Source organism: Dendronephthya gigantea, unplaced genomic scaffold (assembly GCF_004324835.1).
Source record: "Dendronephthya gigantea isolate DGI-Jeju-01 unplaced genomic scaffold, DenGig_1.0 000005F, whole genome shotgun sequence".
NCBI classification, from domain to species: Eukaryota; Metazoa; Cnidaria; class Anthozoa; order Malacalcyonacea; family Nephtheidae; genus Dendronephthya; species Dendronephthya gigantea.
The window spans coordinates 1,223,024-1,439,192 of NW_021163015.1; the positions used below are offsets into that span (position 1 = coordinate 1,223,024).

A 216,169-nucleotide genomic window follows, 5' to 3' on the forward strand; every position below is an offset into this window, starting at 1 on the left:
TTATTCAATGATATAACTTCATTCAGTTGCTTAACTTTGTTTACTGATGTAACTTCATTAATTAATATAACTTTATTCATTGTAACTTCATTGTTGGCATTCAAAGGTAAGTTGGCATTTAAAGTTCAAATGTGACTTGGTATTCTAATGTGACTTGGTATTCAAATGTGCATTCATGGAATTCACACTCAGGGACATTAATTTTTTTTTGCAACTTCCTGCAAATGAGCACCAAAACCTGTAAATTAGAACAAAAATAAAGTTTTATAAGTTTGGCAAATCAATCCTGTAATAGGAACAGTTTTAATACCCCCTTTTAACCCTGTTATCGCTCGCTACTCTGGTTTATATAAATGATCACAAAGCCTGGTCAAATTGTAATCAGGACCTAATGTTTCGACAGTCCAGTCTACTGTCTTCATCAGGGGTGATCTAAAGTTTCTTAGATACCCAAGGGATGATGTCACCTGCCAAAGACTGGATTGTCAAAATGTTGGGTCCTGATTACAATTCGACCAGGCTTTGTAATTATTTATACATTTAAAATTAATAGGCTCTAGTAAATAGAAATATCGAATTCTTAAGCATGCAGGGTCGCTAAACTTGTAGTATGTATAATTTCTGAGAGCAAACAGTACTTTGTATATACCTAGTTTGTAATAAAAACACTACGTCAACGTGAATCACTAAATCAACTATAAAACAGAAAATCTTGGGTTTACTAATATGCAATTACCGCCACAGCATATGAGTACAATCTAAATCTTAACAACTTACCTTTGTAGTTGTTGAACATGGTTCTGAAAGCTCTTTCAATTCGACATTCATATTTTTCAATTTTTCACAAGGGAAGAACGTCGATTCAAACACGAGCACAAGGACACGAAGAAAAATAAACATTGCACAAATCACCCCAAACCTCCCTAAATGCCAGCTGATGTGCATAATTCATCCGTGTAACCCAGGGCTTCTCGGTCAAAATGTTTTGGGTTACCTGTAGAAATGCCAACTTCTGTCGCCCAAAACTACGACTACGACGAAAAGGAAAAAAGACCATGGCATTTTAAGACTCCGCTGCGCATACGCAGGCGGAGTAATAAAAACCGCGCAGGTAATTTCCTGTCGTACATAGCGAACTTTGGTTTGGAGAAATGAATTATCAACTATATGTTAAAATGTTGTGAATTGTAAGATACAGTTTTCTATTACCAGTTAATCGACTCCAAATTCGTACTATTCGATCTACTTTTGCTTTGGCACTGGACAGTTCGTCAAAAATGTTTCATTTTAAATCTCAGCTAGCGCTATTTTATCTTTAGGTATATACGGTGCATGCCGGGTCGGCTGCATCAGTTATAAGAGAGCTCTAAGACGCGGTTATCTCGACGTCGCTATAGTCATGCAACAAATTAATTATGCTGCCAGAACTCTAAAATAATCATACAAACGTTTTGATTGTGTTAAGAATTAAACCTATAATTTTTAGCTGATATTGCAGTAACCATATAAGGTGTCGTCCAGAAGCCGTGAAATTGCCCGTTTGAAAGCGTCATGAGAATGACAACGCTGTTATGGGACCACAAGTTATGCATAGCTACTCGCTTGTCTCGTGTGTGGTGTTTCTTTGTTTTGCAAGCGCGTCGTCGAGCTGGCCGCGTCGTGAATCTTAAGTCTGGTTTCCACTAGGCGGAGTTTTGCGCGCGGAACGGAATTTTTCTTTGTTTTCCTCACATTAGTTCTGCATGAAAGCGAGGACACAATGAAAAATTCTGCTTTGCGCGCACAATTCCGCCTAGTGGAAAACAGGCCTTAGGGCGATTCTCCATTACCTCCGCTCCGCCCGCGCGGGCGAAGCGCGCTTTGTTTTTCAGACCCGTCACGGTCGCATGGACAGATTTTCAAAAGCCGCTTCGCCCGCGCGGGTGAAGCGGACGTTAATGGAGAATCGGCTTTAAACTCCCTATAATTTGCATGATACGACGAAGCGCTTGGCTTAAAAAGTGTAATTAACAGATTACTGATTGCACATGCAGCCAGAGTATGTAAAATATGTAAGAAAAACACCATTTACCTGTTTCTCCATCTCTGTCTTTTCCTCGCACATGGATATAATGTCTTTCACAACTCTCAGTGTATAGATTAGCTTTCAGTAAAACTTGTTCGAATGTACAAATTAACCGGTTTCACATGTTATTCAAAATTAACATTAATAAACAGCATTATGCGCCATATTTATTGTCCTTTTGCGGGCTACATGCCAAGTTTGGGTCCTCATGATGTCGGCATATTACAACCGTTCTTCTGTCTAAAAACCTTGTTCGTCAGAAAACAAGATCACCTCGATTTCTAGTCAAAAAATGCTCCATTGTCTTGCATTTTAAACTAGTTCCAAATGCCTTTAAACTTAAAGATACACAATTTCCTCGTAGCCAGAGGCCAGCCTGTCCTGTTATCAGTCTGTTATGCTAATATTTTAGCACTCATTCGCTGTGAAAACAATCAATTTCTGAAGAAATGAATAATTATTATAATCTGAAATCGCCATTCGCATTATGATTACCGCAGTGCCAATCAAGGCTGGCTACGCTACAGCCCGAAACAAGCAAAAAATTTTAACATTTTATTTCTGGTTATGCAATGTGAAATCTATAAGTAATATATTCCGGCAAAATTGCTGGCTTTTCATAAACCAAATTTGCAGAAATTTGAGTTCGGTAATGCTGTTTTTTATAATCTAGTCATCAGTTAGGATAGAAGGTTGTAAAATCAAAATACTAAATTCATCGATATCTACGATTTTTTCCCTCTTTGAGGTGCATATAATTGTATTATATACATTTGAACAAAAGTTACAAACCTTCACTTACAATTACATAACAATGCATATATACAAGGAGTTTTAAAAAGTACACCCCTTTTAAAATGAGGCTTTTGATAGAATTTGAATGCCCAATTACTATATATACTAGCATGTTTCTCTTTGATCTCGAAAGAGGTACCTTTTTAGACACCGCGTGTAAAAGATGAGTGCTTATTTATAAAATAGTGAGTCCCGCCATAAATGTGTTGATGTCATATGATCTAACTATTGCGAGACTATAGGGGTTTGCCACGCAAAACTATTAAAAGGTGGTCAACCATAGATGACGTTTCAAGGTAAATATTTTCTAAACGTTTTCGGCTAAAAACTGGCCTTTAAAGTTTAGAGTTAAATCTACTTTTGAAGGAAATTCAATCTAAAAACTACATGAATATACTACATTAATATAGATAGGCCTACGCGTATTTTAAAAAATCACCCATAAAAATATCCCTCATACCCTATATATATGATTATATTTTTACATTATATATAATGTATGATTTAAACCTGTTTCTTAAAAAGATTACTTGGTAACAGCAGAAATGTTGGGCGTTATTCTGCATCCATTTTTAAACAACCTTTACTGTCGTAATGCTCCAACAACGCTCGCCACAAACTGCAAACACCAATCAAGTTGGAATTGCCTACAATAAAAAGGACAGGTTGTGAAAACAAAACGGGTGATCGACCACCAAATAAGAATATTAATAATTTAGTCGACCTGTAAAAGTTAAACGCGATGACATGAATATTATTTAATTTTTTAAACAATATTGTAATGGTGCTCTTAATTATACCAATTACCAACCGCGTGCAACCTGAAAAATTAGCTTAACTGCGGTGAAAGTTCCCCTCCGTGGTAAGTAAGAGTAGCACCATCACAATTTAATATTAGCATTAATTCACTCTTAGATGACAATTCGTTAATTGGACCATATTGAAGATCGAAAACAAGTTGTTGGAAAGAAATTTAACTCTGTTTCGTGTTTTCCACACCCAGCTATGGAATTATAGAAACTGAATGAACAAGGAATTCTATCATAAAAGAAATTGAACTTACCAATGATACAAAGGCCTCGTTTGGCCCTGGTCAGAGCAACGTTGATTTGATGCTCGTCAGTCAAAAATCCGAGATGTTCTTTCAGCCATGATCGCGATGGGTTTCTTTCAATTTCTCTTTCAGGAAGAGATCGTACCAATGACAAAATGACGTAATCTCTTTCACTTCCTTTTCATGAGAAAAAACATATATATTGACTACAAGGTTCATGTACTCCATATAGATGATGGTTTTAAAAAAACAAAGGGGCGAAAATTATAGGAGTATTTTGATGACCAAACAGGGAACGTGAAAATAAATGCCACTCAGGTCCTCTGAGATGGTTTGACCTAAAGATATGGAATGATAATTATGTCGCAACTTTTTGAAACATACACTCTCTTTTATATTTATATAGACGTATAGCAAAGCAAAACATGGCTAAATATTCTGAAAATATAACAGTTTAAAATAGAAACGAAGATCTTGTATCGATTATGCACTGTAAACTATAACCGAACAAAAGCTGGATGAAAAATACGTATACATAAAGATACTTGGTGACTAACGACACGTTAAATATTTGTATGCAACGACATCACAGAAACTAGCGCACACTTATTATATAACATACACTGACCTTGAGCAGCAACCACAGAACTTACGGAGATTTCATTCAAACCATGTAGTCTCAATTTCTCGGATATTTGAAAGCATTGAGCTCGATATGGAGACAGAATGACGATATTTTTACATTCAATTCCCTCTCCAACAAGACGACGCGCCAGATAAACCTAGAGCAGTCAGCATATTGGTTACAAGATGCATTTCTGAGCGTAGTAAAGTGGGATAATTCATGTATAGTGGGTAGTAAAGTGGGATAATTCATGTCCCATTCCGTGAAGATTGATTTATTTAAATCTAAAAGGAATAAGCTAAAACCGCATCATGTAGTCTAAAAGGGCTGACTTCATCATTATATAAAACAGAGTTTTGTTTCACCGCCTTTTTACTTACAGCTTTGTCAACCTCTTTCTGATTCTTCTGAGATCTTTCATTTCCTTGTTCTGTCGGGACAACAAGAAACTCCTCCACTCCTTCGACATGATGGAAAACAAACGGAAAGCGATCACCGTTCGGCCATGAGACATTATCAGGCTTTCGAAGTTTAACTTCAGGCGCTGTCTTTAGTTTTTCATCGTAAAAGCGATGTGATGGAAACTCGCATAGTTTTTCGTGCTAAAATATTCGGAATTGATGAATTTGTTTCCAAAATCTAAGATAAATGCTTCGCAATGCCACAAGATTTTTATCAAAGAGCTTGTTTAATGCTAATTTTCAATTCTGTTTTCTTGTAAGTTTGTAGAGTCAAGGATAATCCAATTTCAGTTAAATTCCCAACAAGCTGCATGGATAGAATTTGTTGCGAGCGACCCTGGTAATTAGCTGTTCAATCATTACTCACCATTCTGTACTGGATCTCAAGCATATGAGCGCGTTCTGAATAGCGTTCAAACATTGAAATCCCTAGTCCCAGGTCTTTCGCCTTCTCGCACTTAATGATAGGCTGCAGTTGCTTGTGGTCGCCAATGAGAACGACTTGCTTCGCGTTCGAACCCAACATAGCACAGAGGGTCTCGGCCTCAATACACATGCCGCATTCATCGACAATACATTGACAGACAAAACCAGGTATCTTGATACGCGGGCTATACGCAGTGGTACAAGTGGCTAAGATCACGTCGACTCCTGTCTCAGTAATTGCCCATTCCTCAGCCTCACTTTTCACCTGGAAGAGTAAAATACGTTTATAGAGATGTCAGGAATTGATCAATTTAGTCAAAAGTAGTACTGTAGTGGTATTGTAAAATTATAGGGTGCACCAACTGCTACGATATACTCCTCACAATAAGTTTAGCCAAGGTTAGCAGCAGAGGGGGCGACAGCTGCTTGATTTGATTAGGTTTTTTAATATTTTGTTACTTGTTTAGACTCAAACAAAATAACGTCATTTATATTGTGTAACGTCAATCCCGGTCAAAGCCAATGCAGTTTTTTAGGAACTATTTTTGAGGGTTTTCGTGTTGTGTTGTGTGAAATAACAATAATTTTCAATTATACGTTAAAAATTACCTCGGTGAATTTATCAATCGTATAACGAGAGGCGCTTTTGCCACTGTCCGTGAGCAATTTAAATGCTTTATCATATTTCTCTAATTTTTTCCAAAAAGGACTTGACTCTTTGCGTATAACGTGATGTAGCGATACGTCTCTGAGATCTTTATCAGCCTTCAACTCCACAGCGACACGTCTTGTTCGAAACAGAGTGATCTTGTCCGGCACTGGAAATTCTTTTCGTTCAATTTCTTGACCGTAGATTCTCAAGATTTTTATTCCTGGGATCTTTAGGAGAAGACCTAAACCGAAATAATTTATGAGTAATACGAGTAAAGGGGTTTTCTTGAAAGCAAAAAAGTACTGAGCACATTTTGCATAGATATAATTGGCTATCAGTGATATAGGGATGTTTCAAATCTAACGCCGATTTTAAACAGATATTAGGAGTATATATAAAGACAAAGGATTTTATCTTTTAAGCGAGGAGACTATGGTCAGATTTGCCGGCATTTGAGGAGGAAGACTTAGGCCCGTATTCAAAAAGCTCACTCACACTCACACTCATTGAGTGTGAGATATAAATTTTGTTTATGCTGATCAATGAGAAAGTTTTCTCTCAATAGATGAAAAGATATAAGGTAAATCAGCCCCTGTTCGGCTGAAAATACCGCCATTGAAACGTCATTAGAAGATTAAGATCTCCCACTCAATGAGTTTGAGTGTGAGTGAGCTTTTTGAATACAGGCGTTAATTTCGACGTTCAAATTTGTTCAATGAGTTTAATACGTACGAGCGACGACATCGACGGACTTGTTGGAAGGCCCACAGTAAAATACTAAAGAACCATTGTTCTTTTTTCTATCCAGCTTTACAGAAGGTAATCTATTCTTGTTCATTTGAGCAAACCAATATGCAATATGGACCCCAGTGACTGTTTTCCCAGTTCCTAGAGACATTAATCATTAATCGGGTTAATCGTTAGGATAATACAGTCTTCGTTCAAATTTTCGAGGATCGGGATCTTTTTGTGAGTTTAAAGAGGTCAGACCAAATATTAGTAGCCCAACTTCTAATCCCAGGCACACGTAAACCCAATAAATTTCAGGATTTTATGATTTTGCCTAACTTGATTGATCCCAAGTCCATCATTAACTGAATACGATTATAGAAATATATCGTCTTATTTTAAAAGTGTATTACCTGGTGGTCCCTGAATGAGGGTGAACGGTTTGGTTAAGGCTTTCTCAACTGCATTCCTTTGGTATTTATTCAACGGATGAAAATTTGTTAAACTGTGATGCTCACTGCATAATGACAAGTCATTGCTTGGTAGCTCGTTTGCTGTGTGAAAAGATACAGACGAGATTATTATACTCACTTGAACATGAAATGAGAATACATGAAACAATAACTCACCAACATCAAGGTCTTGTATTGCCTCTCCAATACAAATATTCTGAATCAGTTTGGACGCCAAAACTGAGTCATGGAGAGCTCCCAGGCGACGTCTAAAGAAAGATTTTTATGCGTATATTGCTGCTAATATAAAAGCTCAGCTGGAGTACAAGCTGCCTTGGTTATTAGAGTTGAAAACCAAACACTGAATAAAGTTCTGCCAAGCAGTAAAGTGCCTGGACTATTGAGCCCAGTGTTGAAAGTGAACACAGACTAGCCTAGTTAATATGATAATATCAACTTGCAAGAACAGTCAATACTCCGATGTGTCCAAATGGCGTAGAGTAAAGTGTATAATGAAAAAATGAATAAATATTGCAAAGAAGTGGCCAACAAACTTGTATACATCAGGAATACAGTCAGTAATTCAGGAAGATATATTAGAGTTAGCTGATCAGACTGCAGTACTGCAATGATCAACTATATTTGGAATAGTTGCGGGTGAAATGATAATCGATAATAAAGACGATGCTATGAAGAATCCCAAGCCATGCTAACCTGTCAGGAATACCTAGGGATATAAACTCGACTGTGACATAAAATCTTTTGGCAATCAGTGAATCTGGAATTGGCGTTGAACTGTCAATCAACCGAGCTAGTATAGGACGATAAAAGTCTTTCTCTTGGGAATATCTTTCGTTAACCGGTTTAACTTTTCTTGTAGGTGAAGGTAAGTTTTCTGGTTGGGAATTATGGATTGATTCCGTTTCATCTGCAAGGAAATCTTTGGCACTTTGCATCTCTGTCATCATTTCAAGTAATAATTTTGCGTCTTCTTTCTTTCTTAATTCTTCTGAAATTTGAAAATGTCCGACCCAGAACCCGGCATCCTTTTCCGATCTATTTGCAGGATCTTTTGCACGGACGCACAGAAGGTTTAAATCCAGCGGATCGAGGAAGTGAACTTTGCAGTAGCGATCCGACAAATCAAATTCCATGGTCACCAAACCTAAAAAAGGAAGGAATGGTCTGGAAAGGATATCATGCTCACAATTCCACCTTCAGTTCATGGCTGAATTCCATAAAGCGTTTTCCATACGTATTTTCACGCACGTATTAAAAATTAAAGCTATAATTAACAGTTATTACCACAGTTAAGGTAATAGAAAAGGCTGAAAAGCGCTCTAATATAATTCATTTTTAATGGCTACCATTCTGTTCATACCTTTGGAATCACGCTCAAAATTCACACGAAGATTTGAGAAGGTGATGACGTCATCTTCGTGAACAGCTGACGTAGCGATTTCCATCATGAGCACGGGTTTCCAGACCTTCACATATTCCGCGATGTCGGAGACCTTGGTTTTGGTCGGTCGTCTGTGCGATGTCTTTGCAAAGCAGGTAGTCGGAAAGCTTCGGTGTTCAATGCATGCGTACATCTGATTGGTCAGTTTGAAGAGTTGTACGCTAGGTGAAATGACCCCTCGGGACATTTGGGGACTAACCTGAACCTTGACTCGACTGTAAGTCTTGAAAGATCTGTTCAATTCATAAAACTCGTACGTTTCGCTTTCAGACGGTTCCGGTTTTCCAGCATTTGGATGTTGATATGGAGCATTACGAACAAGTGGGTCAGTTTCTTTCTTCACTCTTTCAAGTAGAGTCATTTTTTCATCACTTTCATTTCTGTTTATTGAAAAAGAAAATATTGTTCTTGTTCCGCTAAATAGAGCTTTATTCAATACTCATATAAATCTACCTAAACAATCAACAATGGCGTAGCCAGCCTGACGATTTTATCCCGCTATGTAAATTTCGTTATTCATTTCTTTAGAAATTCATTGTTTTCAAAGTCAATAAGCACCAAAATATTAGCATAGCGAGACAAATCGTCGGGCTGGCTACGCTACTGTACCTAAATCTACATAAATTATTACCTCGTCCACATCCTCAACATTTTTTGAAACCATATCCCGGCATTACACGTCAACTAACCTTTGTTGTTTAACCTCGTTATCTAGTTCCTTCAGGCGAGATTTGAGCTCGCCTTCATTTTGATTTGTGACCGCATCCAAAACTTCTCTCCAGGCTTTGCCATCCACAGTGTAGTCAAAGTCATCATTTTTTTCTGTTAAATCTGATGCACCTATGGGAGAATTTTGGACAAAACACCACTATGAACAAAACAACATGAAACAGCAAATTGTAATGGTCGGCAGAGAAATTTAAAATTCTTATTATTCTATACCATAGCATGTCATACCGTAACCTAACGTAGCAAAACACACCATACCTACCATAACATGTATCAGACTACACTTCACCATACCATACTATACTATACTATACTATACTATACTATACTATACCATACTATAACATACTATACCATACTATACCATAATATACCATACTATACAATACTATACCATACTATACCATACTATACCATGCTATACCATACTATACCATACTATACCATACTATACCATACTATACAATACTATACCATACTATACCATACTATACCATACTATACCATACTATACAATACTATACCATACTATACCATACTATACCATACTATACCATACTATACCATACTATACATACTATACCATACTATACCATACTATACCATACTATACAATACTATACAATACTATACCATACTATACCATACTATACCCTACTATACCATACTATACCATGCTATACCATACTATACCATACTATACCATACTATACCATACTATACAATACTATACAATACTATACCATACTATACCATACTATACCCTACTATACCATACTATACCATGCTATACCATACTATACCATACTATACCATACTATACCATACTATACCATACTATACCATACTATACCATACTATACCATACTAAACCATACTATACCATACCATACAACACCATACCACACCATGCATGCACACATCAGTGTATCACACCACGCTGTGTACCACATCATTTCATTATCCAACGTAGTATACCACACCATACGTACCATACTATGCAACATCACACAATGTAAATACATCATACTTTATCACACCACGCTGTGTGCCAAATCATACCATACTACTCCACCCAACGCGATATATCTCACCATACCACAACATAACATATCAACCTGGGCACACCATTTCATATAACACCACAACAAATAGATAGAACCTCAAACTCATTGATATTGAACAATTGATTTAACATCGACCAATTTAACTGACACTCACCCTCAGATTGCTGTATATCTCCAACCTTTTGGGATTTCTCATCGTCGGATGAATCCGGCTTGGGTTGTGCTAGGCCTCCCTTGTCCAAGCGCAGAAGCCGAAATATCCAATGCAACCTAATGCCATCGCCTGCTGGTTGTGGGTCTTTATCTGGTCCGAGTCGTGCGATGCGAACTGACTTGCCACCCATGAGATCCATTTCTCCAGGACCAAAGAACAACTTCAAGTTATCGGGTTGTATTTCGTCGATATACGCGGACACAAACTTCAAAGAACTTTGCATTTTAACGGCCAGCTTAAGTCTCTTCGCCCCTTTGTCAAAGAGCCTGGAATTTCGGGCAAAAAACGTGCTGCGGGCGCAAATTGTTGCAACGTCCTCAGGATCCATAACGTTTTGTTTATTCTCTAGAGCAGCCACTACCAAACGATGGACGATGATGTCGATATATCGGCGAATTGGTGAAGTGAAGTGACAGTAAGCATCGAGACAAAGACTTGAGTGTCCGTGCAAGATAATTCTTAGGTCCTCGCTGATCGGAACATCAGAAGACAATTGGAAATCTTCGTTGGCGGAAGACGCTGGTGCATCCACATTTTCAGAGCCTGTTTCGTGGCCTGTACTCTCCTCCGTGGCTGTTTCTCTGTCTTCAGCTGCAAAGCTAGCTTGTCCTGGTGGTACGTTTGAGGAAACATCAGGAGGTGTACCAGACACACCGTATGTTGCATTTGCCTCAACGTTCCCAGAGCTAGCTCCGTGTTCTGTACCATCTTCCGGACGTTCGTTGCAATCTTCCGACCAATTCCGCAGTAGATTTGATGAATCGTCACGGACAACCCTCGCCATGCTTGTGGGCGCAACTTTTTGATCCTGGACCCAAGGGTAAGGAATATTCCCGAAATTATCTCCTGAGCAAATATAACTTCCACGCTGCTGTATTTGTTGTTGGTGCATGCTGGCGAGCGATAGCTGGGGAAACAGATCCAGATCACAAACAATTTTAACTAAATCCTGGAGATTCGAACCCTTTTGTACCTCGCTCATTATTGCTTTCCAAGTTTGGAACGGGACCATAAGGTCAGCATTTTCTTCCTGAGCGACATTGCTGGAATCTCCAAGCCATCCGAGGCCAAGAGAAAAGCTCAGGAATCTCTGAAAACGTTGTCTCCATTCTACCACACGCCGTGTCTTTGGTGGTGGTTGCACCCGGAGAGGTGTGCATTCCGGAAATTTCTTTAGCAGATATTTCGCGACCAAATGGTTGGCCAACACCATTACTTCTTCGATCATTCGATGAGCTTCTCTTTCATTTTCACCACCGGAATCATCATCATCGTCGCTTTTTCGGTGGTACATTGATCTCTCTAAGCCCAGGCGCAATTTGCGACGTTTTTCAGCAAAACGGTGGATTATACCAATGGCTTCATCGACTTGGATTTCTTCTTCCTTAAAACAACAGAAGCAGCGTAATGAAAGCTTTAACTTTAACTTTGTTTGATTAGACAACCACTGAGCAACGTTGCAGTGTCTTCAAATAACCTGAGGACTTTCGTTAGTAGATTATACTGCGGTCAAAACGTCAAAAAGTTTTTATGTCTATTTTAGACAGTCGCCTAGCCTAACACATTGAGGACAAAAGCACTAGAATTTAGAATGATATCGTTAAATTAGTCATTACCTGAGTGTTAGCAACGACTTCTGTTTGGCTTGAATCATCAATGATTTGTTGTGCTTCAAGATAACTCAACCTAGAACTGGAGCAGATCACGCTTCGCTCCATTTTCGCGTCACCGACTACCTTTCCATCAAGCGTAACTTCGACTCTAACCGTGAGAGCAAGACGATCTTTTCCCTCCAGAAGACTACAGCAGCCTTCGGAGAGTTGTCGAGGAAGCATCGGAACGTTTTCGTCAGGATCCGGAGGATAGTAGCTCGTGCCACGTAACTTCGCCTCTTCGTCTAGATCTGAATTCGGCAGGACGAAATACGAAACATCAGCGATATGAATGCGAAGCTCGTAGTTGCCGTTGCCAAGCGACCGTAGGCTGATGGCGTCATCAAGATCCAAGGAATTCTGTGGATCAATGGTAAAAACGTTCTCGCGGTACTCGGGACGGCCTCGCTCGCTTATTGGTATTTGCCAGTTTTCATTAAAATCTCTTCGAACAGTTTTGCTCAACTTCTTGCCAAACTTTTTCCTGATATTGTGTTCTTGGTACAGGATTTCCATTCCCGTCTCAAGATCTCTGCCATGAGGAATATGCTGAATAGCGATTCCAAGAGGAAAAGGAAACTCCGTACGCCATTTTAATATTTTCACAATGAACACGCGTTCACCAGCTAAGGCCTCTCCATAATGCTTTGTGCTCAATATTGATGCCTCGCTAACGTCACCATCTTGTATCTTGTAGATGGGAATTATGCTCTTTTCCGTATCTGTAAAGTTCATGAGCTTTGGAACGTTTTTGTTGATGGGCACCATCACACAGGGATTCGCCCGATCGATCGTGCAAACAAATTGACGTTCTCCGGGCTCGATAATTCTTCTCCACAAACCTGCGAACAGAAATATTAAACTGGTCAACATGTTGCGTGATTCTCAGGACGTCTATGACATGCACATCGGCCTAGATAACCTCTCCCCCTAGGGGACGGGCTGAGGTCGATTAAAGTTTGTTTAACCAAGAATAGACTCGAGAACGTGAATATCACAGACTCTTTGGGCTTTAAGATGGCCCCCCAGGGTTTTGAGAATTTTTTAAGTGCAGGTTTGATGATGCAGAATTATGCACCAACATTGTAAACTATAGATTAAAATTAGCTTTAACGTATTGAGTACCATGTTCGAAATAAGAAAATATTGATTGGCCAATCATAGAAGCTGTTGCCATGGGAACAATGACGTTTTAATATGGCCACCAATTATCATTAAATTACGATTATTTCACAAACCCTTCGGTGAAATGTCTTCTTTTTCCACTGAACATTTTTCCAGATGGTTAGTAATTGACAGGACAATTTTAAGAAAAAGTTATCGATACAAAAAAATTTAAAGCGGGAAAATATGGTTTTACGCGATTAAAAAAAATCCTATCGATAACTTTCTTTTAAAATTGTCCAGTCGTTTACTAAATGACCTGCAAAGCATTCGGTGAAAAATAAAAAAAAATCACCGAAGGATTCACGAAATAATTGCAATTAAATTATAATTAGCGGCCATGTTGAAACCTCATTGTTTCCATAGCAACGGCCTTCATAGTTAATCCGTCAACAGTTTCTCATCTCTAACGTACTCCACAATATAATCAAAAGTATTATTGATCTTTAATCTGCAATATTGGCACTTAATTCGCCACAACAAACCTACTATCTAGAATTTTTACAAAACTCTAGGGAGCCACCTTAAGCCCGTTCAGGCTAGGACACCGGCACATTCTTCATATTAAATCCAACAGGAAAAGGAAGGTGGGTGGTTCCTGAGTTCCATTTTCTCTCGTAAGAAGGACCTACTTTCAAAACTTTAAGTTCTTGACATTTTAAGAAAGTCTACCTAATCACATGGACCTTAGATAAAGCCGTTACCCTTACCCTTTATGTATCCGAATGTTACACATTCTGCTTTTTGCCCGTCCTCACTTTGCACCCAGGCGCTCGGTTGAACCTCCAGCATGACGACATCGTCTTCGTAAACCCCTCGGATGCGGCCGGGGATTTGAATGTCAGGACTGTCTGGCGTTGGCAGATTACCGTAGTAATGCTGGGAACCAACGCCGCTGTTGATACGAAAGGTGCACATTGTAAACAGCAATGGGTTCCTTTGGACTAGGTTTGCCAGTTCTTCTCTTGGAAACGCATCTAAAACAAGAGAATGTACAAAAAGGCAGTTGTCAAGATATTGCTGAAATATTGCCCTACATTATAATGAGTCTCGAGGTAAGGTTCGTTTCGTGGTACAGTTTTCCAACGTGTCTCAATTCCATTTGGCTTGGATTTTTCTACACAAGGGCAGCTAAGGTGTTGAATGCTGATCCCTCTATGTACAATCCCAGGTCCTATTATGCACTTGTTGGATTCGTTTCAAACAACGTACCTATGTCATGAGGAGACCAGGACTTCTCGTCACCACTCTGCTTGGATGATTTTCCGCCGGTGAGACGAAAATACTTTTCGCTTCCTGTCACATGAAAGCCCAGTTCCATTCTACCGTCCTTCCAACAAGCGGAAAATGTTCGTCCAGTGCTTGTATTAGGCCAGTGTGGGGCTGGGGGCTTCGGAACATTATCGGTAAGCAGCGGGAATTCTTCGCTTGCCGCATTTCGCTGATCTTCATCTTTCTTCCTTGTCCTTTGACATGCTTTGACAAGTTCTCTAATGATTTTATCGAAGACGTCTTCGTCTCGATGAAAGAACTCTTCGGTTGTTGCTTGGTTTATATTCGAATCATCCTCGCTCTTGTTTTCCGCCTCGCCAACAACTGGAGATGGTAATATCAGGTTTAGTTTTCATGAAATAAACTGATCTAATCGGAGCGAAAATAGTGGTGGAACCTTACCAGCATCATCATCATCGTAGGTGCTCTCGTTATCCACTGCCAAATTACCTCCTCTATCATCTTGGTTCCCATCAATCCCATCATGTCTTTCAATATCAGGGCGAGAACCAAGGAGGAAGCTCTGGTTAGGAAATGTACTTGTAGTGGAGTCATTCAAAGAGGAAGAGTTTATGGCTCCAGCTACAGAAGGTGTTCTTTCACTTGAAATACTTTGCTCTTCGCCTAAAATTTTTAGAGAAAATGTATTCATGGATGTTTCTACTTTGGCGCGAAGAGCTGTTTTCCTCCAGGCTAAACTTTCCTCAAGGAATCATCAAATAAATCTATTCTGAGACAAATGATAGTAATACTACTTTCATTAAACGACGCTTGAGCTGAATCGAATATCATACAGCAGATTCATGATGGTTGCGCTTCAAGAAAGATGACGTAACAGCTGCAGTTTCTATTAGTCACAGTTACAAAGTGCCAGATGGAAGATTTGTTTAAACGAAAATGAAATGTAAGGATGCCTTAAAAATACTCGTTTCTCCAAACGTAATATATACGCATCACCACGTTATATCTACATGAATCTACCCTGATTATATCTCTAAATATTGCAGTGCATGAATATACACAAATGAATGCCATCATGTCATCACTACAAATACTACATCTACAAACACTCTAAATCGTCATTAACATACCTCTTGAATGTGAACTATTTGAAGTATCAGGCCGTTCACTTGTTGCGCCCGCGCCCGCGCTAGGTTTAAATTCAGGAACACTCGGATCAAGAGGCTGAGAACACAGACAGAAATCCATCACAGCCTTAAGAGTGCAGCCGTGCAGAGCTTTGTTGTCTTCGCAGCGTCTGAGATAATCTTTCCACAAATCTCTGCACGCACCCACACTGCATAGCGACATCGGATCTCCGACGACCGCGAGCAAGGACTGGGCACGAGTCACGGCCGTGTTTAAGAAACGTGAGTCCGAAAGGAATGCAAAATCCAGTTCAGAAGGGTACTCATTTCGTCCTTCGATTACCGAGCAAGTCCACATCGTTCTGACCGTGCTAATAAATAACGCCCTGAATTCCTTACCTAAATGTTAAGACAAGGGATTAAAAACTAAGAAGCAGTCTGTAATAATCTAGAAGTGTCAGGCATCCCTTTTTTCGGGCCGTAAACAGGCGCCTTCGACCTCAGAGTTTAGTGTTAGTCTTTCAGAAACTTTGGCTTTATGCATAACGGTCGTGACTTCTTTATTTTGCAAGTTTGCAAAATTATAACAGGTTTCCTGGTCTCCTGACATGTATACGTACTTACCAAAAGTCTTATTTACTTTGTTTCATTCAAAAACGATGAAGTAGAATTTGGTTTATGAAATAACATATTTAAAGAGATTACCCTGGACGTTCTCAACAGTTTCAACATCAACATAACCAAGACCTTTTTTTCGCAATGCATCTCGAATTCGTTTCACCTAATAAAAACGTTTCCATTCCGTGTGAGCGTATAATTTTGAAAATATAAGTAATATACGTTTGCATTACAACGATTGCATTACAACAAAGTATACACCATTGAAACGCATCACTTTTTTTATATTGAAACCCAATTAGACAAGCCGCAGAACCAATGTGCATCGTTACCTGATCACGATAAGGCGTGAGTACTCCGATGTTCTTTTTCCAGTTTTTTGGCCAGTGAAAGATAAGATCTTCAACTCTTGCTACTACTTCAGCAACTTCAGCGTCGTTGTAGTACGACAAACCTTCTTCATCTTGTTTATCCACACCTTGGGCAGTGTAGAACGAAAGAACTGGCAACTTTTTGTAGGTAGTTTGGTCGCCTCTGGCAACCAATTCGCCTCCATAAAAGTTATCAGATGGAAACTGGAGAATCTTCTCGTGGCAGCGGTAGTTTTCAGTAAGTAAGACTACATACGGTGTTTCAACGTAAGAGGTGTCTTCATTGCCTTCTTCTGGTGGGTTATTTGAAGACATGTTACATTGCTTGTAATGATTAAACAGTCGTTCAAGAAGAGACACTTTTGGACCAAACTCATCAGCCCACATCCATTTTGAATAAGCTGGTGGGCCCATCTATAAAAAGCATACGCAAGTAGTATTATGATCTAGAGCTACTGCATGGTCGTACGTTTATGATTTAAAATGCAGATTAGAATAATCTGTGAATACGTGAATCAAAAGTTCCAAAGTCTGATGATGGATTGGCTCCGCAAAAACTAACGAGCCAATCAACTTCGTTTAACAGGCGAAGACTTCAAGACCGTCTTGGTTTATTCGAACGGTAACAAAATCAGGAAAGGACTGAACCATTCAATTAATAATAAATAGTATGAAAGATTTGCATTGCTAAATGCATTTATGCTTCATTGATAGTTTCGTATTACCTGCTGATGGTCCCCAGCCAACACAATTTTTGTGTTCTCATCAGCCATGACAAACGGAGTCAAGGACTCGGGTTCCAGGGCCTGCGCGGCCTCGTCAATTAAGATATGCGTGAAACAAAATTTTTTATCCTGATAAAATTTCCACAGCAAACGAGCGGTCGCCAAAGTCGTAATGATGACGTTATTGTCACGAATGTCAATCAGTGTTGGCTCCCGTATTTCATTGGTTTCTTCTAGAAAAAAATCGACTGTATCTGAAAACCTTAGTGACTCTCGAAATTCCATAAAAAAATGAAATCTTAAGAATACTCATTATTCATCAGAATGCTTTGTCCTGGTATTAATTTGCAATGAACATGCTAGTGAAATTCTAGCAAAGTATTTTGAAAAAAGTGTTCTTAATTTCAGTTAATTTAATTGAAGACATGACATATATGGTATCCCGAAATAACGGTATTCTTTACCGACAGTTTTCGAGGGATACTTTAGGTATATACAGCCCCTAAAAAACAGAGCAATCGTTTCTCTATAGAGCAAATAAAAGGCGTCCAGATTACCTTCAATGTTGCAATACTTCCGCAGTTCTTTAGGAATAGTGTTGACATTTCGAAACCAGTTAACCACATGAAGTGGTCGAATGTTTATTAATGGTTTTTCTTGTATTTTCGCATCCAAATGATCCCAGGTGAATGTGCGCTGCGCTGTGAGAATGGGTGCAAATGAGAACTTTATTTGTTTTAGATTGGTTGAGAATGGCCACACAAGCGAGGCTCAAGGTGAATGTTTTCCCAGTGCCAAACGGCCCGATCACGAGAATCGGCGGAGTAGGAGTGGGATCGAGAATCATCGAAATCGCTTCGTGTTGATTTGGGTTTGGTTTTCTGTCCATAAACCAATCATGGATCAATTTCTACGAGAATGAAAAAATATTTTAGGATTGATTACAAAATTTGCGCATATGACTGGCGTACCCCATTTCACAATGCGTCGATGAAGAGAGACAGTTCTTACCTTGCACTTATAGGATGCATTCTTTGCATTTGGAAGTAGGATGTCGGTCTTCTCTCTACACAAGTCAATTGCTTGATGCATTTCACACATTGGACGACGATTGTACTTGAATTTGAGATCGATCTGGACGACTTGATCATATGCAAAATCATAATCTTTGCATAACTCCTCATTCAGTTTTATGATAACCGATTGCGAAGTCTTTGATTTGATGTTACATTCGTACACTCTATTTCTGTGAGATTTTTCCAACTTAAGTCGCAAGATCACAGACATTACTGAGCGATTTATCAGATGGCCAGCAACTTCGTCCATAACAAGATAATCTGGTAAATCGATCACACCAAACATTTCACCGGGTAATGCAAAAACTGTCCCTTCAGCGCAAGCGAATTTGTTTACCACTTGCATAAAGCCATCTTGGATATCATATCTGAACAAACAAGAACAAAGCAACGAATATTATTTTATTTAAACTAAATGAACCATCTGGAGGTGCTGATGATATTGCTAATGTCGATTTTGATAATGATTTTGTTTATTGTTATGTCAACATTAACATTATTATCATCGTCATCATCATAATTTATAACGTCATGTATCGACAGCCACATCAACAATAATTTCTACCTAGCTACATATATATGTAGTACGACCTAAAACCTGGTTTTGCTTATTCCTACGATTGACAAAACATATTATATATTATAAATAGGTGTACATGAATGTGAACAAAAAAAACATTTCCTTACCTGGCAACCTCTGTCCCAATGTGTTTTTCTTCAATCAACAAAATTTGGTGCCAAATATTGCAGTATTTTTCACGTGAGAATGCTGGACACTTTGCAGGATCAGGCAAGACATCTGGAATGCTGTACCGTTCACATAAACCCTCCAAATCCCATCGCATCAGTTCTTTACACGGAACCAATTCCATTTTGTCCACAGACCATTCAGCGATGTGACAATATCTTGTACGTGAAGATTTTTCTTTAGAAGTATCTTTGCTCACGACCGACACAAAGAGTGGACGAACGAGTACGGAGCCCTGACCGAAGTCAAACACTAACTTCTGTTCGAAATCACCAAAAACACCTGACGAAAACTGAATACAGAATTGCACGGCTGACTCATTCTTGGCAGAGTCTTCAATGAAATCCTCTTTCTGAAAGCGAACACATTGCGCGGTTGAAGAATGCTTTGATGTCTCATTACAACGGAGAAGCTTGAATTTGTCTAAGTGGGTCTCCAAAAGAAAGGCGACTTGACTCAGCATTAGTTGAAAATTTCTCTAAAAATGTAAGATATTGTGAATAATCGGCAATATAACTTACGAACTTCGTAAAGTAGTACACGGGGAAGACAAAGTATGTCCTGGACAAAGAAACGTCGCCTAATCACTACATTAAATCCATACACAACCATACTCTGTTAAAATTAGAATAAGCAAAATGGTGAAGCTATCGAAATAACAATTCCTAGCTAAGTTTAGGCGCTTTGAAATTGCGATTCTTCCTGGTAAAGCGGAAACACGGAAGAGGATACTTCTACTTTCCCCGGCGTAATGATGTGTTGAACTGTGTCCTACCTGGATTCGAACATCAAATATCCACGTATGCTCGACTTGCGGACGATCCGTTTTTTCCAATTTTATTTGCCTTGGCGAATTGCACTTAACTGTTACACCAGGAAGATCTTTCTTGAGCTGTTAATGTAATTAGAGCAATTAGATAAATATGGATATCTTTCCATGAGATGATTTCAGATTAACTGGACCAGACTTGATGTCCAAATTTATAATGATTCATTGAAATATAGCGGTTATAAATTTATGGTTCATCGTAGCTTTCACTAACCACATGGTTTTGATCTCCACATTTGATTCTACGCCTGAGTTTTTCGCTAAAGCTTTCTGCTAGAAGATGTTCCTCTTTAAGCTGTGTAAGCTGATTATTTTGTTGTTCGTATAGAGCTTTCCAATAATCACGTTCTCCTTCGCCATGCGCAAACGTGCACTTTTTACCGAAGTAACAGTAACCTTGCACAAATCTAGGAAACAGAATAGGCAGATTTGGAAAAGCATATCCATAACCAACTATCCATAAACACTGTTTCAGAGGCGCAGCTAGGACGGGGTCCAGAGAAGTTGTAAACAGTATCGCTGTATTAAGGTTAAAAACATTTAGTACGCTTCTTGAATAAAACGATAGACTTGATTTCTATTTTGAGGTTAACCACCGTTTAAGCTTAAACGGGCTCGATACAACCGGCCCCAGAAACGACATCGTCTGTCTAGTAAGGACCGAAGACCCTGAAAAGTTATTTTGTTTGATATAGGAAAATAATTACCAAATATATAGTGAAGTGTATTCGCCATGAGCGAATATAGGAAATGGTTTACTTTTAATAATAACAACAGCAATAAAAGAATCACAATTGTCACATAGTATATCTCTTACCTTCGACACACTTTATACCGGCCCATATTAACTCCATCAGGGGGAGGACGAAATTTCTTGATGGGTTTGCGAAGTTTCTCCGTAAGTCTTATCACATTGACTTTGTGCTGAGGATCGGAATAATGATACTCAAGCTCTAACATGGATGAGAATTTTATATCACAGAATCTACATCTTAGTTCTTCTTGCTCCATAACGGACGACACGGATACGGTGTTCGTAGCTGTTTGACTGCTTGGTGTACTTGGTTTTGCTGAGGATGTGCTCGGTTTTTTCTTCTTTCTTCTTCTTTTACCTGAGAAAGGAAATGCACCTATCAAACTCCATTTTCCTGGCGTCGCTGTCTAAATCTTAAGCAGGTTCATTAGACTCGATAAACCGCTAACGTTACCTGAAGTTTTCCTACTAGCGCTGGTAGACACTAAACAACTGGTCTGGTCTATCTCTGCACATGCATCTTTTATCCAAACTGGATACAAGTTAATTCAAATTTTTATCTCAAGTTATGGTATTAAAATATAAATATCCCAAGTTTGCTTCGTGGCAAATACACAGCTAGTGGTGCAAGAAAAACGGCTGAGTTATTATCATACGTTTCGTTAGGCTTTCTCATTCCATTGAGGGCAGGCATCACGGCATTTACAGCAGTGAAGATAAGGTGCACGGTGATCGAATATATCCATTTATATATACCTCTCTTTGTCCTTTCCTTTCTGAGAATTCTTTCTGCTAGAGGTTTTCTTCGCCTCTCTACTGTCGTCCAAATACTGTCATCGCTTTCATCGTCTCCTTTATCTTTTTCTTCAGGTGTTTCCTCACGATTCTGCCCGGAGTCCCCTTCCGTCGGACAAGCGTCTGTTTCAGTATGGGGCAGTAAAGATGATGGGAATAAAGCATCCGAATCTTGGCTTAATTGGTAGGGAGCATCTTGAGAAAGGAAGTTTGAAAACTCCGAATCAAAGTTGTCAAGCATGTCTTCGGAGAAATCATCTGTGCTCAGAACGTCGAAGGTATTTGAAAAGGATTGTAGAGAACGGCGGGAACTCACAGAATCAGCTCTAGAACGACGGCCGGGACTAGATTCGTAACCGTTTAAGGTCAAGCAACTTCGTGACTTCTCTAGGGACTGGAGCAAAAAAAACTGCCCTCTTTGGGATTTCATCTTTTTAGAAGGAGTTGTTGAACGTGGCCTTGGAATTGCCAGTGGCCTTGATCCTAAAGAAGAAATGTCAGTATTTATAAATCGCTTTTAAAAAATTACATATGATTAATACAGTCGAACCTCTAATAAGCGGCCCTCCATTAAGCGGCCACCCTCTATTGAACGGCCACATATCGAAGTCCCGAATTTTTTGTAATACAAATACTATTAACTATCCCTCTATTAAACGGCCACCTCTATTAAGCGGCCGCGGCCACCCAAAGAGCAGTCCCAAATGATGTTTTCTATCAATTCTTACCTCTATTAAGCGGCCAGCTAAGGTAATTGTCGAGAGTCGAGAGCTAAAAGCCGAGTTGATTTGCTTCGTAATATGATGCTTAAAACTTATGTCATAACACATGCCACTTTACACCTCAAAAGCATTGTTTGGCGGCATTGAAATGCGAAGTATCATTTCCTGCTGTTATTTCGTTTCAAACCCTCCTTTTTAAGCTTTTCCTTTAGCAAATTGATCGAAAATTCATCTCCTGTAAAATGAAATTCGCATGGAATTTCCAACCCATAGCCTCCACCTCTATTTACTTTATGAAAATTCTTTATTACCTACTGCCTGATATTTCTAAAGTCTATTCACTATTGTATTCCGTGATTTATAATTAAAAATGGACTTTTTTCCTACGTCCAGAGTCCAGAGTTGCGTACCTCTATTTAGCGGCCACAATGCCGATCCCCGAGAGTGGCCGCTTAATAGAGGTTCGACAGTACAATCTATTTGCCTGTTGATCTTCACCGATTAGAACTTCATTTACGAATAGTTAGAAAAGGATTTAATGGTATTCTTCGATATCTTTACAGGAAATACAGGTCACCTGGGCGTCCTCACCTTTTGAACGTGAACGGCATAATTCCCAAATTTCCAGTTCATCTGGTCCGTGCGGAAATGTACACGGTGTTCTGACGCACCTTTCGCCCTGTTTGTAATGCTTGCATTCTTCATAAGGGCCCCTTATTTCCTGAGTTGGCGGCTTGCGTGGCTTGGTCCACTCAGTTGTGCTAACTTTTCTATACCAAATCTGAAGTTCACTGTCACATGAGCTACACTTGAGTACTTCGAAGGCACGGGGAGTGTTGCATTTGGGACAGAGAAGTCTGATACGCGACCCGCTTGAAAGAACACGGTCAAAATCTTTTGGCATGTCGTTGAGAGAGCGCTTAGCATTGTTGAGTACAGGTGCATTCACGGAGGAAGGACCATCGGGTGGAATGGACTGTGGAACAACACCTAAATAAGAAATGTACAAAAGTATTGAACAATGGTTGAATGTGAGATATTTTCTTTCTTCTTCTAAATTAGCTCGACAAAGAAGTATACGTAGTATATGTCTATTACGACGTGATTAAAGGTTTCATTCACCTCTGTTCAGTTTCTCGGCTGTATTCTGGAATAGTTAAAAAGTGCTGCCTCGCAGTTTTTTGCTGTACGCTTATTATACTTTGTGACAATAAATTAGTATCATGAAATTCCTTGCAATAAACCTTGCTTGTTGTTTGTAAACATCGCAAACAGGTGGTCGTCCTGTTGTGTGCCCTGTAAGCCTGTGGAAATTGTAACTAACTCGACTATACGTGATACAATGTATAGCGTTCAGTTCTGTGACAAAATGAATTTGAGTCGTAACATCCAACTGGTTGTATTAAGATATGCATATCATTGATATCAAAGTATGATTGAGTGAGATATCAAAGCAACTTGAGATTCAATCGTAATTTTTAGGAGCGGTTTAAATTCACAGGGTTCCCGTGACAACTATTTGAGATTTTTGTAGACAATAAAAAATTGTTAGAAATAATTATCAGATTGAAATTTCCTATACTATGTTTACCACTGTTTTAATTTAATTATTTCCAACAAATATTTGCAGAAATTTATCGAATTATCAAGGCGAAATTTTTGTGTGATGAAAGATACTTTGGACCCTGACAGCAAAGTTGTGGTTTCATTTGATTAAATAGTTCAAGAACTACCCGTATTTTTATGAAACTTGTTGCATATTTATGTTACATTGCGGCCAGCGCAGAACGAAACAAAATGAATACACATGCGACAAAGTCGAAATTAAGACTGTATACAATATAATTTCCTGATACGACAATGGAGCTATGGAAAAACTAATATACGGGAAAAAGTGGAGAACTGAAGTGGAAGAACTGATGAACGTGAGAAAAGGAAGAAATTTTTAAAAACACGAGAAAGTAGAAGCAAATAAAATATATTGAAGGATCTACCAAGACTCAGGCGTACCTCTGACGACGTCATGCTGGCTTCTTTCCTCTTTTCGTACGGCTTTCTATACGACAAAAATAAAAGTGCTTATTTGTGTAATACAATTAACAGTTATTCTGCGAACTCAAGTCGTATATGAGCTGGTAGCCGACGAAGCGCGTAGTCCCGAGTTGGCTATCGGCCATATACGACGAGAGTGAGCAGAATAAGTGTTTTATTATATACACAAACTTCGTCGCCCTTTCGGTGCATTTTGGTGTGCTATTATCAACTAGGCTTGGATTTCTATTTCACTCAACTCCCCAAATCTTTCCGCCATTTTGTTTACTTTCTCTACAAGACAGATATGAGCTAATATCTGTCTAGTAGCCAACCAATGAAATTGCAGCATATACCTCATATCTGGCGCTTGTGTATATAATAATATGTTGTTATCGTACGGGCAGATATTAATATTTGAACGCTGGCTGAAAGATTAATCATGCCTTCTGTAAAAAAACTTTTAGACATTTGTAAGAATGGTTTATCAGCTGTGTAATACAAAAGTATACAAAATTTGCTAGCTTCACTAGCCGGTTATATTTTTACATTCGAAGCAGATTCGAAGTGAAGAAAAAAGGTGAATAGCGACTTGGATATATAGTTACATTGCTCTTATCCCGTTCTTTTTGTTTCTTGCGTTTTTCTCGCTCCTCTCTTTCCCTCCGCTCGCGTTCTTCTACTTCCTGTTTTCTTTGCATTTCTTTCTTTTCTTCTCGTTCTTTTTTCTTGCGTGCTTCCAACTCCTCTTGTTTTTTCAGTTTCTCTTCTTGTTCTTTACTTGCCTTTTGAATTTCCCTTTCAAGCTCCTAAAATGCAAGACAGAATTATTCCTATTTAATTTTTCTGTATAGTGATATTCATGGAAGACAAAGCAATTATATCTATTAGACTCTACTCTATTTGCAAAATACAGTACACATACTGTAGTTATACAATATTCAGACAATTTTTTCAAATAATGATTACTACTTTTTCTTCTATATTTACTGTACTTCATCACCTTATTCTTAGCCATCGCGTCCCTTTTTAATTGCTTTGAGGTCTTTGCAACCTAGATTTTTTTAATCGTGAGAGAAAATTTTCAGAATAGATGCATGGCCGAACTTAGAATTAATCCTCATTCAGTCGTTCTTGTCAAAATCTGGTGACTCAAAAGGAGGGAGCTAAATTCAAGCATTTTCCTCAGTGATTGCCAATTTAAACAATAATCGTAAACTGCATTGTCTGGGTATACAAAATGTCTTGTACCTTTGGCGTCTCTGTGATCTGTGTGGCATCAGTCCCGGAAGCTTGATCGGTTCCACCGGAGGCCTCACTTAACTTCTAACGAGTCAGAAAGAAGATAATCACTGAAGGACCTTAGTAGTTATTCTTCTGCTATTTGAAACAAATTGGGCAAGCGTTTGAGCGCTTAGATTTGCAAGAACAAGAAAGAATAAAAGTAGATAATCATATTACATATCACATATACATAATCTTCACCTTATCACTTGTTTGAATGCCGTTTGCGCCAGACGATTTCGTTAATCCACCAGTCCCTTGACTAACATTCTATAGGTATGAAAGATAATTCTATACTAATACGATAGTCTACAAAAAAGATTCTAAAAAATGTTAAAAATACGGTATTTAACATTAAAGGCCACAGAATATTTGCCTTTTCGAGGCCGCCTTCTTGTACATACATAAATCTAATCTATAGCGATGAAAATTACCTGTCTTTTGCTGGCACTCCTCTTCTGTCTTTCAGTCTTCTCCCAAATCGATATTTGTAATACTCTCATCCTTTCCATGAAGTACAAGTTCTAAATAATGTCACAAAAACGCTACAATTCCACCTCCAACAGTCTCGTTCAATTAAATTTAGGTTGGAATCTTACGCAACAACAGTGCAGCATGGTAATATGGAAACATGTTTGTAAGCTTAATATACTTACACCGGGATATTTTTCCATCAAAGACTTATAAAGATCATAAGCGTCCCGCAGCCGTTCGTAATGCTCAAAAATGTCAATTACTGGAAGTAATTCTGCATACTGAGTATGATCACCAAAGCGAATTGCTACAAATGAGAAAAGCGTATTTAGTATCGGTCGAATGAACAAAAGAAACTGTCATACAAAGTTTGATTTGTTCTGTAAAAGTAACGTGCCAATCAAACTCCGTGTAACTTAAGATCAAATGTCGTATAACAACTGCCTAAATAGACAAAACACTTCTCGACGTTTCGACTGAGGGCCTTCGTCAGGAGAGTTAGTTATCACCGTTAACTACAGTTTATGTTCACACTAACTCTCCTGACGAAGGCCCTCAGGTCGAAACGTCGAGAAGTGTTTTGTCTATTTAGGCAGTTGTTATACCACATTTGATGCTAAATTGTTTGCAGACGCTGCCACGCTGCTCCTTGGTTATATTGGAACTTATCCGTGTAACTTAAGGTTTTCGCGGCGTTTGACGTCAATATATGCACGAGAAATGTCTATTTTTAAAGGCATGTTCTCACCTTTTCTACACGCTTTCTTTGCTTGGTCAAAATAATCCTAAAATGAAAAATAATAAAAACACTCCGTTAAGCCGCGTCCTTCTTCAAAATAAAATTCACTTGGTTCGATAATTGCTCTCGTGAATAAAGTAAAATCACCCCCTAAATATTAATATTACAGTAAAGGCTAATTTCCACTCCGGAAAACGAGCAGCGGATCGGATCGGATTTTTTTCGAGCTGGTCCGATCCATGAAGTGATTTCGGATCGGATCAAAAAAAGTTAAAAAAATAATTGAACTTTTTTCTATCCGGTCTCGGACGCTTTCGGATCAATATAAGCCAAAAATTTCAACAAACGGCGCACGCGCGGATTATCTTTCGTTCCGATTCGATCCGCTGCTCGTTTTCCGGAGTGGAAATTAGCCTTAACTGTGGAGGTCAAGCTTTATGTGAACAAACGGTTGTTCACATTTTGAACCTCGTGTACTTTAAAATATGATGTGCTGTCTGAATATTTAACACTGTTAACTACAGTTTATGTTCAGAAAAAATCAATCATGCGAAATCAGGCTCGGCGATCACCTCAAAGCCAAAGGGCCCTCACATTGTTGTCCGGCATGCAGCTGTGCCACTTCGTAGAGCGGAAAAACGACAATTCAAATTAGGCCATCATGCCGGTAAACGAATTAGAAACTGAGATCACTGAAAGACGATACTTACGAGTTCGATGAGGCACTGTGCTTCTCTTATGAGACAAATACCGGTCTCGGGAAACAAATAACCTGCTTCACGATAAAAATTCAATGCCATCTCAATATTTCCTGTTCTAAAAAATTCATCACCCATCCTCATTACGACATTGATGACTTTCGCGTCCAAGCCCAAAAGCAACCACTACAACAGAAGAAGGTTCCATACCATCAGAATTACTACCTGACTATAGTTTATAGTCTATACTGTCAGTGTTTCTGAATAGCTAAAGTCTCATACGTTTTTTGCGCATCTGTAATCTTTCTCACACTGTACACTTGGTAGTCTAAAGGTTGTACTTTGCGATTGTCGGAAAAATAACCTCAAAATATAAGCAAACAACTTCACCTCTAGTGTGTTCAGTCTTTGCCTAACTTCATTTCGACATTTGTCAAATTCATACATCATAACACCATCAACTCCTTCAACCACTTGTACCTTGCATGGACAAAAAAGTCATGTTAAGTACTTCACTTAAGAAATATTTAACATGAAATGTATTTATAGTGATAAGTCATTTACAATCAAAAGCATGACTGTAATCCATGCATTCTTTAGTGCCATTGTAACTCAAGTTTAATCAAAGTTGATAGAGTTTTAATATAATTTTCTTCTGCACGAAAGCACAAACATTTATCTAGATATAATGGTACTTTTTTTCTGAGGAAATGGGGTCACGCGTATAAAGAGTGTTAACATACATTTGTATTTAAAATTCGCACCGTTTCAACTGCAAAAAAGCTAGTTTCGACACCCTAATTACGACTAAAATGCATTATATCTAATACGACTATTTTCAGAAAGCTCATTGAACCACAGAATTCAGAAATTGACGGTATGAGAGTGGCCGTGCATGAAAGTGGTCTACTGGGGAAGAATTGATTCGCTAAAAAAGACTATAAATATACCTACCCCCCGGGGTTGATTTATGATGCCGTGGACATAGCATTCGATGAGTGATTGGTATGACATCACGCCAACATATAAAGGGGGGGCAACGCTGAAAGCATGAAAAGCAATTAAGTAATTAAGTAATTAACTGAGAAATATTGTATGTATGATTAAAAGAATAAAGAGCTTCTTTAGTTTCTAGAAGTTCCAAAAAGTTTTCACGGCAAATACATTATTTTTGGCGAGAGAGCCTTGCTCTAAATGACGACATGATTAAACTACCTTTTTTGGGCGTTAAAATTATTCCTTAAGAACATTGACAGAGAAATATATCAGTATTCTTTTACATCAGTCACACTAACGACTTTTTAGGCCAGTTTGTAGTTTTACTGAGTCTCTTTGCTCCCGCAGACGGGTCGGATTCGGAGCCGGTACAATATGCGCTGTGGGAGTTTGCGAATTACGACATAGTCATAGGTCATAGGCTATACACACTGCATTTCACTCTTAAAAATTCTACGCTTTGTGAATTTTCAATAATGCCAGAACCAATACACTAAATCTTTTAGCTATAGTTCATTCACTCCTGACTTTAATGTTGACCCCCGAAAACTCGCTACATCTCTAACACTCTTGCACGTAAACAGTTCATGTTCAAACTTGTTCGCGTAGCCACTAAAGCCGAGACAAAGAACCATTTTAACGACTGATATTAAAATATACCACGTCACTTAAGATATTTGATATCCGATATCGTTTACAAAATGACTCAGCTTCTTAGAAATGAAATTCGAAGAAAACCGACCGAGGTCATAAATAATTTATGTCTAACATATAATTTCATAGTGTTTTGCATTTGAGACAAAACAAGATAAAATATGAAACTCCGCTTTTATTTGACCGCTAGCTGGCAAATGTAAATCCTGATTTGTCTTTATTTTAAAACAAATATATTTGCATGACGAAACAGTAGGGCGAACTATCTTGAGCGGATATTCATTTCCCGTCTATAATAAAAGCTTATAAATTAAAAGCATATGAATGCAATAACAACATCGGCTTATATCGCACTGTAATTATGATTGTATCACATAGGATCATAATGATTATTAGGGAATCCATTTGTGCTGAACTCATGGAAACATATACAATCTTTCGCAAACGTTGGTGACATACAAGTAGCAAGCGAGGTGGCTTGGAAAATTTGCAATCTCGTTATTCGTTAATTATCCGCTCTGTCATGCAATTTAAAAGGACACGATGAAATATTGAAACACAACAACGACGAATGTCAACAAAATGTAGATGTCGTATTTAATTTTCCCAACGCGTGAAAGATTGCCGGTTGCCTTTCATACAAGCGGAAGGTGAACAGTTTGTTGCCGGCAATACTAAGCTTATATATACACGAAGCAATACGATATTATAATATTATATTTACCTGTGTTTGTGTTTCTTATGCTTTGAGTTGGCGGAAGTTAATACGTCTGAAAGGATCGAAGAAGTCTCAAGCTTTACCTGTAAATGTCTTCACTTTCACAATAAAGGTACCAGAAATATCCTCGAAGTCAAAAAAACCATCTTCTTAACGTTATAGGAAAAATTAACGGAATGTAGAATGTTAAAAAGTTTTGCTCGACAATTTAATAATCTTGCATTCGTAGACACGGATACTTGAAAATATAGCTACGCTGATAACTGAAAATGAAACAACTTGCTTTACGCTGTACGAATGATTCAGTTAATCAATCGATCCATACTTACATTAATGCAATCATCCTTGAAAAAAATCATTTCTACTGCGACCAACACTGTTTGAAACAGCCGAAACCGGGTGAAATTCTCCTGGCTTAACTTCCAAACTTCAATGAATAAATTACTGCAAATAAATAAAGTATCCGGCCTGATAAACAATAGCGCGTCACCCCATGGAGTTCCAGGAACAAACGAGTAATGCGTAATAGGATCTGGAAAAGTCTTTTTTTGGTAGCCTCACGAAGCGTGAAAATGCATGAAACGACCGGGATTGATGGAGATTCACTGAATCTAAGGCATGTTATGGAATTATCTGGAATCATCCTATTAATATTGTATGCGGTGTTTACTTAAGTCTTAATAGATTTAAATTGTCAAGTTCAAATTAAAAAACTGCAATTGAGTCGGTTCTGGAAGCCAATGGCGCGAAGATTGCTGTATCGATCATCCACCGCGTTTCATGTGGATTCAAGGACAACGGAATACCTGACCGACTAAGACAGTGTTTGCAAAATATCGGCAGTTTAGCTTTTCGGTGTCTGGCGTTTTTCCACCAGTGCCCGCACCAGTGTCCAGATGATTTTGCAGCAGATTTATTAACGAATTTCTATGCATGAAAGGAAACTTTTTTTGCCCTCTTGCTCCAGCTGGTAAAAGGTAATGGCCAATGGGGAAGCTTAAGAGAACGATTTTAATCGCTTACTCGGCACATACTTGTGTTAGAATAGCTGACAGTAGCCGCGTTTACACTAAGTGCTTTGACCTGGCCTGGACAAGGGCTAGGCCTAGATGTGAACGTTGTTCATCCGACCTAGTCCAGGCCTGGACCTGGTCTAGGCCACAAAATCCAGGCCAACAGCGGAAGGTGGCCTGGACCTGACCTGGCGCAAGATTTTGGTAATGTGAACAGGCATTATCTAGTCGGCAAATTTTGAGCTTAATAGCATGATTTGTATAGGATACATATAGTATTACCACTTTTCGGCGTGTTTTGGGAAAATCTCAGTTTCTCTTGTTGCGGAGAGTGTCGGTGGATGAAATTAACTACTTCGATACTTTTCTCAAGAATAATTGCGTTAGCGTGAGTATGGATTGGCTGACAGTCAATCGCCTATTCTAAAGGCCCTGTTACACGGACACGGTGCAATTTTTCTTCAACTTGCAATGCAATTTGCAAGATATGTGATACTTTAAAGAGATATAAATTAGTCTTCAAAATGAAAGTGTAGCAAACGTCCATGGAGTGTAATAAACACAAAAGTTCGGTAGTTGCCAAATTCACATATCTCAAAAGAAGAATTGCATTGCAAGTTGCAAGAAAAATTGCACCGCGTGTAAAAGGACCTTAAGCTAGTTGATTCGTTTTCCAGTGGCATTTATATTGCTATACATACATGTGTCTACGAATGCAAAATAATTGTTGAGCAAAACTTTTAAACATTCAATTTCTTTCTTTTTTCGTTTGCAGCCGAGAAGACGATTTGACACGTGTCTTCAAATATACCTTAATACCTGCGTGAAAGACAACGTATTTACAGGTAAAATCTTCGGGCCTTCTTCGATCCTTTCAGACATATTTACTACCGCCAGCTTAAAATATAAGAATTAAAAACACAGGTAAATTATCTATATAACATTGTATATAGTGCTTAGAGTATTTATAGGGCTAGTGTACGCATACTGTACGTTAAAAACTGTTCGCCTTTCTGCATGTCTATTCCAAGACAAAAGACCGTCTTTCGCACGATAAAGATTGAGGGGAATTATGTTTCTAAAAGTAGATGTTTCGTTTGTTTACATTCATTGTGTCACATCATTTTATCGTGTTTGCCTAAATTGATAATGGGATCATTAATGAGTCCAGAAATTGACCTTGAATTCTCCTAGAAATATTTTCCTTGATATTTGATATAATCGTGTGTTTGCTAGACCCAGTGCTTGTAACAACTTTTAACCAAATTAATAACATGGCAGGAATAACGTTATAGGAAAAATTTTATAAATTTGTAAAAAATTTTAAAAATAAAGAAATGGCTACAACAGCGTTTTTGAAATCTATTGGATTCATGAATGATAACCTGCATGATGATTTGGCCTCTAAACTCCCTTTACTCAAATCCCATTGAGAACTTGTGGTCGATCATTAAACGCCAGGTTTATGGCGATGGGAAGCAGTATTCCTTCAAACATGACCTGTGGATGGCAATAAAAGAATCCGAAACATCCATCCCTAAAGCTACCATTAAGAAACTCACAGCTAGATTCAGTGAACGACCGACTTTTTGACGTGATCAGACTTTATGAGACTCATGTCAATAAGTAACTAAATTCAATGAAAATGGAATCACTCCGTGTTCCATTTCTATCACTGTGTGAATTTCTAAATTTTCTGAAACTAATATCGTGTGTCAGTAGAAAAATTGCCAAACCGAAATAAGGGTGCATATTTTCATTATTAGGACTTTTTAAATCTTAATTAAATTTTTTAGAAGGAATACTTGAGAAGTTATACAGCCTTGGATAGTTTCACGCCAGGATTGTGTAAAATTAATACCATGAAAATTGCTATTTAAACTATAAATATCGTGGTTCGCACTGCAGTGTGAAAAATAATTTTTTATTCATACCTTCCAACTACTTCATGTACTTCTCTTTTCATGCTATATTCTGAATTAACGATGCCTTTCGGAAAATCATCCTCTTCCAAATCCTTGTTTGCATATATTATGAATGAAAGGAAATTTCACACTTAGCGTTTTCTGGGTATCGAGAAATTGAATCTAAGTATAAGCGGCATTAATTTATAAGCTATAAAGTAGACTTAATGAGCAAATTTGATGGTGAAACTGTGACCGAACAGACAGGTATCACATAACACGGTAGAGGGATGTTAATAACAGAGGAGCAGTCGAAGTCAAATACAATAGAAGTGTAGATCACTAGCGTATTGTTGATATAATAAAAGTAAAGTGTCGAAGTAAAATCGTGATTAATACTGGTGTGTGCAACGATATTTCAAGAACCTGTGGCGCATGCAATGCTAACACGAGCAATGTTGCACACGAGTAACTTTACAGAACTTTACCAGGACTTAGTTGATTTCGCTCTCGGACAGTGAATGGGATGAAGTTCTGTTTAGTATATTCTTTCTTGCGAAATTTTGCTCTTTTTTGCAACACAAGAAAAAACATACTCCGAAAAATGACATCTTGTAAACTCAAGATATGAGCTATAGACAAGAAGACAAGAGGTAACTCGTATCTTGAGTTTACCAGATGTCATTTTTCGGAGTATGTTTTTTCTTGTATTTTATCAAATTGTCTGCTGGTAATGGTTTTTTTTACAACACATCGCGAAATTAACTGCGCGAAATTTTTTGCATTTCTCTGAAAATTTTCGAAAATGGAACTTAACGATTCATTTCTAAAGCTATTGGGGTTTTTAAGCCAAGAGACTTTAGTTAAAGAAGGGAATAGTTGAATGAAACCTTCTCTTCCAGGCAGAGGGATTGGAGCCCTTAGTTTCCTGACTCAGTTTATGTAAAGAGGGGGGGTGATATTATTATACTTTAACGACGAACCTGGGCAATAAATTCACTGGGGTGTATCGCCAATGGCCTCTCATCGAAGGCTGAAAATACATATGAACAAAATAGAGCAATTTATTTACACATGCATTTGTCGTAATTTGACCAAACACATACAGAGCGGCTACATAATTGGTGCCGTGCGAAAATATTTGTTTAAATTATTTGGATTTCACAGACTATCAATTCAATTTTATTTGGTGCTACTACGATCATGAAGACAGTGGAGTTCGCTGTGTGATGGTTCGCTGAATCACACTATGTTCGGATCGATTGAGTGGGTAGCTACAATGCGCACAATAAGAAGAACATTCAAAAATGACCAATATCATTTGGAAAATGTCAAGTCACAATGTCAATAGTCTGCGAAATCACAGATCGTACCTTTGGGTTGGGCTTCTTTAGAAAAATCGTCTCCCATATACTTTTCATCAGAATCTACGCTAAGCCTCTCTATAAAGCAAACAAAGCATAGTCATATTGTTAGAGGCAGGCATATATGGAGAGATCTACTGAAAATATCTTTGGTTAAAAGGCGATAAGCGGAACTTGAAAAGTGAAAACCTTTAGGAAACTTTCGACGGAGTATAAGTAATCATCCGAAAAAGCAGAAAACTTTAGTTAAAAATTGGACTATTTAGCCTAGAAGAAAAATTTTTGCAAATTTATCACAAGCGTATAGCACGGAGGCAACAAAATTACCCGTCAGTAGGACCCAAAATGCATGGGAAGTCATAAATCATGCTGTGCATTGAGCATCTCCAATGTTTAAAGTCACATCTTCACATCTTTCTTAAAACACGATGTGCTGTCTGAATATCTAACACTATTCAGGTTCGCTACGCTTATGTGCAGAAAAATTCAAGTAAGTAAGTATATGTGTTTTGGCCTTACCTATTAATCGCAGAAATATTTCATCTTCTGCAGTCAAATTCAAATGACACAAAAGCTATACAATTAAATATAATAAGTTTTTTTATGGACGCGTGCGTGTTATTACTGTTTTTCTCATCTGCCTCATCGGCATAAGAATATAGGTAACAAGACTTCTTGCTGCCCATGCCTGGCTTTCGTAAACTCGCGACGCAAAAGGAAAAACCGAGCCCATATTTTTCAACTCGCTCTACCGTAATTATCTTAAATTGTGCAGTCACTAACACTGAATAGTCCTTTTCGGTAATTACGTCACAACATTTTAACATTACAACGTTTTAAACTTTGAACAACCTTAAAAGAAATGGATTTCAAGTTTTACTCTCACGAGCCACGTGCAAAGATGCAAAACACCCTTCTTTCAACACATGCATGAAAATAATTTATTTTGACCAATAAATGTTGAAATGAGACCGCGAGCCTCGTTCCCGCGTTATGGCTTTTTTCCATACTTACACTGCGACATTTGGCATCATCGTGAGCCTTCACTAATGTTTGAACTACAGCTATGTGATAATTAGAGCATGCTACGCTCAACGGTAAACGTCCGGAAGGATTTTTTCTATTAATATCTTTCGCAGCTCCATGTTGGAGAAGGTATTGAACAATTGTGTCACTGCCCCCGCGACAAGCCGAGTGCAGAACTGTTTCTAGGCAACTGTTGTCGTCGCTTGCTACCTCGGCACCATGTTCAACCAAATGTTTGACTATGTCTAAAGACCCAAATTGTGTAGCGAGATGAAGCAAAGACAACTCTTCAGTAACTTTTCCGTTCACATCAACATAGGCTGGAACAAGTCGTCTTACTTCCTCTGTATCTCCTTTTTTGATAGCGTTCCACATTTTCGCGGTATTCCTATAATACAATCAGTATGTAGTGTAAAATGAACATTGTTAGGGCTTATTTATCATTAGCGCATGAGAACTGTCAAACACGTTTTGGGGTTTATTGAAAACAGAAAACCTAGAAGCATATGATTTGTTCATATGGTATATTGTTGTATATGATTATATTATTAGTTGGAAAATTGTTAGTACGGGGCTTTCAAATTGGCCTGTTGATATTTCAAGACTTTGACAATCTCTATTCCCCCATTTCGCCAATAACATGCATAAGTAAAAAGCACCATTCTTATATAAACATACTTTATTTTTATAGCTTCTTTCGTTTTGTTGACTTCCTCTATGTTAATTATTTCAATCTTCATTTCTTCTGCTTTAACTCCAATCCACGAAAATTCCTTCAGCAAACGTTCTTTCAGCCTTCCAGATTCAAAATCATTCAAAACTTCAAGAAACCTTTTATCGGTAAAACAGTTTAGTGGAACAATAACACTTCCTTCTTTGAATTTTTTAAATTCTTGGTCATTTCTATCATCACCCCCAAAACATCTCTTGATCGCGTGTTGGAATTGCGGCAAGTGAATTAAAGTTTTTAAAACATTTTCAAGACCAACGCGAATTACCAATTCACCTCCTTCACAGCTTATATCCCTTGGCGAATCCCAGATCATTTCCGGTATTTTTGCTGGTGGAATAATTAGTGAAAAGTGATGCTTATTTTGTTAAAATTTAGACATGGGTGTTGGTTATGTAAATGCAGTGGATAGAATGGGAAAAGTCAAAGAAACACATTTCACATTAAAGATACAACAGTTTACAACAACGCACCACCACCTTTAGATAAAACATGATTAATTAAGAGCTCGAATAAAAATTATGATGAAAATCGCATATTTCCACCTCTGCTGATTCTGTGAAAAACTATTATCGAAATTCAACGCTCATTGTGTGGCCTTAATTACTGGCTTTGCATAGTTTTATTTGCATGTTTAACAAAAGGCGGTTTTCAGATGTTCGTGATTAATTGCTTTTTCTCTCGTTTAGCTTAGAGCAGACAAAGGTGGAAATATTTTTCAACGAACTAACATCAGCTGTTAGCATGTTTTTCTTCATTTGGTATAAAAAATACATTTCAACAGCGAAAAGCCTGGTCTATCTTAATATTACAAAATTTTACATGATATGCACAATAGCACGCTTAATTCATTTAAGTCATACTTACCTATAATCTCGTCTATTTTCAGCATCATACTTTCTCTGAATTGTTTGTTGTGTTGGCAGTCATCAGTCAACGTTGTTATTTTCTTGTCAACGTTTTCCTTAAGAAAATTGTAGTTCTCTAGTTCAACATCCCTAATTTTTCTTTTCAACTCATCAACTTTCTCCGTTGGAAATTCTTTCTCATCAAGATTACCAATATAGTCAATTTGACATGTTGGGAATTTGACTGCAGCAAAAGCATCCTTAGCGAGTTGAACATAATCATCAAACGTTGCTTTTTCTATTGTGGGATGGGGCAGATGACATAGAGCGTTTCTAAGCAGTCGAATTTGATCGGTTGCTAAAGCTATCGTTTCATCGTTGTTACCAGTTGGACTGATCAGCGTGGAATGGAAAGGATTGGGGTTTTTTCCCTGTATAAATTGATCCTTCAGTGTTTTGGTCGAGGTGGCAAAGGTCTTCGCGTAAATGGTTGCATTAAACAGTGCAGTACAATCCCAATCCTCAAACGACTTACTGGTTGGTATTTTAGTTCTACCTCCTTCGCATCCTAAAAAAAGGTTCCGTACTATGGGTGTGTCGTCCCAAGTCTTGTTACCCGCCAGTGGCGCGATCTTTGAGTCCCACAATGTCACAAATATCGAACGTAACATCGTTGGAAATTCATCGTAAACGATGGATGCAAATTTAAAGAAATTCAATTCTTCTGTTGAAAAACGTCTTGCTGCCATTCAGATGCTACTTCATAGCCAGCATATACCAAATAAAGGACACAAATTCTTTGAGTCCTTCAGCAATGAGAAAAATCATGCGATATTTTAAACTTATTAGATAAGCAGGTATGCATGGCCAAAACAGCTATGAAGGATCAATTTTATGAATCCGGCACACTATTATATCTCTTGGACACTAAAAGGTTATGTTATAAATTTCCTTCATTTGATAATCTTTCTGGCGCGGTCAGTAGCGTACGAGGCACAATAATTGTGTGTGTGCGGTTGGGGGGCACATATTCATTATTGCCGCTGCGATGAAGCCTGTCGAACATTCTGTTTAAACAAACTTTCACTGTATACAATACAACGTTAACGTACCTCAGTAAATACTAAAGCAATATACCTTTCCCTCCCCCCCCCTCAAACCTTATTTTGGAATGTTTATGATGAGAATTGAATACCGAACCTGTAGCGTGGTAACATGATATCTAAACCGCAGTTTTGACTGGCGGTATAAATAACGCTAAGACTGAACACCGAATATATACTTTACATATGATTATGCTTTGCATACTTTACATGTATACATTTATACCTACTTTGCTAAGACAGATTATATATTTTTACGTTTTAACGTATACTTTGTAATCTAGTTAAATCAGTCTTGGAGTGTACGTTCATCATTTGTCAATATTTAAAATCTTATGCAATCATTAGCTTGATTTATGTTATAAGAACCCATCACGGAAGTAGTATATTTAGGCAAAGTTAGCATGATAGTCGTCGGTTTGTGTAAAAATGGAGAAAAACAGAATATCGTCCGACAGTTAATACTAAAGAAATCTATTTACAGGAATTCCCTACTTTGCTTCGTAGTTTCTTATTCTTTGTAGTTTCTTATGTAGTCCATCAGACAGGAAGACATGAATGATCCGATTATTATTAAATTAGACAAACGTGGCAAGTTGCTCATGACTGTGCTAGTGTGCTTATTAGAACATTATATCACACAATCTTTTCTTTGATTCTTTGAATTCAGCATATATAAAAATATAATCCGTGGATGTATACTTACGGCTTGAACGCGTCTAAGGACATCTGCTGGTGGCTAGTTCACTTCAATTTATTATTGGAACAGCAAATTCGAGATTGATGGCATAGTTAAAATACTGAAAACATTATAAATTAAAATGAAATTTTGATGAACAGTTAACTAACGTTTAATTAAGATTGTATAATTGAGGCTGAAAGCTGCATGCATATGAATCCATGGATCAGTCTTGACTCTATATGGACCGACTAAAATATAGCCTCACAACAGAGCTCATCCTACGTAGCCACTGATCTATGTAGAAGCCTGTAGTGTGACTACATTGTTACTGCTCCATCATACCATCTGTAATCACGTTACTGTCATTGTTCATGAGAATAATATTTCTCGTGTGCTATAGTAATGGGTGAATGGGGCTGAATTACAACTGAGCACTGTTTTACGCCATTAGCTGCAGCATTAATAAAATAAATTATGACAAATAACAATGTCGCCTCTCAAGAAATGTATATACGATCTCAAGAGATTTTGTCCTGCTTTTGTCGATCTCTGAGATTTTGTCCTGCTATTTAAATTTGAGCTATCATAATAATTTATGTCCTTAGAAATTTATTGTTTTCACAGTCAATGAACAGTGAACATATCAAGTGAGGCAAATCGTCAGGCTTACTATGCTACTGGCTATGAAGCGTGGGAAAAACGACTGGACTTGATGGGAGGAGGGAATCAAAATCTACTTATGAAAAGCATGTAACAGAATTAAGAAAAATCACGCCATTTATGTATACTATGTTTACCTAAATTGAAGCCTTAGTTATACCGTTTAGATAGATTCATTTAAAAAAAAACAAGTGCGAGCGTAGTGACTAGCGTTCACTTTTCTTAGAACAGAACATGGTCAAAATTCCCGGCGCTTCACTTGCATTCCTGGTCTTTTCACGTCTCGTGAAGGAATGTTTCGCAGAAATCCCTCTTCATTCTCTTTAGCATCCTCTTTTCGTTTATTGCTTTCTATGCAAGGACAAAAAATACAATATACAATACCAACGCAAATAACACCTTCAACGTAATAAGTTGCGCCTTCAAAAAAACCCACAAAATTTTGCTCAATAATACAATAGATTTAAAATGTTTTCGTAATATTTGTCAATTGTCAGAATTCGTTTTATCTATAAATAAGTTTACATATATTTATTTTTATTTACAAACTTTATCAAATGTGCCTCCTGCTTGTGTCTACGGAGCTCCATTCGACAGGGTACCTAATTTTATATACATGCAGTATAAAAAGATTATCTAATCATCATGTACCTCATATATGTGTAATATATCATGTGGTGGGTATACTGTTCTACTCAAACTCAGTAATTCATCGACAAATTTGAGGAAAAAATGAAACAAAAAGCTTCAGGACCGTTTTTTGACAAATTTACTGAAATTATAATTACCCATAAGGCCATAACAAAATCGATGTTGCATCATTACCTGATCAAAATATGGTGTGATAACTCCAATCTTCCTAGGCCAACCTTCTGGCCAAAGAACGTCAAGTTCTTTGACTCTTGCTACAACTTCACCCACCTCCTTTGGAGGTCGGGTCGCGGTGGTAAAGATTGCTACATCCACGTTTTATGCAGATCCAGGGACGACGAGACGATGCAAAGACAAAGGTGAGGGGGAGAGGAGGTTCGTGAAAGGAAAAAAGTAATTAAATGTGAAAGTCTGTTCACACGATCAAACTTTTTTTGGATCAACTTCTGACGAATGGAAAGTAGTCTGTATTGGTAAAGCCGTACCGCATTGGCGTTAGTTGATTTGCCGGGTACACTGCAAGTTAACAGACTATACAAAATCCACCAGAATTGAATTGATCGGACCGTCAAACAAGGATGATAGGAATACTAAGTTAAAAAGTTCTGAAGGGCATCACCCGCGGTTATTTGCATTGGGAAATCAAAATTTTCGATAGATTGGAAGTATTATGGCTATCTTCTTAATTTTAGTTTAAAGATACCCTCGTGTTTATCATCGGCAATGTTAAAAGAGGGGCGGGGGCCCTGAGAAAAGACTGCGAATATGAGTTCTCGTAACATATTAATTTATTATAAAAAATACATTAGAGTCGATAGGATATATTGTGACGGCGCTCCAAGTGTTATTACTGTAGTTATGTACATCATTTCCCTAGTCTTCAAATTAGTACATGTAAAATTTGTTGTGTTTTTACACTTTCTGCTTAAATGTACAAGATTTCCCTATTTTTGCATTCATTTTAGCGCAAGCAGTCGTGTCCTGGTTGACATGCATATACTATGATTTACAATTTCGTATACTATGATTTACATAACATATACTATGATTTACAATTTCATATACTATGATTTACAATAAATCACAATTTCGAATAAGCATACATTAACGAGTATTGCCACATTCACTGAAACATCCGTTATCAAAAAGACCCAGATTCTGTAAACCTTTCTTCAAGTCTAAAGCAATGAAAGATGGTAGACTCATCTCGGCCTTTGGACCTTCATCGCAGAAAATTACGAATTCTTCTTCGGAATCGTCTGCGTCATCACTAGAAGAGGAATTCTGATCACTACTGCCAGGTTCACTGCTATCCTCACTCGGGTCTTCGTCGGAACTCACCGGTTCCTCTGGATGAGGAGTATCAACCTCACAGACACCGTAAGCAAACGCTTGTTTCACTTGATCGTCATCAAGAAAGCTTATAAGTGCCCCAGAGTCACCATCTTCTAAAAACGTCCCGGCCATTCCTTTAATAACCATTGCATTTTTGAACAAAATTTCACCCGATCGTAGTCATAGGTATAATCACAATCGACAATGAAAATCATTTTTGCGAGGAGCTGCGACACTACCCTCGAAAACATCCGTTCTGAATACGTACTACAAGCTACCTTCTCCGCATGTGCTAGGCCTAGGGAGCATTTCGGGCGATTTCTCGCTTTCGTTTCTAAATTTCTACCCGCAAAATATCACCGCCCGCCATATTTGCCCGGAAAAGGTTCTGCGGAGGAGGTAGACATACAAGAGGGAACACGACGACATCGGCTATCAATACAATGAATCAGTGAAAAGAAATGAATAAATAAAGACCTATTGCAGTTTTGGACGTCGTTCACGTTCTGTTTATAACTGCACGGGTTGTCCCCAAAAAAACAAAAAAATTTCTATTGAAATCACTCTTTTGTTGTTTATTAATAAGCGTCTGTCACAATAACGCATGTTCGAAACAAAACGCTTCAATTAAGGTAACTCCGATTCTCATGTCCTGTGTACAGGGTGTATAATCGTCTCGCATTCAATTTTACGCATCCGTGGGCATGGAGCACAATAATAAGGCATTAAAATTCTAACAAGACCTTGATTTCGTTGGGGGAACTTGTACTATTGCGGTACTATTGTGCTTTAGGGGTCGTCCTCAAAATGGGTATAGTTCTAAAAACCTAAAATAAACAGTTTCTCAAGATAGTTTCCTACCAAGGAAATGGAAATTGAATGACTTTAGTCAGGTCCAAGATTAATTGTGATTTTACAAGATGCACAATTAAAATATTTTTTAATATATTCCATCCTTTTGTGAATGTATAAAAAAAGAATGATGGAATATAAGAAAGCTTTTAATGGTGCATCTTGTAAAATCACAATTAATCTTGGGCCTAACTAAAGTCATTCAGTTTCCTATTTCCTTTGTAGGAAACTATCCTGAGAAACTGTTTATTTTAGGTTTTAGAACTACCCATTTTCCAATGGACGACTTGCGCTTTAGACTTACTTTTGATCGAAGTAACTAGAGGAAAATAAATCACCCCAGCTAGAAAGATCTTACTTAATTTAGTAAAACTGCCAAGTTTGGCTGCGAAATTTTGTAAAATACGGAAAATATAGCCATGCGAAGTTGGCAAATTTTTTATACTTTTGTATTACGTGCGGAAATGTGTAACTAATTTAGTTACAAACTTCCGGTCGTAATACAAAGGTATACAAAAATCGACAACTTCGCATGGGTATATTTTCCGTATTTTACAACAATTCGTAGTCAAACTTGGCAGTTTTACTTATTTTAGTAAGCTCTTTCAGAAAATGTCCTTTTTCTTGCCGAGGTAAGAAATTAGTCTAAAGCGCAAGTCGTCCATTAGAACTACACACCAGAGGTTCTTGTTCTCATGCATGCCAATGAACACATGTTGGTTTTTGAAGCAGCTATAAAATGGGCAGTTCTAAATTTTTCTTAGGATGACCCCTGTTGTGCTTAATATCAATATGAATGTCAAGCCCTTTTTTTATACATTCTGTAGAACGACTGCATTTCAGAACGCAGCGAGCGCTACCTCGAATTATGCTCTTGTTCCCAAACATAAACAATATTTCACATTCAATCGATACGATAAATAATACACAACAATTCTTTACCGTAATATTTACCGTAAAGCCGCGTCGTCGTATTGCCGTCGTACATGCTTAATTATTGTCCCTAGTAATTGTCAATTCGGAATCACTCATTCCTAAAAACTATACAAAATATAATATAATAGTCTATTAACAGAGTTTAAAAATAGAATTTCTTTAAATGTGTAATTTAAATTGAGATCATTTCTATAATGTCACTTTGGCAGGGCCGAGACTATATCGGTACCTATGTTTCAGTTTTCTGGCCGACGGATTTCTTTTGTAAGTGCAATAGCATACAAAAGAAATCCGTCAGGCTAAACTGATTATTATCATGATATTATAGAAACAAATACTTGCCAATAGACCTTAGAGGTGCCTACGTCACACAGTTCTCAATCTATCTCCTGCATGTTTCCCACATTGCATTGCAATTTATGGTTTGACAGTCCCGTGACGTAAGCACCTCTAAAGCCAATTATCGTTCTAGTTTCGTTATCGGCCCAGCATTTTGGGGACACCCTGCACATCCCTTAAAAGGCAGCTTCTTCCATTACGCTCGATTTGCCTGCATGCGCAGGCGTAAAAGTACAATGGAAAATTGCCTTTATAAGCGGTCCTGCTACGACCTTAAGTATAAATAATTGCGGTGTACCTCGTCGATGCTTCGTTCTGAACCATAGATTGTGCCTTGGAAGTTGGAAGCCGCCATTTTGATTTTTCCGCAATCTGGTCAGCAGTAAAACCCTGAGAAGCTTAATACGTCATTTTAAGACGAAAAGCTATACCGTAGGTTTTCTTGATGGCCTAAAACTCTAAAATTTGAAAGTGAACGAATTCAAACTATGACTACAACTATGTCATTATGCCAGCTAAAGTGATCTGTTAGTGATGATAAACATTAAACTTTTTGTGAACCAGTGGTGGATCCAGGGGTAGTCAGAATAAATTGCTACAGCTTAAAATCGCAATCCCATTGGTTGATTTTTATTTAAAAATATTCTTTTAAAATCCAATTATTTACATATATAATGATGGCTACTTGGAACCGTATTTGCGTGATTATAAATTTTATAATATGACCGTAATAAGTGGCGTAGGAAACACGGGAGATTGGGGGGGGGCATATGTTGACGAATATATGAATATGTGCCCCCCCCAATTATCGTGCTCTCTACATATGACCCATTTGAGCAAATTTCGGTTGATTCGTTTGATTCCAACCGGTTCACTGAAAATGATTCATTCAAAATGTGGCAGATTATTACTTATCCGCATCCATTATTAAACAACTTTTCTTTTCATAATGATCCAACAACGCTCGCCACAAACTACAAACACCGACTAAGTTTGCATTACCTAAAAAAAAAGAATTACAAATCCATAAAAGTGTCAGAGCCAGAGGGGTGCATTTGTCCTGCTAGAGAAAGTTCAACATAATGTCTCTGCTGTTCTGAGCTATGGGAATATTCAATGATACGTAGAATTAGTAGAATACGTTTTAACTGTATCATATTTCATGTCTGGTCTTCAAACGGAAGTCAATCGCTATTCCATTTCGACCACAACAAATTATGGTTTAATCCATCTTTCATAATCCCACCGATACAAAATACTCGCATGTTGGGTTATATAAACAAAGCATTCAACTGGTTTAGAATGTACCTAGCCTCCTCCGCAGGCATCTCTATATGCATTAAAAAATATATAATAGCCCAAGCCTAATATAAATTCATAAGAGATTTCTGCGGAGGAGGGTAGGATGTACCGTAGGGTATCATTATGGAAACTGCATGAGCTATAGTTGATTCTTTTCCACAAAAAATCACGAACTTACCAATAATGCAAAGGCCTCGTTTAGCCCTGGTCAGAGCAACGTTGATTTGATGTTCGTCCGTCAAAAATCCGAGATGTTCTTTCAGCCATGATCGCGATGCATCTCTTTCAATTTCCCGGAAAGGAAGAGAGCGCACCAATGACAAAATGACGTAGTCTCTTTCACTTCCTATTGGAGAGAAAAATTGAGGGTCTAGCATTACTCAAAGAAAAGGTGTATTTTACAATTATATTTATCATATATTTTATAAGATTATAGACTAGTATATATCATTCAACTTTGACGTAATGGCCTATTTGCCTGTTCAGTATGACGAACGTACGCACATGAAGATTTGCAACCTATTCTTATATACAAGAATTAAAGCTTGTTTAAATGGGTCGGCTAGTAAAATCAGTTAATCTCACAGTGTTTAGAACGGTACGAATTCAACCAATTGAAGCTCTTTTGTAACACGGAAGATTATTCAACAGACTATTCTTGATATTCAACAACTTAATTCATATCTTAATTATCCATATTTAACCGAGACTAGACGATAAGAATGAATTTGAATCATTCAATATTGGTGTATATGTATCTGTTTTTATTAGTTAAAAAATAAGGTATGCAATTGAATGATGAAAACTGAAAATTTCACACACTCACCTTGAGCAGCGACCACAGAACTTACAAAAATATCTTTCAAGCCGTGTTCTTTCAATTTATTGGATATTTCGGAGCATTGGGCGCGATATGGGGACAAGATAACGATATTTTTACAGTCTACTCCCTCGCCAACAAGACGTCGAGCCACGAAAACCTGGAAAAAACAATAGCAGCATACTTTTGAAGAGAGCTAGCATGTATATATCATGGAAAAGATTGTGAATGAAATAAGATGTGATCATATGTATAGGTATGATATTTTAGAAATTTTGCAATCAATAATTATACTTAAATTTGAATGAATAACCAATCTCATTAATCTGTAAAAATACGATCCCCTTTTTTACGACCATCCCTTTTTTCACTTGTCATATATACAATAGATTTTCTTCTCATCGATGTAGGGAACATTTTAGGTAAAAGATAACGTATTGTGCTTAATTAGAAGTTAGGACGCCTTGAATCGCTTTATGATGATGTTTCATGTCTGTTTCATGATGTGACGGTATCACTTACAGTTTTGGCAACTTCTTTCTGATTCTTCTGAGATCTTTCATTCCCTTGTTCAGTGGAGACAACTAACGACTCCTCGACTCCTTCAACATGATGGAAAACAAATGGATAACGATCACCGTTTGGCCATGTGACTTTATCTGTTTCACGATTCTTAACTTCAGGCGCTGTCTTCAATTTATCTTCGTAAAAGAACTTTGATGGAAACTGACATAGTTCCTCGTTCTAATATGTAAAAAAATGATGAATTAGTTTTAAAATCGATGATAAATATCTCAAAAGAAAACTTCAATTGCTTTATATCAAGCTTGCCTAATCATATTTGTCGCCATTAGTTAGTAGAAAACTGAAGTTATTTTTCGCTGTATGCTAACCAGGATGATGGCGATATTTCAGATTTTCAGTATTAAAATATAGTTAAGAACGAGCAATTCAATCATTTCTCACCATTCTGTACTGGATCTCAAGCATATGAGCGCTTTTTGAGTAGCGTTCAAACATTGAAATCCCTAGTCCCAGATCTTTCGCTTTTTCGCATTGAATGATAGGCTGCAGTTGCTTGTGGTCGCCAATGAGAACAACCTGATTCGCGTCTGAACCCAACATCCCGCAAAGCGTTTCGGCCTCGATACACATGCCGCATTCATCAATGATGCATTGAGTTACAAAACCCTCGCATGACGAAAGGATGCGGTTACTATACGTCGAAGTACACGTGGATAGAATCACTTCGACTCCTGACTGGGTGATGGCCCATTTCTCCGCTTTCTCTTTAAGCTGGAAGGAAAACAAGGGAATAAGAGGAAAATGGAAATGTCAGGTGTAATAGCTTCAAGTATCCGACTTCAGTTATATAATTAATTTTGACGATTAAAGAATGCGAAGATTTTACCTTGTTGAACTGACGTATCATTCTCCGAGGCGCGTTCAGTTTCAATTTGATGAGTTCCTTAAAATCTTGATCGTAACCCCTCAATTCTTCTGCAAACGGACACTCGTCACTGCGTATAACATGATGTAACGATACATGTTGAAGATCTTCGTCTGCCTTGAGTTGAGCTGCAACATGCCTCGATCGAAACTCGATGATTTTCTCCGGCACGGGAAAAACTTTTCGTTCGATTTCTTGACCGTAAACCCGCAAGATTTTCAGACCGTTGATTTTCAGGAGGTAACCTAAAGCCAAAAAATATATATGTAAATAAAAATAAATGTATACCCTGCCTGCGACAAGCCTAGCCTCCACACTTGCCCTACGAATCGCACGGATCTTTAATAAAACAAAACATTTTATACCTACGTTAATGATCATGCACAGACAATAGATATGTCCGATTCTTAAAACAACTGTGAATCAGCTTTGATATTGCAAAAAAGCATGCAGGCAACACTGAAGATAGTCATTGCAGTAAATGAATAACTCAACGTGCATTTCATCAATTGAAGTGTGTTTGAAATAATAATAATAATACTGAAGATTTTTTCCGATCAACATTTCTGTGGCAATAGACTATAGCTCATTTTTAAGTAAATCAACATATCTGGCAAGGATGGATTTAAAACAAGTCTTTAAGTCAGTGAAGTCTTCCTTCAAGTCTAAAGGAAGTTTTACTTCATTATAGCAATGAAAGCGAGTTTTTCTTCAATACATACGAGCGACAACGTCAACTGATTTGTTAGAAGGTCCACAATAGAACACCATAAAACCATTGCACTCTTCCCCATCTCTTCCCACAGAAGGCGTTCGTTTTTTGTTCATTTGGGCAAACCAATACGCAATATGGACACCAGTTACAGTTTTGCCTGTACCTATAAAGATCACGCGAGCGGACAGATTATTAGAAAGAATTAAATTTTCCCCTTAAACATGAGCCATTAGAAATGAACCTTTGAAGTCAATTCCTGGATTTGATATACAGTATATTCTCTTGCATGCAGTTTTACCTGGTGGACCCTGAATGAGGGTGAATGCTTTAGTCAAAGCCTGTTCAACTGCTTGGTGTTGGTATCTGTTCAGAGGATTGAAGCCTGGCAAAGTTAAATCCTTACTTGGAAGTTTGCCTCCTGGATAAAAAGTAGATATTGAAAAAAAGAGCGCTTTTAGTTATGGTAGAAATTTTTTAATCTGCATTATCATACACAACCTTGAATAGTACTAAAAGAACAAGTGGGATTTTAGACTTTAGGAAAACATGGAAGCACAAATTTTCCATAAGTTGAACTTTTATATAAGATCGAGCTTTGAAGATATGAAGCTACTTCACATCACAAATGCAAAAATCTTACTTTTAGTAACAACGGACAAATATGAAGCAGCCGAGGAGGGGACAGTTTACATTGTATGTCAGCAATGAACCTGAGAGGGAGAGCTTCTCTTTTCTAGATTTTTAGTTTATAAGTTAAAGAGAACTTGCAATGTATCAATACGAGTCATCTGTAGAAAAATAGCACCATCTCACCGTCATCAAATTCTGCCGTATCTTCACCGGTACAAATATTTTGAACTAGTTCAGTTGCCACAACCGAATCAACGAGAGCTCCAAGACGGCGTCTACAAGAACGAATACAAAGTCTGTGTGTGTGTGCATCTTAAGTTTGATTTAAAATTAATTTCCAATATAACCTAGTTGGGCGTTAAAAAGGCTGCTGACAGGCGACCATTTGATATTAACTAAAGTATAACTGCATGTCGAGACCCAGTCCATACACGGCCGGAGGACTAGCTGCCGTCAGAAATACAATCAATTGAAACAGTATGATTGTCAAGAGCTCCAATTTCCCAGGATTTTTGTTTGATGAAGACCAGGGTACGAGTGTATACAACAGCATAACTTCCAATTTAAGTTGGTGACAGAATTGACCAAACAGAACCGTGTGTTTGGAAGTTAACTACGATTTAACTTCCCTAAATGTAGTTTTATAAATGCGGGCCTTGCCAGCCATTTAGTGTGTCGTAGGGATATCTTTAAAGGGGTATCTTTAACAGCAACAATATTTATGCCCTGGTTATTTTAATCTTGACCAACCTGTCTGGAATGTTTAAAAATATTAACTCCACTGTAACGTAACAAAATAGTTCCGCTAATATTGCCTCGGGAATCGGCGACGAATTGTGTATTAATCGCGCCAAAACGGGACGATATTCTTCGCTCTTTTTATATTTTGCCTTGGAGTTCAATTTCTCATTTATTTTCTTTGCTTTTTGAGTTGAAGTTTTGGGAGCAGATATCGTCGATTCAGGTTCATCTTCACCTGCGAGGTGATCTTCACTTTCTTTGGTACTTTTCTTCTCCAACGCTTCCTCCAGGGTACCCTTGACATCCTTCTTCCTCCTCAATTCCTCGGAAATCTGAAAATGCCCGACCCAGAAGCCGGCGTCTTTTCCCGATTTTTTCTCCGGAACTTTCACACGGACACATAATAGGTTTAAATCTAGCGGTTCGAGGAAGTGATTATCGCAATATTCCAAGGACAAATCAAAATTCATCGTCACCAAGCCTAAAAAACAACATTTAATCTTTCAGGGCTTTCTGATGATTACAGCTTTACAATTTTGTCGGAAACGTCTCGCGAAAATCCCTGAAATTGTACGAGAGTTATGGTGACTTAAAAGGGATAATTTTTCTATGGGAAAGTATATTTCTCCCTCTAAAACGTTTGAGATTTGTTCTTCATTCTAAATTAAGTTCATTGCACAGCTAACCCAGGTGATAGTGGCGATTTTAGAAACGTTTGACACTTCTAGCGTTTATGTTTCTCGACAAATTACATTTTCAAATGCAAATGCAAAAGCCGGAAAATGGTACAGCTGACCGCGGAACAACGAGTTTTTATTGTGATATTATTCCAACAGAGTTCTTAGGCATTCAAATTCTAACAATTACATTGTTATGGGTGATTTCAATAATAGTTTTCGTTTTTTTTGAGACACCCTGTACTGATTCCTCCCTACTACTGGAAAAACTGCGGTGACTAATGCTTTTCAGTACTCAAGACTTAGCACCAGGGCTGTGCAACGAACTAAAAATGAAGGACAATTCTACATTATCGAGCCACATTAATGAATGCGAACGGGATAAAATTTAATTTACCTGAGGTTTCGACACGCGCAAAATTTACCCGAAGATTCGACAAAGTGATGACGTTATTCTCCCGCACTGCTGACGTAGCGATTTCCATCATAAGGACAGGTTTCCAGAGCCTCACGTAATTCTCGATGTCGGAAAACTTGGCGGTTTTGTTCGGTCGCCTGTGCGAAGTCTTCGCGAAGCAAGTAGTCGGAAAGCTTCGGTGCTCAACGCAAGCGTGTATCTGATCGGTCAGTTTGAAAAGTTGTATGGCAGGCGAAAGGACACCTCTGGTCATTTGGGGACATATTTGAACCTTGACTCGTTCGTAAGGCCTGAAAGACTTGGTAACTTCGTAAAAACCGTCCGTTTCTTTTTCAGACGGTTCTGGTTTGCCAGTATTTGGATGCTGATAAAAAGGATTACGCACATGTGGGTCTGGTTCCGGGTCAGTTTCCAATCTTTTCAGAAGAGACACTTTTGTAGCACTTCTGTGAGGCCTGTAGATAGATCAAAATTACAGTAACAAATATTGATAGGCAAAGCTTCATTCTAGTCATATGAATTACAGTATCTGAGTTAACAGAAATGGCTTGACTTTTCTTAATAGACTAGTTCGATTATACTACCTTCAGGGTGGCACATTCAAGTAATTATTTGGAAAAGGGTTGGCTGAACATTACTTAACGATGGATTTTTAGACGTTTTCGTGGGGATGGGGCAACACACTCCTTATGTGCGCCAATTTGAGGCGCATGCAAAGTAAGTTTATATGTTCCCGCAATACGCTTTAACTTACGCTTGTATTTGAACGTCATCATCAAGTTCCTTAAGGCGAGCCTTCAGCTCGTCTTCATTTTCATTCTTGACTGCATCCAAAACTGAACTCCATTGTTTTCCACTCACAGTGTAGTCAAAGTCATCATCTGCTACTTCGTCTGTATAGGACGGATCTTCATCCAAACAAAACAAATTTCAAGGTAAGTGACATTAAGGCCAGCGGGAGAGCAATCGAAGACGTTTAAGGGATGCTTTGGCATTTCAAGAAAAGTTAAAAGCCAACCAAGCCTTATTCTAACAAAGTCATCTTCCACTAAAAATCGAGGATCGAGCCATGATGTTATAAAATTCGAGATAAGCATATAAACATTGAAATGACATTTATGGCATATTCACATACGCGATTTACAAACGTGCTAAAAGTTTAATCTTAGTCGAAAACAATTCTCATTCCAGCTACCACTGTTATCAAAACGCTAATTGACCAAATTGGAATTATGACAATTCGATTAATTCATCGACTCATTTAGGTTACGTTAGACTCAATTCCAAAGTAGCTACTTTGAAGATATAGGATACCTTTCGCAACGTTATAATCTGCCGGAAAATCATTTCCCATGCAGCGAGTACAAATTTAAATTAAAACGCTTTAAAACAATTATAAAATATAGTTAGCATGAAATACTTTTTACTCTACACTGGATATAATCAACGCCCCAACCACAGATTTTATTCACCAACTTACCTTCTGATTGATTTTCTAGGGTCTTCTCAAGCTCTTGAGATTTCTCGTCGTGAGGGAAATCTGGTTTGGGTTGAGCCGTGCCTTGCTTGTCTATGCGCAAGAGACGGAATTTCCAATGCAACGCAATGCCATCGCCTTCTGGTTTCGGATCTTTATCGGGTCCGAGTCGTGCAATACGGAGTGACTTGTTACGAAGCCGTTCCATTTTTCCTGGACCAAAAAACAAATTCAAGCTGTCGGGCGTAATTTCGTCAATATACGCGGAAACAAATTTCGAGGAGCTTTTTAACTTTACGGCCAGTTTAAGTTTCTTCGCTTCGCGGTCAAAACGACTGGAATTTCGGGTGAGAAACGTGCAACGGTCGCAAATGGTCGTAACGTCCTCGGGATCCATAACGTTTCGTTTGCTCTCTAGGCTAGCCACAACCAAACGATGGACAATAATGTCTATATAACGACGGATGGGTGAGGTGAAATGACAGTAAGCGTCCAGACAAAGACTTGAGTGTCCCTTCAGTACAATCCTCAAGTCATCAGCATCAGATGAACATTGAGCTGCTCTGTTCGTGGCATCATTTTCGTGGCTCGTGGTATCCACTGCGACTGGTGTTTTATCCTGCTTTAGACTTGTAGAATCTGATTGCAAATTTGGCGAAGAATCGAAATATGCGTTCGAGGATGGTATACCATTTGTGGCATTTGTTTCAAGATTTTCTGAGCTGTTTTCGCTGTTTGCAGCCCTCGGAATGTTCACTGACGCTTCTCCATGCTTGGGCCAAGGGTATGGGATATTCCCAAAATCATCTCCTGAACAAATATAACTACCGCGCTGTTGTATTTGTTGTTGGTGCATGTTGGCAAGCGATAGTTGAGGAAAAAGATCAAGATCACAAATAACTTTAACCAAATCTTGGAGATTCGAACCTCTTCGTACTTCGCTCATTATTGCATTCCACGTTTGGAATGGGACCATGAGATCGATATTCTCATCATGGACGACACTGTTCGTATCTTCCCGCCATCCGAGCCCGAACGAAACGCTGAGGAATTTTTGAAAGCGTTTTTTCCACTCAACAACTTTGCGCGTCTTAGATGGTGGTTGTACACGAAGAGGTGTGCATTCGGGGAATCTATTCAACAAATATTTTGCTACCAAATGGTTGGCCAACACCATTACCTCTTCGATCATTTGATGAGCTTCTCTTTCATTTCCACCACCTTCATGATCATTATCTTGATCATCATCATCATCATTACCATCATCATCATCGTCGTCATCATCATCACTTTTTCGATAGTACATTGATCTCTCTAATCCCAGCCGTGATCTTCGATAACCTTTGGCAAAACGATGGACAATACCGATAGCTTCGTTGACTGGTATTTCTTTTGCCTTAAAAAGAATGAGTGGAAAAGTGAAAAAGATGCATAACGAAACTCTGACAATGAAAACTGGGAACAAAACAGATATGTGAGAGCCCGTTGCCGTCGTTTGACTGTATTTTAACTCATTTGACTGCCCTCGTTATATCTTATCATCATGGCTTACCTCGAGGTTGGTAGCGACGTCTGTTTCGCTTGAATCATCAATGATTTGTTGTGCTTCAAGATAACTCAACCGAGAACTCGAGCAGATCACGCTTCGCTCCATTTTCGCGTCACCGATAACTTTCCCATCAGACGTCACCTCAACTTTTACCGTAAGGACGAGGCGATCCTTTCCTTCCAGTAGACTACAACAATTTTCGGAAAGTCTTCGGGGAAGCATCGGAACATTCTCGTCAGGTTTTGGAGGATAATAGCTCGTACTTCGTAACAGAGCCTCTTTGTCTAGATTCGTATTCGGCAGGACGAAAAACGAAACGTCGGCGATATGAATGCGAAGCTCGTAGTTGCCGTTTCCAAGAGACCGCAGACTGATGGCGTCATCAAGATCCCGAGATTCCGGTGGATCGATAGTAAACACGTTCTCGCGGTACGCAGGGCGGCCTCTTTCGCTCGGTGGCACCTGCCAGTTCTCGCTGAATTTTTTCTGAACTGTATCGCGTATTTCCCTATGAAATTCTTTTTTAATATTGTGCTCTTCGTAGAGGACATCCATGCCTGTCCTGAAGTCTTTACCGTGGGGAATATGCCGTATAGCTAACCCAAGGGGGGTGGGACAGTCTTTACGCCATTTCAACAGTTTCAGAACGAAAAGACGTTCACCAGCCAGAGCAGCATTGTAAGGCTTTCCCTTCAAGATGCTCGCCCTAACAACCTTACTGCCTTCCATTGTGTAGATGGGAATGATGCCTTCTTCATCTGTTTTCGTAAAATTCATTAGTCTTGGGACGTTTTTGTTGATGGGTACCATCATACCAGGATTCGCCCGATCAACTGTGCACACAAACTGGCGTTCTTTAGGTTTGATGAGTTGCCTCAAAACACCTTTGGAATGAGAGAAAAATTGAGTGAACTTCACCTGTACTAAAAGCTTTCCAATAACACGATTTCATTGATCAGAAAGAAACTTTGTTAGGATCTTCTCTGAATGCAGAGGTCTGACTAGTATGACTATTGAATAAAAATCCCCCTTTGATTAATTGCTGAATAATGGAGAGTAATTTTCGTTGAAATAACCATTACAGTGATCATGGAAAGAAATTTTTGAGTATCAAGATTATGAAATTTGCGTAGAAATAGTTTCCATAATAATAAGAGGGGAACTGTATGGATTGTTTATTGTAAAACATTTCAGTAAACTTTTAAGCGAATCTTACCTCGTATATATCCAACATACAAAGTTTCTTGTTCTCGTCCATCCCCGCTTCGCAGCGTAGCCCTCGGTTGTAGCTCGAGTACAACGACATCGTCCTCGTAAACACCTCGGGCACGGCCGGGAATGTGAATATCAGGACTATCTGGTGTTGGAAGATGACCGTAATGTCGCGGAGGCCGGCTACTGTTGTCGGTACGGAAACAGCATTTTGTAAAACGAGTTTGATTTCCCTGAAGCAACTTTAGCAATTCCTCCCTTGGAAACTCGTCTACATTACAACAAAAACGATTCAGAGATTTTAGATGAAGATTAAAAAACAACAAACTTTTCAATTTTTTTAGATGAAATACATCAGCACCATCAGTAAATATTAACTTACTCTGAATATTGAAAAAATGTATAATATATAGAGTTTGCTTTGAATCATATAGTGAACATTTTAGAATTATAGTGACATTCTCTTCAGCTCAAATATTTTCATGCGCATTATGAGAAAGGTCTATTGACGGAGACCAGGCTCATTTGGGCTCGGTTTCGGATTTCAAATAATTATTTGGAACACGAACTTAGACTCTTGAATTTTGGAAAACGAACTTGAATTTTGCAACAGGACTTGGAGTCTTGATAGATTCGTGCACAACCCTGCCGCTTACCAATATCATGATGTGAAGATTCCCTGTCACCGCTTTCCTTGAAAGTCATCCTTCCACCGGTGAGACGAACGAGTCGATCGCTATCTCTGACATGAAAACCCAATTCAATTTTGCCGTCCCTCAAACCAGCTGAGAAGGTTCGATTAATGCTTTTAACAGGCCAGCTCGGGGCGGAGGTTTTAGGAAAGAGGTCGACGTCATTAAGTGCCGGAAATTCATTGGAAGTCACCTTTTGCTTGTCTTCGTCTTTCTCTTTCGTTTCTCGACATGCTTTTATAAGTTCTGTTATGATTCTATCATAGTTATCATCGTCATCTCTACGAAAGAATTCGTCTGTTGTATATTGGTTTGTACCCGAGTCATCTTCGTCCTCGTTCTGCCCTTCATCGATCGCTAGAAAGAGTTGGTAGATTAATTGGTTTTCTACGAAAGTAAATTAAAGTAAATAAAATTCAAATTGAAGTTGCAGTTAAACTAAGTTAAAGCGAGCTAGCTCAACGCAACAAAGACTTAGCAATGCCCCGGTTCATCAAAACTCAAATCAGTTGGGTTATACAGAGCTCGACTTAACATTATTTAACCCAAACTACGCTTTAACTCTGCTAAACCTAAGTTATAAACAAACTCTAAATCCAACGAAAAAGGATTGGAATCAACCCGCGCACTGATCACGTCAAAATAAAAAACTCAACTAACGACCCCACTTACCCCTATTATCATCATGGTTCTCATCATTCCCCAGCAAATCACCCCCGCTATCAACTTCAGTGCTTTCATTCCCATCAAGACTATCAACATCAGGTTGAGAAGCTGGTTTTATGTCCTGACTGGGCATTGTAGTTGAACTGGATGGTTGGGTATCATATGAAGACGTTGCAGGAGCGTTATTCATATCAGTTTCTGAAACAGTTCTTCCACTCACAACAATGTTCTCTTCACCTTAAATTGTCAGAAAAGTCTTTAAACTAAAATTCTTGAAATGTGTGACCAAAAACTCACGGTTGACAAATTTCCCCTGGTTTATGAGATTCTAAATTGTGACGTTAATTTGAGCTTGCCTACACATCTAAAGTGAGGTGTCTATACTTGAAAAATAAAGTATGCTGCATTCGGTCCGATGAGACCAATAATATTGCTTTACCTTTTGAGGATGTGCTTTTTGAAGTATCCTGTTTTCTATTATTTGCAACCACACTAGGTGTAAATTCATGCGCGCTCGGGTCAAGGGGCTGGGAGCGAAGACAGAAGTCCATAACAGTCTTAAGAGTGCAGCCGTGAAGTCCTTCATTTTCTTCGCAGCGTCTGAGATAATCTTTCCACAAATCTCTGCACGCACCCACACTGCATAGCGACATCGGATCTCCGACGACTGCGAGCAAAGACTGAGCACGAGTCACGGCAGTGTTCAAAAAACGTGGATCGGAAAGAAATCCAAAATCAAGTTCCGAAGGATTCGAGTTTCGTCCTTCAATCACCGAACAAGTTTACATCGTTCTGACCGTGCTAATAAACAGCGCCTTGAATTCCTTCCCTACAACAATAAAGTATTCAATCATTTTTCTCCTGAGTCGGGCGAATAAAATCCAACCCGTTGAATATACACGTCAATTAGGTTTTAAAGTCTGACAAAAGGTTTTCAACATCATGTTTAGTACAAAACTGTTGAGTGAATTCATTGAAATGTATAGTGCTTGTTAGCCAACGGAAATCTACCACACAGACCGTTCTCAGCTACATTACTGATTCGGTCAGTATATAGTAGCGAAATTACATTATAGAAGTATTTTAGAGAAAGAAAATACTTCTTTACCTACCTTGAACGTTTTCAACCGTTTCAACATCAACGTCACGAAGCCGACTTTTTCGTAAGCCCTCTCGAATTCGTTTCACCTAATAAACGGAAAGAAAGTTACTGAGCCCCTGAATTGCAGTTCTCAAAACTTCGCTGACAATAAATCAATAATTTTGCGGCAACAATTAATTTGCGAAGTGGAATTTCGGTAGATGAAAATAACCATAGCATTGAAAATAGATGATTACCAGGGGAGCCTAGGAGGGGGCATTTTGCCGTGGGTTAAAACAGTGCTCATCAAATTATACTGATTATACAGGCACTCAGGCAGAAGAACATCATGCGCATTACCTGATCACGGTATGGCGTGAGAACCCCAATACTTTTCGCTGGCCAGTCTTTTGGCAAGATATCGACAAGTTCTTTGACTCTTGCCACTACTTCATCAACCTCAGCGTCGTTATAATACGCCAACCCCTCTTCAACTCTTTGATCAACACCTTGGGCAGTGTAAAACGAGAGAACTGGTTTATTATCGAGGGTACTCTGGTCACCTTTGGCAACCAATTCGCCACCGTAAAAGCAGTCGGACGGAAACTTAAGAATCTTCTCGTGACAGCGGTAGTTTTCGCTGAGTAAGACTACATAAGGTGTCCCAACGTGAGTGGTGTCATTATTGGCTTGCTGCGACAAAGAGCTTGACTCGTAAGTAGATTTGTAGTCTCGTTCGTAATGTGCAAAAAGTCTTTGAAGAAGAGATATCTCTGGACCAAACTCCTCGGGCCACAGCCATTTTGAAAAAGCTCGCGCCCCCATCTATGATGATAAGCATAAATATTAGCGTGGATTAGATTCGTGACAGTTGTATAAATAAGTAGTTAAAGGTGTGGTTTGTGCGAAAACAAAATCTGGGAACTTTGTCGTTAGCCAAAATTTAAATGCTTTACGGTCAGTTCCCCGAGGATGATAGGAAAGTAAGATGCAACAAGGATATGCTGGTTGAAAATTTTAATTAAGTACTTAGTTGATAGAAAAATAGCATATCTATATTTTTATCTCTTAACGAATACTTATGCACCCACCCGCGGGTTAATTCAAGGCGACCTGAATGTAGCTTTTATTTACTTATTATTACCTGTTTGTGGTCTCCCGCCAAAACAATCTTTGTATTTTTATCAGCTATTGCAAGCGGGATCAAGCACTTAGATTCCAGGGCCTGCGCGGCTTCGTCAACTAAGATATGCGTTAAATGCAATTTTCCATTCTGATAGAATTTCCACAGCACACGAGCGGTGGCCAAAGTTGTTATAATGACGTTATTGTCACGAATGTCATTCCACGTTGATTCCCGTATTTCATCAGCTTGTTTCAGAAAAAAGCAAAACGTTAGACGTCTGGCAGAAAAATTAATAAAACTAGAGAATTTCCATCGTAATATCCTGAAACGACGACATCATAGACGTACTGGCAGCTGGGGGGCAGCTGCCCCTCAAGGGGCATAAACAAATTTAACATTTTCTAAACATAGATATTCCAACAAACAAATTTTTCACATGCGGTTTGCAAAACGTTTGCTCCGTCTACCTCTCTTAAGCCGCGTTTACACTATGTGGTTTGACCTGGCCTGGACCAGGCCTAGACCTAGGTGTTAACGTTATTTATTATTTATTTAAAATAATTCACAGTCTGTGATTGGCTAATAGCCATGTGTGAAATCGTCATATCCAACGTGTGACGTCATAAGGTGTGATACGACCTTTTTTAGTGTGATAAATAGTCGTATCCCACGTTTGACGTCACACGAATGGCGAAGACATCAACACAATGGCTTCCTCAAGTGAAAGGTTCGGCAACTTTGAGGACGAATACATGTTCGTTCTTTTAAATAAATGATAAAACTTTTATTGAATTCGGTTTTCACATGATATGAAGAATTATCAAGTCTCAGTTTGTCATTATCAACCTCAGCCTTCGGCCTCGGTTGATAATGACACACTTCGGCTTGATAATTCTCCATATCATGTTCAACCTCATTCAATAATTGCTAATTATCTGGCCTAGATCAGGCCAGACCTAATAGTATGATCCATACTAGTATTACCCCCTTTTCGTCGTGTTTGGAGATTTGTTCCAAGCATTTTGTCGATTACTTTGGCTATCCGATATCATCAACAACGAAGACAGTGTGAACGTCTTACATATTACCTAGACTTGTCTTAGATCCGGTTCAGGGTAGGTCTAGGCTTCTAGTGTAAACGCGACTATAAACGTACAGACAGAAAACCATTGTTCGCAGGACCTTTTGAACAGGCATCCACATTTACCTTTAATATTACAGTATCTCCGTAGTTCTGGAGGAACAGTCCGGATATTCCTGTAAAGTGGGAGCACTCGCATTGGTCGAATCCGTAAGGATGGTTTTTCTTTTATCTTTTCATGTAAATATTCCAGATGAATGTCAGCTGCGCTGTTTGAATTGGTGCAAATAAGAACTTTATACCGTCCTGGTTGGTTGAGAATTGACATACAAGCGAGGCTGAGGGTGAATGTTTTCCCAGTACCAAACGGTCCTATCACGAGAATAGGCGGAGTAGGATTGGGATCGAGAATCATCGCAATCGCTTCGTGTTGATTGTCGTTTGGTTTTCGGTCCATAAACCAATCAGATATTGACCTCTACGCAATTAAAAAAAGTGCCGATAGAACATAAAATAGGAGCTTTTTTATGAAATTTTTAACATGGTGATTTATTTCTCACCTTGTACTTATACGACACATTCTTTACATTTGGAAGAAGAATGTCAGTTTTGTGTTTACACATATCAACTGCTTCATGCATTTCACACAGCGGAAGACGGTTGTATCTGAATTTGAGGTCAATTTGAACAACTTGGTCTTTGGAAAATCTATAATCTTTGCATAACATCTCATTCAATTTTATAACAACAAACTGAGAAGTCTTTGATTGAATGTAACATTCATATACTTTCTTGCTGTGAGATTTTCCCATCTTTAGCCGCAAGACCACAGACATTACCGAGCGGGTAATAATATGGCCGGCAACTTCGTCCATAACAAGATAATCAGATAAATAGATTTCTCCAAAAAATTCACCAGGTGCCGCAAAAACTGTTGATTCAGCGCTAGCGAAGTTGTTTACAACTTTCATTTCGCCGTCCTGTATATCGTATCTAAATAGTGTCAAAGCCATAAACAACAATTATCAATAAGATTATCGATTATATCATTACCATTATCATTATAAAGACATTATCAATAACATCGTCGTGAAAAATATCATCATAACCATTAACAACAGTATCATCTTCACAACCATTTTCATTGCTTTCATCACCATTATGATGAAAAACATTGATAAAATAACGAGTCAATATCATTGATAACATGACCTATGACCTAACAAAACATAAAACACGGGGCAAAATGTAGAGAAAAGAACTTACCTTGCGACCGCTTCTTGAATGTGCTGTTCCTCAATAAACAGGATTTTGTGCCAAAGATCGCAGTATGTTCCACGTGTAAATGAACAGTTTTCAGGTACACTCGAATCATTTGGAATACTATATTGCTGACACAAACCATCCGAATCCAACTCCACTAATTCTTTACACAGAACTAATTCCACTTGTTCCATCGACCATTCAGCGATGCGACAGTATGTTGAACGTGAAGAAGACTTCTCTTTGGAATTATCTTTGCTCACAACTGACACGAAGAGTGGACGGGCAAGGACATTATCTTTGCCAAAATCAAATACTAACTTCTGTTCGAAATCACCAAAAACGCCGGACGAGAATTGAACACAAAATTGTACTGCCGACTCATTTCTAGCGATGTCTTCAACAAAATCCTCCTCACGAAAATGAACGCTTTGCAGGTTTAGGGATTGCCTTTGCTTTCCACTGCGGCGTAGGAATTTGAATTTATCCAAATGGGTCTCGAATAGAAAGGCTACTTGGTTTAGCGGTGATTGACGCATTCCCTGTTAGTGTGAAGACATTGTGAATCATTAATTGTGTGACTGATTACCTTTTCCGATCACCGAAATGGAACTACAGACGTCTTGGAGAATGTTCTAAAGAATGTTGCGAGAATGAATAAAATAATGATTTTTTACCTGAATTCGAACATCAATTATCCACTTATGGTCGACTTGCGAACCATCGACTTTTACCAATTTTAGTTTCCATCCTGAATCACAGCTCACAGTTACACCAGGAAGCTCTTGCTGGAGCTGAAAGTGAAATTATAGCAATATATTCAAACGTACAATTCACAAGAAGTTTCAAATGGAATACAATCTCGTATTTGTATTTGTTCCAACACATCGGTTGCAATTATATCATTTGTATGACAATTCAAACTAACCACACGATGCGGTCCTTCACGTTTGATTTTGCGCCAGAGTTTTTCACTGAAACCTTCTTTCAAGAGCTGTTTTTCTTCAAGCTGTGTGAAATGGCACGTCTGTTCGTCGTATAAAGCTTCCCAGTAGTCACGCTCTGCCTGGCCGTGTGCGAAGGTACAGTTCTTCTCGAGGTAACAGTAACCTTCCTCAAACCTATGAAATGAATTACTTTTGCAAAGAAGGACGTTTTCAGCGAAAGATAAATAACAATATAATCGCTAACCACTCTATATAACCAGGGTGCAAAATATCATTGCCTGTGCATAGCATATTTCTGTTTCCTGTGAAAATTGGCGCTCTCTTTTCTTAGACAAATATGCAGGCAGAAGTGCCCACTCTAATGAATTATCATACATCCTTGTCATACAAACTAAAAATATGAACATCACAGCCGAGGGACACATTGTATGCAGAATGTATACATAAGAATTGAATTTCTAACCTGCGACACACTTTATACCGGCCCATATAAACGCCATCGGGTGGTGGGCGAAATTTCGTAGCAGACTTCGTGTGAAGTTTCTTAGTGAGTCTTATCACATTAACCCTGTGCTGAGCATCTGAATAATGATGTTCGAGCTCTAACTGGGACGGAAACATTATGTTGCAAAATCTGCACCGTAGCTTTTCTTGTCCCATAACGGACGAAATGGTGTCGAAAGCGAAACTGGACTCCTTCAACTTTTTCTCCAGACCTTTGAAGGTAACGATAAGATTGAAGCAATTCGAGTGTAGAGGTAGCCGGGTTTTTATAGTTAAATGAGTTAAACATTCCAATCGAGCAATAGATTCTTATCACTGTTATCTCACTTTATGCATACATGATAATATTCTATTATTATACCTGAATTTAATCCCATTTGAAATTTCGTTGACCCCCCAACTGTAATCCAACCACCCAAATCTTCACCTATTGTTGTTTTTTCCGATTCTTCATTATTCTGGACGTCTTTGCCCGTCAAACAAACGTCGTCTTGTATTTCATCATGTAAAAATAAGGAGCCTTGACTTGATTCGTAGAAGGTGTCTTGGGAAAAGAAAAAGGACGAGTATTCTGAATTCGAATCAAAGTCCTCAGACTCAGACTCAGCAGTTTGCCAGTCGCCTGAACTCGAAACATCGTATGGACTTGAAAAGGATTGATTAGAATGGTGTAAACTCAAAGAATCGGTTCTGGAATGACGGCCATTAGTAGTTTCGGGTACTTCCTGTGCTGGATTGCCTGGATACCAAGCTGCATGGGTAGTTGTGCTTGTCCAAGTTGTGCTCGAGGCTGTGTTTCGAGGCTTCATTCCTACAAGAGCCAAGTCAAATACACCAAAACTAGTTCCATTCATTCATGCATGATATTAGTGATACTTATTCTACTCAGAGGCCTTTTTAGCTTCAACCGCTATAGTGGTTAAGTCTAAAATGTTTAACGAGTTCACAAGTTTTGAACTTTTGTTTCAAAGCGATATTGATTACAATGTTCAAAATACTTAGCGATTTCATTTCAGCTTACTTAGATATATCATCTATTTGCCTAACTCATTCTCTCTAGACTTTAGATTTAGATTAAGAATGAAGAATCAGGTTTGAATGGGAAAAAGTTGCACTCATCGTGTCGTCAAAAAAATATTTCATTGCTCAAATAATTTACTTGATAATACGCACCGTTTAAACGAAATAGGTCCCAAATTTCAACATCATCTTGTCCATGAGCAAACCTACACGGTATCTTGACACATGTTTTGCCCTGCGCATAATGCCTGCATTGTAGATAAGAACCTGATACGCCATCCGGAGGCTTTCGTGGTTTGACCCAATTGGTTGTGTTAATTTTTCTATACCAGACGACCATTTCGCTGTTACATGAATGACATCGAGCGCCGAGTGACACCGAAAAGACACGGGGGGTGTTACAAGTTGGGCAAACACGTCTAAGACGTGATTTACTCCGAAGAACGTGGTCGAAATCAGTTGACATGTCATTTAGCGTTGACTGAGGATCTTTAACTAAACAAGAAATGTGCAAAGTACATGTTACAAACTTACAGTGCCGAGAGTAGAATGATGTTGTTCCTACCTCCCAAGGGGGGATGGGGGTTGTTGTTTGTAAGCTATTTGATACGATACGATTAGGAATGGACATCCAGTAGTAGTCTGTGAGAAGTTCACGTGTGTTTTTATAATTGAGTCTTAGGATATGTATCTATTGTACACAAGAAATCCTCAGAGAATTTCTAATCTGATCAGTCTAATCTTACCAAGGCTAGATCCCAATCGGAGAGAAATCGTTCACTTGTAAAATGTTTGCCTATTTTCTTTTTAACTGAGTTCATGCAGTCGAAGTTTAGCTAAATTAAGGCCCTCAAAATTTGTTAGTTAACTCACCTTTCGTTGTCTTCATATTTGATGCATCAACACCTTTGCTACCACTAGAGCTCTTTGAAGATCCTTTTTGAGCACGTTTCTACAGAAAAAAGCGATGAAAAACAATATCCTTTCTCTTAGCTCTAACGTTGAACTGGTAGAAGCAAGTTCGGCTGCTACCCGTGCTTTTCTTACATTACTCGTCTGTTTCTTCTTCATTTCCTCCTTTTTGGCTCTTTCCAGCTTTCTCTTATGTTTTTCTTCTTCTTTTCGTCTCTCAGCTTCGTCTGCTAAAATTTTCCTAAATTCTTCCGCCTTTTCTTCCCGTTCTTTTTTCTTGCGTGCTTCCAGCTCCTGTTGCCTTTTAAACTTTTCTTCCTGTTCTTTGCTAGCCTTCTCAATTTCCTTTTTTATCTCCTAAAATTAAGGCATAATCATTGCAGATCGACTTTTGATCGATCGTTGTGTTGACATATCACGTTTACAATACAGAACTCATAACCGCATTTACTATATCATACCTCCTGTCTTTTCATATGCTCTCTCATCAACTGTTTCTTTGTCTTCTTAACGACCTAGACAGTTCAACGTCAGTTGCCAAATATCATTACATTTGAATTTCACCATAACGACAAGTGAAAAATCGTGAGAATGATTTTTTTATTAGTTTTGTATTTGAAAAAAGCAGAACGAAATAGAGAGACGTCGTTCATTCTCTTAGTACTTTTAAGGGCATCATATATCTAAACCAGTCTAATGTTTTAGGCACTGTACATGTACTTTAACATAATTTATTACGATACTCTTCTTTTTTACCTTTGGTGGCTCAGGTACCGGTTTAGGGAGAACAACAGTTTCAACATTTTGTTCGATTCCACCAGTAGCTTCATCTAACTTGTTCGTCTAAAAAAGCGAAAAAATATTATTGAATTTATTGAGAAGCTCCTTCACGAATCTATTAAAGGAAAGTAAGTATACAACTGATTGCAACTGTACGGGCTCTTGTACCGCTAATTTTAGGCTAAGACAGTCGGATAACCCATTGTTCTTGACTAACTTACGAATAAGCTAAGTTCAGATTCAGCTCGATTAAACCTGAACATTAAGTGTAAAAAATCCTCAAAAGTCTTTGCGAATTGCGGTGCCTTTGAGGTTCCGTTCACCAGAAGACATAAACATGCAAATGTGTATTATCGATTAGGGGAGTACTACAGCCTAATTTAGGAGGAAAATTGGTTGAATAACATTATATACTTACCTCATCACTTGTCCCGCCAACATCTTTGTCCCTCTCTTTGAGTTTTTCATCTGATCTCTTAGTCAATCTCTACAAAATTCATTTTAGAAACAGGATTTACTTGAAATAAACGGAAGGATGTTTAGCACTCAGTTTAATTTATCTTACATAGGGAAAATTCGACGAACAAGTTCATAAAAAATAAATCGCACATCAATAGATGTGGATAAACACTGACTATATATATAAAATAGCCCATTTAAAAGCTTCACAATGTCTCGACTAAAGGAGATCTGCTAAGGATAGCGAAACTAACTCTTCAGGCGAAGGTCCTTACACTGAAACTAATTTAGGCGCTTGTTATACCACATTTCACGAGGAATCATTCGTAGGCGCTGCAACTTTTCCCTCGGGTTGTTTTTAAATCGGAGGTCACTAGATCCGGCATATCACTCTAGATCTCACCTCGTTTCTAGTCTGACCAATGTTTACAGATGCGCAGCCTGTCACATTCGTTTTCCCACTGGATGCTTTGGTTAGATTCTGCAATTATTAAAGACGAGAAAATACTTTATTCTTTCATGATGATGCGGGCATGATCCAATCGTGAACGAATTTTTGACATTGAAAATCATTCAATCAATAGTAGATCAGTTGACCATTACAGATTACACGACAAACCGCGAACGCAATTAGATGTATGATTTTACGCTTCCGAAACTAAGTTATAAGGCACGTGTATTTATAATATATTAGCCTATACACGTGCACGTGCAATATATTATACACCTGATATTTGTTGTAATGGATCTAATCTAAGGGATCTAGGCATAGGTCCGTTGTAGATTCGAACAATAATAGCTAATAATGCAATAAAGTATCAAAAATATTAAGTATATATATAAGTATTGTTCCATAGGCTTCTCCTACAGTTTCGCAATAGTTCCACTACAGCCTCAAATAAAAGAACCTTTCTGCGCAACTCCGAAACTTGCAAATCGAAATATATTAATCAGGAGTAGCGATTCTTGAAGTAGAAAACCAAACGCACCTTCTTTACTTTCTTCTTCGCGCTTGTCGTCTTGCCCACCTGCCTACTTCTTTTAAGTGATCTGTTTATTTCTTTCAGCTTCGTTGAGAAATGGGGAACCTAAAAACACACTTGAGTTGAGTTGAATGGAGCTCCGTTTAATAGTTCATAAAAAGAACGGTGCACTTACACGTGGAAACGTTTCCGCCAAAGTTGAATAAAGAGCATAAGCCTCCTTTAATTTACCAATATCAATATATTCATCAATCGTTGCACATAATTCATCAAACTCGTCTACGTCACTAAGACGAATTGCTAAAAATATAGGAATTACAATTTTTTGGTGATTTGTGATTGTGCTATGGAGGCAAGCACAAAAATTATTATCAATTTGTCTTTAGGCAGCAATTCAAAAATGAGCTAACGATTCATAATGCCTTTGATATCAAGCTGGTAAATCAATCTTTATTTATTTAAAGATGATCAGTTGTTCCATCGTCACTCTAAAATATATTTCCTTACCTTTTCTTAAAGGGCTTATTGCAAGATCAAAACTTTTCTAAAAATATTACATAAATATTACAATTATTGAATATGAAAAATTGAAGTTATTATATATACGATGTATATCATACGATCAGGGAGGGAATACGCGTTTCATAGTTTCATACAGGGGGAGGGAGATTATTTATCAACATTAATCTAAAGCCATATGTTACATGTATACTGATAAAATACTCGATACGTACGAGCATGACATGGCACTGCGCTTCCCTAATAAAACAGACAGCAGAACTGGGCCAGAAATGACAGGCTTCTTTGAAGAAGTTGAGGGCAATCTTGGTTTTTCCTCTTGCGAAAAATTGATCACCAGTTTGCATAACCACATTGATGACGTACGTATCCAGCCCAAACATAATCCACTGCAAGAAAAATTATTCAAATCGGTTTAACTAACCTGAAATTGATATTGCCTATGAACTATACGACCAAGGTAGGTTGTCCTATGAGTACTGTTTTAAAAACAAGAGATTCATACGGTCCCTCCCCTTATATAGGGTCGCAGACATTGATATTTTAATTCCTTTCAAATGTATACTCAAAAGTAGATTGTCTTCTCAAAAGTGCATTTCGTAAATTTGACTTTATCTATTGACAAAGCTATTACTGTTACCACGACTATAAACATTTAACACGGCACTCCTTGCCATTTTTTTCGTGAAACTTACTAACGCCTGTCAGGCTGTAGTCAAAAAGCTCACTCACGCACGCTCACACTCTTTGAGTGTGACATAGAAATTTTGTTATTACTGATCAATGAGAAAGTTTCCTAGTCAATGAAAAGATTTAAAGTAAATTAACATTGAAAATCAAGCTATATATTGTTTGACTGAAAATACCGCCATGGAAAAGTTATGAGAATATTGCGAATTGCGATTTCCCACTCAATGAGTGAGCTTTTAGAATACAGGCGTAAAACTATACGTTTCGAGGACCGCTAAGTACGTACTAATATAGACTTTAAAAACAAAACATTTAGGCCTAAGCTTTATACTTTTGTTGAGAACTTCCTGAGAGGATTTACCTCGACCGAATCCAATCCCTCTTTAATAGCCTTTCGACAATGAATGAATCTTGCCATATCGTATGGGTTCTTTATTGCCTGAAAGGTCAGAAATGCGACTTATTTACTGTATTTTGTTAATTTTAATTGTACCACAATCATATACTGGCAACTTCTCATACTGACAACTTTGTCAAACTAATAAAATCTTTTCCGCAGAGCGACTTGACTGAAAAATACTGCGATTTTCTAAGTTTGCTAATTGCAGTAAATGCGAAATTCTGGCTTGAATAGAAGCTATAAGAAGAGTATTTTCCTGCGGAGAAAGCAGCCTTTTTTATTCACATACCCCCTGAGAGCGCATTATAGTTCCAAAAACAAAACCATCGAGAATTGTTTCGAACTGAGACATCCCGTCAACTATAAACTCGTTACCAGGGACAGGCCAGATGAGAGCACAATTTGTAAACTAAAAAGCATCAAAACAGAAAATTCAGAAAATAAAAAAATAATAATTTAAGCTGAAATCCGCAGCTCTTGGCAAACTATGTTTATTCTAGAAGAAATTATACACGCATGATGGCGTAGGGCCTGTTTACATGGAGCGAGTTATCTCAGCTAGGCGAGGTGAAAACTGCATATAATGAAAGACTAATTAGACTAATCAGCCTTTTATGTGATGCGCTTTTTACTTCGCCTAGCCAGGTTCCTATACGAGACCTTTCAATTCGTTTGTGAAATATTTCATATTGATATCGACGAATAAAATTATCACATCCGTTGGACGAATACACTGATTTCGTGATTTCATGATGATTGATGTTTAGCAAGACTGAAAAAATGTGGACGAAAGCTGATTTCAGTAGCCCATTTTAAAAAGGCTAGAACTTCAGTTGGCGTGGCACTGATGGCAGAAAGATAAGTCATTGGTTGAATACTGACCTGTGTAGATCGTGTTTAAACCTGTTCGCATATAAAACAAAGTCAACAAAAGACAGCATTTAAAAGCGTATAATTATGGCAGATTAATCATCACTCATTTTTTACGCGCGCTTTTGCTTCTTCCGGCGAAAAAGCGACATTGACTTCGTTGACCTTATACAGTATTATGAAATACCTCTTCTCAGAAATACAGTTCAAGGAAAAGCAAGGTATCATTAATAATTTATGACATAATAAAACGTCCTATGCTATATGTTTTATTTTGACAAAGTACAAGACTCCCTTGTTTCGGCGGATGTGATCGTGTTTTTTGTTATCTTTCGCTGGCATGGCTAAATTTCATAGCTTTTAACACAGCAGGGGCTGGTATTTATTGTATAGCATTTAAGCCCACCGACGCTTGAAATATATTATAATTTTTATACATTTCTATATGAGCTTCGGAAGGTTGGGATTCCACTGAGCCATGTTATTAATTTGGTTAAAAGTTGTCACAAGCACTGGGTCTAGCAAACACACGATTATATCAAATATCAAGCGAAATATTTAGATGAATTTCTAGGCTCATTAATTATATCTCCTTTATCAATTTAGAGGGAAACGATAAAATGATGTGACACAATGAATGTAAACAAACGAAACATGTCCTTTTAGAAACATAATTCCCCTCAATCTTTATAGTGTGAAAGACGGTCTTTTGTCTTAGACAGAAAGGGGAACAGTTTTAAACGTTCGTATGCGTACACTCACTACACAGTAGTCTACACTGGCCCTATATATTCTAAGCACTGCAATATAATATCGATAACTTACCTGTGTTTTTATTTCTTATATTTTGAGCTGGCGGAAGTAAATATGTCTGAAAGGATCGAAGAAAGTCAGAAGATTTTACCTGTAAATACGTTGCCTTTCACGCAGGTACCAAGATATATTTGAAGAAACATGTCAAATCATCTTCTCGGCTTCAAAGGAAAAGAGAAAGAAATTGAATGTTGAAAAATTTTGCTCGACAATTATTTTGCATTCGTTGACACAAATATCAATATAAATGCTACTGGAAAACGAAGCAACTTAAAATAGGCGATTGTAATGACACTGTCAGTCAATCCATACTCACGCTAACGCAATTATCCTTGAGAAACTATCGAAGTAGTTAATTTCATCTACCGACACTCTCCGCAACAAGAAAAATTGGGATTCTCCTGGCTTTATGACAGTGGCTTCAATGAATAAATTATCGCAAGTAAATAAAAGCACCCGGCATGAAAAACAATTGCCACCCCGCGGAGTTCTAGGAAAACACGAGTAATAGCTACGTAATGATGATCTTAAAGGGAGTTTTTGGTAGGCTCACGAAGCGTTGAATTGCATGAAACGACCAGGGGTTGATGGGGATTCACGGATGAAAGGCGTGTTATGGAATTATCTGGAAACATCATATTAATATTGTATGCGGTGTTTATCTAAGTCTTAATAGATTTAAATTGTCAAGTTCAAATTAAAAAACTGCGGCTGAGCCGGTTCTGGAAGCCAATGGCGCGAAGATTGCTGTATCGATCGTACACGCTTGATGTAATTCCAAAGGCAAGAGGGGAGAGAAGGTTCGTGAAAAGGCACTAGCTTGTTCTGAAAAATACTAAAGCAAAACATCGCTGGTTAAGCTTCGTCTCATCGTGTTTTATCGCTTGAGATAAATATATACCGCGTATATGGTGTCTAACCATCAGACGTACGAATGTGCCACTCTTGAAAAATATTGGCTGGATTTCTAGCGTTGTCAAAGAACTATTTTTAGTCCTCCGTGATCTTGCCGGTAAAAGGCAGTGGGAAAGCATTCCCTCATTCTGCTGTTGCATGCCCCTAACGCAAGACCGAGTTTGAGAGAACGATTTTATCACTTACTCTTATTAATTGGATGGGTAATCGATTTAAAATTCAATTCAGTAATCTAAGTACCTTGCGCAGGGGGTAGCCAAGGGGGCAAACCTTTGCAGTTATAAAGTAATATCTGTGAGTTCAGATCCAAACACTTTTTATTTGAGGTTGTGGATGCTATATTATACTATATTATTCAATTTAAAAATACAAATATTTTGAAAAAACTGAGTTTATAAATGAAATTATAATGTCGTCTATCACATAACACATTCAGATTTGTAGTGAAATACGTTTGAGAATACTAAAGCTGTGTTTACCACAAAAGAATGGTGCTTTTTGTACCCGATCAGAACACGAATTTTGTTGTATTTTCATATATTCTGCTTGAATGTACATGATTTCCCCATTTTTTGTATTCATTTTAGCGCAAGCAGTCGTTGCATGCACAGCTCGAATAATCCATACCTCGTCAACTAAGATTACAGTTGACATATACTACGATTAAAAATATTAAAATGACAATTTTGAACTGATTAGCGTACATTATCGAGTATTTCCACATTCACTGAAACATCCCTTATCTAAAAGCTCCAGATTCCGTAAACCTGTCTTTAAGTTTAAAGCAATGAACAATGGACCTTCGACGCCAAAAACTACGAATTCCTCATCGGAATCATCTACGATCCCATCTTTCGTTTCGTGCACCTTTGGGGTAGCCGAAAACTCTTCATTGCCATCTGCTTTCACGTTTAAAGCGACTTCGTCGTCGTCGCTAGAAGAGGAATATTTATCACTACTGCCAGATTCACTGCTATCCTCACTCAGCTCTTTGTCGGAACTCATCGCTTCCTGTGAATAAGGATCATCAACCTCACAGACACCGTAAGCAAACGCTTGTTTCACTTGATCGTCATCAAGAAAGCTTATAAGTGCCCCAGAGTCACCATTTTCTAAAAACGTCCCGGCCATTCCTTTAATAAGAATTGCATTTCTGAACAAAATTTCACCATCAGAGTTATAGGTATAATCACAATCAACGATGTAACCTTTATGATTGTCATTTGGCGAAAAACCGACCTTCTGCACCATCACCCGATCTCCTATGTTGCGATTTACTCTTCGATGCAGTTCTTCTGATATTCTATCCCAATCAGGATTTCCTATATCCTCAACACCACAGTCAACTTGAACATCTTCGTCAACTTGTATAGACATGATATCAGATTCACTATGAAAGCAACACTTGTAAAGCTGGCCTAGGCGAGTATAGTTAGCGGGGAGGCTGGCAACAATGTTTTCATTTTGATCTGCATTGTCCGTACCCCTTTTGTGATAATGATATTCTTGTCTTCTAGCAAAGTTTTCATAACCCTCCATGCATCCTTGAATATCCAGAAACCGTTGCCTGCGATTAAATGCTTCTTCAGAAAAAAACTCATCGGTTGCACAGCCGACATGGAAACAAGTGAGAGCATAGTGTTTATCATTCTGAGAACATAACATGGTTAATGTTCCTGATGCTATACTTGTAACTGATTTTTCGTCTTCAACGTCATTCGCTGGCTCGTTGAATCTATTTACAGCCAGGATGCTACCTCCCGATGTTGGATTTGATAAATACTTGAACGTTGGTTTCTTTTGTAAGTGACCGAGACGGACGTGTATTTTGGAGCTCTGTTGTTTCTCAAGTTCTGTTGAGTTAAAATGAATTCCTCAACTGTTTTAAATGTGTTATACAGTTATTTCAACATTAAGAAAAGTAAACTTATTTGGACGGGATCTCTTGAAACCCTGAAAGCGCTTGTACTAACCGAAATTGACGAGGAGACTGCCGAAGCAACAACATGGCGTTCCCCCAGTGGCGGTAAATGGTTATTTGAAAGTAAGCTGTTATCAGTTACTTGGCTAACAAAAAGCCAAAATATAAACTTTGGTGGTGAGAAAGGTAGTGACATAACGGCAAGAATACATTCGCTTTTAAATCAAGATCTGGACAGTACTTCTGAAATCGATAGCCATGCCGAACTACATCTAAATCAATCAATTGAAAATTTGCTAGCTGTCGAACCTGACGATGTCAATGATGATGCACTTGAACATTCGTTTAGTTATCAACCTGATGTTGAAAAGAAATTGGAATACCAAGACGAAAATCAAGCGAAAATAGATTCTGAAATCGGTGTAAAGTATGATGAGTTGAATGCGAAGTCAAAAAATTTGCATGAAGGCCCAATCGGTATGCACGCAAACTTAACAAATTGGCATAATCCCTTGGGAAGCAACTCCAGCTATAACTGCGACTCCGAGTCAATAGCAAGATTGAATTCGAAACTTGAGAGATTTTCCGAAAATGTGGCAAAAAACTACAGGATATTACAGTTGAGATAAACAATATTAAAGAAAGTAAACCCTACTCGATTCTGGTTTTGGAAAACGTAGTTAATGACCTAAAGAAAGACAAGCTTGAGCTAATCAGAATGAATGATGATCTTAGGGCACAAAATATGAACATGTCCTGTTCTATATCTGATTTGAAAATGGCAAATAAAAATTTGGAAAACGAAAAGAGCAGCCTTTTGACTGCTCTTAAGTTATTTCAAAATGACTCTCAACATACGTCCATGACTAACACTGTGATTTCAAAAGACGGAGAAATTAACATTGAACCGGCCTGTGAAATCATACATAATAATGAAGTCACTCAACTGAATCATGAATCTGATCAGCCTGTAATCTATAGTCAGCCCAACGCCAAAGAAAGTCTTACAAAAAAGAGTAAAAAGAAGAGTAAGAAAACCAAGTCTAAACCATCAGCTCATAATACCAGTCAACTAAATGCTCCGGATGCAAATACCTCTGGCTCTGGCGGGATTGCAAATACCTCCAACATTGAAACAACGAGACAGGGCCAGAACTCGCAGAAGCAATCAGTTGTTATTGCAGGAGACTCAATTGTTAAAAATATTATCGGTCCGAAGATGAATGCTGAAGATCCTAATCATTATTTTATTGTAAAGCCGTTCCCTGGAGCAACAGTCACAGACATGGAGGACTTTGTCAAGCCACTTACAAGAAGAACACCGGACAAGATGATTTTACATGTTGGAACAAACGACCTGAGAAGTCATTGCACGCCAAAAGTAATAGCTGACTCTATCGTCAACATTGTAACGCAAGTAAAAGAAGATTCACCAGGTACAGATGTTGGAATATCAGCCATTCTGGTAAGGTCTGATAATCATGACTTAACTGTTAAAGCTACTCAGGTTAATAACATTCTTAAAGGCTATTGTATTCGCAATAAAATTCCCTTCTTAAGTAATTCAAATATGAATGAAAGCCACCTAAACACGAAGGGCCTTCATTTAAATAGACAAGGTAGCTTAGCTTTACAACAAAACTTTTTAGATTTTGCTAAATCTATCTCAGATTGACAATTTCCCAAATCCGTTATTCCTACCTCACGCGGGTTTAAGTTAGCAGCCCTTAATGTGAGAAGCATAGTAAATCACATTGATGAGCTGCGAGTTTTGCTTGCTACTAGCCCAATCGATGTTCTAGCAATTAACGAGACATGGCTTAATTCTACAATAAGCGATAACGATGTTTACATACCTGGATATGAAATTATACGTCGGGACAGAGCATGTAGTAGTGCCGATGGAAAAACGTATGGAGGTGTTTGCTTTTATGTGCGCTCCTGCGTAAATTTTATACTTCGCAAGGACCTGTTTATCGATGACTTGGAAAATTTATGTATTCAAATTCAAAAACCAAATTCTAAGCCCTTTCTCGTTACAACATGGTATAGACCACCTAATTCGAATACTGATAAATTTAATCATTTCGAAACGTTTATTGATATGCTTGACGCAGAAAATGTCGAGTATTACCTATTGGGCGACCTAAATTGTGACCTTGGATCGCCTACTTTAGATTGCAATTCGAGATCTTTAATTGGCATCACTGAACTCTATGGTTTACATCAATTAATAAATGAACCAACTCGAATTACCGAAACTTCATCAACTATGATCGATCATATTTTTACCAATACACCAGATAATATTGTTTCCTCTGGTGTTTCTCATGTCGGTATCAGTGATCATAGCTTAATTTACGCATTCCGTAAGCTTTCTATCAGTCCACGCAACAAAGGCCATTCTACAATAAGTTATAGAAAACTTAAAAATTTCAACTCTGAATATTTTCGACGAGATATTTCTTTACAGAATTGGGACGTGATAAGGATTTATAATAATCCGAATGATATGTGGCGTATATGGAAAACGACCTTTAACAACGTAGTGGAAAAGCATGCCCCTTTACGAACTAGGCGAGTAAGATCTTCTAAGGCGCCGTGGATCACGCCTGAATTAAAAAGGCAAATGCATGAAAGAGATGTTTTGAAAATAAAAGCTATTCGATCCAAAGATATTTGTGATTGGACTGTTTTTAAGAAAGCTCGAAATTCTGTAAACAATGAAATTAAACTTGTTAAGAAAACCTATTATATGAACGCTTTTCATGAAAACGAGAATAATGTTAAAAAAACTTGGGGTATCATCAATGAATTGACCTCAAGAAAACAGATGAGTTCACGAGTAAATGAAATCAAAATAAACGGGGTTTCTATTACTGACCCCTCGGACCTATCTGAGACGTTTAATACTCATTTTGCTACTATTGGACCTAAGCTTAAGGAAAAATACCTGACGAAGAAAACAATCGCTCGTATTTAGAATATCTTACTTGCCACAATAGTAACAATAATATAGAGTTTAAGTCAATAACCCCATCATCAGTTTATTCGCTTCTTAACAAACTTTGTAAGTCCAAAGCAATTGGGCTAGACAAAATATCTGCCAAGCTTCTTCGTCATTGTCCTGACTTGCTTTCGGAATCCCTTGCCGTAATTTTTAACTGCTCTATCATTACCGGTATCTTTCCTGAAGAATGGAAATGCTCAAAAGTCATTCCATTATTCAAACAGGGCGAGCGTAGAGACTTAAATAATTATCGCCCAATTTCGATAATACCGGTTGTGGCGAAAGTTTTCGAACGAATTATTTATGATCAAATTTACGGTTTTCTTACTGAGAACAATTTACTATGTAATAGCCAGTCTGGATTTCGACGTTTGCATTCAACTGTTACTGCACTTCTAGAATCTACTAATAGCTGGGCCTACAATATTGACCAAGGACTGGTCAATGCTGTCGTTTTCCTAGATCTTAAGAAAGCCTTTGATACAGTTGACCATGGAATTTTGTTGTCAAAACTGTCAGCATATGGTCTTGGGGGTGCTGTGGCTAACTGGTTTAGGTCTTATTTAAGTAACCGCAGTCAAAAATGTTATGTCAATGGCCATCTTTCTACCAACCGTACGTTACTTTGTGGTATTCCACAGGGAACTATTTTGGGACCATTGCTTTTATTGTATATAAATGACTTGCCAAATTGTCTTGAGCACTCCCAAGCACGAATGTATGCAGACGACACCAATTTAACATTTGCAAGCAATAAAATTGAAGATATAGATTATTACTTTAATCAAGATCTTGAAAATGTTAATAAATGGCTTATCGCCAATAGGCTTACATTGAATCAATCCAAAACTGAATTTATGCTAATTGGCTCACGACAAAGAATAGCTACTTTCCAATCAGACCCATGTTTTAAAATAGACGGAATTCCTATAGACAAGGTTTCACATACAAAATCTCTAGGAGTTCACCTTGATGAAAATCTATCTTGGAATATACAGATCAAGGAATTAACAAAAAAAATTGCTTCTGGTATTGGCGCTTTAAAACTCGTTCGTTCATTTGTCCCAGTTGCAACATTGTATTTAATTTTTAATTCCCTTGTCCAGCCATATTTCAATTATTGCTGTACAGTTTGGGACAATTGCAATAAAACCTTGGCAGATAAACTTCAAAAACTACAAAATCGCGCAGCGAGAGTTTTGACCTTTTCAAGCTATGACACTAATGCCGACATCTTACTCGATAGACTTGGCTGGAAAAAGTTATCTTCCCAACGCCAATTTCAAAAGGCTGTCATGGTTATAAATCACTCAATGGACTTGCTCCACAATACATGGGTTCCATGTTTGTAAACCGTGACAGTGTCAATCCTTATTCGTTGAGAAACACAAATAGTAAGCTGGCTGTTCCTAAGCCTCGCACAAACTATCTGAAGAATAGTTTTAGTTATAGTGGTGCGATGCTATGGAACAGCCTACCGATTGGGCTACGGCTAGCAAATAACCTATCAAATTTTAAAGCGGGCTGTTCCAAATTATTTTAATCTACATTCACATTTGTATTATATTATATTTCTTGTATATATTCCTTACACGGCTCTCATGAAAAGCAGGTATATTAATTATTAGTTTGATTTATCATTGTAAATATTTTTGTAGTCTTATTTTGTAATTCATAATCTTGTCATTTGTCAGCATGAAAATCCTGATTGAGAATACCGTGTGTAAATAAAGTTTAATAATAATAATAATAATAATTTTCCGGTTCCCGAAAAAGTTCAAAATATTTTCTGGGATCACATTTAAACTGCTTTTTAATTTCCTTTAATACTTCGGATTTCTTTTTTCCTCTTTTGACAGTTAAATAAATATGAGTGCGTGGAATTGTTTTGTTAGGACCAGTAATACCGTATGCTCCACGTAACCACGAAAATCTATTGAAGTCAAACAATACATTGAGCACTGTGTTTTTATTGTGTTTTAATATGAAGCTTCACACACACACGAATATTCATTTCACACAATCGGATAGAAGCGTGAATGGATCTCTACGCAAGCTATGGCTTCTGTCGCAATGTTTTCAAAATATTTGATAAAAAAACTGTTATGTTAAGATACTTACCCTTTAAATATTTCATGTACCTCTTCTTTTATGTTATATTCTGAGTCAAGGATTATTTTTTCTAGAAAGTTCTGTTTCCCACTCTTTTTAACGGTCTTTTTGGCTTTTTTGTCGTCTTTTGTAAAGTTATGTTCAGAATCAATGATTGTTTGTTCCGGAAAATCCTTTTCGTTATTTTCTACAACACCCTCTTTTGCCTTTTTGTCGTCTAAAGAAACACAATTATTTTCTAAATTGATATATATAAAAAGCCGATAAAACGTTTAAAAGCTAATCACTACCATCTTCATAATTTACAGGGCCGAAGCGAGAAACATAATTGGGGGTGGGGGCTGTATATTTATATATTCGTCTTTTGTACGCTATTGTTCCTATACGGTAAATAAACATAAATATATGAATACACCCCCCCACAATTGAGCGGTCTAGCTACGGCCCTGATCATTTACTTTACCTTTTAAATATGTGAATTCCTGAGCGCTCGGATCAAGAGACTGGGAACACAGACAAAAATCCATCACAGCCTTAAGAGTGCAGCCGTGCAGACCTTTATTGTCTTCGCAACGTCTGAGATAATCTTTCCACAAATCTCTGCACGCACCCACACTGCATAGCGACATGGGATCTCCAACGACGGCAAGAAAAGACTGGGCACGAGTCACGGCAGTGTTCAAAAAACGTGGATCGGAAAGAAATCCAAAATCCAGTTCAGAAGGGTACTCATTTCGTCCTTCGATTACCGAGCAAGTCCACATCGTTCTGACCGTGCTAATAAATAACGCCCTGAATTCCTTACCTAAATGTTAAGACAAGGGATTAAAAACTAAGAAGCAGCCTGCAATAACCTAGAAGTGTCTGGCATCCCTTTTTTCGGTCCGTAAACAGGCGCCTCCGACCTCAGGGTTTAGTGTTAGTCTTTCAGAAACTTTGGCTTTATGTATAACGGTCGTGAATACTTTATTCTTGCAAGTTTGCAAAATTGTAACAGGTTTCCTGGTCTCCTGACATGTATACGTACTTACCAAAAGTCTTATTTACTTTGTTTCCATTCAAAAACGATAAAGTAGAATTTGGTTTATGAAATAACATATTTAAAGAGATTACCTTGGACGTTCTCAACAGTTTCAACATCAACATAACCAAGCCCTTTTTTTCGCAATGCATCTCGAATTCGTTTCACCTAATAAAAACGTTTCCATTCCGTGTGAGCGTAATTTTGAAAATATAAGTAATATACGTTTGCATTACAACGATTGCATTACAACAAAGTATACACCATTGAAACGCATCACTTTTTTTATATTGAAACCCAATTAGACAAGCCGCAGAACCAATGTGCATCGTTACCTGATCACGATAAGGCGTGAGTACTCCGATGTTCTTTTTCCAGTTTTTTGGCCAGAGAAAGATAAGATCTTCAACTCTTGCTACTACTTCAGCAACTTCAGCGTCGTTGTAGTACGACAAACCTTCTTCATCTTGTTTATCCACACCTTGGGCAGTGTAGAACGAAAGAACTGGCACCTTTTTGTAGGTAGTTTGGTCACCTCTGGCAACCAATTCGCCTCCATAAAAGTTATCAGATGGAAACTGAAGAATCTTCTCGTGGCAGCGGTAGTTTTCAGTAAGTAAGACTACATACGGTGTTTCAACGTAAGAGGTTTCCTCATTGCCTTCTTCTGGTGGTTTATTTGAAGATATGTTACATTGCTTGTAATGTGTAAATAGTCGTTCAAGAAGAGATACTTTTGGACCAAACTCATCAGCCCACATCCATTTTGAATAAGCTGATGGACCCATCTATAAAAAGCATACGCAAGTAGTATTATGATCTAGAGCTGCTGGTCGTACGTTTATGATTTAAAATGCAGATTCGAATAATCTGTGAATACGTGAATAGTTTCGTATTACCTGCTGATGGTCCCCAGCCAACACAATTTTTGTGTTCTCATCAGCCATGACAAACGGGGTCAAGGACTCGGGTTCCAGGGTCTGCGCGGCCTCGTCAATTAAGATATGCGTGAAACACAATTTTTTATCCTGATAAAATTTCCACAGCAAACGAGCGGTCGCCAAAGTCGTAATGATGACGTTATTGTCACGAATGTCAATCAGTGTTGGCTCCCGTATCTCATTGGTTTCTTCTAGAAAAAAATCGACTGCATCAGACTATTAATACAAGAGTGACTCTCGAAATCCCATAAAAAATGAAATCTTAAGAATATTTCGTTATTCACCAGAATGCTTTGCCCTGGTATTAATTTGCAATGAACATTCTAGTGAAATTCTAGCAAAGTATTTGGAAAAAGTGTTCTTAATTTCAGTTAATTTAATTGAAGACATGACATATATGGTATCCCTAAACAACGGTATTCTTTACCGACAGTTTTCGCGGGATACTTTAGATATACAGCCCCCCAAAAAATAGAGCAATCGTTTCTCTATAGAGCAAATAAAAGGCGTCCAGATTACCTTCAATGTTGCAATACTTCCGCAGTTTTTCAGGAATAGTGTTGACATTTCGAAACCAATTAACCACATGAAGTGGTCGAATGTTTATTAATGGTTTTTTTTGTATCTGCGAATCCAAATGATTCAGGTGAATGTGCGCTGCGCTGTGAGAGTGGGTGCAAATGAGAACTTTATTTGTTTTAGATTTGTTGAGAATGGCCACACAAGCGAGGCTCAAGGTGAATGTTTTCCCAGTGCCAAACGGCCCGATCACGAGAATCGGCGGAGTGGGAGTGGGATCGAGAATCATCGAAATCGCTTCGTGTTGATTTGGGTTTGGTTTTCTGTCCATAAACCAATCATGGATCAATTTCTACGAGAATGAAAAAATATTTTAGGATTGATTACAAAATTTGCGCATATGACTGGCGTACCCCATTTCACAATGCGTCGATGAAGAGACAGTTCTTACCTTGCACTTATAGGATGCATTCTTTGCATTTGGAAGTAGGATGTCGGTCTTCTCTCTACACAAGTCAATTGCTTGATGCATTTCACACATTGGACGACGATTGTACTTTAATTTGAGATCGATCTGGACGATTTGATCATATGCAAAATCATAATCTTTGCATAACTCCTCATTCAGTTTTATGATAACCGATTGCGAAGTTTTTGATTTGATGTTACATTCGTACACTCTATTTCTGTGAGATTTTTCCAACTTAAGTCGCAAGATCACAGACATTACTGAGCGATTTATAAGATGGCCACCAACTTCGTCCATAACAAGATAATCTGGTAAATCGATCACACCAAACATTTCACCGGGTAACGCAAAAACTGTTCCTTCAGCGCAAGCGAAGTTGTTTACCACTTGCATAAAGCCATCTTGGATATCATATCTGAACAAACAAGATCAAAGCAACGATTATTATTTTATAACGATTATAATTAAATTCACTATCTGGAGGTGTTGATGATATTGCTAATGTCGATTTTGATAGTGATTTTGTTAATTGTGATGTCAACATTAACATTACCATCATCGTCATCATAATTTGTAACGTCATCGACAACCACATCAACAATAATTTCTACCTAGCTACAAATATATATAGCACGTTCCTTATTCCTACAATTGACAAAACATATTATATATTATAAATAGGTGTACATGAATGTGAACAAAAAAAAACATTTCCTTACCTGGCAACCTCTGTCCGAATGTGTCTTTCTTCAATCAACAAAATTTGGTGCCAAATATTGCAGTATTTTTCACGTGAGAATGCTGGACACTTTGCAGGATCAGGCAAGATATCTGGAATGCTGTACCGTTCACATAAACCCTCCAAATCCCATCGCATCAGTTCTTTACACGGAACCAATTCCATTTTGTCCACAGACCATTCAGCGATGTGACAATATCTTGTACGTGAAGATTCTGCTCTAGAAAAATCTTTGCTCACGACCGACACAAAGAGTGGACGAACGAGTACGGAGCCCTGACCGAAGTCAAACACTAACTTCTGTTCGAAATCACCAAAAACACCTGACGAAAACTGAATACTGAATTGCACGGCTGACTCATTCTTGGCAGAGTCTTCAATGAAATCCTCTTCCTGAAAGCGAACACATTGCACGGTTGAAGAATGCTTTGTCGTCTCATTACAACGGAGAAGTTTGAATTTGTCTAAGTGGGTCTCCAAAAGAAAGGCGACTTGACTCAGCAGTAGTTGAAAATTTCTCTAAAAATGTAAGATATTGTGAATAACCAGCAATATAACTTATGAATTTCGTAAAGTAGTACACGGGGAAGACAAAGTATGTCCTGGATAATGAAACGTCACCTATTCACCACATTAAATCCATACACAACCATACTCTGTTAAAATTAGAATAAGCAAAATTTATAAAAAGGTTTTTCGAACGGTGAAGCTATCGAAACAACACGTCCTAGCTAAGTTTGGGCGCTTTGAAATTCTTCCTGGCAAAGCGGAAACACGGAAGACGATACTTCTACGCCCCGGCGTAATGATGCGCTGAACTGTGTCCTACCTGGATTCGAACATCAAATATCCACGTATGCTCGACTTGCGAACGATCCGTTTTTTCCAATTTTATTTGCTTTGGTGAATTACACTTAACTGTTACACCAGGAAGATCTTTCTTGAGCTGTTAATGAAATTAGAGCAATTAGATAAATATGGATATCTTTCCATGAAATAATTTCAGATTAACTGGACGAGACTTCATGTCCAAACTTATAATGATTCACTGAAATATAGCGGTTATAAACTTATGGTTCATCGTAGCTTTCACTAACCACATGGTTTTGACCTTCACATTTGATTCTACGCCGGAGTTTTTCGCTAAAGCTTTCTGCTAGAAGATGTTCCTCTTTAAGCTGTGTAAGCTGATTATTTTGTTGTTCGTGTAGAGCTTTCCAATAATCACGTTCCTCTTCACTATGCGCAAACGTGCATTTCTTACCGAAGTAACAGTAACCTTGCACAAATCTAGGAAACAGATTAGGCAGATTTGGAAAAGCATATCCATGACCAACTATCCATAATCACTGTTTCAGAGGCGCAGCTAGGGCGCGGTCCAGAGAAGTTGTAAACAGTATCGCTGTATTAAGGTTAAAAACATTTAGTACGCTTCCGTTGAATAAAACGATAGACTTGATTTCTATTTTAAGCTTAACCACCGTTTAAGCTTAAAAGGGCTCGATACAACCGGCCCCAGAAACGACATCGTCTGTCTAGTAAGGACCGAAGACCCTGAAAAGTTATTTTGTTTGATATAGGAAAATAATTACCAAATATATAGTGAAGTGTAATGGTTTACCATTACGAATAACAACAGCAATAAAAGATCACAATTTTCACAGTAGATCTCTTACCTTCGACACACTTTATACCGGCCCATATTAATTCCATCAGGCGGAGGACGAAATTTCTTGACAGGTTTGCGAAGTTTCTCCGTAAGTCTTATCACATTGACTTTGTGCTGAGGATCGGAATAATGATACTCAAGCTCTAACATGGATGAGAATTTTATATCACAGAATCTACATCTTAGTTCTTCTTGCTTCATAACGGACGACACGGACACTGTGTTCGTAGCTGTTTGACTGTTTGGTGTACATGGTTTTGCTGAGGATGTGCTCGATTTTTTCTTCTTTCTTCTTCTTTTACCTGAGAAGGGAAATGCACCTATCAAATTCCATTTTCCTGGCGTTGCCAGGATTGTTTTTTCCAGAAAGTTTTGTTTCCCAGTCTTTAATTTTAACGGTCTTTTTGGATTTTTTGTCGTCTTTTGTAAAATTATGTTCTGAATCAATGATTGTTTCTTCCGGAAAATCCTTTCCGTCATTTCCTACAACACCCTCTTTTGCCTTTTTGTCGTCTAAGCAAACACAATTATTTTTTAACTAATATATAAAAAACCCATAAAACGTTTAAAAGCTAATCACTGATTTCTTTTGTACGCTATTGTTGCTACGGTATATAAACATAAATATATGAATATACACCCACCACAATTAAGCGGTCTAGCTACGGCCCTGAGCATTAACTTTACCTTTTAAATATGTGAATTCCTGAGCGCTCGGATCAAGTGGCTCTGAACGAATACAAAAGTCCAATACAGTCTTCAAAGTGCAGCCGTGCAGACCTTTGTTGTCTTCGCAGCGTCTGAGATAATCTTTCCACAAATCTCTGCACGCACCCACACTGCATAGCGACATCGGATCTCCGACGACGGCGAGCAAAGACTGGGCACGAGTCACGGCTGTGTTTAAAAAACGTGGATCGGAAAGAAATCCAAAATCAAGTTCGGAAGGATCAGAGTTTCGTCCTTCGATAGCCGAACATGTCCACATCGTTCTGACCGTGCTAATAAACAGCGCCTTGAATTCCTTACCTAAATTGAGTGTGAAGACAATGGATCACTAACACTTGTGCTTACAACTGAATGCATTTATTAGTTCGAGGCTTGCTAGAAATTTAATTCATCGCATTTGTGCCGACTGCCGATTGTCGTAACATCTTTTCCGGAGTTAGGCTATCAGTTAATATCTCATGGGTGGATCCAGCACTAGTGCACTAATTTGCATGACACAAGAAAACTGCTCAAAATAGCCATTTTGTTTTGTAATGCAAATTAGTGCACTAGTGCTGGATCCACCTCTGTAATATCTAATTAGTGTTAACAGTGTGTCATTCGTGGTACTAATTCTACTTATTTAAAGCTACTGCATCTTTTCACTCTCATTACCTTGGGCGTTTTCTACAGTTTCAACATCGACAAAAGCAAGACCATTCTTTCGTAAGCCTTCTCTAATTCGTTTTACCTAACAAAAAGTAAGTTCACAGCAATGTACCCATATTTATTTAGCCCTATTTGAAACGCATATCATATTTTAAACAGCTATACTAAAAATAACAAGTACTTTTTCAACTAGTAACAAAATAGACAATAGTGAACCCCATCAAATCGAGGTATACCTGATCACGATAAGGCGTGAGTACTCCGATGTTCTTTGCCCAGTCTTCTGGCCAGAGAAAGATAAGCTCCTCAACTCTTGCTACTACTTCAGCAACTTCAGCGTCGTTATAGTACGACAAACCTTCTTCATCTTGTTTATCCACACCTTGGGCAGTGTAGAACGAAAGAACTGGCATCATTTTGAAGGTAGTTTGGTCGCCCCTGGCAACCAATTCGCCTCCATAAAAGTTATCAGAAGGAAACTCGAGTATCTTCTCGTGGCAGCGGTAATTTTCACTAAGTAAGACTACATACGGTGTTTCAACGTAAGAGGTTTCCTCTTTTACCGATGAGCTTGAATTGTAATATGAGAATAGTCTTTCAAGAAGAGAAATCTTCGGATCAAACTCTTCAGGCCATGTCGATTTTGAATAAACCGGTGGACTCATCTATTAAACAGTATTCCATTAACAACATCATAGTATATTGATAGTTTGAAACACGAATTTGGCTGGTCAACTAAAAATTTTGCGAATTATGTCAATTGGAGTTAATAAGAGTTCCTGTTTGAATCAGAAAATTTATTTTCTATTCAGTGAAGGAAATTCAAATAAAAATATATGTAGTAGCTGTTTATCAATTATTACCTGTTTGTGGTCCCCCGCCAAAACAATCTTTGTGTTTTCATCAGCCATTACAAGCGGGATCAAACACTCGGGTTCCAGGGCCTGCGCGGCCTCGTCAACTAAGATATGCGTGAAACGCAATTTTCCATCTTGATAATATTCCCACAGAACACGCGCGGTGGCCAAAGTTGTTATAATGACATTATGGTCACGGATTACATTCCACGTTGGCTTCTGTATTACGTTAGTTTCTTCTGGAAAGAAAAAGGCTTTTGCTTGTCAAAGCGATTGGTCGATCCCAATCTTAAAGAAAAGCGTATGAATGTCACAGGATCTTAAAGAAAAGCGTTATTTTAGTTTACCTTCAATATTGCAATATCTCCGGAGTTTTTCAGGAACAGCCCGAACATTTCTAAACAGATTAAGCACTCGTAGTGGTCGAATACATAATGATGGGTTTTCTGTTATTTTTACATGCAAATGTTCCAGATGAATGTCAGCTGCTCTGTTTGAATGGGTGCAAATAAGAACTTTATCGCCTTCAGATTGGCTAAGAATTGACACACAAGCGAGGTTCAGGGTGAAGGTTTTCCCAGTGCCAAACGGTCCAATCAAAAGAATTGGCGGGGTAGGATTGGGATCGAGTATCATCGCAATCGCTTTGTGTTGATTTGTGTTTGGTTTTCTTTCCAGATGCCAGTCAGGGATTGATTTCTAAAGGAAGGAAAAAATATCGATAAAACGTTTAGTATGAGCTGTTGGTAGAAGAAATATTTCCCAGCTTTAGAGCACTGCTCCGAATATGTTTAATTTGCAGTTGAAAGCTTGACCGCGAAAGTTATATATTAAAATGAATTAAATGGTTTGGAGTCCACATGCAAGAAATTTATGATCGATTCTATAATTTTGTTTCTTTGTAAGTCAATCAAGATATTCAATATTGTTTGAACAGAAATTCTAGTATAATTTTTAATAGCATGTTACAATTCAATCGTAAAATATAATTTTATGTGAACTATTGACAACGAAATTGACAAGTCGGAGTTTTACAAGTTTTCTGAACGCATGTGTCTGAAACGAGAACAAAGGTTCCACGAAATTTCTGTTCGTTTTTTCATTCGGACTTACAAAGATAACTTTGACAAGTGTTTAGTCAATTATCCCAGGACGCGCGAGGCAGCATCTTGTGATGCAAACTGATGCAAATTCTTACTCGTGACTCACCTGTGACGACAAATTCTTCACATTTGGAAATAAAATGTCAATTTTCTGTTTACACATATCAATGGCCTCGTGCATTTCACACAGTGGAAGATGGTTGTATCTGAACTTAAGATCAACTTGGACAACTTGATCATTTTCAAATGTATGTTCTTTACATAAAATCTCATTCAATTTTATAACAACCAACTGAGAAGTCTTTGATATAATGTAACATTCATATACTTTCTTGTTGTGAGATTTTTCCATCTTTAGTCGCAAGATCACAGACATTACTGAGCGATTTATAATATGGCCGGCAACTTCGTCCATAACAAAATAATCAGATAAATAGATTTCTCCAAAAAATTCACCAGGTGCCACGAAAACTGTCGATTCAGCGCTTTTAAAGGTGCTTACTACTTTCATTTTGCCGTCCTGTATATCGTATCTAAATAGACAATATTATACCTCAAATTCAAATTGTCCCACCAAAAAAATTATTTGTACCATGTGAAGATGCGATTTTTGGCGGTATTGCATCCCAGTCCCCTATTTCCGAGCTAGGCACATGACATTGATTAAATTTATCACACTGTGATATTAGAATTATCTCACGCGACGTCTCGCGAGGCAAAAATTGTCGGAATAGTGTTGTTGTTTGTTTGAAATAAAAAAATAGCGATTCTGACGAGAAAATAAGCAGTATTCCCGACGAAAGACAAACAAAGAAGGTTGAAGAGATGTTAAAATCTGTTCGACGGCAATTTTTTGACGCTTTCCTCGAGTACTTTTACTGATTTATAGAAATACTTTTTCAAACCTTGGCACTGTATGTTTGGCTATTCTCAAGCTCACAATATTTTTTCGGTGTAATATATCATTTATAGACCCTCCACTTGGGGGATTCGGCAAAATATTTCATGATGATACTTCCCTCGGGCGAAACCCTCGGAAAAGATCATATCACCTCGGGAAATATTTCGCCGAATTCCACTCACTCCGGATCTATAAATGATAAATATAACATGCGTTGCACAGTACAACATCACTAATAACATATTTCGGAGGTTTGTGTGTAAACACATTTTCTTACCTGGCGACCTCCTTTTGAATGTGTTGTTCCTCAATAAACAAGATATTGTGCCAAATATCGAAGTATGTTTCACGAGAGAATTCTGAACACTCTGTAAGATCAGTCTGTTGATTGTTCATTGGAATGCTGTACCGTTCACATAAACCATCCAGATCCATTCCCGTCAGTTCTTTACACGGAACCAATTCCATTTTGTCCACAGACCATTCAGCGATGTGACAATATCTTGTACGTGAAGAAGTCTCTTCTTCAGAAATATATTTTCCCACAACTGACACAAAAAGTGGACAGACGAGTACATTGTCTTTTCCAAAATCAAATACTAACTTCTGTTTGAAATCACCAAAAACACGTGACGAGAATTGAACACAAAATTGTACCGCCGACTCATTTCTGGCGACGTTTTTAAAATCCCCCTCAACAAAATGAACACTGTACAAGTTTGGTGATTGCCTTTGCTTTCCCCCACGGTATAGGAGTTTGAATTTGTCCAAATGAGTCTCCATGAGAAAAGCTACTTGTCTTGGCAGTGGTTGATGCATTCTCTGTTAATGTAAATTGTAGGAAAGACATTTTTTTAAATCAGTTGCATGTGGTACCGTGAATTGAATATGAACACACTCTCTGGGGTTATTCTAAGCTGGAGTTGCTACCAGTTTTTGAAATTGTACGAAAATTTCTGGAGAAGGCCGAAATTAGTAATAATTGTATATCTACAGCTACCCTTATAATAATTTCCATATCCAGAAATTTCCTTACAATTTAAAAAAGTGGTAGCATCTCCAGCTTAGAATAACCTCTGCTCTAAATAAATTCACCTTTTTATAACTCAATTTTAAGTGGGTGAGTAGGGCGATCATGCGTGAACTGTGAAGTGAAATTTAGTTTAAGATGATGCACTGTTCTGCGTAGATTTAGATTAACGAGCCGAATAAATATTTATTAATTTATTAATTAATCATTCTAATTAACAGTGCGAGATAGCCTTTCTTCGGGCGAGGCTGAAATCGAAACCGTTCCCGTTCAGAGAACCTGAAAGAAAACTTATACTTGCCTGAATTTTTACATCAAATATCCAGGTATGCCTGACGTGCGTAAGATTAATTTTTTCCAATTTTATTTGCATTGGTGAAGAACAGTCCACTGTTACACCAAAAAGTTCTTTCGTGAGCTGTTAAGAAATTAAAACAATATTGACAAACGCATACGCTATGAGAAGTAGATACGTTCCAATATAACCAGCGTAGCATGGTATGACTAACTCTCCTGACGAAGCCCCTCAGGTCGAAACGTCGAGAAGTGTTTTGTCTATTTAGGCAGTTGCTATACCACATTTGATGCTAAGTTAATAAGAGAAGTACATAAATAATTGGGGACTTGTCAGTTGTTCTTATGTGACTTAAACTGCTGTTAAAAAATATGCTGCGCTTTATTTGTTGCCTGATTATTGGTGATGAAATGATGAAATATTGGAGGTTTGAATTTAAGTTAAAGGTAAAGCTAACATATAATCACTAATGGATTGGTAAATGCACTTATTTTGTCCGGAAAATCGTCAAACCGTAAACATATAATCAGCATTATGAACTATAAACTTCTCAAAGTAAAGCCCTTCAATGCTGTTGTGATTGCGAAAAAATCAGCACAGCTTTTTCAGACCAACATTTTTTCAGACCAATAGCAAAATCCAATAAATAAAACGACTTTTTACTAACCACACGATCCAGACCTTCATACTTGATTCTAAGGCGGACTTTCTCGCCGAAACTTTCGGTCAAGAGCTGTCGCTCCTTAAGATATGTGAGATGGTCAGCCTGATGTTTATACAAAGATTTCCAATGATCACACTCTGCTTTCCCATGTGCAAAAGTACATTTCTTACCAAAGTAACAGTAACCTTGCTCAAATCTAGGAAAGAGACGAAAGAGAAAGTTTTTCATCATTGCTGATAATTAACATGCGTTAAGTTATAATTTGATTCAGACGTCAATAAGTCTCTACCTGCGACATTCTTTATACCGGCCCATATAAACGGCATCAGGGGGAGGACGAAAATTACTGGTGTTAGTCTTTTCGTAAAATTTTTGCGTTAGTCTTATCACATTGACCTTGTGCTGGGGTTCTGAAGAATGATATTCCAGATCTAACAAAGACGGGAACATTATGCCACAGAATGTGCATCGTTTGTCTTCTTTTTCCATAACTGAGGAAATTATTTTGGTTACTTGATCGCTTGCTTTAACTGAAGTGGAGCTCGATTTAGTTTCATCTACAAAGTAAAAAGAGAATAAACTATATAGGATTCCGCGGTCGTATCTATAGTGATCTGCTGTTTCGAGCGTATATTACATAGTTTCTCTTCTGTACGTATACCCGGATACTCATTGACCCTTCTATAACGTTCTTCATCTGATTCCCCGCGATATAGGGAGAGATCTTCATTTGTTGAATAAGCATCTTCATTTGTTGAATAAGCATCACATTCAGAATAAGCGTCCCATTCAGAATACAAGGATGAACATTCTGAAGACGGAATGCCAGAATCCTTTGAAAACGACGAATATTCTGATTTTAAATCGTCCAGCCAGCCATAATCATCATCACTGTCACATATATCCATATCGTCAGAACTCGAATCATCGATGAGGACTGATGCTAACTTCTAACGAGTCAGAAAGAAGATAATCATTGAAGGACTTTCTCAGTACAGTGGTTATAACTCTTCATCCATTTGAAACAAATTCGGCAAGTGTTTGATTTGCAAGAACAAGAAAGAATAAAAGTAGATAATCATATTACATATCACATATACATAATCTTCACCTTATCACTTGTTTGACTGCCATTTGCTCCAGACGATTTCGTTAATCCACCAGCCCCTTTACTAACATTCTATAGGTGTGAAAGATAATTCTATACTAAAAATACGATAGTCTACAAAAAAGATTCTAAAAAATGTTTTAAAAATACGGTATTTAACATTAAAGGCCACAGAATGTTTGCCGGCCTTTTTGAGGCCGCCTTCTTGTACATACAAATAATCTAGAGATGAAAATTACCTGTCTTTTGCTGGCACTCTTCTCTCTTTCAGGCTTCTCCCAAATCAATATTTGTAATACTCTCATTCTTTCCATGAAGTACAAGTTCTAAAAATGTCACAAAACACGCTACAATTCCACAGTCTCGCTCAATTAAATATAGGTTGGAATCTTACGTAACAACAGCGCAGCATGGTAATATGGGAACACGTTGTAAGCTTAATATACTTACACCGGGATATTTTTCCATCAGGGATTTATAAAGATCATAAGCGTCCCGCAGCCGTTCGTACTGCTCGAAAATGTTAATTATTGGAAGTAATTCAGCATACTGAGTTTGGTCACCAAATCGGATTGCTACAAATGAGAAAAGCGTATTTATAGTATGGGTCGCATGAACAAGAGAAACTGTCATACAAAGTTTGATTGGTTCTGTAAAAGTAACGAGCCAATCAAACTCCGTGTAACTTAAGGTTTTCGCGGCGTTTGACGTCAATATATGCACGAGAAAGGTTTCAAAGGCAAGTTCTCACCTTTTTTACACGCTTTCTTTGCTTGGTCAAAATAATCCTAAAATGAAAAATAATAAAAACACCCCTTTAAGACGCGTCCTTCTTCAAAATAAATTCACTTGATCGATAATCGCTCTCGTGAATAAAGTAAAATCACCCCCTAAATATTACAGTAACTGTAGAAGTCAAGCTTTATATATGTAAACAAACGGATTGTTCACATGCATTTGAACTTCGTGTACTTTAAAATATGATGTGCTGTCTGAATATTTAACACTGTTAACTACAGTTTATGTTCAGAAAAAATCAAATCATGCGAAATCAGGCTCGGCGATCACCTCAAAGTCAAAAGGGCCCTCACATTGTTATCCGGCATGCAGCTGTACCACTTCGTAGAGCGGAAAAACGACAATACAAATTAGCCCATCATGCCGGTAAACGAATTAGAAACTGAGATCACTGAAAGACGATACTTACGAGTTCGATGAGGCACTGTGCTTCTCTTATGAAACATATAGCAGTCTCGGGAAACAAAAAACCTGCTTCGCGATAAAAATTTAATGCCATCTCAATATCCCCTGTTCTAAAAAATTCATCACCCATCCTCATTACGACATTGATGACTTTCGTGTCCAAGCCCAAAAGCAACCACTACAATAACAGAAACAGGATCCATACTATCAAAATTACTACCTAACCATAGTATACAGTCTATACTTTTCTCACACTATACACTTGGTATTCTAGATTGTACTTTGCGATTGTCGGCAAAATAACCTCAAAATATAAGCAAATAACTTCACGTACCTCTACTGTATTCAGCCTTTGCCTAACTTCATTTCGACATTTGTCAAATTCATACATGATAAGACCATCAACTCCTTTAACCACTTGTACCTTGGACAAAAAAGTCATGTTACGTACAAAGTACACTTAAGTACAAAGTAATATTTAACATGAAATTTATTTATAGTGATCAGTCATTTACAATCAAAAGCATGACTGCATGTAATCCGTGAATTCTTTAGTGCCATTGTAACTCAAGTTTTATCAAAGTTGATAAAGTTTTATTATCATTTTTTTTCTGCACGAAATCACAAACATTTATCCAAATATAATATTAAATTTTTTCTGAGGAAATAGGGTCATATGTATAAAGAGTGTTGGTATACATTTGTATTTAAAATTCGCACCGTTTCATTGCAAAAGAGCAGTTTCGACACCTTACTTATGACTGAAATGCATTATATCTAATACGACTATTTTCAGAAAGCTCGTTGAATCGCATGAAAGTGATCTACTGGGGAAGAATTGATTCGCTAAAAAAGACTATAATTATACATACCCCCCGGGGTTGATTTATGATGTCGTGGACATAGCATTCGATGAGTGATTGGTATGACATCACGCCAACATATGAAGGGGGGGCAACGCTGAAAGCATGAAAAGCAATTAAGTAATTAACTGAGAAATATTGTATGTTATGATTAAAAGAATAAAGAGTTTCTTCAGTTTCTAGAATTTCCAAAAAGTTTTATCGGCAAATACATTATTTTTGGCGTGAAAGCCTCGCTCTCAATGACGACAGGATTAAACTACCATTTTTTGGGCGTTAAAATCATTTCCCAAAAACCTTTACAGAGAAATATATCAGTATTCTTTTACAACAGTCACACTAACGACTTTTTAGGCCAGTTTGTAGTTTTACTGAGTCTCTTTGCTGGCGCAGACGGGTCGGATTCGAAGTCGGTACAATATGCGCTGCTGAGTGTGGGAGTTTGCGAATTACGAGTTACGAGATGCATAGGCTATATACACACTGCATTTCACTCTTACAAATTCTACGCTTTGTGAATTTTCAATAATGTCAGAACCAATACACAAAACCTTTTAGCTATAGTTCATTCACTCCTTACTCTAATGTTGACCCCCGAAAACTCGCTACATCTCTAAAACACTCTTGCACTGAAACAGTTCATGTTCAAACTTGTCCGCGTAGCCAAAAAGCCGGACAAAGAACCATTTTAACGACTGATATTAAATAATTATGTAATATCCGATATCGTTTACAAAATGACTCTGCTTCTTAGAAATGAAATTCGAGGAAAACCGACCGAGGTCATAAATGATTTATGTCTAACATATAATTTTATAGTGTTTTGCGTTTGAGACAAAACAGGATAAAATATGAAACTCTTTTATTTGACCAGGCAATTGTAAATCCTGATTTGTCTTTATTTTAAAACAAATATATATTTGCATGACGAAACAGTTGGGCGAACCATTTTGAGCGGGTATTCATTTCCTGGCTAAAGTAAAAGCTTGTTAATATTAAAATGATTATTAGGGAATCCATTTGTGCTGAACTTATGGAAACATACAATCTTTCGCAAACGTTGGTGACATACATTAAGTAGCAAGCGAAGTGGCTTGAAAATTTTGCAATTTCTAAGAGGAAGTCTCGCTCGGATCGTATTTAAAATCAGTATCAAAGCGAGATATGAACCGATTGAAGAGGAGTGTCCGTAAATTACCTGGATCAACAAGTGCAAGAATTTTCAAAAAAGGTGGTCTACCAAATGTGACGAAAACAACCCGAAACCGTCTCCTTAGAAAGGTTGCAGCTATTAAAAGTCCGGTTAAAACGCCTCGCCTGACCTCGAGACATAAAATATTACGTGTAGAATGGTCCAAGAAATATATGAAAACTGAAATGAAGTTTGTCCTATTCACTGACGAATCAAGAGCAACGTTAGACGGTCCTGACGGCTGGGCAAACGGATGGGTTTTTAACGGTGATGATTGCCTCATAAGGATGAGGCGGCAACAACGAGGTGGAAGCGTAATGATTTATTCGGGGTGGTATTATTGGAGATGAGCTCATCGGTCCATTTCATGTTCCTGAAGGACTAAAACTGATCTCAGTCCGGTTTTTAAAGAATGTGATTGAACCCATGGCTGCATGGTGGCCTTCCATTGTCACAACTAAAGACGATCCTCTTCATGCATGACAATGTTCCGTTCCACGCGGCAAAGGCCCCAACAGCGTTTTTGAAATCTATCGGATTCATGAATGCTAACCTGATGATTTGGCCTCCAAACTCCCCTGACTTAAATCCCATTGAGAACTTCTGGTCGATCATTAAGCGCCAGGTTTATGCCGATGGGAAGTAGTATTCCTTCAAAAATGACCTGTGGATGGCAATAAAAGAATCCGTAACTTCCATCCCTAAGTCTACCATTACGAAACTCACAGATTCAGTGAACGACCGACTTTTTTATGTTATCAGACTTCACGGGGCTCATGTCAATAAATAACTTCAATGAAAATGGAATCACTCCGTGTTCCATTTCTATCACTAGAGACCTTTAGCTTGACGTTTACGGCAAACGCCAAACCGCTAACAAAGTTTGTGTTTTAACTCCACTATCTTTAAGTGTGCGGCAATTTTGCTAAATTACAAACGTTCTACATAAAACTTGTGATGCATGCTCAGCAGTAATGTAAGAAAGCAAAAGACTATTTCTGATGTAGACAGAATTTCATCTTTATATCGAAGGGAAAAATTAAGATCAACAATGTAACCTTTATGGGCTTCATTCGGTAAGGCACCGACTTTCTGCACTATTATACGATCTTCTTTGTCGTATACTTTATGATGCAGTTCATCCCATATTTGATCCCAATCAGGATTTTCAATATCCTCACCTCTACAATCAACTTGAACAGCTTCATCAACTTGTATGGACATGATATCGCATTCACTATCAAAACTATACTTGAAAAGCTAGCCTAGAGGAGTATATTTAGAACAGCTATATAGCAACAGGGTTTTCACTGCCTTCATCTTCATGGTCTATATCCTTTTCGCGATAATGATAGTCTTGTTGTCTAGCATAGATTTCATAATCCTTAATCGATGAGCGAATATTAGGAAGAAACTGAATATTTCCTAATAAATTATGCTTGTTCACGAAGGAACTCATCGGTTGGACAACCAACATGAAAACACGTGAGGGCGTAATGATTACCATTCTCAAAACAAAACATGGTTAATGTTTCTGACGGTTTATTCGTACCTAGTTCTTCGTCTTCACCATCATCCCATAGATCATCCCTCACTCGTAATAGATTTGGGACTCTGAACCTATTCACAGCCACGATGCTACCACCAGGCATTTGTTTTGAAAAAATTCTTTGATAAGAGTATTTTTTGGGATCGCAGTTAAACTGCTTTACAATTTCCTTCAACACCTCAGACTGCATTTTCCCCCTTTCGACATGTACAGTTAACTGATAATCATGGGGACGTGGAATGCTTTTACCGTATGCTCCACGCAAGGACGAAAAGCTATTAGAGTCAAACACTACATTAAGCAAAGTGTTTAAATAATGTGAAACACTGAACAAAACATATAGGTCCGTGAACGCTAGCGTGAATCAACCACGCATGTATGTACAGGGTGTAAATATAAGGATCGACCCGAAAGCAATTTGGAGCACTCCCTTTCTCATGAAGCATTCTCTTGACCTCAACCATTGAATTTATTTTTGGCAGAATGCCTAAATTTTTATACTTCATGTAAAATGGTAAATAATTTGCTTTTTACCGGAAGTAGTCTAAATTTATGCATTCTGATTGGGTTGCTGAAAATGTAAACAAACTTGCTGAATTGTCTAAATCGAAATTCCCCTCGTTTATCGGCAAGGGATATATATACAACCATTTGTGAATATTCAAAATAATGTTTTTAAACAATTTTATGAAAAATAACTTTTTATTCATACCTTCTAATTACTTCATGTACTTCTCTTTTCGTGTTATATTCTGAATTAACGATGCATTTCGGAAAATCATCCTCTTCCAAATTCTTCTTTGCATATATTATGAATGAAAGGAAATTTCGTACTCTTAGCGTTTTCTGGGGATCTAGTCCTCCTACCGCAGGGGAGATTTTTTCGCGAGAAATTAAATCTGAATGTGGCTACCCTTGGCTACCCTTCGCGTTTTACAAGATTATCTAATTTCCTACATGTATTCTCCCAACATCGTGCATTATTACATCATAAACCCAACACGACTTGCTTTTCAATTCTTGCAAGTCTGTTTTTTTTCCTTTAAAATAAGACAAACAGTAAATAACGTAGCTACGTATTTACCCAGTTTTTAATAAAGCCAAGACAGCGTTCGGTCGTATTATAATTTTGTAATGCGTCAGACTCGACAACGGCGACAAAAACAATCAACGCCTTATTCATTTAAATTACTATAAAATTCGCTTCAGTTTATCGTGATAATAATTTAGTTTACATTTTAGAATAAAGAAAATAGGATTCCAGACAATGCTGCGACTGGCTCCGCCCGTTGTTGATTTGTAAAAAATTAAATTTATATATTCTCTAAGGGCTGCGAAATTTAATTGTTAATTAAATAAGAACAAACCGTTTTTGGTGAAAACAGCCCTCTAGCTGATCCTTGTCTCTCTTGCTTTTCGTTTAAATCTTGTTTGATTCTAATAATTTGAATGAAACATTAGATTGTACTATCATTATTTGTCTTTAACGTCATCGATAGATATAATTAGGATAATATAATTCAACATAGGTGAGCCACGCAATGACTTATTGTAAAATTCAACCTAATTTTCGTTAAGATGAACTTCTATACCCAAAAAAGGGAGCAATAATTAATATTTACACAGTTATCCCACTCCAAGAGACGAATTTCTGGAATTCGGTGATGTGATTGGTTTGCGAAAAAGTTGTATTTTGTATTACCTTTCTTTCCTTTGATATTCCTGCAAAGGTTCAGCTGATTCCGACTTAAGAATAATTTCATCACTGCGACATCTGGCATCATCGTGAGCCTTCACTAATGTTCGAACTACAGCTATGTGATAATTAGTGCATGCTACCCTGAACGGTGAACGTCCGAAAGAATCTTTTCTATTAATATCTTTCGCAGCTCCATGTTCGAGAAGGTATTGAACAATTGTGTCACTGCCCCCGCGACAAGCTGAGTGCAGAACTGTTTCTAGGCAACTGTTGTCGTCGCTTGCTACCTCGGCACCATGTTCAACCAAATGTTTGACTATGTCTAAAGAAGACCCAAATTGTGCAGCGAGATGAAGCAAAGACAACTCTTCAGTAACTTTCTCGTTCACATCTACATAGGCTGGAACAAGTCGTCTTACTTCCTCTGTATCTCCTTTTTTGATTGCGTTCCACATTTTCGCGGTATTCCTATAATACAATCAGTATGTAGTGTAAAATGAACATTGTTAGAGCTTATTTATCATTAGCGCATGAGAACTGTCAAAGACGTTTTGCGGTTTATTGAAAACAGAAAACCTGGAAGCATACGATTTGTTCATATGGTATATTGTTGTATGGGATTATATTATTAATTGGAAAATTGTTAAAAAAATGTCCTACGGGGGTTGCAATTTGACCTGCGTTTGACAATCCCTATACTCCAATGAAAAAGATGTAAAGGCCTAAAACAATGAATCTATTTTGTAACATTTCGCCAATAATATGCATAAGTAAGAAGCACCATTCTTATATAAACATACTTTATTTTTTCAGATTCTTGGTCATCTCTATCATCACCCCCAAAACATCTCTTGATAGCGTGTTGGAACTGCGGAGAGTGAATTAAAGTTTTGGCAACGTTTTCAAGATCAACGCGAAATACCAATTGACTTCCTTCACAGCTTACATCCATTGTCGCTTCCGGTCTGTTTGCTGGTGGAAAAAATAGTGGGAAGTGATGCTCATTTTGTTAACCAAATTTAGACATGGGTGTTGGTTATGTAAATGCAGTGGATAGAATAGAATGGGAAAGGTCAAAGAAACAAAAATTCAGATTTCACATCAATGTTAAAGATACAACAGTTTAGAAAAACGCACCACCACCTTTAGGTAAAACATGATTAAATAAGAGCTCGATTAAAAATGATGATAAAACCGCATATTTCCACCATTACTGATTCTATGAAAAACTATCGAAATTCAACGCTAGATATGTGGCCTTAGTCACTGGCTTTGCATAATTGATTTTTATTTGCATGTTTAAAAAAGGGCGGTTTCGAGATGTTCGTGATTAATTGCTTTTTCTCTGGTTTAGCTTAGAGCAGATAGAGGTGGAAATATGCGATTTTCACGAAGATTTTTCAACGAACTAGAATGCATCAGCTGTCAGCATGTTTTTCTCCATTTGGTACAAAAAACATGAATAGCGTCATCAAACATCAACAGCGAAAAGCCAGATCTATCTTAATATTACAAAATTGCGCCTACAAATCAAGTGATTTATGCACAATAGCGCGCTTTAATTAATTTAAGTCATAATTACCTATTATCTCGTCTATTTTCAGCTTCATAATTTCTATGAATTGCTTGTTCTGTTGGCAGTCATCAGTCAACGTTGTTTTTTTCTTGTCAACGTTTTTCTTGAGAAAATTGTAATTCTCTAGTTCAGCATCCCTAATTTTTCTTTTCAACTCATCAACTTTCTCCGTTGGAAATTCTTTCTCATCAAGATTACCAATATAGTCAATTTGACATGTGGGAAATTGGACTGCAGCAAAAGCATCCTTAGCAAGTTGAACATAATTATCAAACGTAGCTTTTTCTATTGTGGGATGGGGGAGGTGACATAGAGCGTTTCTAAGCAGTCGAATTTGATCGGTTGCTAAAGCTCTTGTTTCATCGTTGTTACCAGTTAGACTGATCAGCGAGGAATGGAAAGGATTAGGTATTTTTCCCTGTATAAATTGATCGTTCAATGTTTTGATGGTCGGCGGTTTTCCGATGGTCGGCGAAATCGTCGAGGTGGCAAAGGTCTTGGCGTAAATGGTTGCATTAAACAGTGCAGTACAATCCCAATCCTCAAACGACTTACTGGTTGGTATTTTAGTTCTACCTCCTTCGCGTTTTAAAAAAAGGTTTCGTACTTCGGGTGTGTCGTCCCAAGCTTTGGGACCTGCCGGTGACGCGATCTTTGAATCCCACAATGTCACAAATATCGAACGTAACATCCTTGGAAATTCATCGTAAACGATGGATGCAAATTTAAAGAAATTCAATTCTTCTGTTGATAAACGTTTTGCTGCCATTCAGATGCTACTTCATTACCAGCATATACCAAATAAAGGACACAAATTCTTTGAGTCCTTCAGCAATGAGAAAAATCATGCGATATTTTAAACCAATTAGATAAGCAGGTAGAGGTTGTTTCTTGCATGGCCAAAACAGCTATGAAGGATCAATTTTATGAATCCGGCACACTATTATATATTTTGGACACGAAAAGATTATGTTATAAATTTCTTTCATTTGATAATCTTTTTGGCATGGTCAGTAGCGTACGAGGCACAATAATTGATTAATTGTGTATGTGCAGGTGGGGGGCACATACTCATTATTGCCGCTGCGATGAAGCGTCTCGAACATTCTGTTTAAAACAAACTTTCACTGTATACAATCGTACCTAAATGCTAAAGCAATAGACCTTTTCCCACCCTTTCTCAAATCTTATTATGGAATCTTTGTGAGAATCGAATACCGAACCTGAAATCCGTATAGCAAGGAAACATGATGTCACTAAACCGCAGTTTTGACTAAGACTGAACACCGAATATATACTTTACATATACTTATGCTTTGCATACTTCACATATATATACATTTATACATATTTTGCTAACACAGAATATATACTTTTACGTTTTAACATATACTTTGTAATCTAGTTCGATCAGTGTTGTTGGAGTGTACGTTCATCATTTGTCAATATATCTAGCTAAATCTCATTAAGAAGGAGAATTAGGCAAAGTTAGCATGATAGTCGTCGGTTTGTATGAAAATGGAGAAAAACAGAAATCCTCCGACAGTTAATACGAAAGAAATTCATTTATGGGAATTCCCTACTTTGCTTCGTAGTTTCTTATTAGTTGTAGTTTCTTATGTAGTCTCTTAAGTTGTCCATCAGACAGGAAGACATGAATGATCTGTTCCTTATTAAATCAGACAAACGTGGCAAGTTGCTTATGACTGTGATTATTAGAACATTATATCGCACAACCTTTTCTTTGATTCTTTGAATTAAGCATATATAAAAATATAATTCATGGATGTATACTTACGGCTTGAACACGTCTAAGGACATCTGCTGGTGGCTAGTTCACTTCAATTTATTATTGGAACAGCAAATTCGAGATTGACGGCATAGTTAAAACTCTGAAAACATAATAAATTTAAAAAATTATGCTAAACAAGGCTGCATGACGCTGCATATGAATTCCATGGATTAAACCAAGCATCAGTCTTGTATATATGCACCGACTAAAATAGCGACAGTTAATAGCTACGAAAGAAATCCATTTATGGGAATTCCCTACTTTGCTTCGTAGTTTCTTATTAGTTGTAGTTTCTTATGTAGTCTCTTAAGTTGTCCATCAGACAGGAAGACATGAATGATTCGTTCCTTATTAAATCAGACAAACGTGGCAAGTTGCTTATGACTGTGCTTATTAGAACATTATATCGCACAACCTTTTCTTTGATTCTTTGAATTAAGCATATATAAAAATATAATTCGTGGATGTATACTTACGGCTTGAACGCGTCTAAGGGCATCTGCTGGTGGCTAGTTCACTTCAATTTATTATTGAAACAGCAAATGCGAGGTTGATGGCATATATAGTTAAAACTCTGAAAACATTATAAATTAAAATGAAATTTTGATAAACAGTTAACTAACGTTTAAGACTGCATCATAGAGGCTGGACGCTGCATATGAAATCCATGCATTAAACCAAGCATGAAGCATCAGTCTTGTATCTAGGCACCGACGAAAATAGCCACACAACAAAGCTCATTATACTTAGCCACTGATCTATGTAGAGGCCTGTAGTGCACCTGTAGTGTGACTAAAAAACATTGTTACTGCTCCATCATACGACCTGCAATCACGTTACTGTCATTGTTCATGCATGAGAATAATATTTCTCGTGTGCTATAGTAATGGGTGAATGGCGCTGAATTACAACTGAGCACTGTTTTACTTCTTTAGCTGCACGCATTAAAATAAATTATGACAAATAACAATGTCGCCTCTAATGTATGCGATCTCAAAAACAGAATTTATTTAGGTTATGAAGATTTTTGGATTTTGAAGATTTTCTCTCAGAGTTTTTGTCCCGCTATTTAAATTTGAGTTATAATAATTTATGTCCTTAGAAATTTATTGTTTTCACAGTCAATGACTCAGTGAACAGCTATAGTGAGGCAAATCGTCAAGCTTGCTATGCTACTGGCTATATGAAGCGTGGGGAAAACGACCGCTCTTGATGGAAGGAGGGAATCAAAACCTACTTATGAAAAACATGTAACAGAATTATGAAGAATCACACCATTGATGTACACTATGTTTACCTAAATTGAAGCCTTGGTCATACTGTTTAGATAGATTCATTTAAAAAAAAACAAGTGCGAGCGTAGTGACTAGCGTTCACTTTTCTTAGAACAGAACATGGTTAAAATTCCCGGTGCTTCACTTGCTTTTTTGTCCTTCCGCGTCTCGTGAAGGAATGTTTCGCAGAAATCCCTCTTCGTTCTCTTTAGCATCCTCTTTTCGTTTATTGCTCTCTATACAACAAAGACAAAAAAATATTTTAACATATACAATACCAATGCAAATAACACCTTCAACGTAAAAAGTTGCGCCTTCAAGAAAAACCACAAAATTTTGCTCAATAATACAATAGATTTAAAATGTTTTCGTAATATTTAACATAGTTGGGTATCGTCAATTGTCAGAAATATTTTGTTGCAATGTTCTGTAGCGTGGCTACTGGCTAGAAGTAAAGTCCCGCAAATTTTGCCTTCGCAAAAACGTTGAGGAGGTGTCGTTCCAGTTATTAGAGCTCACTGAGCCAGCCTGACGATTTGTCCCGCCATGCTAATATTTTGTGTTGATTAACTGTGGGAACAATGAATAATATGAACAGTTATAATAACTCGAAATTACATAGCGGGACAAAATCGTCAGGCTGGCTACGCCACTAGTGGGCAATGTTGTTGTAGATTGAGGTCTCAATAGATAGCAGGAGAAATGGCAACACTGACAAGAGGGTCTACTACTACTTACTCCTTCTATTGTTGACAAAAAAAAATGGTAAAGTTACTATTAATTCTCCAGAAAACATGCTTATAGCAAGTTATTAACTCGCAGCAACTACACAACATATAGCTATAATCAGGGTCGTGGCAAGACCACTTAATTGGGTGGGTGTATATTCAGATATTCATGTTTATATATCGTAGGAACAATTAATTATTACAATCTACCTTGCAGAGATGCGTCTGTTAGAATGTTTTATTTTGTTCATAAACGCACGATATAAATTCATGAGCGCTTGGATCAAGAGGCTGGGCACGAAAACAGAAGTCCATCACAGACACACAGTCTTTCCACTTTCCGCATCGTGAGACGTTGCAAAGGCAAAGGTGAGGGGGAGAGTTGTTAATTTTAGTTTAAAGGTACCTTCGTGTTTATCATCGGCAATGTTAAAAGGGAGGCAGGGGCCCTGAGAGGAGACTGCGAATATGAGTTCTCGTAACATATTGATTTATTATAAAAAGTACATTAGAGTCGATAGGATATAGGATATATTGTGACAATGCTCCAAGTGTTATTACTGTAGTAATGTACATCATTTCCATAGTCTTCAAGACAAATTAATACATGTAAAATTTGTTGTGTTTCTACACTTTCTGCTTAAATGTACATTCATTTCCCTATTTTTCGCATTTATTTTAGCACAAGCAGTCGTGTCCTGGTTGACATGCATATACTATGATTAAAAGTATTAAAATTACAATTAAGTATATATTAATTACGAATAAGCATACATTAACGAGTATTGCCACATTCACTGAAACATCCGTTATCAAAAAGATCGAGATTCTGTAAACCTTTCTTCAAGTTAAAAGCAATGAAAGATGGTAGACTTATCTCGGCCTTTGGACTTTCATCGCGGAAAATTACGAATTCCTCTTCGGAATCGTCTACGTCATCACTAGAAGAGGAATACTGATCACTACTGCCAGGTTCACTGCGATCCTCACTCGGGTCTTCACTGCGATCCTCACTCGGGTCTTCAGTGCGATCCTCACTCGGGTCTTCAGTGCGATCCTCACTCGGGTCTTCAGTGCGATCCTCACTCGGGTCTTCAGTGCGATCCTCACTCGGGTCTTCAGTGCGATCCTCACTCGGGTCTTCAGTGCGATCCTCACTCGGGTCCTCAGTGCGATCCTCACTCGGGTCTTCAGTGCGATCCTCACTCGGGTCTTCAGTGCGATCCTCGTCAGAAGTCAACGGTTCCTTTGGATGAGGAGTATCAACTTCACAGACACCGTAAGCAAACGCTTGTTTCACTTGATCGTTATCAAGAAAGCTTATAAGTGCTCCAGAGTCACCATCTTTCAAAAACGTCCCGATCATTCCTTTAATAACGATTGCATTTTTGAACAAAATTTCATCCGCGTACTTATAGGTATAACTGCAATCGACGATGTAACCTTTATGATTGTCATTTGGCGAAAAACCGACTTTCTGCACCATCACCCGATTTCCTCGTTTGCAATTAACTCTTTGATGCAGTTCTTTTGATATTCTATCCCAATCAGGATTTCCTATATCCTCAACACCACAGTCAACTTGAACATCTTTATGAACTTGTATAGACATGATATCAGATTCACTATGAAAGCAACACTTGCAAAACTGGCCTAGAGGAGTATAGTTAGCGGGGAGGCCGGCAACAATGTTTTCATTTTCATCTGCATTGTCCGTACCCCTTTCGCGATAATGATATTCTTGTCCTCTAGCAAAGTTTTCATAACCCTCCATGCATCCTTGAATATCCAGAAACTGTTCCGTATCATTAAATGCTTGTGCAAACAAAAACTCATCGGTTGCACAGCCAACATGGAAACAAGTGAGAGCATAGTGTTTATCATTCTGAGAACAGAACATGGTTAATGTTCCTGATGCTTTACCTGTATCTGATTCTTCGTCTTCAACATTATTCGCTGTTCCTAATGGATTTGGTTCGCTGGATCTATTTACAGCCAGGATGCTACCTCCCGATGTTGGATTTGATAAATACTTGAACGTTGGTTTCTTTTCAGGTTCCCGAAAAAGTTCAAAATATTTTCTGGGATCACATTTAAACTGCTTTTTAATTTCCTTTAATACTTCGGATTTCTTTTTTCCTCTTTTGACAGTTAAATAAATATGAGTGCGTGGAATTGTTTTGTTAGGACCAGTAATACCGTATGCTCCACGTAACCACGAAAATCTATTGAAGTCAAACAAACAAAGGCATTGAGAAGTCTTTCAATAATAAAAAACTGTTTTGCACATGCATAAACACCCACCTATACGTATCATTTACATTTACATGTAGGGCGTGCTAAATGAGATCGATCCCAAACCAATTCATTATGTTCTCTTACAGAACACCCTTGATAATTTAACATGAACCAATTTTTTCTCAAGAATTTTTATTGAATGCGTCTAAGAAGTATCTATGTAGCATCGGATGAGTGTGGGATATATAATTATAGATCGACTCTATATATACGAGATGTGTGAGAACGCTGCATTCTTTCAAATAATATTATAAAACGAAATTATCTGTACCTTTTAAATATTTCATGCACTTCTTCCTTTATTTTATATTCTGAATCAAGGATGGTTCTTTCCAGAAAATCTTTTCTCCCATTCTTCTTAACATTCTTTTTTTCCTTTCTGCCACTTTCAATGTTTGATTCAGAATCAAGGATTGTTTCACCCCCTTTTTTTTCAACATCTTTATTTACCATTCTGACGTGTTCATTAAAATCACGTTCTGATTCAATGACTGTTTTACCTGAGAAACTATTTTCTCCGTCGGTCTGTTTAACGCCCACTCTTGCCTTTTTGTCGTCTATGCAGACACAGAAAGATTCTATTATCTAACGAATAACAATACCAGCATAATTATCCTTATATTAGACTCCAAAAAATAGCGTTACAAATTCCAAATCATATTGCTAACCAATAATCGAGAATATTCATTGCAATATTAGAGAGAGGTCCCAGCAGCACAGGGTTAATGAAAGCTAACACAGACAACAAATTTGTTTTCTCACAGAATTCTATTGTTGACGATTAAAATCAGTATCATAATCACAATCGTATTTCATTATAATCATCGTACTCATAATGGTAATGCTTAATATGAACTCACCATAAAGATGATCAAAATCATAATCACTTATCCCTTACCTTCAAAACATTTATTTGTCACAATTTTGGTGTCTTCATCTTGAACACGCTCGTCCAATGTAAATTTACATGGAACGACAGACTCGGAACCAAAACAATTATCGTCGTCATAGACTTCACCCTGGGCGGTGTGAAAGGGGAGCACTGATACCGAATGGCGAGAACTTTGATACCCTTTAGTAAAACAAATCTCACAAAGACGACTACAAGAAGAAAACCTAGGTCTCGTCGTCGTCGAATGTGAGTTTTTATCAGGTATTCCAACGAATGTGGTGTCCTGGTCTGAAAAAGGCCTTCGGTCGTTTACAGATCGGTTGCATAGTTTGTAATAAGCAAGTAATCTTTCCAGAAGGGATCTTTTTGGACCTAATCCTCCAGCCCACATCCATTTTGAATATGTTAGTGAACCCATCTATAAACGATATTAGCAGTATTATATAGCGACCTGCCATAAATTTGAAAAATGCACCACAGTTTGGACGTAGACGTAGTTTAACTCAGTTCGTGGGGTGCAGAAAGTATTAGGTGAATAGCTTTACGCAATGCGCAAACATTTAAAAGGTTTCTGGTTAATTAAAGAGGGATAATAATTTAAGACGTTCTTGATGAATGATTGATGATGATATTTTGAATTAAAAAAACTCAACCAAAAGAAGTTTAAATTTGATATTAACCTGTTTTTGGTCCCCGTTTAAAACAACTTTTGTGTTTTCATCAGCCATCACAAGCGGGGTTAAGCACTCGGGTTCCAGGGCCTGCGCGGCTTCGTCAATTAAGATATGCTTGAAGCGCAATTTTCCATCCTGATAAAATTTCCACAACACACGAGCGGTGGCCAAAGTTGTAATGAACACGTTATTGTCACGAATGTCACAGAGTGTTAGCTCCCGTGCAACATTCGTCTTTTCTAGAAAAATTTTCAATGACAATATACCTTGCTGAATGTTTTACAACACGTGATCATGAAGGACTATGTTAAATAGATGATTTTGCCGTGGTTCGAAAGTTATAGGGAAGTAAGGAGTAGCCATTTTACTTATGGTTTGTAAGAAATTTGATTGACATGCGAACACACTTACCTTCAATATTACAATATCTGCGTAGGTTTTCAGGAATTTTAAGAGCATCTTGGAATCCTTTATACACTCTTAATGGCCGAATATTTAATTCCCGCTTCGTAAGTATCTTTGCCATCCAAGTATCAGCCGCGCTGTTTGAATGAGTGCAGATAAGAACTTTATTGCTTCTTGCTATTCTAGAAATCATCCCAAAAGCACGCATCATGATCTCACTGCCTGATGGTCCAATCGTGAGAATTGGCGGGGAAGGACTGGGGTCGAAAAGCGTCCCGATCATTTTCTGTTGCTTTGTGTGTGGTTTTCGGTCCGGATAAAAATCACAGATTAAATTCTAGGGAATTGAAAGAAAAATGTTAGTTCACGTGCTAAGGGCTGTTTGTAGACAAAATATTTAAACTGGTTTGAGCGCTACACGAAAATCGCAAGCAACAAAGTCGACTCCTGGCACGGCTCCCGTTATTTTTGATTTGTAGCTGAATAGTGAAATGCAATTTTTATATGAAGTCGTATGATAATTTCAATAACTTTGCAATTCACAAATAAAGAAACGTTATGTGCCTTTCAAAACATTTATCGAAAAGATATAGCAGACTGAATTCACAAGATAAAAATTTACATGCATTCACGAAGGAGACAGCTAGTGATCATTTAACCGTTTAATGTATAATTCCGACGAGGTTTTTGGCACGTGCATATGAGGATATAATGCTCGCAATAGCATCAGGCCTTCAGATCTTTCCAGATTTATCGCATATTGACTCACCTCGTATTTATAACAGACATCCCTTATATTTGGAAGCAGAATACTAGTCTTCCGTTTACACATATCAATTGCTTCATGCATTTCACACAATGCCAGGCGGTTGTATCTGAGCTTGAGATCAATTTGCACGATTTGATCTTTAGCAAGACCAAAGTCTTTGCATAACTCCTTATTCAATTTTATAACAACCAATTTCGAAGTCTTTGATTTAATGATACACTCGTATACTCTATCAGTTCTAAAAGACTTTCTCATTTTTGGTCGCAAGATCACTGACGTTACTGAGAGGTTTATAATATGACTAGCAACTTCGTCCATCACAGGATAATCCCATGAATGGATTTCTCCAAACAAATCACCAGTACTTGCTGCATTAGCTGTCGATTCATCGCCAGCGGAGGTATTTACTACATTCATCATGCGATCTTGTAGGTCATATCTAAATGTGTAATATCGAAGTGGCGTAATTTATTTCATTAGAAATGGATGCGCTGCGCAAGTAGGACTAGAGATTGGTAAGCCTACTTCCATCTCACTATATGCCAGGGTACAAATTCATTTCATATGTGATCAATAAACATCAACAACATCAACATATCGACAACAATCAACATCATTATTAACAACTAAGGGAATTAGATGCGACTAATCAATAAAAACATTCCGTGATTAAACTATAGGATCGCGAGCGCGTGGAAATAGAACGTTTCCTAACCTGCCAATCTGTGTCTGAATGTGTTTTTCTTCAATAAACAAGATTTTGTGCCAAGTATTGCAGTATGTTCCACGTGAGAATTCTGAACACTCTGCAGGATCAGGCAAGTCATCTGGAATGCTGTACCGTTCACACAAACCATCCAGATCCATTCCCATCAGTTCTTTACACGGAACCAATTCTATTTTGTCCACAGACCATTCAGCGATGTGACAATATCGTGTACGTGAAGAAGTCTTTTCTTCAGAAGTATCCTTGTTCACAAACGACACAGAAAGTAGATGAGCGAGAACAGTATCAATGTCAAAATTCAATGGTAACTTCTGTTCGAAATCATCAGAACCCCCTGACGAATACTGATAAAAAGATTGGCCATGTGCGACGGTACGGTTCTTTTGAGAGTAACAGTAACCATCCTCAAACCTAAAAAAGAACAAATAAACACATTTTAAAGAAGGGCATAATTGGTTACGAACCAAAATGCATGAGAAATAACATTCAACGTCAACCATCTGGTCAGAGATGATCCTCAGGCCCGCTTAATAAATCGCAGTTAGATATGTCTCTAACCTGCGACACGCTTTAACTTCATCGGTTGGAGAACGAAATTTGTCACTGGATTTTGCACCAAGCGTCTGTATAAATCTTATCACCTTGACCCTGTGCTCAGGATCGCAATAATGATACTCAAGCTCTAAGATGGATGAAAATTTTATATCACAGAACCTGCATCGTTGCTCTTCTTGTTCCATAAAGGACGACACGGTGTTCGTATCTCGACTGCTTGGTTTTTCAAGCTTCGCTGAAGCTGTGCTTGATATTTTTATTCTTCTCTTGTGCTTACCTAGAAAGGAATCGTCGTAGGAATTTTTAGGCTGTCATGGTAATTTCTAGAGCTATTTTTCACACTACATAAAGAATTTCAACTAAATATCTAAAGCTCAGCTTTATTAATCAGCTATATTATTAGTAGATTTCTTGATGCTGAATGGCTATGGAGGAGAGCAGTTTGAAAATGCACTGCATGTAATAAAAAAAAACTTTTCCATGTTTCGATTTGAGCCTTCATCGCACTTTCTCTTCTGACGAAAGCCTTGAGATTGAAATATGGACTAGTTTTTCGTCTATTTTAGGCAGTTATTGTACACCACATTTGATCCGGTGTTATTAGATGAATCTGGCACGATGCTCCCTGGTTATTTTTCGTTTCATTATAATGCAATTTGCAAAGAGAACCCACCACATAAACGATAAAGTTCCCAAACTTCCAGTTCATCTTGTCCATGTGGGAATGAACATGGCGTTTTGAAGCACCTTTTCCCTTGTTTGAAATACTTGCATTCTACATAACAGCGTGATTTTTTCCGAGGCGGCTTCCTTGGATTTGTCCACTTAGTCGTGTAGACGTTTCTATACCAAGTCACAAGTTTACTCTTGCACGAATGGCATCGCTCTGCCTCAAAGGTACGAGGTGAGTTGCATTTAGGACAGACACTTCTAAGATGTGATCCGCTTGAAAGTATGTAATCAGTATCCGTTGGCATGTCGTTGAGCAAGCGCGCTACAGAACCTTCATAAAAAGTGTAAAGTCTGTATCAAGATAATCTATCAGTAAATAATCCATACAATGCGACAAAGCACTGCAATGCGACAAAGCACAATGCGACATTTGAATTATAGTAGATGGAAATATAACTTTTATTATTTGTTAGTGTTATGGATGTGCGTATAACCGAAATTACAGGACTTTTCAGGGAAACAGTGAACTTAGGAAAGAACTGAAGCAACTATCTATATTAGAATAAACAAGCATTGTTCAGAAGTATCTGTTCAGAAGTACCTGTGATGCGATTAGATCTTTTGGGAACTTTTGTTTCAGATTTCTAATATACAAAAACAAAAAATGATCGTTTGGTACAAACGATATTATGATCTAATGATATATATTATCTCAGCCGGTTCAAATGCACCCACCCGGTAATTACGTCAGAACTTTATCGTTTCCAGTTTAGAACGTAGAAAAAATTGAATAAGGAGTTATGCAAAGAAAGCGTAAAAAAGTGAAACAGATTTAAATTTTACTCTCACGAGCTATGTGCAAAGATGTAAAACATCCTTTTTAACACATGCGTCAGAAAGATTTTTTCATTTTGACCAATAAATGTGGAAATAAGCCATAAGACAAGAATGAAGCTGAAGGGCCAAAACCTGAGCCTCTTTTTTGTGTTATGGCTTATTTCCGCATTTATTGATCAAAACGAAAATTTTTTTCTTCATCTTCGCACATAGCTCATGACAGTAAACTTGAAATCTGTTTCACTTAAGGTGGTTCTAAACTGGAAACGGTAAAGTTCTGACGTAATTACCGGAAGGGTGTATCAGTGGGGTCGACGCGACAGAACCAGCTGATCTGGGTATAAAAATCAACCAATCAGAAGAACAAATCTTCGACAAAACTGAATTATCATTTCCTTCGTTGCATATGAAGTTTTGTCGAGACGCTTTATGACGTCATGATCTCAGATCAGCTAGAAGTAGCTACGTCTATTAAAACTAGCCCAATTTCCTACCATGGCCGAAAGAGAAATGCAGCTATAAATTCCCGAACAGCATAAATTCCCTAAAATTTAGTTGCAAATTGTTGCAAAATGTTATATGTATGTATCATGCACATGTATGATATAAATTGAAATGTTTTTATAAACTGTAAAATCGTGCATTTTTCTCGATCCTTTCATTGATTGAATTCAGCATCAACCGACATCAGTATAGCAAGCTTCAGCTTCAGATTCAATCGATAAAATAATTTAGTACAAAAATTAAAACAAATTTCAATTTCCGTCACTGTTTTCAGCTGTTCTATTACCAACCCAAGTAAACGAAATAGGGATAAAATACCTTCGGATTACTTGCAATAACATCTTTTCTTTCCATTTTACCCGGAGGTAACTTTTCTAACTTTTCTTTTCTTTGCATCCTGTCAGTGCATGAAGGGGCCGAAAGCTGCAGTAGTAAAAAAAGTACAGTGTTACTTCAACCTGATAATTATACATTGTTGTTCCCTATGCTAACTTCGCAAATTTTGTATATGCATGTATTACGCGAGGAAATTATGTTTACTGCATTGGGACCCAAAAATGGTAATAAATGGAATGGTTTGGAACAGTAAAGACTTCTCATGTATTTTGCTTCTTTGTTTTGATTCAAAACGCTCCTTCTAGGGGCTACATTGTTTGAATTTGACTTTGGAAAACGAATTGTACTTTAGCAATTAGCTACAAACTTTCGTTATCAAAGTCAAGATTATAATTAATAGCAAGCGAAATGTATATAGATTCAAACATGCACTAACTATAGTCTATTGCTGTATCTAACGTGCCTCGAAAGATTTTACAATTTTACATATACGATTTACCTGTTTATATTTTCTGTTGTGTAAAGGCATATAGAGCCATGGCAAGTTTGAACCGAATTGTTAGTCCATATACACTCATGCATCAGTGCAGCTTTAACAGAATAATGTTAAGTTTGTTACAAAGTTTCGAAGCTGATTACCTTTAGTTGCACAGAATAATGAGACGGGAAGTGAATGAATCGCCCGGTGTATCCAGAACTATAAATGATGATAGTTACGCCGAATATAGATCCGCTGATAAGACATGTTTTTTAATTTATTCAGGAATATTCTGATTAAAATTGTATGGTGTTTGTCGCGACGCAGCTTATCAATTATTTAACAACTCCCTAATATAGGCAAAACACTCCTCGATGAGTCTAAGTAAGGGCCTTCGTTATACTAACTATTCTGATGAGCGACAAAGTCTCTTAGGTTGAAACGTTGAGAAGTGTTTTCTCAGTTTTAGAATATCAAGTTTAAATCAAGTATATAACTGAGCCGTAGCAGCCGAAGCAATTATAATAAAAACTAGAAGCTTATATAGATTTGACTTCTTGGTTTAACAAAAAAAAAAACCAGTTTTAGGGGGATGAATCAAAACCTTTATTCTGAAAGTAAGAAGTTTCGTCGTCGTGCACAGAAAACCATGTATCATGATTTGCATGAAGATATAGCTGGTACCAGTCGCGATATTTTCTCTTTCAAAAGAACTATCGGGGAAAGCAGAATTACCCTTTTACAAATCTGAAGTAGCCCTCTAAAAATATCTTCTATTAAGTGACGCATGCAAACTCGTGATTTAGATCGTTTAGAGCTAGAGGTCTCGCGTGTTAAAAGACAAAAACAGCAGCTACCACATAGTCATAGCTAATTGATTAAAATATTTCGTCTTAAAAATAATTTTAATACAAATGAAAGCGATAACAAATTTATTTTATTAGAACGACGTTTCGATGTCATCTTTACATCATTTTCAAGTTCAATTAAAGTTCGTATTACTTAGTGTTCGTACGTATTACGGTTATCTTATATGCTAGCGTCATGAACCGTAATACGTATTACGGTTATTTTATATGCTAGCGTCATGGACCGTAATACGTATTACGGTTATTTTATATGCTAGCGTCATGGACCGTAATACGTATTACGGTTATTTTATATGCTAGGGTCATGGACCGTAATACGAACACTAATTAAGTAATACGAACTTTAATTGAACTTGAAAATGATGTAAAGATGACATCGAAACGTCGTTTTAATCAAATAAATTTGTTATCGCTTTCATTTGTATCAAAAAATATAACGAAAGCTTTCCTTATTAAAAATAATTCTTCAGAAAATTTAATCCAAATCACAAATTTGCGACTTTAATATATGCGTCACCTGTCGCTCGTACTTTAACTGGTACTTATACTGATATTCAAATCATGTTCGTCTAGTCATAGGTCATTTCAGTAGAGTTATTTGTATATGGAGTCATCGTTCCAGGTGTTTTGCAGCTCAGTGTACAGACATAGCTACATTTCAATGATTTTATTATCAATTAGACGATCTTGTTTGGCGTGGATTCTACAATGATCTTACTATTAAAACTCAATTATACCTTTATTTCCAATCGCAATTCATAGCATTGCTCAATTGCTAAATAAAAATTTACTAATAATAAAAACAGAAAATCTTGGTTACCTGCATTGAAAACCTTCTAAGCTCTATTTAAAAAACACGTTTTTAAAGAATTCTAAATTCTTAATCTATAAAAAGAGTTAATAACTGTTCAAGGATAGACGAATTTTTCGTCTCCCTCTTTTTGTTTTATAAATTATAATATTATAAGTTAGATTAATCTTATAGACCAAAACGAAGGCAATGTGGAAAGATATAACAATGATTAAATATATTTACACATATATTTACAATAACATTTTTCAGTTATATACCTAATTTTAATAGTTATATTTTAAAATATAGCTCAGATCACAGATAGAGTAGGAAACAGATGCTACTACACAGACCCTCGTCAGCTACGCTATCTTGCGACTGACATATTTAACAGTTTTAAAGGTTGTTAAAACTCTGCAAATATGTGTGCATTATCGATTAATTACTGCCGCATTCGCAACGCAATAGCATCCTCCATCCAAAAGATTCAGATTTGGGTAAATAAAACATGGTTTACGTTTTCATCGTAATGGACGAATTTGGTTTACTGCGTCTATTTACGGTCAAGATGCAACTCCTCGATGTTGGTCATGATAAATACCTGAACGCTGGTTTCCTTTCAGGTATTTTCTGGGATCACACTGCCTCTCAATTTCCTTCAATATTTGAGTTTTTTTACAGTTTTGACAGTTAAATAAATATGTACGTTTTCTTTTATGTTATTGCTATATAAGTTTGTGTCCCAGAAAGCTTTTCCCCCTTTGCTTTTTTCGCTGTCTTTGCAAGACTAAAAATATTTTAACATAAGCAATACTAACGTAAATTAAGTAATAATAATCATCACAACTATCGCAACTATTATCATCCCTATCATTCATAATCATCATTATTATCGTCAGCATAATCATTAAAATCATCATATTCATCGTCATTATAATCATCTTTATTATTATAATCACCATAATCATTATTATAATCATCATTATTATCGTCACCATAATTATTAAAATAACCGTATTCGTAATAATAATACTTTGTATACTGATTTCATCTTTTCGATGATGACGATATAAATTCATGAGCGCTCGGGTCAAGAGGCTGGGAACGAAGACAGTAGTCCATCACCGTCTTTAGTGTGCAGCCGTGAAGACCTTTGTTTTTCTCGCAACGTTTGAGATAATCTTTCCACAAATCTCTGCACGCACCCACACTGCATAGCGACATCGGATCTCCGACGACGGCGAGCAAGGACTGGGCACGAGTCACGGCAGTGTTTAAAAAACGTGGGTCGGAAAGAAATCCAAAATCAAGTTCGGAAGGATCAGAGTTTCGTCCTTCGATCAAAGAACAAGTCCACATCGTTCTTACGGTGCTAATAAACAGCGCCTTGAATTGCTTCCCTAAATCATAAATGAACGGGTTATCAAACTAAGACGGGACAGGTCCATATGCCGACAGTTGGCAAGTTGTATTTATAGATAGAGGCGGCCAGTTGGCAACCTCGTTTACTTTATAATTATAGAATTCTTGTAGTATATAATAACAATATAAAAACACTATTAATTAGCTTCGAAAACTTACGTGCATACGTGGGTTAATTAATATATTTACTTTGTCATTTATTTTTATAACAATCAAACTAATGGAAAGAGAATTAGAGTAAATGTATATTTTTGCTTTGATAATGAAAAAATAGATTACCTTGGACATTTTCAACAGTTTCAACATCAACATAGTCAAGACCTTCCTTCGATAAAATATCCCTAATTCGTTTTACCTATAAATAAGTTTACATATATTTATTTTTATTTACAAACTTTATCAAATGTGCCTGCTGCTTATGTCTACGAAGCTCCATTCGACAGGGTACCTAATTTTATATACATGCAGTATAAAAAGATTATCTAATCATCATGTAGCTCATATATGTGTAATAGATCATGTGGTAGGTATACTGTTCTACTCAAACTCAGTATTCATCGACAAATTTGAGGAAAAAATGAAACAAAAAGCTTCAAGACCGTTTTTAGACAAATTTGCTGAGATTATAATTACCCATAAGGCCATAACAAAATCGATGTACATCATTACCTGATCAAAATATGGTGTGATAACTCCAATCTTCCTAGGCCAACCTTCTGGCCAAAGAACGTCAAGTTTTTTGACTCTTGCTACAACTTCATCCACCTCGGCGTCATTGTAGTACGCTAAACCTCCTTCAACTTTTCTATCCACACCCTGTGCGGTGTAAAACGAGAGAACTGGTACGACTTCGTGCGTGCTCTGGTCGCCCCTGGCAACCAACATGCCACCGTAAAAGTTATAAGATGGAAACTCGAGTATCTTTGCATGGGAGCGATAGTTTTCACTGAGCAACACTACATAAGGTATTCCATCAAAGTTTCTATCACGCTCGTTTGAAGTTTGTTTGCATTGTTCGTAATGTGCGAATAATCTTTCGAGAAGAGATATTCTTGGACCAAACCTTTTAGTCCATATCGATTTTGAATAAACTCGTGGACCCATCTAACAAATGAAATGAAGTAAAACGCAAGTGAAAAAGAGTATTGCATGGATCTGACAAAACTGGAGTTTCTATAGCACTGCGAAAAACACCAGTGAAAGATCGCCAATATTAACTGCTGAACTTTCCGTGTTCGAAAAAATATCCTAAGATGCCTAATAATATATTGTTACAATGCATTTGGCACGTATAAAGTTCGATGTTTTAAAAGGTACATATATTTTGAATTCGTAGACTTCCCTATGAACAGATGTGAGACCATCAATGTTAAAATCTATTCAGCAACAGTAGTTGCATGTTAAGCCATCAAAAAACATATTACTACAATTACTCATTCATTTTATACAGCACATTTCATTTACATTTTTCATCTTGTTCACTGAGTGAATTTTCTATTCATTACGATATTTTTTGGATTACCTGTTTGTGATCTCCTGCCAAGACTATCTTTGTTTTCCCATCAGCCATTGCAAGCGGGGCAAGGCACTCGGGTTCGAGAGCTTGGGTCACCTGGTCAACTAATATATGCGTAAAACGCAATTCATTGTTTTGACAGAACTTCCACAACACACGTGCAACCGAAAGAGTCGTAATGATAACGTTGTTATCGTGAATATCATTTGCTGTTAGCTCCCGCGTATCGTTGCTCTCCTCTAAAAAAAAATCCACGAGTTACACTCTTCACAAATACTCAGGTCGTTTACTGCAACTGATCTAATGTTTCGACATGAAGACTGTAACATGAATGGAACAATGGCATGTATGACATATAACTGCAGTGTTTTGAGAAACATTTATACATATTGCTAGGAATCATACATAGGTTACAATTGAAAGGGCACATGAACTATATTAATATCCATAACATATTAGATACCGCCAAACAAGGAGAACTTTACAAAAGATTCGCTCGTATTTTGCTCAACCCATCATTACCTTTAATGTTACAATATTTCCGTAGTTTTTCAGGAACATCCATAACATTCCGAGAAAGATTGAGCACTCGCAGGGGTCGAATACTCAAAGATGTTTTTTGATCTTGTATTTTTTTATCCAAATGCCCCAGATGGATGTCGGCTGCGGTGTTTGAATGGGTGCAAATGAGGACTTTGTTGCTTTCTGATTGGCTAAGGATTGCCACACAAGCGAGGCTAAGGGTGAATGTTTTTCCTGTGCCAAACGGTCCAATCACGAGAATTGGCGGAGTGGGATTGGGATCGAGGATCATCGCAATCGCCTCGTGTTGGTTTGTGTTTGGTTTTTGGTCCAGATACCAGTCAGGGATTGATTTCTAATTGAAAATTGAAACAAATTGTCTCAATTTATAATCCATATCAGAAAGTGCCTTAAAACGTATCTAAACAAGTTGTCATGTGCTATGCTTTTTCAGCAGCTTCAAGTTCATTAAACAAATTCCTAATTCAATAAATATTTTGGTAAACATATAGAAAATAAAGACTTTAGTAATAATCAATAAAGACTTTAGTAAACATATACTTTCAACGCGCGCATTAGAAGTCGTGGAAATAAACGACACGGCTATAAATCTTTAGGTTTTCTACTAAATATTGTATATGCTATATATGAACAAAAGAAAAAAGTATAAATCGAGTCGTTACTCACCTTAAACTTATACGACACATTCTTTACATTTGGAAGCAGAATGTCAGTTTTGTGTTTACACATATCAACTGCTTCATGCATTTCACACAGCGGAAGACGGTTGTATCTAAATTTAAGATCGATTTCGACCTTTTGATCTTTAGTAAGACTAAAATCTTTGCATAACTCCTTATTCAATTGTATAACAACAGATTTGGACGTCTTTGATTTGATTATACATTCGTATACTTTCTTTCTGGAAGACTTTCTCTTTTTTGGTCGCAAGATCACTGACGTTACTGAGCGGTTAATAATATGACCGGCAACTTCGTCCATAATCAGGTGATCAGATAGAACGATTTCTCCAAACAATTCACCAGAAACTGCATTAGCGAATGATCTTTCTTTGGTTAATTTGGAGTATTTTACTACCTTCATCACACCATCTTGTATATCATATCTATAAAATAGTTGTTTCGTTGAAATTAGACGTATTCCCCCGGAACATATTTAAATACAGTCATCAAACAACTATAGAACTCTCGAATACCAGAATTGAGGTCTAATGTCGCCTACATCAACAGCATTGTCACCAACATGCGTCACTGTCGACAACATCAACATCGATAACATCATCATCATTACAACGGCATCATCGACATTGATCAATAACATCATCAACAATGACATCATCATTATCATCATCAACAACATTATCAACAACATTATCAACATTAACAACAACATTATCAATGATAACATTATCAATAATAACATCATCACCAACAACATTATCAATAATAACAACATCATCACCAACAACATTATCGTTAATAACATCATCAACATAAACAACATCGTCACAATATCAGAATTGCCAACACTGCACCAATACTCATCATCATAATTGAAACAGAACACTACTTTACCTTGAGACCTCTGTCTGAATGTGTTGTTCTTCAATAAACAAGATTTTATGCCAAGTATTGCAGTATGTTTCACGTGACAAATCTGAACACTCTGATGGAACAGGCAAGTCATCTGGAATGCTGTACCGTTCACACAAACCATTCAGATCCATTCCCATCAGTTCTTTACACCGAACCAATTCCATTTTGTCCACAGACCATTCAGCGATGCGACAATATCTTGTACGTGAAGAAGTCTCTTCTTTAGAAGAATCTTTGCTCACAACCGACACAATAAGTGAATAAACGAGTACATCATCACTGCCAAAACCAAATACTAACTTCTGTTCGAAATCACCAAAAACCCCGGACGCGAATTGAACACGAAATTGTACCGCCGACTCATTTTCAGCTACGCTTTCAACAAAATCCTCCTCAACAAAACGAGCATTATGCCAGTCTGGTGGTTGCTTTTGCCTCCCACTACTACGGCACAGGAGTTTGAATTTGTCTAAATGGGTCTCCAATAAGAAGGCGACTTCGCTAAGCAGTAGTTGATATTTTCTCTAAATTGTGAATAATCAAGTAAGTTACATAATTTATGTAAGATGCCTGCGTAATGAAGCAGTTTGCAAACCAAGCATGAACTTACCTGAATACGAACTTCAAATATCCACGTATGTTCGACCTGACCACCATCTATTTTAACTAGTTTCAATTGCCTCTCTGAACTACAGGTCAATGTCACACCAAGGAGATTTTGTTTGAGCTAAATAAAAAACACCAAGGTCGACAATGTACTTTGTTATATAGGTGCTGTGTATTTTAAATGTGATTGGTTCATTCGTAGTCACATGACTTTAAATAAATGCAATGTTTCCCGCCAGGGAAACAAGTGAAAAATTGTTGCCCGCATATTATCATAACAAAGTTTTTTGAAATGAAATTGTCGTGTAACATGTATGTTTTTGTTCCTATATAACAAAACACTTAATGTTTGCTACACCTCGGGAAATAGTGAGTTTTGTTTTCCCTCGAGTCTCAACGTTTCCCTCGACTTCGTCTCGGGAAACATTCAGACTCTTGGAAAAACAAAACTCACTATTTCCCTCGGGAGCATACATTAAGTGTATATTATGTAGAAACTGGGAATGGGCGTTTCTGGCGTAAATCTCAATAATTTAAAAGCTTTTCACTAACCACTTGACATAAACCTTCCTGTTTGACTCTACGCCGGACCTTTTCTCCAAAACTTTCTGCCATGGACTGTTTCTCTTCAAGGTGTGTAATATCGTGAGTTTGTTTGCGATATAAAGCTTTCCAATAATCGCACTCTCCCTGGCCGTGTGCAAAAGTACACTTCTTCTTTAGGTAACAATAACCTTCCTCAAACCTAGTAAAGAAAAACGGACTTTTGTAGATAGGGCAAATATTTCTGGGGAAAGAAAGAACATAGTTTAGAACTTTTTAAGGAACTTTTCAATAATAAATACAAACACATTTAGGAGTTAAAGAACCGAATCAACTTGTGGAAATAATTTTAGTAAATTAACCGTTTTTAAAGGAATCTCCAATCAAAATTTTAAAAGCTTATTGTAGAAACCCAGTGCCTTTCTGCAAAACATGAATTCAGTTTGAAGGAAGAACATTTCTTACCTGCGACACACTTTATACCGGCCGTTGTTAACTCCATCAGGTGGGGGACGAAATTTTTCACTGGATTTTGCATGACGTTCCCCTTTTCTCTTGTTGCTTAAGACCCTCCCCCAAGAGATCGTTTCCTCTTTAGATTTTTTGGACGTGGTTACCGTCGTCCAACCATCCTCTTCAATTCCATCACCTTCAGTTTCTTCACGATTTGGGTCAGAATCCGTCGTACAGGCGTCTACTTCATTATAAAGCAATGTTGATGGTGTAGATAGAGCTTGGACCGAGTCTTGACTTGATCCGTACGCGGTATCTTGGGAAAGGACGGATGAAGATTCTGAATCAATATCGTCAAGATTATCTTTAGCGGTCGGCGTGTCGTTTGAGTTTAGAGCTACAAAGCGGTTTGATAATAATGGCAAAGCATCGAATGAGCTCAAATTTTCTGTTTTAGAGCGAGGACCTGTACTAGTAGAGTTTGAAAGCGTGCATTCTTTGGATTTTTGCAAAGGTGAAATGGTAGCGTCGTCTATCTCTCGTAATTGGTTTTCGGCCAAATGAGAGGTTGTGTTTGTCTTTGATGTGCGTGTCTCTGTTGTGCGTGTCGTGACTGCGCGTGTATCTGTTTTGCGTGTCGTTGCTGATGGTGTCTTCGTTGTGCGTGTCTCTTCTGTGCGTGACACTGTTGTTGTATGCGTGTTTTCTGTACGTGTTTCTCTTTCATTTCGTAGCTTGACGCCTACAACAGTGTAAGAATGAAGCGCCCTTTTTATGAAGTGAGAAACGGAGTCAAATCAGAACTATTCTACGTGATCGTAATTATCGCTACTCTGGTTTTAACAAATGAAAGTAATCACCACACAAAGATTAACTTTCACGACCCTAACTTCAATTATTCTAGGTGATGTACGTAATATATTTTTAAAAATGATGTTAATATAAACAGGACCACACATAGACCTGAGGGCTGAACCAGTCTTAATCTTTCTGTGTGATCTATTCAACAATATCTTTAGACAAAACATGATTCAAAGGAGAAGGCATGTAAATATTTTCCATTCATTTTCTTGCCAAAAGAAAATTCTGAGATAAAAATAAAATTACTTTATGCCCATTTTACTGCATAATACTCGCCTTTCAAACGACATAGGTTCCAAATTTCTACCTCATCTTGTCCATGAGCAAACCCACAGGGCGTTTTAAAACACTTTTTCCCCTGCATGAAATGCTTGCATTCTCGATAATGACCGCGTACTTTATCCGGTGGTTTCCGAGGCCGGACCCAAGCGGTTGTGTTAATTTTTCTATAGCGAACGACCAGTTCGCTTTTACACGAATGACATTGAACGTCGTGGGTGAAGGCACGAGGGGTGTCACAAGAAGGACAGACACGCCTCAGAATTGATCCATCTGCGAGGACCTCATCGTAAACTGATGACATATTGTCGAGAGAACGTTCACCCTGGGGAAACTGCATTGGAATTGAGAAATTTCAAGTTGACTGGGAATCGGTGACTACACCTGAATTGTTCAAATTAGATGAAATGTCAGCGTTGAAGGTGAATGTTGCTTTCGTGTTGGCGACCCAGGGCCGTTTGTTTTAGAATCGCAAGCACATTATATGATATGAATGACTGAATCTAAATATGAATATATGCAGAAGATGCCGTTCAAACGTAATTGTTCTCATCGTTGGCTAAAGCTCTGTTCATCATAGACTATATTCTAATAATCTGAGAAACAATATCATTGATCTACGGAAATGAAATTATATTCATTAGCGATTACATCAGCACATTGAATCTGACTTATTTTTGATTAGCTATATGTGCAACAAAGAGCGCATGTCATCATGAAAAAATGGATATTTGACTAATCTAATCCTTCTGCTTCGCGCGATGCCTCGTCATCGTGCGTTGCTAATATTAAAAAGAGGGACTATTAATATATATTACGGTGAAAATATAACACACAATTCCCCCTTATTAACACACATGAAAGCTCTCATGCTGATGAGAAACAGATCGTGTTTAAACCTGTTAGTTTGGCTCACCTGCATGTGGACAAACAATCAATTGTATTACGTAAGCAAAATACATCATTTTCTTAGAAATACATTTCCCGGGAAAACCAAGGTCATTAATAATTTACGTCATAACATCCTATATCATATTTTGTATCGGAAACAAAAATACTTCTGTCAAGGTCCAAATATCTCTTGTTTCAAGTGATATAGAGACATATATTTTTTGAGGCAAACGTTCGTGAAAACAGCAGGGGGCGGGAACTTAGTGCGAGCATCGATTGTTAAGAATCAAATGCTTGGAAAATGATGATGCAATTCTTATACGATTCTAACCAAGCGTTTAATTTATTTGTGCTGAAGTTTGAAGCGCTAAATTCGCAATAAAATGTTCGGCAAACGCACGTTTGTAATTGAAATAAGAAGCGAAGAATTTCGGTGAACGTATATGATTTCTTTTTAAACCTGTTTTGGTGAATGAAATATAGACACGACAAAATATTGCAGTAATACAGTGAATGTAAATAAACGATAAATACGTTTAAAACAAATATTCTCGTCCATCTTTAATAGGTGAGATATTACTTGTTGTAAATTTAGTTTAAATACAATCGAAGGTCAAACAGGTTTGGACAAGTACTGAGACAGACACTGGCCTATATATACATACGCTTGTAAGACCTTTGCCTTTGTTCGTAATAATTCTTATATCTTGGGCTCACGTAAGTAGCTAAGTATGCCTAAAGAATAGAAATACTCGAGATTTACCTGTAAATATCTTCAGTCTACATTCCAAGTACCCGAAATCAAGGCATATTTGAAGAAAATTGTCTGTTTATTTTCTTAGCTTTAAAAGAGAGAAACATAAAATTGTGTTCTAATCTTCTAGAATTTTTTTCGATAAATTATGCTGCGTAGACACAAAGTACTGTGAGAGTATAGCGAGAAAAACAAGATACGGAATGTTCACGACTCCGCGTTAATTCATCTATACTCACGTTTTTGCTATTATCTTTGAAATAATATCGATCGTACTAAATTTCTTCTATACTTTTCTTCAATACTGTTTGAGGTTATCCTGGCTTTCTACCGGCTCTACCTGCACTGAATAAATTACCGCGAGAAAATACTTACAGGTATACGTATATTAATCGCCACCCCGTCGGGCCTTGTACGAGCAAATGCTTGACCTGCGTGTAATAGGATCGCAGAAACACTTTTCAAACTCGTGTTAAAATGTGAAAATGAAACGACCATGTGAATGGGGTCAGATGTATAAGGTATAGTTTTAAATTAAGTTTATTCACAGATTTGCAGATCCAAGCTATCACAGGCGACATTCACTTGAGATTCACCGGACCGGAATTCCGGAGCGTGCTCGATGTCGTCCGGTTTGCTTCGTGTGAACACCGGAAATGGACGAATCCGAGTACGACCCGACGTGGGATGAGTGAGTTTTAATGCGATGATCAGGCAGTATAAAGCCAGGTTTTTATTTAAACTAAAAACCGGAAATGTCAACGTGGTTTATGTATTGTAATGTGGTGAGACTGAAGAGTGTTTTCACTGTAGACAGAGCACGTTGACAGACATTGCAATACGCAAATATAAAGTTTACATTTTCAAGGATATTTATAAATCGTCGTTAATGCAACCAGAACTCTTTCATCTGTTCTTATTAACAAGAGATTCCATGAACATTATAGATGTCAATGAATTGGATGTCAATGTCAGTGAATTAAATTAAATTATTTAAAATATGAATGTCGGCTAGTGAATTGCTTTATGAAAAACATAGCAATATATACCTCGCCAGTAACATTTTCATTTATCTTAATAATCGAAAATCTTTCTCTATATAAATCTATATATTTCTACAGAATAAGCCTAACGGAGTTCTCATTCATGAGAGGTTTAAAATATTCCTCGTGTTGGTTAGTTCGCCTTAGTTCAAAGTATATTGGTAGCCGTTGGTAGTATTCCAGTATATGCAAAATTTTCGTGTATTGCACTATAGGAGACCCAAACAGTGGCAAGCGAAACTACCCATCAACAAAATCCAATAATCGCCAATTTTTTCTCCCAAGTGAAATCAGAGAAGGTAGATATGTGAACAATCAGGATTTGGACACAGCTCCATGTTAACTAACCTTTTTCCAGAGCATTCCTTCGAGGCATCTTTCTAACGTAAGAATTATTTTAGCTCAAACCTGCGTCTGTTGGTTCACTCGAAGTTCGCGCAGGATTTCCTTAAGTTTGGTAAGTCTTTGTTTATGCCCTTCCCTGTCGATCACGGCTTGGCTTCGCGCGTACAAATTGAGAATGTTTTCATATTCGGCATCTGAATATTTGGCCCCTTGTTCGACCAAGACAACAAAGAAATCCTGAAATATTTAAAACCCGGTCAGCAAAGGATGATTCCAGTTATAGCATTGATCAAATTTGATCCATGCAAGAAATCAAAACACCACGCTCAGCTTTAAGGAACATCATAACGTAAATACAACTGCAAAGTTTGGTCAAATTGTTGTGTTCCTGAAATATGCAACACGTACGGTATTGTTTTCCAGGTTTATAATCATACTCAAAATAAGCTGCTTCCAAAAATAATTTTATATGATTCTTCCCCGTACGCGGAAAGTAAAGTTGGTCATTTTTCATTATAAAAGTTAGTCAATGTCACATAAACCCCCCTCCAATCGTAGCTCGTTTGCCAAGCCCCCTGCGCGTGCATGCGTGTTTCGTGCAAATCGAGGACTTACCCCAGGAATTTTGTACAGCAAGTCATAGTATAATCTTGCTTTATCCAAATCAGGTTCACGAGATTGCGTGATATTCAGAAGATTTTGTTGTATCGCAAAAATATTTCTCGACCTAAATCGATATATAGGAGTAATGTAAAGGTGAACTGTCCATGGTGGGCAATCGCAGTAGAATCAGTGGCGTAGCCAGCCCGAGAATTTATAGTCATGCTATGCTAATATTTTGGTGTTTATTGACTGTGAAAACAATGAATTTGTAAAGAAATGAATAATGATAATAACATAAAATTTGCATAGCATGACTAAATTGTCAGGCTGGCTACGCCACTGAGTAGAATTTGAGTATACGCAGAATGGTTTCTACTAACATTTTCTTTACGCCATTTGAGTTGATTTTCTTGACGGTTGGTGCAGCTGAGATTATGAGAGATGACATCATATGACCAAGACCTTCAAACATGTATCTGAAAATACAATGACTCGGTGTTAAACGTTTTTTGCTTGTGGTAAATAAGTCTTCTGTATTCTGGTGCGACTTTATACTGATCGCCGATAGTAGTTAAGAGTGCTTACTTGAACTTGTGTGTCGCCAAACTGGTTGCAACGATATCTTCCAATGTTATCAAATCCTTGTTCATCTGAATAACCAGGTTATCGGCATCAACAGACTCAACACTGCACACGTAAGTGGTCTAGAAATAGGAATGAATTCATGTTAGGGAGATATAGACTACAGTGGTTTGTAATACCAAGGTAGTTGCATTCACTGTGCTGTCGGTCGGTTGACTTTAGTAAGGAGTACAGAACAGTAAAAAATGCTGTGGAGTTTATCAAATGCTAAGACTTATTAAAGAGAATCAGTTTGCTCACTTGTATATTTCTATTTATACTTAAAAGATCAACGTTGTTTTTTAAGATTAAAACGTATCCAAGGGGCAGTGTTCTTACACATCCCTTAGTTTCCAAGGCAATGTACAGTATTGTACCTGTTTCAAAGCCTGTAGTAAGTAATAGAAGCAGTGACAACGGATTTCCAAATGCAAAACCAACAGGCACATTTCAGCAAGGTTTTGAAATTCTTGTCCAAGGTTATTCAAGATTCTAAACATTTGAAAAACACTATACTTTAGCAACCACAGTTGTACCGAATTACACACCTGACTATCAATTGCTTTGTACATGAATATACCTTAGCATCTCTTCAGAAATTGGTGGGATTTCTTGCTGCAATTTGAAGAAAGATATTTTAGCATTGCAGTATTTATACTGTATATATACATTGCAGCATTTTGTTGGTCGAACAGAATGAGTCTCTTTTTTACCACTTTCAATTTCTCGTGAGATCCGGGAGAGACAACATTGATTCCTGTCGACTTGGCGCTTAGGTTACTAGCGAATGTCTTTATGCGGCTTGTCAACCATTCCTATAGAGAAAATAGAACATAAGAGCCTTCTCTCCCTTACTCAGGGCTTAGTGGGAGAAATCTTTTTCCTGCCACCATAGAGCTTAGACGTCCATAAAACGTCCTCTGCTAATCCACGCTCTTTTAGCAATGTAATAGAGAAAGTATGAAAGATCCTTTAGGGTTAGTCTCTACCAAGCTGCAGATTGAGGGAACTATAAGATTGCTCTGCTAAGTAATTGGATATTTAATTAAATTTTATCACAATTTTTTTCATATTTTTTCCTACTACTGAAATTGAGGTAACTGAAATCGACTATTGTGGAATTTGAAATTTTCTAATATCTCAAAAGTTATGGAGCGCAAAGGTAAGCACAACTGAGGGTCGAAATAACACGAGAATGATGTGAAAGTTCCCTAGAGGACAACACACCGTGCTCTCTTGTAAGTTAGCCAGAGTCTTGAGATCTGCAGAATTGAGAATAACTTCGTTCTTTTTGATGACTTCACTAAGGTTGTTAATTAACAGCTCTGATTCCTAAGAGAAAAAAATTCCAAACTCACAAATAAATTATAAAATGTACAATATATTAGGAACATTAGGTAACTCATATCTATATGAAATCATATCATATTTACCCTTTCGTTTCTCAAACGGATTGCTTCAGAATTTTCTTCAATTTCCTTTAAGATAAAGCAATTTATAAAACAACAATTTTAAAGTCTATTGAAAGTGGAGAAAGGTCCGAGACTGAACAATTGAAACGAATTGTATGGATGGACTAAAAGAATTTTTAAACCATATATATTGATAAGTCATGAAGAGCTTACGTATTGTAGTTTTCGTGATTAATAAATGGGACGTCAGTGCTTTCAAATAAGCAAAAGATATACGAACCTTTTTCCGAGGTTTTGAATGTCCATGAATATTGGTCCAGTTTGGTAATGATCTAAAGAGAATATAATTGCTGATCATTTTCGAGAAATACTCTTTTCATACACGAAAAGTTATAATTTGAAATAGGAACATTTGAGTATATTCATACCCAATCACAAGCATATTAATTGGTCAGGACTAACCTTAACAATCGACTGATGTCCTCATCTTTAGCCCAGGTTGCACTGATGATTGGCGAGACAGAATTGCTTTGGGTGACTTTAACAATAGCTGTGAATAAAGCAAAGGTTCATGAAGGTTCACGCTGGTTTCATACAATTGGCCCCCGATCAAGAACCTATGCACTCAGCTTCACAAAGTACAGTTAAAGACAAAGCTTACTTTTATATGCAGCGTAACATGTTTCTTTATAGTTGTTCAGGATTGCGCAAATCATCTCCATAAACTTTGAAGCATACAACGGCAGAGACTGCATTAAACCTTTCAAGTCCTGAATCATTTCTTCAACTAACACAGTGCTCTAAAAACACATTTTTACAATTTGCATCCATGCATGTTTTTCTTTCCTATATTCGATGGTTGAGGTTGGGGCATGAAATATCTAAAATTCAGTCGAAAACCTTATGATTTACTTTCACATGTGATTTAAAGTTTGCAGTTTGTCGTAACGTCAATCCTAAGGTCTATATTACTGTTACTTGCAAATTACAAATTCAAAGTCTACCTTCAGTAATGGTCGATCAGCTTCGAGAGTTTTTGTGACCGATGCGGAAACGAGTGTCTTAAAACCATCGTTACCTGTATAGCAAAATTTGAAAAAATATTGACGGAGATCTCCCGTGCTATTGTCTCTCATCAACTCTTATGCGCCGTCGTTTAGGTGAGGCTCAATACCTCTATGACAATGATTCAGTTCTTTCTGATCCATACCTTTTGTGACTGAATCAATTTGTTGATTAATCTCATATTGTTTCTCTCCAAGATAGACATCTTTCACGTAGTCAGTGATGAACTGATACAAAAGACATCTCTCTCTGCAAAAAAGAATCTCAACGATATAACAAGCAATTGACTTTACTTTGAGCAAAATATAGGTTTTACACACCAACTTTATGTTCATGTATATTGTGTTCAGGGGTCGCGCCAGAGGGGGACCCGGGGGAGGGCAGGGGGGGAAACAGCCCGTACAATTCGTCGGGGAATGAACAACAGATATAATTTGAATTTCGAAAGTTGTTTTTTGATTGACGCTTTCGGCAGTCCACACTCAGCACTTAGAAGTCCAGCTTCCAGCCCCCCTGTCGCGGACCTTAGCCCGAGTCTCGGGAAATTCTTGGCGCCACCCCTGATTGTGTTACTGCATGGTGAAACACTATTGTAACTATGCTAACTTTGAATCGCAATGCATGGAAGATTCGACTGTCTCCACGAATTTCATCACTGGGCGAAAAATAACTAGATAAAGAAAACAAAATGATGGCATATTCTAAACTGTAAAACAACGGCCCGTTTACAATTGCGATTTTTGCAGCGATTTTCCTCTTTTGATAGATGTGAATGAGTGAATTAGTTCCTGATGTTCAAATGAGAGCTCTTATACACCAGAGCATTCGTAACTAGCCACTCATTCACATCTGCCAAAAGAAGAAAATCGCACATAATATCGCACCAAAAATTGTGTAAACGGGCCTTAATGCTTCTACAATACCTGTTATATTCTTGATACTTGGAGGACAAAGTAACTCTGGTTTTGTTTTGTAAATCTCATTTCCATAAGGATCTTCCTCCTCAGTTATACTAAACTACAAACAATAAGAGATACCGTGGTCTTTCAGATCAAAATTATGCTTGCATGATGATTATTTCAGATCGATTTTGAGAACCTATAAAGCCTTGCTTATACGATCTCTGTTCGCCTTCTTCGTAGGCTCTCAATTCGCATTCAGTACACGCATAGATCAGGGGGGAAAGAGGAGAAACGGGACTGGGAATGAGAACATGTTGTAACTTACTGGTGAAGCAGCCTCCTGTCTCTTCTCCCGGATGTACGTATTCATACTGAGAGATGAAGACGAGCCCTCGAAGCGAAATAATGGGATCTACATAATGAAATATTCAGGATTAGTAGTAACTATCGATGATCGATCTGTAGACTATATTCAACAACATAGATGAACGACGGTGCTAATTACTGCGATATATTATTGCTTGAATATTAACTTGAGCCTAGATTGAGATATACCATAAACATAAACGATATAAAAATATCATGATTCACAAGTTTAATGTTTGTGTCAAACTGCAAATACCTTTTTTGGTGGAGGAGCGCCTTTCTTTTTCATGGAGAAAAAAGAAGAAATATCCCTGTATATAAGAGATATTGAAAGAATATAAGGCGACGACTAAAGTATATTTACAATATGCAGAATATACGAATCACCACATAGTCTGCTGTTGCAATATGATGTACATGAAATGGTTGAATAATAAATAACCTACATTTCAGACTCCGAGAACAATGCCGGAGCTGTATGGTGAGGTGATTGTCTGTTTTGTATGTCAAGATAATCACTGAGCAGACCTTGGATCTAGAACAAACGTTATACATCAGTTATGTTCATTGCATGTATGAATAGGTCTTGTGCACTGTGCTGGTAACCTGTCTTATATAAATAAAGAATGCAAAGAACGCAAATAGGAATAATGATTGGGAATATAGATTGGGAATAATGAAGGCAAATAGGAACAACATACTCGAAAGGTATAGTAGGTCAAAAACAGAATATTCAATGTAGGGAACATATGATTAACAATGTATCGATACATTATGCTATAATCAACTCACAATGATATCTTTTTTATGCTCATAATATTGAATTATTTTCGAATTTACCGTGTACTGGATCTCCGACCAAACGTCCTCCATTGTGTAGAGTTTTGTTGCTTCTAAAATTGTTTAATATTCAAATGTGTCAAAAAGGAAGCATGCACATATCAAGCACTGGGCTAGCCACACACAAAAACTCATCTTGCCTCTCCCAATATTCCCATTGAAAATTTTACTAATCGGGAATTACTGAGATTTCTTTTTTAGTCCTGGTAGAGATTTTAGTTCTGATAAAGATCCAGAAATATTTATTTTAGGGAGCTCAACTCACCCACGTCTGCTTCATCCTTTCGTGTCAGTCTAAAGTGTGTTTTTTTACCTTGTTCGAATTTTCTAATCGTCAATTTTTCAACGACTTCCGTATCATGGGCATCTTCCTCATCTATCGGCATAAGAGTTTCTTCAGTTTTCTTTAATTCCTGTTAAAATAAGGGCATCGTTTTGTTGTTTTCATATTACTGCCGTTCAAAAACGTGAAGTCTTCAAGACTTTCATTTTATCTCAGTTTTCCTGCAGTATCCTTGCGATAACTCAGCTTACCTCAGCTGCTACACGCTGTAGCGCTTTAAGAACAACCTCGTGTGCCCGTGCGACACCTTTGAACTTTTCAAAAATAACTTCCAAAAGTTTTAGGAGAACATTCTAAAAAAATATGCAAACAGAATGTTGTTTTCCTTGCAGAGAACGTTGCGAAAATCGATGTTGCTTTTTGTTACCAATTTAGACTTCATTTCTTCTCTATTTCCCAACCTGAAATAATGATGTTAAAACCAATCACTGACGCTGTTGTGTTTTAGTGTATTTGCGAGACGAGGTTTTAATCTTATTGAAGCATACTTGCTTTTTAACGTTCAAACACATACAGTGTTGCATTAGTCAAGACAGTCTTCATTAATGATAGTCATTTATATTAAGATGAATATAACAAGAACTCTTTCTTCTGATATTGAGTCATTTCACTCATTTGTTAAAGTGGAGCAAAATTTTGGAATCCAATGACCTTCGAAGCCGCACGAAGTTCGTGTCTCGGTCTCGAGCATGTGAAGTTCGAGCGTTCTCATTGGAAGAGGATTCCCATGCGTGTTTAAACACAGACAAACGTGGCTCCAATTTTCCGGTTGGAGACATGGCTTACCAGTTATATTCGTTTCAAGGAAAACTGCAAAGAGACTCATACCTTTCTTTAACCTCTGTTGTGGCTCGATGAACGATACCAGTCATCTCTCGCTTCATACAATTTTTCAATTCCTGTACAAGAGACAAAGACGAGCTTGCTTGTCATCTAAAAAATTTTGCCGAAGAGAAGAAAAACTTCGGCAATTTTGTTTACCTCAGTAGCTTCTGGGATTTTCTCTAGTAAAGCCAGACATTGAACAAGGATTGTCATGAAATGAGCGCTGTCGGATTCAGGATTAATGTGGAGATCTTCATGGACGAACTAGAAATATGTAATATTGTTTCAAGAGTTATAGAACTGATGAAATCCCGCGGCAGCATTCCACATAATAAATTTGAAACCTCTTCTTTATCCTCGGAGTTTTCTGCGGCCAAAGTTTCCTCCATAATTTGATTTCCTAAAAATTATACACGTTAGACACGTGGAAACACACTCACCAATCAGGACAGGAGGCATGTAACAACCAGTGAACTGGTAACAACCAGTGAACTGGTAACAACCAGTGAACTGTAATAAAATCTGGAACGCTAACTTGGCCGCCATCTTTAAAGCCAAATTTGAAGGTAGTTTTTCGGAACGTTTGAGACAAGCATAGAGAGTGATTATCAAGGAAAGTCTAGAGCTATGTAAAATATAATCATTTGCTAATTTTTATAAAAATTGAACGAGAAACAGAGTCTTCAATTTTTAGCTTCCACCAAATATAGCGCTGAACTATAAAGGTTAGCGTTCCAGGTTTTATTACAGTTCATATCGCATGGTAAGAACTTTTATAATTTCATTTTCTTAAAAATTCAACATGGATTTCATGAACTAACAAGACATTTTGTTATGGCGGGGCATTTCTGAATGCGTGTGAAAGTAAAGCTCAGTAAAACTTACTTGATGCAGTGGTTCTATGAGTGCGTTTGAACTCTCCACCGGGTGATTCAGGAACAGGGATGCTTTCCACGCTTACAATACTTTGATCTGAAAAGTTATGCATGTACGGTTGAGTTTTTAATGCAGGATTTTTATTCCTGTATGAATTAAGTCCTCAGGACCAGGGCTTCCACAATTGAAGGAAATTTCTTTCCAAATGACAACTACAAGGGAATGAGGGCTCTGTGGTATAAGAATAATATTTCATGCATTCTTATCAAAAGTTCTTTGTTTCTTCTCTCTTTTGTCATTTGAAAGCTATTTGAAAGCCCTGCTCGGGACTTTAACTCAGTTGACTGTTGAGACATGCACTACTCAAGAAATTATTTCATTTTCTTAACTATAATCACGTAAACGACAAAATTTTCAATTCCTTCCTATTGTACCTTTGTCATCTCGCTTTGGTGAGAAGGTTCCTGTAAAATGTAAATTACTCAGTTACTGTCTTACTACATGAATAAAAATACCATTTTAATTTTAGCGCACAAAATAGGGCCAATAAGGTACTACACTTTCCGATAGGAATCAAACCTCTAGCCTTAAGATTACAATTTATTCTACTGGTAGCATATTTCATACAGTATGATCGATCAATCCCGTGATTGACGCTGAAGAATATATTGATTTATTTCCTTATGTATGATGACTATTATAGTTTAGAGTTTGGTTTTTAGTTTAATTCTTTAAAACGTAACTATGTAACTCTATGAATGTCTGTTCTAAATACCTTTAAGACCTAGGGATTTCAGCTGTGTGGTTTTGGATGATTCCAGGTAAAGATGTCTGTTCAATTCATCAAGAAGTCGTTCGTGCATTCTCTGAAATGTTTCAGTGAAGTAACAATCATCTAACAACTTATATTGACATTACAGTTTGAAGTCACTTAATAAATTGATCTTTACAAAGTCTGGACTGTGCGATGCAGTTGGCAGATGAATCTATGATTGGCCAATAGAAGCATTGGTTGACGGTTGTCCACAAATTACATCCAAACGCTGACTCTTTGTGAATATAGGCGTTGGAGAAACTAACCTCTTTTCTGGTTTGTAAGTCAACTCTCAGTTCCCGTAATGCTTCCACTCCTTTTAGATTCTTATCCAACACTTCCACTAATGAAAAATACAAAACGTACGTTTTCAGCAATTGCTGTGAAGTTCATTTTGGCTTTCATTTCATTTGGTGAATATAATTTTTGCATTAATGTGTCTCAAAATTTACTTGGGGTCTGAAACATCACGTAAATCTCTACCTGTTTGCACAAGAAGTTTAGTTGCATGAAGATAGTATTTTGATTCGGTGTATTTTTGAAGTTCTTCAGGAACATTTCTTGCTTTATCGCTAGACAAGGGCATGCAGGAGGCAGTTAAATTACAAAATGATCCCACAGACTTTTAAATTACAATTTGTATTTTATGCAGGCACTAAATATATCATTTTTACTAGACTTTAACTGGCATACATTTTATCCAGCAAGAAGAGAACATCATTGAGTTCCATGCTTTCAATCCAGTGTTTCCGAAGATCATCTCTTTTGCAGTGCAGTAGGTTTTTGCAGTTGTTCAAAGTTTCTTTCAAAACCTTCACTTTATCACGAGAATCTGAACAAATCAGGAGTAGTAAGATATAAAATAATACTTTGAACAGTAGGAGCTATATTTATACTGCAGCTATAAATTCATTTGATTCAATGTGTAAAACAGATTATTTGATTCTATATACATGGTGTGAATTAATGCAATAATACTAGAAATACTGGAGCACATCTGAACAAAAAGCAAGTACTCAAGTTATTGCAAGGATAAGGGACTTTCAACCATTGTATAATAGCAGCATGCACATGTGTATTTTGAGTAAAATTTACCTTTTATCCTTGATGCAATTCCAGTAAACGACTGAAGAGTGGAATTCAAGGAGACATGTCTTTCTATAAAATGAAAATGCTATATCTCAGGGATCTCACTTATTGAGCAAGACCACTAAAGCAAGGTACTCCTGAACACTTGCCTTCAACCAACTTGTTTAGTATTTGATCTTGGTCATTAAATTCATATTCCAGACGTTTCTTTTCAAGATCTCTTTCACTTTTGTTTTCTCCACTATATCCAAAATTATGTATAAACCTTAGGTGCCCTAGCTACCATGCCATACTAGCATAGGGGTTTTCCAAACATTTTGTCACGTCAAATGTTTTCTAAATCTCATATACTGTGAGTGATGATTCAGGAATAGCATGTTAGCTCGTAATGTTTAGGTGTAACGCATGCACGAACACTTCAGCATAGCTGTTACCATTCACATAAGATTGAAATTTTAGCAATGAAATATCCTTCTCAATTTAGGGAAGTTTGGTATAAGCAAGCTATACTTCCTGCTTGCTGATGACCTGAGCACAAATATAATGCATGCATTTCAAATTATGCGAGACTCTTCACCCAAATGGGATTAATATAAAGGTGGAATGGGTCATCCAACAAAGATCTATGCTCTCCTTATCGAGAAACTTTCCGTCATACAGAATTTGAGTGGTTTCAACTCTGATGAAAAAAGAACATCTGAAGGTGATTTGTAAGAAGAGGGTTGTATAACTTTAACTTATTCAGTAGGATGGATGTTTTGTGGATTAAACTAATGTATTACAATAGTGGTCACCACGATCGATCGTGCAAGTAGATGAGAGTACATTACAGACAGTACAATAGTACATTTAGATGTACAAAGACGCAGTACGAGTATTTATCATTGATTACCTTGATGTTAAACTTTTCACAACTCTCAGCAAGGCTGGAGACTAAATGCAACAGAAAATACAACTTCTTGTATTATTACACTACAAAGAATAGTCCAAAAAAAGCGAGAAAATCTAAAAGAAGTTGCAAAATACGGCGTACCTTCACCGTTTCATCTTTACTCCCTGTAAACTCCATGTTTTTTACCTTTAAATTCCTGGTCGGCATCGGCACTTGTCGTCGAGGTATCGGACAATGTTCGTTGTACCCATGAGTTCCGACGGTATCAGGTGGACGGTATTATTTTAAGAGCTCTATCCGCCACATTTGACACAAAGTTGTTTGAAGACGCTGCTCATTGGTTATATCCGAACATAGCTACATGTCTGATGACACCATCTATTAGCAATACCATCCATATTCTCATTTATGGTATTGGTAATGGTGGTATCATCCATTATGTAATACATGGTAATCATGGTATCATCCATTGCCAACACAACAACTCCACGATACTCAGTTCTGGGCCACCGGTTTTCACAAAGCCGTTGTGGTCTTGCCTTCGGTTTCGTTTTCCATAAAAAAAAATGTCTATTGCATTACATATACAATGGGATCAAGAAGCACTCCTTCAGATTTCCGGCTTTAAGACGCGACGTGTTATCAACCGTGCGTACACAACGTGACCTCACCTGTACTAGCGCAAACAACGTGGAGAGTCCAACTTGAAACAAGCTTTCTTCATTTCTTCCGGAATCAAAGGCATGGCTACTGAAGAGGATGTGTTTAAGAAGGCGCGCAGAACTCGTACGATTGAGCTAGACTTGTGTCAGTTTCCAGCCTGGGTCGGTGAAGCAAGCGATGCTGTTTTACTCGAGCTGTTTGCGATTGGTGTTAAAGTCAAGGAATCGATCACGATAAACATCACTGAAACCCCAGATCACATCCAGAACATTGTGGGCGAGAAACTTAAGCCAGTTTACGACAAGGTTGGTGAAATTTCGCAGAAATTTGTTGCGGTACAAAACGAGGTCACCACATCTTTAACGAAGATGCACACTGGTGTGTCGGAAATGCAAGTCAAACTCGTTAGCGATATACACGAAGTGGCGAGCAAAGTTCCATCATTGGAATCGCTAAATACCACGCTGGGAAAAAGGATAGACGCCATTCAGTCGTCGATTAGACATTCTGATGACAACTTGACGAAACTAGTAACTAAATACGAGAATCCTGCGATAAAAGGGGCCTTGGGAGAAGACAGAGTGGAGTCAATTTTACAAGCTTACTTTCCTACGTACACAATCTACAGCGTCGCCAGCCAAGGACGCAAAGCGGACATTCAGATCACGTCTGCGCACTCGCGGCAGAAATACCTCGTCGAAGTGAAAGACCGCCAAAATGAAGTTCCAGCAAAAGATATTGAAAGATTTGAGAAAAATGTGGTGGAGAACAAAGATTTCAAGGTCGGCATCTTATTTTCTCTAAGAAGCGGTATCAGTGTTCGGGCAAGTCAAGGTCGGTTTAAAATCAAGTATCAAGACGAGCAATACTACATCTACGTCCCCAACGCCATCACAGGCCTCACTGACGGCCAAAATCTGATAATCTGGATTGTCCTATTGGCAGACCAGTTGGCTAGTTTGAATCAAGGTCTCAATAACAAGCAAACTGAGGCGGTCGAGAATTTGCTTCAAGAATTTCAGCAAAGTGCGGAGGCAAGTAAAAACTGCCGAACCCATTTGAACGCCCTCAGAGGAAGCGTTGAGGCCTTGGAGAAAGACTTGGTGCCTTTGTTAAAGTTGATCGACAATGCAAAGAGAAAATTGAACCGTGCACTTAATAAGGACGGTTAAGTTGAAACAAACCATAAGACTATAGTTCATTAACATTTAGAAAACTTTTGTATTTTGATTTTTGATGTATAGCGATCATGAATGCCAACGTTAATAAGTATATAGTTGAAAACAAACTGTATTAGCTAATTCATAATTTAATAAAGTTTTTCAATACGGATTTTCTTGCCTTGTCTGAAAATGAATATTATGATATTATCATTTTGAAACTAAAAGCGGCACACAAAATATAGCGACTTCCTTCAATGACAATAGATGAGAAAGTATTATGTGACGTAAGTCGTCGCCAAGGAAATTAAGGACGGTGTTCATCAGTTAGCCGAGAAACTGTTAACAATTTTAAGGTTAATGTCAGCTCTATCGATCATTAGTAAGAAAACGCGATGTGCTTCCTTTAACATTTGTACTGTTATCGTATAGAACAATTAAGCTGGCACCTGAACCACAGTGTGTCTGAGGTATTGGACGCCTAGAAGCAAATTGTGAAATGTTAAATTGATTTAACAAGAAACACTGGATGCTACGTATATATAACTGAGCATCAAATGTGGTATAACAACTGCCTAAATAGACAAAACACTTCTCGACGTTTCGACCTGAGGGCCTTCGTCAGGAGAGTTAGTAACTCTCCCTCATACTAACTCTCCTGAGGAAGGCCCTCAGGTCGAAACGTCGAGAAGTGTTTTGTCTATTTAGGCAGTTGTTATACCACATTTAATGCCGGTTGTTTGAAGACGCTGCCACGCTGCTCTTTGGTTATATTGGAACGTATATATATAACTGTATTGCATATAGTAGTCACGGTACATCCACCAGTAAAAGTTGCGGCTATTTTCTCGTAAACAAAAAAACCGCGTGTACGCACATAGCAGAATTGTTTTTAAATCTCACGGTATTGTTTATATTGTTGATGTAATAATAACTCGGTTTACTAAATGATCGCCCACATACCTCGAATGAGTGGGCAATGAAATGGCTATATATACACTTATGTCAGATATATTACCGTTATATGGATATTGGGGCCAATGATGGAAGAAACTAAAATGACAAGGCAAAGTTGTCTGAGAGTTCATTCGCATCATACTCAAGAGATTGCTTGCGTCAGATAAAGAAGCTTTTCATGGAAAGAAAATGATTTAACGTTCACAAAGGGAGAATACAGTAACAGATATGCCATACTGGGTCACCCGTAAATATATACCGCAAAAGTGTTTGGCAGTGACCGTGGAGACAACAGCTTACATAAGCAGCACTTGAGACGTGTGAACTGTGAAATGATTTATAAAAGAGTATAGGGAAGAAGAGGAATCGCTTCAGCCTGTGTGAGAAAGTGTGGGGGTGCGGTTAAATCGCATTCTTCTAGAAAATATTGAACTAAAGGCCCTTTTTATACTTGCAATTTCAACCCCTATCCTGTAGGTGTATAACATTTCACTTCCGCTGAGCAAGGACGTGTCTCGTGAAACTCTGTTTCAAATATAAAATGTTCCCTTACTCAGTAACCATTCGTATAACTATTAACTTCATAGTGATTAGGAGAAAATCCCAACTGATCGTGGCAAAAATTCACAGTACTTATGTATGTTGTACATATTTTAGGCTTACTTGGTAGGGATAACCGGCAGTTCTCGTATACACATCTTCACAACTTCATAATATGATTAGTTTGTTATCGGAAAGTCTTCGGCACTGAATATAAACGGCATTTAAAATACTTAAGCATAGTACTTGTGCGTAACTGGATAGATTTCTGTGTTAAGTCTGTAATCAATTTGAACCGGTACATGCTGATGATGAATGGAATTTAGTTTTTGGCTTGAACCTTCGATAAAACAGAAATCAGAGTTTTTATGCATGTGTAGGTAGGGAAGTGCAAGTATATAGCTGTCATGAAAAACTCACTCCCCATTTTGAACTTGTTAATCATATAAATCTTTACCATGCAATGGCGTCTATACTTTTAACGCGTGTGAAAATCTGTCATTTTGTAGTGCAAGTGTGAGAATTTTCTAGGCGCATTACAACAGTAGCTTTGTGCAGCAACGCTATTTCATATGAATCATCATTAGTGCAATATACTGTAGTACATACAAAGTGTCATTGTGTCAACTTTCGCCCACTATTTTGCTGAGTGGGCGCTCTCTCACACCACCGCATAATTAATATATTGTGGTATACGGCGACATGCATGCCGATAGTGTTGCTAACTTATAACTGTACGCATGGTGACAGGAACCCACGCAAGCCTGCAAGGACCATGTGGTTTTCAAGTGATATATACTTGGAATGATTAGCATATAATGTTTTATAACTGTAGGCTTCAATAGCGTATAAACTGCAGTGCATATAGAAACAGATAGTCTACGATAGCACACAGTGATCTTTTGCGTCAAAAGTCAGTACAAAACAATACTAGAATACTTTGAATGATATATGCCAAATGCAACCCCCTTTATAATATATGCTTATAATCAGTTCTGGTTCCGGTCTAAACCTCACGTTTCAACTCTAGTATATAGGCCTGTATTTCACTTTCTGATTATTCCTTCTCTGTCAATCCCCACGTCCTTAGCTCCGAGTGCTTTACTTCGGGTACCCGGTATTTCTTCCTACGTAAACGAGAACGGCTGTTTTATGAAAATTTCTTGGGCTCTCGTACGATTCAAAGGCGTTTTCGAAAGGCGGGTCCGAAGGGCGGATTTCCACTGTCCCGTTTTTTATACGGGAAAAAAGGCATGCTCATAAAGTTTAAAACCTTCTAAGATGGTATATTCAAGTAATTTCTTATGCTAGAAAAACACATCAAATTATGAACGTAATCCAACATGCTGCATAGATTCAAAGGGTGATTTTATATAAGTATCATTCATTTAAATGATTTTAAACCGTTTTACATGCGTGTACGCACTTGCAAAAAATGCGACAGTGCATGAAATCCTGCCTTTATTAAATCGAAACACGGCCTCGATTATACGGCGTCCCAATGAAGAATAAATTGAAGAATCATACTATATATATATATATATATATATATATATATATATATATATATATATATATATATATATATATATATATATATATATATATATATACATTAACTATACTATTGACGTATTTGCGACAGATTAGCCTATGGGAAAGCGAGTCAATTCTAATTATTCTATATTTATACTCTCAGCAGGACGATGTTTTACGCATAAAGGCCAATTTAATCATTTTAATTATAGAATTTCCAGTACGAGCAAGCTCAAGCTAAGCTTATATAGCTAACGTCATACCCTACTCGACTTGGATCAATGACGCAGACTTGGACTATTAAGAATGTTAGGCATACAAACGAATTAAAAATAGCATTCAGCCGTGAATATATTTAGGCTTGTAGCACCTGCAGGCTCTCTAGGAATATGACTATTGCACAAAATGAAGTCCTGTGCGTCATAACGCGACTCACTTAGAGTCATGCAGCCGTTGGCAACCGGTTGAAATGTAATTTTAGACACGGGTAAAGCGATGCTGCATGAGTGAAAAATATACTTTCTGAGAAAGTGTATGTGAAACTCTCGTGATATTCATTAGATTCTCGTAGATTAACTCGAAGAATGAAGAGGCAAATGCATGAATTGAATATGATATATGACTCAATGCTACTCGTGTTTTCCATAATATTTACTTCAAGCAGTCTGCGTGTATTATTATTTTGAATTAATTTTCGCTTATCAAAATTGATCTCCGATAACCATTCCGTTTGTCTCCTTACGTCGTGATCTTATACGTGGATGTTCAACGCATTCATTTCGACGTAAAAGACCACTTTAGCTACACGTTGCATAGCACTTGGCAGGGAAATTCATGAGCATATTATATTTTTTACCGATAGTTATCTTTCCGTGACCAGATGTCTAGTGGGTATACGAATATCACAGCAGATAATATTAATCGAGCCTTTTTCCTGAGAATAATTTTTGTCATTTCCTATAGCAAAGGTCTATCGCAGCAAATCCAACTATTTCACATAATACTTAGTGAAAACCAGAAACAATATATCGTGTCAGCTAGCTGGATGGCACTGAGTATATCCACGCAGCTATATCAGTTAAATGTCACCAGACGCTAAAGCATTTCTCATAATTAATTCCTTTCTGAAACGCGCAATTTCTTGCAACATCAAGTTCAATCAGTTGCGCGTTTCCGAAAATTCAGTCAGTTACGGATGAGTCGTTAAAGTCGAGAGTGAGTTGCGGAGCAGTCGTTAAAGTTGATTGATCCGCGCTCATTGGAGGACCACTTGCACGTCGACAGGATTCTTGCGTGCAGTGCAAGTTCCATGAACGTGCGTGCAGTGCAGTTTCATGAACGTGCGTGCAGTGCAGTTCCATGAACGTGCGTGCAGTTCCATATAACGATGACCGTTGATCATTAATTGATGTTAGGGAATGTTAATCATTATTTAGGCGCGGAGTTGATATAGAAGTGGAAGAAACTGCATGGGCTGCATGCGTGGTTGAGCAAAAGACCCATGCACCCAACAGAAATCATACTGATTTCTGACCGATAACATTCATACACAAACTTGCATCGGCGAATTATAGCCTTTTAATGTCACCAATAAACAAGAGAGGTCCATTTGAAGCCTTGCTAAAATTGATCTTACATGCAGGAAAGCGACAAAACTGTGACTTAACTGCCCATGCACATGAAAATAGAGCGACACGTGGGATTTTACAATTGATGATGTTTTCTCATGCATGCTTGCTGACCATTATCATTCGGTTTTATATTACGCGAGTCCTGAAGAGAACCTTGACCTAGGTTTGTCTGGAAATATAGCTTGCCCTTTTGAAGTTTGGACCGACCTAATCGTATTAGTGAAAGGTCGTCATATAATGAAATTACATGCAACTATATATTCCGAAATCTTCTCGACCGTAATGACTAATTTAACCAATAATTTATAATCCAAGTTAGTTGAAAAAACCAGGATCATAATATTAATTGCAGTCTAGACGCGTTTGGTTAAGCTGTCGGCATAGCATTTAGTTCACCGCTTACTAAAAAATAACTATATTTACGGCAATAAAATTTCATAAATTTTTTCGTTATATCCCTAATTATAAAGACGCTTAGCAGTAATTTTATACCAAAGATTCCTTTTTTTAGCGCCAAACCGATTCAAGCCGCATGCCTAAATATATATATAATGATAATAATAGCTACTTATCGGCCTAATCCGATTTCCAAACCACTGGCTTCCTTTTTGCATGCATCGGACTAACTTTTTAATGCATGTTAAAACAACTAAAAACGTGCGGTTAAAACAAATAATTTTTTCATTGTTGTTTTTACTACATAAAATTGGTAAAAAAGTGATGAATCTCAGTGAGACAACCAATTTTAAATGAGTTTTTTAACAACTGCTTTTACAGAGTTCTATGTTTCTCCTGACGAAGGGCATCTCTAGAAGTGTTTTTGTCTATTTTTTAAGCAGTTGTTATACCACATTTGATGCAATGTTAATCGGTTTAATAAATCACATTTCAGCACGAACTGGTGCACACGATTACACAATACACAGAGAAATGCAATATCCAAACAAATTATAAAAAAAATCGTAAAAAGTTTGAAAAAACAGGTTGACTGTTGTACCTTAGCCTTTATAAGTCACGTTTTAGAGGCAATTATATATAATTACTACTTTGAAACCACGTTGCATGTCGTTGATCGAAGCCTATATAGCCCTTTTTTCTTTACTAATCATTCCAACCAATCTTAAAAAAACGGACTGGTGTTTGCAAAGTCCACAGCCAACACATGGCATGTGCAGGTTTTTGAGGTAAAATTTACCGGTCGTTTAATTCCTTGGTATATTGTGATTTGTCGATCGCTTTATTTTGGTAGAATCGAGTGATTTCTTGCATATAGGAAGTTCCACTTCAGTAGAACTGGAAGTGGAACCGCCAGGCGGTCTCGGGAGACTCACCCAAAACGCACGTGTTTCGACACGTGTTGTCACGTCAACGATACGTCGGTACGTACTCGACGTTTGATGTGACCCATACATACATCCATATCAAGTACGTGGCCTTGATCACTACGTGAGCAACAGCTGATTTGAAACTGAATACACACACTGACTCTCTTGAGTGCAAATTAGACTGTACAACGGAGGAATGTTCGCATGGACATTCAACAACTCCACTATCCGGTAGCCTAGGTGCACAGACGCCACGCTCCCTCGGAAATTGTGGAGCTCGCTACCATCCGCATGATATTGAGAATCTATACTATAGCATAGACGAGAGCCGGAGACATCGTTTTCATAGCGTAAAACACTTCCTTTGCCCGTCCGGCTATGCCGTAGTTTGTCGTATAGACGCGAAGACTAAAGTCAGTATCATCCTCGATCTTTACTGATACAAGAGCCAGTAAACATCGGAAACCTTCGAAGCTGTTCGCGTTGTGACGCCAGCGTTTCATAGTTATCTTAGTTTTACTGTGATTATCATGTTAATTTCTTCAAATGAATTCTTAAAATATTTATCGATTGACAGGCTTGAAATTTTGTTTGACCGTATTAGGGATTAGCAAAATTCTCTAATCAAGATATTTTTAACGAGTGTGTAACAGGATTTGTCGTGCAGGAGTGCATCAAAGACGGCATCCAAGACTCTAAGGTGGTTAAGTGCAACTGGAGACATGCCTACGCTTGTTAAACATCAGATGCCGAATGCTAATAGACTGCTGGGGATATATTTAGACTGTGTTTACATAAAAAATAGCCTGCATATGTTCGTGAAATGTTCGAGAATCCCTTGATAGACTTGAAACTTTGCTCTCTTTAGTTTTTTAACTCTGCGTTCTGATGCTACGATTTAGACACTTGAGGAAAACTCTACGCTGACTACGTATGCTTAGAAGTCTTCTCGTATGCTCGGTCTTGTTGCCAATGTACACAAATTCACGAAGTCGGCGTCACCGGCCGCCGACGTCAAAGCGAAGCATACGGTTAAGAGCCAAGCACTAGAGTGAAGTACAAGAGTGCTCGTTGAAACTCGTTAAGCATTCGGAAAGTAGCGAAGATGACGTCATACGTGGGCGTCGTGGGCGTGTTTAATGTATTCCATAATTTAACCCACGCAACGACGAGAACGCAAATAGTAACCCCCAACAAATGCAAGACACACTTGTACTCACATTGGCCTAAATAAGCGGTGACATCGGCAAGACGTACCGCTATCGATCAGAACCGCTTCACCGTATTTTCGTATTTTCTTATCCAGAGCTTTTTGGACGAAGGCATCCAGGATGGCCACGTCAAATCCACGATTTTCTCTCTTGCAAGGTAAATCAATAGCTAGCCGCATATTTTTACACTCCAGCGACTCGTCTTCCCAAGAGAACAGTGAATTATATAAGGCAATCGGTGTTGACGATCGCCAAGTTTATCTATACGGCTAATTTCATTAGTGGGAAACAAACGAGATTTGAGGATCTCGGCGGTTTTAATAACCGGGTTAAATGTGTATGCTGGGGAGGCGTATTGTGTGATCCTGAATTGCTTTTAGTTAATGTCACTATAATTCCATAGCCTTATTTTAGTGACGGACGATTAGTGCGATAGAATACGGGGGCCACAGGTAACGATGGGTACACAGAGTTTCTCGGGTTGACCGCTTCAAGGCTACTGGTCGAATTTTTTCGACGTCTACGATGTTGCCACGAAATCGGCTTGTTAGATTGAAGTTAATTGCAAAGTCATTAAATTTGACTTCTTTTGCCTTAGTGATATTTCGCTCGTTGTCAAAAATCTTTGGCAGGTTCGATGGTATAATCGGTGGCCGAAAGGCCGACCGTTTAACTCGATGTTCGGTTACAAAGAGTCCGAACATTGTCCTGCAACGGTTTTTCTGGCGTACTTGGCTGTGATGCGCGCTCGTATGTTTTCAACTTGTTCTGATATTGTATAAAATCTCTGTACTCTCCATATATTTATGTTAATGTTGTAGCGGGTTCCTCGGAATTCATTGTACGAGGGAAATCATGCATGCTAAATGGGGCTTAAACGATCGCGGACTTTCGATACAAAAGGTAAAAATTACAGCGATTTAGAACCGATATAGAGTTTCGGTTTTTGGTGACGAAAAAAGGCTCAGGGCAGAGACTTTTTGAACCCCGACGGATTCGTACACGATTTGGCTTGAAGCTTCTGACGTCTCGGAAGCGAATGAAGTTATTGTTGTATAGCTATAGTGCATGTATTTGAATGAAAAACATTGCATTCCAATGAATATACAGCATCCGCTAGATTGGCTGACGAATTTTTTATGCCTTCACGATGATTTGCTGAGATGTTTATGCTTGTTTTGAATGAAAAAGGACTATAGTCTCAACCCAATCCTGTTTATATTTAATCGTAAGAAAGGGCCTTCGAGTATCAGAATCATTATCGAGGCCGGCTCAATGTCGGTCCTCAAAAGTTCATTGATGGGTTTTTAAGCTGAAATCATTAGTTTTAAGCGGATAACATTCAAGCTTCGATGTGTAATTTCTAGTCTGACACATCCTAATGGTAATTTGAATATAAGATTTCTGATACATCATTAAGAGAACTGAGGGCCCTTGGATTAATTTGTTGAAAGAGCATGAACCTTGGATATATATACATGTACATACAGTCCAGCAAATGATTTTTCGTAAATGGCAAAATTGTCGACCAAAACGTTGTACTGAAATTAGCTATTACCAAAGATCGGCAGTTTTATTGGAACACATCGGTTATATAATGTATATTTATAACATATATATAAGTGCAAAACTGATACATGTGAAATGGTTTTACTGAGGTCAGTCGTAGCTATAAGTCGACCCCTGGCTAACTACGTATAGAACCTTTCGTTGTCCAATTGAAACGCTTTGTTGAAATGAGAAATTTATAGAATCCAGGTTGTCTTAATTCTAATGCAGTCAAACTGAAGATCAGTCAAATGATATATATACAGATTAGTCGTGGTTTGTGCTTTGGGGACCACAGCCAAGAATCAGTTTCGAATGCCATGAGAATTTGGACGAAAACATAAATTACATAATTATATATATGGGATCGAAGCGATACACACTCAAATATGGTGCCAAGAAAAAACAATAGGTTTCCAAATGCTATATGATTTGACGAACTGAGAATCTTTGAATGCTATTTTGTTTAATTAGTTTAATCGCATTTTGAAGAGCAAATTCAAAGCGAAAGAGCTGTTGTTAGCAACATGTGGCAGTGTGTATATGTTAATAATAGTACACGGTTTTTTCCTTCCATATTTTGCATAACTGAATGCATTCAAACCTGCATATTTACCTGCATATTTCAAAACGAAATTTCTGGCAGTGAGCTAAAGAATTAAAATCTGCCCATGTGGCATGGTTGTCTATTCATCCAATAATGATATTCCGATAGATAACATGGCTGGTTTTTGTAAAAATTGCCAGTGCAGGTCACAATTCATTCCTTAATATCCGGCCTAGGACTTTTTAGGCTAGGAATCCAGATTTTTTAGCTAGGAATAAAAATGAGTATCTAAACGTGTATCTTTTTCTAAGCATGCAACACCACTTCATTGTACAAATTTAAATCATTTTACATAAATGATTTGTGAAGATAATGCATGCATGCATGTTTAAATGCTGAGTAAGCTTAACCTTTCAATCACAACGTTCTTTGAGGTAAATTTTACTTTAGCTGGGCTGTTGTATCTTTTGGACAGTTTTGGGCATTTTGGTTGCTTAATGCACGTGCTCTATATGGAGTTTGCTTAACTTGCAAAAAATGACTGTGAAAGATCTATAACAGGCCTCGCCTCAGGGTGACGAAGTCCTATCACATAAAAACATGCAAGACATATACGATCCGTAGTTGGCCTAGGAGATGCAGAAACCTTTGTATTGTTTTTCGATATCATATCGATAATGCCAAAATTTGCATCCAGGAAAATATAGTAGCGAGAATTACGTGTGGGAGTACGAGTAACGAGTTCCTCAAAACTTTAAATTCCGGGTCATGAAATTTAGGACCTCGTGTACTCTATTAGTGACTGAATTAGGAGAACATTTTGTAGGCCCAGTGGGATATAATTGACCTATGGTTTCAAGTAAGCAGTTGTTATAACCCTTCTATACCACATGCAGTTCGAGTATATACCCAGATATTAATCTAAGGTCTCTTTATATACTATTCGATTGTTTCCGATTTAAACGATGATAACGATTCTCTCAAAATGATTAGTGATATTGGGAGGGATTTGACATTACAACCAGAAGACCGATCCTACAGGAATCGAGGCAACGCCTTCGCCATTGCGGAACAGTATTCTAACTATTAAACTATATGGAGAAGGTTGCTGTTGGTTGAAGTAGGCAAAACTGATTCACGTACTGCAATATTGGTCTGCCGAGGCGGGTTTTTAACGTTATCATCTCCACATTTGCGTTGGAATTTATAGTTGATATATATAGGAATGAGCGAAAATCTACTTGACTTATAATTTTGTTGGGATGGTCCAAAGTTGTAGGTTTTTAAGTGCATCGACGATTGTATGCTATTCAGTTTTATGACGTTGCTCCGTTTCAAGGGAAAATCCACTTTCTGCATGTAATATTGTTAAGATGATGTGGGGTTTTAAGTGTATCGTTTATGGATTATTTATTGTGCACGTGTTTCGTTTTAAGAAAAAAAAACCTCTTTTTGTTCGAGTGGTGTAGGTTTTTAATTGCATCGTTTATGGGTCATTTCTTGAGCATCGTGTTTTGCTCGAAGCGATTCATAATTTGAAGCTGAATAATTAACTGTTCCGACACAAGGCCCGGAGTAAATACCATTCGCTAATTAAAAAATAGAATGTTAATAACCAGAAGCCATTAACCAAACTGTTCTTTAATACTTGTCGTGCGGCGCCCGAGATACTGAGACTCTTTAAGCACCTTTCACACTAGAGATGGGGACAAATTTGAGAGGGTACTTGTGCTTTTTTAATCTGTAAAACGATTTTGATGTGTTAGTTGAAAGCCTTGTATGCAGCGTAATTTAGGGCGTTGTGTGCATTAGAGATCTTTAGAGTGTGGAGTTGTCAGAGAAGAACGGTATGGTGGAAAAATCGTGTGTATATTAGGGATAGTATGGTAACGCGGCTTTAATGAGAGATTAATGTAGGGTGTACCATTCAGTTCAAACTTCCATGGTTCATGCACGTCTGATCAAGATTTATCAGCACTGGGTTTTGCAATTTTTGAAAACGTTTATCAGTGGTTTGATGGAAGACTTTGAAACAAACTCACGTAGAAATTTCACAACATTGAAACGGTTCGAATGATAGCTGGGGAAACGACCACACCCACGTACCTTTGATAAAAAGAGTTTTATCCTATGCGCACGATATATATATATACGTATGAAATGTATGCCTAGGTAGTTTTTGACATGTGTACATTACGCTTCGTTTCTGTTTGAAACTAAAACTAATACTGCCTGCTATAAGCCTATAAGTATAGAATTCGCCAGTGCGAAATCCTCTCACAAAAACGTGAAAATGTTAACCAGCCTTTACAAGCACAATTTGTGAATCACCAACCATAAAAGCTTTGAATTTATCGAAAAAACCTGCATGAACATCTCTGGGTTTTGAGTATAGCTGGATTTGCTCTTGTTTCTCACACAATCTACAGTTCACATTTACGACGAGAAATATTTCAAGAATGTTGCCCCAGGATATACGTTTATATATTGACGTAAATCGTCTGCATGCATTGATAGAACTTTATAATTACTGTGTGTCAATAACGGTTCAGAAAGAGAACAAAGAAATTTTGTTTTTAAACTGCGAGCTCTTAAATATATGAACACTAAATTTCGTCAGTGGTCAATTCAAGAATGTGTAAGAATGAATATAAGGATACAAGGGAATGATGCCATAGTTTATAGGCTATAAATTGTGATTTAGACAAGAATAGAATCTAAGATATCTTAGAATGATTAAAAACGGTCTGCAGAGTATGGTTCATGGTTCTAAATTTTAGGAAATCATTGGTTGCATAATGCAAAGGAATTATTGATGTTTTTTGCTAAGTAGATATTCTGACTTTCATGCAGGCTAGTATAAGAATCATCGCAGATGATCTTTGCTTCTCTGCCACAGATTGCAGTTTCGCGAAAGGCATGCTGTGGCCATGAAATCTTCATACTAGCGCACTTACTTTTTGAATGTGCTACGCAATCTCTTTTCTATTTCTATACGATCATGTTGCATGAGCCTTATTCTTGACTAAACAAAGAGAGAATGGCGGTGTTTATAAGTTATCGGTCAGACATAACTCTCCCTAAAGTAAAAAGCAATGTTCGAATAGACAAGAGTTCTGAGTAATATATGATTCATGAAGAAGCAGGTCGAAACTCTCAGAAAATTGGCCGTGAATTAATTAATTTGAAGTCGAAATTCGCATACTATTGACTAAGAAAACCCTCCACTATGACATTTTCTTAAGAAGTGGACCAGCGATCTCTTTCATAATGATAAATTGCCCTGAAAGCACATCTCAGTGGGTCCGAAGGGTGTGCATGCATTTCCAAATTCCTCTTCTGTGTCCCCCTCCCCTTTACTCCTCTATCCCTGACAGGTTATTTACCAACTTCTTCTTTTTTTCAGTTCCAGACGTAACACGTGATCTCATACCTTCAAGTACATTCGCAGCATTTCAACCCAGCATAAATGGTAAGACTAATTCAGTGAACTCTATATGTAAACTGGAACGATAACTTGGTCGCAAACCATCTTCGAAGCCAGTACCAGTCTCATTTTCTTGTTTTTGTCTTCACGGTTGACAATCCGAGGCCCGACGACAAAAACAATAAAGAGACTGGAACTGTTCCTCAATTCCACTTCTGATTGGCTTTAAGAGAGAGACCAAGTGACCGTCGTTTTAGTCTAAATTGACTGGACTAATGACTAATTTTATATCGAAAATAAGTACCAATATATACAGCGGTGTATGAGAAGGCAAAAGCACGAATATATCGCGGGCGTTGCGTCATCGTTTGAGAACTTCGGCCATCCAAAATCGGCATGAAATGCGGCAATTTGAAAAGGTCTTCTAGAAGTGCTTATGCGGCATCGTAGAGCTGTCGGTCAACATGCATACAAGGTTATTTTCCGCCGAAGTTTTTTACAATTTGACAATAATTAGAGCAACGAAAATAGATATTACAAAAAATGAAATGCGGTAGTTGAAGCAGAAATTAGCTCTGACCCCTATAACACCGTTTTTTTTTAATAAATACAATAAAACACCGAAGCATCCAAATGATACCGCTTCTGCTTAGGAATTACCGATTAATTCAGCTGTTCTCGCCTTAGAAAAGCATTTTTCATCCGATTTACATAAATAACTGCGTTTGAACTAAGATTAAATAATGCTCTCTAGTTGGTTTGTGTCACTATGGCGATAAATTTCACAGACACATTTTCGTTACGAGCAGAGAAATTGTATTGTAATTAATAAAAAAAGCATAGGATCAGACTGGATCTATATTATTATTACATTGGCCTGATCGTATTAATGTTTCCTGGCACCATTGACCACCGTCGGCTTCCGATCACAAAGAGTTGCTAATTGGCGGTTTGCCTGGCTGTGCGTTCTAGAAATTTGTATTATACTGCCTTAGATGGTTGTATTAGTTTGTATTAGTGTCATTCATTCATTAGGTGGGATGTTCGCCGGTTCGTAGCCGGATCGCGTATAATTTTTTTTTCCTCAGTCCGTGTTTTTTTCCTGTTTAATAGTGACTTATCACACAAGCCACTTCATAATTTCGATGCGCGCAAAATGAGAAAAGGTGCTTAGTATTCACTAGCTGACTGATAAAGTTTTGGAAAAACTCTTCATACATAAATTTGTCTGCAAAATGGACTTAAAGACCCCATGCACTTGATTGCACAAAGACGTTGAAAATTTTTTGCATAAATCTATATGAGTTGTATCGTAGTTTTATGTGGTCTCCAAAACATGTATATTCTAACTGTGATACAACCGATTGCAATAAAAAAATTGACAAGTTTCCCACGTTAAACTCGACAAGTTTCCCTACATATATAGAAATGCATGATGATCAGTACAAATCATGTTCCTAATAATATTCTTGTAATTATTATTATTATTCCTACAAGCTAATATACTCTTATTCTACTGTTTTCAACACATCTTTTGGTGACAAATATACAAACATGGTAAAGAATCATGTTGACTTATCATGCACTTATTCACAAATAAACCCGCTATATCCAGAGCATATTTTTAATATGTACATATATACATACATTGTTTAACAAACCTATATAAGGCTATAGCTACGATGCATGTGTTATTAAACATTGGGCAGCCGCTCTCCGCCTACATCTCTAAAAAAAATTAGTTATAAAAATGAGCTCTTTGTCTTTCCGGAAACAAGCACATTGTAGTGAATGAGTTAGAGAGACACGCCCCGTGTTGTTGTTTAGAATTGCCTAGGAACCAATTACACGCGCGTGGGAGTTCCGAGAGATTAAACTATGAAACTATGTGAAATCGAGCCTTAATACTACAAGAAAATATATCTTTTAACAGAACATAAGCGCTGAGCTCTCGGAGGGAAAATTTATGAACAGCTTAGGAGGAAATAAGTGTTTTTTATTTTATCACAAATCACATGCTTTTTAGAGGATTACGTGTATTTATACCAATGAAATCAGCATGGATTAGGTTATCACAACGTGTGTTTGCACTTGGATTTTGAAGTTAAACTGTAAAACACAGTATAAGCTTATAATTCATGAAGTTAGTTTGCATGTATATGAAAAAGATGGTTTCCATGGTGAGTTACTTGATGACTGCATCATATTTCACGTCAATAGGGAAGTCTGCAGTTATCATAAAGCCTGACTCGCGTTAAATGCACAAAATATATATAAGTTGATAAATATACACACGATGTAAGTTTTAAAATGCATACTATAGAAATTCTAAAATGCATGCATGATACAAGTTGTGTTTTTTTTCGAAGGAATGAGATTTCGGCGGCCTTTTGATATGGAGTGTCTGGGGGAATTTGAACCAGTCATAAAAAACTGATATATGCATGGATTGATTTTTGCGTGTATATATATTAATCAGCGGCAAGTAGCCGAGCAAGCGGGCGGTGTATTTGAATATTGAATTATGTTTAAAAAATTGAAGTGTCTAAACACTATAAGCAGCGCTTTATATAATAAATCGAGTGTGCATGCAATGCATGTCCTTACAGTTACAAAGTTGTCTATCCCTAATCTTGGTTTAACTAACTCTCCTGGAGTAAGTGTACAGTTTAAAACTGTGGTATAGCTCTTCTGAGAAAGCCCTTTGGGTGGGCATGAAAATGCTTTATTCCCTCTGCGTTTTCTATCGGTTAATCCTTTCCCATATATATGCATGCTTGCATGTTATTCAACACGTGAGTTACGATTCCGGTTGCGATTGCTTTGTTGACGTTTCTCGCGTGATTCGCGTCCTTCTGCTGAGACGAACACGAGTTTTGCGGAGGAGGTGATTGCAACATCTAGCTGACAGGCGTTTACATCTCCTTATGACCAGCCAGTGGGCGACACCATGCACTTTCGAAAGCCACAGCCTTGTCATTTGATACATGAATGCACCTGCTGCCATTGATGGTATCATTTATATGCAAACAAATAGGAACTTCTAGGGTGAAGTTTCTGAAGTTTCTCAGGCACATGCACTTCCTTTTCCACTAATGTGGAAGACCATAAAAAGTAATTTCATCGATTCCGGAGTGCGACATGAATTTGACTTATATGATATTGTTACATAATATTGAATATGCCCATGCATCTATATACACGAGCAACTCCTCGTGAGATCAATTCGACGTTTGAGTTTCAGCGCTTTTGATGCATGCATGTGAAATAGTGGGTGAATAATAAATATTGAATATATAGAAGTATATAGCTATGAATCCGAGCATTCAGTTGTAACTTCCTCGTTCCCATCTGTCAAGAGGGAAGATTATTTATAATAGGGCGTTTTAAACGCAAAAAATCTAAGTGATCAAACACGCCTAAATTATCCTGATGAGATATATGTATATGGTACTTGTCAAGTTCATCTGGGATGCATTTCAGTGTATTGCAAAACATTCAATTATACTAATTAAGAGTTATATAACTGAGAAATGAAAATAACACATATCTATAGACTTAACAACGAATTGGATATACTATAGTTTAGATGTTTCAACAAGGTGTATCCTCTCTATACTATAAGGATCATCACAGCATAGGTCAGTGAATTTGAACATCCTGTTTTGATTGAAGATTACTTCGTTTTCATTCCTGTAATATTTCACGAGTGCGTGTCCTGGCCTGTTGTGTCTACCTTGTCTTGCAACGTGCCTGACTCCACGGGCCGAATTTTAAAATTTTACATGCTTGAACAATCGTGTCGATTATGCTCATGCAGGAGATAACAGATTTGTGTTGTATTTTTGCAACGGTTTTCTCAATTTTCTGCAAATTAGAAACTCGGTATGACGACCAGGAAGGGCACTATTGTTTACATTGTGATGTCAACTTGTGTATAAGCATGTGACACCGTGATGAGATATATACCGACCATCCGACGGGGCCAATCTTCCTGTCGCGAAGTGCATGTCCACATTTGGTATATTTACGCTATTGAGTATTGCAACAACCGAGTCTCCGCTAACAGTTGTAAATAATAACTATAATGAATTATAGTGAAATCATGCAAGCCAACATTTTTGTCATGTTTGTTTTGTAATAGGTCGCTATAACCTATTATAAAATAACCTATAACTATAGCCTATAGGTTATTTTGACCTATTTGGTATACGTAAGAATAACGAGCTATAAAAGATATATCTTAAACCGGTTCTCTCAGATTCATCCAAACAACCTTTTTTATTATTTTAACCCATCAGTTTTTACAGTGTAATATTGAAGTCACTTTCATAACTTGTTCTAAGAAACCGATAGAGGAAGGGAGGAGTGTCTGAATACATTCAAAATCGACGCATCTTGAAACAATCATAAATATAGATGAAACAATATTCGCGAGTACCACCTACTTCCAAGAAAATATCAGTAACCTTCCCTTTGCCAAATAGGAATTTCAATATACGGGTGTGTTTAACAGCACATATCAATATATAGTAGCTAATATTATCCTTCGTCCTCGCTCTTAACAAGAGGACAGGTTTCAGGATGAAAATGCGGAGGGTTAAGTCCCCTAACATACATTCATCCGAAGATGAAGAGTTTAAATGCCGCCTATATCGCTCCGTCTATTGCCATTGCATGGATAATGTAAAAAAGATGCTATGCAGTATGTAGATTGAAACGTGTCTAACTATATGCAACAAACGTGCTGTTTGATACAGCGATGACGTAATGGCGTTTCTCCACACAGCAACGTAAACATCGTCGTCGGCCATGCTGTTGTTTTTATCACGTTTGATCTCCGATTCACACAAGTGCTCTTAAACATTGCGTGGTATAACAGTGTCCCTCACGCGCGAGTCTCATGTGAAGTGCCCCTTTATTGATATTCATATAGTCACAGCGACTTAACACAGCATTGTATAGATGCATGGCAGGCAATTTCCCTCATTTTTGTCCCGTCTAAGTCGTTGCGATACAAACCACTTTATCATGCGATACAAACCGCATTGTTTACAAACTGTGAATAGTTACCCCTGTATACATTGTGTGACAAATGCGGTTATATATATTTAGGGCATAACACCTAAAGGAAGAGCATGTATTGGATAATTTGTGTAGTACGCCATACGCTATACTGCCAGAAACCTCCATTTCAATGCAATTTTGTATTGCCCGTAGAGAACTCGATGAATGCAAGCACGAGACACCCTGAAATTGTGTTATCAGTTCTTGATCAGTAAAGAAAACCTTTCGTGAAAATAGTCGTGAAAAAGTTAATATAAGGTTTCTAGGTTCTGGGAATGTTTTCTGAGAATGATTGTTTCTAAGAAATTAGGACTTGCCAATGTGTACGTGCATGAATGGGGATGCTAAAAATACTAGTTAACTAATACACTGTACGTGCATGCATGTGTATGATATATATTAATGTATCGTGTGCATTCTTGAAAACACCACGCAAATTTGAAGTGCTCTTGACTCCGGCCTACACGTCAACAATATATCAAAAAACAAACAATATCACATAGGATGCAGTGAAAAACAAAAACACGGAATATTGGGTCTTCCTATAAGAGTTGAAATGCCCTTTCCGATGAATTTTAATCCGAAATGTAAACATGCACTTGAAAACAAACAGACTAAATAAAATACGTGCATGTAGTTGTAGATTTTTTATGCCGTCCTTTCTACACTTCATGCTTTGAGAGTTCATGTATTATGCAAAGTAAGACCGCTTTAATCATTTATTTTAGTTCTGATTAAACCCTCAAAATCCTCTTTTTCATTTTGCAATACCTGCGCAAAACTTAATATGTCCGAGAAATGCGCCCCCACACGCAGCCCTAGAGTATAAGAATCAAATTTCCAATTCAGTTTATACAAAGCCGTAACAAAATCCGAAGCTTATAAAAGCTTTAGGTGGCTTGAAAAACATCTGACGATCATAAACCCAGAATTGATGAACTCATATTCGGTCCAATAACGTCCTTATCGCGATCTGCGCGTGTTTTTTTTGTCCAATATTTGCGTGCAGATGTTAAGCTGAATTTTGCTCCCACAAAGTTGATGATTAAAAAGATACTCTGTTAGTTTACTGGATAGAAATGGATGAATATTTTAGGAAATATATATATAGGGTTGTTATTGGACTTTGAGAGCCAAAAGTATGGTTGTGATTTGTGAGCTTTGAAACTAGATCTTCCGACATTAAAATGACAGTATTGAATTTAGTAATTGAGCTGTCAGTTTAAAAGATACACTGTGTGCAGGGGATATTATATAGTGTTTGCATGTGGACAAGTGAAAAACTGTTTTTGTGATGTTGACGAGCAAACTTAATTTTTATATGCAAATATATAGTTAACAAAGAATGATTTAGGCATTTAGCGTAGTGCATGCATATTGGTACATAAAACTTTCGGGGTGATATGTAGCTACCTTGTATATATAGTGCTGATATATTCACAAGCCGATACACTGAAACTTGGCTATCTTGCAAAAGGATTCGATGCATGCAATCCCCACAGCTTATGGCAATTAGACAGGATGTGTCTTGGATATACAATTAATTAACCCTGTTTGAGGGGGTTGGGATCATCGAGACATCGAATGAGAAAGCTGTAAACGTGTGTGGGATAATCTTCTTAAAAAAAGGATGAGCCACAGCTGTTTATTTGAAATTTCTAAAACCTTCCTGTATGAATCAAACAGCCCTGTCAGGATGAATGCTCGGGAAAAACCTTTTCGACTTGTGAAGAACAGAAGAGAAGACAAGTCTTGTTGGATTAAATCTTGACAACGGGTCATGTTGATGCATCGAGCCATGAAACTTTTTTTGAGCCGACTTAGAAGAGTGACTTGTAACTTTTACATTCATTCCCGTTTCTGTGATTTTATTCCGAGAATTTCACTTCGGTTGAATTTAGCTGTGAAAGCACATAGCTGAGTGCATGTACTTTCCCAGGGTACTTGTGAGCGATACCAATCAGAAGAAGGTGGGGTCATTGAAAGCACGGGATGGATGACCTTGCAACCTTTTTGCCAGTTTTTTTTGCCAGCTGGTACTTGTAACTTGTGTGTGTTTTCCTTGTACATCTCTTCATAAGCGATACAATCAGAACAGAGCTATAAGTCAATAATAGGCGGATGAACGATTTCTGCATATGGCATCGTGCTGGCGTTGAGGTAGTCCTTGTGTGAAGTGTAGGCTTTCCTTAAACACTTTAAGCCATCCAACCAGAGCGAAGCCAAGTGACTGATAAGGTGATGAACGATCTCTATTGCATCGTGCTGGCGTTGTTGCAATACTTGTGTGAAGTGTAGGCTTTCCCAGAATACTTCTAAACGGTCAAACCGGAGCAGAAAGCGCGACCGATGAGTCCAGTACTGCATGCATGCCGCGTACTCTGCATCATGAAATTGTATGAGTCTTTGTGCGCTGCGCCATCATCAGTTTGCTGTAGTATAAAATTGGCACGAGCAATTAATTGTATTTAACAATATCCAAGCGTTCACTCGGCTAGACTTTGACATAAAATCCTTAAAATGTTATATGCCGTGCCTCACGTGGCTCGTTGCGTGTCTGTCACATGCGGGAGAAATGATTTATGAAAACCGCGATATTGCTGCTAACCAATTTTTGTCACAGTTTAATCAGATGCTAGATTGTATGTGCATGCCGGCAACAGTTGGAATGTTCCAACATGCATGATTGTTAGTAAACGTCAGATGAAATATATCAGTCCGGATGCATGTATTTATGTTCCATCGGGTACTTAGATCGCTATACAAGACTCTTGCAAGCCATTTAGCTTAAACTGATCAGTGCATGATGTTGTGCATTATTGGTTTTCTACGTGATTAAAAAGAGATATGGCAGATACCGTATAGCAGTAATGCATTTAACAGTGTTGAAACCCCACACAATCCAACCAAAAACACACGATTAGCAACACAGGGTTCTTGGCTATCTCATTTGCACTGGTCATGACTCGTGCTCTTGCTAAATAACAATAAGTTATAGCTACCACACCGAAATCAATTAGCCGAACATGGCAGTGAATCTTACACAAGCACACAAGCATGTCACTACTTGTTTTGCATACAATTCTGCATTTGAGAATTGAGAGTGACAGCAGACGAATACCGTGCCTTCACATGACAGGCTGTCTTCCAATATCAAGTGCATTTCCCCAACACAATCAACGGATGTTGATGCTAGCTATATCAATGCCAGCAGAATAGCCAATCACAATGAGGTGGTCAAAATATACATCTAGGTCTACATCTTGTGATAATTTGCAACGCATGATAATTCATGGATCGAAACTCGAAAGTTGCTTGCTTGCGAATTGCGATCAAATTTTAAATACTAGTAGGATAATCTGAGATCAACGCGATAAACATTAAATCATTTATTTGAAAGAAAACAATAATGAGAGGTTTTTGTTGCATTCCAATTTTATAATGCATAGTGAAAGGTTTCATTGTGGGGATTTAATAAAGACACTTCAACAACTCGGAACTTAAGTCTTAAAAATTAGGACAACCCATCGTGTTCCTTCCTGTATAACCAGGGTGTTCCGCATTCCCTGTATACGTCATCCGACAATATGATAAACTTCCTCAATCAATTCACACCAAAGGCCATTATGTATGTTGTCATATATTTATCCAGCATTATATACATAGTTTTATGATAGGTAAGAATCTATAGTTCTGGCCATTTTAGTAAATCCTTACTGATCTCATGCCCATCCCTTCAAGAGCTAGTCAGGGTGGCTGTTAGGACCAGAGTCTATTCCAAATTTATAGGACGTACGGATTAAGACCAATGTCTTGTATCGTAAAAGCCTATTTATATTATGCGATTTGTCGTATATGATTCAGTCGATTCTTACCCTGGCATGTGAACGTATAACCCAGAATCACGACACTTTAAATTCCACCGTGAACAATATGAATGAAGATTGTGGTATATAGGCACTCTTTTGCATTCGTCAGAATGATAATTGCACACAACTTATCGTGCAGTCTAAGGTCCTGTTTACATGGAGCGAGTTATCCCGGCCAGGCGAGGTAAAAAGCCCATCACATCAAAGGCTTAACCTGATTAGTCTTTCATTATATGCAGTTTTCACCTCGGCTAGTTGGGATAACTCGCTCCATGTAAACAGACCTAAATGGCTGGTATATTAAAGTAATTAAACAGTATAAACGTATACATGGAGTGTTGGGTCTCAATCGCCACATGTATAATAAATATACCGCTAGACAGTATTTCTACGGCAGGCTCGAGAGCTTAGTTTTGGCAATCTTACCTCGAATCTTTGATGTAGGAATAGTTCTTTCATTGATCAAAAAGAATGCATTCATTTCTATGTCACTCGACACCCTCGTAAACGTGAGTTTATAAATAGTGACGGAACCCTCGTATGGTAGTAAACGTGAGTAAGGTTTTAGCGAATACAGAAGAACGTGCGTTTATGGGGCCACAATAACTTTCCCATATCAACCCATCGTTAGGTTTCTGCATGCAAACTCGTATTCTAAAGATGATCGACCGAAAATATGCTTTTAGGATGTCGTATGTACTCATCTGAGGATAGAAATGTATATACGTGAATTTGAGAAACGCCGCTACGTGAAAAATTTCAACAAGATTACGAGGAAAAAAGCTTAAACACTCATATGAATATTTGAACCTGCGGAGTCGATGACTTTAATGAGATTTCACTGTCAATCAAATCTTTTCCATGCAACCATGCCCGCTCATCATGCCTAATTCTATTAACACGAGATCTAAAAGAGTCCTGTAAATCCTGTGATTAGGACGCCAAAAGTCAAAGACCTGCACTTTTATACTCCAATTCAGTCTATTTTAAGTTGCTCACAAATACATTCTTTATGAGGTGCATGATATAAGCTTTTTATAGCGTGCATGCACGAATCCGGCAATGACCTCAACGGTAGCTATTGTAGTCGTGGAGATACAAAGCTCTTTTCTAAAGCTGTTTTAGATAAATACCATGCTATATTATTCAGGCATGTATGGTAGCCAAATGACGAGATTATCAATTATATATATATATATATACACATATATATACATAGTTCAATAATTGATGCTTTGTGTCAGAGTTAAGAAATGAAATGTCTTTCAGAGTTAAAGTAAAAGACATGTAAAAAAAACTCAAAAATAGCGAAAATTGCAACCGGGACAAATATTTGTGTGAGAAGAGGTCACGAACATCGAGAGTTGTGAAAACGCACGGAAAGCAATCACGTTTTTCAGTACGATTTTTTTCACGATCTTACATCGCCACACATCTGATCAACGTTATCAACATTATCAAATGTCTCCAAACAGTGCAGACGTATGTCTGCATTGCCACATTGCATTTCACATTGTCCTGTGAAAATTCTTTGCCGTTTAAAAAATGACCAACTTGGTTTTCTCGGTGGCAACTTTATTTGGCGCTGAAACCGGTGAAAAATTGTTTCAAATAACTATTCATAAACAGGTCGTTTCGTTCACCTCTTTTCAAAACCAATATTAGATCATAAACAGATAAACTAAAGTTTGTACACTTTACTATATGAATAATTGAATGTCCATAACATGATTTGATCCACAGTCACAGGCAGATATCCTTTTAAACAATTCGGTGAAATCAGTCGTGTATGTACGGTGTACCTTTAATTGTGACCTAGGATGTCGTCTCCTTCCACCGAGGTTTTGAAAAAGGGAGGATAGGTACTGTTTGGGTGACTCTTGAAATAATTTCTGTTAGTTTTTGATCTGCTACAAGCACGTACGATTTCGTACCGGAAACATGGTATAAAACACCGAGCTTTTCTCGTTATCGCCTTGAAGATTTTTGGAATCGTACAGTAGACATGCATCCATTACGAATTCATCAGGGAAATACAGCATATTCCCTCGATAATTTGTGGTATAGTAGCGCCGTGCGTGCGTGGGTATGTGTCGTCAGTAATTCCATTCACTGGCTATCAGGAACTGATACGATACCTGCCGCAAATGTTAAATTCTATGAAAACCATCATTACAGCTCGTTTCGAACACTTGATTGTCTATATATATCTAGCCCACTTGGACATGACTATATATAAACTAATTTTATAGTATACAAACGGTGAAACAAAATGAATATGAATATTCTAAAAAAACACAAAATTTTTATATATATATATAAATATAGTATTCGCATATATGTAGCTACAACAGTTGATCAAGTGGCACTCGGCAGACAGCTTGGTTGATAAATATAGTCCATTTATTTTTTTCACGCGCTTACTTTGAAAGTTACTCAAGTGCCTTTTTATCGTCTCGTATGCAAGGCAAGTTAATTGTTGACATAGGGCCACATATAGGCATTGATATGATGCATTACTACATTTGGGTTATAATAAAACGAATTTCATAATATAACACCAGTATACTAGTATATAACGGTACTCAATTTCGACTCGATCTTTAAACTGGCTGTCGCTCGAGTGGTTTCCTAACATAAATATAGAATTCAATTATATATTCTCCCTCCTACACGTACTGTTTCTGTACTGTACTTTTGACTGTGCAGCACCCAGCTGTTTTCATAGCTCCTCCCACGTCTTTTCCCAAATAAACTCTCGAACGTCGGTCGAGTCTATTCCAATATATTTTCCATAACGGGGAATGCAAATCCATGTGCATTAGGCATTAACAAGAGAGATATAGCCGTTATATTATGGCAGCGAGCTTACCTACACATATGGCTACAAAATCCGCTTACTCGCGCCTAATGTTATAATCTTGCACACACAAGCTGTCGTGACACATCGCATTACCTCGCCGTCTACCGTCTCCGAAACTTCGTGTCCGAATTGAAATCAGCATCTTCGGACGGAGTTCTCCAAAATAGCATCTCATTTTTGACGAAACACGTAGCGTTATCGCACACTTGTTTGTTCTCTAATAGCGAACTCGTTTTCGGCACGGCCGTTGCGAAGCAGCTGCTCCTATTTTTAGCCGGACCGAGCTAAATTTGGCCGCAAGATATTGACAAATTACGTCTCCTTGATGCGATTTAATACGGTTGGCTTTGCCGAGGGGCAGGTGGCAAGTATGCCATGCATTATTGATGATCGAAAAACGCATGCATAATAGCAAGCGTTTGCAATGGCCGTTATGCCGATTCCGCCATGAAGAAGAACTTCATATCCGGCTGAACTGGAAGGCCGGTACTCCCGAGATGGTGATATTTGAGACGAATTTTCGGGTCAGCGAAGGTAACGCGAAGTTCCGCTTCGCATGACGTCAGGCATTCGCCAGTTTTGTTGTCGTCTCCAGGCAACCAAACAAAGCAACACCCTGTCTCAATATCTCGAAACTGTCACGGCTCATCATGTGTTCTTAATATTGTTTAATAGCTAGCATCCCGTTTGAAGAGTCCCCGCTGATTCCCATCGGCGTTCAAAAAGCACCAAACCGCTTCAAATGCATGCCATGTCGATGTCGTCGGCCTTCGCTTGTGTCTGATCGCAACGTAAAATTCACAAGCGCTATTGATAGATAGCTGCCATCCATAATTACAATTCGGTATGTTAATCCGAAACCAAATGTAGATAATGGTACATTTGCATGTACGTCAATTGACATCTGACGTCACGCGAATGCGCGACGCTGATTGGCCGTCGCGGCCACATGCAATTAAATATGCGTCGTGGGTAAACGATAAAAATTGAGCGCACAGCCGGAACGAAGCAAACCAGACCAAGAAAGCACAAGTGTGAACTTCGGCTAGTCCGAACCATCAAAAAATATTTTTAAAAGTTATTGCTGGACAATAACTTACTGTTGATCAGTCCAAGTTTTAGTCAAAACCTTTTTTGTTTCTACAACGATGACCTACACAAATTGCTACGATTACAGCAACATGTTGACAGCAACAAACACGGACGCGTTGGGAAGTTTAGGCAGCCTCGCGAAGGTTGCCACCGACCAACTGCTAGGATGGACGGATCCGACTGGATTTCTGACATCTCAGCTGAATCATCAGGCGAACCAGGCCTGCCTCGAAGACTTCACTTTCGACTCGTTCGGCGAGCAGACCGTGCCAGGTAGCTTAATATTTTTGTCGTTTGGCTCGTCACTATTAAAGACGTATCACATTAAGGAGTTCGTTTCCTTAATGTGACTCGCCCACATCATGTTATTTTTTGCTTGTGTGCGTGTGTGACTTCTTTCACACATTACAACTGATATAGACTATAGCTTCGTACTAAAGCAACGCCGTTTATGCTTCGTTTATTTTTTCGCACTGTGCTGTTGATGATTTTTCATCATACTGGGCGTAGTTCTCAATCAATTTATATGACGCAACAGCGCTCTTCGATACTTCGTCTCGATATATTTGCTTTTTCACCGCGATCACATACGCTACGTGCGTAAAACTAACTCGATATTTGTATTCGCTTTTATTCGACATGACTAAAAGTACATTTTCTGTTCTGATATGAAAAGTTATTCTTTCGCAAAGGACTATCGCGTTACGGCGGATGTTCGATAAATGGAATGTCTTAGTTTCTGAGATCATATTACCGTCGTTTTAACTGTCGTGTTTAGCTAAACGTGTTTTCTTTTCCTTTTCTTCAACAGGAGATTATGACTTCACACCCGTCCCCGACATTAAACAACAACAAGACATAAAGCCCGATATCAACCAACTTAAGAGTGCGCAACGTTTAGACCAGTTTAAAACGCCATCTCTCATTGACGTGTTTCCATCGACGACCACCCCACCGCCAACATCGCAAACATCACCCTACAATTCCCCACCGCACAGCCTATGGAACCCGGACCGAACCATTTTAACTTCTCTCGTCAGCAACGCGAACCCTATAAGCACCGCTACACCATTGAGCAGTTGTTCAACGCCAGCTTCAATGTCGCAGCCACCAGTATCCTGTAGTCTACAAAACGTTCAACCGCAGCCCGCTGCCATGCTACAGAAGCTGCAACAACAACAGCAGTTCTTTGAAACCTATCAGAAGGTAACCCAAGCCGCCTCGGCCTTCCCTTACACGAAAGCGCCGTCGCTTTCATCCCTCCCGTACCTTCAGGCAACAGCAACTGTTAACATGAAGTGGCCATTGATCAGCGACCCTAACCTTAAACTAGACGCGAGCCTCGACAAGCTGTTGAACACCACAACAAACGATTTCTTGAACAACAACATGCTCAAGGTCCCCAAACCCGTTCCCACCACCAACAACAACAACAACGGCATCCACAGACCCGTCAAGGCTGGCAGCGGCATCTTGAAGGTTAAACGCGGCGACCAGCTCACGAAGCGAGCGAAAACGCCGCCGAGTGAACGACCTTATGGCTGCCCAGTTGAGACCTGTTCTCGAAGGTTCTCTCGTTCCGACGAGCTGACACGCCATATGCGAACCCACACAGGACAGAAACCTTTCCAGTGTCGCATATGTATGAGGAACTTCTCGCGTTCCGACCATCTTACAACGCACATCAGAACCCACACAGGCGAGAAACCCTTCGCGTGTGATACATGCGGCCGACGCTTCGCGCGTTCTGACGAGAGAAGACGCCACATGAAGATCCATCTTCGCGAACAGGCAAAGAAAGAGGAAGAAGCGAAGAAGGCGTTGGCTGCCCAAAGCCATCCTAACCTTGCTACAGTTCCCTCGCCACAATTCCAAGTTCCTTCCCTTTCACCAATGCCAAGACCCCTGTCCGCCTAGACACTGTGAATCCTTAAAACAACTTAGTAATAGCACCACAAAAGCGCTGGCGCTTTTCAATATATACCACAAAGAACCTTATATAACGAACAATTTAGCACGTAGAGAAACACGTTTGTATATTATTTAAATAGTATTTGAGAGATGAACGTTTTAGGCTGGTCCTAAACATTGTATATATTTGTCGTTGAGAAGAAGATCGCGATAATCGATAAAGTGTGCAACAGCGTATAGTTGAGTTGATCCTGTGGAATCGGGATTTAAACGAGACGTTTACAGAAGCGGAGTATATTGGCCGTGCCACGCTCTCGCTTCGTAATTTATAGTATATTTTGATTTCAAAAATGTCGAGGCCGACTTGCCTCTAGTATTTTTTGTTTCCATAAAGAAAAAAAAATAACCAAATTAATTTTTTTACTGATTCTCGAAATAAAATCGCGAACGCATTGAGCAGCTGTGTGTGAGAGCTGACGTGTCATCTTCCCCGAAGGGCGAAGAAGAAGCTTGTCAGTGTGAAATTTTCACCGCAATATTGGTGGTGTTGTATAGAGCGCGTGTGGAAATTTTGCATCGACGGATTTTCGTTGAGTGTAAACATCAAATATCGAGTGATTTTTAAAGCTGGGTCGAAAGCGAATTTCCCACAGCGGTTGAATGTGTAAAAGAACCTGTAGAACGGCGCTTTATTTCGTTTTTGTTTTCTAATAACCAATGTACTCTAACAATGTCTCGCGCCGGTTTGCGAAGCATTAAATATGTATTGTAATATATCCGTGGCTGGCTCCTTGAATATATGTAACTTTGAGTGAAAAAATACAGCATTTTGCCCAAATTTTGTTTCTTTTCTTTGACTCTATACAAGAGCGCGTTTGTTGTTTTTTTTTCGAAGCGGAGTGTTCGCCAATTTTAAAGCGTCTTGTTCTTGCGTGCGTAAGCGCATTCTTGCATAAGGTTTTTGGCACTTAGGAAAATATTTGCATGTACTTATATTGGCGCCTTCCTGACTCTGCGGTCAATTCAATATCCCTTGAGTTCGTCGCTGTCAATTTGAAAAGAAGAGAAATTGTTTTTCCACCGTGCGTTTCATAATAACCTATACACTACATCACCGGATTCCCGCGCGATAAGAAGGCGAAATCTCAATCTTGATGAGCATGAAGATACATATCTGTATGCCTTTTTTGGATGTTATTAAACGGGTAAACAGATGTTTATGTAAATTTGAAAATTTGATATTTGTCCACAAAACAGGAGTTCTCGGGCGATATGTTGCCTTCTGGAAGACCCAGGATTCTTACAAGAAACTATAATTCGCTTTCTCTAGAATTTTCGACTGCGAGAACGGGCAGTGTTGACCGTTGAAGAAAATTTAAAACGAAAATCTCATCTGTTTAAATATTAATGATCCCCCTTAAGCTTGTTGATGGAGTTCTGTCGGCACTATTTTTAATTAAACTGAGAAAATAAAAAACAATTTGTCCAAAGCGAGACAGTGAAGGCTGTGAGGCGCGCATTAATTAATACTTGAGGAACTCGCAATAGATTTTATCATCTTCGGGTATATAGTTTCTCTGGAATTTTTGTATTTTTCCTTCGCAGTTTGATACTGGAAGCCCCCCACCGCTCATTCCTTTTCTTCACTTCAGGTTTAATTGCTAATGCGGCTGTGTTATTTCAGAAATGCAAGATCTGTCGCAGCTTGAATCGAACTCAGCGAACCGCTTGCGCAGTCATTTTCACCACAATCCAATTCCTCGAATACCAAGAATCACTAAGTCAATATTTATACAGAGAGGCAAAGAAACGTGCTGACGTTAATACAAAGATTTCACTTAACACCATACAAACAGGACAGAGGTCGCATGCATGTAGACCAATTTTACAAGTACTTTTCAAAAGAATACAGTACAACAGCCATGCTAATATCAGAGACGGTTTCGTTTCAGAATTCACACACTACAGTACATACGCATTCCCATATATGTACACACAATATACAATCGTGTTTACGCCAAGTAAAACTGGGCGGAAGTTTCCGCAATTTTGTGCATGAGCTTCTGTCAAAACGCCATAGAGTTATTATCGAATTTTTTAAGCGGAGGAATGTCTTCAAACTGAGTGACAATGTGAAGCACCTTTTATCCAAAAAATCTGTGTAAACTTTTGCAATAATATGCCCATCTGATTACTAAGGCACTGTATGCATACACAGTTAATAAAATATTAACGTGAGAAGTACGACACACAGCGTCACAGATTGAACGACATTACAACCGTGTATATATGTGGGATGTTTCTGTAACCTCAATTACACCGTGGTTCATGAATACACAAAGAGGGCACGTATATACTCGAAGCCATTTCTATATTATAAGGGAAAGTTTTTTAAGGTTTATACACATACGAGCATAAACTGAGGGTATGATTTTTTCAGTTCACGACAACTTCATGATCAGTTTTAATTTTTTTCATTTTATACCAGGGGCCGGTTGTATCAAGCCCGTTTAGCTTAAACGGTGGATAAGTGAAATTTAAATAAAACGCTTACATCTCTCTTAAATGAGTCAACTTGAATATTATCGGCACTGAATATGTAGTTGTAAACAGTACTTTGTATTAAGGTTAAAAACATTTAGTTTGCTTGTTGAATAAAACGATAGACTTGCTTTCTATTTTGAACTTAACCACCATTTAATCTGACACGGGTTTGATACAACCCACCCTAGACATGCAGCTTATTCAGCCATTCCCTTTATCTCACCAAGCCTGGCAAAGACGATAGTATAAGACCACTGGAATTTACACGTATAAAGTGGTACACTGTTAATTTGAAGGTGTTAATTTAGCACCAAAAAAGGTGTTGAATGAATATGGCAAAAATAACACCTGTCGAGGTGCTATTTTAACACCATGACCTGGGTGCTAAATTAACTCCAATCCCTGGTGCTAAATTAACGCCCATTCTGGTGTCAGAATAACACCTTTCTGGTGTTTAAATAGCACTACATTTGGTGTTAAAGCAGCACCTTTTTACCTACTGCAATTTAATGTGCAGTTCTAACATCAGTAATCATATCTAAATCAAAATTAATGACACTTATACAAGGAAACAAAAAATCAATATATTTGGTCACAGTTGCATATTTACAATTGCTCCTGTAGGACTATTTACAAAAAACAACCAGACAATTATTTACAATTTTCGACAATCAATGTCAAGTTCTTATAATGCAACATTACAATTTTCAACAAGTAATGTCAAGTTCGTATAAATTTATCCACAAAAACTCACTTCCCAGCATGTTCTTCCATGGCCATTTTTTATTATTTGTATGTCCTCATCTGTATATGGAGTCATCAACCCTAAGATAAATTTATCAATAATCATTAGTTTTATTAGCAAGTCAAATCAGCCCACAAGGTTTCTTAGCATAAAGAGGAGAGATTCTCCTTCAGTTAGACCTAAAGCAACCACAAGCTGTGCTCTGAATGTCTGTTTTGAAAAACAAATTGTTTATCAAATATCAATAGCAGAAAATCTAGTTAGGTTACCAAAACTATAATAGGTACACTAAGCATTGGATAAAGACAGTCTAAATTGCAGATTGTGGGGCAATAAACTACAGGTGACATTGTAATTTTGTCCTTGGGAAAATTATAGTATATTAATTGCATGATTTACCTGATTCTCTGTGCAGCTAATCTTGTTTCTTGTTTCTATCCTGTTCGAAAGAACCAATACATACTTCTTGGCACAATTTTTGGCATTCCTGATTGAAATTTGCCAGCCATACCATGGACCAATTTGTTCTTGCACATTTCACTTCCACTTTACCTGCAACAAAATAATAGAATGTGTTCAGTTGCAAACCTTACTTGCAAAAGAAAATGATTTTACTAAATTATGGAAACATACTTTGTTATTTGACTAAAATATAAATGTGAATTTAAAAAGGACAGGCTAAATGGGACTCTCAGGTAACCTGTAGGAGATTATATCTCTTACAGTAATAATATTATCAAAAGACATACACAGGCATTGATTTTAAACAAATAACTTGCCCTCTAACATCAAATTTATCAAAATAGAGCAAGGATTATCGTTAATATATGAAAATAGAGCACGGACAATCGTTGATATAGGATAAAATATCGCTAAATTATGTCAATGATATAAGAGACAAGCGAAGACGCATAAAATTACGGTAAAGTAAATATGAATAGATACCTATTATTGCAATGATATTTTCTTTGACCACAGCTTCCTGAAGTGATCGCAGTAAAGTAGAATACGTCATTTGGCTTCTCTAGAATAGAAAAATAGCACACATTTGTTTGTTTGGCGATTTGGCCGTTTGACTTTGAGCGAACATGGATACTGTATATGTCTGTATTTGATCAAATTCAAACACTTACCAAGATGTTTCTGAGATAATACCACAACCAATTGCCTTGAAATTTCCTTATTGGAGTCCGTTGTTGTTCAGGATATTTAGAAGTACAAAAATAGTTGAGTAAATACGCTCAAAACGTCTTTAACACAGCAGCATAAACATCTCGATGAATATACGATTCAGATGAGTTTTCAAACGACGCGCTCAAAAAATTTGCATGCAAGCGCCTACACGTGTCATATTTCGTTCCTTATATGGACATACATCGTATGCCTATACGCGATTGCGAAATATTTACTTTGTAGCAATCAAAACATAGCACAAAATAACATAGTTTGATAAAATAAAAAGGACAATGGATCACTATCGATGTATCTCGGGGTTTTTTTTATATAGAAACGTATCTGACGTATTCATAGCAACAAGCCGAATTTCCATGTCGTCTTTTAGATAAATAGTTGTGCGAAAACGCACGGGAATTCTTTGTTCCAAAATCATCTCATTCAAAAATACAAATTTATTTTCCAATAACTTAAAAAAAAAACATGCTCTTTCCCGGCCTATCTGCCATTTGGTGTTATTTTGACACCCCATATTTAACTCCCTATATGGCGTTATTTTAACACTTTCCGTCGGCAAAAGAGGTGTCATTTTGGCACCTAACAATGGTGCTGGTAATATGGTGTCATATTGACACTTTTAGCGTAATCCCAGATTTGGTGGTGTTAAATTAGCACCGAAGTTGGTGCCAAAATAGCACTTTCTATTTAACACCACCGCATGGTGTTGATTTGGCACCTACGGTGGTGCTATTTTAACACTTCAAAATTAACAGTGTAGACATGGGTAAATCACTGCCAATTTTAAAGGTATGCATAAATGGTGCATCAGCGCAAACAGTAATTTCTTTATTCTTTCATGGAGATGAGTATATTAGGATATCGAAATATCGTGTTGTGTAACGGTATATTTAATTAAGTTAACGCCTTCTCAACCGTTCCCAAAACACTTAACACACTCACTGTTCGTCCCACTCAACGTGGGTTGGAAGTACAAAAACAAAATGTTATACAACTGTGATCTAGACATACCGATATACAAGGGTGACTTTTGTATCAAGACTGAAGAATATTTTTAGATTTTCTCGAATTACGGTGCGTTTGTTTGCACAGCAGAAACCGTTAGACCAAGCTATTGGTGCTGTATTTAAACACACTAAGCTTACTGAAGACGATTTACTGTCAAAAACAGCATTTACTGAATACACGTGTGTCTTTATACTGAATGTACTATGTCCATATTAATCCACTGCTTTTCTGAGGCTGAACGAAGTATTCTGATCTCACTGATTTCGAAATAGGATAACGGTATGACCGTTTTGGCCGGTGGTGATAGGAAAGGCCTTTTGTTCACTACAGATTTAGAAAATGTGGTCTCGAGAGCAAAACTGAGGGTCTCGAAAGCAACTTATACACACAGTACCGTTGCTGCTGGACAATCCCTCTCTTGCCTCTCGAGTTTACCATTCATATATTACTTCAGTTCCGATAATCATATAGACTGGGTGTGAGGGATGCGAAGATGAAAGAGTTGCCGAACTAAACAGGGCCGGTAGAAAACAAGGACCTGAGGAGAGAAGAAGTGCTTCTTGTAAAAAAGTTGAAACCTCTTTATACACGCATAATACCAACTGCGGAGCTGCACGCGATAAGCAATCATAACATTCAAACGTTGTTTTGCCATACAGGGATAAAGGGTAGTTTAAGCGAAGGTAAAGGCCAAAGTCTGTGGGTAGTTTTTTTGGAAGTAATTTGTCAGTGTGAGTATCCACAAATTTTCTTGGCTTGTTTGCATATATTTGGCTATCTATCTACAACGTGGCGCTAAGCTGTTTTCATGCGAAACTGATAATTGGAAGTAATGGAGCGGAGTTAGCCCACTCAGTTCCAAAAACCTGTTGAGACAGTCAATAATGAAGCCGGCTTAACTATGAATCAATTTGCCATTAGGAAATAACACTTTATTATATTATATTTAGATCTATGTTATGACACATTCATAGTGGAACAGTTGTGCTTGATTGGCTTTGTTTTTGAGCTCAACTACTGAAATAGTCTGTAGCTATATATGTGATATGTGCGGAGTTGTTGCATGCTGTTGCTTCAGAGCTCTCTTCTGATTACAGGACAGATACAGACTTGTCACTAAAGCTTATAGATCGGAATCAGAATACTTTAATCGAAGTCGATAGTTTTAAGCTATACTAAGTTCAAACCACCACCGATCTTTCATGCTGGCTGGAATGCGCAAAGACGACGAGTGGTTTATTTCCATGCAATGGTGCCAAAAAATATGAAACTCTGAGGACGCGATCGAGCATGTACAGGCAGCACACTTGGAAATGTTCCGGCTTTCGGTTATGTTTGTCAGTCAGTTCCATCAGGTTTTATCACATGAGACTGAAAAACAGAACTGAAATTTGATTCAAAATAGCGAAGGAGCAGCGTGTCAGCGACTTCGAAAATCCTGTAATCAAATGCAGTACAGCAAATGCCGAAAATAGTAGGAGGGGGACGCATCGGCGTTTTGACCAAAGCCCCGAAAGTCGATGAATTTTTATTCGAGGACTATTTTAGGCAGTTAATGTATCACATTCGATGAAAATAGAACTTTTCGACTTAGCCTAGTTCCGTTCGCTGTTACATGCCAACCACCTTGCGCATTTTTCTATTTCAAGGCAAAAAAATCCATTCATGAGCTATTCTTGGTGAAGTGTGGCCCAGAGTCTAGTCTTTGAGTCTATAGTCCAGGTTTTAAGATGCGCTTTTCATGTTTGAAATGCACTGAATTCTTCTAGATGCTTCCATTTCTGGGCTACCTATATCGAGTGCTGAAGATGTTTTTAGGAGATTATATTTGCGGGGAGTTTAGTGGTTTGTCAACTTGACAACCAGGTTTCAGGTTTTGTGATAACAGTCTGGGATCTCTTATCAGCAATAGTAAATCTTAGCTAGCTTAGAGTAAAAGCGGATGTATAGAAGAGTTGAGTGAGGAATTAACCTCTATTTTCTACCACTGTTTATTGCTCAGAGAACATATTTCATATAAAAATACGGACGTGATAGTTTCCTGGAATTTTAGAACAGATCACAGGAGATTAGAAGTGGTTGCCTTAAGAACACAGTGCAACAGGACAGCTCACAATGTCCTAATATCTATGGCCACTCATTTCACGGATATTACTTTTTACCAGATCATTTTTGATATCAGAATAATCTTGCTCATAAAATATTTCAATCAAAGCAACAAAACCTTTCCTTTTTTGTATTTGACTGTTTACAGCTGAACCACTTGGCACTGTCATCATAAAGATTTAAATCCATAAGGAAATAGAAGTGAGAATAGTAAGATCAATTTAAGCCAAAAAGCTGGAAAGAATGCAATATTTTTGCTTTCCTGATTTTAAGTTATATTAGGAACAGTAGAGGTAATTCTTCCTTCTTTTAGACCACAAGATCTTATTAATAGTAATGCCATGACCTCTTACAAAACCTATTATCTGTTTGGAATTCCTCTGTCTGGAGTTCTGCTTGAACCCTGATCAAAATCATCATGGGATGTAAGGCAGAGCACACACATTTGTTTCTAAGTTAAACTGAAAATGTCCAACTTTGAATTCAAACTTTCTCTATACCTAACTGAATGCTGATCCTTGGATATTCTACTAGGCTCATTGTTTGCACTTCAAGTAGTTATTTTACCACTAATATGTCATCATTTTAATGCATTGTTGTTGACTACGGCTAGGATTTGACCCAGCATTAGACACTTTTGATAGGTTATAAAATATTCTAATCAATTGTGAGTGATTACTTACACTAAATTAAGCACAAAATGCCATTGATTCAGTGCTATTTATTCTAATCAATTGTGAGGTATTACCTATACCAAATTAAGTACAAACTACCACTGATTGTGTCATTGTGCTATTATTTATAGTACTGTAACAAACAACAATCACATATCTAACGCTCCATTAAAGCCGTATATCTGCATTAATTGCGCAATTTTCTTTTTGCAAGTAATATGGTAAATACAAACATTAAATGCTCTGTGTTTTTTTTAAGACAACGCTTTATCATCAAACCAAATTTATTCACTTACACATTGCAATAAGATCTAAAAGGGGTGTTAATACTCCATTATATATCGCCGATTCAATCATGCTAAGAAATTCGAAACCATTGTATTTGAGTTTTAAATTCTATAAAAGACGACTCCCCCTGTCGACGATCTCATCTTTTCGGGATTTTCATCCCATCCGGAAAATAAGCTTAACCGTTCCCTTTCCAGGTCCTCGACAGGGGGGTTTTGCTCAAATGTTATATTAATTTGATTTGTTTACTTTACAATAAAATGTCTAAAAAGAAAATGAAAAAAATACCCTACCTTATGTGTGTAGGTTTCGAATCTATCTTTCACTTTTCTCTCTGATAAATTCTTCGTTGAATTTACATAACTATTCTGGATAAACTATTTGGTTCCAGACGAAGTTTGAATTATAAATCAAACATTTTTAAAATTTTTCCGGGCAAGGTAGCCATTTTGAAAATTTTCCCGCCGAAAATTCGCCCTCGTTCCCAGGACGTTTGTGTTTCTCTCTTCTGTTTTTTTTTCTCAAACAATTTCCGCTTCATGTTGTTACAGAAAACCAGTGTGTCAAAGTGTTTTCGCATTTTAGGCTATGGTTAAACTAACGGTGCATGCACTAAGAATGGAATGAACCCATTTCCAATGTTTTCCATTGTTCTGACTTCTGAACCATAGATAACATCATAAAAAAGTAAAAAAACATACACACGCACTTCTTTCTTAAACTACGCAATCAGCTAACCAAAAGCGGAAAATGGACGCAAATTTAATTATAATGTTTTGCGCAAAGCCTTCTTTCAACCAGTTTAAAAAAGTTCCATAAGCTCATTTATAATGGCGGTTTATAATTAATGCCACAAAGTTATCTCATTGTTTGACGCAAACAAAGCATCCTCACCATGCAATTGAATAAAGCATTGCAAGCTTATTTCAGAGCTTTGCTCTCAGCAGTTTCTCTTGTTCCAGCCTGGCAGTTTACCAGTCACTTGTAAACAACCAAAAATACCCGAGAGGTTTAGAGAGCGATCCCAAACCGGTATAAAACAAACGGTACCTGGTTATTTCGTGAATAAACGAGGCACTTAAAGATTAGGCATTGCAGTATTTTCTAGTAAAACATATGTTCATTCAATACAAAACATGAACGTGAAGCTGATAAGATTAAATCAGGGCCGTAAACTGGTTTACTGAGATACATAAAATGTTAAAATTAATTAGGTAACTACTTAATAAGTTATCTATGTTTGTACAGAACATGAAATGAAGATAAAATAGGATTATTAGGTTAACAGCATGCATAGTTACTTACAATGATATAGAACTTGTGAACATGTAAATAAGATAATGGACAGCACATTACCTGGAATCTTACAAAAACACGAAGTTCAAAATTGAAATCCGAGAAAGAATTTTATTGAAAATCCATGAAAATAAAAAACATTTTGTAAGGTAAGTGGGGGAATTTTTTTTTCTATACCTTATCTCTATACCAGCAGCATTGATAGCCTAAATTAAAGGGAACAAGAGGCCTTTCATTGATCAAAAGAATTACCAATCTTATTTCAATTCGTTCATAAATTAGCTTAAAACTGAAAATGTTAGACAGACTAAGATCTACAGCTGCATGAAAGAGCATGTTTCATGTTGCATAACAGCATAACCAGGCTTCCTAATGTTTTCAAAAAATTCTTGTAATGTGTCATTAAGTGAAGTGACTTTCCATGAAAACTACCCCCCGCTTTGGCGTCGTTATGGCGCCCTCAATCTAGTCACATGGAATGCTGATTTGATAGCAGCGGCAGCCCTCGAACTGTTTTTCATTTTAATTAAAATTCCTGTAATGTTTACGCCGTTCGAGTGTTACGGGAAGTTACGCTGTGAACAAATATAATTATTAAACCATCCATCATATCATACAATCGGCTACTCCGCATTCCAAGCGCCCATTCTTGGAAATTGCTTTTAATGGGACGAGGATTAACGATAAGGTGACTAGCTAGAGGAGCAATATGTCGTTCGTTGATCTAAACTATTTGAACAGACCATCAGGGAAGGCTTTTCTTGGGGAAACTATATATGTGGGGCGGTCTGTACCTAGCTGGTATATACAGTACAGACCCTAAAGTCTTCAATGAGCATAAAAATGATGATGCATGATTTTTTTGTGCCAATAAATATCATCTCCTGCTACTAAGAATGTCGTGAGCATTGGCGAACAGGTTTAATGGTGACTTTTTCAGCAATTAATAAACAGGACCCGGGAATACCTACAGACGAATGACGTATGTATGATGAACTCACACCAAGTTAAATCCTCAACTTTGTTTTTCATGAGTTTGTCTGATTGATGAGAACCAGACCAGAGCAATTGGCCAGAGCTGAGCGACAGCCGCAAACGTTTACGTCATCGACCGCACGAGGACTAGTGTTGTTCAAGTGATTGTTCAAGTGTTTACTGGACGTCAACACGTGTAGGGTGTGATGGACGATTAGACGGACAGAACCTGCCATTAAATATTTTGCAAATAACATCTGTTCAATGTTGAGGGAAAACGGACAGGCCAGAAAGCCAAAACGCAAGAGTTGGGGATATTTCGCGACGGAGAATGAAACAAAACAATATCCAAGGGGTATCGAAGGTCTCGTGACCAAGTAAATTTGATACTGTGAAGAAATCGCACAAAGTTTAGTTGCCACGTTTTGACATTGTGTGTGTCACGTCTAAAATGTAACCCCTATACCACGTAAACATTGCTACTTGCTAGGAATTCTAATTTGTCGCTGCGTTTTAACCAAACGTGATCTCTCCTATGGAGTAACGGAATTATATATAATAATATATCATGCCATGGTTTAATTCCAAAATGCATTTTTTTAATCGTAAAGACCATATCGCTGCCATGTGTGCTGTTTGAAGACATAATTGATTAGAAACGTAAAAATCGTTAAAGTGCTCTCAACCCTTCTGTATCATTTACTGCTCTATTCAGCCTCACACCCCAAACTTACCCTAAACTTCTCGCAGGGTCGACGCAGAACATGATTCAGATTTGTGTCGGCGCTAAATCGGATTTGTAAGTTATAAGATGTAAGTTATCTATTTTAGATGTATGAGGTTGTAAGATTGAAAGTTAAAGCAAATACGCTTTACCTAATGACCGCAAAATCATGTTGATTTACAGAAGTCTACAAGATGCGTTTCAAAACTTGTGGAACAATAAATACTGTTTACTTCGGTTCTGAAAATGGTCCTTAAGTTTATTACGGTCTTAATTAAATGCCTAATGAAACGATCTGTTGTGTTGTTTAAAGTATTTTCAAGCGCAAATATGTATTTATTCCTTTGATGAACACGGTGCATGGCAAAGCATACAGTATATATGCAGGTCACCGCGCTGGCGCCCTTTAAACCCTTGCCCAATCACAGGCAGGAAATTTCGACCAATGAAAAGCTGACCCGCCATTTCATCAGCCAGTGACCGCCATATTGTTCTCGCGATGTAAACAATAACATTAAAACATGATCGGCAAGGCAATTCTTGTTTTAGTTTATTTTCTTTTGGTGTTTTTGCTTGCAAAATGTCTCGATCTTTCTTCCAGCTGGCTCGAGCTCGGCTGTGTCGCATCTCCGTTGTTTAATCCCTTCGCATTGAGCGTCAGAAAGTTGAAGACTTTGCTTGACGAACGTGGCATTAGCTATGTCGGGATTGTGGACAAGAGCGAATTGGCTCAACTCGTGAAAGAATCGGGAAGTTTTAACTCGGAAGACAACTGCACGGAACTTGCAGACAGCAGAGAAAGCGAGAACGATGCAGAGACAACGTATTTCCGAAGCTCTTCGCATTTGTTCGAAAAAATCGAGGACACAAAAGCAAGCGGGTGGTTGGTTCAAATCATTCCTCAACATAGAATGTCTCTTTTGTCGTTAAAACAGTGGATAAAACTGTCCAGGAAAGTGAGGCTTTTGGGAATCAAAACAGGAGTGTTTGACTGTAGTTTGAACCCTCGTTTATGCGCTAAAAACGGTTGGGATACGAAATGCTTGCTGCTGTCATCGCCAGTTGGCCAGCATGCCAAAGGAAATGTTAACATAAATATTTACAATTCTAAGCCTTCAGTCGAGCGAGCATTTTCATGGTTAAATGCTGCTTTGGCCACGCGTGTTAAGCGCTTAAAATCATACAGAGAATACTCAAAATATTTGGAGAAAGATACGGGGAGTTATAAAACGACAAAAATCGTCCTATTTGGTCGACTTGAAGAGCCACCGGCTCTTATGTCATCCCTATCTATAAAGTTTACAGGGAGAGTACATTTTGCCTATTTTAAAATCACAAAACAAAATGTCGATGAAATTCGTGAAAAAGTTGGTACAGATAAGTTTTCTAGGCTCTTAGTTGTGACACCGGAAAGGACATTTTTCTACGGGACCAGAAAAGGGGAACATATTGGATATAAAGCGATGGAGATGTTTTTGACAACTTTGCACCCTGAAGTGAATGACATATTCCTGTTGGCCATAATTCTTGTCAATCAAGTTTGTGTTCTGGAATTGTTTCTGACACCTGGTGGAATATTGAGAAAATCCATAAAGTTCTTTCTTTTTGCTGCTTTTGCAAACACAGCCCTGATGGTTGCATGGTTGCCCTTGGTTTGGATGTTTCGGTTGAACTCTACACAGCCTTTACTTAATTTTGGCCTAAAAGTGTGCCGGTTTATAACAGACAGTGAGCTGCTGTCTTTGATCAGATATCATGTCCTAAGATATTATAAAACTCCTCTGTTGTTTGCATTGAGTTTTTGCGTGTATGGGTTTTGTGCAAATCGGCTGAGAAAAAGGTTCAAGTTCCTTCGAAACGATGAGGAGGACACACCTGATTGGTTCTACCAGGATTTGGTCTATTTTCAAAGGTTCTTCCACTCCTTTAGATCCACCAGAAGCATGTATGCCAACACAAGGACAAGCGAGGATAGCTTATTTACAAGAACATATGAAGATATTGTTATACAACACCTGGCGCAGCCTGCCCTGTGGCTTCAACCACTTGTGCCGACTGATTTCGTGAAAGACCTGCCAGTCTGGAAGAATTGCAACTGTCCATCACCAACAAGTAAAAAATCCAATAGAGCAAAACTATTCTGCGATCCAAATTTATGCCAATGGAAATATCGGCCAACAAAAATATTGATGACAAGGGAATGCGCTATTTGCCTTGACGGTTATTTAAAAGACTGCATTATGGTATCTGTACCTTGTCGACATGTATTCCATCAAAATTGCTTAGAAAAATGGTTCAAATCTGGAAACCAGTATAAAACTCTTAACTGTCCTGTTTGCCGGTGGCCTGCATATAAAACAAAGGCAGAAACCCTTGATGCACCTGACACTCTCTTAGATTGATTGGTGCCTGGTATTTTCTCTGTGTGACAATTGATATTAATACAATATTATGTTATAATTCATTAGTGAGGATTACTGCAACTACAGTATTGTATCTTCTAAATAATATTATATTCCATATAACAATTACTCAATAAATATATTACTATATATCTTATAGGTTGCCTCCGTGTACGTTGCTTGAGGCAAAATGATTAGTCTACACATTACTTTATGTGGTTTGCACAGAGTAAAACCACTTCCATTATTATCTTTTTTTTACCAAGGGCTGGGAATAACAAACTTGAGATTATAACTGTTTATGATTACTATAGGAGCATGTAAATATGTTTCAAGATTTGTTACCATATGGTTTTGTTGTTAAAGGTTACTCTGTGATAGTTTGAAACATATTGCTTGCATCAGGGACTGTATTTAAATTATGTGCATTGGTAAATGCATCAATGTCAAAACCACAGCGTTCTGTTATCTTTTTTTTATTGTTCAGAGGTCGGGCATGGCCAAATGCAGCTAAAATGTATCGATGATACCCACGTCCCTTGGGGGGTGTTGGGGGGTTGTAGGCTACAAAATGAAATAACATTGTTACCATATGTTTGCTGCTAAAAAATCCTAGGGTAATAGGAAGACAGCACAAGCTGCAAAATGAATAGCAAACACATAGATTATGCCGTAACTACCAAAAGAATTTCCCAAAAACTGTTTTGTACCTGTGATAACATTCAACCCTGTTATTCCATTAGGAGATATACCATTCTTAAGATCACTTCCCTAAAAAAACACTACCTTAGTGTCCTGATTGTCCAGCTTTAATTCAAAAATCTCTCCTACCTTGACATCGGATAACATCAAGTGAAGCCAGGATCTGCATTTTGGATCTGTGGCCGAGGGGGCATCAGGATCGATCATGATTACTTCATAGAACTTTTGCTGGATAATATAAAAAATTAATATGAGTTTTACCACACAGATTAGCTTTTAGAGAGTTGAGGTTTCCAGCAATATTCGGCTGGAATCTCAAAAACTGATTGCAGTGTACAAGAACTGTACTTTGAAAGTCTCAGTTACATGCATACGTACGTTGCATTAACTATGCACAAATGTGTGCAACTTTATAAGAGTCGATATATAAACGATGACTATTTAGATATTAATCATTTTTAATCAAAGCACTGTGAGCGAAGGTACCTGTCGAGTACTATGTGAGACAGTTTAATAAGAAACAAAGAATATTTGTATATATATACGTTGCAAATACTTGCAAAGGACATTTTAGCGACTCTTGCAGCAACTTTATTCAGAATATCCTCGAGGATCCCTCACAATAAACCCTTTACCTGATCTGCATGAGAAAAAGTGATTCTTGGTACAGAAATGACCAAATCCCGCTTGTATTTTGTATTGCATTTAACAGCCAATGGTCCATACACCACCTCAAGAAAGTCGTTCCTACTGGACGGACACGCGTTGAAATCGTAGCTTTGCGTTTCGCAAATGCTGAAAATACACAGGAAGAGAACAACCACATCTCCACGAGGCGAATTCATTGCTGAGATGAAGCAATAACAAATGGAATAAACCGTAATTCACAACATGACCCCTTCGTCTTCGGCCATTTTGAATAGTAGACCTTCATGTCACGCTCTGACAATTTCTAAGAAGTGATTGATTGATGACGTATACACAAGAGTACCACGTGATAACCCTAAGACTGCATTCTAAAATTCTAGGAGCCATGGGACAATCGGCAATTTGTCCAAAAAACAGAACATAAGGCACTACCAGCGTCATTGTTCATTAATACGAAATTTACCACGATATGCCGTATTGCGTATTTTATCATTGACGAATGAACATGTTTGCAGACAAAATAATTTATTTCTTATTTACTTCAATAAATTTTACAATACCTAATAATTACTCTGTGATTTCTACGAAGAATCTGATTTGCCTGTACTGTATTTTCATTGCAGAGGCAATGTTTTTTTTATCATAAATGATAAATCTCCATCCGATGCTTTGATCAATCAATGTTCTGCGTAAGTTCAGCATATGGTGTTCCTGCTTGAGAAACTTTTTCAAACGTTGAGAAAAATGACTTCTTTTCGTCCTCTGTTAAATTCTGGGAAGATAACGAAATCGTGGTAAAACAATATGTTCAGTGATGATTGCAAAATGCATAAAGGTTGGAACGAACTTATTTCAGGAATTCAATGCAAACAAAATGATTGAAAACTGTAATTTAAATTGTAAGCCTTCTCTCTTTAAATCTCACCTGATTATGATAAAAATCTGTTGCAGTAATAAGAAAGTATGTACGATCGATATTTTCCAGTTTGCCAATACGTGAAACAACATGTTGAAATCTCGATATTGTCAAGGTTTACGAAAGATTTAGTACCTATAAGACTATATATAATACAAAGCTTATTTATATAGCGTTGCAAGTTGATGTGTTTTTCGACCTCATGGATTTTATCAAAAGTAATTGCCTGAAAGTTGTTTAGCATCAAAAGTGCACGATTATTCAAGGCACAAAAAGGATACAACGCTCTGATCCATCTGTTCGTCGAAGCGGCAATAAAAACACAAGTAAAACTCCATACAGCCATACCCAGTGGGGGTCTAAAGAAAGATATAACAAGTGTGATATTGATATATGACAACAGTCAACACAAAATATTAGTTATATTATCACCGGACAGAATGTACCTTTGGGTAAAACTACTGAGTGAAAGTAGGATCCAGTCTTTCACGGACGATTGTTGACCCTTACTTATTAGGTGTTCACAAACCTCAAAGGAAAGAAACAGAATTAAAATAAATAAAATATTTAAGTGCATTGAATATACAAAAACACATGCAGAAATAAGAAACAAAACAAACCTTACATAAAACAACGCAAAACTTTTAGAAAACAACACAAATCTTATGTAAAACAACACGAACTTTATATAAAACCCAAGAAACATTATATAAAACACTACAAGACTTACATTAAACAACACAAATCTTATGTGAAACAACACGAACCTTATATAAAACCCAAGAAACATTATATAAAACAATACAAGACTTACATAAAACAACACCAGCCTTATATATAAGACAACACCAGCCTTATATATAAAACACAAAGCCTATATAAGACAACACCAGCCTTATATATAAAACAACACAAGCCTTATATATAAGACAACACCAGCCTTATATATAAAACAACACAAGCCTTATATATAACACAACACAAGCCTTATATATAACACAACACAAGCCTTATATATAAAACAACACCAGCTTTATACATAAAACAACACAAGCCTTATATAAAACAACACAAGCCTTGCGTAAAACACCACAAACCTTATATAAAACACATGCCATCAACTCGGGATAAGGTTGTTGACTTGAGAGAAATTCTCCGATAACTTTATTCATCATGTCCGTAGGCGAGAAGAAATCGCTTAAAACTATCGGTAAGATTTCTGAAACTAGCTTCGCCTCTGAACGAAAACCTTTGCGAATTCTGAAATAGGCATTTCATTTATGATTGAGTGTCTCAGATTTCAGCAACAGTTTAGAATAAAAAAGTCTATATGATGTTATGACCTACCTATCAAAAAGCGCAGTAACTCTTTCCAAAGCCAGTAGTAGTACATCATCTGTGGGTGTATCAACGGGTGCGTTCTCTGAGAACAGTCCTCCAGGACGATCACCTTCCTTGCCAGTGTACATACACGTCAGCAACAGACCAAGGGCCGAAATAGCCTTCTGGGGATTCCTCATCGCCAATCTATGGACAGCGTGAATCGATTAGGGGGTGACAATGTAGCATGGCTTTTGTGAAAGAGTCGTTTCCGCAAGAGTACAATATATTAGTGTACCTGTCAACACTGAACTTAACCAAGGAATCACTGTCTTCTCTCGATAGCGAAAATGAAACGACCAGCCTTTCCAAGCCACGAATAATTGCATGATAAAGATGGAGTGGGATGTTTTCATCGCCAGATGACGCCATTGTAAGAACAGTCTAGAAAATGGGCGAAATTACTTGTAGAAACTCTCAGATGGTAAAAAATGTAAAAAAGTAGTAAGGACGAGTCCCTCCAGGATATCATCAGTCATGAACAGTACAATTGCACAAAACACCAAGATAACCCGGCATGCCAAATGTGAATATACAACCCTGCAAAATAGTCCTAAATGAACCTTAGTCAGCCCTACCGTTAAGAAGTTCCCTTTAAATTCAAGATCAGGAATTTCATTGCCGTAATGTTCCAACATGTAAAATGATATAGACAGGGTTGCCAACAAACGATGTTCTCCAAACACGCTTGAACTATAAAAAATGTGTATCGGCTTCGATGACTTGCCCTGATATAGATTTTGGAGCTTATCTTATACGATATTCTAAAAGCTAAGGTACATATTGTTGGCATAATGAAGTTTGGGAGAATCACAAAAAATGAATGCATGCAGGCTTTCTGATAGCAATTAACTGGAGTTATTGAGAAGGCAAAATCCTGGCTTATAATGACTTATATACTGTGTAATCCCTCAGTGGCAGATCTAGGGGTGTGCAGAATAAATCACCGAGCTAATAAATTACTATAGCCAACGCTATTGGTTATAGATTTGAAAAGAATATTTTTACATTAAAATCTACCAATGCGATTCCGATTTTAAGCTGTAGTAATTTATTCTGAACATCCCTAGATCCGCCAATGTACTCCCTTACACCTTCCTAGGCACAGCAAGCTATAAACTGCTTTCTACTTACTCAGTAACAAGGGCAGAGACTTTGAGGACGTAGTCAGTGACAAGTGGTATCACCAAGTTGGTAACTGAGGTTGTGTGAGATTCCAAAAGATATAATGCTCCGTACAAGCCAGAAACCTTTCAATAAAACATTCAAGAATTTCAAACGTCTCCTTTATTATCTTCAGTTCTTTTTCAGGGACGTTTGACATTCGACATCCCTTCAGTTCAACCGTATACAGCAATTCTGTCTGACAAACTTAGCTCTTGTTAAACTCAGCATACTGTCAGTGCATGTTAACTGAGTTTAGGGATCTTGGGAAATCATGCATGACACCAGCTAACATCAAGTATCTACACTGATAAAATGGACATAAATTTTGTATATCACTTGCCTGAAGCGGGACATGTGGAGCTTTGAATGCTGTTTCCATTATTTTGACAACTTTTTCTGGGATAACCCCTTCCTACAGGAGAAAAGCTTGTTAAACGAGAAAGTTTCTCCTCGGTATAGTGTTTCCACTGCTCACCCCCCCCCCTTTCCCTTCCACTTAACAAATAAAGGCAAAGAACAAACCATTTTTAAAACTGCCAAAGCCTTGCACAAGGCAGGCAGTAAATATTGCATCAAAATTTCATCTTCGTTGAGATAGTTTTGACAGAGATCAAGGAGTTCACTTAACATCCACTCGTACTGCGCGGAATCCACGAACAGATCAGAAATAATGAGTAACTAAAAGAAAGAAAACATATTGAAGACTACGATTTGAATTAGGATTACAAGTACGGATTAAGATGATCGCAAGGATTTCGTTAGGCTTAGGGATTTAGTGGGCGTAATCGCTAAAGCAAAAGAAGGCATATTAATGAAGACAGGTAATCTTTGACACTCCAGTTTTTTTATCATGAAGTGACTTACTGACTTTACAGATTGTGTAAGCAACATCAGAGGTGTCTTCGGCTGTGTGTAAGGAGACACCCATTGCTCAAATAACTCCATGAGAAACTGGACACAAGAACGAACATCGATTTTTTCTTGAGTGGAATTCGTTGAAGTGGCATTTGTCTCGGAAAATTCACCGGTATCGACAGGAACGCATTGGCTCTGAAGAGAACTGATGCAAATCTAGAGGGAATGAAAATGGAATGAAAATTCATTGTAGCTAAGCGGATGCATAGTCGACTGACTGATGCATGGTGCATGGACTGGAAACTCAGCTATCCATGCAGTCTTTGTTCCATTCCTTTTTATGTTACCGGAATTTGTCTATGATAAATCAAAAACTAATGTCTTACTGAAAGATCATTTCGCTGTTTGATGAACTTAGGTAAGCGCGATAATTTGAAAAAAACAGACAGAAGTTGTTTTATTTTATTTCATTTTATGCAGGCGAGTTACCTGTCCAAGTGAGTACGACTGCAAACCAGATACTCTCTCGATATTTCCACCATAAAGTTTTTCACCGTCAACGTTAGTTTGCCACGTTGAACTAGAAAGGAGATGAAAAGGTTAAATACGCCGGTCAAACCTAATAGAAAAGTGATGATGAAACCTTTTTCTCGCTCACCTCTGGGGACATTGTTGAATAAAGTGATCTTCAACTATTTTTCGAACCGTGGATAATTTTTTCCCAGCTCTGGTAAAATGAAAGGTAAATTTACACATTAAAGTTGATTTCGTTTCGTTTAGTTTAGTTTATTCTAGCTTAGAAAAGCCTGGTTCAATGAATTCAATTTAGTTCGGTTCGGCTGAACTCGGTCCAATTTCTATTAGTCCAGTTTGTAACCCAGCTCAGCTCAAAAGTCTTCCTGCGATGATTATTATTATGATAAACGCACCTGCTATCCAAAAAGGGCAACTCCTTCTGCCTTGACGTGTGAAGGTTTGTGCCAATTGAAGGGTTGCCAGGCGACGGACAGAGTGTCGTTTGCAGTAAAAGTGCCGTGATGCATTGCAACGCTAAGCACCCAGACTTTACAGAATCAATGTCTTCCTAAAAAGCGAAAGAAAATTTCCCACATTTTGAACCCGATATTAAGCTTTCTCAATCTACAATTCGATTAATAATTGCATCAGTCACTATCTGTACCAGGCTATTCCAAGTGCATAGCTACTATAATGTACTATATGACAGAGGATACCCTAAACCTACCTCCCTTGACGTCTGTTCAGGCGACAGAGGTGAACTTAAAACGCCAAGTAACGCAGCCCAAGTTTCTTCGAACTGCTGGCGTGAAATCCAACCTGTACAAGAACGATAAGTTTGAAAACATCAAGAAAGAAAAACAGTGTTGTTTGCAGGCTGTAATTATGGGACTGCGATGAAAAAAACTATAAGATAGTGGTACTAGGGACAAGAGTTTTGAATTGATAAAACAAATCCAGCAAGGTTAACATCTTAAATACTCACCAATGGAATGAACTCTTAAAACGAAATCCTGCAAAAAACATCTTTCTCTCTCAGAATATCAATTGGTAATGGCGGCAATTCTTTGTCGCATTGATCATGAGCCCAGCCCATTTTCCATACGAGTGGCGGAATGCGGACGTACGAGTTGAAAATGGTGAGGCGGGATAAACCGGTGATCGCATCGCGAAATAATCGCGTGAGGGTGTCGGGAACCGAAGAATGGTGACTATGATTCAGGAAAGTGTAGAGATAATTGACCAACATGGATGCTTGTTTCAATGGGATATCAGAGTCAACTAAATCATCGTATGCTTTATCCTCAGGTAATGTTGCTCCCGGGTGGACAAACACTGAAATGGTATAATATTTGCTAGAACAGAGTATAGATCGATGTGCCACAAGATGACAATAGAAAATTTCTTTCAAACTTTAGAAAATATAAGTAAATTAACTTGTAGGTGTACCACGTAAGTATTTGATACTGCAAAGATTTCGATCCGTTAACCCGGGCCTTCATCAGTGCAACAATGAAGTTCAACTGGAATTCAACAGAACGGAGCTGAACTGGAGTTCAACGGTGTTTTACTGACGAAGGCCCAGGTTAACGGACCGAAAGCTTTGCAGTACTAAATACTTACGTGGTGTACCTACAAGCTAAATTACTTATTATGATATATCAAATATTGTGATACACCATGCAAAATTACACTGAAGAATATCTTTTATTAATAAATATATATATTGAGTGACTAACAATCATCGCCTCTTTAAAATAAGATAAATTCATCTATCATCTTTACCTCTTCTCACGAGACAATAAACTGAGCGAAGTGCATTGCAAACCCAAGAGGAATATTGTGTAGAATTCATAATGCAATGGAGATGTTGACTGTGTAGGATCTAATAAGCAAAAACCCCTGAATCAATTGTAAATTTACGATCTATAGCATTGAACTAGAGGTCTTGAAAAAGCAGGAATGGGATCGAGTTGATGAGGGAAATTCGCTTACCTGGGAAAAACATCGAAGCACAGTAGCGAGTTCTGACGTGCAACAATACCTGCATTGCTCTTGACACAAAACCTAAAATAACATTTTAATATGAAAATTTTGAAGTCAGAGATAATGTGCGTGTATAAAAAACACACACAGACAGCCAATATGTAATATGTGATTTTTACCAGGAAAGAAAAATTTTCACCCCAAAACCACGATATTACGATAATATTACCTCTAAAGCGATCATAGAAAACTGACAAACAGCACAATATATAGCCTTGGGCAACTGAGCCGCCATTGGCAATTTGTCCACCATCGCCAAATACACGTCCAGCGCTTTCGTGATTTCCAGTAGCCTTTGTCTCCACGCAAAGTTTTGTGAAAACTCGTCCATTTGAGAAGAATTAATCGTCGATTTTATCAGGTTTATTTGTTCACTATTTTCAGTTCGTTTTTCTTGTTCATTATTTTCATCAAACGTCGTGACACAGAATACGATTTCTTGCACGTGTCTTAGAAGCAGTCCGAACGAACATTGAAATAAATGGTCCACGCCATAGTTGTCGAAATAAGCTGTGTCCTCGAATGGACTATTTGGTGTCTGAAAGCAGGTACCCAAAGTTACTATTAGTGCAAAATTTGGACTAAAAAGCGAGTAAATTTCAGGTACAATTACTAATAAACAGTACAATTACTCCCTATTATATGGAAACAACTTGTCTTGAAAAAGACCAGTGTTTCTTGGTTATTCCATTTGATGATATTTAGTTTAAAAAATATAGTTTATAAACACTGTTCTTTATGACAGCGAGGGAATTTCGCGTCTTGATAAACAATTGATTAAAGAAAAGAAAAGTTACCTCATGGTCAAATTTTCTTGAGGAAATTTCAATCGTCTTTTTTATCCCAAATGCCAAGCAAGGAGAGAGCAAAGTGGTGTTAAATTTCTAAACGAGAATGCTTCAGAATAAGAACTAAAAGTATTTAAGGATAAGCCATTGGATATACAAGTGAAAATGGTGTGGCCAGTTTAAGTTATATTTTTTTTCCTTAGAAATTGATTGTTTTCACAGTCAATGGATAGCAAAATATAGCAAAGCTAAACTGAATATATTCAAGCTGACTACACGAGGGAAAAAATAATCACAAGGTCGCACCTCTTCATCCATGATTGCTGAGATTTTTTCAAAGCTCAAGGCATGCAACAGATGTACAACTTCGGAGCAACTTTTGATGACAACTTCATTCATTTTGCCAGAACAACAACAGTTGTGGACAAACGAGTAAAACCAGCTCTAAAGAGAAACACAAATGTCAGGCAACAGATAAACTTTGATGAGAATAATTTCTACCTATATCTATAATATGCAGAAATATTAAGTGGAAAATATAAAACTCTAACGAAAACTCTTGCATGCTGGGCAACTATTATCCTAGCTAAACCATCACCTTTTTTGCCCTAAGCTATAAGTGTAACAGATTATAGACTGTACTAACCACATTAATTGTTTGTTTTGTTTTCAGAGCAGAAATTGCGGCCTTGCAATCAATTGTGTTCTCCACTGTTGTCACGCTGAACGGCTCCGGTGAGAGATGTGATATAAGAGACGCCAAACGCGGATTTCTAGAAAATCAGAAATGATTCTCAGAATTCACTCTCAATCACTATAAACTCCAGTGGCAGAACTAAAATAGACGTACCTTTTCGTGACACCAATAGCAACTAATGAATTATGAATGCCTTTTATATCTTCTGAAGAAAAAAACTCTTCAAATTCCTAAAAGAAATATATCAATTACGTGTAATTTTTAGCATTTCCTTTGTATTTTGGAGTCTATTATTTTGCAATTCAAAAAGATGGGTACCCTGTATTAGTAGGAAAGCTATACCTCTTTCGGTAGTGACATACAGTACTCCAGTCTACTGCAGATCATCGTCTCACATTTTCTCGTTATAGCGCGATAATGACTGTTGAGAAAATCCGCGATTAGCAGTTGGATGAGATCGTTTGATTGCTTATAGTGTAAGTCGTCCAAGATGACCAGCAAATTCTTCCTGAACTCCAACTATAGAGAAACGCACGATGGATGAGAAAACGATGGCTGTAAAACGTTTTATAAACCGTGAACAAACGGTGTAAATAAATCCCAAATGCAATTTGTATGCATGTTTTCCGCATGTTTTTTGTTCGAAATCTAAGGCAAAACATACCGAGTGCTTCGTCCAACTTTTTGTATTTCTACAGGAGCCTTTGACTACAACAATGAACGCTTGACTGCATGTGGAACTGCTGTGTATTTGTCTGAAATATAATTGCAATACCTCCCGCGAGTGAGAGACTAATGAAAATAGAATAAACTGCGAAGGGAAAACTGGATTATAAATAAGTAAAGGCGAAACACTGACCTTAATAACATCTTTACCGGTGGTTCACGAGCCATCTCGATTATATTTAATAAATTTCCCTCCAGGAAGTTTTGAAATTCACTGGTGTCTTCAACTTGCTATAAGAAGTGGAAACAGTTGGTGAGCATTTCCACTCATTCCATTTTCGCTTCATTTCGTTCAGTTTCCTACTTTACTTACTTTTAATTGGGTTGTTAGTATCTTGCAACAAACAAGAAACGTCCCCTTCAGAGAGATATGTCCGTTTACCGAAAGACGTTTTTGACTCATCATTTCACCTGGAACATAGGAATACGACTTAGCTATATATAAATGCACCCATGTATCTCATATGCATGAGCTCAATGATCGACAAGTCAAGTAAACTAATTCGAGAATATATATTAATTTGAGCATTTCCCGAGCGTTTATCCAAGTAAAATGTTCACAGAATATATATTCCCTTCACAAATTTTAAAATTTTATGTCATACTTTGCCAGAGTGGTCAGTGGTCTATATCCTATATGATACGCTTGGCTTCAGAAAAAGTATCGGAACTTTATAAACACTGACGTGCTTCAATATCAAAGAAATTAAAATAGCTATATAAAAACCTTGCAATGATCTCCACCAGGCATCGTTGTCAAACTCAAAGAGAAACACGAGTTGTATCCACTGGAGACACAGGACAGGTTGGGTCTCTTTAATCGACACGCATATCTCGTGAATCCTCTTTATTATCGTTTCCATGGCTTGGGAAGGCTTATCGCCGCTGACCAAGTGTTCTTTCAGAATATCCGAGCATGCGCGGCTAAGGTTCTTGAATAGACCTGAGTGGTAAACGATTTTTATTATATTGCTGAGAAGTTTGGAGCAAAAAGCGTTGTGGATGGAATAACCGAAGTAAAATTAATGTAGAATTTTTCAACCTTATCAGGAGCTGTTGCGAAAAGAGAAAATTTTCAGCCCCCTGAAATTCAAATATACAATACAAATATGCCTTTACCTGATCTCGTTATTTCCTGAATATACAACATTAAACTGGATGTCTGTTGCGATATAAACTCAACACCATCCTGATCTTGTAAATCTGCCACCATCGATGAATTCTTGACGGCCAAATAGAGAGCTCGGAATAGGAAATAAGCCATAACCTGTAGGAAAGTTATCAAACGTTTATACAGAATGTTGCCGTGTAAAGATGCTACTCCAGAACTATGGATACATGAAGTACCAATCGTGAAGACATATCCAGTTATCTACTATGGTCAATAATCTCACCCTGGCTGGATTGCTCTCCGATATTATATTAGACACATCGAGCTCCTCGTCATCCATAATGTTCCCAGTTAATCCGCCGGTGAACCCCAGTTGTGTTATTCGTGATAAAAGATTCTCTTCAGTGCTATGGGTGACGATCACTTTGAGCAGCACGATGACTTGAGAGAGCCATCTTTTCATCAGCAACGTGCTTGGCTGAAGGGACATATGAATGAGTCTCGAACGAAGAGATATGAATTCACGGTATGAAAATCTATCTTTTTAACACGCTAAATTAATGCTGAACACAATCACCATTGGTCTACAGTAAAGACAGGGTTTAAATAGATTTACATACTAAGATTGCCGGGGCAAATATTGCCTTCAAAATCACATCAAGAGGACGGAGTGCAATAGGAGCAACAGAGTCAAAGAGATTTTCCAGACTCTTCAGACCTTCCATGTCATCAATGATAACCTTAAAATAAAATGGCAACCTTATCAACTAGAATTCACAATTTGTAAACACTTTAACAGTAGAGGAATAGTACTTCATCCTTTCTCAGAAGGCGAAACGGAAGAAGAGGAAATAGGGTTGCTATACTGATACGGAATGAGTAGGAACGAGCGACCTCGCTAGCAAGACTTGCACGCTTCATACTGACTCCTTGTTGTGGATATAATTTATCACAGTGCACACCTGTTGCTTGATTAGCATTTGTAAAGTAATGTCGACAGCTTGTCTGGAAAATTTCTTCCACTTTTCATCGTTTTTCCGATAGAACGTCAGGACATAGACAAGCAGGTTGAGAACCTGAAAAAATGAGGATATATTTTGTACACAAGCATCCTCGTCTTGTGACTATATTTCTGTCCACGTGCGTCTTGCATGCGATTCAAAAACAGGATGTTCACATGATGAAGGTCTGCCTATAAGAAGTTCCACCAAAATATATCGCGTTGAGTTCAAAAATAATAAAGTTTTGTACCTCGGGAAATTGAGCCAGTCTGAGTAACATTGAAATAAACACTTCTCTTTGTGTTTCAAGTTCTTTGGTGTTTTCATTTCTTCCAGTCGCTTGGGTGTCAAATAAATCGTACACGATTGGGCAAAGTGCTGGAATGGCTAAAAAACATACATAACATTATGGAATTGTCACGAGTTTAGGCAAACAAAAACTTTTCAAAATCCTAACCGTGTGTTCTTGCGGACTGGCCACACGCCATGAGATCGTCACAGACTTGAATTATTCTCGACATCCCAAACACAGATTTTGCTTGGTTGAATTTCGGTTGGAAACACTCGTAGGAAAGCAGGATGAGAAACTGGAATATGTGCGGGGAAAACGTTTCTATGTGTCTACAGAAATTAACAAAAAAATATACCCGCTTTTAGATATAACGCCAGCAATCAGAATTGCAAACACTATTAGCTGCGAAATACTTCTACAGTTCTAACGTTTGGTATTTATTATTTTTCACATTGTTTCGACACCAGTGAGCTCAATACATACTGGAACGATAACTGCTCATGAAACGCTATGATTGGGTGAAAAATTCTAATTGTTCAAAGTATAAAATCCTGAAATTGTAGCGTACTTTATTAGAAAAACATATGGCTCTAAAGATGGCGGCCACGTTATCGTTCCAGTTCTCTTAGAGTTCAGTTTACTACTCCTTCACCTTATTTGACCAGCTTCGATAAATTCAAACTGCTTCAGAACAAAATTCAAGAATGCCTGGGTGAATGGGATGAAAAGACATCGTTAAACCAAGATGGAGTGTAATACATCCGTGCACAAAATGAATTGCCTATAGTTCTGTTTACAATATAGGACAGATTTCCAGTTATTTGAAATACCTGTTCCGAATCAAGAAGAGCATAATTCACTCTCAACCTGATGAGTTGAACCAAGATACTAAGAACCTGCGCTTGAACACGGATATCGCTAGAACTTGTGTATTCTTTTAAGGCTTGAATCACCAACGGTTCAAACATTCTGATGTACGTATGAATATGAACTTGCTGCAACGAAGCAGCGTAATGTTGTCACAATGATTTTCCCTGTTTGGCAAACTGATAACTGCACGGTAATATGTCAAGGTTTAACATACCTTATCTACCTTCAATGGTGGTCTAAATGATGAACGTCGTTCTCGAAGCCTTTTTATGAAACCAAAGTCTTTGAAGCTGGAAATAACGATAGAATTTATACGGGCTACCGTTTTCAAGTAATTTTAAATAACATTATTATAAAACACCTCTGAGTATTATACTGAAAAAGTTGGTTAACATACATGTTTATATTACAAGCTCCTTGTTTTTCATTTTCGTTTCAAAACATTTGCAGTGTTTCAAAACTCTACTTTCGCACATGACAAATATAAATACCTTTTGCTTTCCTTCGCTTCATTATCACTTTTTCTGATTTCCTCAAATGTTCGCGTGAGCTCTTGTTGAAATCCTTCAAAATACGAATGATAAAATCCAGCATCACCCGAATTCTTCACCAACACTTCCAGAGATGACGGTAGTTGGATGTCCGTGATCAGCGCATCTTTTTGGTAAGGCGAGTTCGAGGAACAGCTTTCCGGCTGTGTAGCCACGTTTACACCAAATATGGCACGCAACATCTAAATCAAATAGTTAAACTAGGCTTAGTTTTTATATATGATTGCAAAGTTAACGAACGAAAGAATACATTCTGCTGAAGTGCTTAATAAAGGAGTTATATGATAATATATAAGTTATACGAAAGCTATATCGCCTTGGGTTTAGGATATGTATATAGAAGGCGTTCAAGCAAAATACTCAAGTTTGAATGTAATTGGCAGATACATGATGAAACAAACGAGAAACATGCTGGCTTACCTGTTGAACGCAAAGAAATGTGGTCGCAGGGTCGCATTTAACCGTCGCTTGTAAATAGCTAATTATTTCTTCCACATTCTGAAAAGGTTAAGAATTCACACCACCATTAGCATTCAAATTAAGTTCAATTATAGTATTTTTAGATTTACTCTGCCGAGCAAAAAGTTTATAATAACGAAAATAACAAAGAGATGAAAAAGGCTATTTGATACACGAGATGATTCAATTCTCTTGCTTAAATGAAATAATAATTCGCATTTGCAGCTTTATTATGAGGGGTGTAAGAATCTATTCTAGACAAGATAAATAGCTTAGTTACCTTTCCTATGTCCGAGAACGTGACAATTTCTAGCAGCATTGCAAAAACTGTCAAGATTGTCTTGAGTAGCTTCACAAACTTATCGTCCTCATTAAATTTAAGATTTACCTGAAATTACAGAGTAATTAAAATTGCTTCGTTATGCAAAAATACACATTATCTTTCATCGATGGCAACATGAATAAGAACAATAGGAACTAGTTTATAACACTGTAAACAGGATATTACACAATTCCAATCTGGTATTCTAACCGTGCGTATGAATCGTACCTTGTAATTTGAAAAGACGCCTTTGATAACTTCGTATAGTTGATGATAATGTGGAAGATGATGAAACTGTCCTAGCAATGTCCCGGTTGTACTCGACTTTCCCTCGCTATCGCTGCCTTTCCCAGTCGATCCCTTTTCGCCCCCGACACCAGCCGCGTCCGTCTCAGTGTTTCTACGCGATCTGTTTAGTAGTCTTTTAGAACCGGGAATATTTGGAGCGGTCGAAGTTGGGTTTGATGTTGGAACGGCTGCTCCGGGGATTGGGGCCGAGGATTTGTCCTTGTCTTTACTGAGCAACGACGGCTAGAAAGTCGATTTAAAATCGGTTAAAAAACGTACCTGCTCCTACCCCTCGGAGCTTATGGTACCCCTACTAAAGACAAGACTGTGAAGTTAGGTCCTATGTATTTCATCGTCTCATGAAAAGCACAACGTCTAAAAGGATCTTTAGCTTTGCAGGCCGAAAAATTTTAATACACGATAATTTCCATGCAAAACACTCACCTTTGCACTGTGGGCCCCGGGCGTGACATTATCAATAACATGAAAACAAATATTTAACAATCTAGAAAAATACGGGAAAATATTTCACAATTCACGATCTCTGAGAAATTCATCGAGCCGATTTCAGACATATCCAGTTTAGACGCGCCTTGTCATACCTGAGAACATGAACAAAAACTTTGTCAGCCAAAGCAGCAATTGAGAGATCAGCGAAGACGGACCATTTCCCAGGCGACTCCGTGGAGCTGACGTCAGAATGACCAAGGGTTAAAGAACTGCTTGCTATGCCAATGAGAAGATTACCAACCAACTGAAAAGCAGTAAACATAACGATCTACCGTCCGCTGTACAAAACTCTTAACTACTCTTTTCTCTTAACTATTCAGTCAACTAGTGCAGTTCTTTCTACAGTCATTGAACTGTATATAGATCAGCAAAAAATCTAGCCAATCAGAGCAATGAATAGATGCGTTAGTGTTCTACCTACCAAAAGAGCATCTTCGTGACCGTGGAGATTAAACGTGAGCCAAGATGACGTCATGAGTTCGATGACGAACGACAGCGAACCACCACCGTTATTGCAAAGTATAGAAGACACAAGCGGTTCATTTGGAGAAGAGGCCGATGGAAACACGTGACCAGTAAATCCGGTTTTTCCCGTTGGGGAAGGACTACGCGTGATGGCGTGTACGTCACATGACCAGCACACAGGCCAGCTGGGTACTGGGTACGACTTTGAAAGTGACGACAACGCCTCGCAGTAACCTAACTGGAATTATCAAAAGCAAAGATGTTGTAAAATATGAAAGTAAATATTAACTTTGTTGAGACTTATGCGTGGGTTACGGGGCAGCGAGGAAACTCTCTAGAGATAATCATATTTAGAAATTATTATAGATGGATTGTTATGTATATACTTGCCAATGAGTGCTTTGAAGTAGCCACATTGAGTTTTTGACTGAGTGATGTCACGACCCTAGCAAGGTTTGCCTTGATGACAAAATTTTCATTTCCATATGAAGAGCCAAACGTTTCTCCTTAAAAAATCAACGAAAAGTATTGCAAATGTTTTCCTTGCATTCAAACTAATAGAAATAACAGCCTTAGTGACTTTTATTACAGGGTAGAGACCAATAGATTAAAATAACATATTGATTATCTAGTCATATAAAAGCCTACTCACTTAAAGATCTTTTGGCAATAGCGATCAATGGCTGTTCATTTTCAACATGCATATTTCGAACCAATCTAAAAAGGAAAGGTTTTATGCTGGAATCTACCTTTCAGGTTATGTTTAAAGCACGAAAGTTAGAGCCATTTAGTCAGAGTACAAAAGTTACATCGACTTATATATCCGTGTCACGTCTTGCATAAGTTTTCTTCACATTTTAGAAGTGAAAATTTGGATCTCCAGAATCTATTCTACACTGGAGTTCAAACACATAATTTTTTCCATCAATGCATTTGTAAAACAAAACAATTGAACTTACTTTACAATGGTTTCTGTCGCTTCAGACCTGACTCTCGGGTCATCATCTGCGAGCAATTCTAGCAGGACATCGCGAAAGAATGTTTGTTGAAGATTGAAACACGTTTTCTGATGACAAAGAGATAGTATCATTAGTTTAGATAGAGTCGTCCTGGGGGAGTCACCTCAAGGCCTAGGAGAAGAACATCCCTCTTTCATTAATTCTTTTATTAGGGGCGTACTTATTTACATCAGCTGCACGGCCGGGGGGAGTGAAGATGAATCAACTGCATGACCGGGGGGAATGAAGATAAATCAACTGCATGACCGGGGGAGTGAATCAACCGCATGACTGGGGGGAGGAAAGATAAATCTAGACTAACAATTTAAGAAACTGAAGTCTCTAAATGTCTGTTCACACGATCCTATTTGTTGGATTCAATTCACTTCTGAGGTATGGAATGTAGTCTGACATTAATCGTGGGTCGTGTGAACAGAACTCACCGTAGATTGCTCGGATGAAATGCAACTGGCTTGTTTTTCAAGGAAAGCGATCAAACTAGATTTTGCAATAGAAAAAAATCAGCCCAAATCAAATTGGAATTATGACTTGAAAAAATTAGTGCGTACCTGTAGTTCAGGTTCCCAATTATCTGTAGAAGTTCGCACTAAAGAGGATGGCATGAAAAGATATATTTTTAAACCCCAAATTCTTAGCCTAAGTGTTGGATTCTGACCCTATGATAGAAAACGGTTTTTCCGATAGTTTTGTTAATTTACCTTGACTAGCCAATATGAATTCTGTTTTAACCGCACCAATTTAAGACAAAGTTGTAGTGTCAGGGTTGTATAAGAACTTAGGCAAAGAGCTGGAAGACATTGCTACAAACAAAAAGAAAATCGCTTAAATGTGTAGAAGTAGCCTGCAACGCAGACTATATATTGGGGTATATACCCCCCATATATATATATATATATATATATATATATATATATATATATATATATATATATATATATATATATATATATATATATATTTATATATATATATATATATATATACCCCAATATATAGTCTGCGTTGCAGGCTAGTGTAGAAGAGGTTTCAGCTTTTTATACCGGAAATTTCTGATCACACCACTAGCTGAAAAGCATGCAGAGCTGTCACATGCGCTGGGGACGAATACTGAAACTTTACTGAAAGTCTGAAACAATACCTGTACTCCTAGACAGGCCAATTTCACGGTGAACGAAGAATCGTCGAGAAGTATCTTTTCCAAGACGCCTAACAGATCATCGATCTTCACATGATCTGGCGAGATGCGAAAAACAAGAATGGGAATAATTTCATAATTCCAGGTTCTTTTCGACTATGTGCACACGGTAACGTTTCCCAGCGTTTTCATTTTCGTTTTCATGCCAAAACGGTTTCAAACACCGTCAATTTACAATAAAAGTTAAAACTAATTTAACATATTGAGCATACTTTCCCTTGGATCGTGTGGACAAGGCGTCAAAGCGATAAAATAGATACAAACGATTTTGAAAACGCTCGAAAACAACGCCGGAAAGATTCATCGACTCACCCGTGTTAAGTTGATCACACACGTCAGAAGACCACGTTTCAAAGTCGTACCTAAATCAATACGAAATTGCGTTTAATGCAGTTTCAGACTCTCTGGTGGGAATCGATCCTGGGGCTTAGCGATTCCGATGCAGCGCTCAAGTCAACTGAACTATACAGTTATTGACTGAACTACAGTTGTGTATTCCAATTGCCGGGTGTTGACTGCAGAGTCACGTGTATAAAATGGGGTGATAGTATACTATGCGCAAACAGTTGATATAATCTTACCTTGATCTTACAAGAGAGGAATTAATAAAATTTCCTAACAACACGGCAAGGCTGCCTCGAATGGTAGGATCGTGATGTTCCACATACAACAACACTTCTCGTATCATCTGTTGGTAGCTCTCATCACCAGTCTCCTCGCCCTCTCCTGCTGGTAGAACACGCGCCAGAAATACTTGCGGATAGATCTTAAATATGGCACCCAAGCAGTTCAACGCGAGCGATTTAACACTGACGCGAACCTTGCGATCCGACAATATCTCGCCGCTCTTTCCCGAGAGTAGAAACGAACACATCACCCTTGCGCAATGAAGCAAAGGCACGCCTTCGCAAACAACCGGGTCGATGTTAAACCCGTCGTCGACACCTTTGCTTTCGTCGTTTTCAAACTCTGGTTCCTGGTCATCCATGGCTATTATCTCTTGTTCCTTTTCATCCCTGTCCAGCTCATCGGTCGAGCTGGCCTGGGTGAGAATACCGCTTGTGTTGGAGTCGGATCTGTGATGGCCCAAATTGCTGTCGCTTTCTGTATCCACAGAACTGGATCCTTCGACGCCATTCTCTGAAATTTCTGATGCTGTTTCGATACTGCCCACGGATGTGCTGTCCTCAGGCTGAGAGAAATGTCTACGCAGTTCTTGAATATCTGCAACGCTCGTGCCCATTTCTCCGTCCTTCACGCTCCCTCCATCTACGCTCATCTCGCTCAGCGGTTCCTCGATACCAGAATCTTGTTGCGACGCGAAGGAAAGCGAATCGATATCTTCCAACGATGTGCTAAGAAAACTCTCTGCGGGGAAATTATCTTCATTTATTACACGATCGGCTTGCCTTTCTCTGATGTACCGCGTGCAATATATCACATAAAACCCGCGAATTAGTTTATCACCGTAGCTTGTGTTGTAACAAAGTCAACTACTGGGGCCGGTTGTTCGAAAGGCGTTTAGCTTAAACGGTGGATAAGTCAAAGTTTAAAAATACTCTCATACATCTTGTGATTGACTGAACGTGCATCTTAAATAAATTAAATATGTACTTCCATTGAAAATTAAGCTATTCACGTCGAAATATTTCAGCTCAGTTGTTCAATAAAGAGGTAATTTTGTTTTGAACTTATCCACCGTTTAAGCTAAACGCCTTTCGAACAACCGCCCCCCGGAAACTTTCTAGAGCGCAAAATACAGCAGGTAAATATATACCTCGAACGTTTGGCTAAGGTTCTCAGCCTAATCTACTGGAATAGTGTGTAATTCAACTGCAAAGGGTTACGGACAGTGATTCTCAACAAACCTGAGCGATCCTTATTTGAAAACGCCGCAAGTCCTTGCTGAGACATAAGTTGATAAAGCAACTTCCTTGGTGGTGATTGCAGTAACTGCTGCAACGCTTCAAGGCCAGCAGTCACAACGTTGTGATCGCAATGTTTAGTCGAGAGCATCACCAATTTGTACATCTACAAAAACGGAGTGAAGATAAAGTTCCTGAGGCTTCAAAAGCAAGCCTCTGATTGATTGATGCAAAGGCGCGCATAATAGGGCTCGTTCTAGATATATGTCATATGACCCTTCCTCTAATAAATTTGATTTAAAAAAGACTAGATAATTTTCTGTGGTCGAGAATGGCTCATATAATGTGAAAAGTACTATTCAAGAAATGATTCAACGTTGAAAAAGATTCTTCCTGGAGTTTTTGGATATAAAAAACTTGAGATACCTGAAGAAGCTGTTTTTCTTCCTTCTCCAGCATTTCCTCGCTACCATTTCGTTTCTGTTGATGAATGACACCGAAGCTTCCACGCATGACAACTTCGTTCTCCTGTTCCTCGTTGCCAAGGTGAGGCACGATATGACGCAAGCAAAGCAAAGCACCACAGTATGCCGGCGAATTTTGATCCACTGAGAACGGCAACATGGACTCTGAGGTTTGAAGATTGATGAGAAGATAAGGGTCATAAACAGTCAATGACAATTTAACACTGGTGTAAGTTAGAGTTTTTCAGCCATGGGTGATATCATTCTTTCTATCAGTCCATCACGCATCGACTCACCCTTCTATCCATCCACTCATTTGTCCCTATTTTCATCCATTTTCCATCAATGTACCTATTTACCCATCACTTTATCAACCCTTCTATCTGTCCATCTACCTTTCTTTCTATCCAACTTTCAATCCACCCATCCATCCATCCATCCATCCATCCATCCATCCATCCATCCATCCATCCATCCATCCATCCATCCATCCATCCATCCATCCATCTAACTTCTATCCAACTATCCATCAATCTATCCCTTACCTATCATTCTATCCACCTACTTATCCTTCTACCTATCCATCTATTTATGCAACTGCTATTCATTTATCCAGTTATTCTATCCATCCACATCCATCCTTACCAAGCAATATGTTTATAACCCAGGAGAAGAACACTGAAGGTTTTCTTGCATGAAGACAAATCATAGTTATTGACGATGCTGATGTACGTCGTGTTTGCGCAGAAGTTGAATGGACGTTTTGAAGAAACGTTTTCAATAAAATCTATAGAAAACACATTTTAAAAATGTTCAAAAGCTTTCAAAGTGTGAACCTTCTGTGGCTTGTAGCTACATAAAAAATACAATACCTTCGTCTCTTTGTCATTCATAAATGCACCAAGAACTGGCATCATTCTTTTCATTGCAATTGCTAGTGTTTCCTAAAACAAGCGTTTGTGATGAGCTTCAAGGGAGTACTGTACAAACAATACATTACAACTAACAAAAGGATATAACTCTGGATGAATTTTTAGTGCTATCCATTGGTTTTGTAGGCCACTGAACTATACTGTACCTGGACTGACTCTTCAGGTCTAGAACATATTCTTGCCAAGCATGGTAAAAGATTTGTGATGAAAGGCCTGAAATCATAAGCAGGCTTGTTATCATAAATATGGCTCCTATAACACATTTCATTTTTAAACACTTATAGTATCTAAACTTGTACAGTAGGTATTTACCTGCATTTGTGGGGTCGTATTAAATAACAGATTTCAGTAAACTTTGACAATGCTGCTCTGAGACATCTTGAATTGCCATTCTACCAAAAATATCACATAAAGCACTCTTTATTAGGTTGTGCTCTCACAGCAGATTAACTTGATATATAAATACATATGAAACACACCTTTTTTATTTCTTTGTACAGTTCCACATGAATACGAGCAACGTTGCTATCCATAAAACCCTATTTTGGTTTGAAAATGATTCAAAGAGAAAGCTAAGGTGAATCTAAGTGAATCAGGATGGATTATTGCTATAGAAACATTACCTTGGTGATGCGATTAATGCAGTCCCCAGCCACAAGACGAACATCTGGCTCTGGATCATCACAGAACGAAAGCAGAGTTTCAATTGAGACTGCAATAAGCTTGCCAAATTCACCAAGATTTCTAAAGAAGAATGTCTCTGTAAGCTCGAAGAATAGGTCTCTTCTATACCAGATACATATGCGGAATATAGACACTAAAATCAGATATTTACATTGCTAACATACATCGTGTACAGTACCTCAAAAGTGGTGAGCATGTCAAATCCCCAATTATATTTAAATTAGTTATTCTATCCTTTTTAGAGAGTGTGGACTCTTTCTTTCTAAAATTTAAAAGAAATCAGAGCTTTTCAAGGTGAAAAGAACCTTTTTATAATATACAAACAGAGATGTATATTGTTTAAATGATCGATGTATTGTTTATTTGTTTATTTGCAGATGGTGATGTTTGAGATCAATTATTTTTATGCATGTTTATTCAGTCATGAATAACAGAGTACAAATTGTTTGTGACTAATTGCTATGGTGTTAAGAAGCTTTTGAAGGAATATTGGTATTGTGATAAAGTCTCACTATATGTGATGTACGTCCCATATATGCCATTCACATATCCCCACCCCATATTGTCATTGTATCGATGTGGTTTCATTATGAGAAAGCTTCTTTTATGGTCAGTGCCTCCTCCCTCTGTCTGGACAGCAGAATATAGCTTAATCTCAGGTTGGATCCAATTAGTCAGATTTGCAGGTTCCACTGTTATGTTACAAATTAAATGCACACCAATGTTGACCCAAGGAAGGTAAACAGGACAATTAATGACTCCTGCAATGCCCTCGGATGTTCCTAACTTCAGGAACCACTATGTCTAATGCCAGACAGCTTTGATTGCCAGCAGGAGAAGTGGTATTTCATTATATAAGAATTATATAAAACTTATTGCCAAATAGAAGTAACAAATGGCCACCTTTGAGTCGAAAGATATGTTGGTAATGATCGTAGCAATGAAGTTCAAAAATGATAGTTTCAGCATTGCATACACACAAAAAATGCCCATTTTCCTAACCATGACATTCATTCATCGTGTTGTGGTAAAGTTTATGTACTTTGTAAAAAATTTAATACTCTCTATAAACTGCAGATCAACTTACTTGACTGTGACAGCGACGTTGGGATCTGAATTAGACGTTCCATCCTTGAAGTTCTTTAAAGCTTCGAAGGCTCTCAGAAGCTTGTCTGCTACAGCCAGTGACATTACAAGGTAGCTACTTCCTACCTATTCACAAATCCATTTCACAACATGCAAATTCATATTGATCTGCAAAAACAACAAGTTGTGGCTGGCCGTGTGGAACTGGAAGCCTAAAGCGAGCAAAATTGATGCGCCTTAGCAGGGGGTGGAAAAAAGTATATATTCCTAAGGCATCGTATCTTTCTGTTTAAATTAATTTCAAAACATTCAAAGAAACCTTTGTATATTTTGCAAGAGTTTTAACAACCTTCTTATTCGTGAAGTTCGTTTCAGATTAGGTAAAAGAAGCCTTTTAAGTGACCTCACCTCTACCCGGTCGGGGTAAAATTGTCTTGTGTTTTCCTTTTCATTCGAGCGTCACCTTTCGCCCTTCCTCACAGACCAACCATTTATCTTCTTGCATTTAAATATCAAGATTGGAGGACTTTAAACACGTGAAAAGTTTTGCAAATGCGATCTTAGCCTTGGTACGACCTAAAAATAAAGCGCTGCCGATACCGGCAGCATTTAAACGGTGGGTATTGCTTTTAATTTCAAATTTCGGCAAACTTCGTACACCTCATATCTTTCAAATATTTGCCATTTCGAATGTCCACTTGATCGGGTTGCTGTAAGCATTTTTGGATCCTCACCGAATCGGACGGCGTTTCTGGCTCTTTTTTTAGGAGAAGGACGGAAAATGGATGCTGGAATCGAAAAATGGGGACAGGATAAGACTGGGTATCGGGCGACAGAAATGGTTTGTAATACACATTCTTTAAATTTTCTCTTTCAATCGACAATCGGCAAGTGAAAGGAAGCTTTGACTCCTTTTACGAAGGTGAACGCCTTCACTGCTATTTTTTGCATTTCCACATCAACACTGACTCGAAGTCATGCCTTACTAAGGGGAAGTTGAATTGGTTTTTTGAACTATACTTTGTTTTCGATCGTTTTTTTTAATAGTTTTATTACACTTTTATTCACCCGACTTCGCTTGGTCTTCAGATGTTCATTTCCTAATTGCGACATTAGGTTATTTAAATACGTGAAGTACTTCTACTCGATAACGTTTTAGGCGGCTTTTGTGCATCGCTAATGCAGTTTTCTCGTCGATTCTTGAAGCATTTACCTCCGGGAACACGATTTTACGATAAAATATGAAAATATTTCGACTTTTAAATGCGACTGGCTTTGTTTTCGTTTTTACGGAGCAAGGTCAAGGCCATTGAGTCGGTGTTGTTGTTTGCATATTTTCAGCTTCATGCTCAAACATCGCAGTTAAAACATCAGTGAAGTTTAAGCCAACGTTTATGAATCATTAAAGTAATATCATTAAGGGTTCAGCCTTTTTTGTCAGGTAGTTTTCCTACCCAATGACCCCAATTTCACCCATGTAACCTGTGTTTAATCTGTCTTACACATTACTGGCCATTCAAACACCTTTTTTCAAACTATCAGCCCACTTGATCAAAGTTGCTGATATCATATCACAAATGGCCTCTTAACTTTCACACATAAATATTTCTCTTGCATGCAAAATTTCCCAATTGAAATGCTGTGTCCATCCATCATTATTCCTTTAGAAAATATTGATGGACATTGTTTTAGACTAGAACCATGTTGATTGATTAATTGGGATATGATATTCACATAGGCATAATGTAACCAAGATAAATTATTTTCTTAAAAGGAATTATTCCTATTCATTACTAGGATTGCAGAACCATTCAGAAAATGGATGGCACTGTTCCCCAGAGTTCCCAGTTTCGCACCCTTTATTACTATACAAAGAATAATAGTAAATAGGTCTGGTTATGCCAAATGCCAACCTGCATGAACACTGTTGAGGGGGGTGTGACTATAAATCTGTTTTGCCTTGCTTTCAAAAGCACTGTATTACCAAAATACTTACATCCCTTCCAAACATCTTCCAACCTCCTGGAGAAATTCACAAACTTTTTCTTTATATGCTCTTCCACAAAAATGCTCTCTTTGCCATATTTAAGAGGGGTTGGCTGCACTATGGTACTCAACCTAAAATATACAACTATATATAAAGACCTATAATAAGCTGAGTATCTATAAAGAGACAAGTTGTGTAATAATTATGCAGCTCTCTTGAGAAAATAGGAATTGCAAAAGGTGAATATATAGTGAAATAGCAAAAGGGGGAAAAACGAAGCCCTGTATGGTGAATTTAGACGCATGCCCATGGCTGGTCAGTCACAATTCTCTAGAAGGTGCATTGAAGAAGCTATATTCCATATCCTCTCTCTCTCCGGAGGATTTTGCAAATTGCACAGATTTAGACTTTGCAGTTTGCAGCAGTGGTCTTAAGAGAAATTAGTTGGGAAACAACTCTATTTTAGGCATTCAGCTGCAAAGAATGGGCTTACATCAGCAATTTTGTTCTATAAAAATATCAGACAATCACAAGTTGCCTGGGGTACACGTTCAGGGGTGTTATGTCAGGTGTGAAGGGGGTGTACCTCCGTGATGGAAAGGATATGTCAGAGGTAGTCTCTGTGCTCCGTTTATACCAAGTTTAATTTAAAAAGGGCCAAGGGGGGATGTAGGAAAGTGTCATTTACTAGACTGGAGTTTTAAAAATACATGCGCACGTAATGCATTGTTGTGAAACGTGGCTACTCCACCGTCTATAGCCTGAACCGTTTACAGGCTGTAGTCTACAACGGGGACAAACGCTGATCGCAAATAGCTTGTAAACTGAACGTGATGCCATTATTATTAGACAAAGAAAAATAGCCTGAAAAGGGCGCACTCGGCTATCAAATAGTTGCAAGACGACCGCAAGATATTTTTTCCTATCAAACTGACAATATACTCACCAACATCACCCGACCATTTTTGTGCAAACACAGCGAAGTCAGCGAATACACCTCGCGTTTTGACTTGATTATGCATCATATGCTAATGAGGTTGAATGTTTACAAATATGAAGTACTTGATATTACTATCAGTATTAGCGACCATTTTACCTCAAATGATTTCCGATTCTGAATCGTGTTCTTCGCATAAGCCACATGGTCCTCTAATGCTTTGTTTCTGTAAAGTACCTCACACAATCGCTGTACATATATCACGTGCGCTTTTAGTTGGTTTTCTGTCTCCAGAATGTACGCCGGAACTCTCGTTTGCGCCCAGCTTTTTTTTTAAACATGATACAAATCTTAGAGAATAGAGACATAGAATTTGTAATTTGCAAATAGTGTGAGCAATATCCTCCTTTCTCCTCCGTCGCACGGGGACAGAAGTCCGGCGCATATGAGATGAACCTTTAGCTGTGCTATAAGATAGGACGGGCTGTTACTCAGAACTCTCTGCATTCGAGGTTAAATTGCTAAACTAACCGTCTGCGAAATTGATGCCTGATAACCTCTAATGTTAGTAGGTTAATTATATTTATAAGTTGTCTGCGGAGGATGTAAATAGTATGACTCATCGATCAAGTTTGTATTTTGTAAATAAACGTGACTCATAGATCAGCTTTCGTTTATCTAAGGATTAAATTCAACACAAAGTGTGCAGTATGTACACTATACTTATGTGTACGAAACAGTTACACATTGTCATTGAGGACTTCAAAGACTCCGGACGTGTATGTGTTACTGAAGTTTTAACATAAACAACGAAACCAATGAAGTCGCCAATAATGGTAATATTGTCACCGGCTTGTTGTGAGTGACATTTTATTCAGCCTACTATATTGAAATAATGTAAACATATTTCGATTGGCGGAAATTTTCACGAAGTCAAAGAAGTATATTGATCGACGGTGTTAGATAATCCCCGCACTGGCGTGAACAATGCCCGCAGTTTCCTTTCATTATGACGCTGTTTTCCGGCAGCGTGACCTCACAGTGATGTATTTCATTTCCCTATTCAATATGGCGACGTGTAACTTCTCCAGTAATGTGAAACGAAAGAAGATTGTTGGTCGTATGTGTTGTGCTGGCTCGCCTACGGGCCGCGTTTGTCCTAGCACGCAATATACAAAAGACGTCTCGTTACATTATTTCCCCGACAAACTAAAGGATAACAGACGTCACGAAGCGTGGAAGGATTTTGTGGCGAGATATCGACCCGCTTTCAAGCCTTCCAAGTCGAAATCGTCGTCGCTATGCTCGCTACACTTCGAAGATAGCTGTTTTGCCACTCGTAGAGATGTCGCAAGAGAACTAGGCATTCGGATTAGGTTAAATAAGGACGCTGTGCCGACTATTGATGCGGTAAATAATGGTTTAAAAGCGAAGGGAAAGACCGCAAGTGCAAGGAAGGTACGACAGGATAGCGAAAGTCTATAGTGTAGTATTTATATTCGACTGTGCACTGCGATTACTTTTCGTCGATTACATGTACGGATACGCTACCCGATATTAATAGCTTTAGTCACACATACATGCACGACCATATAGCTCGTGTCTCAAAGAACACAAATGCTAATCTATGCAAATTATTTACTGAACTTCTGGTCCAATTCGGCAAATTTTCACTTCGGGCAATCGTTGGAACATGTGGTGTTTCACCAGCTGCTATCTTCGTTTAAAATGACGCGAGTTCTTTAAAACATTAATAAAGTTGACCGCAATACATTTTGGGCTTTGTGTCGAAACTCGAAAGCACAAGTTGCCTGAATGTCAGCTTGAGGATTTTTCATATTCTGTTCCTTGACATTTCCACTACGAGGTAGATCGAAGGGAAGGGTTTTTTTGATAGGTTAACCTTGCTGAGTTTTTTATGTCTGCATGCACCGGAGAAAATTTACACGTTTCCTTCACAAGGGGCCTGCCTAAAGCCTAGTCCAGCCTGCTTTTTAACAAGGACATTGCGCCTGTATAGGAGCAACATGGCGGTTGTTAAGGACAGGAAAATCCGTTAATTTATGAGATGGAAAATATACCACCTCGTGAAGGAGGTTTGTCAAATCTTCGCGAATAGTCGAGCGAATGAAATTTGTCAAAATCAAACTTGTCAAGGGAAATTTGTTTATTGTTCACGCGCGAGCAAGTAAACTTTCTCAAGAAAAATTGTTGAGGAAACTTGCTCGTCGGTACAAGTCTTGTAATTCCGGGAGGTAGTCCGGTAGAGTGTTCATTGATTTGTATCAGATACGTATATCACTGGATAAATAGCGCTTGCAACATGCTACAAAACAGAATCTACTGATTTTTCCGGGCATATCTCTTTTATCCTATATATTGTACAATGATTTTGTGCACGTATAGTCGTAAGGGTTAAACCAGAACGGATCCATTGTTGTAAATTGAGTATTCTTTATTTTCCTAGCTTTTCCCTCCATTAACAAATACTGCAGTCGATGGCGGTTTAACATAACAAGTCTGACCCTCTTGAAAAAATCTCCTTCACTCACATTTCCGCCACTTCATGTTGATCAGCGTAAACGGAGCTTTAGGCTATCATCCATTTTAAGATATTACATGCTGAGCGCTTGGCCTATATAGTCGATTATCTATGGAGCGAATATAATATCCAAATATGATATCCGTCAAGCTTTGCTGTATTCGGGAAGATATTTGTGAAAGAATTATTATATAGTAATGCATCTTTTAAGATCTCTTTATAGCTCGCTTTGTAGATTTTGTTGCCTTCCAAACATCGATAGTCGATTAGCCTCTGTACTGTAATCGACTAAGGATTAGCCGATGTCTTTAGCTTCATGCAGTAGTTCAGGCAGGAAACCGTAAAGACAGAACAAATAACGAGCTCAATTTTCCTTTTATAGGTACCCATACAGAATAATAGCGATATCAGCCAGCCAAGAGTCCAAGTTTCCAAAAGGTGTGATATTTACATAGTATACGATATTACGACAATATCCAAATATCTCGTACGTTTCCGTTTTATCACTCCACAGTCCATCTTTCTTCCATTTCTTTTTCACTCAGTTCATTTGTTTTCGTTGCGTTTCGCCTTTCAGAAAACTCGCTCGCCTGGACAAACCACGTAAAGTTCTCAAATCCAAGACGAATATCTCTTACGAAAGACGCAACGACTCGAATCACATTCAAGGGCAACAAGTTTCACACGATGCCTTCCAGTTTACGTCCAATGATAAGGCGCCCGAAGTTATTGCTCTTAATGATGACGGTGCATTTATCGGAAGACATGCGTACAACTCGGATTATGGCAAATCAGAACTGTTTTCGGGTAAGTGTTTATTTTTGTGGTTTGATGAAGAATCGAGGGCAATTTATACACTAGTTAGACCTGGTCAGCAACTATCTGTCTCCCGGCATGCAGGAATCGAATTAACCTTTGTATCCATGTGCAAAGTCATTGCACTGCTCTGACCACCTTGCTTCGGCGAATGCTGCCAAGAGCGAACATGTGACTCATGTGGGTAAACTAATATGAAGTATCACCCCTTTGTACAGATTCTTCAGATGAGCTCCCCAGCGGTCCGCACGCTTTTGGCCTCGTTCCAGTCCGCGAGCCGCCACCGCCATCTCCAGTAACCCCGTGTCATTGCAACTGTCACACGCAATTGGCGCAAAAGTTTGCCGCCTTTGAGAAGAAATATACGCTGCTTCAAAACAGACACGATATTCTCCAACAATCGCACGACAAACTGTCCCAATTGGTCGAAGCTCAAAACCATCTCTTAGCCTGCCACACAGCGCCACCTCCGACTCGTGAAGCCCAGGAGACTTTTACCTCCCAGGAGAATCAGTACATCAAGTCTCCTGAAATCCTACCACCATCCTCAACGTCCCCACGAGAATCCACCCCGCTTCATGAATCATCGCACCCGAGACCCTTCACGGAAAGTCCCGACCTGCCTCCCGAGCCGTTGCCGAATCCCGACGAACAGTCGTATATCCTACCGAGACGGGCCACGGCTCGTGATATTATTCGCTTGTGGGAAGAGGGCAGCCGTACTTTCCCCCCGGTAAAGAACTGGACGCCTGCGCAAAAAATGAAGGCACAAAGCAAGCTGGCTCGTTGGAAGAGGATCATCGATATTCTAAAGACGGACTGTAATGGTGACATGGCTTTGTTTGAGGAAAGGTATTCAAATGGCAACGGTGATCTTTTGCCGGTCACAACAATTCTTGCCTTGCACGAGAATCAGTTGTCCTCGCAGTTTCTGAGCAAAGGCTACAGCAACGTAAAGCAGAACACGATTGAACTGAAGTCTCCCACTGAGATTAAGAGCGAGTTCGAGAACGAGCCCGGGGCCGAAGGTGGCATACCTCAGGAGGCGGCAATGCCCGACAACGAGACCACGAACCGCTACGTGTTACCACGAAAGGTGACGGCGCGCGACGTTGTCCATCTGTGGGACGTAGGCTGCGATGAATTCCCTGCCATCGCCACCTGGAACAAGGCGCAGAAGATAGGCCAGGAGACAAAAATATTCCGCTGGAAGAAAATCGTGGATCTCTTCAAAACCAATTGCAACTCGGACTGGGAGCTTTTCTGTGAGCGTTATTCGAACGACAAGGGCGAGTTGTTGCCATTGGCAACTATCCTTGCCAAACACGAAGCGATGTTCTCTCAAGATCACGTGAACAACGAATCACTTGCAACCCCGCGTAACAAAAATACAACATCTGTAACAAAAACGGCAACGAAGTCTGAAACGACACTTGTGACGACAACACCTGCGACAGCCCGGTCTCCCCCCTCACCCGCCTCCACGGCGAACACCCCCACAACATCTGATTCCCCGAAGCCCGAACAATCCGCGCGGGACTCGGAGGGCGTGATTCTGCCACGTAAGGTGACCGCGTTCGAAGTGGTACGGTACTGGACCGACGGTTGCGAGACCTTCGGCCCGGTCAAGGACTGGACGCGAACGCAGAAGATGGGTCAGGAGACGAAGATTAGCCGGTGGAAGAAAATCTACGAGATTTTCCGCTTTCAGTGCTGTAGAGACTGGGACGAGTTCTGCCGAAGGTACACGAATCAGCGCGGTGAACTGTTGCCAATAGCGACGATTCTGGCGAAGTACGAAGCTGAAAATCCGACCGGACCGCCGAGCTACAAACAACACGAGAACGAGTCTCACGACAATATCACTCCAGGCTTTGCGTCTCAAGTCATCGGGGACAATTGCGCGACGAGTTTCACCGACAATGGTTACACGTTGCCGCAGGCCGTTGACATTGAAATAACCGTTGCGGATACCGGGGAATACGTGTTACCTGAACATCTTACAGCCGTGCAAGCATTGTCTCTTTGGGAGCATGGGACGGACCAGGTGCCTCCCATGAAAAACTGGACCGAGGCACAGACACAACAGTTGGAACTGCTGGACAACATTCGCAGAATCGCTGAGATATTCGAACGGGATTGCGACAGTCATTTTCGCAGGTTCCTAGACAGGTTCTCAGACACAGACGGTGAGCTGCTTCCGATAGCTGGAATTATTTATTCCAAGCATTGTCGGAAGTATTCGCCGTTCTTTACGGAGTACCGAAAGAGTGCGAAGAACAGTCGTGCCAGGGGGGAGCAGTACGAGCTCCCGAAACGTGTCGGCGCTAAGGAAATCGTATGGTTATGGGATCACGGGTGCCGGGACTTCCCCCCCGTCAAGACCTGGTCGTCAGCGCAGAAACTACGCTACACGACAAAATTGTCGCGGTGGCGGAAAATCGCAGATATTTTTCATGAGAAATGCAACGGTAACTGGAGGATTTACGAGGAGAAGTACTCGAATGCCAACGGGGATTTGCTGGCGTTATCCACGGTCATTTCAATGCAGGACGAGATCACTGAAAACGAGAGTTACGCGTCGATGATTAAACGTTCGCCGAACCACAATGGCGAAGCTTGGCCGAGCGAATCCCGATCGTCGAGCATTGAAATGAACAACGTGGGTCACGATGAGGATAATGCGGAACACGGTGAGGGTAATATAGAGCATAAGGAGGATGATGAAAGCACCCCAAAAGGGAAAGCCAAAGAGTTTTGTCTTCCAAAGAAAGTGAACGCTTTGGACATCATTTACTACTGGGAAAACGGATTTGGAGATTTGCCGCCAGTTTCCGAGTGGAACACGCTCCAGAGATTTCGGCAACGAAGTAAGATCTCCCGTTGGAATAAAATCTACGATATCTACAAGTTTCATTGCCACGGGAATCTCGCCGATTTCGAGCAGCTCTACTCCGACGAGAACGGTCAGCTCCTGCCCGCCACGACCATCATTTCGATGTACGAGTCGCGCGTCGATGTGAACCAATACAACGATAATGAAACGCCACCGAGGGGGCCTGTGGTGCGCAAGTACGCCCTGCCTCGCAAGGTCGACGCAAAGGACATCGTTCGCCTCTGGGAAGAGGGGAACGAGCAATTTCCGCCCATCGCCGCGTGGACCAAAGCCGACAAGATTGGTCAGGAAACGAAAATATTTCGCTGGAAGAAAATTGTTGACATCTTTAAGAATCATTGCGACTGTGATTGGGAATACTTCGAAGACTTGTTTTCGAACGAGTTTGGTGATCTTTTACCCACTAGTGCAATTATTGCGAAGTTCGAGACAAGCTTTTTAAAACGTTAGTCGCGTAACGATCATTCTAGAATATGGTCTTGGGAAACTGGCAAAGTGCATGAGAAGTCGTTTCCTCGCGTCCCGTCATTTCGACTATGGTAAAATTTTATCATAAAAAGTTTTATCATACCGCGCGAATCCAGCGTTTGTCAAAATAAACTACTGCAGCAAGCACAATTTTAAATTCAAAGTATACCTGAATCGTTATGCTATAGACCTTTCTTATAAGACGTCAAACGATATTACACGAAGTTTGATTGGCTCGTTAGTTTTACGCCGGAGCCAATCATACGTCGTGTCAGATTTCGCATCCCGCGGTTGAGGTCATTATGAGAAAAGTATAATGGTTCTCAAAAGATGTTTTATAACTCAAATCTATTGCTAAAATTAAAGATGTTTTAAAAAGATGTAAATAAAATGTGTGCTGTTATAACCTATTTTGACTTACGCTGAATGTGCAACTGCTAAAATCGCAAACTACTAACAATTGACTCGCTCGAATAACAAAATGGGTGGTTAAGTTCATTTAATAGAGCTTTTTTCTAGCTCTGATCAAACGAAAACGAAAGACGCGATATCTGGGGCTGCAAACGAGGTGTGAAATGGCTTTGAGGTATTGAAATTAGCATATAACATGATCCTGGCAGTGGTGTAATCATCTCAACTAAAGCATGGCTTGTTTAGTTTCATAAAGACTTATTTCAGTATCTCAAAATCATCTTACATTTCGTTAAATCTCGGGTAACCGGGCTCATGTAAACAGCAGTCAGTAATTTTTTACCTTCGAGGTTTTTTGATTTGAAAATTTAGTTTCTCAAAAACGAATGAATAACTTTGATATCCGTGATATAAATGATGATTATTTTATACGAAGAAAGATGTACATTTTTTACTCAAATGAATTATACGTGTATTTTCAAAACTTTGTATTTAAATTATGAATAAAAATCGCCACAAACTCTCACTGCATTGACTGTCTGATTTCACTTCTTACCGCCAATTGTATCGCGTAACTCATACATATATACGCACTGAGTATCTACATTATAACTGCAGTTATTAGAAACTATTTGCGAAACCAAGGGAAAGCAGTGAATTTGAAATTAAAAGACGTTCTGTTGAGCGTTGACGAAGTTAATGTATGAGACGGATAGTACTATGGTTCCTATATAGACTATAGTTACCCAGAGTTGCAAAAAAGCTGCGGGTACCACCCGGAGAAAGGTTTGATTTAAATGCGGTTTGTGAGGAATGTTTAAAGTTGAACACTCTAATTGATCACATGCATGTACCAAAAAAACCAAATAATTCTTTATGCTGGTTGCCACTTGACTCAGTGTCGTAACGTCATTTTGAGGAAGGTTTTCAAAACTTGAAATCCTACCGGAGGAAGGTTTAACTCTTTTTGCAACTCTGTAGTTACCTAATCAAACCATTCTTTCCTTCGTCCTCACTGCACGAGCACAACTTACGTGCATGGGACACTGAACCACGAGTTTTTTGTTCCCAGACCCGTGACAGAATTTCGTAAGAAAAGTTCAGTTTACCTAACGAGGACCAAATTTGTGGAATAACATGTCTGTCCAAATATCTAGTGCGCAATCTTTGCATGCATGAGTGCGTTCATTTCTCTCATTTCCCAAATTTATATATATATATATATATATATATATATATATATATATATATATATATATATATATATATATATATACATATATATATATATATATATATATATATATATATATATATATATATATATATATATATATATATTACATGCATGTACGTAAATTCGTATGTTTTTCTCCATATCTTTATAACTATTGTATATATTATTGAGCATGTTTCAATATTGGGAAGAGCACAGATTTTACTTGTGAATGGACTTCGTGTTAAAATAAAGATGCATGTCATCATACTTGTATATATCAACGCGTAGTCTATGCGAGGGGAGGGGGCATATTCATATATTCATCAGACTGTAAAGACAATTGGTTTGAAAAGAAATTAATTCTGCATGCGTAACATGAATATATGAATATGACCCGCCTGCTTCCCCAATTATCGTGCTGGCTACACCATCCGCTTGTGGAACACAAACAGACGCCTGTCTATATATCGATGTCTATGTCGTAGATCTAGATTTTAACAGCGATGTGACAATGTTGTTCGTAGATGCAAGAGTAAACTCACTGGTGTATATATACTTGTTCACTCAAATCGTGACAATGATATATAAATCGTATTCACTTAATAAATCATAGTTGCTATTTTGAAAAATATTCTTAAAAGTGATGTACCTTTTCCAGGAAAACGATTGCTGGCTTAATTGCATGCCCCCATGCATAAAGCCGGTTTTCCACTAGCAATATTTTTTGCAAGAAGCGACATTTTACTTTTGTTTCAGAGCTCTCAACTGCAACCATCTGGAACAAATTGCTCAAATACAAAAGAATAATAAAGTCGCTTCGCGCGAAAAATATCGCTAGTGGAAAACCGTCTTAAGTGGCCCACCGACTACTCGATATAATGAATAAATAATGTAGTTTCGCGTTGCCAAAGCAATTATAACCTACAACATATCTATATAGTTTCGGTTTTAAGTTAAACGGTTTTTTATAACTCATATTGAGACCAGAGCATTATTGTAAAAGACTTGCGATTATAAAGAATCTTTGGAAGACAACGTTATGCCGAGACAAAGTACATACGTGGCGGTACTAAGATCCGTTCTCTGTCTCCCTTGTGCTGAGTATTTTTTCGATGGGGAAAACGATGGATGCGCAAGGTACTCGTGTGCTACAAGTCTATCTTCCTCGTCCCATGGTACGACATCAACGGTGTGTTCCTCGGGAGCGTGCGGTTTGTCCAAATCAAGCGCATGTATGGGATTGGGAATCACAGCCATGGTCCTGGGCATCAGCTGTGGCGTTGGTATGTGTACTTACCGTCATTATCGCGCGCCGCCTGTTGAAGTTATTGTCGTTCAGCCACCTCCAGTTCTCGTCGCTGCGGTTCCCGTTGTCGCTGTACAGCCAGCTGCATTCGTGGTGGCAACTTGAACTACGAGAAGTGAAAACCTTTTAACTGAACACCTTTCTATAATATAAAATCTACATTGCACCTTTTGACAATTGCAACAAGCATCAAACGGAAAAACGTTTGCGTCAATTATTTCTAGGCGTTGAGATAAACTTAATTTGCGTTCAGATTGAAGCATATAATAGAATAATAAAATGTTTAACTGCTGAAAAGGTGAATATACCGTATTTGGCTCCCAAAAAATTTGTAAACTAGCAAACTCCTGATTTACATTTCAATTTTTTGGGAAAAGAATTATTTTTAAAGGGAAAAACTAAATGGATATATCAACATCAGTTTAACAATCGGGATTTATTTGCAAATTGTCACGCTATATTGCCGTTGTCACGGTAACAACAACGCATTTTACTCGAAAACAATTAAGTTCGGTTAGCCCCATTTTTCATCTCACAAAACGATTTCGTAGAGGGAAATGAAAATTTTGAACGAGTTTCTAAAAATTCTGTGAAGCTGAAATTTTAAAACGTGATTTTTCGTGATACATATTTTTTGTTTCCACAGGTTGCAATACATTAGAGACCGTACCTTTAGCTTGACGTTTACGGCAAACGCCAAACCGCTAACAAAGTTTGTGTTTTAACCTCACTATATCTTTAAGTGTGCGGCAATTTCGTTTGTAATTTAGCGAAATTGCCGCCCACTTATAGATAGTGGAGTTAAACAGTGGCGTAGGAAGGGGGGGGCACTGGGGGCACGTGCCCCCCCAAGATTTTTCAAGGGACCAAAAGTGCCCTTTTTTTAAAAAATAATCCTTAGTTTCCCAATAATCCTTAGATTCAGAGGGGTTTGTGGCCATTTCAGAGGCCTATATCTCAAAATGTTCTCGGGGGAGCATGCCCCCGGACCCCCCTAGCAGTACAAAGCCCATGCAAGAAATGCGAATCAAACCGTCCCTGTATATCTTTATTAACCATTTTAATCGCCATTTTTATTAACCAAAAGTGCCCCAGACGCTGGTGCCCCCCCCCCCAACCTCTGGATGCTTCCTACGCCCTTGGAGTTAAAACACAAACTTTGTTAGCAATTTGGCGTTTGCCGTAAACGTCAAGCTAAAGGTTTCTCTGTTGTTACAACAACAACGGCAACGCTAAACGGACGTATTTTCTGATTGTGTGTTAATATAAATCTCTTCTTCTTTAGCAAGAAATCTCCTGCCAAAACTGATTTAAATCTAAAACATGATTTTGTCATATTTCCAAAATTGTCGGATGTGTCATAATAAATAGACCTCTTATGCATAATAACGTAACAAGCCGTGAAATTCTAGTCCTGCAGGGAATTCTGGTCTACTTTAGTAATCACGGCGGGAAATTTTGAATTTTGAATTTTTCGCCGGGACTATTAAAACCAGAATTCCCTGCAGTTGTCACAGCTTGATACGTCATTATGCATAGGGTTTATTGTTCATTTTTTTTCAATAACTTTATTCACGACAGTCTATTTAGCAAATCTCTTTTTTTTAGAGTCATGTACACCTGCATAAGGGTCAAAAGTAATTCATTGTTTACTAGATTGAAATTTGCTCACACATTTTATAACCGCTATTTGGGAGTTTTTCACAAGATCAATCGTAATTCGTTTTGTTAAACCTAGTTCAAAACTATTATTCCCAAAGAATGATTATTGCCACCCCTATAATATACCATGCATACTCCGGTATACTCGACCATGGTCGAGTCATACCATAATTCGGTCATAACATTCGAACATTGTCGAGTATTCCATATTCCGGTATATTCGATCATGTTTGAGTATACCATTTTTCGGCACATTCAACCATGGTCGAGTCAGCCATTTTTCGGTGCATTCGACCATGGTTCGAACAAGTCGTTTTCCGGCGCACTCGACCATGGTCGAGTCCGCCATTCGACCATGGTCGAGTAAGCAATTTTTCGGCACATTCGACCATATAGTATATTCGACTTTTGCATGGTGGAATATACCGAAATATAGACCCCATAGAAGTGTTGAAGTATGGTTCAAAACATCGCATCAGTTAGCCAAAATGCTCGGTCCACCCCTGGGCGTTACTGAGTTCTTTTACTTTGTTGTGATTCATGACGTTATTTTGAAAGACGATACCTTATATGAAGCTAAAACAAAAGCCACCTTATATATATATAGTAAATTTCAGAACCAAAATCTATGGGGAGAAATCATTTTGTGTGCGGCCCAACTTGTCCGCCGAGAAGGCCTTGGCGGTCATAAAGAATGCCTCCAAATCTTAATTCAGAAAGTTCTCAAAATTCTAAGATTTCAGAATGGTACCTGCACTCCTCATTTGCGAGACGCTCACAAATGCATGTAAAATATGCAATCTTCTCTCGACATCTGACCCTCTGACATCTGCAGTGGGATAATGTTTCCAAGAAA

General features: G+C 38.0%; 14 protein-coding genes and 1 long non-coding RNA gene across 26 annotated transcripts; 5 read left to right on the top strand and 10 right to left on the bottom strand.

Moving 5' to 3' along the window:
* Positions 1–2,806: 2,806 nt before the first annotated feature.
* LOC114516140 lies at positions 2,807–39,711 on the bottom strand. Its single transcript, XM_028535531.1, is given in 50 exon segments — positions 2,807–3,507; positions 3,924–4,091; positions 4,543–4,696; positions 4,920–5,141; positions 5,368–5,691; positions 6,036–6,319; positions 6,811–6,966; positions 7,221–7,361; positions 7,437–7,528; positions 7,974–8,424; positions 8,641–9,101; positions 9,411–9,561; positions 10,672–12,115; positions 12,348–13,225; positions 14,258–14,524; positions 14,760–14,863; positions 14,903–15,143; positions 15,222–15,443; positions 15,911–16,306; positions 16,613–16,688; positions 16,858–17,310; positions 17,622–17,854; positions 18,179–18,302; positions 18,304–18,531; positions 18,633–19,065; positions 19,385–19,923; positions 20,221–20,337; positions 20,489–20,681; positions 21,092–21,386; positions 21,785–22,306; positions 23,137–23,535; positions 24,556–24,601; positions 25,185–25,385; positions 25,580–25,630; positions 25,828–25,902; positions 26,062–26,130; positions 26,295–26,384; positions 26,517–26,641; positions 27,083–27,119; positions 27,784–27,957; positions 28,162–28,251; positions 28,726–28,813; positions 33,087–33,169; positions 34,040–34,089; positions 34,430–34,498; positions 34,940–34,994; positions 35,435–35,834; positions 36,125–36,506; positions 37,044–37,830; positions 38,834–39,711. Coding segments are annotated over 49 exon segments (12,675 nt in total). The 5' UTR covers positions 37,774–37,830; positions 38,834–39,711; the 3' UTR covers positions 2,807–3,415.
* A 1,787-nt stretch (positions 39,712–41,498) lies between these two features.
* On the bottom strand, positions 41,499–56,677 carry LOC114516142 (helicase with zinc finger domain 2-like). Of its 7 annotated transcripts, none has more exons than XR_003686271.1 (20): positions 56,371–56,677; positions 55,938–56,168; positions 55,230–55,622; positions 54,578–54,844; positions 53,365–54,245; positions 51,816–53,208; positions 51,090–51,249; positions 50,315–50,790; positions 49,250–49,721; positions 48,683–48,774; positions 48,168–48,287; positions 47,877–48,032; positions 47,116–47,399; positions 46,671–47,000; positions 46,227–46,448; positions 45,711–45,864; positions 45,063–45,230; positions 44,494–44,584; positions 43,881–44,040; positions 41,499–41,568 (listed from the first exon to the last, which is right to left on the bottom strand). XR_003686271.1 is itself a non-coding variant. In XM_028535538.1 (19 exons), the coding sequence occupies exons 1-19, from the start codon at positions 56,582–56,584 to the stop codon at positions 43,995–43,997; spliced, it is 6,144 nt and encodes a 2,047-aa protein (XP_028391339.1). In that variant the 5' UTR covers positions 56,585–56,677; the 3' UTR covers positions 43,011–43,994. The 7 variants fall into 7 exon arrangements, 3 of the variants coding, with proteins under 3 accessions (XP_028391339.1, XP_028391338.1, XP_028391340.1); XR_003686268.1 differs by having other exon boundaries at positions 41,516–41,568; positions 43,250–44,040; XR_003686270.1 differs by having other exon boundaries at positions 41,524–41,589.
* Positions 56,673–69,808, bottom strand: LOC114516143 (probable helicase with zinc finger domain). Its single transcript, XM_028535541.1, has 26 exons — positions 69,696–69,808; positions 69,471–69,540; positions 67,986–68,105; positions 67,658–67,735; positions 66,822–66,995; positions 66,595–66,631; positions 66,263–66,387; positions 66,094–66,192; positions 65,508–65,585; positions 65,064–65,132; positions 64,622–64,708; positions 64,327–64,380; positions 64,001–64,222; positions 63,827–63,905; positions 63,107–63,448; positions 62,295–62,744; positions 61,893–62,145; positions 61,411–61,603; positions 61,160–61,276; positions 60,486–61,024; positions 59,780–60,212; positions 59,346–59,697; positions 58,157–58,383; positions 57,373–57,837; positions 57,044–57,119; positions 56,673–56,760 (listed from the first exon to the last, which is right to left on the bottom strand). The coding sequence occupies exons 3-26, from the start codon at positions 68,046–68,048 to the stop codon at positions 56,714–56,716; spliced, it is 4,659 nt and encodes a 1,552-aa protein (XP_028391342.1). The 5' UTR covers positions 68,049–68,105; positions 69,471–69,540; positions 69,696–69,808; the 3' UTR covers positions 56,673–56,713.
* Positions 69,809–70,713: 905 nt separating this feature from the next.
* LOC114516141 lies at positions 70,714–100,471 on the bottom strand. Of its 4 annotated transcripts, none has more exons than XM_028535536.1 (38): positions 100,381–100,471; positions 99,911–100,004; positions 98,119–98,938; positions 97,337–97,508; positions 96,540–97,004; positions 96,205–96,274; positions 95,550–95,635; positions 92,106–92,193; positions 91,568–91,657; positions 91,238–91,411; positions 90,782–90,818; positions 90,481–90,605; positions 90,270–90,356; positions 90,034–90,102; positions 89,584–89,872; positions 89,212–89,479; positions 88,926–89,118; positions 88,265–88,381; positions 87,211–87,755; positions 86,139–86,565; positions 85,277–85,628; positions 84,936–85,168; positions 84,309–84,737; positions 84,079–84,154; positions 83,383–83,724; positions 82,703–82,997; positions 82,124–82,316; positions 81,856–81,972; positions 81,007–81,545; positions 80,270–80,702; positions 79,819–80,170; positions 79,258–79,490; positions 78,694–79,146; positions 78,451–78,526; positions 77,801–78,142; positions 77,347–77,554; positions 76,983–77,158; positions 70,714–72,093 (listed from the first exon to the last, which is right to left on the bottom strand). In XM_028535536.1, the coding sequence occupies exons 3-38, from the start codon at positions 98,879–98,881 to the stop codon at positions 71,000–71,002; spliced, it is 10,008 nt and encodes a 3,335-aa protein (XP_028391337.1). In that variant the 5' UTR covers positions 98,882–98,938; positions 99,911–100,004; positions 100,381–100,471; the 3' UTR covers positions 70,714–70,999. The 4 variants fall into 4 exon arrangements, with proteins under 4 accessions (XP_028391337.1, XP_028391336.1, XP_028391335.1 ...); XM_028535535.1 differs by having other exon boundaries at positions 84,936–85,165; positions 89,560–89,872; XM_028535534.1 differs by having other exon boundaries at positions 79,258–79,487; positions 89,560–89,872.
* On the top strand, positions 73,058–73,906 carry LOC114516148. The gene has a single exon (XM_028535546.1). It carries the CDS (start codon positions 73,078–73,080, stop codon positions 73,888–73,890), a length of 813 nt encoding a protein of 270 aa, XP_028391347.1. The 5' UTR covers positions 73,058–73,077; the 3' UTR covers positions 73,891–73,906.
* A 1,985-nt stretch (positions 100,472–102,456) lies between the features above and the next one.
* LOC114516144 lies at positions 102,457–111,299 on the bottom strand. Its single transcript, XM_028535542.1, has 13 exons — positions 111,215–111,299; positions 111,075–111,165; positions 110,558–110,662; positions 109,500–109,542; positions 108,900–109,229; positions 108,386–108,503; positions 107,660–108,082; positions 106,945–107,383; positions 106,182–106,512; positions 105,777–106,009; positions 105,103–105,514; positions 104,476–104,761; positions 102,457–104,131 (listed from the first exon to the last, which is right to left on the bottom strand). Exons 2-13 carry the CDS (start codon positions 111,102–111,104, stop codon positions 102,682–102,684), a joined length of 4,200 nt encoding a protein of 1,399 aa, XP_028391343.1. The 5' UTR covers positions 111,105–111,165; positions 111,215–111,299; the 3' UTR covers positions 102,457–102,681.
* A 2,378-nt stretch (positions 111,300–113,677) lies between these two features.
* LOC114516146 (probable helicase with zinc finger domain) lies at positions 113,678–120,183 on the bottom strand. Its single transcript, XM_028535544.1, has 10 exons — positions 119,406–120,183; positions 118,950–119,142; positions 118,402–118,518; positions 117,771–118,315; positions 116,863–117,301; positions 116,176–116,530; positions 115,660–115,892; positions 114,807–115,241; positions 114,417–114,492; positions 113,678–114,115 (listed from the first exon to the last, which is right to left on the bottom strand). Exons 2-10 carry the CDS (start codon positions 119,010–119,012, stop codon positions 113,763–113,765), a joined length of 2,616 nt encoding a protein of 871 aa, XP_028391345.1. The 5' UTR covers positions 119,013–119,142; positions 119,406–120,183; the 3' UTR covers positions 113,678–113,762.
* A 554-nt stretch (positions 120,184–120,737) lies between these two features.
* LOC114516145 (exocyst complex component 4-like) lies at positions 120,738–134,513 on the bottom strand. Its single transcript, XM_028535543.1, has 38 exons — positions 134,356–134,513; positions 134,215–134,255; positions 133,472–133,563; positions 133,329–133,391; positions 132,927–133,065; positions 132,717–132,805; positions 132,500–132,576; positions 132,195–132,285; positions 131,854–131,883; positions 131,429–131,515; positions 130,888–130,943; positions 130,700–130,807; positions 130,547–130,617; positions 130,086–130,119; positions 129,910–130,011; positions 129,689–129,788; positions 129,376–129,428; positions 128,982–129,070; positions 128,792–128,846; positions 128,495–128,581; positions 128,191–128,284; positions 127,874–127,937; positions 127,413–127,516; positions 127,207–127,280; positions 126,864–127,002; positions 126,665–126,752; positions 126,483–126,534; positions 126,224–126,268; positions 126,018–126,122; positions 125,504–125,605; positions 125,371–125,405; positions 125,168–125,282; positions 124,755–124,873; positions 124,550–124,645; positions 124,182–124,293; positions 122,418–123,803; positions 122,188–122,266; positions 120,738–120,917 (listed from the first exon to the last, which is right to left on the bottom strand). Exons 1-36 carry the CDS (start codon positions 134,419–134,421, stop codon positions 123,624–123,626), a joined length of 3,054 nt encoding a protein of 1,017 aa, XP_028391344.1. The 5' UTR covers positions 134,422–134,513; the 3' UTR covers positions 120,738–120,917; positions 122,188–122,266; positions 122,418–123,623.
* Positions 134,514–134,769: 256 nt separating this feature from the next.
* Positions 134,770–136,187, top strand: LOC114516147. The gene has a single exon (XM_028535545.1). It carries the CDS (start codon positions 134,958–134,960, stop codon positions 136,047–136,049), a length of 1,092 nt encoding a protein of 363 aa, XP_028391346.1. The 5' UTR covers positions 134,770–134,957; the 3' UTR covers positions 136,050–136,187.
* Positions 136,188–161,554: 25,367 nt separating this feature from the next.
* Positions 161,555–164,399, top strand: LOC114515934 (early growth response protein 1-like). Its single transcript, XM_028535254.1, has 2 exons — positions 161,555–161,923; positions 162,462–164,399. Exons 1-2 carry the CDS (start codon positions 161,707–161,709, stop codon positions 163,565–163,567), a joined length of 1,323 nt encoding a protein of 440 aa, XP_028391055.1. The 5' UTR covers positions 161,555–161,706; the 3' UTR covers positions 163,568–164,399.
* A 2,279-nt stretch (positions 164,400–166,678) lies between these two features.
* LOC114516306 lies at positions 166,679–168,179 on the bottom strand. Its single transcript, XR_003686286.1, has 4 exons — positions 167,984–168,179; positions 167,796–167,874; positions 167,250–167,402; positions 166,679–166,930 (listed from the first exon to the last, which is right to left on the bottom strand). It is a non-coding gene; the product is annotated as an uncharacterized LOC114516306 (long non-coding RNA).
* A 7,413-nt stretch (positions 168,180–175,592) lies between these two features.
* LOC114516238 (E3 ubiquitin-protein ligase RNF103-like) lies at positions 175,593–177,534 on the top strand. Its single transcript, XM_028535660.1, has one exon. It carries the CDS (start codon positions 175,634–175,636, stop codon positions 177,512–177,514), a length of 1,881 nt encoding a protein of 626 aa, XP_028391461.1. The 5' UTR covers positions 175,593–175,633; the 3' UTR covers positions 177,515–177,534.
* A 333-nt stretch (positions 177,535–177,867) lies between these two features.
* On the bottom strand, positions 177,868–179,143 carry LOC114516239 (protein D2-like). The gene is made up of 4 exons (XM_028535661.1): positions 178,852–179,143; positions 178,346–178,444; positions 178,225–178,285; positions 177,868–178,078 (listed from the first exon to the last, which is right to left on the bottom strand). The coding sequence occupies exons 1-4, from the start codon at positions 179,059–179,061 to the stop codon at positions 177,882–177,884; spliced, it is 567 nt and encodes a 188-aa protein (XP_028391462.1). The 5' UTR covers positions 179,062–179,143; the 3' UTR covers positions 177,868–177,881.
* A 238-nt stretch (positions 179,144–179,381) lies between these two features.
* LOC114516287 (huntingtin-like) lies at positions 179,382–201,556 on the bottom strand. The gene is given in 66 exon segments (XM_028535716.1): positions 179,382–179,636; positions 179,790–179,880; positions 180,062–180,139; positions 180,227–180,309; positions 180,878–181,040; positions 181,128–181,307; positions 181,399–181,544; positions 181,739–181,853; positions 182,295–182,410; positions 182,668–182,739; positions 182,850–183,005; positions 183,192–183,398; positions 183,672–183,762; positions 183,841–183,909; positions 184,112–184,266; positions 184,426–184,517; positions 184,684–184,717; positions 184,720–185,033; positions 185,484–185,583; positions 185,694–185,765; positions 185,914–186,282; positions 186,542–186,628; positions 186,839–186,976; positions 187,179–187,305; positions 187,383–187,459; positions 187,572–187,748; positions 187,894–187,984; positions 188,089–188,186; positions 188,269–188,366; positions 188,683–188,898; positions 189,075–189,222; positions 189,350–189,544; positions 189,687–189,806; positions 190,029–190,142; positions 190,318–190,454; positions 190,525–190,688; positions 191,012–191,067; positions 191,190–191,354; positions 191,444–191,519; positions 191,721–191,962; positions 192,201–192,278; positions 192,520–192,627; positions 192,790–193,092; positions 193,294–193,354; positions 193,452–193,603; positions 193,781–194,062; positions 194,215–194,330; positions 194,477–194,541; positions 194,784–194,890; positions 195,266–195,320; positions 195,392–195,429; positions 195,542–195,643; positions 195,982–196,076; positions 196,351–196,400; positions 196,620–197,406; positions 197,907–198,069; positions 198,330–198,532; positions 199,013–199,154; positions 199,240–199,311; positions 199,446–199,512; positions 199,612–199,691; positions 199,779–199,838; positions 199,923–200,043; positions 200,162–200,245; positions 201,071–201,281; positions 201,478–201,556. Coding segments are annotated over 65 exon segments (8,823 nt in total). The 5' UTR covers positions 201,175–201,281; positions 201,478–201,556; the 3' UTR covers positions 179,382–179,537.
* Positions 201,539–211,635, top strand: LOC114516288. Of its 3 annotated transcripts, XM_028535718.1 has the most exons (5): positions 201,539–201,685; positions 201,837–201,910; positions 206,918–206,973; positions 207,113–207,342; positions 207,570–211,635. In XM_028535718.1, the coding sequence occupies exons 2-5, from the start codon at positions 201,851–201,853 to the stop codon at positions 210,695–210,697; spliced, it is 3,474 nt and encodes a 1,157-aa protein (XP_028391519.1). In that variant the 5' UTR covers positions 201,539–201,685; positions 201,837–201,850; the 3' UTR covers positions 210,698–211,635. The 3 variants fall into 3 exon arrangements, with proteins under 3 accessions (XP_028391519.1, XP_028391520.1, XP_028391518.1); XM_028535719.1 differs by having other exon boundaries at positions 201,641–201,910; XM_028535717.1 differs by lacking the exons at positions 201,539–201,685; positions 201,837–201,910 and adding an exon at positions 204,177–205,451.
* Positions 211,636–216,169: the final 4,534 nt, after the last annotated feature.

What these genes read in the sequence shown, in the direction of transcription:
- LOC114516142 (XM_028535537.1), bottom strand. Translation starts at nt 56,584, where the DNA reads ATGTCGCTATGCAGTGTGGGTGCGTGCAGAGATTTGTGGAAAGATTAT. An exon ending in CCTCATTCAGGGTCCACCAG is followed by an intron (nt 48,033 to 48,167) that starts GTAAAACTGCAT and finishes TGATCTTTATAG; the next exon opens with GTACAGGCAAAACTGTAACT. An exon ending in TGATACGTCAGTTCAACAAG is followed by an intron (nt 47,001 to 47,115) that starts GTAAAATCTTCG and finishes TTTTCCTTCCAG; the next exon opens with CTTAAAGAGAAAGCGGAGAA.
- LOC114516143 (XM_028535541.1), bottom strand. Translation starts at nt 68,048, where the DNA reads ATGTCTCAGTTCGAAACAATTCTCGATGGTTTTGTTTTTGGAACTATA. An exon ending in CGCAGTGCCATGTCATGCTC is followed by an intron (nt 66,632 to 66,821) that starts GTACGTATCGAG and finishes TAATATTTTTAG; the next exon opens with AAAAGTTTTGATCTTGCAAT. An exon ending in ATTCAAGAAGCGGTCGCAAG is followed by an intron (nt 60,213 to 60,485) that starts GTAAGTTCTTTT and finishes GACACTATTTAG; the next exon opens with ATACGATATACAGGACGGCG.
- LOC114516148 (XM_028535546.1), top strand. Translation starts at nt 73,078, where the DNA reads ATGACTAACACTGTGATTTCAAAAGACGGAGAAATTAACATTGAACCG.
- LOC114516141 (XM_028535533.1), bottom strand. Translation starts at nt 98,881, where the DNA reads ATGGCAGCAAAACGTTTATCAACAGAAGAATTGAATTTCTTTAAATTT. An exon ending in ATGAAGGTCTGGATCGTGTG is followed by an intron (nt 88,382 to 88,925) that starts GTTAGTAAAAAG and finishes ATTTCTTAACAG; the next exon opens with CTCACGAAAGAACTTTTTGG. An exon ending in TGGCTGGGGACCATCAGCAG is followed by an intron (nt 79,147 to 79,257) that starts GTAATACGAAAC and finishes TGCTTTTTATAG; the next exon opens with ATGGGTCCATCAGCTTATTC.
- LOC114516144 (XM_028535542.1), bottom strand. Translation starts at nt 111,104, where the DNA reads ATGCCTTTACACAACAGAAAATATAAACAG. An exon ending in ATGTCTGTTATAAATACGAG is followed by an intron (nt 106,513 to 106,944) that starts GTGAGTCAATAT and finishes TCAATTCCCTAG; the next exon opens with AATTTAATCTGTGATTTTTA. An exon ending in GACAAATAAATGTTTTGAAG is followed by an intron (nt 104,762 to 105,102) that starts GTAAGGGATAAG and finishes GTGTCTGCATAG; the next exon opens with ACGACAAAAAGGCAAGAGTG.
- LOC114516146 (XM_028535544.1), bottom strand. Translation starts at nt 119,012, where the DNA reads ATGGCAGAAAGTTTTGGAGAAAAGGTCCGGCGTAGAGTCAAACAGGAA. An exon ending in TCACACCATATTTTGATCAG is followed by an intron (nt 114,493 to 114,806) that starts GTAATGATGTAC and finishes ACTTATTTATAG; the next exon opens with GTAAAACGAATTAGGGATAT. An exon ending in AACTGTTGAAAATGTCCAAG is followed by an intron (nt 114,116 to 114,416) that starts GTAATCTATTTT and finishes TTTATGATTTAG; the next exon opens with GGAAGCAATTCAAGGCGCTG.
- LOC114516145 (XM_028535543.1), bottom strand. Translation starts at nt 134,421, where the DNA reads ATGCCGACCAGGAATTTAAAGGTAAAAAACATGGAGTTTACAGGGAGT. An exon ending in GTAAAGATGAAACGGTGAAG is followed by an intron (nt 134,256 to 134,355) that starts GTACGCCGTATT and finishes TGTTGCATTTAG; the next exon opens with TCTCCAGCCTTGCTGAGAGT. An exon ending in GAAATCCCTAGGTCTTAAAG is followed by an intron (nt 131,884 to 132,194) that starts GTATTTAGAACA and finishes TACATTTTACAG; the next exon opens with GAACCTTCTCACCAAAGCGA.
- LOC114516147 (XM_028535545.1), top strand. Translation starts at nt 134,958, where the DNA reads ATGGCTACTGAAGAGGATGTGTTTAAGAAGGCGCGCAGAACTCGTACG.
- LOC114515934 (XM_028535254.1), top strand. Translation starts at nt 161,707, where the DNA reads ATGACCTACACAAATTGCTACGATTACAGCAACATGTTGACAGCAACA. An exon ending in CGGCGAGCAGACCGTGCCAG is followed by an intron (nt 161,924 to 162,461) that starts GTAGCTTAATAT and finishes TTTCTTCAACAG; the next exon opens with GAGATTATGACTTCACACCC.
- LOC114516238 (XM_028535660.1), top strand. Translation starts at nt 175,634, where the DNA reads ATGATCGGCAAGGCAATTCTTGTTTTAGTTTATTTTCTTTTGGTGTTT.
- LOC114516239 (XM_028535661.1), bottom strand. Translation starts at nt 179,061, where the DNA reads ATGAATTCGCCTCGTGGAGATGTGGTTGTTCTCTTCCTGTGTATTTTC. An exon ending in CTTTTTCTCATGCAGATCAG is followed by an intron (nt 178,445 to 178,851) that starts GTAAAGGGTTTA and finishes TATATTATCCAG; the next exon opens with CAAAAGTTCTATGAAGTAAT. An exon ending in AGGGTTGAATGTTATCACAG is followed by an intron (nt 178,079 to 178,224) that starts GTACAAAACAGT and finishes TTCATTTTGTAG; the next exon opens with CCTACAACCCCCCAACACCC.
- LOC114516288 (XM_028535717.1), top strand. Translation starts at nt 204,981, where the DNA reads ATGCCCGCAGTTTCCTTTCATTATGACGCTGTTTTCCGGCAGCGTGAC. An exon ending in AGAGTCCAAGTTTCCAAAAG is followed by an intron (nt 206,974 to 207,112) that starts GTGTGATATTTA and finishes TTCGCCTTTCAG; the next exon opens with AAAACTCGCTCGCCTGGACA. An exon ending in CAAATCAGAACTGTTTTCGG is followed by an intron (nt 207,343 to 207,569) that starts GTAAGTGTTTAT and finishes CCCTTTGTACAG; the next exon opens with ATTCTTCAGATGAGCTCCCC.